The sequence below is a fragment of the Dendrobates tinctorius genome, unplaced genomic scaffold (genome assembly GCF_039654945.1).
Source record: "Dendrobates tinctorius isolate UK_male_01 unplaced genomic scaffold, ASM3965494v1 ptg000022l, whole genome shotgun sequence".
NCBI lineage: Eukaryota > Metazoa > Chordata > Amphibia > Anura > Dendrobatidae > Dendrobates > Dendrobates tinctorius.
The window spans coordinates 112,244,683-112,517,246 of NW_027361690.1; the positions used below are offsets into that span (position 1 = coordinate 112,244,683).

General features: G+C 45.0%; 2 protein-coding genes and 1 non-coding gene across 8 annotated transcripts; 2 read left to right on the forward strand and 1 right to left on the reverse strand.

Annotated features, from left to right (window-relative positions):
- The first annotated feature begins 1,600 nt into the window (after window positions 1–1,600).
- Window positions 1,601–31,784, forward strand: DUSP11 (dual specificity phosphatase 11). Its single transcript, XM_073569056.1, has 11 exons — window positions 1,601–1,808; window positions 5,897–5,972; window positions 6,255–6,386; window positions 8,181–8,304; window positions 9,942–10,002; window positions 14,245–14,291; window positions 15,068–15,143; window positions 16,857–16,958; window positions 25,834–25,968; window positions 26,302–26,394; window positions 30,417–31,784. Exons 1-11 carry the CDS (start codon window positions 1,696–1,698, stop codon window positions 30,637–30,639), a joined length of 1,182 nt encoding a protein of 393 aa, XP_073425157.1. The 5' UTR covers window positions 1,601–1,695; the 3' UTR covers window positions 30,640–31,784.
- A 70,386-nt stretch (window positions 31,785–102,170) lies between these two features.
- Window positions 102,171–228,492, forward strand: TET3 (tet methylcytosine dioxygenase 3). 6 transcript variants are annotated; one of them, XM_073569049.1, is made up of 12 exons: window positions 102,171–102,661; window positions 103,456–104,190; window positions 123,904–123,960; window positions 159,394–161,848; window positions 179,616–179,706; window positions 179,893–179,986; window positions 182,145–182,353; window positions 182,564–182,714; window positions 184,888–184,977; window positions 186,870–187,007; window positions 207,188–207,524; window positions 224,429–228,492. In XM_073569049.1, the coding sequence occupies exons 2-12, from the start codon at window positions 103,843–103,845 to the stop codon at window positions 226,096–226,098; spliced, it is 5,640 nt and encodes a 1,879-aa protein (XP_073425150.1). In that variant the 5' UTR covers window positions 102,171–102,661; window positions 103,456–103,842; the 3' UTR covers window positions 226,099–228,492. The 6 variants fall into 6 exon arrangements, with proteins under 6 accessions (XP_073425150.1, XP_073425151.1, XP_073425152.1 ...); XM_073569050.1 differs by lacking the exon at window positions 102,171–102,661 and adding an exon at window positions 102,673–102,765; XM_073569051.1 differs by lacking the exon at window positions 102,171–102,661 and adding an exon at window positions 102,772–102,912.
- On the reverse strand, window positions 104,388–104,459 carry TRNAE-UUC (transfer RNA glutamic acid (anticodon UUC)). Its single transcript has one exon. It is a non-coding gene; the product is annotated as a tRNA-Glu (tRNA).
- Window positions 228,493–272,564: the final 44,072 nt, after the last annotated feature.

A 272,564-nucleotide genomic window follows, 5' to 3' on the forward strand; every position in this document is an offset into this window, starting at 1 on the left:
GGAAACGCTAGTGTGAAACTAGCCTAAGTGCAGGTGCCGGGCAGCAGACGAAAGCTGTTAATCCTATAGCTGCAGGTTAAGGATTCTTTTACACTTCCCGTGTTTTTACGGCCTGTTTTTGCGGGCTGTATTGCTGTAATTTTCACGGTCTGCTGCAAAAATCTTTTTGGATCGCCATTTTTCTATTTGGGATTTAAGTTTTGAAAAGTTGGGTGAAAAAAACGGCGTTCCGCAAATACATCTGCACGGTGTACAGCAAAAACAAGCTTCCATTGTGTTTGTGGCACCACTGATTTCACTGGGGGCCGTGTCCGTAAGCGGTGAAACATATTGAGCAAGCTCGATATTTTTTCACGGCCGTATATACGGCCCTCATGGCCATACAGCGTATGGCGCTCCGACTAATTTTTGAGGGCCGTTTTTGCGGCCCAATAGAAATCTATTGGGGCCGCAAAAACATCCCGCAAAAACAAGACAAGTGTAAAAGAACCCTAGACTGGTTTTACATTTTTGCGGGCTGTATTGCCGTGATTTTTGCGCTCTCCCCCAAAAACTGGCAGCAAAAAACCTTCTCGGATCGCCGTTTTTCCCTGTTATAATAAATAGCAGAAAAAAAAACGGTGACCCGCAAATACGGTGTACCGCAAAAACAAGCTAACGATGTTTTTGCTGTACCATTGAAATGCATTCCAACCGTATCCGTAAGCCGTGAAAAATATTGAGCACGCTCGATATATTTTCACAGCCGCAAATACGGCCCTCGCCGCCATACGGAACAACTAATAACGGGTTTTTTTTTCTGGTGACAGATTCCCTTTAATTACCGTGAAGCATCTGGAGGGTTAATAAACTTCTTGAATGTGGTTTTGAGCACCTTGAGGGGTGCAGTTTTTAGAATGGTGTCACTTTTGGGAATTTTCTGTCATATAGACCCCTCAAAGTCACTTCACTTAGGTGGTCCCTAAAAAATGGTTTTGTAAATTTTGTTGGAAAAATGAGAAATTGTTGATAATTTTTATCCCTTATAACTTCCTAACAAAATGTTTCCAAAATTGTGCTGATGTAAAGTAGACACGTGGGAAATGTTATTTAGTAACTATTTTGTGTGACATAACGCTCTGGTTTAAGGGCATAAAAATTAAAAGTTTGAAAATTGAGAAATTTTCACCAAAAATTCCAATATTTTCACTGATAAATGCAAAAAAAATATCACCCTAAATTCACCACTACGATGAAGTACAATATTTCATGAGGAAACAGTGTCAGAATCAGCGGGGTCCTGTGAAAAGCTCCGGAGTTATTACCTCATGAGGGACACTGGTCAGAAGTGTAAAATGAGGTCTGGTCAAGAAAGGGAAAACAGGTTTGGGGCTGAAATAGTGGAATTAAAGGGTTTTTCTAAACAGAAAACCCCCTGTCCTCTTATCTTACCTCTCCTGCACGTGGATCTATTACATTTGTCCCTCTGAAGCACGTAAGTCAATGCACCTCCCCGCCATGAGGGGGGAAAAAAGCTGCAATCAGACGTGTATCGCCCCCTTGAGGTGACGGACTACAGCAGCCGGATAACCCTGATATTAGGAAAAGATCGTCTTGCCCTCATCAAACATGGCACCTCCCGGCCGGCGCGCGCACACACGACGTCATCACCTTACGCGCCGGCTGTGACGTGGCCTCTGGAGCGGCGTGGCCCGGATGGCTCTGGGCTCCAGGTTGAAGTTTCGAGTTTCGTTTCTCCGGTTCCCGGTCTCCTGTCACATCCACCTCCCGCCCGCCGCCATGAAGAACAAGAACTTCATACCTGAGCGGTGAGAGCACAGCCGGGGCGGTGATGGGCTACATGCTGGAGGCAGGACTGACCGCAGGGCTGTGTATAGGGGCATTATACTGAGGGCACCAGGGGCCCAACACTGCCCGCTGTTTATGCCCTCGCCTCATTTGGAAGTGGCACCATGTATGGTAGCTCCAGCCCCTCGGGGAGGCATTTGTCTCCTGCCCCCCAGAGGAGGCATTTGTCTCCTGCCCCCCAGAGGAGGCATTTGTCTCCTGCCCCCCAGAGGAGGCATTTGTCCCCTGCCCCCCAGAGGAGGCAGCATGTGTTTCCTGCCCCCCCCCCGCCGCCCCCGCCGCCGCCCCTCAGAGGAGGCAGCATGTGTTTCCTGCCCCCCCCACCGGCCCTTCAGAGGAGGCAGCATGTGTTTCCTGCCCCCCCCACCGGCCTCTCAGAGGAGGCAGCATGTGTTTCCTGCCCCCCCCACCGGCCCCTCAGAGGAGGCAGCATGTGTTTCCTGCCCCCCCCCCACCGGCCCCTCAGAGGAGGCAGCATGTGTTTCCTGCCCCCCACCGGCCCTTCAGAGGAGGCAGCATGTGTTTCCTGCCCCTCCCCCTTCCCCTCCCCCCTTCCCCTCCCCCTTCCCCTCCCCCTTCCCCTCCCCCTTCCCCTCCCCCTTCCCCTCCCCCTTCCCTTCCCCTCCCCCTTCCCCTCCCCCTCCCCCTTCCCCTCCCCCTCCCCCTCCCCCTCCCCTCAGAGGAGGCAGCATGTGTTTCCTGCCCCCTCCGGCCCCTCAGAGGAGGCAGCGTGTGTTTCCTGCCCCCTCCCCCCCACCGGCCCCTCAGAGGAGGCAGCGTGTGTTTCCTGCCCCCTCCCCCCCACCGGCCCCTCAGAGGAGGCAGCGTGTGTTTCCTGCCCCCTCCCCCCCACCGGCCCCTCAGAGGAGGCAGCGTGTGTTTCCTGCCCCCTCCCCCCCACCGGCCCCTCAGAGGAGGCAGCGTGTGTTTCCTGCCCCCCGGCCCCTCAGAGGAGGCAGCGTGTGTTTCCTGCCCCCTCACCGGCCCCTCAGAGGAGGCAGCGTGTGTTTCCTGCCCCCTCACCGGCCCCTCAGAGGAGGCAGCGTGTGTTTCCTGCCCCCCCCCACCGGCCCCTCAGAGGAGGCAGCGTGTGTTTCCTGCCCCCCCCACCGACCCCTCAGAGGAGGCAGCGTGTGTTTCCTGCCCCCCCCCACCGACCCCTCAGAGGAGGCAGCGTGTGTTTCCTGCCCCCCCCCACCGACCCCTCAGAGGAGGCAGCGTGTGTTTCCTGCCCCCCCCCACCGGCCCCTCAGAGGAGGCAGCATGTGTTTCCTGCCCCCGCCACCGGCCCCTCAGAGGAGGCAGCATGTGTTTCCTGCCCCCGCCACCGGCCCCTCAGAGGAGGCAGCATGTGTTTCCTGCCCCCGCCACCGGCCCCTCAGAGGAGGCAGCATGTGCTTCCTGCCCCCGCCACCGGCCCCTCAGAGGAGGCATGTGCTTCCTGCCCCCGCCACCGGCCCCTCAGAGGAGGCATGTGCTTCCTGCCCGCCACCAGCCCCTCCTGGGTGGTATGACAGGTTACAGGTAAAGATGTGGGGAAGTTGTCAGGTCAGGAGGAATCCTGGTACATTCCAAGGAATCGTTAGAGGACCGCAGCGAGAACTGTTACCTGGAGGCCGGGTCCACTCCTACAGGGAGCATTGCAGACGCTGCACTTATACAGGTTTTGTGATCTCCTCATCAATCCTGTACAACCTCCATTCCCTTGGTTACAGGGTCCCATCATGTCTAGAACACCAGATCTGGCTACACAACCCTTTTTAAAAAAAATGGGGATGTTTTTTCTACAGTTAAGCAATAAAAATTGTATTACTGTTCTTGTATTTATCCGAAGAATAAATTTTTGCTAGATGTTAAAGCCTGAAAAAAACAAAACCTCAAACTGCAAAATTCCCTTTTTTCCATACTGTATGGTACTACAGTCATGGCCAAAAGTTTTGAGAATGACACAAATATTATATTTTCACATGATCTGCTGGCCTCTGGTTTTTATGTGTGTTTGTCAGATGTTTTTATCACATCCAGAAATATAATTGCAATTATATTATGAGTAGCAAAATGTTATATTTACAGAATGAGTTAATGCAGCAAGTCAATATTTGCAGTGTTGACCCTTCTTCTTCAGGACCTCAGCAATTCTCCCTGGCATGCTCTCAATCAACTTCTGGATCAAATCCTGACTGATAGCAGTCCATTCTTGCAAAATCAATGCTTTTATTTTGTCTGAATTTGAAGGTTTTTGTTTGTCCACCCGTCTCTTGATGATTGACCACAAGTTCTCAATGGGATTAAGATCTGGGGAGTTTCCAGGCCATGGTCCCAAAATCTCTATGTTTTGTTCCCTGAGCCATTTAGTTATCACCTTTGCTTTATGGCAAGGTGCTCCATCATGTTGAAAAAGGCATTGATGATCGCCAAACTGCTCTTGGACGGTTGGGAGAAGTTGCTCTTGGAGGACATTCTGGTACCATTCTTTATTCATGGCTGTGTTTTTAGGCAAGACTGAGAGAGAGCCCATTCCTTTGGCTGAGAAGCAACCCCACACATGAATGGTTTCAGGATGCTTGACAGTTGGCATGAGACAAGACTGGTGGTAGCGCTCACCTGGTCTTCTCCGAATAAGCTGTTTTCCAGATGTCCCAAACAATCAAAAAGGGGATTCATCAGAGAAAATGACTTTACCCCAGTCCTCAGCAGTCCACTCCCTGTACCTCTTGCAGAATATCAGTCTGTCCATGATGTTTTTCCTGGAGAGAAGTGGCTTCTTTGCTGCCCTCCTTGAGACCAGGCCTTGCTCCAAGAGTCTCCGCCTCACAGTGCGTGCAGATGCACTCACACCTGCCTGCTGCCATTCCTGAGCAAGCTCTGCACTGCTGGTAGCCCGATCCCGCAGCTGAAACACTTTTAAGAGACAGTCCTGGCGCTTGCTGGTCTTTCTTGGGCGCCCTGGAGCCTTTTTGGCAACAAGGGAACCTCTCTCCTTGAAGTTCTTGATGATGCGATAGATTGTTGACTGAGGTGCAATCTTTCTAGCTGCGATACTCTTCCCTGTTAGGCCATTTTTGTGCAGTGCAGTGATGACTGCACGTGTTTCTTTAGAGATAACCATGGTTAACAGAAGAGAAACAATGATGCCAAGCACCAGCCTCCTTTTAAAGTGTCCAGTGGTGTCATTCTTACTTAATCATGACAGATTGATCTCCAGCCCTGTCCTCATCAACACCCACACCTGTGTTAATGGAGCAATCACTGAAACGATGTTAGCTGGTCCTTTTAAGGCAGGGCTGCAATGATGTTGAAATGTGTTTTGGGGGATAAAGTTCATTTTCTAGGCAAATACTGACTTTGCAAGTAATTGCTGTTAAGCTGATCACTCTTTATAACATTCTGGAGTGTATGCAAATTGCCATTAGAGAAAATGAAGCAGTAGACTTTGTAAAAATTAATATTTGTGTCATTCTCAAAACTTTTGGCCATGACTGTATAAGGGGGTACTCGAAAATTGATTGTATTGATGGCCTATCCTCAGGCTGGGGTCACCCCACCGTATTAGATCTCATCTGTCTGATGTTATGCTAATCATTGTGATCTGATTTTCTTGAATGAGGATACAATGTGTGAAACAAATACTTTTTAACTTTTTACTTTGAACATACTCAGTCCAAGGAAAAAATTGGACAGCTATCTGTATCAGATCAGTGGGGGTCCGACGCCTGGCACACCCACCCATCAGTCATTACCAGGTTCTATGAACACTGGAAGTGTACGGAATCAGTAGAGCACTGTTTCATACACTGCAATGGCTGTTCCCAGGTAGTGCAACTGAGGGCACGGAGCTGTGCTGCTCTGGCTCCATATACAGGTCGTAGGACCTGGCAGTGACTGATCATGGGGGTGCTCGCCAATCTGATATTGATGACCTATCCTAAGCATAGTCATCAGCATCACAGTCCTGGGCAACCTGTCATATAATGCTATTAAAGGGATTTTCTAAACTTCACCCCAGTCTCTGAAACTCCTTTCCTTTCCTCTTCTCTCACTTCTGCAGGTGGATCGATTATATTCCAGTTGGAAAACGCATCCCAGGAACACGTTTTATTGCTTTTAAAGTCCCTCTGAAGAACGTAAGCTTTGTATCTGGAAGACTAAGAGCCGCTCTCATGGCGGTACTGCCTATGGCCGGGATCACACATGCGAGAAACACGGCTGAGTCTCGAATGTTAATACCCGGCATTGCCTCCGGCACTCGGGAGCGGAGCGATCAGCTGCATGTATTGCTATGCGGCCGTACGCTCCGCTCCCAAGTGCCGACGGCAGTGCCGGGTATTAACATTCGAGACTCAGCCGTGTTTCTCGCATGTGTGATCCCGGCCTATAGCTGACACTGTTGTGCTGCTCACTTTCAGATTTACGATAGCAAACTTGCACCTTGGCAGCGATTCTCCCCTTCAGATCTGATAACGGAAGTTAAGAAGCAAAATGAAGAACTAGGATTGGTCGTGGATTTAACCTGCACCCAGCGCTACTATTCCCCGCAGGTAAATACATACCAAAAAAGGCAAAATACTAAATGTGATGCCAAAGCAACCAAAAGCCATAGTAGGGTAATATACTAGCTCCCTATAGGACACTCCTGAATATATCCATGAAATCAAAAAGACCACATAGGAGTGTAGAGTCCATGTTTATGTAAAAATATAAATTTATTAAACATATACTGCAAAAATGATAATACACCAATAAAGACGAGTAAGGATCAGGTAATGATAGCCAAGGTCACCTATCAAACATAAAGTGCTGAAGTGCCAGAAGTAAGAACACAACAACAGGGTAAAAGTACTAACTCCTAAACCAGCAAAGTCCTTTGCATGTGCACCAAAAATATGCTGGAGTATAGTATATGCTATATAGTCGTATATATACTATACTCCAGCTTATTTTTGGTGCACATGCAAAGGACTTTGCTGGTTTAGGAGTTAGTACTTTTACCCTGTTGTTGTGTTCTTACTTCTGGCACTTCAGCACTTTGTTTGATAGGTGACCTTGGCTATCATTACCTGATCCTTACTCGTCTTTATATGTGTATTATCATTTTTGCAGTATATGTTTAATAAATTTATATTTTTACATAAACATGGACTCTACACTCCTATGTGGTCTTTTTATTCCCCGCAGGTAAATCGCTAATGGACGAGGGCATGGTGCAGAGTTGTCCGTCTAGGCACACTCTGCATTGTTTATCTGCTTACGGTACAAGAAAATACGTCCCTAGATGGGGTGCCTGTGACTGTTTTTAATATATTCGGAAGTCTCTGGCAATATTTAGCTTCCCATCCCCCATAATAACACTGGGCTATTCAGCTAGCAGCTTTTGCGCAACCTGGCACTACGAGTTGCGCTACAACTTGGTGACATGACAAACTGTTTCATGTCAGGGTTTTTTTTTTGTTTTTTTTTGTTATCGTCCCCTTAGACTTCTTTTTTGGGAGGGGTTTCTATTCTTGCTTATTCAACATCTCTATGGCCGGCAGTGGCCTTGGTATTCACCATAGAGAGCCATTGCAAAGCAAATGTAATGCCGCTAGGAGTGTGTGTGCTCTTCAGTAACTATCCTGTACAGATAATTATGCATATGAAGATGCCTACCTGCCAAACTATCAGAACGGCACCTGACATGTATTTTACACCACATGCACAAACGTAGTCTGCAATTAACCTCAGAAGCAGCTGATGTGCGGAGTACTGCGGCATTATCTTATTCCTTTTAATGGCACAGTGATTCCGCTGCTGGCGGATGCAGGAAGAAAGCATGGCGATGTAATCGAGGCTGCGGTATGAGTGACGTGGCCTTCTCAAACCGGTGATCTTCAGGTGTGCCAAGATTTGCCCCCATCACTATTGTATCAATGGCCTTTCCCAACAATACGCCATTAATGCGGACCTGTCACCAGGCTGAAAATGACCAGTTTTTGCCCCCTTGGTTAAAAAGAAAATTGCTGCTAAGTAAAAGAGATCTGTATTTCTGGAACTGTATAGCAGACTAGAAAAAAAAGAGCAGTCAATAACTCACCACTTTTGACCTGGGGATGGCTTTTCTTAAAGGATGCTATGGGCACTTAATTAAGATCTGCACTATTGGCTGAGGAGCCTAATGGGATATTGCTACCATCACAGGACAAGAAATAGATCAAGGACGGATGGGTATTCTCTTTGTGCATAAAAACATCCTTCTTCTCCATGGCTCATGAAATCGCCTATCATCAGATGATTAGTGTCTGTATTTTATTATACGGGGCGCTTACCTGTGAATCCTTTTTTGGTTCCTTTTATAGGAGTTGCCCGAGACAGTAATGTATTCCAAGATCTTTACGGTGGGACATTTGGTGCCCAGTGACGAAGTTATCGCTCAATTTAAAAACATTGTGAACCAGTATCTAAGTGAGAACTCTGGGAACGGTAAGTCATGACCAGCAGCGGGGATAACACTGGAGCCGTCGGGCACAGTTATTACTGCATGATTGATGAGGTTATCGCTGTATAACAAGCACTCTTACACATTCGCAGAAAGTGACGCAACGGGCCGTCCAGATTGCAAGGGCCTTCCTGCAATCGGACGTAGTTACGTCACGGGTGGCATGGTCGCTGAAGATGTGCCGGCCATAGCAGGAGCCGACTGCACTACACAGCTAAGCATGTGCCATCTGTGCTAGGACCGAACCTTGCCCCAAATCCAGCACGTGTATGGCGAGGAGTTTAGACAGAGGGAGATCGCTCCTTCTGCCAGCCCATTAGCATCCCCAGGGCAATTGTGGGATGCTGATGGTTACTATTACAACAAGGAAGCCTAACGATGGCCATAAACCTCAGCCTATGAGATTCTGCCAACGGTGGAGTCTGATAGGCGAAATCTGTCAGACACTGACCGGAGAGGTAATAAACTGCTATAATCAGTGTGAATAAAGAGTCGCATGTACAGGTCCCCTTGTGTGATTGGGAAGTATTGTACAATATAAGTTCTCAGGCTTAACTGGGTTTTCTAAGTGACCAACAATAAAATGCTACAAAACTATTACACTGAAAATATGAACCACGCCAGAAATGCCTTAAGCTCACCTCGTAAGAAAATAAAACGACAGGAGATCAGTTGTACGTCTATCAAAATAGAATCTATAAAAATCACCGCTAGCTGTGAAAAAAAAAAAACGCACACAGCTTTGTATTCAGCTGTAGGCTCTGAGAATATACCCAAAAATAAGTGAACAGGTTCGTTCGGCACACCAGCATAAATGAAAAAACTTTATCAGGCTATTATGCCATATTTAAAATGCAGAAAAACACCTGACGCGTTTCTGGTGCATATGACTAAGGGTGCCTTTGCGCACCAGAAACGCGTCAGGTGTTTTTCTGCATTTTAAATATGGCATAATAGCCTAATAAAGTTTTTTTCATTTATGCCGGTGTGCCGAACGAACTTTCTTCTCTTTTTGGATATCGGCTGTGCTCGCCAGCGAATTCGTGCACCCATCTGTGGATTAATGAACTCAGCCCAGGGTGGTTTTCTATTTGGATGCGATGCAAGCTCCCAGTCCTCCCTCTCCTCTCAAAATAAGTGGTGGGTTTTGTTTTGTTTTTCCATTCTCTCCTTCTTCCAAAGTGTTTTTGTTTAAACTCTAAAAAGCTTATAACTCTGATATCTCCATATTCAGATCTACAGAATAATTAATTTTTAGAAGACTTTTCCTGATATTTAATTTTTGTTTTTTAAAAATAAAATAAGTATATATTTTTTACTTTCCCTCCCTGGGTCCAGTGCAGTCTGTTGTTTTTGCTGCATCAGTCCATTGACATTGCAGCAGTCAATCACTCGGTTCAGTGACTCTGCCCTTGTAGATGGCACAGGCTGTTGAGATCGGTGATTGTCTGCAGTGGTGTTCACATTCAGGCAGTGTGATTCTGATATTATGTATTGGTGCAGAGATCTGTGTGCGTCGTGGCTCTTATCTGCATCCCTCTGCCCGTCTTCCTGAGACTTGCACCAGTTCTTGTGTGTGTCTATTATAGCTCATAAATATGGTCTTGTGGTGTTTTTACAGAAAAACTTGTTGGTGTTCATTGTACTCATGGGCTGAACAGGACGGGATATTTAGTTTGCAGGTGAGTGGTTCACTTGCTGCGTCTATTCTTGTGCTCATCAGGAGATTATGGTATCCGTTGGGCCGGGTTCACATTGCTTTTTGCCTGCACATTCATGACTCCATTTGAGACTTCTGATTGAATACCCGAAAAATGTTTTCACACATGCTCCCAACAGGGCCATAGACCTTGAAAGAGGTGGTCCGAAGTTCCAAATTTTCATCCTAAATCCCTATTCATGTAGTGCCATAATCTAAACTAATTTCTAATATACTTGAATTATAAATTCCCTATCTACACTAACTGCTTTTATTTTTCCACTCTTTTTGATGAAGCTTCCTTTGAGAATCCCTGTGCAGAGGCCACGGTCACTGCTGTAGCGTCATCAGTGAATGGGCTAGTCCCTGAGCAATGTGCATACTGACAGCGAGCTGTCTAGTACTGGCTCAGATCAGCAGGAGAGCTTGTCAGATAGCCTGGGGTGCAGAGATCAGTACTACCCTGCTGGTGACATCACTGATCTCTGCATGTACTGTCATCATGCACAGTGCTCAGGGACTAGCCCAGCCCTTAAAATGATCGTTACTGATGACACTTTGTTTCAGTATCCACAGCAGGAGATTGTCATTAAATAGATGAAGATTTAGGATGAAAATTAATTTGCACTCTGGCCCACTCCTTTTTAATTAATACAAAATATGAGCTGTGGTAGAGAAACCTTTTTTTCTCTGTCAGTCTGTGAAAATGGGACAACACTGAGATGTCATCTGAGTGTGATCCTTTTTTTTTTTTTTTTTTTTCTGCAGAACGCTTGATCTGATGAAAAAATTGGCCATGTTCACAGGCGCTAAGAATATCATGGGTATGAGTGCTATCTGTGAAAATCACAGATGGCCCTGATACGGAAAAATTGGTGATGGACACGAGCCCTAATAGTGAACTGTCAGAAGTTTTGATGATCTGCTGCTCTTTCATATGGGGGATTACACTTCTCTCATACCCGAAGATCAGACAAAAGAGCAGGTGGAGGCGTTGGTCTGCTTCTATCACCAAAATGTACCTTTCGTGTTATCCCTCAACTACCCTCACTTGTCTTCCCTTCTTTTGAGGTCCATGCCGTCAGACTCTACACCCCCTTCTCCATGCGAGTGGCGGTGGTATATCGTCCTCCCGGCCCCTCCCATCAGTTCCTGGATCATTTTGCCACTTGGCTTCCACATTTTCTCTCCTGTGACATCCCTACCCTCATCATGGGTGATTTCAACATCCCCATTGCTCTTCCCCTCTCCCCATCTGCTACTCACCATTTATCTCTAACCTCCTCGTTTGGCCTTTCGCTGCTTACTAATTCTCCAACGCATGAAGACGGAAACTCCCTCGATTTGGTCTTCTCTCGGCTTTGTGCAGTGGATGATTTCACAAACTCCCCTCTCCCGCTCTCTGATCACAACCTTCTTTCATTCTCTATCATGAACTGCCAGGCTGGTCAGGTCACCCCCACTGTCCATACTTATAGAAACATATAGGCCATTAACACCCAGAAACTTATGATGAACTTGCATCACTGGCCCCTGTCTCCTCCCTCTCATGTCCTGATTCTGCACTGAAGCATTACAATGAAACACTTCAAACTGCCCTGGATGAATTTGCACCTCCTATACATAGAACAGCACGACAAAGACAGCAACAACCCTGGCACACGGTGCAAACACGTTTCCTGCAGCGGTGCTCCAGGTGCGCCGAACGTCTATGGAGAAAATCCAATCTACACGAAGATTTCATCCATTATAAGTTCATGCTTAGAATCTACAACACTGCCCTTCACCTCTCCAAACAAACCTATTTCAACACCCTCATCACCTCACTGTCCAATAACCCGAAACGTCTCTTTGACACTTTTCATTCCCTGCTCAACCCGAGAGTGCAGGCCCCAACCACAGAGCTTCGAGCGGACGATCTGGCCAATTACTTCAAAGAAAAAATTGATCATATCAGACAGGAAATTATCTCAAAATCATCTCATACCATGCACTGTCCTCCCTCCCCCACTGCATCTAGCTCACTCTCTGAGTTTGAACCAGTCACAGAAGAAGAAGTAAGCAGGCTCCTTGCATCTTCTCGCCCAACCACTTGCACCAGTGACCCATTTCCGTCACATCTGCTCCAGTCCCTTTCCCCTGCTGTCACCCCTCACCTAACTAATATATTTAACCTCTCTCTCTCTTCTGGTATCTTTCCCTCCTTATTTAAGCATGCTATCATACATCCACTACTTAAAAAAACCATCCAACGACCAAAACTGTGTCGTTAACTATAGACCTGTCTCTAATCTTCCCTTCATCTCTAAACTCCTGGAACGCCTGGTCCACTCCCGTCTTATCCGCTATCTCTCTGATAACTCTCTTCTCGACCCTCTCCAATCCGGTTTCCGCTCTGTACACTCTACTGAAACTGCCCTCACTACAGTCTCTAATGATCTACTAACAGCTAAATCTAGTGGTCACTACTCCGTGCTAATTCTCTTGGATCTCTCTGCAGCATTCGACACTGTGGATCATCAGCTCCTCCTCACTATGCTCCGTTTCATTGGCCTCAAGGACACCGTTCTCTCCTGGTTTTCCTCCTATCTCTCTGACCGCTCCTTTACTGTATCTTTTGCTGGCTCCTCCTCCTCTCATCTTCCCCTTACTGTTGGGGTTCCTCAAGGATCGGTTCTAAGCCCCCTCCTCTTCTCTTTATACACTGCCCCTATTGGTCAAACAATCAGTAGATTTGGTTTCTAGTACCATCTCTATGCTGATGACACCCAGTTATACGCTTCTTCTCCTGACATCACGCCAGCCTTTCTGGAAAACACCGGCGATTGTCTAAACGCTGTGTCTAATATCATGTCCTCACTATATCTGAAACTGAACCTGTCAAAGACTGAACTCCTTGTGTTTCCTCCCTCAACTATTGCACCTATACCCGACACTGCCATTTCCGTGTGTGGTTCCACTATTACTCCCCAGCAACATGCCTGCTGTCTTGGGGTCATACTTGACTCCGAGCTTTCATTCACCCCCACATCCAATCACTGGCTCGCTCTTGTTATCTGCATCTCAAAAACATTTCTAGAATTCGACCTTTTCTTACCTTTGACTCTGCAAAAACTCTTACAGTTTCTCTTATTCATTCTCGTCTGGACTATTGTAACTCTCTTCAAATCGGTCTCCCTCTTACCAAACTTTCCCCCCTCCAATCTGTCTTGAATGCTGCAGCCAGGATCATATTCCTTGCCAATCGTTACACTGATGCCTCTACCTTGTGCCAGTCCTTACACTGGCTACCCATCCACTCCAGAATCCTGTACAAACTTATTGCCCTCACCCACAAAGCACTCCATGGCTCAGCACCACCCTACATCTCCTCCCTTGTTTCAGTCTACCACCCTACCCGTGCCCTCCGTTCTGCTGATGACCTGAGGTTAGCATCCTCAATAATCAGAACCTCCCACTCCCGTCTCCAAGACTATACACGTGCTGCACCAATTGTTTGGAATGCACTTCCCAGGTCAATATGAGTAGTCCCCAATCCCTACAATTTTAAGTGTGCCCTGAAAACTCATTTATTCAGACTGGCCTACCGCCTCAACACATTAACCTAACTATCCCTGTGTGGCACAGTCAAAAGTTTTACCATAACCAGGTTCCCCGTATCATGTTCCCACATGCTTTATGCATCTATTAGCCCTCTGTGTCTGTACTGTTACACACTTAACATTCTGGCAGGTCCAAACAATCAGGGCAATTGTTACCACCCACCTTTCGTGTCTCCCTTTTTTCCCTCATAGATTGTAAGCTTGCGAGCAGGGCCCTCATTCCTCTTGGTATCTGTTATGATCTATGTGATTATTGTTATGCTGTAATGTCTATCGTCTGTACAAGTCCCCTCTGAAATGTAAAGTGCTGCGGAATATGTCGGCGCTATAAAAATAAAATTTATTATTATTATGATTGTTGGTGCTGAGACTCTCACTATGATGAGCCCTTTTTCACCTGCGCTCTGTCCCATAGACTACCTTCTAGCACCTTCATTATTTGCATTGTGTAGATCGCAGGACAAGGACCCAACTACGTAAAGCTTCAGATGTGTCCCTGTACCCATAACTCTCAGTTGTAATTGCGTATAGCAATATGTATTTTTCATGAAGCTCTTACTGAATCATTATATGCCGCCGTTGTGTCCGGTTCATTAGTTTTACTGTCTCTCATTATTTCCTAGGTATTTGATTGACATGCTCAGCATGGAGCCCTCTGAAGCCGTAGAAAGTAAGTCTAGCCTCACATGTGCGCACTATTGTGAACTTGTATGTTAGAAGGTGAAAGGAAGATTATATGCACCATCCAAGCTGTTTCCATGCAGTATTGTGCTATGCCCCCCAAATCCTCAGGATAAATCTGCTGTGTAGCATAGTTGCACCATGTATTAATTTTAAGAAATCTCCAAGCACATGCTGCAGAGAATATACACAGAATAAGATGACCAGTGTTGCAGATTTGCAACGCAGTGGTAGTTCCCATTACCCCATTTCAGAGTATCCAGTGTGCACAAGCCATTATAGTTGCTGCATCTGCCATCATTCCCTGACTTCTCCGCTCTGCCGCCAGCATTGTATGGTCTTCTGCAGTATTCTGCTTACTTCACAACATGAGCTATGATATCTAGCCATCTGGCGTCTTCACTTCATCCACACGTATAGGATCCTGATCAGAAAGCTTGCAGAAGTTGTGCAGCCATTGTACAGCTGGATATTATGGGATTGCAGAGGTTTTCCTGCAATTCTCCTCTTGCCGTCATCACTGAAAAATAATACATAAAGCTACCCAAACGTTGCTTCGATTAGTCCCTTGGGAAGAAGTCTATAAAAATCAGAAGAGACTTGCTGCCTCTAGTACTAACGCCGCTGTAGATTTGGAGCGGGGCTGACTGTCTGGCTTCTTTGCTCATCGGTTGACAGCTGGTGGTCTCTCCTGAATACCACCCAATGGTAACGCACTTTAATTTGCAGTTTTGTGTAAGGAACGTCCTACTTCATATTTTGCAGAATTTAACATCAGCCGTGGCCACAGCATAGAAAGAAGCAATTATCTAGAAGACCTTCTACATGGTAACACCAGAAGGTAAGGAACTTCCCTAACCGTTCAGATATGTCCAAAGGACCTCTTACAGGATTCCGACCTAAAAGCCCTAAAAAGAATGACCGTATGCACAGCAACATCAAAACCACTTTCTGTGACCAAGTTCTTTTTTTTTTTCACCTGTGTAATACACCCTGACTCTTACAGCTGGAATATTAGGTCTAGAGTTTAGATCTTGGTATTGTATTAAGTGGGTTGTCCACTAGTAAACAAACCTTTTTTTATTAAATGGAAAAAGGGTAGGTGAAAGAATAATTTGCTTACTCCACTCCCTCTCTTTTCGGTGCTACATCCAATACAGGACTCTCATGACGCCCCCTCCTTTGACTTGCAGGGCACTCTGTACGGAGTTTTAAGGAGCGGCATCGTGAAGTGGATTTTGCCACCCTGGGGTCATTAATAAGGAGTGGTCCAGTTGCTGACAATCCTTTTAAATCCCAGAGCTTTGGATTTTCACGTGATCTCAGGTGATCTGGCCGCACACGATGACTGTTCAAACCAAGCACCGGCACCTTTCCACGTACTTGTTTTCCATCTGTCACAGCCCTTCTCTTGCTCTATAAAACAAGAGCGGTCAATCAAAAAAGAGGGTGTGAGAGCAGTAGGTGCCGGGAAGGCGCACTGAAATGATTGGCCTCGCCATGATGCTCCGAGCCCGTGTACTTTGTTTGAACAGTCATTCTGTGCTGATGGTACATTTTAACATCTTCAGCTGCAAAGATGCTGGAAATTTAGACAGCTAATTCTGACACATTGAAGAATCTACTGCCCCCCCCTCCCCCAAAAAAAACAAAAAACCTGATGGCCTCAATAGCATCCTATGAAACTTGCTACTAGGTGCATGATCTATTTAATGAATAATTTTATAGTGAGAATAAAAAATTATTGCTCACTCCGACAAATGCCATCTCCAGATCAATTCACAGAGAGGGAAATCTGCCTGATTTGTCACATCGGGATCCCTGATCTTGTGATCGATCAATAAGTTCTCTGCACTCGGGACTCTTAATAGACTTTGTATCACCAGCTGAGTAGTTGATAAAACATTATAAGTCGGCCAAACCCACCAATTTTGGCAGATCTGGCAGCCAACTAATGTGAGTAAATGTCTTGACTTTACTCTGATGGCAGGAGAAGAAGGATCAGGCAGTTGGATTCCAACAGGTCCAATCTTTTGGTGCCAGGTGTCGTGCTGTGGTTTTCTTGCTCTCACAATCGTGTACTAGGTCGGCAGGTATCTGTATATGGCCAGGCTTACAGCTCATGTCACAGATGCATGGCTATGACAACCCCCTTGGTTTGACCTTCTAGTGGAGGTTTTGTGGTTACCAATATGAACAGGACTATTAGTAATTCAGGAAGCCAATATTGGGTGTCAAGGGCTTTTCTCCTCTAGTAATGTGATGGCACGTAGCCATAGGAGATGCCACCATGTTGTGAGCAGTGTGGGCCTGACCTTAAGGGCTGGCGAATATGAAGGGTCTGTCTTGCTATTGTAACCCAGTATCCCCTTCCAATTTTTTTAATTCATGCACTCTGGCTGTCCTGGACTCTGACCCAAACCGATCATAAAGTCATGACCTAGGTATAACTAATGACTTCAGGGCGCTGTGCAGGTGTAGTGTGCTTGTCGTGTCTGTATTGGTAGAGCTAATTCAATTAACTATTCTTTTTATATTTCCCTTAATTGTAAAGCAATGCTGTATTAGATGACCATCACGCTCCGAATCAAAAAAACCTGTCAAGAAATAATGCAAAACAACCTCCATGTCCTGAGGAGCGCTCCAGGAGTCATGGGTAAGCACTTGATTTAGTATCTGTAGTAAATAATGCACTCCTTTTTTAAAAAGTATGTGAACCCCACATCTTCCATATGTGCTTCAAAAAAGAAAAAAACAATCTGTTTTTGATACCGTGTTCAGTGTGTGTGGGGGGGGGAATTGCCTTCTGTCAGTAAGAGAAACAAAATAATAATTTTGTGTGTATGATAACTTTTTAACCCCTTCATAACCCAGCCTATTTTGACCTTAATGACCTGGCCATTTTTGGCAATATTGACCAGTGTCCCTTTATGAGGTAATAACTCAGGAACGCTTCAACGGATCCTAGCGATTCTGAGATTGTTTTTTCGTGACATATTTGGCTTCATGTTAGTGGTAAACTTAGGTCAATAATGTTTGCATTTATTTGTGAAAAAAACGGAAATTTAACAAAAATTTTGAAAATTTCGCAGTTTTCACATTTTTAATTTTTATTCCGTTAAACCAGAGAGTTATGTGACACAAAATAGTTAATAAATAACATTTCCCACATGTCTACTTTACATCAGCACAATTTTGGAAACAAAATTTTTTTTTGTTTGGAAGTTATAAGGGTTAAAAGTTGACCAGCGATTTCTCATTTTTACAACAAAATTTACAAAACCATTTTTTTTAGGGACCACCTCACATTTGAAGTCACTTTGAGGGGTCTATATGGCAGAAAATACCCCAAAGTGACACCATTCTAAAAACTGCACCCCTCAAGCTACTCAAAACTATATTCAAGAAGATTATTAACCCTTCAGGTGCTTCACAGCAACTAAAGCAATGTGGAAGGAAAAAATGAACATTTTAATTTTTCCAATAAAAAATTTCTTTTAGCATCAATTTTTTTCATTTTCACATGGGCAACAGGATAAAATGGATCCTGAAATTTGTTGGGCAATTTCTCCTGAGTACACCGATACCTCATATGTGGTCATAAACCACTGTTTGGGCACACGGCAGGGTCCCGAAGGGAAGGAGCATCATTTGACTTTTTGAATGGAAAATTAGCTCCAATCGTTAGTGGACACCATGTCGTGTTTGGAGAGCCCCTGTGTGCCTAAACATTAGAGCTCCCCCACAAGTGACCCCATTTTGGAAACTAGACCACCCAAGGAACTTCTCTAGATGTGTGGTGAGGACTTTGAACCCCCAAGTGCTTCACAGAAGTTTATGACGCAGAAAAGTGAAAATAAAAAAATAATTTTTTTTCCTCAAAAAATGATTTTGTAGCCCGCAATTTTTTATTTTCACAAGGTTAACAGGATAAATTCGACCCCAAAAGTTGTTGTCCAGTTTGTACTGAGTACGCTGGTACCCCATATGTGGGGGGGGACCACTGTTTGGGCATACATCAGGGCTCGGAAGGGAAGTAGTGACGTTTTGAAATACCGACTTGATGGAATGGTCTGCGGGCATCATGTTACGTTTGCAGAGCCCCTGATGTGCCTAAACAGTGGAAACCCCCCACAAGTGACCCCATTTTGGAAACTAGACCCCCCAAGGAACTTATCTAGATGTTTGATGAGCACTTTGAACCCCCAAGTGCTTCACCGAAGTTTATAACTCAGAGCCGTGAAAACAGAAAAAATGATTTTTGTGAAAAAAAATGATTTTTTTAGACCCCAATTTTTTATTTTCCCAAGGGTAACAGGAGAAATTAGACGCCCAAAGTTGTTGTGCAATTTTTCCTGAGTACGCTGATACCCCATATGTGGGGGTAAACCACTGTTTGGGCACACGTCGGGGCTCGGAATGGAGAGAGTGCTGTTTGACATTTTGAACGCAAAATTGGCTGGAATAAATCGTGGCGCCATGTCGCGTTCGGAGACCCCGTGATGTGCCTAAACAGTGGAAACCCCTCAATTCTAACGCCAACTCTAACCCCAACACACCCCTAACCCAACCCTAATAATAACCCTAACCACAACTCTAACTCCAACACACCCCTAACCCTAATCCCAACTCTAACCCTAATTCCAGCCCTAACCCTAATTCCAGCCCTAACCCTAGTTCGAACCCTAAATGGAAAAAAAAATATTTTTTTTATTTTATTATTTGCGCCTGGCTATGGGGGTGATAAAAGGGGGGTGTATTTACTTTTTTTTTTTTTTTCATTTTGATCACTGTGAGAGTGTATCACAGTGATCAAAATGAAAAATGAACGGGCAACCGGCAAATTCATGGGCGCCGCCATCTTGGACAATGGCAGGCGCACTGCGCATGCGCCCGCCATTTTGCAAGATGGCGGCGCCCATGATCCGGGAGCCACGGCGGGACACCGGGAGCACGATCGGAGGTCCTGGGGGGATCGGAAGGTGGGAGGGAGCGATAGGAAGGGGAGGGGGAGCAGATGATGACGGCGGCGAACGATCGCCGCCGTCCATCGGTGGCAGGGGCCGATCGGCCCTGCCAGTCGGTGTGTGGGGGGGGGGTCGGGGGTCGGTGTCCAGCCATGTCCGATGCTATTGCAGCATCGGCCATGGCTGGATTGTAATATTTCACCAAATTTCATTGGTGAAATATTACAAATCGCTCTGATTGGCTGTTTCACTTTTAACAGCCAATCAGAGCGATCGTAGGCACGTGGGGGCTAAGCCACGCCCCCAGGGATTAACTGTAGAGTGTCCTTTGTGTGCGGGTCGGGTGACCTTTCAGTGAGCCCGGTCACCCGACCCGCAGGGGGGCTATTTATAGCATGACGCCTACGTAGGCGTCATAGGTCGTTTGGGCACGACTTTTCATGACGCCTACGTAGGCGTCATGGGTCGTGAAGGGGTTAATGACTAATGTTGCAATGCAAGATGTCCATACAATGCCTGATGAAGAGACCCAAGCTGTATGGAAAGCTTGCATTCTGACACCTTATTTTTGTTACCCATTAAAGGGATCCTGTCATCAGTTTTGGCCGATATAAGATATGGCCATCACCTTTCAGGGGTTGTACACAGCATTCTATAATGCTGTATATCTGCCCCCAACCCGACCTGGAAGAAGTGAAAAATAAGTTTTATTATACTCACCTGGGGCGGTCCGGTCCTATAGGTGTCACTGATCTTGTTTCGGCGCCTCCCATCTTCTTATGATCGCCGCCATCCTGCTTGCTTCTTGTGGGTGACATGTCCCTGCATCATCCACACAGTCTGAGGGCAGAGCAAAGTCCTGCAGTGCGCAGGAGATAAAAAAGGTTAAAAAGCCGCAGCACCTGCGCACTGCAGTACTTTGCTCTGCCCTCAACATGGCAGAGAAGTGTGCCTGTGTAGGAGCGCGATGCCAGGGAGCCATGAAGTAAGCAGGAGGGCGGCATTCATAAGTAAATGGGAGGCGCCGGACAAAGACCAGTGACACCCATCAGACCGGACCGACCCCCCTCCCCCAAGTGAGTATAATAAAACTTATTTTTCACTTCTTCCAGGTTGGGTTGGGGGCTTAGAGTGGGTACGGAAAGCATTCAGACCCCTTTAAATTTTTCACTCTGTTTCATTGCAGACATTTGATAAGTTAAAAAAAAGTTCACTTGTTTTCTCATTAATATACACTCTGCACTCCATCTTGACTGGGAAAAAAACAAATGTAGAAATTTTTGCAAAGTTATGACCATGTGAAATTTCAGTTTTTCTTTTAATAAGTATTTAGACCCTTTGCTCAGACACTCATATTTAAGTCACATGCTGTCCATTTCCTTGTGATCCTCCTTGAGATGGTTCTACTCCTTCATTGGAGTCCAGCTGTGTTTAATTAAACTGATAGGACTTGAATTGTAAAGGCACACACCTGTCTACATAAGACCTGACAGCTCACAGTGCATGTCAGACCAAATGAGAATCATGAGGTCAAAGGAACTGGCCAAGGAGCTCAGAGACAGAATTGTGGCAAGGCACAGATCTGGCCAAGGTTACAAAAGAATTTCTGCAGTGCTCAAGGTTCCTAAGAGCACAGTGGCCTCCATAATCTTTGAATGGAAAAGGTTTGGGACTACCAGAAGTCTTCCTAGACCTGGCCATCCAGCCAAACTGAGCAATTGTGGTAGAAGAGCCTTGGAGAGGTGTAAAGAATAACCCCAAGATCACTGTAACTGAGCTCCACAGATGCAGTAGGGAGATGGGGAAAGTTCCACAAAGTCAACTATCACTGCAGCCTTCCAACAGTCGGGCCTTTATGGCAGAGTGGCCCGGCGGAAGCCTCTCCTCAGTGCAAAACACAAGCCGCGGAGACACCATCACATGTTTCTCAACGCAAGCAATGACTAGCCAGGTCTTTCCCCGGGAAGGAACAACCACGGGAAGGGCAGTCTCCAATGAAGGAAACCACCTATGCCAAAACATGGTATCCATCCACAGACAGCTGTTTCGGGGTATTGCCCCTCATCAGTGTGGAGTAGGAAACTGGCTAGTAGGAGCAATGCCTAGTAAAAGACTGTGAAAAATGAGGATGAATGAACTCATGGAGATCAACATCCAACACTGCGGAGACACCATCACATGTTTCTCAACGCAGTGATTCTAGAGCAATGCCCCCATCCCTTATGGGAAATATGCAAAACATGCAAAACACAAGCTGCAGAGACACCATCACATGTTTCTCAACGCAAGCAATGACTAGCCAGGTCTTTCCCCGGGAAGGAACAACCACGGGAAGGGCAGTCTCCAATGAAGGAAACCACCTATGCCAAAACATGGTATCCACAGACAGCTGTTTGGGGGTATTGCCCCTCATCAGTGTGGAGTAGGAAACTGCTGGTGTCTCCGCGGCTTGTGTTTTGCATGTTTTGCATATTTCCCATAAGGGATGGGGGCATTGCTCTAGAATTGCTGCGTTGAGAAACGTGATGGTGTCTCCGCAGTGTTGGATGTTGATCTCCATGAGTTCATTCATCCTCATTTTTCACAGTCTTTTACTAGGCATTGCTCCTACTGGACAGTTTCCTACTCCACAATGATGAGGGGCAATACCCCGAAACAGCTGTCTGTGGATGGATACCATGTTTTGGCATAGGTGGTTTCCTTCATTGGAGACTGCTCTTCCCGTGGTTGTTCCTTCCCGGGGAAAGACCTGGCTAGTCATTGCTTGCGTTGAGAAACATGTGATGGTGTCTCCGCGGCTTATGTTTTGCATATTTCCCATAAGGGATGGGGGCATTGCTCTAGAATCACTGCGTTGAGAAACATGTGATGGTGTCTCTGCAGTGTTGGATGTTGATCTCCATGAGTTCATTCATCCTCATTTTTCTCCTCAGTGCAAAACATATGAAAGACTGCATAAAGTTTGCTAAAAAAAAAAATACATGAAGGATTCCCAGACTATGAGAAATAAGATTCTCTGGTCTGATGAGACGAAGATAGAACTTTTTGGTGATAATTCTAAGCGGCATGTCTGGAGAAAACCAGGCACTGCTCACCACCAGCCCAATACAAACCCAACAGTGAAACATGGTGGTGGCAGCATCATGCTATGGAGGTGTTTTCAGCTGTAGGGACAGGACGACTGGCTGCAATTGAAGGAAACATGAATGTGGCCAAGTACAGAAAAATCCTGGATGAAAACCCCTTCCAGAGTGCTCTGGAACTCAGACATAGCCAAAGGTTCACCTTCCAACAAGACAGTGACCCTAAGCACACAGCTAAAATAACAAAGGAGTGGCTTCAGAACAACTCTGTGACCATTCTTGACTGGCCCAGCCGGAGCCCTGACCTAAACCCAATTGAGCATCTCTGGAGAGACCTGTAAAATGGCTGTCCACCATCCAACCTGACGAAACTGGAGAGGATCTGCAAGAAAGAATGGCAGAGGATCCCCAAATCCAGGTGTGAAAAACTTGTTACATCATTCCCATGAAGACTCATGGCTGTACTAGCTCAAAAGCGTGCTTCTACTCAATACTGAGCAAAGGATCGGAATACTTATGACCATGAGATATTTCAGTTTTTCTTTTTTTTTTTTTTTAATAAATTTGCAAAAATTTCTACATTTGTTTTTTTTTGGCATTAATGTACACTCTGCACCCCTTCTTGACTGAAAACAAAAATGAACTTTTTTGAATTTACTAAATGGCTGCAATGAAACAGTGGAAAAATTTAAAGGGGTCTGAATACTTTCCATATCCACTGTATATACAGCTTTATAGAATGCTGTGTATAAACCCTGAAAGGTAATGGCCGTATCTTATATCAGCCAAAACTGCTGACAGGTTCACTTTTAAAAGATATCCTGTCTACAAGATTATTAGTTTCTCACGCTGAGAATGACCTCTTCATTTATGTGCTTGGTGAAACTCTTGCAGATATTGACAGGTTTGGCTGACGATCTAGTGTATGTGTGTGTTGGCCAACTGATGGTCGGGAGAAATGTCAATCAGGCATGTCTGATATCAGACTGCCGTTCTCCCTGAGTTAAGCTGTCAGTCGGTGGCGCTCTCATAGAGAACACAGGAGCGCTTATCCAAGCAAATGCTCCTGTGTTTGGAAAAGTCGCCTGAGATGGCTGTCAGCCAAACAATCTCCCAAAGCATCGTTCGTCCGATAGCCGTCCAATTTGTATTTTACCTGCGTCCACCACCAGAGGGGACACTGTCCTTAGGACTTTATGCGCCATTAGGAAATGGAGGCTTTGACTTAATGGGTCGTAACTTATGAAATGCCGTCCAGGGGGAGTTACCAGTATCTAAAGGAAATTTTTGTAATCGGACCTCCTGTTAAAGGCTCCGTGCACAGTTTCTTTTTTATAAATATATATGGTTCAAAGGCCAGTGTAGCTTATTGCATTTTGGCCTTTGGGAAATATAACTAGGGGTATATTTCTATTACTCTTGCAGGAGTAGATCGTCATGGTCACATATAAAGAGTACAGAGCTCAAGTGGTGTAACTACATTAAGGGTGTTGTCCCCTTTTTAAGAACATTGTGGAACAAAACAAAAACAGAGTACTACTTACCCTCTGTGTCCAGCGCTGGCTCTCTACCGCTGCCCCGCTCTCTTGTTTGTCACCAGCCCTGCAGACAATCGGTGGCTCTGTTTGTCTAGATGACGGGACCCTCTGAGCCTGCTGATTGGCTGCACACAAACAGAACAGGGCAGTGTTGGAGCAGAGCACTCCAAAACAGAACCTGAGGACCCTGCGCTAACCAGAGATTCTGGGGGTGCTGCCTACAGCAGGAGTGGGCTATATGGACTCTCTACCTTTTTGAAGTTGTTTCCAAAAATCAAAAACCATATTTTGACATTTTGAATGCACCCCTAGCTCTAGTGCAAAAAGAGCACACAGATTGGATAGAGGTGTATGTATAAGGGCAGGTTCTGCTCATAGCAAGCAGTGATCTGACTATATACAAATCATTCAACTCTGGAGATAATACATCAGTCCTTCCTCATATAGCTTCCAGTCTATTGGCCATTAAATTATCAATCAACCAAAAGAATACTATTGTGCTTGTTTGTGTGCTGATCGGGAGCGTGCTTTCTCATGCCACCAATTGGGAATGAGTGCTTTTTGGAGGCTCGTCAGCCGGTTATCTACCCAGGTGAACGAGCCTTTAGTCAGAACAATGCAGGACATGTGACTGTCCGGTAACGTTCACCATGCACGGGGCAGGGGGTGACGATACTGTGCACGTTCCTTTAGGTCTCCACACACCAGACCAGGAGCCAGGACACACATTAGGACTACAATCATTACTCAGTCAGGACTTTCATGCTAATGTTTTTATGGCTCAGTTCTCATTATCATCAGAATAAAGATGCCCTTTTCTGGATTTACGGGGCTTGAGTGAAAGACCACCATAAATGCAAGCATCTAGGCCTCTTGCGCTGGTGACTACTTATGAATAGTTGCCACTATTAGAGAAGTTACAGATTTCACCACTTATTAGCCTTATTATGTTTGTCATATAATACCCTGAGGATAGGGAATATAAAGGGGACAACGCCACACAGGATCTAAGCGCAATATTAAAAATATCACAAAGTGTAAAGCTGATGCGCTTAATAGCTTTAGGTTGAAGGAACAGCATATTGACCCAGGGGGGAATCCCAACCAAGGTCACAGCTCCTGGTCCATGAAGCGATCCTCAATCGTCTGCAGGTGAAAGAAAAAAGATGCAGAAAACCAGTCTGGTGCCGGCGCTCCCGAAAATTATATCATGTGCTTTTGCTCTTTTCAAGCTGAAACGTGTTCTTTTTACTTAGTATATGTAGAATAAAAAACTTCTTCTTTCAATAAGCCTTTTTAGCACATTGTTATGCTGAGCAGATATGAGAGGTTTTTATTGAAAGCTGAGCTGATCCAGAAATACATTTTGCAGAAACTGGAATATTGCTTGAAAAGAAGAAGGGATTGAAAGATATGTATGTGTAAAACTAGCCTTAAAGGGGTTGTCTGGCCAAAAGGTCCATGGGATATTGGATTCTGGAAAAATGGCAATATAACTCATACTCTCAATTTGTCGCCCTCCAGGATCCAGTGCAGACAGCTCTATGGATCCAGCACTGGTGCCAAAAGCAATGACTGCGCCATTCATCCAGCCACAGTACTGATGCAGCCTTTTGATGGGCTGCAGCTGGCTGGTAACTAGAAGCATGCCATCCTAAGGAAAGCATTCAATGACCAGTGGCTCATGTTACCTGACCGCTGCTGCCTATCGCTAGCCACAGTCATGTGGCTGGTTGTATGGTGGCATCACTGCTTGCCCTGCGTATGGAGACCAGGATGGTGACAATCTGTATTACCTGGGGACTGGATTCTGTACAGAAAAATGTATCAAACGCCTTTTGCTCAGACAATCTCTTTAATATCACAGATAAAGAAGTGGGGAAAATCTGGAGTTCTTAATTGTACAAAATCTATTTTAAAGGATTTTTTCCATTTTTGTTTAGCCACACTCATGATGCTCCAAGATGGGGTCCGAGGGTTCCTGGGCCACGGTATGCACCTCCATCTTTGCATCATGCGCCACTACAAATGATGGGACCACGTCGTGGGTTTCCACATTATGGTGTGAGAGATCCTAGGTGAGTGTGTCACTCAGCACACAGCTTCTGTTTAGTTTCTACTTTCCCATGTCTCTTTCCCACTGTGGCAGTAAATAATATTTTGGGGTTTTCGCCTAATTGTTCATTGTCCGCATCCTGACCCTGTTAGTATTGGGCAGACTGTGTTATGGCATCGGTCAGTGAGCCCCTTATGTGCAGACTCCATTGCACTATACTTTACGGGGTATTTGCATCTTATCTAGGAACATCTCTGCTGGAATGACCCTTCTTTTTAACCCTTTCTGCACAATATATGAGGCACCCAAACGTTGCTATAACAAGCCTGTCTGTCCTTATGTTATTCTGCTGCAGTCATGGTCCCATGGTACCTCCACCTGGCTTTCCACATATGCCAGGTCCCAGACACAGTTTGCAAATGGAAGATGGACCACCTCGCCATTTTAGGTAAGGGAACATTTTTCATTTTCCCATGTCTCTTGTTTAGAATGATTGGTACCATCTGCTGCCTCTCCAGCAGTCCCGTAGAGAATGATTGGTGCCCTCTGGTGTCTCCGCCAGTCGTATAGAGACTGATTGGTGCCCTCTGTTGTCTCTCCGGCAGTCGCGTAGAGAATGATTGGTGCCCTCTCGTGTCTCTCTGGCAGTCACGTAGAGAATGATTGCTGCCCTCTGGCGTCTCCGGCAGTCGCTTAGAGACTGGTGCCCTCTGGTGTCTCCGGCAGTCACGTAGAGAATGATTGGTGCCCTCTGTTGTCTCTCCGGCAGTCACGTATAGGATAGGTGCCCTCTGCTGTCTCCGGCAGTCGCGTAGAGAATGATAGGTGCCCTCTGCTGTCTCCGGCAGTCGCGTAGAGAATGATAGGTGCCCTCTGCTGTCTCCGGCAGTCGCGTAGAGAATGATAGGTGCCCTCTGCTGTCTCCGGCAGTCGCGCAGAGAATGATAGGTGCCCTCTGCTGTCTCCGGCAGTCGCGTAGAGAATGATAGGTGCCCTCTGCTGTCTCCGGCAGTCGCGTAGAGAATGATAGGTGCCCTCTGCTGTCTCCGGCAGTCGCGTAGAGAATGATAGGTGCCCTCTGCTCTCTCCGGCAGTCGCGTAGAGAATGATAGGTGCCCCCTGCTGGCTCTGGCAGTCGCGTAGAGAATGATAGGTGCCCCCTGCTGGCTCTGGCAGTCGTGTAGAGAATGATAGGTGCCCTCTGCTGTCTCCAGCAGTGGCGTAGAGAATGATAGGTGCCCTCTGTCAATGATTGGAGCTGCGGTTCAGTGTGTGAATTGCCGCTACAGTCAGAAGGGTACAAAAATGCTTCTTTTTAGTGATTGGTGGGAAGCTTAGCTGTTGGCCACCCACCAATCAACCGTACTGTGCATTAAAACCAAATGTCTGTGCTTTTTCTCAACACCTCTGTAGATTGCGCTTGCTTTTTTTTCTTGCAAGATCCATAACTTTATTTTTCCGGCAATATAGCCATGTGCTTGCTTGTTTTTTGCGCACTGAGGTGTACTTTTGAATTGGCACATTCATTTTATCATGTAATACCCTGGTAGGCGAGGAAAAGATACTCCATGTGTGGTGACAAAGTGCCGTTCTGCAGCTGTGTGGGATTCTTTGTGTTTACAGCATTCACTATATAGTAAAAATGACCTGGCATTGATGACTAACATGACTCTCCAGGTCATTGTGATTACAGAAATAATGAACATGCATAGGTTTTGTTTAAAAAAAAAAAAAATATATATATACACTCACTGGCCACTTTATTAGGTACACCTGTCCAACTGTGTGTTAAGACTTAATTTCTAATCAGCCAATCACATGGCGGCAACTCAGTGCATTTAGGCATGTAGACATGGTCAAGACAATCTCCTGCAGTTCAAACCGAGCATCAGTATGGGGAAGAAAGGTGATTTGAGTGCCTTTGAACGTGGCATGATTGTTGGTGCCAGAAGGGCTGGTCTGAGAATTTCAGAAACTGCTGATCTACTGGGATTTTCACGCACAACCATCTCTAGGGTTTACAGAGAATGGTCCGAAAAAGAAAAAAAATCCAGTGAGCGGCAGTTCTGTGGCCGGAAATGCCATGTTGATGCCAGAGGTCAGAGGAGAATGGGCAGACTGGTTCGAGCTGATAGAAAGGCAACAGTGACTCAAATTGCCACCCGTTACAACCAAGGTAGGCAGAAGAGCATCTCTGAACGCACAGTGCGTCGAACTTTGAGGCAGATGGGCTACAGCAGCAGAAGACCACAATGGGTACCACTCCTCTCAGCTAAGAACAGGAAACTGAGGCTAAAATTTGCACAAGCTCATCGAAATTGGACAGTAGAAGATTGGAAAAACGTTGCCTGGTCTGATGAGTCACGATTTCTGCTGCGACATTCGGATGGTAGGGTCAGAATTTGGCGTAAACAACATGAAAGCATGGATCCATCCTGCCTTGTATCAACGGTTCAGGCTGGTGGTGGTGGTGTCATGGTGTGGGGAATTTTTTCTGGGCACTCTTTGGGCCCCTTGGTACCAATTGAGCATTGTTGCAACGCCACAGCCTACCTGAGTATTGTTGCTGACCATGTCCATCCCTTTATGAACACAATGTACCCAACATCTGATGGCTACTTTCAGCAGGATAATGCGCCATGTCATAAAGCTCGAATCATCTCAGATTGGTTTCTTGAACATGACAATGAGTTTACTGTACTCAAATGGCCTCCTCAGTCACCAGATCTCAATCCAATAGAGCATCTTTGGGATGTGGTGGAACGGGAGATTCGCATCAGGGATGTGCAGCCGACAAATCTGCGCCAACTGTGTGATGCCATCATGTCAATATGGTCCAAAATCTCTGAGGAATGCTTCCAGCACCTTGTTGAATCTCTGCCACGAAGAATTGAGGCAGTTCTGAAGGCAAAAGGGGGTCCAACCCCTTACTAGCATGGTGTACCTAATAAAGTGGCCAGTGAGTGTATATATATATATATATATATATATATATATATATATATATATATATATATATATATATATATAAATTCTCGATTTTCTGAGGACTATAAATGTGTGTTCTTTGCGCCTTTAGCCAATGTGTTTGTTAATACCACTTTATGAGGGGTTTTTTTTATTGAATTTTTGCGCTTTTGCAGCAGCTGAAAAAAAAATTCTGATTCTTTCTCGTTACATCTTTTACTGATTGGGTTAATTTAATATTTTGATCAAACAAATGTGGAGATTCAACATTTTTGTTTTTTAATGGGGGAGGAAAGTGGGGTATTCAAACTTTTTGTTGCATTTCAGTCCCCTTTAGGGACTTGAGCCCGCTATAACAGTAGCGCTGTGAATTGCAAGTCACGGTCTCCGATATGAGTGTCAGCCGTGTTCTATAATGACGGACACAGGTGTTTTCAGTAGACCTCCAGATGTCGTGGCAGCCTGTCGGCTGTTGATTGAACAGGTTCACAGCTGAGGGCTGAGCTCGGCTTCACACTTGGCTGTGAAAGGCAGGGCTGTGGAGTCGGTAAGCCAAACCTGTGACTCCGACTCCGACTCCTCAATTTCCCTTACTCCGACTCCGACTCCACGACTCCGACTCCCACACATATTGCTTATATTTAAGTGAAAAATTTATTGTAGTACAATGTGAACCTCAGACATTTAATCATTTTTATGATCCAATAATCAAGATATTTAGATAGAACAGAATATATATTGGTGTACTACCCGGTTTTCATTCTTTTTGGTACAGATACGATATGGATAGACAGATATGGATAAATGGATAGAGCAGATTTCTAATCTGCTTTTGCTATTGAAAACATTATCTATGAGCTCAAAAACCTTTCAGGTGATGCAGTTTTTTAAAAAGATGATCAGCTTTTGCAGCTGAAAAACGTATCCTCAAAAAACACAGGAAAAACGCTGTGTGTGAATGTAGCCTTAGATCAGGAATATAACAGCCATTTATAGGACATTTCATAACTTTCCCAAACTCCTATGAAAAAATATTCAGCACATCCTGCATTGAATTACTGTACCCAATTTATTATATATTTTAGGAGTCGGAGTCGGTCCATTTTACACCGACTCCACCAAAATGAGCACCGACTCCGACTCCACAGCCCTGGTGAAAGGCAGATGATGGCTGATCCCTGAGCCAGCATCAGAATCGAGAGCTGGCATATGATGTAACTGTACGTCGCATATTAGGGGTTAAATAAAAAAATTGATACTTGCCTCATTGACCGGCATTGTCTTTGTTTATATCATGTGACCACCAGGGGGCACCGTACCTAGATCAGAGGAACAGTCCAGGAGACTCTCTTTTTACTTTTAAGCTGTGCCCTCAAGCTATAGGGAAAGTGTCGTCCAGTGGTGGAAAGTCCCTGTATATTTGTAACCACATTGCATGTAGATCTTTGGATCAGGTATTGAGAATTGTTGTCATATATGTCCTTTTCTCTTGCCCATATTTAGAGGTCCTATGAGACACCGGCACTATCGCCAGAGACCCTTCCCTCAACATGGAGCTTTCGAGACGGTGAATGGCGCGCCACCTCAAGACCGCAGACCAGACCCTGTTCCACAGAGTGACCACAACTCTGGCCATAGTTTTCCAGAACATTCTCCTCATTCACAACAGAAGCAGAGGAATCCAAGACCAGCCCAGAAAAGACATCTCAACAAACGCTGGCAATAACAAGTCGTGCTTTTATTTATCTACTTTAACTTTTTTTTTTTCCTTTTTGTTTTTAAAACTCTGGAATTGCTGAGATATTTTAAACATTTAAGTCTGGACTTGGGATAAGACTTCATTCAGTGTACAAAAGATTGCTAATATATTTGCTTTGTACTCTTAGGGAAAGATACTTGCCCATGCCATCTAACCTCATTGTATGTGTCATAAAGGAAGGACTTTGCGCCATTTTAGGGTCCCCACACACTTTACGCTAATGTCAGCCAATATCGACATGTTGGGCCGACAGTCTGTGTATGGGGGCCTCCCAAAGATGATTGTTGGGGAAGTTAGAGACCAGCATGTCTGATTTCAGACTGATGATCCTTTTTGTCTTCCCTGAGAGAAACTACTGAGAGGGATGAGTCACAGTGGCTCTATGATGGCGACAATGGAGATCTCAGCCAAGCAAGCGAAAATGTTATCGGGAGAGGCGGTCGAGATGGCTATCTGCCAACTACTTTATAAAGTAGTAATTTCTCTTTTTTTTGTCTTTGGATCTTGAACCATATATGATTTTATTATATTTTACCTACATGGGAGCCTTTCCTCTCGTAAAATTCTGCCCGTGTCATCTTTTCTGTTTTTGTTTCATTTTCTGATGCTAAAGTAAGAATTATGCCTTTTGCGAGTGGAAACTTAGACAGTTTAAGCAGGAGATTTTTTTTGTTTTGTTTTAAACCTGCCCATGGTGGCATATGTGTCAGGCCTCGTGCACACATTGAGTATTTGGGGAGGTTTTTTACCTCAGTATTTGTAAGCTAAAACCAGGAGTGGGTGATAAATCCAGAAGTGGTGACGGGTTTCTATTATACTTTTCCTCTGACTGTTCCTCTCCTGGTTTTGGCTTACACATACTGAGGTAAAAAACTCACCAAATACTCAACATGTGCACATGGCCGTACCCTCTTTGGGCCATTGTTCTGTACCAGTCATGGTCCTGGAGTATTTCTGCTACACACATGTATGGTAGAGGAGTTGGACTTCACTGTGGGAGGGCGACTTCTTCGATCTTACAACTCCTAAGACAGGAGACGATGAGTCTTGCGTCCTTGCTTAGAGGATGTTGTACAGAAAAAGCACACTCAATTATAAACAGGACAAAATTGCTTTCCTTCATTTCTATTTTGTTAAAGTGTACCGACACACACTGCTTTTTTTTTTTTTTTTTTTCTCTCTAAGATTTTGGCGATGATGTAATACTGTTCTTGGGGATTGAGTGTTTATCACTAATCAGCCATTTATTTTTTTTTTCCCTTTTAAAATGGCTAAACCTTCCTTCTGGGATGAGAAACTGCATGATTCTCTAGAAAAAAAAAAAGAACATTTGCTGTTCGCGACTTATTTTTTAAAAATTTGTAAATGTTAGGCCAATTTCATGCATCTGACGTGCACTATAACTATGGATCACGATATCCAGTTGAATGTTTACACGCCCAAACACAGCAGCCTTCTATGTCCGGTGTTCAGTTAAGGTTCACTGATCTCTAATCCTAACAGTTAGGGTCCCGTTTCACATAAGGACGCACCAGTGATCCCGACAACGATACAACCTGGTAGGGATCGCTGGTGCGTCGCTACATGGTCGCTAGTAAGCTGCCAAACAGACAGATCTACTCAACGACGCACCAGCGATCCCAACCATGATGCGACCTGGTAAGGATCGCTGGTGCGTTGTCACACAGTAGCTATTCTGAACGATTCCAGCCTGCATCTGAGTTCTGTGTCGCCAACAGGTCGCTCGTCGGCGTCAAACACAGCGAAGAGTGCTGGCCAGCGGGTCGCCGACGAAAAAATGGCCCAGGACATTCGAGCACGATCAGCGATATCCAGCAAGGGGGGGGGGGGTCCGCTGCTATGTGTCACATGTAGCGAGATCGCTGGCGCGTCACAAAATCCGAGACGCATCAGCGATCTCGCTATGTGAGATGGGGCCTTTAGTGTCCGGTGCTAACCACCTAACGTTGTCTTCTGGAACTCTTTTGCAATGTTCGAAGCTCTGGGGGAAAGTCCGTTGCAGAGAGTGTTTTAAGTGGGGTTCTGGTAACCGAACAGGCCAGATACAAGAATCCAAACTTCCACAAGTCCACTCCTCTCTAGTTAGGATCTGTACTCCAATTGTGAATTCTGTATGTGTGATACCGGACAGTGTTCCTTACATTTCTTCATGCCACTGGAAATTAAAGCAGTTGAGCTCCATTCAAACATGTTGTATTTTGGAGCACTTCTCCACTTCCTAATGATTGAAATGGGATATTTTGCACAATGTCAACTCTCCTGGTGGGAAAAACTACCAGTTAGCCCCCATAATAGTCTCAAAACTACTGTAATAAAACCAAGTGCTATGCTCAACTCTGTCAGTGTGATGCAGCAGGACCCCAGAAATCATTGTCCTGTCTTATTCACAGTAGCATTTAGACTAGGTTGTATAACGTGAAGATCTGACCCAGGTTTAACCCTATGTGAAAGTATTTTAAGGTATTTTATTGATTTGCTGGTGAAGGAAATATTGTGTTGTATCATATAACAGTCTCTATTATTTTTTTACTCTTTCCTGCTTAAGAGTCACATTGAATAATCAATGCTCAGGAATAAGTGCACTTCTTATTTACTATTTTATAATGTGGAAGTTAACATGGCCAAATTGGAGACGGGTTACATTCTATATTCAGTCTGAACTATTCCTTTTACTTTTGAAACTGATTAGAGAATAAATGTTTTGAAGGGAACCTGTCATGTCCTTTTGTAGTATGTACACTGTCCCCAGTGCGCTGTTAGTGATGCACATTGCAACACTAACACATTTTTTTATTTTTCATCAGAAACGGTAGTGTAATCATGTGGAAAAATCACTTTATACAGTTAGTCATAGGGGCGTACTTCATTGGGTTCAATCACGGTTTTCATCGCTGGTGCAATTTGAATGTTGTTCTTGGGGCAGCGCCAACGTAGCACAAATCCGATTTGAGAATCCCGTGCTTGCGCAGTGTATCGTAGAGCCGCACATGTGCCGTGATGAGCGGCTCCCTGCGCATGCGCACTGACGAGTGTAGTACCCTGCTGCAATTATCTTGTGTTGTACATGTCAGAGCCTTGTGATTGAGTAAATGAAGACAGAAAGGTAGCACCAGTACAGTGGGGAATTTTAGCACGGAGTTATTTTAGATCACTTCCAAGATTTAGGCTATGTGCACACATAGTTGGAAGTGCTGCGGATTCTTCCACGTGGATTTTGAAAAATCCGCAGGTCAAAATACCTGCGGATTAGCCTGTGGTTTAGCCCTGCGGTTTCACACCTCACAATGGTGAAGGTGTGAAACCGCAGCAGAATCCGCACAAAGAATTGACATGCTGTGGATTGTAACCCGCGGAAAAATCCGCAGCATGTGCACAGCGTTTTTGGTTTTACCATTGAAAACAATGGTACTGTACAACGCAGCAGAAACTGCTGCAGACCCGCAGGGCCAGAAATGCTGCGGACCTACAGCTGAATCCGCAACGTGTGCACACAACCTTAGCCTAATTTTGGATGATCCCTATTTAGTTTAGCACCAGCATAGTGGGTGGGCAAGCCGCATGTATCGCAAAGTGCTACTATATGCCTCCAAAGGAGAGGGCAACAACTTGCCATTCATGGACGGTGAAGGCTTCTTCACCACATACACAATGCAGTGTAACACAGAAGTGTCATGAATACACAGGGCCGAGCACATGGACCGCAATTGGCCCATTTACAATATTCTTGTACAAAGGCTATGTAAACAGTGTGGAGAAAGCTCATTTCCCTGCTTGAGTCATCATTAGAACTATAATCCTATGTCCGTGCCAAAAGGAAACAAGGAAGAGGATAAAAGCCAGGGTGGCTGGGGCAGGAGTTGGAGGGGATGGACTTTGGCTGCCAGGGACTTTGCAGTGATGTAGAATTGTAGTTCTAATGCTGATTCATGCAGTCACGGAAAAAAGACTTCCTCTTTCTACACAGAGCATAGAAGGAATCAGCAAGTCAGCTTTTAATCATATGATGGTAGAGACTCAAAATAAACCATTTTAAGTATACAGTGCTATCTAATATATTTGGAATATATTAGAGGGATAACTTTGATGGAGGTGCTTCTTTAATGGTCATGTTTTGGCACAAACAAGTACACTATCCCGAGATAAGCCCCATACAAGTGACTGTGGATACGCTGGATTACAAGACATAGCCTATGGGCAGGAGTAGTGCTGTTTGTTGGGTTAAAAAATATAAACAGGACACTTTATTGTGACCATGGATGCCTTTAATGGGCTGGTTACAATGCAGGCTGAACATCTGTCTATTAAAAGCAACATTGGTAGTCATGTATTTTGTTTGTTTGAGAGGGAAGCAGCAGCCAGCAAAGTCAACGATTAGAATGGTCTTTTTTTTTTTTTTTTTTTAGAACGGACAAGTATTGCCCTTCTTCCCTTGTTTTGTGCATCATATGATAAAGCTAGGCCCCATGATCTATTGTGCAAGCATCTGTGCTCATCACAACATGATGAAATGCAGTGAACTTGTGACAATAAGAGTTTTGATTACTGTTGATCAGGGTAAAGGCTGTACAACATGTGGGTCAGTCTTCCTGGTTCACTGTGTAAACCATCCATTACATGGAAAGCACCTAAGAGTTTAAATTGGGGGTGGCGTCACCAAAGGCGTTACATCATATTTTATCTTCTAATTTCTAAGAGCAGTAAATGTTCACACTAATCTTATAGAGTGCCACTATTGGTCTTGACTTTACCTTTTAACCAGGGCTGTGGAGTCGGTAAGCCAAACCTGCGACTCCGACTCCTCAATTTCCCTTCCACCGACTCCCACATATATTGCTTATATTTAAGTGAAAAATGTATTGTAGTACAATGTGAACATCAGACATTTAATCATTTTTATGATACAATAATCAAGACATTTAGATAGAACATATGTATTTATTGGAATACAACTTTAGAACACAAAAGACTAATAAATTGTAAATATGTAATACACTGTATAATATCGATTACACATTATATATAACTATAATAAACTATGTAAGTGGCAAAAAAACAGTTTTCAACAAAAACATACTAAATAACACTTGTGCAGTCAATGAATTTATTCTAAGAAATAGAATTGCCTCCATCAGATCCTTCATAGAAGACCTAAAATCTGACCTAATAATTTTAAGGCCAGAGAACAACCTCTCTATACTAACTTGGGTTGGAGGCAAAGCCGTAACCACATGGCCAACATCTCTAACAATTTCCGGGTATAAAGGAATTGCCTCATGCACAGTCAGTTTTGATGAACGATTGAGTTTTTCTTTTTTTTTTTTTTTTTAGAGCAAGTGAAACATTTCGCTGAAATATGATCATTCTGCTTGCTATAGGTGACGGAGTGAAATCTTTTTCCTTGCGGCAACGCTTTGCCTGCTCCATGTCATCCAACTACTTGTCAAAGTCAAACTCCTCATCTGATGAGGATGAAGATATGGCAGCAGTAGCACTGTCAGGACCCAAGTCATCTTGCGCCTGGGAGTCCTCCTGTAGGCCACTCATCCTAACTGCTACCTCAGTCAGAGCTTCTTTTCCTTTAGTAAACTGTTGATCATCAAGCAATATACGATGACTTGGGTCCACATAAACAGCTGCCAGAAAAAAATTATTTTCCAATAGCTGTGTCTCTCCGTTTCATTGAAGCAGACATGCCATCTGCGATTAAATCTCCTCTTTGGGACAGGCAAAATAGCAAGTTCTTCCACTCCCTTATGAAAATGCCAGGAGTTAAATCCTCAGCTTGTAATTTTTTAGTCACGGTAAATAGGTGATTAAGCAATTCCTTCAATTCAGCCACCTGTGTCAATTGACTTTCATTTAGGGTTACCTGAGGGTTCGCCATATCTATAAGAAACGGTTTTAGCTAGGATCAAAACTAGGGGGGGCAGAACCTCATACTGTTCTGCAGAATCTCATACTGCACACCTCAGCTGCTGCAGAACCTTATACTGCACACCCCTACACTTGAAAATAAAGCCTGCACCTTAAGATGTGAATGCAGGCTATTTATTCCAACTATCAATTGATGTTGATGTGTTACTGAAGACGAGCAATGCCTGTCCTGGGCGTCCTTTTGGGCAGCTATGAGGTGTACCTGACTGGTGCTAAAAAAGAAAAGGAGTGTTTGTCTGTGTGCTACCTGGCTTTTATTCTTTTTGGTACAGATACGATATGGATATATAGAACAGATTTCTAATCTACTTTTGCTATTGAAAACATTATGAGCTCAAAAACCTTTCAGGTGATGCGGTTTTTTTAAAAAGCTGATCTGCTTTTGCAGCTGAAAAACGTATCCTCAAAAAACGCAGCAAAAACGCTGTGTGTGAATGTAGCCTTAGATCAGGAATAGAACAGTCATTTATAGGACATTTCATAACTTTCCCAAATTCCTATGAAAAAATATTCAGCACATTCTGCATTGAACTACTGTACCCAATTTATTATATATTTTAGGAGTCGGTCCATTTTATACCGACTCCACCAAAATGAGCTCTGACTCCACAACTCCGACTCCACAGCCCTGCTTTTAACCAAGCCCATTTCACTTTTAACCCCTTACCTACAATTGACGTAATATTCCGTCCATGTGACCATGGACCTAATTACCATGGACGGAATATTACGTCATCGCGATCAGCGGCGCCCACGTGGTGAGCGCCGCTGATCGCGGCCGAGTGTCAGCTAATTATCATAGCTGACACCCGGCACAATGTGTCAGGGGCGGTCACGGACCACCCCCGACACGTTAACCCCTTGCACACCGCGATCAAACGCGATCGCGGTGTACCGGGGGTTAAAGGGAAGCATCGGCAGGGAGGGGGCTCCCTCCGTGCTTCCCTGAGCCCCCCACGGCAGCGCAATGTGCAGCGCTGCTGCGGGGGGCTCCTTTCCTCCAGGCCCCCGAATCCAAGATGGCGACGGGGGCCTGAGGAAGCTGGCTTCCTCAGTGCCTGCAAAGTGCAGGCATGAGGAAGTCTGCAGCAGTGCCTGTGTCAGATCGCTGATCTGTCACAGTGATCTGTGATGTGACAGATCAGCGATCTGTCACAGGACAGTGATGTCTCACCTGGGACAAGGTAATAAAGTTAAAAAAAAAAAAAGTGTTAAAAATAATTTTAAAAAAATCGCTAAATAAATTAGTAAAAAAAAAAAAAAAAAAATATTCCCCAATAAATCCATTTTTTCAAAATAAAAAAAACCAAAAACAATAAAGTACACATTTGGTATCGCCGTGTCCGTAATGACCTGCCCTATAAAACTGTCCCATTAGTTAACCCCTTTAGCGAACCCCTTAAAAAATAAAAATAAAAAACGAAGCAAAAAATAATGATTTATTATCATACCACCGAACAAAAAGTGCAATAACGCGCGATCAAAAAGACGCATATAAATATGCATGGTACCGCTGAAAACGTCATCTTGTCCCGCAAAAAACGAGCTGCCATACAGCATCATCCGCAAAAAAATAAAAAAGTTATAGCTCGCAGAATAAAGCGATACAAAAATAATTATTTTTTATATAAAATTGTTTTCATTGCAAAAAACCGACAAAACATAAAAAAACGACCTAAATGAGGTATCGCTGTAACCGTACTGACCCGAAGAATAAAACCGCTTTATCAATTTTACCGCACGCGGAACGGTGTAAACGCACCCCCCAAAAGAATTTCATGAAACGCTGGTTTTTGTTCATTCTGCGCACCAAAAATCGGAATAAAAAGTGATCAAAAAATGTCACGTGCCCAAAAATGGTACCAATAAAAACGTCAACTCGTCCCGCAAAAAATAAGACCTCACATGACTCGGTGGGTCAAAATACGGAAAAATTATAGCTCACAATATGTGGTGATGCAAAAACTATTTTTACAATAAAAAGCGTCTTTTAGCGTGCGACAGCCGCCAAACATAAAAACCGCCATAAATCGTAAATCAAACCCCCCGTTATCACCCCCTTAGTTAGGGAAAAATAATAAAACTAAAAGAAAATGTATTTATTTCCATTTTCCCGCTAGGGTTAGGGTTAGGGCTAGGGTTAGGGTTACGGCTAGGGTTAGGGCTAGGGCTCAGATTAGGGTTAGGGGTGTGTTGAGGTTAGGGTTGGAGTTATAATTTGGGGTTTCCACTGTTTGGGCACATCAGGTGCTCTCCAAAGGCAACATGGCGTCTGATCTCAATTCCAGCCAATTCTGCGTTGAAAAAGTCAAATGGTGCTCCTTCCCTTCCAAGCTCTGCCATGTGCCCAAACAGTGTTTTACCCCCACATGTAGGGTATCAGCCTACTCAGGACAAATTACAAAACAACTTTTGGGGTCCAATTTCTCCTGTTACCCTTAGGAAAATAAAAAATTGGGGGCAAAAATATAATTTTGCGTAAAAAAATGTTTTTTTTATTTTCACGCCCAGGCGTTATAAACTTCTGTGAAGCACTTGGGGGTTCAAAGTGCTCTCCACACATCTAGATAAGCTCTGTGGGGGGTCTAGTTTCCAAAATGGGGTCACTTGTGGGGAGTTTCAATAGTTTAGGTACATCAGGGGCTCTCCAAACGCACATGACACCCGCATACCAATCCATCAAAGTCTGCATTCCAAAACGTCACTACTTCCCTTCCGAGCCCCGACGTGTGCCCATACAGTAGTTTTCTCCCACATATGAGGTATCAGCGTACTCAGGACAAATTGGACAACAACTTTTGGGGTCCAATTTCTCCTGTTACCCTTGGGAAAATAAAAAAAATGGGGACTAAAAGATGATGTTTGTTGAAAAAATACGATATTTTTATTTTCACGCCCGGTCGTTATAAACTTCTGTGAAGCACTGGGGGGTTCAAAGTGCTCACCACACATCTAGATAAGTTCATTAGGGGGTCTAGTTTCCAAAATGGGGTCACTTGTGGGGGGTTTCCACTGTTTAGGTACATCAGGGGCTCTCCAAACGCATATGACACCCGCAGACCATTCCATCAAAGTCTGCATTCCAAAACGTCACTACTTCCCTTCCGAGCCCCGACGTGTGCCCATACAGTAGTTTTCTCCCACATATGAGGTATCAGCATACTCAGGACAAATTGGACAACAACTTTTGGGGTCCAATTTCTCCTGTTACCCTTGGGAAAATAAAAAAATGGGGACTAAAAGATCATGTTTGTGGAAAAAATACGATTTTTTTATTTTCACGCCCGGACGTTATAAACTTCAGTGAAGCACTGGGGGGTTCAAAGTGCTCACCACACATCTAGATAAGTTCCTTGGGGGGTCTAGTTTCCAAAATGGTGTCATTTGTGGGGGGTTTCTACTGTTTTGGTACATCAGGGGCTTTCCTAACGCGACATGGTGTCCGATCTCAATTCCAGCCAAAAACGTCAAATGGCGCTGCTTCCCTTCCGAGCTCTGCCATGCGCCCAAATAGAGGTTTACACCCACATGTGGGGTATCAGCGTACTCAGAATAAATTGCACAATATCTTTTAGGGTCCTGTTACTTTTGGAAAAATAAGAATTGAGGGTGAAAAGATCATTTTTGTGGAAAAAATATGATTTTTTAATTGTACTGCTGTACGTTATAAACTTCTGTGAAGCCCTTGGGGATTCAAAGTTCTCACCACACATCTAGATAAGTTCCTTGGGGGGTCTAGATTCCAAAATGGTGTCATTTGTGGGGGGTTTCCACTGTTTTGGTACATCAGGGGGTTTCCAATCGCGACATGGTGTCCGATCTCAATTCTAGCCAAAAACGTCAAATGGCGCTGCTTCCCTTCCGAGCTCTGCCATGCGCCCAAATAGAGGTTTACACCCACATGTGGGGTATCAGCGTACTCAGGACAAATTGCACAATAACTTTTAGGGTCCTGTTACCCTTGGAAAAATAAAAATTGGGGGTGAAAAGATCATTTTTGTGGAAAAAATATGATTTTTTAATTGTACCGCTGTACGTTATAAACTTCTGTGAAGCCCTTGTGGGTTCAAAGTTCTCACCACATATCTAGATAAGTTCCTTGGGGGGTCTAGTTTCCAAAATGGGGTCACTTGGGGGGTTTCCACTGTTTAGGTACATCAGGGGCTCTCCAAACGCGACATGGCGTCCGATCTGAATTCCAGCCAATTTTGCATTGAAAAAGTCAAACAGCGCTCCTTCCCTACTGAGGTCTGCCATGCGCCGAAACAGTGGTTCCCCCCCACATATCAGGTATCAGCGTACTCAGGACAAATTGCATAATAACTTTTGCAGTCCAATTTCTCCTGTTACCCTTGGTAAAATAAAGAAAATTGAACCTGAAGTATTTTTTTTGTGAAAAAAAGTTAAATGTTCATTTTTTTTTAATATTCAAAAAATTCCTGTGACGCACCTAAAGGGTTAATAAACTTCTTGAATGTGGTTTTAAGCACCTTAAGGGGTGCAGTTTTTAGAATGGTGTCACTTTTGGGTATTTTCTATCATATAGACCCCTCAAAGTGGCTTCAAATGTGAAGTGGTCCCTAAAAATAAAATGGTGTTGCAAAAATGAGAAATCGCTGGTCAATTTTTAACCCTTATAACTTCCTAACAAAAAAAAAATTTTGGTTCCAAAATTGTGCTGATGTAAAGTAAACATGTGGGAAATGTTATGTATTAAGTTTTTTGTGTGCTGTATCGCTGTGATTTAAGGGCATAAAAATTCAAAGTTGGAAAATTGCAAAATTTTCAAAATTTTCGCCAAATTTCCGTTTTTTTCACAAATAAACGCAAGTTATTTGAATGCAATTTTACCACTACCATGAAGTACAATATGTCACGAGAAAACAATGTCAGAATCACCGGGATCCATGAAAGCGTTCCAGAGTTATGACCTCATAAAGGTACAGTGGTCAGAATTGTAAAAATTGGCCCGGGAGTTAACGTGCAAACCACCCTTGGTAGTGAAGGGGTTAAGGACGGCACAAAGTTTTCATCTTGGCTATCTTTTTATTATTTATATTTGGCTTTTTGAAACCTTTGGTTACAAATAATAACAAGTCAGGTGCTTTATAATTGCTGCCAAAATGCCGCCTCTTACACAGTGCCCTAATAAACGAGTGCCCTCAAAGTGCCACCAGTAAACATTTTTAAGATATTCCAGCTGCAAAAGGATCGGCTCCTGGCATACCGGTTTAAAGGGGTTATTCTACTACCAACACAAAACACCTAGCAAAGGGGGATACATGTAGGGTAGAGGGAATCCAACCTCAAGGACCCTTTGTGATCAAGAATGTGTCATGTGTCCTCTGAGTGAATGGATTGGTAGTCACACATACCCCCTGGTGATGATCCCCAGATCTGTACATAGGCAGTACGTTCTGCTTCGTGACCCTTTTAATATTATTTTACTCGCTTATATAGCACCATTAATTCCACTAACTATATAAATTCCTTATCAGTACAGTATGTATTTGAAATGTTGGGCGGAAATACACACAAACACAGGAAGCACATACAAACTCCTTGCAGAAGATGTTCTTGTGGGATTTGAACCCAGGACCCGAGCGTTGTAAGGGAATGTTCAATGATCGATTTCTTCACATCTGAGAAAAACGGTTTGAACAGAATGGCACGAAATTCTCTCTGATTTGGAGAGGAAAAAAAAAAGTTCTCCACCTTCTCCATTCTTTCAGTTTGTGAAAATCAGACGCACTCATGTCATCCGAGTGTGGACCGATGTTTTCCACGCACCCATACTTGCATTGCCGATTTTGATCTGACACTCGGCTCAAAATTGGGCATGTCTGCGACTATATTTTTTCCCCCATGGATCACTTGGTACGAGGATAATAAATCAGACGTGCACAGCCAAATAGAATATCATGTATAAGTGTGATCCGTGAAAACCACAGATGGCACTCGCACGAGAAAATCGGTCATATGCACGATTCCTCAGGTTACATTACTAAGCTTCCGAAAAATGCCCTTGGTTCATCTCCTCTCTTCTGGTATTAGGTGAAACAGATCATAGCCTAAGTTCTGAAATAAAAGGTAAAAGTAAGCGCCACTACCCATTATGTTCATGCAAGATACTCCACAATTCATTCTTCCTCCCTTGTTCCCCGAGTGAGTTTCCAAGTTGCTCTGGACATTACTGGAAATGTCATAAGGGATGTATTTTATACAGGAAAACTTGCCAAAACTATGCTTCATTCTGTCATCACTTTTTGCTCAGTTGACTTCCTGCCGCGACGGTCCCCTGCATGCCCTCCTTACATAATACTGGTAATACTGAGAGACTTCTACCTTCATACCAGAAATTCTGGTCCATATGCAGGAGGCTGCAGCTAAAATAGGGGCAAGAAGTTGCCCTGGGATATGTTAACAGTATTAAAAGGTGGAAGCATCATAAGAAGAATTCTTTAAAAGACCTATGAGAAGTCGCCCATGGAAACAATAATCCAGTTTTTATCAGCTCCTGTATATTTCCTTTAAAGTGATTCCACCTCTACATGTATTTTTAGAAAATCAGACAGTCTTAGGCTGGTTTCACACGTCAGTGTCTCCGGTACGTGTGGTGACAGTTTCCTCACGTACCGGAGACACTGGAACAAATGAATGGGTCTATGCAGATGTCAAGTGTGTTTTTAGGAACCGTGTGTCCATGTGCAAAACACGCAGACATGTCTGTTTTCACTCGGACACACTGGCCGCAAAACATGCCACACATGCAGACGGAGAACAGTGCACACTGTCCTCCGTGTGCATGGACGGCCGCCGGGGAAGTAGCGCTACTGTAAGCCACTGTTCCCCGGCAGCAGGTGCTAAATGCGGCTGTCATCCATTCCCCCTGCTCTGCCAGCGAGCAGAGGAGAATGAATGAATGAAAAACTGACCTGCTGTGACCTCCGGACCGTGGAAGAATGCAAGTGATGAGGTCACGGCAGTTCAAGCTCTGACACAGTGATCTCATCTCTTGCATTTTCCCACGGTCTGGATGTCACAGCAGGTCAGTTTTTCATTCATTCTCCTTTCAAGTAGTTTTATGCTAGAAAACTGTCCCAACATTCGCAATCTAAGTACGGATGGTGATGTCCTACTGACTGTTGAGTTCGGGTACAGAGACCCACGTTCTCTCTGGATATCGCGGTCCTTACTCGGACTGTGAATGTCAGACATGTAAAAGCGGGCAGAAGGAAAGGCTTTCGAGTACATGGGAACACAGCCACCACTGACACCCCAAGTGCCAACCCCCTACACTAAAAATAATGACAATATATGTGGAAATAAAAGGCCGTGGCGTATATTAAATGGTTACTTAATAAATACCAGATATCAAATCCCTTTAAAACAAATAATAAAATAACAAAATTGCAATCATTTAAAGTTAAGAAAATGTCCACTGAGACGATCCAGCTAATAAACACTGCAACTGCAAATACTAGAGCGTGTGCTGTTCTCATGACGCTCCTCAGTGCCCACCAAGGAGTAGACTGCTGGGTTTATATCCTTCCATCAGATCCCGCCTTTGGACCTATCCACCAATCAAAATGCTGTTACTGGAATCTGGCCGGTCACCTGACAACTTGTAAGAAGAATCTAGAAGGTAAGTACCAAAAGGCACCCCCGCACGGGGGTCGGGGGGGCAGAACAAACCAAAACGGAATCTGAGGTAAATATAAGGGGGAATAAGGCCACAGTAAAGACAACATATCTGAAAGAACTGTTGGGGGACCATGAACCAATGTGTCCCCCACGCTATGTTCCCTAAAGGGGAGAGCTTTACAGTCACTGTATCGTTTGTTCATCTGCCTCACTATCTGCAGGTTGGCAAATAGAGGGCAGCACATAGGTGAAGGCGGCTGTGTCATAATAACTCACACTGCTTCGTCGCCTGGTAACCACCACAATCAATTCTTGCCATAGGAATATTAATCTAGTTTCCTTAGTCCCAGTCATAACGCCGTCATCTGCTTCTCAGCATGCGAAAGCAAATACAATCTCTTGTGGCCATAATAAGTCAGTAAATGATTATTATTCTCCCTCTACACTTCCCAGTCCACAGTCCACACAGATGTGATACAACGGTCGTGTAATTATCGGACCATCTGTCAAAAGGAAGCAGGAGGAACCAGGGCTGTGGAGTCGGTAAGCCAAACCTGCGACTCCGACTCCTCAATTTCCCTTCCACCGACTCCACGACTCCAACTCCCACATATATTGCTTATACTTAAGTGAAAAATTTATTGTACTACAATGTGAACATCAGACATTTAATCATTTTTATGATACAATAATCAAGATATTTAGATAGAACATAATATATATTTATTGGAATACAACTTTAAAACACAAAAAACTAATAAATTGTAAATATGTAATACACTATGTAATATTGATTACATATATATATAACACTATGTAATAAACTATGTAAGTGGCAAAAAACAGTTTTCAACAAAAACATACTACTGTAAATAACATTTGTGCAGTCTATGAATTTGTTGTAAGAAACAGAATTGCCACCATCAGATCCTCCTTCATAGATGACCTAAAATCTGACCTAATAATAATTTTAAGGCCAGAGAACAACCTCTCTACACTAACTTGGGTTGGAGGCAAAGCCGTAACCACATGGGCAACATCTCTAACAATTTCCGGGTATAAAGGAATTGCCTCATGCACAGTCAGTTTTGATGAACGGTTGAATTTTTCTATTTCTTTGAGAGCAAGTGAAACATTTTGCTGAAATATGGTCAATCTGCTTGCTATAGGAGACAGAGTGAAATCTTTTTCCTTGCGGCAACGCTTTGCCTGCTCCATGTCATCCAAATACTTGTCAAAGTCAAACGCCTCATCTGATGAGGATGAAGATATGGCAGCAGAAGCACTGTCAGGACCCAAGTCCTCTTGCACCTGGCAGTCTTCCTGTAGGCCACTCATCCTAACTGCTACCTCAGTCAGAGCTTCTTTTCCTTTAGTAAACTGTTGATCATCAAGCAATATATGATGACTTGGGTCCACATAAACAGCTGCCAGAAAAATTTCATTTTCCAATAGCTGTGTCTCTCCGTTTCATTGAAGCAGACATGCCATCTGCGATTAAATCTCCTCTTTGGGACAGGCAAAATAGCAAGTTCTTCCACTCCCTTATGAAAATGCCAGGAGTTAAATCCTCAGCTTGTAATTTTTTAGTCATGGTAAATAGGTGATTAAGCAATTCCTTCAATTCAGCCACCTGTGTCCATTGACCTTCATTTAGGGTTACCTGAGGGTTCGCCATATCTATAAGAAACGGTTTTAGCCAGGATCAAAACTAGGGGGGGGGGGCAGAACCTCATACTGTTCCGCAGAATCTCATACTGCACACCTCAGCTGCTGCAGAACCTTATACTGCACACCCCTACACTTGAAAATAAAGCCTGCACCTTAAGATGTGGTGAATGCAGTCTATTTATTCCAACTATCAATTGATGTTGATGTGTTACTGAAGACGAGCAATGCCTGTCCTGGGCGTCCTTTTGGGCAGCTATGAGGTGTACCTGACTGGTGCTAAAAAAAGGAGTGTTAGTCTGTGTGCTACCCGGCTTTCATTCTTTTTGGTACAGATAAGATATGGATAGACAGATATGGATAAATGGATAGAGCAGATTTCTAATCTGCTTTTGCTATTGAAAACATCTATGAGCTCAAAAACCTTTCAGGTGATGCGGTTTTTTAAAAAGCTGATCTGCTTTTGCAGCTGAAAAACGTATCCACAAAAAACGTAGCAAAAACGCTGTGTGTGAATGTAGCCTTAGATCAGGAATAGAACCGTCATTTATAGGACATTTCATAACTTTCCCAAATTCCTATGAAAAAATATTCAGCACATTCTGCATTGAACTACTGTACCCAATTTATTATATATTTTAGGAGTCCAGTTGGACCATTTTATACCGACTCCGACTCCACCAAAATGAGCTCCGACTCCACGACTCTGACTCCACAGCCCTGGGAGGAACATTATGGAGGCACTAATGCTGCCCCTTCAGCCCCCCATACAAGTTTCACTATTGTAGGCACATGTCGCGTGCTAAGGCCATGTTCACACGTTCAATATTTGTCAGCCAAAAGTCAGGCTTACACTGATAGCCATCTAATGTATATGTCCAGCTTTACCCTTCGAGTAGACACAATACTATTCATAGTACACCGGTATAAACCCTAAATAACTTATCCCCACACACATTATCACCTTAGTGACCCAGGCTACAATTACACCTATCTGCAGTTGGGGTTTATTCATACACTGCATTTGTTTCTGCTTTAAAAAATGTTTTGTTTTTTTAAATTGCATGAATTTTTTACATATTTTTCTGCAGTTGCAATATATTTATTATACTGTACATTTCACCTGTATAAATGAATCATAGAATCATAGAATCGTAGAGTTGGAAGGGACCTCCTGGGCCATCTGGTCCAACCCCCTGCTCAAAGCAGGATTCGCTAAATCATCCCAGTTAGATGTCTGTCCAGCCTCTGTTTGAAGACTTCCATTGAAGGAGAACTCACCACTTCTCGTGGCAGCCTGTTCCACTCATTGATCACTCTAACTGTCAAAAAGTTTTTTCTAATATCTAATCTGTGTCTCCTCCCATTCAGCTTCATCCCATTGCTTCTAGTCTTTCCTTGTGCAAATGAGAATAAAGTTGATCCTTCTACAATGTGACAGCCCTTTAGATATTTGTAGACAGCTATTAAGTCTCCTCTCAGTCTTCTCTTTTGCAAACTAAACATTCCCAAATCCTGCAACCTTTCCTCATAAGACAGGGTTTGCAGACCGGTCACCATTCTGGTCGCTCTTTTCTGAACTTGCTCCAGTTTGTTGATGTCTTTTTTAAAATGTGGTGCCCAAAATTGGACACAATATTCCAGATGAGGTCTGACCAAAGAGGAGTAGAGGGAAATAATTACTTCACGTGATCTAGACTGTATGCTTCTGTTAATACATCCTAGAATTGCATTTGCCTTTTTTGCTGCTGCATCACACTGTTGACTCATATTCAGTCTGTGATCTATTAGTATACCCAAGTCTTTTTCACATGTGCTGTCACTTAGCCCTATTCCTCCCATTCTATATATGCTTTTTTCATTTTTATTGCCCAGATGTAGTACTTTGCATTTCTCCCTGTTAAAAACCATTCTGTTAGTTGCTGCCCACTTCTCCAGTTTATTTAAATCTTTTTGAATCCTCTCTCTCTCTTCTCTAGTATTAGCTATCCCTCCTAGCTTTGTGTCATCAGCAAATTTAATCAGTTTACCCTCAATTCCTTCATCTAAATCGTTGATAAAGATGTTGAACAATACAGGGCCCAGGACAGAGCCCTGTGGTACCCCACTTGAGACATTCTTCCAACTGGATGTGCAGCCATTTACGACCACTCTTTGGGTCCGATCACTAAGCCAGTTATGAATCCACCTAACAGTTGCCTTGTCCATTCCATACTTAGTCATTTTTTCAATAAGGATTGTATGAGAGACTTTGTCAAATGCTTTGCTGAAGTCAAGATATACTATATCTACAGCATTTCCTTGATCCACCCAATCAGTAATACCATCATAGAAGGAAATTAAATTAGTCTGACATGACTTATTAGTTACAAACCCATGCTGACTCTGTTTAATCACTTCATTCTTATCCAGGTATTGACATACATGTTGTTTAATAATTTGTTCAAAGATCTTTCCTGGTATAGAAGTCAGACTCACCGGCCTATAGTTGCCTGGGTCCACCTTCTTCCCCTTTTTGAAGATAGGAACAACATTTGCTCTTCTCCAGTCTTCTGGCACTTCTCCTGTTCTCCAAGAATTTTCAAAGATTATGGAGAGGGGTTCAAAAATTTCTTCTGCTATCTCCTTCAGTACTCTGGGGTGTAATTCATCTGGACCTGGAGACTTGAATACATTTAGGTTAGCTAAGTGTTTCCTCACTATCTTTCTGTTTATAGATATCCTGGATTCTTCTATTCCCTTAATAGGACAGTGAATAACAGTTGATGTTACATTTCCTTTCTGAGAGAAAACAGATGCAAAATAGGAATTTAAAAGTTCAGCCTTCTCAACATCCTGTCTTACCATTTCATCATTTTCATCCTGTAAAAATCCTATAGCATCTTTGACTTTTCTTTTACTTTTGACATATCCCCAAAATCCTTTATTATTGCTTTTGACATCTCTTGCAAGCCTCAATTCATTTTCAGCTTTAGCTAATCTGATTTGTGCCTTGCAGGTTCTGCAGACAGCATTATATTCTTCTTTAGATATGCCTCCTTCTTTCCATTTTATAAACATTTTTTGCTTCCTTTTTAGCATGTGCTTAAGTTCTGTGTTCATCCATCCTGGTTTCCTTAAATGCTTCCTATTCTTCCCTCTTTTTGGAATTGTTAACAACTGTGCTTTGAGAATTTCATTTTTCAAGATTTCCCATCCTTCCTGGACATTTTTGTCTTTAAGGATATCCAGCCATTGGATCCCTCCAATTCTCTTTCTGAATCCCTTAAAATCTGCCTTTCTGAAATCTAACCTTGACGTCTGAGTCTTCACAGGTCTTCCGCCTCTAGTTATCCAAAATTCTAAAATAGCATGGTCGCTACCTCCTAGGGTCCCAGCCACTTTTACCTCCTCAACCATTTCCTCCCTGTTTATAAGGATTAGATCCAAGGTAGCAGTTCCCCTTGTTTTCTCCTTTACCTTTTGGAAGATAAAGTTGTCAGCAAGAGAGGATAAGAATTTCCTTGACCTGTTAGTTTTGCCTGAGAGAGATTCCCAACAAATGTCTGGATAGTTGAAATCTCCCATGACAACTATGTCATATTTTTTGGAGAACTTGGCCATTTGATGCATAAAGAGTTCATCCATATCTTCAGCTTGCACAGGTGGCCTGTAGTAAATGCCTACAATGGTGTCCTTTCCATTGTTCTGTCCTTGTATTCTTACCCAAACAGTTTCCACAGAACTCCCAGTCTCTGAAGCTTCAATCTCTGTGCAGATATACGCATTTCTAACATACAATGCAACACCCCCTCCTCGTTTATCAAGTCTGTTTCTTGCAAATAAGTTGTATCCTTCTAGTCTTGTATTCCAATCATGTGTATTGTCCCACCAAGTTTCAGTGATTCCAATGACATCATATTTCTTTTCCTGTGTTAGTAGTTCCAATTCTCCTTGTTTGTTGCCCATGCTTTGTGCATTAGTATAGAAACATTTTAGTTTGTGATTGGTTTCTCTTTCTCCAATATTTTTTTTAATTAGATTCTTTCGTCTTTGTTCTTCCTTTCCACTTCTAATAGCAGAGTTCTCAGTAGCATTTGTCAGGTGTATGGCTTTTTCTGGTCTTTTGCTTCCCTTCCCATGTTGTTCTAGTTTAAAGCTCTCCTTACAAGTGTAGCAAGGCGACTTCCAAATACCTGCTTTCCAGTCTTCGTAAGGTGCACCCCATCTCTAGCAAGTAGTCCATCGTATAAGTAGTTCACTCCGTGATCCAGAAATCCAAATCGTTGCTGACGGCACCATCGACGTAGCCGATGAACATTTAAGTAGAATTGCACATCTTTTTTTTTTCTATTTTTATTGTAGTGCACTTTCGATCACAACTTCTAAATTTTCGCTGACGCTGGCAATGTTTTAGCATACCAGAAGGGGGCAGCACTGTGTCTTGCATTTTTATATTTGACAATTAGTACAAGGTTGTCCAAATAGCACCCTAGAAAGTAGTCAGTGACCAGCATAACTTGCATTGGGTAACATTTAAATTTGAAACCCAATTTTTTTTTTATGTCCATATTGGTTCAATATGTCCTGAGAGCTTTATTTAGTGGAGATTTTTGTAAAGAAACAATCTCGCTGCTGTAAGGAAATGCTAAAATGATGAAGATTTCTGCTACTGTTATTTATCTGAATGGGGCTTGCAGAAATCCACGTGAATGCAACAGAAACGACCCTCTTCAGAGATACAGTATCATAGAATCGTAGAGTTGGAAGGGACCTCCTGGGCCATCTGGTCCAACCCCCTGCTCAAAGCAAGATTCGCTAAATCATCCCAGACAGATGTCTGTCCAGCCTCTGTTTGAAGACTTCCATTGAAGGAGAACTCACCACCTCTCGTGGCAGCCGGTTCCAGTCATTGATCACTCTAACTGTCAAAAAGTTTTTTCTAATATCTAATCTGTGTCTCCTCCCATTCAGTTTCATCCCATTGCTTCTAGTCTTTCCTTGTGCAAATGAGAATAAAGACGATCCTTCTACAATGTGAATGCCCTTGAGATATTTGTAGACAGCTATTACCATATTTTTCGGACTATAAGACGCACCGGCCTAAAAGAAGCACCCCAAATTTTCAGAAGAAAAATAGGGAAAAAAATTAATGCATCACATGAGGGTCCGTCTTACAGTCCGAATTATTCAACTTACCTGGGGGGTAGGGTGTGATATGAAGCGCTGGTGGAGTGGGGTCACAGGAGGTGGTCTGGCTCATCCCTGGCTGGTGCAGCAGGTTCGGTGGTGTGGGGGCTCTGCCATTTTGCGAAAGCCCCCACACATCCATCCTAGGCTGATGGGCGGCGATTTGGCAGATGATCGGTGGTGCGGGGGCACCGCTGGCATTGGTGGAAATCCCGGAGACCCCGCACATGCATCCCAGGCTAGTGCAGCACTATTGCAGGTGATCGGCGGTGCAGGGTCAACATAAGGTCTGGAAGACCAAGCAAAATTCCAGTCAGAGCTGCTCGTAGGATTGCTAGAAAGGCAAATCAGAACCCCCATTTGATGGCAAAAGACCTTCAGAAAGATTTAGCAGACTCTGGAGTTGTGGTAGATTGCTCTACTGTTCAGAGACACCTGCCCAAATGTGGCCTTCATGGAAGAGTCATCAGAAGAAAACCTGTCCTGCGTCCTCACCAAAAAATTCTGCATCAGGAGAATGCAAAAGAACATCTAAACAAGTCTGATGCATTTTCGAAACAAGTCCATAAAGCATGGGGGTGGATAAATAATGCTTTGTGGTTGTGTTGCAGCCAATGGCAAGGGAACATTTCACAGTTAGAGGGAAAAATGGATTCAATGAAATTTCAACAAACTGTTGATGCAAACATAACACTATCTGTAAAAAAGCTGAAGTTGAAGATGATGGCTTCTACAAATGAATATTGATCCTAAACACACCACAAAATCTACAACAGACTACCTCAAAAGGCGCAAGCTGAAGGTTTTACAATGACCCTCACAGTCCCCCGATCTGAACATCAATGAAAATCTGTGGCTAGATCTCAAAATAGCAGAGGGTGCAAGACGAACCAGGAATCTGACAGAACATCATGAATTTTCCAAGAAACAATTAATGAAAATCCCTCAAACCAGATTTGAAAGACTCCTGGCTTGTTACTAAAAGCACTTACAAGCTGTGATACTAGGTACTAAACATTCAGGGTGCAAAAAGTTTTGCATATATATATTATTTTTTTTAACTTTTTTTGCCCAAAAAAACGAAGTAAATGTGTCAACTTTAACTTTAGCCCTTTTTGAGATCATTTCATCTCCACCTTGCTTAACTGTTCACAATAACAGTAATTTTGACCAGGGGTTTACAAACTTTTACATGCTGCTGTATGTTCCCAATCTTTATCCCATCCTGGTATAAATGTACCTCATTCTGGGCCCTTTCCTGGCATCTATGTCCCCCATCCTGGGCCTCAGTTGCAGGCAGCTGACTTCAGCGTGCAGGTAACAGGCAGCGCATGATGTCACTGCCAGGCGACCCCAGTCACGGGCATGCCAATGTCAGCTGCCGGCCTCTAATTGGCTGACAGCTTGTATAGCAGTGCAGAGTCTCTGCTCCGCAATGTTTTTCAGCTGAAATAGGAGCCGGCATCGACGGGTCCGTCTCCCGTACCGTATGGGCCCAGTAATGGTCGCACCCTCTGTGACCACTATCGATATGTCCTTGTAAGGATATATAACTGCAGGTCAACACTGCTAATGGATTTATTCACCCCCCACCTCCACCTCCCAAAAAAAAACTATGCGGTAATGTGGCGCCCCTGAGGGTCCAGTCGCCACAGAGGTACTGAACCTCAACCAGAGGTTTGGCATCCCACCTTGCAGGTAAGATGGAGACACCTGACCTGGCTCTGACACAACACCTGCATCCACCACACCATAGCAACAGGTGCTTCACTTATCCCTGCTGGCTAGGAAAGGGTGTTAGAAGGTGGATGGAGTTGAAGGGTTAGAGAAGGAAGAGCAGTGCAGAGTGAGGGGGAAGGGAACAAGAGGAGAAAGTGAAAGTAACAGAGGTGTGGTGAAGCAGCTCCCTGTCAGGAGGAACTGCAGGAAGGAATTAGACAGAAAGAAGCTCCCTGAGGAGGGAAGGGATCCTAGAGGCACAGTGCAGCGACCATACTGTCCGTGTGGTTCGTTCCATGCCGGCTGACGTCGGGAAGGGATGGGTCGCAGTATAGGGACTGGCCCTAAAACTAGTGGAGTGGACAACGGACTCTGCTAGATAAACCAGAGACTCCGAGCATTGCAAGTGCTGCAGCCGAATCCACAAATACATCGCTGAAAAGGCAGACACATAGGATCCAGGGACCTAGAGGTTATTCCCGCCAAGATCCGAGTCTGCTGGCTTGGGACACTGTTTGTGAAGGTGCGGGAAAAGAGCACAGGGAGACGGCAAGGAAAGGAACACACTGAGGGGAGTTCTGGAAAGGTGTTCTCCATCTGTCTGGAAAATTGTTAGACCCCTCACCTGGAGGACGCAGCATCAAGCGGGCATCGCTGGCTCTTGAGAACTGTGAGTAAACCTTTGGAACTGCACTCAGCTGTGTCTTCTGCCTTCTTCCTGCATCACCTACTCAGCACTGCTACATCTCTTGCTTCACACTACACCATCATCCTCCTCAACCTCTACTACAACTGCCCTGGGACTAAGCTCTGGTTGTGGAGAGCTATTCCAACTCTGCTGCATCACACCATCAGTCCCAGAGGATCTGCACTGCAGCGCTGGTCACCTCTGACCAGATACCACAGGTGGCGTCACAAACTTATCTACACATAGACTTTATTCCTCATCAATTCTTATTTTACATGGACACTCAGGGCCACGGACCGGGTCACCGTTGCCGTGACACATCCCTTTAAGACACCGCCCCGGTACCAAGTAACCCACAGCCCTGAGGGGGTGTTCCAGTAACATGGTGCTTACCAATAAGGCTGAGTTCACACGTGGCTTTTTTTCGCGTTTCCGCGGCGGTTTTAACCGCGCGATTTTGCCGCGAAAACGCGAAAAATAAGCATCCCATGCATTCCTATGGGATTCCGCAATGCTGTACTAATGCTGCGGTTTTTACCGCGGCGGAATCGCTTCGCGGTAAAAACCGCAGCATGCTCATTAATTTGCGGAATCGCAGCGATCCCGCACCCATAGGAATGCATTGTTCCGCTTACCTCCCGCATGTGGCTGTGCACACCATGCGGAAAGTAAGCAGAACATTTGCGGATGGTACCCATGGTCCGGAGGAGAGGAGACTGTCCTCCGGGCTTTGGGTACCATATCCCTGTAAAAAATAGAATTTAAAAATAAAAAATATTGTTATTCTCACCCTCCGACGTCCCGCGCAGCCTTCCCGCTTCTCTTCACGCTCTCGTTCCCAGTAGTCCTTTGCGAAAATGCCCGCGATGGCGTCCGTTCTCGCGGGATCGCGAAGTCCCGCGGTCATTCGCGCGACGTCATCGCGAATTACCGCGAGACGTCGCGATCCTGCGAGAACTGACGTCATCGCGGGCATTTTCGCAAAGGATTACTGGGAACGGATGCGCGTGACGTCGGAGGGTAAGAATAACACCATTTTTTTTTTTTTTTTTACATTCTATCTTTTACTATTGATGCCGCATAGGCGGCCTCAGTAGTAAAAAGTTGGTCACACTTGTCAAACACTATGTTTGACGAGTGTGACCAACCTGTCAATCAGTTCTCCAAGCGATGCTACAGATCGCTTGGAGAACGCTAGCATTTTGCAAGCTAAATACGCTTGCAAAATGCTAGTTTTTCCGCGGGAAAATCGCGGGAATTTAAAATGCGATTTTCCCGCGGACTGGAATTCCGGAATTCTCGCGGTAATTTCCGCGAGAGTTCCGGTACGTGTGCACTTAGCCTACTAGTTGTAAGTAGAGTTGAGCGAAACGGGTCGGTCAAATTCAAAAATAGCCGACTTTCGCTAAAGTCGGGTTTCACCGATCGAAACCCGACCATAGCATGAGGTCGGCCACGAGGTCGCCGAGCGCCAAAGTTGCGTTTCAAAAAATACTTCCAGCGCCTTTTCTCAGCCAGTGATGGAGGACGCACACTGTGGGCAACGCAATGACATGCACAGCGGCCACCACCATCTTAGAGAAGGTCATGGAAGTGATTGGCTGGCTTTGTGTGGTGTCACAGTGGGTATAAAAGGCTGTGACCGCCGACCGCTATCTTACTTCTGCCGATCTTACAATAGGGAGAGGTGCTGCTGCTGCTGCTGATTCTGAATAGGGAGAGCGTTAGGCAGGGAAGAAGAAAAAAAAATTGCTTCTGCTGATAGCGCTTTTCACTGTAGAGCTAGTGTGCAGTGAAAGGGGAGGATTTTTGTTGTGTGCAGCAGTGCTGGTGGTGATTAGACTGCCTTTTAAGGCTACCTGATAGCTGCATTGCTGTGTGCACACTGCAGTTCAAACTGCTTTTTTCAAAGCACTCGAACTTTTAGGCCGGGGTCACACTGGCGAGGAATACGGGTGCGTGAGAGGCGCAAAAAGCACGCATTAGACACGGACCAATGATTCCCTATGGGGTCCCTCGCACCAGCCGTATATTTCTCCTCAGTATCCTACGCTCCGTGCCAATCGTAGCATGCTGCGATTGTCAGCGTACTAAGCCCGTAGTACGCCAATGCAAGTCTATGGGTGCGCAAAAAATACGGATTACACACGGAATACACGTGTGACCTGCGAGAAATACGCACCAGGTGTCTTTTAGCCAAGCCGGCAATTCAGTGCGCTATACAGTAAACTCACACTGACAGGTTTAATAAAGAAACAAAAGAATAGATATATACACATAGAATACATATATATATATATATGCATTCTATGTGTCTTTATCTATTCTTTCATTTCTTTATTAAAACTGTCATAGGGATCCATTATATGTCCATTTTGCAAGCCTGCGAGAAAATCTCACCATACGGATGCCATACGGATTACATACGGATGCTGACATGCGCAAAATACGCGACCACACCTTGATTACGGATGACATACGGAGCACTGTTTAGGGGTCTGTCATCCATATTACGCATGTAAAATACTGACCGTATTTTGCGCAGGTTAGTGTGACTCCAGCCTTATTATTCTGTTCTGGTGTGTTACTGAGCGTTCATTTTTTCACACACCGTATAGCGGTGTATGCTCCTCACACACTACCGTGTACCGGCTGGTATCACGGACAAATAGAAGCTATCTGGGTGTGACTCTGAAAAAACAAGCCGAGGAGATTTTCCATTTTTCCAGACCTACACCTTATAGAGCTGTCCGCTTTTCAAACAGTGAAGCTTAGCTATCTGTGTGTGACTCTGGAAAAAAAGCCAAGGAGATTTTCCATTTTTCCAGACCTACACCTTATAGAGCTGTCCGCTTTTCAAACAGTGAAGCTATCTGTGTGTGACTCTGGAAAAAAAAAAGCCGAGGAGATTTTTCATTTTTTCAGACCTACACCTTATAGAGCTGTCTGCTTTTCAAACAGTGAAGCTATCTGTGTGTGACTCTGGAAAAAAAAGCCGAGGAGATTTTCCATTTTTCCAGACCTACACCTTATAGAGCTGTCCGCTTTTCAAACAGTGAAGCTATCTGTGTGTGACTGGAAAAAAAAAAGCCGAGGAGATTCTCCATTTTTCCAGACCTACACCTTAAAAAGCTGTCCGCTTTTCAAACAGTGAAGCTATCTGTGTGTGACTCTGGAAAAAAAAGCCGAGGAGATTTTCCATTTTTCCAGACCTACACCTTATAGAGCTGTCCGATTTTCAAACAGTGAAGCTATCTGGGTGTGACTCTGGAAAAACAAGCCGAGGAGATTTTCAGTTTTTCCAGACCTACACCTTAGACAACTGTCCGCTTTTCAAACAGTTTCGTATATCTGCTGTTTGATTACGGTCAAAGCTAGACAGAGATAGCGTGTGTCAGTCCGTATACAAATAGACGGAGACTGACAATTTTCCATACACACACCTTATAGCGGTGTACGCTCCTCACACACTACCGTGTACCGGCTGGTATCACGGACAAATAGAAGCTATCTGGGTGTGACTCTGGAAAAACAAGCCGAGGAGATTTTCCATTTTTCTAGACCTACACCTTAGACAACTGTCCACTTTTCAAACAGTTTGGTATATCTGCTGTTTGATAACGGTCGAAACTAGACAGAGGCAGCGTGTGTCAGTCAGTATAAAATTAGACGGAGACTGACAATTTTCCATACTCACACCATATAGCGGTGTACGCTCCTCACACACTACCGTGTACCGGCTGGTATCATGGACAAATAGAAGCTATCTGTGTGTGACTCTGGAAAAACAAGCTGAGGAAATTTTCAGTTTTTCCAGACCTACACCTTAGACAACTGTCCGCTTTTCAAACAGTTTCGTATATCTGCTGTTTGATTACGGTCAAAGCTAGACAGAGATAGCGTGTGTCAGTCCGTATACAAATAGACGGAGACTGACAATTTTCCATACACACACCTTATAGCGGTGTACGCTCCTCACACGCTACCGTGTACCGGCTGGTATCACGGACAAATAGAAGCTATCTGGGTGTGACTCTGGAAAAACAAGCCGAGGAGATTTTCCATTTTTCCAGACCTACACCTTAGACAACTGTCCACTTTTCAAACAGTTTGGTATATCTGCTGTTTGATAACGGTCAAAACTAGACAGAGGCAGCGTGTGTCAGTCAGTATAAAATTAGACGGAGACTGACAATTTTCCATACTCACACCATATAGCGGTGTACGCTCCTCACACACTACCGTGTACCGGCTGGTATCACGGACAAATAGAAGCTATCTGTGTGTGACTCTGGAAAAACAAGTCGAGGAGATTTTCCATTTTTCCAGACCTACACCTTAGACAACTGTCGGCTTTTCAAACAGTTTCGTATATCTGCTGTTTGATGACGATCAAAACTAGACAGAGACAGCGTGTGTCAGTCCATATAAAATTAGACGGAGACTGACAACTTTCCATACACACACCGTATAGCGGTGTACGCTCCTCACACAGTACCGTGTGAGGATACAAACCAGACAGGCCTAAATGCGTCTGCACTAATACAGGGTGCAGCGGACCCAAGTAAAATGGCAGCTGCACAAGTGCATAAATACCAAATGAAACAGCCAGCCTACAATCAGGGATTGGCCGTGTGGTACACCAGTGCAGAAGAAATAATCCGCATGTGGCAGTGTTCACACAGGGAATGCAGAGCTTCTGGTTCACAACCTCTTAGTAACACCATATAGGGGGGCTACCCAGTGCCAACTAGAATGCATCCCGTGTGAACAGGGGCCACAAGTTTGCAGAACCATTTGGGCCCAACTGCACCCTAAAAGAAATATAAAAAGTGCACAAAAAAACATATCAATATATGTAATATATGTAAGGTATTGGTTGATATTAAGGCCTTAATACGGAAGCTGGCTAGCTACTCTAACATGAAAACCTCAAAAAGAGGAAAAAAATCCTCCAAAAAATTCAGAAAAACAAGCCGAGGAGATTTTCCATTTTTCCGGACCTACACCTTAGACAACTGTCCACTTTTCAAACAGTTTGGTATATCTGCTGTTTGATTACGGTCAAAACTAGACAGAGACAGCGTGTGTCAGTCCGTATAAAATTAGACGGAGACTGACAATTTTCCATACACACACCGTATAGCGGTGTACGCTCCTCACACACTACCGTGTACCTGCTGGTATCACGGACAAATAGAAGCTATCTGTGTGTGACTCTGGAAAAACAAGCCGAGGTGATTTTCCATTTTTCCAGACCTACACCTTACACAGCTGTCCGCTTGTCAAACAGTTTGGTATATCTGCTGTTTGATTACTGTCAAAACTAGACAGAGACAGCGTGTATCAGTCCGTATAAAAATAGATAGAGACTGACAATTTTCCATACACACACCGTATAGAGCTGTCCGATTCTCAAACAGTATTGTATATCTGCCGTTCGCATTACAGTCACATCTATACAGAGTCAGCGTGTGTGTGTGACACTCCGTAAATACATATACGGAGATTGTTAGTTACACAAAAAACGTGTACAGCTGTACACTTCTGATACAGTTCCGTATATCTGCTTGTTGGATTACGGTCAAATACATACTGTGAGAGCGTCTGTGACTAACAAAATATATACGTAGATTTAATTTTTTTAATACACATTACACAGGTGGATGCTCCTCATACAGTACCATCTTTCTGCTGGTATTTTTGGTACATTTTCCCAAACATGAGGAAGTATGGTGGAAGAGGCCGCGTACGTGGGCAGGGGGGCGCAGCTGGTACTGATGGTGGTGGTGCATCGGCTGGTTCTGGCAAAAGCACAATAGCAGCTAAGGCAGGAGGTGTTGAACCTGCGTCATCGTCTGGCCAAAGAAGGCCTATAAGGTTCCCTTTTCTAGGAGTAGGAAAACCGCTTTTAAAGCCGGAACATCAGGAACAGGTTTTGGCCGAAACAGACACCGGCTCTATTGCCTCCTCTTCTGAACGTTCGAAACCTGCAAGCACAGAGTCGTCAGTGCAGGGTTCTGGTCAGGAAAAACACCTTTCCTTGTGTCCTTCACCCCCACCAAAACTTAAGGATGCGGGAGCCCACACTTCAGATTACTCTATGGAGCTCTTTTCACATACCATGCCTGGGTTATCCAGTCAAATCCTGAATTCCCCAGTCCAAGATGAATCTGACATGGAGTGCACTGATGCACAGCCACTGCTAGATGATTCTGCTGGTACGTTGACCCAGAGCACTATATTGCCCTCGCAGTCTATTGAGCCAGAATCTGACCCTGATGAAACTCAGGTGCCCCTTCCCGCATACTATACCACCGTACACGGTGACAAAGAGGAAGGTGCAGATGACTTTGAAGAGGAGGTGATGGATGACCCAGTTCTTGACCCGGATTGGCATCCATTGGGGGAGGAGGGTGGCGCTGGCAATAGTTCAGATAAGGAGAAGGATCTGGAGCAGGCATTGCACTTATTTTCTCGCAAGGCCATCCCTGCCCTCCACCAGCATGTGAAAGACCGCATTGTCCATGCAATAAAACAGTCAGTGAGTTGAAAGGTGCACCTCACAACAGATCAGTAGGCATGGCCAGGGCCGTTATGTGTCCATCACTGCGCACTGGGTTAATGTGGTGGATGCAGGCTCCACAGGGGACTGCGGCGGTGGAACAGTGCTGCCGAGCCCACGGTATAGTAAACAGTTGGCTGTAGGCTTTCGACCCTCCTCCTCTTCCTCCATCAGCGAAAGCTCGTCCACAGAGCGCAGTCGCACGAGCACTCCATCCACAGCTGGCAGTGTTGCACACGAGGTGTCCCACTATCGAACAGCTAGTGGTAAGCGTCAGCAGGCTGTGTTAAAGATGATGTCTTTGGGCAACAACAGACACACCGCAGAGGTACTGGCCGACTACTTGCAGTGACAAACAGTCATGGCTGGGCAGTCTACATCTTGAGGCAGGCAAGGTAGTCAGTGATAACGGCCAAAATTTTGTGGCAGCCATAAGCCGTGCAAAACTCACACACATACCTTGCCTGGTTCACACTTTGAACCTGGTGGTGCAGTGCTTCCTTAATAATTATCCGGAGTTAACATCCCTGCTACATAAGGTGCGAAGACTGTGCTCGCACATCCGTCGCTCAAACGTCCACTCCACTCGTATGCAGAAGCTGCAGCGATTGCTCCACCTCCCCAAGCACCGCCTAATCATAGACGTTGCAACAAGGTGGAACTCCACCTTGCACATGGTTGAGAGGCTGTGCGAACAGAGGCAGGCTGTAATGCATTTGTGGGAGGATACACGGGCAGGCAGTTTGAGGGAAGACATGGAATTGTCGGGTGTGCAGTGGTCAAAGCTGAAAGACCTCTGTAAAGTCCTTCAGTGTTTTGAGGAATGCACACGGCAGGTAAGCGCAGACGATGCCATCATAAGCATGAGCATCCCACTTATGCGTCTGCTCATCCAAAGTTTGATGCACATTAAGGATCAGGCATCTGCAGCGGAGGAGGAGGGAAGACATGATGACAGTCAGCCATTGTCTGGTCAGGGAACTGTCCTTGACGAGGTGGAGGAAGAAAAGGAGGATGAGGGGGATGATTATTTTGGGCAGGAGGATGCTTCTCAGGGGGCTAGAGAAAATGTTGGCATTCCAAGGTCAGGTACAGTGTTTGTGAGTGACTGTAGGGATGTGGATTTGCCAGAAAGTGCTCCTCCGCCCAACAGTGGCAGTGCAGCATTGACACCTGGAACATTGGCCCACATGAGCGATTATGCCTTGCGGATCCTAAAAAGGGACCCCCGCATTGCCAAAATGATGAGGGATGACGACTACTGGCTGGCCAGCATCCTCGATCCATGCTACAAAGGCAAATTACACAACATCATGCCACAGGAGAACCTAGAGATAATATTGGCTAACAAACAAGCAACTCTGGTAAACCGTTTGTTTGAGGCTTTCCCAGCATACAGCAGCGGTGTTGGTTCTCCCACGAGCCATAGTGGGCACAATGGAAGAGGTGTTCATGATGCACACAGCCGAAGTGGCGTTGGAGACAGGGGTTTAATGACCATGTTGTGGAATGATTTCTCAAGTACCGTTCACACGACTGCTAATACTGCATCGATTAAAAGTGACAGGAGACAGCAGTTGTCAACTATGGTTACAAACTACTTCTCCCATATCGATCTTCTCCCTCACAGGTCATTCCCCTTTGACTATTGGGCCTCTAAACTGGACACCTGGCCTGAATTGGCACAATATGCCTTACAGGAGCTCGCTTGACCTGCTGCTAGTGTGTTATCTGGAAGAGTCTTCAGTGCTGCTGGATCAATCCTGACAGAAAAAAGGACCCGTCTGTCGACCCAAAATGTTGATGATCTAAGGATTCAAAGGATTTTGTCCCACCTTCCCCTGATGACACATAGGTTGCCAGAAAACTGCCTCGCTTTTGTCCTCCTCTTCCTCGAACTTGCCCAATTCCGCCCTTTGCAGCAGCTGAATGTCCTGCCAACACATCAACATATGCCATTTCTTATACCTCCCTAAGTGGGCTGCCCACCCACCCCCCAATGGCTGGGGTCAACACCTGGCGCACCCGGGCAAGTGCCGTTGCTCTGAACAGGTGGATGGGCCCACTGATGGCCGACTGCACTGGCACAGGGCCCCTCATAGTACAATACAGTGTCTCTGACGGTGGGGGGGCCCACTCGCCGTCAGACACACCAGCGTACTATGAGGGGCCCTGTCCCAGTACCGTTGACCACGAGTGTGCCCCCCCTGCTTGGTCATGGCCACAGCACTTGCAAGTTGCAATACTTACCTCTCCCTGCTCCACCGCTGTGTAGTCTGGGCAGATAAATCCTTCACAGGGACGGCCACTAGAAATTTTGTGTATTGATCGATGATGGTTAAGATGTAGCTATGGCCTGTCCTGCTGGACTCTACGTTCAGATGATCAATGGCTACCATTTGTAATGGACGTCAACTTACAAGTGGATGCAGTGGTGCTTTAAGATCACCTTTCACAGTTGTGATAGTCACAGACGTGTGACATTCCTGCCACCATTTTTCAATGTCTCCTCTCATGCCAATCCAATAGAATCACCTACGGCCTGTGGCTTCTGTCTTTTGCACTCCAAAATGACCAGACACATCATGATAGGCAGTGAGGACCATGTTTACATCTATCCCTGTGATCCCAATTTGATGGAGACGAGTAACGGTGATGTGATCCACGCTACTGCGATAAAGCAATCCTTTCTTCACAAAGAACCGTTTTCGCTGTCTCCACAGACACAGTAATTGAGGGTCTGCATCGCCTCTGCAACATCTACCGGGATGTTTTCCCGCGATGAGTAATTCCCAAATTTCTGCTAACACTCGACTTTCCGTCTGTACTTGTATCCATGTAGTTTCCAGTAGCGGAGAGTCTGGACTGGCTTACTGAGATTGAAAGATATACGAAGATTTAAAAGTACCACAACACTGTATACTGTTGTACGCTTCGACTACCTTTCCCTTTTTCTACTTTTTAAATTCTGGTGTAATACATAGTGAGCCTGTGAGTGTCTGTGTCTGACTATGGAAGTATATACGGAAATTTACAATTACCCCTAGACTGGATACACCTGGTATGTGCTGATACAGTACCATTGTTCAAAATTTAGTATTACGGTATCATCCATAGTGAGTGAGCGTGTGTGGTTTACGCCTTCTATAAATACGGTGAATTGGAGATACCAGTTTTTACCCTATACAGCTTGTATCTTGTTATACAGTACCTTTGTTCGACATTTAGTATTACGGTCAAATCCATACTGAGTAAGCGTCTGAGAGTGACTACGGGACTATGTATACAGAGATTTCAATTGTACCCTATAACATATATACTTGCTATCCAGTACCTTTTTTACAACATTTTGTATTATGGTCAAACCCAGACTGAGTGAGCGTCTGAGGGTTACTCCGGAAATATATACCAATATTTCAAATTTGGCCAACACTGTATACAGCTGTACACTTCTGATACAGTAACCATTTTAGCTATTTAGATTTTGCTGTTCTCCATAATGAGCCTGTGAACGTCTGTCTGTTTCTCCGGCAATATATTAGGAGCTTTAATATTACCCCAACACTGTATACAACTGTACACTTGTGTTACATTACCCATTTACAGCTTTTCATATTCTTGTGTAATCCATACTGGGCCTGAGAGCGTTTGTGTCTGCCTCCTGAAATGTATACGGAGATGCAGAATGTTTACACTATACTATATATACCTTGTATCTGGTGATACTGTACCCTTTTTCAACTTTTTATTTTAAAGGGTAATCCATACTGAGCCTATGAGCGTCTGTGTATGACTCATGAAATATATACTGAGATTTACTGTTAAACCTAGACTGCATACAGCTGTACGCTTCTGATACAGTACCATATATCTGCTGGTATTTTAGGTCCTTTTTCCAAAACATGAGAAAGTATGGTGAAAGAGGACGTGGGCATGGGGGGCCACCTGGTACTGATGGTCGTGGTGCTGCATCTGCTGGTAGTGCCAAAAACACAATAGCAGCTAAGGCAGAAGGTGTTGAGCCTGCGTCATGGTGTAGCTCTGGAAGGCCTGTAAGGCTCCGTTTTCTGTGAGTAGGTAGACTGCTTTTAAAGCCGGAGCATCAGGAACTGTTTTTGGCTTACATTGCTGAAACAGCCTCCAGCTCTATCGCCTCATCTTCTGAAGTTTAAAAAAATGCAAGCACTGAGTCGTAAGTGCAGGCTTCTAGTCAGGAGCAACCCCTTTCCTTGTGTCCTTCGCCCACACCAAAAGTGAAGGATGCAGCAGCACAAACTTCAGATTACTCCATGGAGCTCTTTTCACATACCATGCCTGGGTTAATTAAAAATGGGGCCCATCATATACTGGAGCATTCCAAATGGGGGACATCAGACACTGGAGCAGCATTTATGGGGCCCATTATACACTGGAGCATTAGAAATAGGGCCCATTATATATGGAGCATTATTAGGGCCCATCATACACTGGAGCATCATCCATGATGCCCATTATATACTGGAGCATTCCAGATTGGGGACATCAGACACTGGAGCAGCATTTGCGGGGCCCATTATACAGTGTAGCATTAGAAATGGAGCCCATTATATATGGAGCATTATTAGGGCCCATCATACACTGGAGCATCATCCATGAGGCCCATCAACTACTGGAGCATTCCAAATGGGGCAGATCAGACACTGGAGCAGCATCTATGGGGCACATTATACACTGGAGCATTAGAAATGGGGCCCATTATATATGGAGCATTATTTGGGCCCATCATACACTGGAGCATCGTCCATGGGGACCATCATATACTGTAGCATTATGTGGCGCTCATCATATGCTGTATGGAACATTATATGGGACCAATTATTCTGTATGGAGAAATATATGGGGCTCATTATTCTGTATGGTGCACAATGTGGTGGCCATAATACTGTATGGATTAATATACTGTCCTTTTTTTGAGCTATTGTAAAATTCAAAATAGATCAGGCATGTCATATAAGCAGTGAAGTATTTGTCATTGTACTATACCTTTTTTTCCTGTGCCGTATCGGAGCATCATGAGTTGTGGTATGTGTTAAAGGGGTGCACTGACACTCTTTGGCCCAGGGCACACGAAAAACTGGAGCCAGCCCTACCCCCCCCCCCCACAACTTTAGCCAAATAACCCCCAGTTTTCAATGTGTAACTTTTATTATGAAGTAAATTAAGGTTGACAAGCTTCAGTTATAAGAATTGATGTTTTTGGCATTGAAATGGGCACTGTAGGTGTGTTTACTGTCCTCCACTCCCTGCCGACTTTGCTTCCCCATTGACTTGCATTGGGTTTCGTGTTTCATTCGGACCCCGACTTTTCCCTATAGTCGGCCGATTTCGTTCGACCCGACTTTTGCGAAAGTCGGGTTTCATGAAACCCGACTCAACCCTAAAAAAGGCAAAGTCGCTCATCTCTAGTTGTAAGACTTATGCACTATGATCATTTTTCTTTTGAAAGTGGATGTACACTTTAGACTGTGCAATGATTGTAAATAATCTTTCAGGAGAATATTGCCTCATTAGTGTCCCTGCTCCTGAAATACTGTATGTCACGTGCTCGCTAAAGTATAGCGGATAACTTGTAGATCTCTTTGTGTCTCTGCAATTCCAAGAACGGGACTCTGCAGCCCTGTCTTGAATGCAGTTAAGGTTGGAAGGCTCAGCCTTCACACCATTTATTGACAATGAGCTTTTTTCCGACAGACCTATAGACAATTAATGGAGTGGAGATCGAACATGTGTGCCTCCATGTCATTCAAGACACAGCTGTAGATGTCCATTCTCGGGGTCCTAGAGATCAACAAGTTAACCACTATCCTTTAATGCCACAATTTTAACTTTTGCCAAAACTGATTGAGAAACAGAGCTGTTACAGTTATAGATTAAAATGATTGTGTGAATTATTCGGATCATAATACATACATTGGTATAAATGGTGCTTATATGTTTACCTAGAAATCTATACCCAGTGACTTCTAGGGGTTGCAGAGGTTATCAGGTCTTGAGGGGTTTGAAAGGTTCCTGCCACAAATAACTCATGATGATGGTTGAAGCTCCTGGGACAAAATGCAGCATTTACAGCAGGGTGTGTAAATTAAACCCTTGTAGAAGAAAATGTAGCATTGGGGTATGTTCACAAATAGTGGATTTGATGAGAATTTAGGCGCTAACGTTAAGGATCAAATGCATATGAGTGGGGACCTTGTAACCTTATTCATACAATCTGGAAAAAAATGGGCAGGAATTTGTCCACGTAAAGAATTATTCATGCAAATATTAAGCATTTGATGACAACATAGTTAATCATCAGTCCGCGGTGCCTCAACAGCACAACCCCAAGTGTCATCTTAGGATTCATGCTTGGATCCTCTTATGTTATATGTGAGCATACCCTTGCATGCTGGCCATCATGTAATATATGGATGACTGCACCAGAGACAGAGCTTATCTTGCACAACAGCTCTCCATTCTGGCTCATATACAGTGGGGAAAGTAAGCATTTCATACACTGCCGATTTTGCAAGTTTTCCCACCTACAAAGAATGGAGAGGTCTGTAGTTTTAATCGTAGGTACACGTAATCTGTGGGAGACAGATTCTACAAAAAAAAAACAGTATTCACATTCTATGGTTATTAACCCCTTAATGATCATCGATATGCCTGTTAACAGTGGCAGTTAAGAGTACTTATTCCTCAGTGCCGCTGAGAATTAAGGGTATAGTACCCACAGCTTCGGAAAATCTCCATGGTCTCAGCAATCGGGAGTAGCGGAGACCCTGGACAACATTATCAGGGCCAGATTTTACGGTCCCTTGTCACGTGATCACTGTTAATCGCCAAATAACGGCGATCACAAAAAAGTCCGATTTAAAATTTCTCTCTCCCCTGATGTGATCTAACATATCAGAGAAAAGAGAAATGGGATCCCTCGAGCCCTTCCAATACCTCCCCTATCCCCCAGGCCCTCCTGTTTCATCCCCCGGCTCTCCACGTCATCTTCCTTGAAAAAAATGGCGGGCACATGTGCCAGCCACATGCGCAATGCGCCCAATGAGATCTGCCGGTCGGTACCCGGCAACAATATGGACTCTTTCCTATTGGTTCCTTTTGATCACTGTGATAGACACTATCACAGTGATCAAAAGAAAAAAGTTAGTAAATCAAATCCTCCTTTGTCACCTCCTTAGATAGATAAAAAAAAATATAAAATAAAAAAATGTAATTATTTCCATTCTTTGAATTTAGGTTTAGGGTTGGGGCTACAATTTATTTTTTTAAGTTTTAAAATGATGACGATATGATGGTTAGTGTTGAGCGTAAGTGTTTGCTACTCGAGTTTTCATCGGGTGCTCAGGTGTGAACAGATCCTCGATTTTTCTTGGGGAGTCTAACAGCCGTGAAACATGCAGGGCAGCGACTTAAGCATGTCACTAGAGCACCCAAGATATTCGGTGCATACCCGAGCAGTGCACCTGATACAAACTGTCCTAACAAGCACTTGCGCTCAACACTAATGATGACATATTCAATATGACAACCTAATGTTATCAAATTCTGTGTCGTAACTATTGCTTCAAAATGCTCACTATACACCTGTATAACATCCTTGAGGGGTCTAGATTCCAAAATAGGGTCACTTGGAGGTTTCCACTGTTTAGGCACATCAGGGGCTCTCCAAACCCGACATGGTATCCGCTCTCAAATTCAGCCAATTTTGCGTTCAAAAAGTCAAACGGTGCTCCTTCCTTTCCAAGCCCTGCTGTGCGCCCAAACTGTAGATTTCCCCCACAAATAGGTTCTCATCGTACACAGGAGAAATTGAACAACAAATTTTGTGGTCCATTTTCTCTTGTTACCTGTGTGAAAATAAAAAAGTTTGGGTCTAAATAATTTTTTTGTGAAAAAAGTTAAATGTTCATTTTTTTCCTCCACATTGTTTCAGTTCTTGTAACGCAACTGAAGAGTTACCGTAATAAACTTCTTGAATGTGGCTTTGAGCATCTTCAGAGGTGCAGTTTTTAGAATGGTGTCACTTTTGGGTACTTTCTATCATATAGATCCCTCAAAGTGACTTCAAATGTAATGCGGTGCCTTAAAAAAAATTGATTTTGTTGGAAAAATTAGAAATCGCTGGTCAACTTTTAACCCTTCTAACTTCCTAACAAAAAAAATGATGTTTCCAAAATTGTGCTGATGTAAAGTAGACATGTGGTAAATGTTATTTATGAACTATTTTGTGCAGCATTCAATCTGTCTTGAATGCTGCAGCCAGGATCATATTCCTCACCAATCGTTACACCGATGCCTCTACCTTGTGCCAGTCATTACACTGGCTACCCATCCACTCCAGAATTCAGTATAAACTTATTACCCTCACCCACAAAGCCCTCCATGGCTCAGCACCACCCTACATCTCCTCCCTTGTTTCAGTATACCACCCTACCCGCGCCCTCCGTTCTGCTGATGACCTGAGGTTAGCATCCTCAATAGGCAGAACCTCCCACTCCTGTCTCCAAGACTTTACACGTGCCTCACCAATTCTTTGGAATGTACTTCCCAGGTCAATACGATTAGTCCCCAATCCCCAAAATTTTAAGTGTGCCCTGAAAACGCATTTATTCAGACTGGCCTATCACCTCAACACATTAACCTAATCTATCCCTGTGTGGCACAGCCAAAAGTTTTACCATAACCAGATTTCCCGCATCATGTTCCCACATGCTTTATGCATCCATTAGCCCTCTGTGTCTGTACTGTTACACACTTAACATTATGGCTGGTCCATACAATCAGGGCAACTGTTACCACCCACCTTTCGTGTCTACCTCTTTCCTCATAGACTGTAAGCTTGCGAGCAGGGCCCTCTTTCCTCTTGGTATTTGTTATAATCTACTGTATGTGATTATTGTTATGCTGTAATGTCTATTGTCTGTACAAATCCCCTCTGAAATGCTGTAATGTCTATTGTCTGTACAAATCCCCTCTGAAATGTAAAGTGCTGCGGAATATGTCGGCGCTATAAAAATAACATTTATTATTATTATTATATAACTTTCTGATTTAAGGGCACAAAAACAAAAAGTTTGAAAATTGCAACATTTTTGACAAATTTCCATTTTTTTATAAACACAAGTCATATCAAAGAAATTTCACCACTATCAAGAAGTACAATATGTCCCGAAAAAAAAACAATCTTAGAATCAGTGGGATCCGTTGAAGTGTTCTAGAATTATTACCACATACAGTGACACTAGTCAGAACTGTAAAATTTGGCTGTCATTAAGGTCAAAATTGGCTCGGTCACTAAGGGGTTAAATAATTAAATTGCATTTTATTTCATGAAATAATTTGATCACCTACCAACCAGCAAGAATTCTGGCTCTCACACACCTGTTAGTTTTTCTTTAAGAAGCCCTCCTACTCTGCACTCATTACATGTATTAATTGCACCTATTTGAACTCATTGCCAATTGTCCACACAGTCAATCAAACTCCAACATCTCCACCATGGCCAAGACTAAAGAGCTGTCTAAGGACACTAGGACAATAGGAAAGAAACTTGCTGAAAAAGCAACAACTGTTGGCGCAATTATTAGAAGATGGAAGAGACACAAGATGACTTTCAATCTTCCTCAGTCTGGGGCTCAATGCAAGATCTCGCATTTTGGGGTAAGGATGATTCTCAGAAAGGTCAAGAATCAGAACTAAATGGGAGGACCTAGGCAATGACCTGAAGAGAGCTGAGACCACAGTCCCAAACATTACCATTAGTAACACACTACGCTGTCATGGATTAAAATCTTGCAGGGCACATAAGGTCCCCCTGCTCACACCAGCACATGTCCAGGCCCGTTTGAAGTTCACCAATGACCATCTGGTCATTTGGTATCAACTCTACTTGCTGTGTTTGGAGCAAGAAGAAGGATGAGAACAACCCCAAGAACACCATCTCAACTGTTAAGCATGGTGGGGGAAACATCATACTGTGGGGATGCTTTTCTGCAAAGGAGGCAGGATGGCTGTACCATATTAAAGGGAGAATGGATGGGGTCATGTATCACAAGATTTTAGCCAACAACCTTCTTCCCTCAGTAAGAGCATTGAAGATGAGTCGTGGCTTGGTCTTCCAGCATGACAATGACCTGAAACAAACAGCCTGGGTATCTAAGGAGTGGCTCCGTAGGAAGCATTTCAAGGTCCTAGAGTGGCCTAGCCAGTCTCAAGACCCAATAGAGCAGTGGTCCCCACTGCGGGGCTTTGGTCATAAGGGGGCGGGGCTATGGACACGGTTGTAGTGTAGCAGTGCATACTGTGAGAATCATGTGGGAATAGTGGATGAGGGCAGGTATATCTCGCCCAGATTCCTTTCCTATGTGGCCTAGTCTGGTCAGTATCGCACCTGCTTACTAATGGATAATGGGAGGTGGATATAAAAGGATGCCAGGTGGTTGTGTGAGTGTCTCAGCCTGGGAACACAGAGAGCCTGTCTGTGTGAGAGACACACGTGAGTGGAAGCAGTGCCCACGGCAACTGTGGTTTGGCTGGACGGGAGAAGCCCGCCAGTTGGTAGTTAGGTTGTACTTTGTTTAGTTAGTGCCGGACAGGCCAGGACTTGTTTTATGTTTTATTTCTTTATGCATTGCTTTCACCATTAATAAACCTGACCCAGAGTCAGTTATACCCGAATCCCAGCTCTGCGCCTGAGTTTTATGCTGAACGCACGTGACCTTTGGCCCCAGCAAAGGCGATCCCGGAGTGTTTTATCACATTGTGGTGGAGAACGCGGGCATCACGTTGCAAGCATGAGCATGGAGGACGTGGTGAAAGCGCTGGTACAGTCCACCGCCGTCCAGCAAGAAGCTAATCGGGTGATGATGGCCCAGCTGAAGGAGTTGGTGGACATGACAGCTACCGATCATTCGCTTCTCCAGCAGGTGGCGCAGCGCCTGGCAAGCCTACAGGAGGTTAACCTGGAAGCCGAGTCGAGAGTGATTCACGTGAGTCGGTACTGGCAGAAGATGACGACCGAAGATGACGTCGAGGCATACCTGACCACGTTTGAACGGACGGCGGTGCGAGAAAAATGGCCGAAGGCACGATGGGCCGGCCTGATTGCCCCGTTTCTTTCCGGTGAGGCCCAAAAGGCTTATTATGACTTAGAGCCTGAAGCCGCGCAGGACTTTGACAAACTGAAAGCCGAGATCTTGGCCCGGCTGGGAGTGACGACCGCTGTCCGTGCACAGAGAGTGCATCAATGGACTTATCAGCCGGATAAACCACCGCGGTCCCAGATGTTCGACCTGATCCACGTGACGAAGAAGTGGCTACAACCCGAGGTGTTGACAGCGCCAGAGATAATCCAGAGAGTCGTCATGGACAAGTACCTGAGAGCTCTACCGCCAGCCCTGAGGAAGTGGGTAAGCCATGGAAATCCTACGACGGCAGATCAACTGGTGGATCTGGTTGAACGTTACTCCGTGGCGGAAGGACTCCGAGATGACGCTACCCCACCTCGTTCTTCATCATCTCCACGTGGAACCGGTAAGACTGTTCCAGGGAGTAGGGGAGATGGAAAAATCCCTAAGACAGTGGGGGAGGAAAACGGGACTGCCCGCACTGCGAGGCCGAGAGTAACGAACTATGGTCTAAGCAAGGGGCCCGTTAGGTGTTTCCGCTGCCAAGAGATGGGACATATTGCTGCGAACTGTCCGGTCACTACTGAACCCATGCAGTGCGACGTCACAGACTCTAAAAACCGCATGTCTATGGTTGCACGGGTAGTGAGTGTGAATGCCGGTCAAAAGGATGTGGAAAAACACTTGTGTGATTTAACTGTTGATGGCAAAAATGTGGTGGCATTGTTAGACTCGGGAAGTGTGGTGACTCTGGTGAAGGCCAGTCTGGTGTCAGCCCCGACTGGACCATCAGACAAATTTTGTGTAACGTGTGTGCATGGAGACACCTGTTCGTACCTCACCACGGTCATATGTATTACTACTTCCTATGGGTCTGTGCAACATAAAGTGGGACTCGTCCCGGCGTTATTGCATGATGTTATCCTGGGCCGGGATTTTCCCCACTTCTGGCAATTGTGGGAGAATCAGTTGATGCCCTTGGGTAATAGTGTACATGATTCTTCTCCCAGGGAGCGTGTGGGTCCCGAACCCCTGGAAGAGGTCTCCCCGGAAGACTCTGGGGAAGAGTCTGCTGGAAATGACCTACAGTTCCCATTTTCAGTCATGGCGGGTGATACGGAGCAGACCGGGGAAGAGGAGGAGGCCGACAGCCGTCCACCTCCCCGTTTGCCGGATTTGGAAGTTCAGAAAGATGACTTCCAAAGCGAGCAAATAAAGGATCCTACCCTTTCTCAGGCTAGGACAAATGTAAAAGTGATAAATGGGGTACCCGTTGAACCTGGCTCTAGGCTGGCATATCCTTACATGGTTCTGGAGAATGATTTACTCTATCAGATAGAGAAAAAGGGGGAAGATACGGTACAACTATTAGTCGTGCCAAAACCCTACCGGCGGCAGGTGTTGGACCTGGCCCACGGACATGTGATGGGAGGTCACCTGGGAGTCCAGAAAACCACCGAAAGGATATTACACTGTTTTGTTTGGCCAGGCATGCATCACGATATTCGAGTATATTGTGAGTCTTGTCCTGACTGCCAAGCCTCTGCACCTAAGCCCCGGTTCTGTAGCCCTTTGGTACCCCTACCTATTATTGAAGTCCCGTTTGAGAGGATTGGGATGGATTTAGTTGGGCCCCTTCCACAGTCTGCACGTGGACACCAACATATCCTGGTCATCTTGGATTATGCCACTCGTTACCCGGAGGCCATCCCTTTGCGTAACACGGCCACCAAGACGATTGCCAAGGAACTGGTGCATGTGTTTAGTCGGGTCGGTATACCAAAACAGATACTCACCGACCAGGGGACCCCCTTTATGTCCAGGGTAATGAAGGAGCTCTGCCGATTGTTACAAATTGAACCGTTACGCACATCCGTGTATCACCCTCAAACAGACGGGTTGGTCGAACGGTTCAATAAAACTCTGAAGCAGATGCTGAGAAAGGTGATAGACAAGGATGGGAAGAACTGGGACTATTTACTTCCGTATTTGCTTTTTGCCATCAGGGAAGTACCCCAGTCTTCCACGGGATTCTCGCCTTTCGAGTTATTGTACGCCCGACGTCCTCGCGGACTGTTAGACGTTGCAAAAGAAACCTGGGAGGGTCCGGTCACTCTGTTTAAAACAGTGATAGATCACGTCACACAAATGCAGGACCGTATTGCGGCTGTTATGCCTATCGTCAAAGAACACATGATACAGGCTCAAGGAGCCCAAAAAAGAATCTATGATAGGGGCGCCAAGATCCGTACGTTTGCACCCGGAGATAGGGTGTTGATCCTGGTCCCCACAGTGGACAGTAAGTTCCTGGCAAAGTGGCAGGGCCCCTTTGAGATCAAGGAAAGAGTTGGTGAAGTAAATTACAAAGTATACCAGGCAGGTAAACGGAAACCTGAACAGATTTATCATGTAAATCTGATAAAGCCCTGGAAGGATCGGTCTGCCTTGTCAGCGGAGCTGGCCCGTCCTGTCTGCTCGCATACCGTACCGGAGGTACGGGTTGCAGAGACTCTCTCGGAGCGGCAAAAGACGGAAGTCAGGCAGTTTCTACTTCACAACCAAAAGTTTTTCTCAGAAAAACCCGGGCAGACTATGCTAATGAAACATGACATCGTAACGGAACCTGGTGTCACAGTTCACGTAAAGCCCTACCGAATCCCGGAAGCGCGCCGTGAAGCCGTTTCCCGAGAAGTGAAGGCAATGTTAGAGTTAGGAGTCATTGAGGAATCGCACAGTGCGTGGTCCAGCCCGATTGTGCTAATTCCTAAACCGGACGGCACCATCCGGTTCTGCAATGACTTCAGGAAACTGAATGCGGTCTCAAAATTTGATGCCTACCCCATGCCCCGGGTCGACGAGTTAATAGATCGGTTAGGAAAAGCCCGGTATATTACGACCCTAGACCTAACAAAGGGGTATTGGCAGATCCCTCTGGTGGAGGCTGCCAGAGAAAAGACAGCATTTGCTACGCCGGAAGGTTTATTTCAGTATGTGTATATGCCGTTTGGACTGCACGGGGCACCGGCGACCTTCCAGAGACTGATGGATCGAGTCCTGAGGCCACATAGGCAGTACGCTTCGGCCTATTTGGATGACATTGTCATTTACAGCTTGGACTGGGAGACTCATCTCCAGAAAGTACAAGCTGTGATTGACGACCTATGGGAGGCAGGTCTAACCGCGAACCCCAAGAAATGTCACATCGGGCTAGAAGAAGCCCGGTATTTGGGGTATGTAATTGGGAGGGGTGTTGTTAAACCCCAGGTTGATAAGATTCAGGCGGTTCAGGACTGGCCACAACCTGTCAACAAGAAGCAGGTGCAAGCCTTCCTGGGGATCGCCGGCTATTATCGCCGGTTCATACCCAATTTTGCAGCCATCGCTACCCCCCTGACGGATCTTACAAAAGGTAAAGACTCCGTCATGATTAAATGGAGTTTAGCGGCTGAAGAAGCCTTCCATAGCCTAAAACGGGCACTTTGCTCTCAGCCCGTGCTGGTGACTCCGGACTTCCGCAGCTAGTTTGTGGTACAAACGGATGCCTCTGATACCGGTATCGGGGCCGTACTCTCACAAGTGAGGGACGGAGTGGAACACCCAGTCCTCTATCTCAGCAGACAGCATAAACACGAGCAAAGGTATGCAGTCGTGGAAAAAGAGTGCCTAGCCATTAAGTGGGCTCTAGAGGCCCTCAAATATTACCTGGTGGGCCGAAAGTTCAGGCTGATCACTGACCATGCCCCTCTCAAGTGGATGCACTTGAACAAGGAACGGAATAGTCGGGTGACCCGGTGGTTCCTTGCCCTGCAGGCCTACACTTTTACGGTGGAGCACTGCCCAGGGGTACAGATGGGGAATGCAGATGCCCTGTCCCGAGTGCACTGTTTGGTGGGTGTCATTGCTCGACCGGAGTGGTCTGAGCAGAGGGGGGGGATATGTGAGAATCATGTGGGAATAGTGGATGAGGGCAGGTATATCTCGCCCAGATTCCTTTCCTATGTGGCCTAGTCTGGTCAGTATCGCACCTGTTTACTAATGGATAATGGGAGGTGGATATAAAAGGATGCCAGGTGGTTGTGTGAGTGTCTCAGCCTGGGAACACAGAGAGCCTGTCTGTGTGAGAGACACACGTGAGTGGAAGCAGTGCCCACGGCAACTGTGGTTTGGCTGGACGGGAGAAGCCCGCCAGTTGGTAGTTAGGTTGTACTTTGTTTAGTTAGTGCCGGACAGGCCAGGATTTGTTTTATGTTTTATTTCTTTATGCATTGCTTTCACCATTAATAAACCTGACCCAGAGTCAGTTATACCCGAATCCCAGCTCTGCGCCTGAGTTTTATGCTGAACGCACGTGACCTTTGACCCCAGCAAAGGCGATCCCGGAGTGTTTTATCACAATACTTATAATTAAATAACATTTATAATGTGACTCAACTCACCATAGGTTTTGAATGAGTGCTCCATCACCCCCTTCTCCCCATCATTGCCTTCACCCCATCACTCCCTTCTCTCCATCATTGCCTTCACCCCATCACTCCCTTCTCCCCATCATTGCCTTCACCCCATCACTGCCATCTCTCCATCATTGCCTTCACCCATCACTGCTGTCTCCCCATCATTGCCTTCACCCCATCACTCCCTTCTCCCAATCATTGCCTTCACCCCATCACTCCCTTCTCCCCATCATTGCCTTCACCCCATCACTGCCATCTCTCCATCATTGCCTTCACCCCATCTCTCCCTTCTCCCCATCATTGCCTTCACCCCATCACTCCCTTCTCCCCATCATTGCCTGCACCCCATCACTGCCATCTCTCCATCACTCCCCTCATGGCCTTCTCCTCATGTCCCCATCTCCTCCAGGGCCAGGCTACACAAACACAGACCAACACACATACACACACAGACATACATACATACACACACACACCACCTTTCACCTGCCCGCCGCCCGCGCTTCCTTGCTTTGACACAGCAGCGGCCGCGCTCTCCTCTCTGTGTCAGTCAGAGACAGGAAGCGCAGGCGCCGGGCAGGAAGCTGGATGGGTCCTTGCAGCTCCGCTCCTGCTATTCCCTCTTGCAGGCAGCGGAGCTGCTTGGATCGCTCCCTGGCCACCGCTAAGAACTGCTGCGCGCTGCCCCAGCCCCCACTACGCCACTGACCGCCCCTGGCTCCCCTTGTGTCCGCGGACCGGCAAGGGCACTGCAGCGGCCCGGCGGTTGGGGACCCCTGCAATAGAGAATAGAAAATCTTTGGAGTGAGCTAAAACCTAATGTTACCCAGTGACAACCCCACCCAAACCAAAAAGATCTGGAGAAGATCTGTATGAAGGAGTGGGTCAAAATCCATGCTGCAGGGTGTCCAAACTTGGTTAAGAACTACAGGACATGTTTGACAAAAGTTTCTATACCAAATATTAAGTTTGATTTTCTATTGTATCAAATGCTTATTTAATGCAATTAAATGCAAATTAATTATGTAAAAATCATACAATGTGATTTTCTGGATTTTTTTTAAGATTCTGTTTCTCATAGTAGAAGTGTACATTAAATTACAGACCTCTCCATTATTTGTAGGTGGGAAAAAACTTGCAAAATCGGCAGTGTACCAAATACCGTATATACTCGTGTATAAGCCGAGATTTTTCAGCCCATTTTTTTGGGCTGAAAGTCCCCCTCTCGGCTTATACGCAAATCATATACACCAGGGGGTTGGCAGGGGAGGGGGAGCGGGGTGTCAGATCATACTTACCCCCTCCTGGCGCAGTCTCTGCAGCCCCCCCTGTTTCTCCCTTCCTTCCTTTCACGTGGTACCGCTCATTAAAGTCATGAATATGCGCATATTCATTACTTTAATTAGCGGTACTACGTGACCGCTGAAGGAAGGAAAGGAGTCCGTGGGAGAAGCGGGAGGGGCTGCAGAGACCGTGCCAGGACGGGGTAAGTATATGCAGTATTCATCTGACCCTGGTCCATCGCTGCTCGCCGCTGTCTGCCGCGTCCTCTGTCAGTGACATTCAGGTAGCAGAGGGCGCGATGACATGGTTACAGAGGACCCGGAAGACAGCGGCGAGCAGCGATGGAGTGGGGACAGGTGAATATCTGAGGTGCCGGGACCCTGAGCGAGCGGTGACACTGGCACCTGTCCCCCAGCGACAGAGAGGTGAGTATGTCATTTTTTAAAAAATTTTCAGCAGCATATGGGACATAATCTATGGGGCATTTATGGGGCATAATCTATGGAGCACTTTATGGGGCAAAATCTATAGAACATTTTATGGGGGCATAATCAATGGAGCATTTTATGGGGGCATAATCTATGGAGCATCTCATGGGGGCATAATCTATGGAGCATTTTATGGGGGTATAATCTATGGAGCATCTTATGGGGCATTTTATGGGGGCATAATCTATGGGGCATCTTATGGGGGCATAATCTATGGAACATCTTATGGGGCCATAACCTTTATGGAGCAGCATATGGGGCATATTATTCTATGGAGTTTCTTATGGGGCCATTAATAACCTTTGTGCAGCATTATATGGGGTGTATTTTGTATGGAGCATCTTATGGGGCCATCATTAACTGTATGGAGTATTATATGGGGCTACTGATTCAATATGGATATTCAAAAACATTTAACCTACTGATGTTTCAATTAATTTTACTTTTATTGTTATCTATTTTTATTTTTGAAATTTACTAGTAGTTGCTGCTGCATTTTCCACCCTAGGCTTATACGCGAGTCAATAAGTTTTCCCAGTTTTTTGTGGCAAAATCAGGGGGGTCGGCTTAAGCGCGGGTTGACTTAGGGTACTGTCACTCTTAGCGATGTACCAGCGATCCCCCGACCAGCGATATCACGCTGTAAGGATCGCTGGTACATCGCTAATTGGTCGCTAGTGAGCTGCCACTCAGGCAGATCTCACTAGCGACAACGCTGGGGACGGGGGTCGCCACTTACCTGTCACACCAGGCGATCCTGCGTCCTCCCGCCCGGCTCCACGCGTCGCTCGTCGTCACAGCAGGAAACGCCGCAGGAAGCTGACGACAAGAAACAGTCCAGCCTGTTCTCGCGCGATCAGCGATAACCAGCGGGGGAGCGGGTCGTAGGCAAGTATCAGACACAGCGATATCGCTAGCAATATCGCTATAATGTCACTAGTTATAGCGATATTGCTAGCGATATCTCTTAGTCTGACATGCCCTTTATACATGAGTATATATGGTACTTATTTTCCCCACTGTATGGGATCAAAGCAGGGATCCTCCTTGAAAGTCGATCTGTCCTAAGGTAAGAAGGGGCTTTCTTTGTGAGAATTTTTTTTTTCAGATTTTTTTTTTTTTGTTGGCGGTAAAGGTTACTTCAGTTTAGCGCCACTACAGGGGGTAATATAACTGTGATCCCAGACTTGCTGTTTGTTTTAAGCTGTTTGATGGATTTCCACTGACCTCTGCACTTCACTGACTAAGTTTATCTCTTGTGTGATAATCTGCTCTCCTCCTCCAGGACAAATTTATCACACTTCACCACCCCCATCAGCTTTCTGGGAGGCAGTGAGAATCATAAATTTGCCATTTTCAGGTAGAACATGACTTGTTTGCTTACTTCTAAAATTGTTTGGATTTTCTTTTCAAAACTTTGACCAAATTGCAAAAGCCTAGGGTGCTTATGTATGTTCATACAGATGAGCTGAGTTACTACTTTCCATATCATTCATCCTCTCTTTGAGATCTTGGTATCATAAAACTATCCATACAGCAGTCTCTGATAATGTTTCCTTCATTGATTTTGTATAGAGAATATTTTAGTACGGATGTATCACGTTATTAATTATTTGTCTCCGGCATATTTCACAGCTTATCACTCACAATGGTCCCTTTTCCCATTGGGGCTCACAATTTAAATTCCAAATTTATCTATTTATTTGTTAGTTTTGGGGTGGGTTTTTTAGCATGAAAGGAAACCACAGAACCTGGAGGAATGCCTTTCAAATATAGGGAGAAAGTACAAACTCCATGACAATCACATACATGCTGTATCCAACATTACAACATAGGACGGAGCTGAATTATGTATTATACAGTATACTCCTTAACATTATTATTATCAATATTTATATATCACCATTGGTTCCATGGTGCTGCACATGAGAAGGGGGGTTACATACAAATTACTGATATCACTTACAGTAAACAAATTAACAATGACAGACTGATACAGAGGGGAGCGAGGACCCTGCCCTTTCAGACTTACATTCTACAGAATGGTGGGGAAGGAGACAGTAGATTGGGGGGTTGCATCAGCTCCAGTGTTGGTTGAGGCAGTAGCTCCTGTAGTGGTGAGGAGGCAGCGGGGTCATTGCAGGCTGTAAGCTTTCCTGAAGAGGTGGGTTTTCAGGTTCCGTCTGAAGGATCCGAATGTGGTTGATAGTCGAACATGTTGGGGCAAAGAATGGGGGATATTTGGGAGAAGTCTTGGAGGCGGTTGGGTGAGGAGCCAATAAGTATGGAGGAGAGAAGGAGTCTTGGGAGGACCGGAGATTACGTCAGGGAAGATATTGGGAGATTAATTCAGAGCTATGTGGAGGAGACAGGATATAGATGGCCTTGTAGGTCAGTATTAGTAATTTGAACTGGCTACGCTGAGGGAATGGGAGCCAGTGAAGAGATTTGCAGAGGGGAGAAGCGGAGGAGTAGCGAGGAGAGAGATGAATTAGTCGGGCAACAGAGTTAAGGATGGACTGGAGATGTGCGAGGGTGTTAGCAGGGAGGCCACAGAAAAGGATGTTGCAGTAGTCGAGGCGGGAGATGATGAGGGCATGCACAAGCATTTTAGTAGATTGAGGGTTGAGGAAAGGACGGATTCTGGAAATATTTTTGAGCTGGAGGCGACAGGAGTTGGAAAGAACTTGGATGTGCGGTTTGCAGGACAGGGCAGAGTCAAGGGTTACTCTGGTTACATTGAAATTACAACACCAAAAATGAAAAGTCATGAAGCTATAAAAAAAAAAAATCACAGGATGGATACACATGGTAATAATAAGCAAATGTTGAAAAAAATGGAAAAAAAAACTTCCAAACATCTCAAATCATTGCATGCACAGTAATCCCTGCCCTTACATGCTTTGAATAATATCAATGAGGTTATTAACAGTTGTTGAATGTTCTGCTGCACTGAATGTACTTCGACACGCAAATCATCAAGTTCCTCTGCTGGCAGCTCAATTTACAATCACCGACCAAGGACTTCCGTAAGGCAGCGGTAGCACCGTACGCAGTGAAGAGGCAGTGACCCTCAAAATTCAAACACAAATGTCTCTTTAATGTGCTTCCTCACAGCATTAAAGTCCAATCCACACAAGTGCATATAAGTTCAGTGCATATAACTAGTATCCATTTCACCATTGCAGAATATATATTATACGGCATCCTTCATTTTACAGACAATAAACACGCCAGTCTTCCTCTGACTAATTCCCGTGCGTGTCTATGCGCCCTATCCAAGACTCTATTCACACACATTACATGCTGCAGGCACTACACACGCTAGTCCTCCCCCAACTAGTTCCCGTGGGTGTCTTGCACCGCTGCATCACAGTCTCTTTACTCACAGCTGTACACAGTTCTCGATAGCCAGGCACTATATCCATCTGTTTGAAGCTGTTAAACGTGCTAGTCCTTTATTCGGGCACAGGATATCCACTTCCGGTTCACATCCAACTCCGAGACCAGTCACTGTGGACGGTAGCACTACTGTGTATGCTGTGGGTGCCAGGCCTATTGGTTCCGCTCTGTCCTGCGCTATGCACACCAACTGCCCTGCACAGCAACAAGCACCAAGCACCAGCTCTCTCTGGCCCTGACACACCTGAGACTCCTCAGACTTAAGGCCCTGTTACACTAAGCGAGATCGCTAGCGATCTCGCTTAAGCGTCACCGATTTTGTGACGCAGCAGCGATATTGCTAGCGATATCGCTATGTGTGATACTTACCTCCGACCGGCGCCATTTCTCGTCGGCCGCTTCCCGCTGGGCTTCCTGCTGGCGCCAACGAGCGAAGCGTGGACGCGGGCGGGAGGGCGTCTTCATCGCCGCGTCTGACAGATAAGTAACGACCACCGACCGCTGCTGCATCGCTGGTGAGATCTGCCTGTTTGGCAGCTCACTAGCGACCATTTAGCGACGCACCAGCGATCCTGACCGGGTCGTATCGTTGTCGGGATCGCTGGTGCATCGCTAAATGTGACGGTACCCTTACTCAGATCTCTCTAACCCTTTCCTGCAGGGCTTTTATCACAGAAACCTGTGGCTTTCAGCCACATGGAAAACCTGGGTCTGGAATGGAACAGACTGCACAAACTACTATCATACTGCAATTTGTTTCATACACAACATCCAGAGCAGGTATTCCCTACCTCTGTCTTGCACACTAACATGTTCAAGACTAACACTTACTTTTATTATCAGTCTGCATTGCAGTCACAGCTACGCCCGTGACTGCCATGCACACCTATGGCCTTCATACACCTCCGTGCATATCCTGGGGAGACTACACAGTGACCCCTACCTGTGACATTGGTCACTGCTTCCCGATTGCAATCCCAGCTACGCCTGTGACCGCAATGCATTCCCATAGCCTTAATACGCCTCCGTGCATATGCTGGAGAGAACATACAGCGCCCCCTAGCTGTAACAGGGGTCACTGCCTCACACTTCCCAGATGTGCTCAATGGTAGTCAAGTCCAGAGATGCTGCAGGACATGGTAGCACGTTTAGGCCACACTGGCTGCTAAAAGTAACACAAGCAATATGCGGCCTGGCAATGTCGAGTTAAAATATGGCTCCTGGGACACTATAGTGAAATGGCCGTACCACTGGATCCATGACCATATCAAAGTAACTAGAAGCACCAAGCTGTTATAGTACCTGGAATAAAGAGCAGAGGAGTCTGGCTATCACAATTTATGCCATCCAATACCATAATGCCAAGAGTAGGATTTTTCCTTCTTCGTATTGCCATTTCAATGTTGAGGAGTGTATATCCATTTATCTGCTCCTTGTCTGTTTGGAAAAGCCTGTCAAAGGGAGGATGTATTAAAAAGGGATGGTAAAGAGGATGCAGGCTAAGAAATGACTTTTGCTATCAGTCAATTATATGCCCTATCATGGCAAATGGATGGTTTGGATGCCCTTCTATAAGGCAGAAGAGAGACATTGTAGAAGTGGTTCCCATTCTGGTGGGAACCACGTCCACTCGTTACATGGTGGGATACTCATTTGAACAACCAATACGTAGCTTTCTCTAGTCTAGTTTTGGCCACCAAAGATAACCTGGTTAATTTCTCACTTTTGAGACCCCAACTGTCCTCACACCTAGTGTCTTAAGGCCCCGTCTCACTAAGCGACTTACCAGCGATCCCGACACCGATATCAAGGTGTCAGGATCGCTAGTAAGTCGCTATGTGATCGCTGGTGAGCTGTCACACAGACAGCTTCACCAGCGATCAGCACAGCGATGCCGAGCGCCCGGCATCGCTGGCCATCCTGTAAAAAATAGAATCAAAATAAAAAATATAGTTATTCTCACCATCCGATGTCCTGCGCAGTCTTCCGGCCTCTCTCCACGCTCCGGTCCCAGTGATCCTTTGCATGAATGACCGCGAGATGTCACGGTCTCGCGGGATAACAAAGTCTCGCGGTCATTCGTGCAAAGGATCACTGGGACCGGAGGGTGGAGAGAGGCGGGATGGCTGAACGGGACGTCGGAAGGTGAGAATAACTATATTTTTTATTTTTTTATTATTTTTTACACCTGATCGCTGGTCTCCCGCTGTCACACACAGTGATGCGTGCTGGCCAGCGGGAGACCAGCGACCAAAGAAATGTCCAGAGATTTCTTGCAGCGATCAGCGATACCGGCAGGGGGGCCGCTCACTGATCGCTGTCACACACAGAGATCTCGCTGGTGAGATCGCTGTTACGTCACAAAAGTTGTGACTCAGCAGCGATCTCGCTACCGAGATTGCTTAGTGAGACGGGGCCTTTATTCCTCTACAGCACCAACACAGGCAGAATTATGCATTACATGTTACCCAATAAAATACATTTGGCTGTCCATCCAATGCATAAACATGTGGAGTCCTCCAAGGACAGAGATGCCAAGCATACATCTATTTTCGATGGTGAGAAGAGAATAACAAGCTGCAGACTCTTCTGACAATGACAGAGCAAAAGGATTGGCATATTAAAATAAAAAAATGCCCAAACTTTCCTTCTCACAATATCTGCCATCAACAACCACTAACATATTAGATTATTGCATTTGCAAAACTTTCATCTAATGTATATGGGGACCTCAAGTCTAGGATCCCATTACTAGACTGCCCTGGAATTCCTAAAAGATGCGCATACACATCAGATAAAGCGGGATAGTGGACAGATGACCAGTTGTACAGCTGAATGAAGAGCTCAGATAAGTATCTTCTGTTTCAGCCACACAATGGCCCTTTGCATTAACAAGCCTTCTGAACACTATCATTCATTCTCTGTCCATCCATCTGATAGACAAATTTTATATGGCCACAACCCCATACACACAAAAATATAGATGACTGTACTTTCCTTGAATCCTGTACAGCACATCCACATACCTTTCTCCTTTGTATTGTTAGAGATTTGCCGCCTTTAACAAGTTGGCTATAATCAAACCACTGGTTCTTTTGACAAGTAAATGTGTTGACCTCTGCAGAGCTCTCTCCTACTAACCGGGGACAGCTGCTACTACAATGTCCTCTTAGTTTAAGGATTATTAGTGCATTGTTATTCACGGGAGCCTCTTTCCTGTTATCATACAGCAATGAATGGCCAATGACTACAGTGAGATTACCATCTATTCTATTTTCCTTTTTATCAAGTCAATCATCATGGGAACTCATTAACTGGTCTGCCCACACTTCTGGTCAGAGCAGTTGTTTGGGGTCCATAGCCTCCAGGTGAAAGCTGGTAACCAGTAGTGTTCATATCCTTGGCCTGAAGGTTCTAATCCCACCATTACCTTAGTTAACCCCTATAATACCTGAGGAAACAATACCATATTGGACTATTGGAGAAATCCACTGTTGAAATGAACAATAAAGACCCAATTTACTCACCCTGTGTCTGCTATTCACTTTGTTTTGCTATTCCTGAGTTGGCTACATTAATATTTTTTGTAGGGTTGACGACTCTGCTCTATTCTAGTTTCAGTTGCAAGTGGGCATCAATTGGGCAGGACATATCCACCGACCTCTGTGGGAAATAGATATTTAGTGAATTGCCTATTTTGTTGATGGGTAACAGTTAATATGGCCGACACTATAGCTCTCATATGAACTGCACCACAGCTTTCCAAAAATTTAGAATAGAAAACTTGCCTTTTTTATCCGTCCATTGTTTTTTTCACCATGCAAGGTTTCTTTAAACGTTACAAGTTCTACCTATGTTTTTTCACGCATAAACCCTATTATAGTCTATGGGGCTGTTCATATGTCTGCATTTTTTGCGGACCGAGTGATCCACACAAAAATACGTAGACATATCCAATTTTGATCTGAGTCACCAATAAACTTGCCAATGCAAGTCTATGGATCCATGAAAAAAATCTCACAGCACTTAGAGGCCATCCGTTTGTTGTCAGATTTTCATGCTTATTTGATGGGAGGAGCTTAAGAAAACTTTTCATACAAAAAAAAAATAAAATCAATGATCCAATTACCGGATGAACAAGCTTTTTGCTGACTGCCATGTCTACATGTGTTGAATCGAGAATGAGCTTGTTCATCGATTCTCACTAGTGAGCGAACGTGCTCGGATAACATGTGCTTGGGTGTTATCTGAGTATCTTGGGCGTGCTCGGATAATATGTTCGAGTCCCTGCAACTGGATGTTTTGCGGCTGTTAGACAGTCACAACATATGCGGAGAGTACCTGTTTGTTAGGCAGACATTTTTCATCCATATCGTCTTCTGTATTGTCACCCGTGTGACATCTGGGTGTCCAAATTTTCAAGCAGGACGTCACAGGAGGCTGGGGCTGCACTCACACTCCTCAGCATCTACAGCCTCTAATGGAACAGGACTCCATTAGAAAGTGGCGGTGCTGCCGTTTGAAGACGTCTTGGATCCATGGTACTGATAGATGCTGCAGGAGAGGTGAGAGCAGTACACGCACTTTGCTCTTGCCTGTCTCTACCACCGCATCTTCTAATAGTGAAACAAGACATCAGAGAGCAGAGATAAAAGCAATGAGTTGCACCAATACTGCCCCACAGCTTCTATTACCACCCCCCGATGACGATTCGTTTTAGGACCGTGCTAGAAGCTGTGAGGGTGTAAGGAAGAAGGGTAAACTGTGGGTGCTGACAGAGCACCGGGTCCGGAACTTCTGGGGCCGCGTCTCTTGTTGCAAGGGGGAAGGAAATTGAGGACTGAGAGGACCCATTAACTGCTGAGAGGGGGCATGGTAAGCGAGGAGACAGGAGTTTTTGCGTGGGAAGACAGAGAGGGTTCCCGCCGTAGAAGCGAGAAGACAGGGACCTGCAGTGAGCCACAGGGAGAGTTAGTCCACACGCTGGTGAGAGGGAACGAGTGCATGCAGGACCGAGCGGGAGAGTGTTGTGTAGAACTCTCGATTGTAAAGCACGCCAAGCGGGAGAGTGTTGTGTGGAACTCCCGACTGCAGAGCACGCCAGGCGAGAGATTGTGGTGAAAGACTCCCAGCTGCTGAGCTGTGTGATGGACTAGGGGCTCAACAGGTCAGACCGGAGACTGCCCGTTGCCGCCAGAAGAGTGCATACCGATCTGTTGGGCGGGGAAGCCTGAAGATCGCAACACTGGTATGGTATCAGCCGGCTGCCTACTTTCATCTTTGGAGAAGTGAACAATCACGGACTCATGATAACTGACACAGTTAAATGCCTAGACTGTGGCTTTAAGTTAACCTGTTCTTTGCATTTGTTAGCCTAAAATCTGTTTTAACTCCTGCTCCCTGCAAGGAGAAACCTCCCTATGTTAATTAAACCAAACCCCTGTTCACCCTTGCTCTGCGCCTCTACCCCTGTTCACCCTTGCTCAGCGCCTCTGTGTTGCTGCATCCAATTTCCTTGCATTACAAGACAGCACTAGTGCTGGCTGTGCTCAATCTCCTACAGTTTTTATGACTATGACCATGGATCGAGGACATTTTCAGGGGGCGGTGATGCAAGAAACTGTGGTAAGTAACTGCAGTGCTGCCCCCTGTGATGTCCAGGAGGGATGCTAGATGCTGCAGGAAAGTGACGTTCTGGAGTAAGGGTGAGGGACCTAAAACTGTCCCTGGAACTGGGACCCTAACTATCCCTGTCCCGGGGGTACTATTGAAGGTAGAAAGGCCTGGGTCTCAACCTTACTATGCTCCTGTTAGACACTAATCTGTCACCTACCTTATCCTATGAAGCATGTGACAGAAATGTAAGGGAAACAAGACACAAAGAAAGACGGGGATAATTTAATACTACTATCATACAAAACACTCACAAAAAAATAAGCAAAAATAGGAAGGAAGATAGGGAATGGGAGGGAGAAACAAACCAAACAGGAACAATGACAGAGGGATAAACTCTCATAAACTTACTGCACACCTAACTGTTCAAAAACTACTATAAATTACACTGCTCAATGATTTCCAGAAAGAAGATTCTTTCACCGTCAAGAGAGAGATGCCCAGAGCAAGTATATATAAGGAGATGAGATGATGTTAATGATGTTAGCAGCTGCAGCTGGGAGCAACCAACTACATGTTCCCAGCCAGAATGGAAAGAGTCCTTAACCCTTTTAGCACTGATGGAAAGGAAATTCATTTAAAACAGGACAGGAATCACACAGTCTCTAAAGAGGACCTGTGATTCATTACCCATTGTGACCACCTAACTCCAGGTCTACCAGGGTGATGTGAAACCCAACCCCCTGTGACGGTCGGTTTGAGACTCCTCTCAAACAAAACGTCACAGGAAGTGCAGTAAAAAAATACATTTAAGGATTAGACATTTTATATGCCTGGAATTGCCCTCTAAGCGGTGGGTAGTATTTGGTGGAAATCCCCCCTAACTGATACAACTATACATTCTGCTTCTTGTTAATGATGAGGAATAATCAGGATGATGACTACGTACTGAATGAGCAAAGAAGGGCATCTGAGGACGCAGCGATGGCAGAATTTGGCATTTCAAAACCACCTCATGCTGACATCGATAAGCTCCATCAGTGGTGAATGTGGTTGTCTGAATCGCACAGTTGCTGGTGTCTTGGTGCCACTGTTTATTTTCCAGACCTATAATGATTTATTGTACTTGGTTTTATAGGCTTTGTTAACAACAGTGCAATGAAAATGGGTCACACCAGCCTTATCTGTGAATGGAGTCTTCCCAGGTTCCCATGGTAATATTCAGCCGCTTTATTGAACGCTGATGCTGTGAAATCCTGAGATGCTTGAGCTGTGGCATGAGATGTCTGAGGAATTAACACATTTTACTTTGTGTCATCCTATTTGTTTTTTACCCTTGTGTGCGAGCAGCCATGGCCCCATTCGGCTCAGCACCACCATTCTGCAAAGACCCGGTCTACACTCCCATTGTTATGATGATGCAAATAATTGTACAGAAAGTGTTTATACATGAGAATAAGAAATAAGTAATTCTATGAACCTCCTAACATGAGGCTAATTACTGTCCGCAGAACACAGCGTATTTTTCAATTTCCAACTCATCATTTCAAAATCCATAACTCGTTATTTTGGAGATGTGGGGAGATTTTTTTTGTCTTCATAAGGTATATTTTTTGTAAATATAAATATATATATATATATATATATATTTATATTTACAAAAAATATACCTTATGAAGACAAAAAAAATCTCCCCACATCTCCCGTTATGATAACGGGGTCAGCGCGTTCCCGGCTGCAGCCACACATGCGTCGTAGCGTTCAGATGATGAACGCTGTGTGCGTACGCACGCCCCGCCCTGGTGATAGCCACCTGCAGTGTTCTCTGAGCCGCCGCAGAGAACAATGTCTGTGTGTATAGTGCTGACCGGCGCAAGAACCCCAACGGCCCGGTCCTGTGCCGCGGACCGGTGGTTGGGGACCCCTGCTCTATTCACACAGCATTACTGTTAAGAGTCTGCAACTCAGAACTAGTGTAGATGGGGGAGAAACTGATCCTGCACTAGGACTAGGCTGAAACCCTACGATGGAGTGGGCAACCTATTCCTTGTGAATAGACCCACTGACGTTTCCTAGTCTAAACTCAAACGAAGACATATAGGTAGGGGGAAGGGAATCCCTGAAGATTCTAGGGACTGGGAACAAAAACAGGTAACCTCCTAGTAAGAAAATAGAGGAAGCTGCAGAAACGAACGGAAAACCAAAAACAAAACTGGCAGAACTAGAGATCCCAGAACTGCACAAAATCACACACAGAAAGCAAACAAGGCACCTAGCCAGAACACTAGTGGATTAACACTGTTGTCCAGCAAGGACTGGGAGGCAGGTGCTGGGTAATAAAGGATGATACAATCACCAGACTTAAGACAAACCCAGCACCAGAGGAAAAAGACTAGCAGCCTGAAAACCACAAGATGGCGGGGGGTCAAACGATGGCCATCAGAGCAGGCGCCGGAAAAGGTCAGAGCCTGCACACTGCAGTACTTTGCTCTGCTCTCAAAAGGGCAGAGCAGAACGTCTGTGCCAGAGTCGCGACGAGAAGCATGGAAGAGGACGTCATCGCTAGAAGATAGGAGGACCCGGACCATGACACCCATCGGATCCGGACCGGATGGATCCGGACCGCCCCCCGGTGAGTATAATATAACTCGGTCGTCTTATCTTTCAGGTTACATTGTGGGCTTATCTACAGCATTACAGAATGCTGTAGATAAGCCCCTGACGGAGGTGGCCGCATCTTATATGCGAAAAAATAGGTGACAGATTCCCTTTAACAAGAGAGATATATATATATAAATATATTTTTTTTTTTATGTGTATATGCACATATACAGTGGGGAAAAAAAGTATTTAGTCAGTCAGCAATAGTGCAAGTTCCACCACTTAAAAAGATGAGAGGCGTCTGTAATTTACATCATAGGTAGACCTCAACTATGGGAGACAAACTGAGAAAAAAAAATCCAGAAAATCACATTGTCTGTTTTTTTTTCATTTTATTTGCATATTATGGTGGAAAATAAGTATTTGGTCAGAAACAAGCAATCAAGATTTCTGGCTCTCACAGACCTGTAACTTCTTCTTTAAGAGTCTCCTCTGTCCTCCACTCATTACCTGTAGTAATGGCACCTGTTTAAACTTGTTATCAGTATAAAAAGACACCTGTGCACACCCTCAAACAGTCTGACTCCAAACTCCACTATGGTGAAGACCAAAGAGCTGTCAAAGGACACCAGAAACAAAATTGTAGCCCTGCACCAGGCTGGGAAGACTGAATCTGCAATAGCCAACCAGCTTGGAGTGAAGAAATCAACTGTGGGAGCAATAATTAGAAAATGGAAGACATACAAGACCACTGATAATCTCCCTCGATCTGGTGCTCCACGCAAAATCCCACCCCGTGGGGTCAGAATGATCACAAGAACGGTGAGCAAAAATCCCAGAACCACGCGGGGGGACCTAGTGAATGAACTGCAGAGAGCTGGGACCAATGTAACAAGGCCTACCATAAGTAACACACTACGCCACCATGGACTCAGATCCTGCAGTGCCAGACGTGTCCCACTGCTTAAGCCTGTACATGTCCGGGCCCGTCTGAAGTTTGCTAGAGAGCATTTGGATGATCCAGAGGAGTTTTGGGAGAATGTCCTATGGTCTGATGAAACCAAACTGGAACTGTTTGGTAGAAACACAACTTGTCGTGTTTGGAGGAATAAGAATACTGAGTTGCATCCATCAAACACCATACCTACTGTAAAGCATGGTGGTGGAAACATCATGCTTTGGGGCTGTTTCTCTGCAAAGGGGCCAGGATGACTGATCCGGGTACATGAAAGAATGAATGGGGCCATGTATCGTGAGATTTTGAGTGCAAACCTCCTTCCATCAGCAAGGGCATTGAAGATGAAACGTGGCTGGGTCTTTCAACATGACAATGATCCAAAGCACACCGCCAGGGCAACGAAGGAGTGGCTTCGTAAGAAGCATTTCAAGGTCCTGGAGTGGCCTAGCCAGTCTCCAGATCTCAACCCTATAGAAAACCTTTGGAGGGAGTTGAAAGTCCGTGTTGCCAAGCGAAAAGCCAAAAACATCACTGCTCTAGAGGAGATCTGCATGGAGGAATGGGCCAACATACCAACAACAGTGTGTGGCAACCTTGTGAAGACTTACAGAAAACGTTTGACCTCTGTCATTGCCAACAAAGGATATATCACAAAGTATTGAGATGAAATTTTGTTTCTGACCAAATACTTATTTTCCACCATAATATGCAAATAAAATGAAAAAAAAACAGACAATGTGATTTTCTGGATTTTTTTTTCTCAGTTTGTCTCCCATAGTTGAGGTCTACCTATGATGTAAATTACAGACGCCTCTCATCTTTTTAAGTGGTGGAACTTGCACTATTGCTGACTGACTAAATACTTTTTTTCCCCACTGTATATATATATATATACACACACACACAATTAGCATGGCAATTTAAGCACCGTTAAAATATATAAGGGAGGGAGGGTGGGAAAAAAGCTCCCAGGGGTCAGCCGGAGGAGAAGGAAGTTACTGATCCGGGAACTTGGATTTAACCCCTGTAGGTGTAGCTGTACGACTCTACCCCTTTCATCCCATTGGACAGCTGGGCATCCCAATTAGTGCATCACCTGGGGGGTAGTGGGAGGGGCCAATTGGGCACCAAACTGTATTTGTTCTAGCTTTAGCCATATGAGCTCCACTCTCAGAGGCACATTCCTTAATTAGTACCATACCTACCAGACTGTTGTGGAGACCCATGTGTTTTAAACAGTGCCTTCCACCCACCCACCAATCCCGTAATGAAACACAGCCAGGCCTAAATGGGTTGAAACAGGTTGGCCATAGTTTATTATCACATAAACAGAGAAAGACAATTACATGTCATAACGGGCTCATCGCCGAAGGCCCTGTCTACGAGCGACAGGTGCGGAGGCCAATGAGCGGTTACGAACCTTTGCCCTCCTCAACATCTTCCGCCACTGAGGATCATGTGTATGACCTACACAGGACTCCGCCCCCCACCCATCAACATTAGGACCTGTTCAACTCCGTCCTGCAAGCCGAATAAAAATATGTTTAAGCCAATATCCATAACGTGAAATCCATCCGGTCTCAAGTTATCGCCTTCCAGCTGGTGGTGACGAACCACAATATCACATTTAGCCTTCACTAATCTCTCCATCCGCACATTGATATTTCTCCTTGTGTGCTCTATGGCTTTTTCATCTCTTGCGCCGCACCACACGGCTCGTGGTATTCTCTATTGTGTAAAGTTTGGCAATTTTGCGTTTGCCGAGATCATTGCCACAAGCATGTATCACACCAGTATTACCGGCTGTTTAGCTCTCCTGGAGATATCAACAATCTCTGAGAACACCTGTTGCCCTTGGAGCCCTCTGATACCTCTCCAGTTGACCTCTAATCCCGAGAAGTCTAGATTTTTTCCTCCAGGCCGAAGCTCGGCCCGTTTTGCCGCCCTGTAGATATATGAATGTCCTAAACCCAAACTTTGGGCTTATAGACGCCTGTGAGAGACAAAATGTGTTACTTGAGCAAATGAGGTCTTATACAGTATATCTGGTGAAACATGCAGATTTCCATCGACCCATTCTCTGCATTTCGGCCTCCGATACTCCTGCCCTAGCTGCTTCAGTAACTGCCCCAATTCAGAAAGAATGTGTCCCGTATTTCTTTGGATTAACACTGGTTTTTTTCTAAGCACAGCTTGAAAATTGCGTGAAATTGATATTTGGAAAGAGGGGACCCGTCTGTATGTGAGCGAAAAAAAATCTGCTTGTCTTATTACCTCGTATCTTTTAACTATTTTTAGTGGGCATACTGGGCCATTTGATGAGTTAACTAGGACCCACATACCCCTACCCATGGGATTGCACTTGGATTTTCGCACGCGAATGCGCAGAGAATCGCTGCATATGACTATGTCCTCGTTAATTAAACCGCCTTCCGTCGCTATTTTTGACCGCGGCAACAATTTGCTAATGCGCAACGCGCCGAAAAAAGCGATAGCGAAAGCTGCTGATATGAAGATCGCCTCATATTGCGACTTGCATACCGATGGGGATATTGAAATAATGTCATGCAGCAATCTAACTGAAATGGGGCGATGACACTTCTGACTCGGATGAAGCCTTTTCCAGCCTTTAATGGCTTGTTTGATGAAAAAGAACCCATTAGTTGAAAGAAAAAGGCTATTCCCGATAATTGCTGTTGTGCTGATGTACCCGACGCCCATCTTTCTTTGGGCCGACTTCGCCTCTCGCTCGGTCGAACTTATCGCCGAGCCTACCTTGAAGTAAAGAGCACCAGGGGTAAGTCGGAGGAAAAGGAAGTTACTGATCTGGGCACTTGAATTTAACCCCTGTAGTTGTGGCTGTAGGATCCTACCCCTTTAATCCCATTGGACAGCTGGGCATCCCAATTAGTGCATCAACTTGTGAGTAGTGGGAGGGGGAATTGGGCACTGAACTGTATTTGTTCTAGCTTTAGCCATATGGGCTCCACAGTCAGAGGCACATTCCTTAATTAGTACTGTGCCTACCACGAGATCCCCAAACAAGGCAGGTACAACGTTATTGAGAAGTAGAGGTCAGGTCTGGGTTATAAAAAAAAATCTGAGTCTCTGATGACCCCCGGAGCACCATCAAATCCATTATCATCAAATGTAACGAACATGGTACCACAATAAACCTGCCATGAGAGGGCCGCCTACCAAACCCAGACCTAGCAAGGAGAGCATTAATCAGAGAGGCAGCACAGAGATCAAGGGTAACCCTGAAGGAGCGGCAGAGTTCCCAAGCAGAAACTGGAGTATCTGTCTATATGACCACAATAAGCCGTACCTCCATAGAGGAGGCCTTTATGGAAGCATCATGCTGTAAGGATGTTTTTCAGCAGCAGGGACAGGGAAAATGGTCCTAGTCAAGGAGAAGATGGATGGTGTGAAATACATCGATACTCTTGAGCAAAACGCGTTTGACTGTCAGTGAATTGAGACTGGGACGAGATTCACCTTCCAGCAAGACAATGACCCAAAGTGTACTGCTAAAGGAACACTCGAATGGTTTTATGAGAAACGTGTAAATGTTTTGGCGTGGCCTAGTCAAAGCCCAGACTAAATCCAATTGAGAATCTGTGGTCAAACTTGAAGATTGCTGTTCACCAGAGGAAATCATCTAACTTGGAGCAGTTTTGCGTTGAGGAATGGGCAAAAACCCCAGTGGCAAGATGTGGAAAGCGCATAGTGACTTATCCAAAGCAATTTGCAGCTGTAATTGCTTCAAAAAGAGGCTCTACATAGCACTGACTTTAGAGGGGTGAATAGTTATACACACTGAAGTTTTCAATTATTATGTCCTATTTTTTGTTTGCTTCACAAGAAAAGAAAACCAAATGTTCACAGTTGTAGGCAGGTTCTTTATATTAACTGATGCAAAACTTTAAAAAAAGAAGGGAAATTCCAGGTTGTGAGGTTGCAAAATGCAAAAAATGCATGGGGGGGGATAATTTTGCCAACCACTGTGTGTATGTATATATAGACACAGGAACACTACTTGTGTAAGTCACCTGCTGGTTTATTATAGTGCAGCATAAACCATGGCAGGGTTTAACAAAGTAAATGTGGCCTTTCTGGCAAAACAAAAGATAAAGTATAGCACTTCCTTGGGTTTGGTGGGACTCACCTGCAGAGGATACCACAAGTCTTCAGCTCCACCTGGAGCCACCATCTGGAGACCTTCCTCTCCAAGCATGCAAGACAGAGAAAAAAAACAAACATTTAACTCCCCAGCCACACCCTTGAGGTGGAGATATGGTGAGTAGGCGTCCCGCCCATCTCTTACCACTCACCAAAAAACCCAGTCCCTTATCATGGCTGGTTAACCCCTTCAGCACATATTATTCTGGAGAAAAACCTATGGGTTTTTAGATCACGATAGAAAGCAATCTTTGTGACACATATCTCCCCTCACATACAGTGCCAGTGACACTGTCACAATAGCTATCAGGTCCCCCGTTTTTAAACAACTGCGCGCATGATTTCTTAGTCTTTTATTCAGTCAGTCCAGTAATGTTCTTCTACTTTAATACAGTTGTATATAATTGAGTAAAATAAACTAATATACAGAACCTCACTTTATGCTAATGAACTAGGACTAGTCCAGCGAGGCATTTGTTCACCAACAATAGTCCAGTTTCAGTAGCTGCAGTCGTGCACCCTGACTGTGACTGACAGTCCATACACTGCCGGCGTCTTCACAGTTTGCTCTCTTCCCGGCATCGCTCTTCCCCTGTCACATCTCTGCTCATAACCCACCCCACCAGATTAGTCCTGATTCATCAGTATATAGCAATGCGCTGTATATATCGTAAATTCATTTCACTTAAATATAATTCCATTGTTGTATAAAACAATAAAAACATTAATAAAAATGCGGATAAAAGACCAAAAGGTCATCAGTGTAGTTTAAAAGCCTGATAGGTTCCCTTTAATGCCTTCAGGAATGTGCAGGATTTTTATTCTCTTCTGTGCTTTCATTTTTTATCCACTTTTTCCAAGAACTTTTTTTTTAATTTTTCCATTGCATAGCCATATGAGGGTTTACTTTTTTTGCCGGACAAGTAGTTTACAGTGCCATAAAAAGTATTCATATCCCCAAAATGTTTTCACATTTTTTCACATTACACCCACAAACTTAAATGTATTTTATTGGGGTTTTATGTAATATACCAACAGAAAGTAGCAAGTATTTGTGAAGAATAAACAAAATGATTATTGGCTTTCTAAATATTTTAAAAATATAAATCTGAAAATTGTAATGTGCATTTGTATTCACCCCCCCTGAGCTGAGTCAATACTTTGTAGAACCTCCTTTCGCTGTAATTACTGATGCAAGTCTTTTGGGATCTGTCTCTACTAGTTTTCACATCTAGAGGATGACATATTTGCCCATTCTTACTTACAAACTAGCTATAGCTCAGTGATATTGGATGGAGGTATCTGTGAAGAGCAATTTTCAGGTCTTGCCAAAGATGCTCAAAGGGATTTAGGTCTCGACTGACTGGTTCATTCACACATGAGTATGTTTTGATATTCCATTGTAGCTCTGGCTTTATATTTAGGGTAACTGTCCTGATGGAGGGTGAACCTATGTCCCATTCGCAAGCCTTTTGCAATCTTTAACAGGTAACAGCAACAGGGTGTTACTGTATTTGTTAGTTATGTATAGACGCCTCTCCATTACTAACTCATGGGCTTGATGTCACTAGACAATACAAAGGTGACATCAACCCCAAAGATATACACCCACTTGCCACCACTATAGGGCAAGTGGGAAGAGTCGGGTAAAGCAGGTGCAGTTTCACGGTTTTTACTCACACTTGACCTGTGCGCTCAGGTGTCCCGTTTAGTACTGTGTCCTCCGGGTAAGGGGTCCAGCCAACTCTCAGGTAATTTAGGAAACATCGTTCCAGTACTTCCTTTTATGTTTCCCCCTCTTTCTGGTCATCTCCCTGTGTTTGTCTTTCCTTTCTTCTCGCCTAGCACCTACACAACAGTGTCCCTAAGCCGGTGACCCGGTCTGTGGCCCTGGGTGTCCAGTGAAGATGAAATTTCAATGAGGGGAAGTTGGTAGGAAAAATGATAGGAAAAAGGAGAATCGTGACTCGGCAATAATAGCCAACACTGCAATAAAGATCCTCTGGAACGGTGTTATGGCAGCAGAGATTGTGTAGCTCTCCACGGGCAGAGCTATGTCGCAGGGCAGCTAAGATGTTACTTGGTGAGTTGGTGACTGTGATGGTATGTGCGGTGTCAAGCAGGTGGGACGCAAATGACACAGTGAGGTGCAGTTTCACGGTTTTTACTCACACTTGACCTGTGCGCTCAGGTGTCCCGTTTAGTACTGTGTCCTCCGGGTAAGGGTCCAGCCAACTCTCAGGTAATTTGGGAAACACCGTTCCAGGACTTCCATTTATGTTTCCCCCTCTTTCTGGTCGTTTCCCTGCGCTGGTCTTTCCTTTCTTCTCGCCTAGCATCTACACAACAGTGTCCCTAAGCCAGCAGCCTTGGACCTCACTGGGTGACATGGGTCAGGCCCCCGGGATCCTCTACCTGGCCACCTTTTCAGGGAGTCGATGTGGATGCGACTGAGGCCCATACAGTTCCCCTCAGCCTCCGGCTTGCCAGCTGAGTCTGTTATCTTCTCCACTAGGCTCAGGGGCCGGTACCCTCACTGTGACTGAGTCCTTCCAAACTGGAGCGGGCCCCATGGGTGGCTGCTGCACTTCCCGTGCCCCTAAGGACTCCTTCTGTCCTCCTCAAAACTCCCTTCAGCTCTTCTTTCTACACTCTGGCTCTGATTCCTCTTACTCCCGTCCTTCTCCTTCGCTGTCCCGTCACCAACTGACACTTTCTGGAAACTTCTCTCTATCTCTCCACTAACTCCTTCCACTCACTTTCTGATTGGCTACGCTCCTTATCACACCATCTCCTTAACTCCTCCCCTTCTACCTTTCCTCACTCACCTAACTACTCCGCCCACTTCCCAACACCCTTTCCTGGCCTGCCTGGTGTGTGTTGGGTGCAGGTGTTGAAGTCCCAGGTGGTGCTCCCTCCTTACCTGCCATACAGTATTATGGGCAACCACATAGTCCGCCATATAGTATTATGGGCAACCATAGTCCGCCATACAGTATGTGTAACCACATAGTTCACCATTCAGTATTATGGGCAACCACATAGTCTACCATACAGTATTATAGGCAACCACATTGTCCGCCATACAGTATTATGTGCAACCACATAGTCTGCCATACAGTATTATGGGCACCTCATAGTCCGCCATACATTATTATGGGCCCCATATAATGCTCCTCCATACAGTATTATAGGGCACCTGCTCCTTCATACAGTATTATGGGACCCTGCTCCTCCATGCAGCACATTATGGCCTCGCTGCTCCTCCATGCAGACAAATTATGGCCCCCCTGCTCCTCCATGCTGCACATTATGGCCCCCCTGCTCCTCCATGCAGCATACTATGGCTTCCTCTGCTCCGGCACAGCTTCCAGGGAGCATGGTGACGAGAATGATATACTATTAAACTGCGTAGGCGACAACCGTGGGGCCCCCAGAAACCTATTTTTCCTCTCATTGGGGCCCCATCAGGGAGGGTGCAGAGACAGCAGGGCAGCTCATCACGCCAGGCTAGCCATCATTCTCTACACAGGGCAGGCCGCAGGGCAGGAGTCAGACAGGGACCCCGGCGGAGAGCACACCCCACCACCACCACAGCCGGGCCGGCACTGTAGGACAGCGGTAGACGGGAGCCGGCAGAGCAGAGCTGCATGACTCCGAAGAGGACACTGGACGCGGCACTGGGCAGGCCGCAGGGCTGCAGGAGTCAGACACGGAGCCCGGCAGAGAGCACACACCACCACCACACAGCCGGGCCGGCACTGCAGGACGGCAGTAGTCGGGAGCCGGCAGAGCTTCATGACTCCAAGGAGAAGGAGGACACCGGACGCACTGCGCAGGCCGCAGGGCTGCAGGCGTAAGACAGGGAGCCCGGCAGAGAGCACACACCACCACTACCACACAGCCGGGCCGGCACTACAGGACAGCGGTAGTCGGGAGCCGGCAGAGCAGAGCTGCATGACTCCAAGTAGGAGGAGGACACCGGACTCACTGGGCAGGCCGCAGGGCTGCAGGAGTAAGACAGGGAGCCTGGCAGAGAGCACACACCACCACCACCACACAGCCGGGCTGGCACTGCAGGACAGCGGTAGTCGGGAGCCGGCAGAGCTGCATGACTCCGAGGAGGTGGACACTGAAAGCACTGGGCAGGCCGCAGGGCTGCAGGAGTCAGACAGGGAGCCCGGCAGAGAGCACACACCACCACTACCACCACACAGCTGGGCCGGCACTGCAGGACAGCGGTAGTCGGGAGCCAGCAGAGCAGAGTTGCATGACTCCGAGGAGGAGGACACTGGACGCACTGGGCAGGCTGCAGGGCTGCAGGAGTCAGACAGGGAGCCTGGCAGAGAGCACACACCACCACCTCCACTCAGCCGGGCCGGCACTGCAGGACAGCGGTAGTCGGGAGCCGGCAGAGCTGCATGACCGAGGAGGAGGACACTGGACGCACTGAGCAGGCCGCAGGGCTGCAGGAGTAAGACAGGGAGCCCGGCAGAGAGCACACACCACCACCACCACCACACAGCTGGGCCGGCACTGTCCGGCACTGCAGGACAGCGGTTGTCGGCAGAGCTGCATGACCGAGGAGGAGGACACTGGACGCAGTGAGCTGGCCGCAGGGCTGCAGGAGTCAGACAGGGAGCCCGGCAGAGAGCACACAACACCACCACCACACAGCTGGGCCGGCACTGTCCGGCACTGCATACAGCGGTAGTTGGGAGCCGTCAGAGCTGCATGACCGAGGAGGAGGACACTGGACACGGCATTGGGCAGGCCGCAGGGCTGCAGGAGTCAGACAGGGAGCCCGGCAGAGAGCACACAACACCATGACCACCACACAGCCGGGCCGGGAATGCAGGACAGCGGTAGTCGGGAGCCGGCAGAGCTGCATGACCGAGGAGGAGGACACTGGACGCGGCATTGGGCAGGCCGCAGGGCTGCAGGAGTCAGACAGGGAGCCCGGCAGAGAGCACACAACACCATGACCACCACACAGCCGGGCCGGGAATGCAGGACAGCGGTAGTCGGGAGCCGGCAGAGCTGCATGACCGAGGAGGAGGACACTGGACGCGGCATTGGGCAGGCCGCAGGGCTGCAGGAGTCAAACAGGGAGCCCGGCAGAGAGCACACAACACTACCACCACCACCACCACACAGCCAGGCCGGCACTGTCCGGCACTGCAGGACAGCGGTAGTCGGGAGCCGGCAGAGCTGCATGACCGAGGAGGAGGACACTGGACGCGGCACTGGGCAGGCCGCAGGGCTGCAGGAATCAGACAGGGAGCCCGGCAGAGAGCACACAACACCACCACCACACAGCTGGGCCGGCACTGTCCGGCACTGCATACAGCGGTAGTCGGGAGCCAGCAGAGCTGCATGACCGAGGAGGAGGACACTGTACGCGGCACTGGGCAGGCCACAGGGCTGCAGGAGTCAGACAGGGAGTCTGGCAGAGAACACACACTACCACCACCACACAGCCGGGCCGGCACTGCAGGACAGCGGTAGTCGGGAGCCGGCAGAGCTGCATGACCGAGGACACTGGACGCGGCACTGGGCAGGTCAGAGGGCTGCAGGAGTCAGACAGGGAGCCCGGCAGAGAGCACACAACACCACCACCACCACACAGCCGGGCCGGCACTGTCCGGCACTGCAGGGCAGCGGTAGTCGGGAGCCGGCAGAGCTGCATGACCGAGGAGGAGGACACTGGACGCAGCACTGGGCAGGCCGCAGGGCTGCAGGAGTCAGACAGGGAGCCAGGCAGAGAGTACACAACACCACCACCACCACACAGCCGGGCCGGCACTGTCCGGCACCGCAGGACAGCGGTAGTCGGGAGCTGGCAGAGCTGCATGACCGAGGAGGAGGACACTGGACGCACTGAGCAGGCCGCAGGGCTGCAGGTGTCAGACAGGGAGGCCGGCAGAAAGCACACACCACCACCACACAACCGGGCCGGCACTGTCCGGCACTGCAGGACAGCGGTAGTCGGGAGCTGTCAGAGCTGCATGACCAAGGAGGAGGACACTGGACGTGGCACTGGCCAGGCCACAGGGCTGCAGGAGTCAGGGAGCCCGGCAGAGAGTCCACCACCACACAGCTGGCAGAGAAAGTCCACCACCACACACAGCCATCAGCCGAGGACATTGGCCTAGTCTGTGTGACTGTCTCTCCTAGTGTCCCCTGCTGGACCCGTTCCCCTGCTATTTTATACACTAGTCTGTGACTCACTCACCGGACCCGCGGACAGGAGGGCTCAGGGCTGCGGTACTGTAACAGACACAGGAGCGGGAGCAGCAGGATGAGCGGCGACGTCCTCTGTTCTGTGTGCTGGCGCTGCTATTAGCCAGGCAGCAGCCAGGTACAGAAGAGGAAAGAAACGCGGGGCGGTGACTCACCGCCCGCGCGAACCACCACAGCGCAAGGTTACGTGGCGGCCAGGAGAGTGAGTGACTCACTCTCATCACCAAACACTCAGGAGCCGCCGCCGCCGGAGCCAGCCAGCCACAAAAGTAATGTGCACGCGTGCTCTTAAAGGGCCCGGCCGGCCCCTAAACATTTAAAGGGGCAAGACATTTAAAGGGCCCCTAGCGACCCTCGGGACCTACCCGGTTGCCTGCCAGGCCAGACCGAGCCTGGACCGGCCCCCCCGCCGGGTATCGCTGATCGTGCTCTAATGTCCAGGACATTTTTTTGATCGTTGGTCTCCCGCTGGCCAGCATGCATCGCTGCCGTGTGGCAGGCGAGAGACCGGCGATCAGCGAGCTCCCAGGCTGTAAGCAGACGCTGGCAGCTGTTATCCAAGGTAAACTGCGGGTAACTAGTTACCCGCTGTGTACCTTGGATACCAGCTTGCTCACGCCGGGAGCTGGTATCCAAGGTAAACAGCGAGTTTCTAAGTGCCACGCGTGCTTAGTAACCTGCTGTTTACCTTGGATACCTACTCCCTGCACCAGCACGCTGGTATCCAAGGTACACAGCGGGTAACTAAGCGATGCGCGGGCTTGTTGCCCGCGTCGTCGCAGGTCCTGATCGCTGGTGAGATCTGCCTGTTTGACAGCTCACCAGCGATCATGTAACAACACACCAGCGATCCTACTTGTGTCTTTGGTATGTGGGAAAACTATCATCACACATACCAGACACACTGACATGTGAAATAGGCCTTAGGGTATGTGCCAAAGGGGACTTTGAGACATTGGCATAAGGAACCGCTGAGTTTTTGAAGGTGTAAATGCGTCAGGTAATCTCCATTGGTCATTTTTCAGAAGTGTCTTCGCCTGTGTCATTCAAGTCGTTCTCGCAGCAGCTCAGCTGCCGCCATCTTTGCTCTAGACTTTCAAGCATATAGAACAAGCTGCTTTAAAAATAAAGCTGCCCGAATAATGAACGTCACTTTTTTTTAACCAGGAGAGGAACAATCAGAGGAAAAGTATAATAGGAACCCGTCACCACTTCTGGATTTATCACCCACTCCTGGTTTTAGCTTACAAATACTGAGGTAAAAAACTGACCAAATACTGAATGTGTGAACGTGGCCTTATGGAAATTGTGTACAGTAATGCCGTTTTGACATTCTTGTGCATTATGCCTATTTTTTTTTTTTTTTGGCATCGCTTTTTCAGTTGGATTGCAAGCAGAATCCGCCTGAAAAAAGGTGTTGTGTTCACAGAGCCTTAGCCTGGGGTCACACGTGTGAGAAACTCGCGCCTCAATACCCGGCACTCGGGACTGGAGTGCATGTATTTCTATGCAGCCGCTCACTCCGGTCCCGAGCGCCGGCGGCAGTGCCGGGTATTGAGGCGCGAGACTCGTGCGAGTTTCTCGCAAGTGTGACCAGGGCCTTGGAGAGATGTCATCACACCGATGTCAAAACATGTCAAAATGTAACACTTATTGTCCGGGTGACAATTAATGCTTCTTTCTAATTGTCTTTGTCACTATCTCCGCTTTGGTGGGTTCTTTAATAAATAAGAAAAGGTGGCGCAATATTCCGAGTGTGTGACGCCGGCCGCTACGCGGTGACATTTACACCGTCCTCTCGTGTCGTTAGCGGTGCAGTTGTCGGCTGACTGTGGCTGGTCCTTTGTGCCACCATGATGAGTGTATACATCAGTATACAAGGTGCAGTGCTGCCTATAGACACCACCTCAGGCAGCAGCACACTCTAATGTCTCGGTCTCCCTGTGTTGTGGTGGAAATCTCTGCTCTTCACCCCATTCTGCCGTCTCTGTGCTCAGCACCTGCTCCCTCCCTTTCTGCCTGTGACCCCCATCCTCCTCCTCCTCTTCAGTCACCGCTCCTGATCCTCTGCTGCTCCACTTCGCATTTTAGCATTTCTCAGTCACTTCCCTTTTGTTTGCTCCACATCTGTGCCCCTGAGCTTCTCCCTTCCCCCTCGTGCCGGCTTGCTGAAGGCTGAGAGAGAGGCACACACAAGGTGAGTGCGGGCTGCCATGCACCGGCTGGGGACGTCCTGGAGCCCCGGCACATGAGCAGCGCTCTGCTCGCCTCCATCAGAGGGGCAGAATCCGGAGTGATCAGGTGTGAGCGGCACTTGGATCACCCATCAGCTGCTGCACATAGTGTGTCCCTGCAGCCCCGAGCTGTGCAGTGTGGCCCCACACGTGGGCTCTCCCCCCACTGTCACTTGGCAGCCCTGGATTGTGAGGTCCCCTATATGCAGTGCAGGTTAGGAGGACCAGCTCTGACTCTGGGGTGCATGGCTTGTATGAAGGGGTGACTCTAGGGTGGGGGGTCTCTTTGTTGGAGGGGGTGGGGGAGGGCCGACCTGCTGGTACAGTCCCGGCTCCAGAACAAAGAGCTGTGTCCTGTCACTGAGCCATTATCAGCTCTCCCCTCGTGTCTGTGGCAGCCCTTGGTGTGTGATGTGGGCATGTGCACATTTGTATGTGTAGAGTTGGTGTTTATACAGAGACAAACTTTGTATGGGCACTTTGTGTATCGCTAATGGCTTATTTGTGTAGTGTAAAGTGGCTACAGTTGTGGCAATGTTTTATTTATATTCTCATTATTTAATACTAATGGTCATTATTGCGCTAGTTACCGTAATGGGTTTCTCCAATTGTTCCGTAGTTGGGGTGTAGATTGTGACCGATGCCAAAAAAAATTGTTGTCAAAAGCGAATTTTTTTCCCCCATCACTCTGTGGCTGATTTTCTGTTTCGGTTGTGTTGACATATCCCTCTTCTTCTTCTTTCTTTTTTTTTTGTAGGAAAAGTTTCAGGAAGTCCTGGTCCAACCCCATCCCGGCGGATCACTAGAGCGTAGTGTTTCTGAGTCACCATGAGCTGCTGTCAGGGGGGGAAAGGGGAATCACCAGAAGACACGCTCGCGCCCGCACCGAATATGTCTGTTGGGCTGGGAAAAGAAGAATTTTGGGTTCTAAGAAGGTATTCGCTGTAAGGATCCCGTCTCACAGAGGGTCGCAGCCAAATGAAGGGACGTAAACTGTGGATCACTGTTAGAAGTCGGTTAGCGTTGGTTCACAGGACTAGATAACCTTTGCCGCAGACACCGCGCAGCGTAGCCCCATGCCCCTCGGCAAAACCGCTGTTTTAAAGGTTTTAAGGCTTTTTAGAAAAATTTCGGTTCGGTGCTTATGGAGACCCAGCATGCCCCATTGCCTCACATGGGGAGTCAAGCTGTGTATGATTTTTCCGACGACGGGGAATCCCTCGGGAGGCTAAAATCAGTGGACTTGCCGGTGGAGACGCCGGTGACTGGCGGTGCGCGAGGCTCCGTTGGAAGCAGTGGCAGTAATATGGAACTTTTGGAGCAGCCCCTCAAGAAGAGGAAGCGTTGTGGGGTCTGCGTACCGTGCCTGAGAAAAGAACCTTGCGGAGCCTGTCGCAACTGCGTGCACCGGAATACCAGTCACCAGATCTGCAAAATGAGAAAATGCGAACAGCTGAAGAAGAAGCGAGCGGTGCCCATAAAAGTCGCAGAGGTGAGAGGTTGCAGCTCATTGTATACTTTTTTTTTCATTGACGGTGGGGCATTAGTATTGCTCATGAAAATTCTTGAGCAATCTGTAGACTTGACGTGCAAAAGTTTTTGTAATTGAAGCTATAATAAATTCAATATTGATAAAACAACAAAAATCTTCTGTCCCTAGATGTCCTACAAAAAAAAAAAACAAAACAGTTCCCATACCGGGAGTTGAACCCGGGCCGCCTGGGTGAAAACCAGGAATCCTAACCGCTAGACCATATGGGAGCATGTTGCCAAGCTCCTGCCGCTTCAGACTAAAGTGCACAGTGCTGTGTGGTGTCCTCCGGAGACTTTTCTGCGATGCGTTTCGGTGCACCACCAAAGCAGGGTTAAATGTCACTGTTACAGAAGAGCTGCAGATAACCTGTCACGCTCGCTCGCTACTGATACTCGCTTCCCAGCTGATGGCGCTCGCTTCCCATTGGTTTAACGTTGTATAGTGGGCGGGGTAGAGAACACTAGGGTTCATGTTTAAAGGTCCAGAGAAGTTCTTGACACCTAATTCATTGATTCATTCCGCGTGTTCCTTTTCTTCCTAATGTATGAATTCTTGGGACTGTCAGGAATTCGGCCTCCTGGTCTATGTGCGGTGTTATGCGATTTAGACGCTTGATCTGTCGTGATACCAGAGTGTATATTCATGTGAAACCATTGTGGCAGATGCATTTCTACGGTCATGGTGCAATTGATTCTCTTAGATGTATGTTTTTCACACACGTGTCCTAGCCCTGTCTTTTATGCATAGAACACATACACATTATAATCTATGGAACCGTTCACGTTTTTTTTTTTTTTTTGCTTTCTGCGGACTATACGTCATGGGAGACTTGTCCGTTTTTTGGATCCGAGTCATTGATCAAAATTACACATGTGAGTCTATGAAAATCACTGACCGCACACATCGGCATCCTTGTGCATGGTTTTAACGTTATAATAGGTAAAATAAGCTTTACAATCTTATTTTAGTCACCGTCGACCAGTGATCAGATCTAAAACTCTGATGAAAGTCGGACGATTTTTGCTTAGGAGAACAATTGCTGATGTCTGAATGAGGTCTGAGGCTGAGTTTACACGGAGGACCCATCCCCCAACCAAGTCATACGGATGTCTGAATAGATTATTATGTCTAGGCTTTTAAAGGGAATTTGTCACCTGTTTTTAGCCTTATAAGCTGCGGCCACCGCCATCAGGGGCTAAGGCTACTTTCACACATCCGGTGTGATTGTTCCGGCGGGGTGCGGCGGAAAGCCGGACCGCCGGATCAGGCGTGCAGCGGTGACAGTGGATGCAGGTGCGGCGCCTGATCCGGCTTGTAAAACATTTAAGGGAGCTGCAGCGGGAGCAAGCGAGAGAGGCAGCATCGGGAAGCCGGTATTAAAGGAGCCGCAGCGGGAGCAAACGAGAGAGGCAGCATCGGGGAAGCCGGTATGTACGGAGGAGAGAGAGGCAGCACCGGGGAAGCCGGTATTAAAGGAGCCGCAGCGGGAGCAAGCGAGAGAGGCAGCACCGGGGAAGCCAGTACTGGGGAAGCCGGTATGTACGGAGGGGGGGGGGGAGAGCGCGTGCTGCATCGGGCACTTGTGGGGTTAAAACTCACAGTGCCCGTGCATGCGCTGTTGAAAAAGCCGCTCCGGCGCTGCAAAAAAAGTTGCAGCCAACGTTTTTAGCTGACGCCGGACGGCGCAGGTTTGCAGTTTCCGGCAAAAACCGGAGGTGCCGTATGTCCATCCGGCACGATGCGGCGATCATTACATTCTATGTGCCAAAACCGGATCCAATTCCGGATCCGGTTTTCACACTTTTCGCCGCATCGTGCCGGATTAAAAAAAACGGATATGTGAAAGAGGCCTTATCTACAGCATTCTGTAATGCTGTAGATAAGTGACCCCCCCCGGTGTAACCTGAAAGATAAGAAAAGCGAGTTAGATTATACCCACCCGGGGGTCCGGTCCGGCGCCTCCCATCTTCTAGCGATGACATCCTCCTTCTGTCGTGGTTCCTGCACAGGCGTACTATATTTGCCCTATTGAGGGCAGAGTATAGTACTGCAGTGCACAGGCGCTGGGAAAGGTCAGAGAGATCTGGCACCTGCGCACTGCAGTACTTTACTCTGCCCTCAACAGGACAGGTAAAGTACGCCTGCGCAAGAGCCGCGGCAGAAGTAAAGAGGAGGACGTCATCTCTAGAAGATGGGATGTGCCGGACTGCGACACCCATCGGACCGGACTGGAGCCCGGGTAAGTATAATCTAAAGGCCCCGTTACACACACCAGTGTCCCAGCGATCCCACCAACGATCCGACGTGGATCGCTGGGACATGGTTAGCTGATCGCTGGTGAGCTGTCACATAGACAGACCCACCAGCGATCAGGACCAGCGAGCAAGCTGGTATCCAATGTAAACAGCGGGTATCTAAGAGCCGCGCGGCTCTTAGTTACCCGCTGTTTACGTTGGATACCAGCTCCCAGCGTCGCTGATCGTTGCTCTCCTGCTGCCACACGCAGCGATGCGTTCTGGCCAGCGGGAGACCAACAATCAAAAAACGGCCCAGGACGATCCTGCACGATCAGCGATACCCAGCGGGGGGGGGGGGGGCGGTCTCTGATGCGTGCCACACACAGTGATATCGCTGTGTGTGAAGGGGCCTTGTTTATGTTATCTTTCAGGTTACATGGGGGGGCTTATCTCTTGAATGCTGTAGATAAGCCCCTGATGGCTGTGGCCGCAGCTCATAGGGCTAAAATGAGGTGACAGATTCCCTTTAAATGTATGCAGATACTTGTCTAGGATATAAGCTGCATTAAATATCTCCTCTCCTGCCAATATGGAGCCCCTGCCGGCCTCCCATCATGGAATTTACACCGCTTGCTCGCCTTAACTGTGTCTTAATTGAGATTCACTCACTAGGATCATTACCGTTGGGGCAAGAATGGCATTTTCGGTTGCACTGCAGAAAATTTACTGTATGTAAATCCGATTATAATGAGATTTTTTCCCTCGGGTTCTTACGATAGGTTGATGATAATGGAGGCGGTAATCTGTTGACCCTGAATAGATAAAAGCCAGCTCTGTGTAGCGATGCTATGGCTGTACGTTGCTGTGGTATATGCTGGCGCTATATGAATAAGATAATAATGGATAACATGCGGGAGTGAAGAAATTCAAACGCCCGCTGTGCCGAGCTCTTACGATTGGCTGCATTTGTTCCTTACACTGTACATTTAGAGGAAAATGGTTTCTGTGTAATTGGTATTTTAAATCCCTGGGACATGGCGTACATGCTACTGACCTGCTCCCTCCTGTTATCTCCCAGCAGGGTCATAAATTGTCTCACATGGGTGGTATATGGGTGTGTGAAGTAGGCCTTTCCCTCTCATTGCCTGACACCCACTCAGCCGGTCAATCCGTTTATAGCACCTATTAGTACCTGCTCTTCTTTCCCTCCTGTGGTAGTCTGAATACTGGCGAACACCCTGCTAAGAATTACATGGCAGGCCTCCCTTTTGTGTATGGGGTTGTAAGAGAGCCTGAGTCACCCTCCCCCGCTCCTTCGCCCTCTTTCTCCTCCTCCATCTTGCCCCCACCTCACAGGGAATGATTCTTGACGTGTGGTATAGGCAAGCATATCCTATGGCTGCCAGCTGGGTTTTTTAAACTCCCCCCACCCCCACTGCCAGCAACATACTGCTCCCATTGTGTAGTCTGTTTAGTCTTCTGTAGCATTATGATCAGGATCTGGCTGGATCACTAAACACGCTGAAGCCATCCCAGTCTGCACAGGGTTCTGGTTTTCTGTGATGGCCGCCTGCAGCTGCTTGCCCTTTTGCCCTCTAGACCGTGTAAATGACTACTAATGTATACCTGTGCCAGATGCCAAGAGGGCAGAGAGTATAGAAGTATAGATAAGGACATCAGTTCGGATCTGCCTCAGTAAAAATGATTTATGCCGTACAATTACCACAATGTATGTATGCTTACTTGAGTCTTCAAAATAAGTGCGGATCAAGGCCGTATTCTTCACAAACGATTCATGGTCATCCATTATTCCATGCCAAAGCTGCGATCGGCATCCATATCGCTCATAACGTTTCGCTTCGGAGTATATGCCGATGGACTCGGGTCAAAAATCTGTAGCTTGTCGCATTGTGTCAGCGATCGGACTTCCACCTCCCATGCGCGTATCGGCGTCTTTAAATCCCTTTCTCCATTTCCCATGAATGGAGTGTTTTTAGCTGTGACGTTCACCGCTTTCCCACCATCCGACCCTACGCTGCTGCTTAACTAAACCAGCAGCTATGACTCATAAGCCTTCTAGTAGCAATGTCCTCGAGTTACCTTCCAGGGCAGTTTTCAGCCTCGGCCCACTAGGTTACGCTGTGGGAAACACGCTCCGCTGCGAATAAGGACGTAGTTCACTCTTCATTCTGTTCTGTGCCACCGATCTGCCCCGTCTCCTGAAGAGACAGCTTACGGGACTCCAGCAAAGAAAATCCACTATGTCTGACGCTCCCGAAGTTCATGTTTGGGGTTGAAATGACTTGTATTCATTTTTTTTTTTTTCAAACGTTTAGTTTGGAGTAAGCCACAATAACCAGACGAATAGGCAGAACAGGAGTTTGCCATGCAAGGAAGGTTAGTGGCCAAGAGCCAAGGGTGCTGAGGTAATTGTTGCTCCCTGGGCCTGATGCCTGAGTACACCCAGAGGCGTCGCTCCTCTCTGCTCCATAAGTAATGCATGGTAGGTTTTGGCCTAGTTACAGATTTTGCATTGTGCCCCAAGAGGTTCAAGCTACAATGCTAAGAACTTTCATAGACCTCATTAATGTGGGATTTAGTCACATCAGCACCAAGACTTCTGATTATGCCTGGTCCATTTTCAACAACCGTGGAAACTTAAGATAACAAAGCTGACTTCGCAAGCCTAAGAAACAAAATGGAAACCTGACAAATGGAGAGACTGGATGTACTCATGGATGGCTTTTGCCATCAAAAAGATCCCACTAAAGAAACGTAGAGTAAGAGTTGGAAGGGACCTCCCAGAGTCATCGTGTCCAACCCCTGCCCAATGCAGGATTCACTAAATGGATGTCTGTCCAGCCTCTGTTTGAAGACTTCCATTGAAGGAGAACTTGCCACCTCTCATGGCCACCTATTCCACTCATTGATCACCCTCACTGTCAAAAAGTTTTTACTAATATCTAATCTGTATCTTCTCCCTTTCAGTTTGATCCCGTTGCTTCTTGTGTTGGAATGAAACTGAAAGGGAGAAGAGAACTGTCACAAGATTCATGCTGCTTTAACCATGGGCGGCATGAATCTGAAAAACATTTCTGCATTACAAACATCTGTGCTGCTCTGAAATGTTGAGTTTCTGAGAAAAATACAGTAGAAAATATGGCCAGAGATGATTTGACTGGCTCAAAAGACATGTTCCCGAGCTGACTCTCCATTTGCTCATCTACGTTGCTGACTTGTTCCCTCTTGGCCACTTCTCCCCACAGTCTCAGCTACACTGACCGGTCCCTCTGTGTGTAAATGGGAGAGACTTTTCAAAGATGTTGGGTGGGAAAGGGGAAAAGCCGTCGGTAACATGCCTTTTGGACTAGTCGCCTCATCACTGGCCCCATTGGTAAAACACTACAGCATTTCGGACTACAACATGGAAGTTTACAATGCGGGAGCCGGTCTGATTTATGGTGCACGTGGTTTGGAGAGCATTTACGTTTTTGTGTAGTTCTCTGTAAATTCTAAACCAGAATGACCAGCAGACAGTTTCGATGGAACATTGGGCGCCAGCTGCCAATTTATATGCATGCGTAATACCAGGATAATAGACTAATCCATCCCTCTCTTAGATCATGTATAGAACATTAATAAATGTCTGCCCTTATTTTCTTGTGATCCCATCCTTCAAGAAAGTTGATTAATGACTAATAACATATGCAGCTCATAATAATATGTCACCTTTTACATTAACATTTGAAGAATTTCTCCCCTTAAAGGGAACATGTCCGGTCCTCAAATGCTATTACCTTACAGAATAACCCTATATGTGCAGGTTAATGCTGTCCGGCTACCTAACAATGTGCGGCTAACGGGAGAAAATTAACTTTATTCATCCTGAGAGCCGTTGGCTTTCAGTCGTAGGGGCTGGCACAACGCCGCTTCAGTCACTGCTCAGTACATGGTGAGTGGCGGCTTAAGCATGTCCTGGCACTTTGACAATTTGCTCTGCACAGATGTGCTGTAGAGCAAGCTGTCAATCAAAGTGGCGGGCATGTTTAACAGATGCTGCTCACAGCATACGGAGTAGTGACTGTAGCCGAACCAGGTACACGTCTATGACTGAAAACCGCAGTCTCCTAATAGCATTGCTTTCGTAAGGCGGCCAACTATCAACTATAAACAAAAGTATCAGGCGTTGAAATTCCAAATACCTGATCTTTCACCCCCCCCCCGTAACACCTCTAGATGTTAGTTGGTTCCCAACAGGGCTCTGGAGTCGGAGCCCATCTTGGTGGAGTCGGCGTTATGGAAATTGAGGAGTCTGAGGTTTGACTTACCGACTCCCCAGCCCTGGTGCCCATACGCATCGGATGGTTGGGGAGTCCTGCCGAAATTGGGGAATTCAGACAACTTTCATCTATTGTGTATGGTTTGGTGGTGGTGGTGGGGGGGGGGGGGGGGGGGCTTTGGATCATGTTTAGTATAATGATAGGACAAAACTGTCACCCTTGACATGTTGACATTTTTATTAGACTGTTAAAAACTGCATGAAAGGACGAATATAATTTGCACCAAATTGTTTCAAAGCGATATCCGTGCAGACTGGCACGAGCACCATGTCTACATATTTGGATAACCATTGTTATCCGTTTGAGTAAGACAAGAAAAGTCTATCTATTATCGGTGTATTTCAGCATCCTTTTAGGTTTAATGTACCCTAAAACCTGTCAATTTTGCTCTCACTTATGTTGCCAGGGTAAAATGTCAATCTTCATTTCCACTTTATTCATTGTATCGAAAATTCTTGGTTTCCTCCCTAAACGCCTAAGTATAATAAGTGAATAGACTTGGTTCCTTGTCTTTGTTAATAGCAACGAAGGAAGTTTTGGGTGTCTTTATAGATTGTAGGACCCTTCTCGTGCTGCACAGCGTTATCTACAGAGCGCTGTAACAATCGGGACAATGCCCTCATTGTGTGCTCTGCAGGTGGAGGGGCAGCAGATGACTAGCTGTGTGATGCACGCGGTGGGATTGAGAAAACGATGCTGCAATACAGGACTATTCCTCCAATTCCCTTCTCTTTAAGAATTGTAAGTACCTGTTTACTCCATATTACTACCCATGTAGTGACAACTCTTAAATACTGTTGTGTGCTTGCTTTAAGCACAGTTCAATATTTATTTTCTGGCTACATTTCAGTACTAACCTGGCTTGGAAGGCAATAAATTGTCATTGAGTCCCAAGCCAGTCATACATGTGGCGATGTCACGTGAAATGTTCTAATAGTAGTGGAGAATTACTTAATCTATGGGTAGTGAATAAAGCGGACAGTTTCCTGCACTGCTGGGTGGTAAAGAGCGCCACCTAGCTATGAAAGACCATGAAGGGGATACAGCTCTAAACCAGCCTCTTCTTTCTTATCAGGACTGGGGATAAGTGATGGCACATCCACCGATATTCCATCATTTTGGAAAATTGAAAATCTTTACATTACACTCTACTTCTTTTCAAGTTTTTTTTTTTTTTTTCCCTGTGTGTTTCTAATGGCTCAGACATTATCCCGGCAGAGCGGTTCAGGAGGGAACGTGATTATCCCAAACATGAACATCTGTTTCCTTTTACGCAATCTAAACTGTCTCCCCCAAGCTCCGTATTTTGGAAGTGGCTCAATGTTGTTTGGACTTGGGTGTAGTCCGGAGTGAGTGAAGGTGCTGAATACCTCCTAAAGTGGTGAAGTAGAACATTTGCCAAATGTCACTATGTCCTTTGTTTAGGCTTTTAGTGTTAATAGTATGTATTTAGTTGACATTTTGGAAATACAGTCCAAAAATTATATTAAAGTTTGAAACTTTGTTGAATATTCCTGATTGAGATTAAGAGGCTTAGATTAATAAAAAAAAAAAAAAATATATATATATATATATATATATATATATATATATATATATATATATATATATATATATATATATATTGTGTTACAGAGCTGCGCTATTATATATGGTTTTCACAAATTGATTTACTTTTTACTTTTCTATGCTAACGAAAGAAAGAAAACTCAACATTTGTGAGGGCCACCTCTTCCTGAGCTCCATATGGACTCACGACGCCCAACAATTTGTTAACATGTGGAGACTTCTCATTGCTACTTTAGTAACCGATATGGTAAAAGGAGCTATCCTATAATGATTACTAGTCTAAGGGTACACTAAGTGACGCACCAGCGATCCCGACAACGATACGACCTGGTAAGGATCGCTGGTGCGTCGCTAAATGGTCGCTAGTAAGCTGCCAAACAGGCAGATCTACTCAACGACGCAGGAACGATCCAGCGATCCGTATAACGACCTCGGCGGTCGTTGGGACCTTGTCACACAGCAGCTATTCTGACGACTCCCGCCTGCGTCCCTGAGTTCTGAGTCGCCAACGAGGTCGCTTGTCAGCGTCAAACACAAAAATGCATGCTGGCCAGCGGGACACCAGCGATCAAAAAATGGCCCAGGACATTCGAGCACGATCAGCGAGATCGCAGCGGGGGCCCGGTCGCCACCATGTGTCACACGTAGCGAGGGAGGGAGCTACAAAGGTATGCAATTTAGCATCTACTCTGAAAGCAGGAATATCACGACCCTCACAGTAGGTGTTGCAGCTGGCAAATGGTGCAATATCCTACGGTGCCCATATCCATTGGGGAGTAGTAGTTGGTGATCAATGTGGGTGATGAAAGAACAATAGCAATGAATACTTTCAAAGCTGCTGATTGGAAAATCTAATTTAATAGAGAAGAAAAGATGATGAGGATCCAAAAATAACGATACACTTATGACATGTACAGCTGCTAAATGTGTTATTGAATGGGAGGAACCCAATCTCCAAGATTACTTAAGGCCCTGTGGTTACATTGCCTTCATTTGTTGTTAAAACTAATTTTCCATTGAGTGTGTATTAAAAATAAATTAGTAACTAGTTATGAACTTGGTCAAAACTCTCATTTTAGAAAGATCAGCTATCTACAGCCCTATGATCAATGTTGAGTAGAATCTTTTTGAATATTCTAATGGATTTCCGCCTAATGTTTGCAGGCTCCATAAGTAATAACCTCACTACGCTGCTCACTGCTGGTATCAGAGTGGCATGCTACGGGAAGTGTTCCAGTAGAGGATGGCCGACAAAGATTTTGAGCACATGGCTAATTAGCGTAGAGAATAAAGCAGCCACTGCTACCGGTGGATTCCACTGGGAAAGTTTGTCCTCTGACACCAGCATAAATGGAGCCACACAGCAGGCTTTTGGGACCGTAAGAGTTAAACAACCCCTCCTGTAGGCAGAGTGCATGGCTTACCATGTTTCTAGCTAACCTCAAAGCTTTATTTCAGAATTACTTGAACTCGCTTTCCATAGGTGACCAATACCAACTTCGTGAAAATGAGGAATGAATGATCAAACATGATATAACATTCATCTTGAGGTACTTCTCTAGTTCCTGTCATCTCTAGAAAACCGTCATTAACCAAATCCTCAGATATTTGGCTTCATTGTATTATGGGAGCTTATACCCTTGAGGGTTTTCTTACAATGGAACCATTCATCAATTTGTCGTTGTCTCGTGTTACTCCGAATGGAATTAATGAGTCTTTTTAAGAAATGTTAACATTTGCAGTCAAGTTAAGCTGTGGAACCAAATGGAAAACATCCTTGCATGGCACCTCTGTATGCTATTTGGCAAATGTGTTGGAAAGAAGACTATAGGATAGTGCTGATTGTGGACATTGTAGACATATTGCTCCTGAAACTGTTGACTGAAGGTGTGCTCCACTTGAAAATAATCAAAGGTTCAGAATTTATATCATTGTATTAACAAAGGTGTCATGATCATTAATAGGACTGTTGGCAGAGACTGACTGTTTAAACCAAGTACATGCGCTTGTCGCACCCTTTGTACGGCCAAATATTTAAATACAACTTTCCACCTAGTTCTTTTCCTCCTCCTCTTTAACAGCTCTGGCTTAATAGAGCCAGAGAATTGTGGAGATGGAGGGAAACAAGTAGGTGGGAATGTGCACTTAAAGGATTGGCCACGCCTTGATGCACCGAGCGCTGACAGTGTCCCTTTAAATATGCTGACAGTCCCTTTTAAATATAAGGGCCCAACTCTTGTTTGTGAAGTGTCAGCACATCATCAGTGCAGTATGTAAAAGGAGCTAGCTAATTGTCTCATTTCAATATCTATGCTAATGTATAGACTAAGGCCACGTTCAGTATTTATTCCATATTTACATCAGTATTTGTAAGCCAAAGCTAGGATTCAGTGAAAAATTCAGAAATGGTGACATGTTTCCATCAACTTTTCCTCTGATTGTTCCACTCCTGATTTTGGCTTACAAATGCTGATCGTGTGAACGTGGCATTAGACGGGAGCTAGCTTAGCCATTGAAATGGGTGAACCAGAACAGGTCACGTGCCAGCACAGGAAATGCTCTCTTGTGTGGAGTAGAAGCCGGAGGTGGAGCTACCAGAACCCAAATCCCACCAGCGTCAAGGTGAACCCAAATCGGGATGGTCCTGACCTCTGGTATTAAAACCTTTTCCCATGTGCCAAAGTGATGTCAATGTGAATAAGGAACGAGCAGGACCACGTCCTGAATGTGGATACCGAGCAATGGGAAGCTATATAAACGTAATGTCCTGGGCCAAGAATTATTGAACTTTGGTAATTTTTCCTGGAAACTTAGGAACTCTATAATACTTGTCTTTACCGATTAAAACCATAAAGAGGAAATGGTATATTTCAAAATTGAGCACAAAATCTAATCATTGAGATTCTGTAGTCAGCATAGAGAAGGGACAAAATGGAAATCCACCCGAGTGTATTATAGTACTGATCTGCATATAGTTACATGTGCACATCTCTGCTTGAAAATTTTCATAAACTTGACCTGATATCGATGTCCTCTATGTTGGGTGCTGTTGTTGTGTATTCTTGAAAAGATAGATGTATGCATCCGTCCAAAAAATGTTGAGTCCAGGGCTGTGGAGTCGGTGCTCATTTTGGTGGAGTTGGAGTGGGTATAAAATGGACCGACTAAGACTCCTAAAATCTAATATATAAAGCTCAATGTGTGTGTGTGTGTGTGTGTGTATGTGTATGTCCGGGATTGGCATCCGCACCGTTGCAGCTACAGCCACAAAATTTTGCACAGTCACACGTCTGGACCCCGAGAGTGTCCTAGGCTATGTTGTTAGGCGAAATTTTAACCCCGCGCGTTCCAATTCACCAAACAATTTTGCCCCTATCTACATAATGGGGGAAAAAGTGTGGGTCTCAAGCCCCGCCCCTCATTATGATGTCATAATGGTTGCCATGGCGACGCTGATGTCATCATAGGTTGCAAGCCCCGCCGCTCATTATGATGTCATAACAGTTGACTATGTAATGGAGGGTGTGTGATGGGTATATGGGCGCTGGACTATGGGATGGAGGATATGTATGACGGACGGGTATATGGGCACGGGACTATGGGATGGAGGATGTGTGATGGGTATATGGGCACGGGACTATGGGATGGAGGATAATTATAATTTGCTTTAACTAACCACAGTTACTATGCCCGGGCAGTGCCGGGCTCTTCAGCTATATATAATTGGGTACAGTAGTTCAATGCAGAATGTGCTGAATATTTTTTTCATAGGAATTTGGGAAAGTTATGAAATGTCCTCTAAATGGCTGTAATATTCCTGATCTAAGGCTACATTCACACACAGCGTTTTTCCTGCGTTTGAGGATACATTTTTCAGCTGCAAAAGCAGATCAGCTTTTTAAAAAACCGCATCACCTGAAAGGTGTTTGAGCTCATAGAAAATGTTTTCAATAGCAAAAGCAGATTAGAAATCTGCTCTATCCATTTATCCATATCTGTCTATCCATATCGTATCTGTACCAAAAAGATTGAAAGCTGGGTAGCACACAGACTATCACTCCTTCTTTTTTTTTTTTGTTTTTTTTTTTTTTGCACCAGTCACGTACACCTCATAGCTGCCCAAAAGGACGCCCAGGACAGGAATTGCTCGTCTTCAGTAACACATCAACATCAATTGATAGTTGGAATAAATAGACTGTATTCATCACCACATCTTCTTAAGTTGCAGGCTTTATTTTCAAGTGTAGGGGTGTGCAGTATGAGGTTCTGCCCCTCCCCTAGGTTTGATCCTGGCTACGCCCATGGTGTGACTGTAGCCTGAGGATCTAGGCTTTGTCATAGCTGAGAAGATTATATATATATATATATATATATATATATATATATATATATATATATATATATATATATATATATATATATATATATATATAACAGTACAGACCAAAAGTTTGGAGACACCTTCTCATTCAAAAGGTTTTCTTTATTTTCATGACTATGAAAATTATAGATTCACTCTGAAGGCATCAAAACTATGAATTAGCAAATGTGGAATTATATAATTAACAAAAAAGTGTGAAGCAACTGAAAATATGTCTTCTATTCTAGGTTCTTCAAAGTAGCCACCTTTTGCTTTGATTACTGTTTTGCACACTCTTGGCATTCTCTTGATGAGCTTCAAGAGGTAGTCACCGGAAATAGTTTTCACTTCACAGGTGTGGCCTGTCAGGTTTAATAAGTGGGAGTTCTTGCCTTATAAATGGGGTTGAGACCATGAGTTGTGTTGTGCAGAAGTCTGATGGATACACAGCTGATAGTCCTACTGAATAGACTGTTAGATGCTTTTTTTCTTGCCATAATACAAATTCTAAGTAAAGAAAAACGAGTGGCCATCATTACTTTAAGAAATGAAGGTCAGTCAGTCCGAAAAATTGGGAAAACTTTGAAATTGTCCCCAAGTGCAGTGGCAAAAACCATCAAGAGCTACAAAGAAACTGGCTCACATGAGGACCGCCCCAGGAAAGGAAGACCAAGAGTCACCTCTGCTGCGGAGTATAAGTTCATCCTAGTCACCAGCCTCAGAAATCGCAGGTTAACAGCAGCTCAGATTAGAGACCAGGTTGCCACACAGAGTTCTAGCACCAGACACATCTCTACAACAACTGTTAAGAGGAGACTTTGTGCAGCAGGCCTTCATGGTAAAATAGCTGCTAGGAAACCACTGCTAAGGACAGGCAGCAAGCAGAAGAGACTTGTTTGTGCTAAAGAACACAAGGAATGGACATTAGACCAGTGGAAATCTGTGCTTTGGTCTGATGAGTCCAAATTTGAGATCTTTGGTTCCAACCACCGTGTCTTTGTGCGACGCAGAAAAGGTGAACGGATGGACTCTACATGCCTGGTTCCCACCGTGAAGCATGGAGGAGGTACTTTGCTGGTGACACTTTTGGGGATTTATTCAAAATTGAAGGCATACTGAACCAGCATGGCTACCACAGGATCTTGCAGCGGCATGCTATTCCATCCGGTTTGCATTTAGTTGGACCATCATTTATTTTTCAACAGGACAATGACCCCAAACACACCTCCAGGCTGTGTAAGGGCTATTTGGGGTGGGGTGCTACGCCAGATGACCTGGCCTCCACAGTCACCAGACCTGAACCCAATCGAGATGGTTTGGGGTGAGCTGGACCGCAGAGTGAAGGCAAAAGGGCCAACAAGTGCTAAGCATCTCTGGGAACTCCTTCAAGACTGTTGGAAGACCATTTCTGGTGACTACCTCTTGAAGCTCATCAAGAGTGTGCAAAGCAGTAATCAAAGCAAAAGGTGGCTACTTTGAAGAACCTAGAATATAAGACATTTTCAGTTGTTTCACACTTTTTTGCTAATTATATAATTCCACATGTGGTAATTCATAGTTTTGATGCCTTCAGAGTGAATCTACAATTTTCATAGTCATGAAAATAAAGAAAACTCTTTGAATGAGGTATGTCCAAACTTTAGGTCTGTACTGTATATATGTAATCGATATTACATAGTGTATTACATATTATATTATGTTCTATCTAAATATCTTGATTATTGTATCATGAAAATGATTAAATGTCTGATGTTCACATTGTACTACAATAAATGTTTCACTTAAATATAAACAATATATGTTGGAGTTGGAGTCGGTGTAAGGGAAATTGAGGAGTCGCAGGTTTGGCTTACCGACTCCACAGCCCTGGTCCTAGATACAGATCAAAACATAGATTGATCAGTGTTTTGTCATTCTAACTTATGTCCTTGTCGCCCAGAGTGAAAACCTTCTTAACCAATTGTGAATGACACATCATTAAGAACGTGTCTCGAAAGCTTTAGTGTTTGTGTTTGGTCATCTCCAGCCCGGAAGTTCACGCACTGTCCCTGGTGTTTGTTTACCAGCAGCCGGCACATGATCGGTGCATCCAGTCAGTGGCGGTGATGTGCCGTACTACTAGCTCTTAATTTCCAAGGTATTGTGTCAGTTTTAAGTGTTCAAGCTTTTGTTTCCTTCACATTAATGCAGTGCTTGGTATTACTGGGTGGAGAAAGACGATCAGTACAGCCAGCACTCTTGTGGTCACTCATAATTTTTGGGATGCAGCTGATCAAGCATCTCTGTATTCACCATTATTCTTATAGTGGATACACAGAAGAATAATACAATTTTACCTGCAAAATGATTTTTCTTACCTGTGTTCGGTAAGAATGTGCTGTAAATATTTTGTAGGGAGTATATCAAGTACCTCTGGTGCACTGTCCTATTTGCTGCTTGTCCACCAAAATTCTTGCACCTGAAGTCTAGTCTGCTGAACCTTGCACAGGACAGTTGTGGGTGGTGTTGGGTTTTGCTACTTTGTCTCCCCAGATTGATTTTTATTTCTTAATTCTTCCTACTGTGCAAAAGTGATGATATTTAATGGGCCTGATTCACCAACGCTTTGACACTGGAATTCTTATGTAAGAAGCTTTGAAAAGTCACACAAGTTTGGCACAATGAGAAGCTGCGCTAAAATTTTGCAAGTTATCGCAATTTTACCTTATTTTTGCCCAATTCTGACACAGTGGGCAGAGCTGCGGTTGTAAATTGAGACCTTGATGACCTTGGCTGTCAAATTCATGGAAGCACGGGGCTGGAATAAGATGTGTGGTGAGGAGCAAGGTGAGACAAGCACCACTTGTCAGATACTCCTGATTCATTGAGGAATGCGCCTTTTCATGAATCAAGAGCATCTCACTCCAGCAACCCCCTCATTAGGACCAGTGTTATCAACTTTAATCTTGATATATCGTGGCCTCAATGTTTTTTTTTTTTTTCTTCTTGCATTTAAACCTGATGTGTTAATGTTCATAAGTAGATGTACGCCATCCAAACCTGCTATTCTTCTAATGGGAAAAAATAGGTTTGGATGTGTTTTAGATTTCAACAAGCAAAATTCCTCTTCATTATGGGGTGGGGACTAAACTCAACCAAAGGTATCTGACAGAAGCTTATCTTTCTCCCACTGAAAATACATGCACTGAGCCAAGCCTACATGTTAATGGGACAAATCTAGAAGAATGCTGTTGGCTGAGCAAGCCAAGTACAGTTGACAGTAGTCTAGGTTATATGGTCATCTTTTGTCTGCATATAACAAGTTAAACTAGGGAAATGGAGAAGATGTGGATGGAAGGGTTTCTCCATTTTTCATGTAGAAGTTTGGACAGTTAATATTTTAGCCTCAGGCTTGAAACTGCCATTGACAATGCTAATCATAGATACAATTTGGGGACCCCTTTTTTTTCGGGGCATCAGTCAAGGTCTAAGCTTTTGGTTAGTGTGGAAAGCACTTAGAATACAGGTGGACCTGAGAAGGATCATGGACTAAAGTTTTTGAGGAAAATCATTCATGGGCACTAGGACATGGACTATGATTGGTCTATGTGTTGTCTGGAAGGCACATGGACAGCACACTGGAAATACACCCCTCTAAACCACGGCAGACAGACATGCATGTATGTTTGGGGTCCGGTGCTGTCTACCAAACAATTGATCCTGTGTACAGCTGCCTTTGGATAAGTGAGCACTTAGGCTGAGGCTTTATTTAAAATTGCAGAAACCTAGAGGGGCAAGTGTCAGCAAGTAGCACACAGGCCAGGAATTGCTCATCTCTACACTAAGGAAACTTTTTTAGAAATGCTAAGTATCCACTGTTACAGTTGCTTACTTTTTTACTCTGTAAACTATATGTATATTAGAGAGCTTGATGTGGATTATATTTTAACTTTTCACTCAACTCCGTCATAGTAGTGCATCTGCTGTAAAGGGGATCTTATCAATGGCTACCTTCTGCTTTGCTTAAGTTTTTAAACTGCTGCCAGTAAATTGTCTCCTAATTAGTATGCTAATGATCCTGCATCCTAGCATACCGCTAAGTGCTCTTTATTCATTGGTCTCCTGCATGGTACTCAGCGCAGAGTCATCCCTTGGCCATGTAAGGACCAACCTCAGCACCTGTAGTGAGCTTGTTGGCATTTGATGGGGCCAGATTAGCGAGCTCACACAAGGCGCTGAGATTGGTCCACGCCCATCTGACCGCTTGGAGTTAAATGCCACACAAGATGGCAAAAAATAAAGGTCCTATTGTATGTCAAGATGCCGGAGAGCGCATGGAATAGATGGTTAGGAGAGAAATAATGTGCTGGCAGCAGTTTAGTAACTGTAACCGGATGACCGGTTCCTTTTAAGACCATATAGAACTATAGACATATCTGTATTTTGGGCTGTCTAAAAGAGGCCAGATATTTACTTTGGCTCATGTTGGTGGATTCAGTCAAGTGGTGAACTCTGTTTCAAAGGTCTTGGACATAATTTGACAAAGTAAATCTGTCAAGGACCTACTACATGAAAATCACTTTTACCTATTTTGAATATTTGGTTGAGACCTGAATGAGCCCATATACATTCAATAGCTGCCGGCACTAAAGGAGACTGTTGAAACTCAACCTGACGGAATCCTGAGGGTCACGAGGCCTCTATAGACGACATAGATGGTTCTGTCACACTCTATTTTGGATGACTTTTACTTGTGGTGGGGAAGATGTTTATATTAACAGTTCAACAGTTGGGCAGTGGGGTTTGGGGGGTAAAAATGTTAAGGTTTGCCAAAAAAAGATGAATAAAGTCAACTGGCCCATGGTGAGGGGTGGTTGGATTTTATGTGGAAAGTGTACAGCGGCCATAGATTTTCTGAAATATTATGGTTGTTAGCTTTTCCTTGATTGTAAAAAAAAAAAAAAAAAAAAAATAATTCAACATTTTCCTGAGTTTAGAGAAGTCCATGCTAGGTTGGAAATGCCAGACAGTCATTGACAATTATTTTCTTTGTCACTAGAAAGTAGGGTGAGCTTTCTATCAAGGTCTTATGGGCATTACACTAAATCCAGCAATTGCAGCTCTTGCTCTCTCCATAGAGCCACGCATAGCCGCATTTTCATGTGTATGATGGAGTTGTGAAAGATTGGCTTTTGACCAGAAGCTAACTCCTTTGCCGGTTGCAAGGTGTATGGGCATGTTTACTCTGGGTGACTCCCTGGTAGACTCCGGTCCACAGCTGGCAGGGTCTGGAGCAGGCTTATCAGGTGTGGTACGTGTTACCCCTATCAGGGCATCAGTTCACATGTTTTAAATTTCACTTAATTTGAAATCCCAACTCGCTCGTTAGGAGGACTTTCCGCAACGTTACCTATTCAGTGGCAGAGGTCATACAAGGCGAATGATTTCCAAAGCAAGCCCTTTAATACTTTTCAGAAAAATGTTTCTCGTGTCCCTTTTTTCTTTTTTTTTTTTTTTTACAGTTGTAGTTGTTGCTTGAGAAATCCGACCCACTACTTCATCAATGATCTCTTACTACCGATAAAAATTCTTAAAGCAGTCATGCTCTTGCATATGTTGATACTAGCAAGAGTTCTTACCACTTTCTTGCATCGCTCCTTTAAAGGAACCGGCGCACACAATTCATGTGCGTGAAACGTTACATGCCGGTTCATTTTAGTCTTTGGTTCATTTTAGGTCATCTCGACCTGCTCGTTCAGTTTCATATTGATAAAAGGCTGAAGTATATGTAGCTGATCTTCCGGAGAATATTCATTTACGGTATGTGGAAAGCGTGCCAGCGAACACATGGCCACAAATCTAAATTTTTGGCTTCCTGGAGAAGATGGTGCTACTTGTCTAACACACCCAGAACATCCTTTTGCGGACGGGTTTCCTGTTTTTTATTCTCGTTTTCTTTATATAGGGTTTAACGCTGTAAACGCCATGCTGTCAGAATTGGCAGTTCACAGGTTACATACTTCCGCAGTTTAAAGAGCTTGCTCTGCCTGAGAGTTTAAGGCTTGGTTGCGCCACCCACAAAAGTTAACTCTTCTAGTAGCGGATTGGCGTCGCCTGCTTACAGAGGAAAGTTTTATAGTGAGGATAGCCTCATTTCTATAGCCTAGTCCGGTCTATTAACTCCTTCGTATGGCTTTTGTCATACCCATAAAAGTAAAATTATTCATCTCGCGGCTTTATTCTGCGTAAGTGTAGTAGAAGGAAGCGGTGCACCTTGCACGAGTAGGATTTTGGTAAAATTGTCAAGGTGCGATGATGGCTATGGGTGGGCTATGCCGATAGATATAGCGTGTGCCATGTACATGTCCGTGTAGCGTTGCACCATGGCATTACTGAAGAAGCCAAATTCTATAACCGTAAACACTTGTGAAAAAGCAAAACCTATGATATGAAAAAGGATACCTTTGGCGTTAAAGGCACAACATACTCTGCACGTACGCGCACAAGAGCCCTAACTGATGTCTGTGGCTAAAAACCACATTTGACAGCTCTGTCATTCATTCCTTGTAGTCCAGTCCGCGGATTCCAGCAGCCTCCAATTGCTGGGAGAGAAACCACATGGTCTGCGCTCCCTGTTAAGATCTGAAAAAAAAAAAAAAAAATCCGGCATTACAGCACCCAGCCCCCACCCATTCCCCACCCTCTGTGACTTGGTCTCCCTACTACTGCAAGTGAGAAAGGGAGGGAGCATGTCACATATCATGTGTTGGGGGTAGGAGAGGTACTAAGAACTCTGTCTTATGATAATGATCCCAACGTCTGGCAGAAGAGAAGGGAGGGAGTTAATAAAAAAAAAAAAGCCAATGCACCAGTGTCTTTATAGGATCAGACCTAAAATGGCTGCTGGTAATCAACCGTGTTTTCTATTCTGACGCCAGATCCTTTAAAACAAAAGGGTATTGTTTTGTTCGTCCTCGTTCACATTTGCCAAGGACGCCTAGAGATCGTGGTTTGGGTTAGCCGGTTAAACCGATCATTTAAATATCATTGCAGCCGGCATCCAGCCAAGGATCCCTTCTCCCAGATGCAATGTGAGAGGGGTAGGACGTCTCGCCCATTATACCACAACATGCCTGGACCTTACTTTACATCTTTTTTTTTAATTTTAATTTTTTTTTCTTTACAGGTTGTTAATAAGGACAGCGAGAAAATTCCACCGAATGAGCAAGTGCCGACTGTAACCGTAAGTACAGGTTAACCCCTTCATTCACATCTTGCATGTTCACGTTTCAGAATATGTCTAACGACAAACTGATCCTAAAGGTTGTAGAGATCTATTGTTAAGAATATATAATCAGTAAAGTAGAAGGGGGGGGTGTCATCACGTTTTGCTTTTAATGTTTCACTTTTCACCGTCTGCCTATTGGGGCTTATTTTGCATTTGTACAAGGGTTTTAAACTAGTTGACAAAAAAGGGAAGTGCGTGTTGTGTCTGTGCCAAGTAGGCTGGAACGTGTCCCTTTAACTGTGGCGTGACGTTTGGTGTCTATCGTGAACACGTGGTATGTGAGTGGTCCGTATCCGCTTATGCAAAAATTTGTAATAAAATGGTAAAACGCTGACTCTGGGGTTTTCCCTGTTTTGGAGGGCAAAAAAAAACTGCCTATAAAGTGTCACGGGTGGGTTTCTGCTTTGTCAGATTATCACCCATGCCGCCTCATAGAATATGCAATGTTGACTCAGCATTGTGCATGCTATTGCTGATCGCGCCTGCTCACGTTTGCAGAATTGGTTTGTTACCCCTCTATGTTTGCATTACACGTGGAGCTCCACTCGCAATCCGAGCTGGACAAGTAGCGCCACAGAGAAATCCATTCATCTCTATGATGTTGCTCTGCTGTTTGCTCACGCATACCGCTCATTACTTCATCACGCCTTTACCTCGCAGCACCCCTGTACGGACTACACACCAGTTACTTTCCTGTACTGTACCTCTATGACTCCGATCTGATGCCGGTATTCAATGCTGGGCACAGTAATGGCAGAAACCCAGCACCATGTGAATATATGACCAAGCCAAGTGCGTTGACTGGACTGTAAATCTATGCGGGTTGTAACCGATTATGTCACCTTGACATCGGGGAGTCTGTTTACGCTTCCAGCTGTGAGTAGTTGTGGTTAATATGTAGTGTGTATATATATATATATATATATATATATATATATATATATATATATATATATATATATATATATATATATATATATATATATATATATATATATATAGTACAGGAAGAACAAAGCATAAAAAAGGCACATGTATGAATCGGATACTAAGGCAAACCTTCCATCAGATCGTAGACAGACTACAGGACTACATTCGCTCATGGCTTGCTTCGTGGCACATATAATCAAATGCTCACTGCTAGGGATTAAATACCCTGCTTACATGCGTAAGGGGTTAATGTCTTCAACAGGTGGCACCAGAAATAGGCCGAGCATTTAAAATTAGCTGTTGCGCTTACCTGTTTGCTGCTTTTCCGTTCCGTACGGAAACCACGGGGCCTCATCTTCTTTCTAGGAAACCTCTCCTCACCGCCCCTCTCCTGGCAGGCACATCTCGCTTTCCTCGTCTCTGGCGGAGTCACAGATCCCTAAGTCACGTGTCTCTTTAGTTTACAAACATTGCATCCCTCACACGTCACATCGAAGGAGAACACGCAGTTCCCGCTTGGACACATTTACTGTAGGAACAAAACTACCACCGCCTGCAGAATGAGCTCCACCGCTTACGAAAAGATAATAGATGAGAAAAAGTTGTGTGCTGCAGCGTACACGGCGTGATGCAACGTACCGGTATGATCAATAGTGCTCTCCGCAAGTCAGGGGAGCCACGCGCCAACATTTAGGCTCCTATCTGGCCTTCATGCCATACAGGATGGAAATGATGATGTTAATACAATTTCTTACGTTGCTCTACTAAAATTTCGCACTTGACTTTAACCGTTTAAGGTCAGAAATTGCAGGAAGGGACAAATAACAAAATTTCCTCTAAGTGCCAAATCGAATACATCGACTGCATCATTGTTTCGTTAGCGTATCGTCTAATTTCTACTGTATAGGGAAATTGTATAACAATCTTGCATTGCTTTTCCTTTATTACTCAATTCAACCTTATAAATGGAACATTAGGAACCAATATCGAACTGGGTTTCTTGGGCCCACTCTGTGACCATACAGAACATGTGCACACCCCTGATATATTACCAATAAAGGCGATAGAGATATTCACCAATTGTCACACAAAGAATTGACTCTAATGGCAACTGGCTCTAAATTCTGCTCCAACTGGGGTTGTCTTCTGACTTTGCGGGATCGTTATACTTGGTCTCAATATCGGCCTAGCTTATTCACTTCCTCCACTAGGAAGGTGCAGCAGTTGTTGTGTCTCTAAGGCTGGAAAAACAGAGCATCTGTCTCCCTGCTGATTACTGTCTATAGCATAGGACGAGTCTGAACAGAACCAAGGTGTCTACACCTTCATGCAGATGCCTAATGGCAAGTAATGAGCCATTTGACCCCACCTCTGAGCTGCAAGAATAGATGCGAAATGTCAGGTAACTGTGCTCCGTCTTCTGCTGCTGAGTATTAATCTGTGAAAGGGACGGTTATAGAAAAGGGCACGTCATAATCGTACATTTGTATTGACTTCTTTAAAAATTTTTTTTACTACATAATCCTGATAGATCTGTTTTATCCCCCCCCCCCCCCCCCTCCATTCACTGGTAGTGTTCTTACCTCTTGAGTGCAGTTACTTTTTTTTTTTTTTTTTTTACCTCTTCTAAAATTGTAGCTGTAACATACTCCAGTATCTTACATTTATTCTTCATACACTCCTCCAGCATTGAAATTGCAACAACGAGAAGAAAAAGTCGCGGCATCGTGGAAATCCCAGGATGGATAGATTTGTTAATGATATCCAAGCGATGAGAAAATTGTATCACAATTTTCAAATAAATGAGTGTCACGTTCAGAAATCCTTGCACTTGCACATATTGGCTGCTATCAATGAGGTTATTTTATGGATATCTGAGGAATGGTCTGCCATGCTGAATGCACATGGGCATGCAAATCATCAAAATTTGCTGTTGGCTGCTTCCATTGCAATTGCCAACCAGTGATGTCCAAGATGTTTTCAATGGGAGACAAGTTTGAAGACTATGTAGGCCATGGTACCACATTTAGACCATGTAGGCTGCTCATAGTAGCATGAATAACATATATGGCCTTGTGTTATCATGTTGAAATATGGCTCCTGGGACACTTTCATGTTCCCACGTGAAGGCCTTTTTATGGTGTTGCATTATTGTCTAAGACAAAAACGGAACTCATCACTGAAGAGGAGACGCCTCTACTGCCATGTTGCTCTGAACCATGATGGCCTTTTGAGAGCGGTGGCCTGTGATCAATGGCACACCTGTAGCTGGACGTCTGGCTCTTGTCTAATGTCATGCAAATGCCTTCTGATGGTTTGTTTAGACATTGTTTGACGCCTTTGGTATGGTAAGTGACATCTAATTTCACTTGCAGTACATAATGAATCACTACACGCCATTCTTTGAATCTGAGGAGACAACTTGGGCAACGCCATGAAGAGGCCTTCTTGAGGGAACATCACACTAGTCCTACTCCTGGGATAATCTTGTAGGACGACCTAATATATGGTAGTCACACCCCTCTAGACTTCACTCCAGGATCACTAACAGATCCGTATTACTTTGATTTGCTTGTGGAACTTCTGTTAAGGCCATTTCTCCAAAGTGTCCCAAGAGACGTTTTTCAACACAACACGAAGTTGAGGGCCACATGCTGCTTGCGCTACTGTGAGCAGCCTGCATGGTCTCAATATGCCACCATGGCCTGCAGTTTCTCCGGACTTGTCTTCCATTGGACACATCTGGGACATCATTAATTGAAAATTACAAAGGGACATATCAGCAACCGATCTTTACTAATGAGTGTCCAGGTGCAATCAGCATTGCAGAATATTCCCCAGAAATCCATTAATACACTTTTTGGCTGCTATGAATTAGGTTAAGTGCAGGGGCTTTTTGCACTTTTCACTCATATTCCATACTGAATAAATTTTCCATCATTTCTATGTAATTAACATGTCTGTCTATGCTATGATTTTGATAATTTCACGACCTTTCATTCTTGTGGCTGATGTTGAGGAGTGTATATCCTAAACAAGAGGTAAAATGGGATCTTCTCTGTTGGGAAACTTGCCATTTTTCTACTGCTTACAAAAATTACTTAAAGGGAACCAGTCAGGTCATTTTTAGCCTCTAAACTGTCCCCAGCTCGTTGGTGATGCAATGTGCATCACTAACAATTTTTTTTCATTGATAACGGCGCTGTGATCATGTGCAAGAAGCACTTTATATAGTTAGATCGTACCTGCTCATTTAGTCATAGAGGTGTACTTCATTTCATTCAGGCACGGTTGTCGCCGCTCACGCGATTTGATGGTCCCAGGGTTGCGCTGACGTCACTCGAAACCGCTTTGAAAACCTGCGCTTACGCAGTGTCGAGCGGGGAGGCGCGTATGCGCCGTGATGAGCGGCTCTTGCGCAGAGTCAGTGAAGCTGGGTACTACACACAGCTTCAGTGCACAAGCGAGCCTTCCCGCTCGACACTGCACAAACGCGGTTCCACGATACCAGGGCTGTGGAGTCAGTAAGCCAAACCTGCGACTCCGACTCCTCAATTTCCCTTACACCGACTCCGACTCCCACATATATTGCTTATATTTAAGTGAAAAATTTATTGTAGTACAATGTGAACATCAGACATTTAATCATTTCTATGATCCAATAATCAAGATATTTAGAATATAATATCTATTTATTGGAATACAACTTTAGAACACAAAAAACTGTAATAAATTGTAAATATGTAATACACTGTATAATATCGATTACATGCATACGGTACAGACCAAAGTTTGGACACACCTTCTCATTCAAAGAGTTTTCTTTATTTTCATGACTATGAAAATTGTAGATTCACTCTGAAGGCATCAAAACAATGAATTAAAACATGTGGAATTACAGTTGTTGCCACAAGTATTGACACCCCTGCAATTTTGTCAGATAATACTCAGTTTCTTCCTGAAAATGATTGCAATCACAAATTCTTTGGTATTATTATCTTTATTTAATTTGTCTTAACTGAAAAAACACAAGAGAATGACGCAAAAAGCAAAACATTGATCATTTCACACAAAACTCCAAAAATGGGCCAGAAAAAAAGTATTGGCACCCTCAGCCTAATACTTGGTTGCACAACCTTTAGCCAAAATAACTGCGACCAACCGCCTCCGGTAACCATCAATGAGTTTCTTACAATGCTCTGCTGGAATTTTAGACCATTCTTCTTTGGCAAACTGCTCCAGGTCCCTGATATTAGAAGGGTGCCTTCTCCAAACTGCCATTTTTAGATCTCTCCACAGGTGTTCTATAGGATTCAGGTCTGGACTCATTGCTGGCCACCTTAGAAGTCTCCAGTGCTTTCTCTCAAACCATTTTCTAGTGCTTTTTGAAGTGTGTTTTGGGTCATTGTCCTGCTGGAAGACCCATGACCTCTGAGGGAGACCCAGCTTTCTAACACTGGGCCCTACACTATGCTGCAAAATTTGTTGTTGTGACGGACTCAGCTTCTGCTGAGCCCATTTTCCTTTTTAGAGTGGACCCTCTGAGCCGTGGCACCCACCCACCTAGGGCAAGCTGACCTAGTGAGAACCCACCCCCTGTACAGGGAGTTTCAGGGGCAAGACCAAGGGGGTGAGCCACCACGACTGCTGGGACCAGACGGCCGGCTCAGGGGGGACACTACGGGAGTGTCTGACGACCAGGGAGAGGCAGGAAACAAGACAAGAGGTAAGTGCAAGGTATCTTCATTAAGATCTTCAGGATCACATTCAGTGCAAACATGAAAACAAGCAAAACGTGCAAGGTGCGCACATGGGCACGCCAAGGTCCATAGCATAGTACGTGCCAGGTGGCACACCTAGGTACAGGTAAAGGCACAATGGCATCGGACTCCGGACCGCTGGCAACGATCGACATGATCAAGGCATCAGGCTGCGGACATCAGCTCCGGACATCAGGCCACAGTCATCCATCTTACGATCCCTAGCAGCGACTGGCAGGTTCCGGGCATCCGGCAGGCAAACCAGGGTTCGGGCAAGGAGGCACGTCAGATATCCAGGCATGGTGCGTGTTAGGGAACACGCCAAGGTCCAAGGCTAGGTGCAAGGCTAGGTGCGTGTGTAGGGGACACGCCAGGGTTCAAGGCTAGGTGCGTGTGTAGGAGACACGCAAGGGTTCACAAAACGAGACAGGGTGCGTGTGTAGAGACACGCCAAAGCACAAGGTAACAAAGCAAAGTCCTGCGCGTGCAAAGAGGCACGCCAGGGTCAGGGTTCCCGGACAGGGTTAGGGCCTGTGCGTGCAAGAGGGCACGACAGGGGACATGGCAAAGCCTGCGCGCACTTTTAAAGAAGCATGGGGAGGTATGCCATGGGCAGGCGAGGCCTGCGCGTGCTATAGAGAGCACAGTGCGGAAACAGCGTGAAGTGCAAGGGAGCACAGAGGGCACGGCAGGGGCACTGGCTAGCTGATCGGGCTGCGGCACTGACAGCCCGGCAAGACTCCAGCGAACCCGGCTGAGGCATGGCAGGCGACACAACTGTCACTGACCGACGAGCACGGCTGAGGCACAAGCAGGCGGGCACGGCTAGGGTGGGCACGGCTGAGGCACAAACAGGAGGCTAGGAAGGCCAGGCGCATGCAAAGAGCATACGAAGCAGCAAAGGAAGACAAGACAAGAAACCAGGCAGGGCTTAAGCAGAGTACAGAACCAGGAACAGAAGCATAGGCAGAAACACAGAACAGGAACAGAGCAAGAACAGAGCTAGCAGCGGAGCGTAGGCCGAAGCCCAGAGCCGGGCCAAGGCAGAGTCTTGGAACTAGACATGAAAAGAGCACAAACTGAAAGAGAGGAGGAATGGTGCGTGTGCCAGGGAGCACTGCAGAGCACCATAGCAGAGAGAGCAGGAATAACAGGCAGAGACAGAGAACCGAGGAGAAAGCACAAGGCAGAGCATAGCGAAGGCAAGACATGGCAGAAACAGGCAAGGCAGAGAATAACAGAAGGACTACAAGTCTAAGCAGGACAAGGATGAACATGGCACAACGGACAAACAAAAGTCAAGGCATGGGACAAGAGATGGAGTACGAGCACAGAGCGTGTGCAGAGACGCACGACAGAGCAAGTGCAAGGGCACAGAATAGAGGGAGCGCCCCATAGACCAAGCAGCCATGCAGGGACACAATACTCAGGCCCTGAGCATAGGAAGGGGGGGTCTAATATAGGGCATAGCACCTCCTCTTCCGGGTCAGGACCAGGGGAGAACTTCCTAGTTCAGATGCTCCAGGATCACAGAGCGCAGTCACATGATCAGGGTTTCAGACATAAGATCACAGAACCAGACAGTGCAGGATCTTAGGAAACGTCACATGATCAAGGTTTCAGACATGACGAGATGATTGCAGAACCAGACAGTGCAGGATCCTAGGAAAGACACATGATCAGGGATTCTAGACATGACGAGAAGATCACAGAAGGCAAAGCAGAAACGCAGGCATCTTGCAGCTCAGCAGACATGAGGTGAGTGTGCACACTGCTCTAGGGCACAAGCAGGATAGCAGACATGAGATGCACGTGCACACCGCTCCAGGGTCATGAGGCAAAACAGACATGGCGGACATAACAGACATGGCGAGCATGACAGTTGGTAGTCTTCAGACTTCATAATGCCATGCACACGGTCAAGCAGTCCTGTGCCAGAGGCAGCAAAGCAACCCCAAAACATCAGGGAACCACTGCCATGTTTGACTGTAGGGACAGTGTTTTTTTTCTTTGAATGCCTCTTTTTTTTCTCCTGTAAACTCTATGTTGATGCCTTTACCCAAAAAGCTCTACTTTTGTCTCATCTGACCAGAGAACATTCTTCCAAAACGTTTTAAGCTTTTTCAGGTAAGTTTTGGCAAACTCCAGCCTGGCTTTTTTATGTCTCGGGGTAAGAAGTGGGGTCTTCCTGGGTCTCCTTCCATACAGTCCCTTTTCATTCAGACGCCGACGGATAGTACGGGTTGACACTGTTGTACCCTTGGACTGCAGGGCAGCTTGAACTTGTTTGGATGTTAGTCGAGGTTCTTTATCCAAATCCGTTCAATCTTGCGTTGAAATCTCTTGTCAATTTTTCTTTTCCGTCCACATCTAGGGAGGTTAGCCACAATGCCATGGGCTTTAAACTTCTTGATGACACTGCGCACGGTAGACACAGGAACATTCAGGTCTTTGGAGATGGACTTGTAGCCTTGAGATTGCTCATGCTTCCTCACAGTTTGGTTTCTCAAGTCCTCAGACAGTTCTTTGGTCTTCTTTCTTTTCTCCATGCTCAATGTGGTACACACAAGGAAACAGGACAGAGGTTGAGTCAACTTTAATCCATGTCAACTGGCTGCAAGTGTGATTTAGTTATTGCCAACATCTGTTAGGTGCCACAGGTAAATTACAGGTGCTGTTAATTACACAAATTAGAGACGCATCACATGATTTTTTTAAACAGTGCCAATACTTTTGTCCACCCTCTTTTTTATGTTTGGTGTGGAATTATATGCAATTTGGCTTTAGGACAATTCTTTTTGTGTTTTTTCATTTAAGACAAATTAAATGAAGAAAATAATAAAGAATTTGTGTTTGCAATAATTTTCAGGAAGAAACTGAGTATTATCTGACAAAATTGCAGGGGTGTCAATACTTTTGGCCACAACTGTATATAATTAACAAAAAGTGTGAAACAACTGAAAATATGTCTTATATTCTAGGTTCTTCAAAGTAGCCACCTTTTCCTTTGATTACTGCTTTGCACACTCTTGCATTCTCATGATGAGCTTCAAGCGGTAGTCACTGGAAATGGTCTTCCAACAGTCTTGAAGGATTTCCTAGAGATGCTTAGCACTTGTTGGCCCTTTTGCCTTCACTCTGCGGTCCAGCTCACCCCAAACTCTCTCGATTGGGTTGAGGTCTGGTGTCTGTGGAGGCCAGGTCACCTGACGTAGCACCCCATCACTCTCCTTCTTGGTCAAATAGCCCTTACACAGCCTGGAGGTGTGTTTGAGGTCATTGTCCTGTTGAAAAATAAATGATGGTCCAGCTAAACACAAACCTGATGGAATAGCATGCCGATGCAAGATCCTGTGGTAGCCATGCTGGTTCAGTATGCCTTCAATTTTGAATAAATCCCCAACAGTGTCACCAGCAAAGCACCTCCACACCATCTCACCTCCTCCTCCATGCTTCACGTTGGTAACAAGGCATGTAGAATCCATCCGTTCACCTTTTCTGCGTCGCACAAAGACATGGTGGTTGGAACCAAAGATCTCAAATTTGGAGTCATCAGACCAAAGCACAGATTTCCACTGGTCTGATGTCGATTCCTTGTGTTCTTTAGCCCAAACAAGTCTCTTCTGCTTGTTGCCTGTCCATAGCAGTGGTTTCCTAGCAGCTATTTTACCATGAAGGCCTGCTACACAAAGTCTCCTCTTAACAGTTGTTGTAGAGATGTGTCTGCTGCTAGAACTCTGTGTGGCATTGACCTGGTCTCTAATCTGAGCTGCTGTTAACATTCGATTTCTGAGGCTGGTGACTCGGATGAACTTATCCTCCACAGCAGAGGTGACTCTTGGTCTTCCTTTCCTGGGGCGGTCCTCATGTGAGCCAGTTTCTCTGTAGCGCTTGATGTTTTCTGCCACTGCACTTGGGGACACTTTCAAAGTTTTCCAAATTTTTCGGACTGACTAACTTTCATTTCTTAAAGTAATGATAGCCACTCGTTTTTCTTTACTTAGCTGCTTTTTTCTTGCCATAATACAAATTCTAACAGTCTATTCAGTAGGACTATCACCTGTGTATCCACCAGACTTCTGCACAACACAACTGATGGTCCCAACCTCATTTATAAAGCAAGAACTCCCACTTATTAAACCTGACAGGCCACACCTGTGAAGTGATAACCATTTCCGGTGACTACCTCTTGAAGCTCATCAAGAGAATGCCAAGAGTGTGCAAAGCAGAAATCAAAGCAAAAGGTGGCTACTTTGAAGAACCTAGAATATAAGACATACAGTATTTTCAGTTGTTTCACACTTTTTTGTTAATTATATAATTCCACATGAAAATAAAGAAAACCCTTTGAATGATAAGGTGTGTCCAAACTTTTGGTCTGTACTGTGTATATATATATATATATATATATATATATATATATATATATATATATACATACACTCACTGGCCACTTTATTAGGTACACCATGCTAGTAACGGGTTGGACCCCCTTTTGCCTTCAGAACTGCCTCAATTCTTCGTGGCAGAGATTCAACAAGGTGCTGGAAGCATTCCTCAGAGATTTTGGACCATATTGACATGATGGCATCACACAGTTGGCGCAGATTTGTCGGCTGCACATCCCTGATGCGAATCTCCCGTTCCACCACATCCCAAAGATGCTCTATTGGATTGAGATCTGGTGACTGAGGAGGCCATTTGAGTACAGTGAACTCATTGTCATGTTCAAGAAACCAATCTGAGATGATTCGAGCTTTATGACATGGCGCATTATCCTGCTGAAAGTAGCCATCAGATGTTGGGTACATTGTGGTCATAAAGGGATGGACATGGTCAGCAACAATACTCAGGTAGGCTGTGGCGTTGCAACGATGCTCAATTGGTACCAAGGGGCCCAAAGAGTGCCAAGAAAAAATTCCCCACACCATGACACCACCACCACCAGCCTGAACCGTTGATACAAGGCAGGATGGATCCATGCTTTCATGTTGTTTACGCCAAATTCTGACCCTACCATCCGAATGTCGCAGCAGAAATCGAGACTCATCAGACCAGGCAACGTTTTTCCAATCTTCTACTGTCCAATTTCGATGAGCTTGTGCAAATTGTAGCCTCAGTTTCCTGTTCTTAGCTGAGAGGAGTGGTACCCGGTGTGGTCTTCTGCTGCTGTAGCCCATCTGCCTCAAAGTTCGACGCACTGTGCGTTCAGAGATGCTCTTCTGCCTACCTTGGTTGTAACGGGTGGCAATTTGAGTGGCATATATATATATATATATATATATATACATTTTATACATACACACACACACACACTCTATGACTTATCTCGGCTAAGATAAAGCCTAGATCCTCAGGCTACATTCACACTATGGTCGTAGCCAGGATCAAACCTGGGGGGGGGGGCAGAACCTCATACTATTCTGCAGAATTTCATACTGCACACCTCAGCTGCTGCAGAACCTCATACTGCACACCCCTACACTTGAAAATAAAGGCAGCACCTTAAGAAGATGTGGTGAATGCAGTCTATTCATTCCAACTATCAATTGATGTTGATGTTACTGAAGACGAGCAATGCCTGTCCTGGGCGTCCTTTTGGGCAGCTATGAGGTGTACCTGACTGGTGCTAAAAAAAAGGAGTGTTAGTCTGTGTGCTACCCGGCTTTCATTCTTTTTGGTACAGATATGATTTGGATAGACAGATATGGATATATAGAGCAGATTTCTAATCTGCTTTTGCTATTGAAAACATTAGCTATGAGCTCAAAAACCTTTCAGGTGATGCCGTTTTTAAAAAATCTGATCTGCTTTTGCAACTGAAAAACGTATACTCAAAAAACGCAGGAAAAACGCTGTGTGTGAATGTAGCCTTAGATCAGGAATAGAACAGTCATTTATAGGACATTTCATAACTTTCCCAAATTATTATGAAAAAATATTCAGCACATTCTGCATTGAACTACTGTACCCAATTTATTATATATTTTAGGAGTCTGAGTCGGACCATTTTATACCGACTCCAACTCCGACTCCGACTCCACCAAAATGAGCATCGACTCCGACTCCACAGCCCTGCACGGTACACTGCGGAAGCGCAGGATTTCAAAGAGGATAAGCGTGACCTTATATCAGTTGAGTCAGCAGTTGTTTCTCCCTAACACACACACATGTGAGGATGCATGCTTTTGTAATGGGAAGAGTAGAATTAATGCCCATTTAAAGGAATGCTCGTTTGTTGGTTGATTGGATTGTTCATTCTGGCATTAAAATTATCAGCACATCGTCCTATGTAGACCTGGCGTGTGCTGCCGATAACTATGATTAATGATCTTTCTATGCAGCCAGAATTCTGGTCGGCCAGTCTAAAATAAGCTATTAAATAACTACTGATTGGTTTGTATATTGCCGATTGTCTGTTTTTTAACAGCTACAGTTACGACACACCTGGAAGTAGCCAATCTTCTCTTGAGAATAATGGATTGACCATGTTTAAATCCCACATGTCTCGATTTTCTTTTCTCCACCATCTGCTGTACAGAAACCTTAGATCACCACCATATACAATAGGTAGTGGGAAAGTATTGTTGAAATTGTCAAGTTTGACTGATATTCATCTAATATCTACAGCCACGTTTTCTTTATCAAGAATTGTTCTATATCCAGCAAGAGTTTCTCTGCTTCAGTAATTAAGTTGGGTCTGCTTTACTTGGCTATAATGTGACAGCATATTATCTTCATGGCTACAAGACACCCTACTGGGTTCTACTGAACTAAGCTTCTTCTAATTAACAGGAAAGTATTCTTCTCACTTTCACAAATGGTGGGAAAACTGGCAGACTGGTTTACGATGGCGCTCATGGGTTTTCGGCAAGAGTGGAGTGATACGTTAATTCACATACATTTTTCATGTTAAGAAAATCCTGGAAAGAATCCTAGATAAGGATGGCATATTCTTCACACTTTCCAATGCCACCCATCTTATGTTTTATGAACTATGTCCTTTAGGATCTTTCCGAAAATAGGAAGATGGAGCTCAAGTCATCCTGTATCTCAACCTGAAGGACTTGTCATTCACTGTTGTGATGGGTCTCATTTTGGGCAACACCATATCTTCATACTACAAATGACCAATCAATCTCTGGCTTCATGTATAATTTGATCATGGATTACTTTCTGTTAGTGCCACATTGTCAAGTAGCTGCTCTATCCCAGGTCCCAGCTGATTTTCTGCGAGTCCCCTGCTGGACACCAAAACAGCATTTTCTGCTCATGACCATAGCTAAGCCAGCCCCCTCCTGTTTAGTTTTCGTAGTAACTGATGAGGGCGGTGGTTTAGTTATTGAAGCAAGCAGTCAGCCCCCCTTTACTTTACACACTTCTCAGGAAATATTGTCCTGTGTCAAGCACGGAATCGGAAGCATGTGGCTGGGACTTGAGATAGAAAAGCGAATTTACTATTTTAAATGTGATTTATGTTCTTTTTTTTGCCTGGAAAATTGTTTAAAATCTCATTCAAGATCAGCTGGCTTTTAAAGGGAAGACACAGCTGAAGAGCACAGATCATGCATGCTCTCACAGCACAGGTAGACCTGCCCAACCGGTCTGTATGAACAGGTGTGGCTCCGGAGGAGGAGAGCAAGTTCATTTAAAGAGACAAAGAGAATTTATAGGCGGTCACACCTTCAAGTTTAGTATTCTCGAAGGCAAAGTAAAACATTGGGAAAGCTATGTCAAGGTAATCCTATGGCCTGGGCTAGTAGATCAGCTAGGTACGCAGTTTTCTGTGCAGGTGAAGGAGTGGCTGCAGGGCAGGAGGCTGATGTATGAATATCTTCATGAGTCCAATCCAAAAGACATTAGCTGACTAGCCATATCTCTAGGAGACCAAAGGTTGCTGGCTTTGTTTTTCTCTTTCTTCCTTGTGGTAAGCCCCCGTTACACACTGCGATATCGCTGTAAAGTCACCGATTTTGTGACGTAGCAGCGATATTGCTAGCGATATCGCTACATGTGATACTTGCCTCCGACCGGCTCCCCCGCTGATTATCGCTGGTCGTGCGAGAAGGTCCTGGCTCATTTCTCGTCGGGCGCTTCCTGTGGCGCCGACGAGCGACGCGTGGACGCGGGCGGGAGGACGTCAGGATCGCCGCGTCTGACAGATAAGTAGCGACCCCCGACCCCAGCGATGTTGCTGGTGAGATCTGCCTGTGTGGCAGCTTACTAGCGACTACTTAGCGATGCACCAGCGATCCATATCGTATTCGGGATCGCTGGTGCATCGCTAAGTGTAACTGTACCCGTAGACTGGTGCCTTTATTGAGGTTTTGTGGTCCTGGGTAGAAAGGTGCATACGTGGATTTTTGTATTTCTTCATTATTTTCATGTGTTTACACGCTAACCTTTTACAACTAAACATATCCATACACAATGATAGACTGTCTGCTGGATTTTTGGAGAGCAAATCCTTAAAATAGTGTTGTTCTCTAGAGATAACCCTTGTTTGCTAACCATCCATTACATTAAACCTGAAGCCTAATATTGTGTAGGATCCCATCTCTGACACAAAGATGTTAGAGGCAAATCAACACCTTGAACTGTCTCGTTCCTTTATTCTACATTCACACGTCTGTGTCCAATTATATATTCGTGAGAAACTGCCCATTTTTCCCACGCCACGTCATCAATATTGCATCTGATTTGCATCCATTTTTTTAACTTATCTGTCTTTTTCTTTGTTTTTCCCACTGAAGCTGATAGACTTTCTAAGGGCCCCGTCACACACAACGAGATCGCCAGCGAGATTGCTAATTTTGTGACGCCACAGCGATCTCGCCAGTGACATCGCTGTGTGTGACATGGATCAATGACCGGCCCCCCTGCCGGGTATCGCTGATCGCGCTCGATCGTACTCGGCCATTTTTTGATCGTTCGTCTCCCGCTGGCCAGCGCACATCGCTGCGTGTGGCAGCGAGAGACCAACGATCAGCGACGCTGGGAGCTGGTTTCCAAGGTAAACAGCGGGTATCTAAGAGCCGCGCGGCTCTTAGATACCCGATGTTTACCTTGGATACCAGCCTGCTCGCTGGTCCTGATCGCTGGAGTCTGTCTATGTGACAGCTCACCAGCGATCAGCTAACTATGTCCCAGCGATCCCATCCATGTCGGATCGTTGGTGGGATCGCTGGGACATTGAAGCATGTAACGGGACCTTAAGCTTCTATTTTTATCCATTGAATCTTAAGAATACATCAGTGAAAAACAAAAAGAACCAGACAGCACATGGACTTCTCACATGGCTGTGTGAATGTATCCTTTAGAGAAACACTTCCATCAGTGTTTAATATAACTTAATATATTGCAATCCTCCTATTATATGGCACTGTGCACTTACAATTGATCATTTTGCCTTCCTAGCCAGATAATTCTTCTCTTTTCCATTAGGTCTATGATCTCATGTGATTAAAAACTGACTGAGTCCTTCTAAAGTCTATGTAGAAACAGGAGGTCAATTTTCCCTGTATGAGTCATAAGTCACTGCTAGACTCCATGACAGGGAGGAGAGAGCAGCTAGGTCAAGGGATGTAGAGGGGGATGATAAATTCCTGGGACAAGAGACTTCCTGTTTCTATATAGAGCAGAGAAAAGAGAAGAATTAACTGGGGAGAAAGGCAAAAAGAGCAATTGAAAGTACACCGTGCTGTATATTATGGTGATTGCAATATATTAAGGGGATAAAAACTTTGGGAGGAGGAGTGCTTCTTTAAACCATTTCCTTTGGGAATACGGTTTCCGTGAAGGGTTGTACTTGGGCAGCAGGGTGGCTCAGTAGTTAGCACTGCAGCCTTTTAGAGCTGGAGCCCTGGGTTCAAATCCCACCAAGGACAACATCTGCAAGGAGTTTATATGTTCTCCCCATGTTTGCGTGGGTTTCCTCCGGGTTCTCCAGTTTCCTCCCACATTCCAAAGTCATACTGATAGGGAATTTAGATTGTGAGCCCCATCGGGGATAGAGATGATAATGTGTGCAAACTGTAAAGTGCTGCTGAATATGTTAGCGTTATATAAAAATAAAGATTATTATTATTTGTCTGTACGATGTTTAGCTAGGTGGTTTGTATGAAATGAATGCAAGGACTCCAGGTCTCCCAGCGCAGAGCATCATACTGCTTCTGTCACCTTATCTTCTTCCTAAAGTGCAGGCTGGTGCCTTCTCTTCCCCAGGTAGCGGCGCACCATTACCCAGCTGTCCACATGTTATAAAGGAAATCGTGAGCCACCAGATCAGGCCACTTTCTTTCATTACCCCATGGTCCAGTTTTGAAGCTAAAGCCCCCGTTACACACTGCGATATCGCTAGCAATATCGCTGTAAAGTCACCGATTTTGTGACGTTGCAGCGATATTGCTAGCGATATCGCTGCATGTGATACTTACCTCCGACCGGCTCCCCCTCTGGTTATCGCTGATCGTGCGAGAAGCTGCTGGACCATTCCTCGTCGTCCACTTCCTGCGGCGCTTCCTGCTGTGACGACGAGCGACGCGTGGAGCCGGGCGGGAGGACGCAGGATCGCCGCGTCTGACAGGTAAGTAGCGATCCCCTACCCCTGCTATGTCGCTGGTGAGATCTGCCTGAGTGGCAGCTCACTAGCGACCACCTAGCGATTCACCAGCGATCCTGACCGCGTCATATCACTGGTCGGGATCGCTGGTGAGTCGCTAGGTGTAACAGTACCCTAAGTTATGCATTATAGTCACTTTCGCAGGGGTCAGCATGGTTACAGGAACAAGTTTGGGGCAGTTTGTGATACAAAAACCTATCTCTGAGATCAAGATCTGTTTAAGCAAGTTGTAAACTGGGCAATTGACCAGGTGTCCCTGAGGGCGGCATTCCTAGGTCCAACATGTATATATCACTGATTCCTTCAATGTTTTTGACCACCTAAGAATGTAAAATACCTTAATTCTCTGCAGTAATCCTGCTGTTTTGATCTGAGTTTTCCCAACTTTTTATACATGTTTTCTGCAGCTTTTTAAGAAGCTATAGTTAGAATAATTTTATTATGATATACTGTATGTGAGTTTTTGGGTGTAATACATTTTGAAAGGTCTAAAAATGACAGGTCCCGATTTTTCTTGTTGCCAGGGATCCCATTTTTTAATGGGAAAACTGTCCTTGTGCGAGATTGGACCAGATGGGCAAATCTCCACATCCATAAACTTTGAGTAGCTGTGACCCCTCTTTCTATTTCACCAGTTGTTCCTTCCATGGATCAATATCTATTGGTAGGGGTGAAGTATGTCATACTGTTAACAAACCTCAGCTCCTTTTTATAGAGATGCTTTTGTCCCAGTTTGGCCATCAGAATTTGGATCGTGGTGCCTTAGATCCTTAGGCTTGACCATTATTTCCAACACCTGTCATTAAATTAAATGTATGGCTGTTCGGTGCATGCCTACATAAAGGAATTTCGGCTTGCCTTGGCGTCTGAAGCTTTGCCTCAGCATTTTAGCATTTCTCATGTCCGGTCACTGTGTAACCAGTTTCTGCACCAGTGAGCCTGTCTTGACAACTATTATGTTCCAAATAATTGGGGTAACGGCTGCTAACACAGCAACTAGTCTGAAAGACATGTACTGATCACATGCTCATATGGACATTGATTTAACTTTTAGTCCTTCCAATTGTAAATGGTAGAAGAAATTTTCATAAAATACAGAGCAGCAACCAATCCACAGTAACACACAAGGATAGCCACCTGGAATTCAATGTACAGTCTACGCAAAAAGTGAGTAACAGTTGACAAGCGCATTATCAAACGCATTCCTAAAATTCAAGCTCTCATGTTTCAGTGAGAAGTTAGTTTTCCTCTAGGATTTACTATTTAGTGCCTACAGATTGCATATCGCCACCGCATGATCTTCAGACATTGAGCCAGCAAGGCATGCCTCAATATGAGCTCTGAAGCCAGAAGAATTAAATTTGCAGCTTTCAACTGTGTAATACATTCCAATATTCAGTATTACAATTTATTTACAAATTTACTTAAAGGGGTTCTCTAGGACTATTTTAGTTTTTAGGCCCATAGTAACAAACAATATCAGGCAGGTAACCTTCTGGTTCTGCCAGCGATTTCATTGCTCCATGCCAACAGAGCCCATTCTCCTCATTCCGGGCTGTTCTGTCGATGGAGCTAGACTGCCAACGTATAGCTGATTGACAGCTGGCTCTCCACAGTTAGACAGTAGGGAAACTGCCGTCAGTCAGCATGATGATCGCCATCATGCCCCGTCAACAGAGCAGATGTGAAGCCGCTGCTCATTTGACGTGATGTCAATGGAAGCCGTTGAATTGCCAGCAGAAACGGTTCGTGACCGTTCTGTGTCGTCGGAGATTGACACTAGACATAACAGGCAGGTAGGGATAGGGAATAACTTCCCAATTGCTAAGGGGTCTGACCACTAGAACACCCACTAATACCTAGATTAGGAGTCTGAAGAGCCCGGCCTGTTTGGAGCAGAGATTGAGCAAGAAAATCGCCATTCCATTCATTCTTGTTGGACTGCTGAGGCTAGCTGACAGCCGTGATAAGGGACTTGGCACAACCCTTTTAAAAGATGTATTCAGTGTTGGACAGTCTTTGAACGCCTGCTTGAGCTGTATTTTGCATTTGTTTAGAACTCGTGTTGCTAAAGACACAAATGAGACTGGACTCCAATGGATTCACATGTTGAGTTACTGTATGCTAAACCCTGAGATGAGATCTCATGTACAAACCTAAGGTATGTGTATATACCTCTACAGCCTGTAGAGTTCTGTATCATGAATCATTAGAGACTACCTGACGATTTGCTTTCCCCCATTGTATCCAGGGTAATGTAAACTCTGCGCTATGGTATGGTGTGTAGCGGTCTACTAGCCCGGTATTCTATTTAGATATTTTGACTAAAACTTAGCTTTTTCTGTAATACTCTATTTTTCCCACCAATGTCACCAGATGCATTGCAGTGGATCTGTTCCACCAGAGATTTAGACTCCTCAGACTTGTACCAACCACTGGAAGCCATGAAAGTGCTTCAGTAGTCGACCTCGTTGTTTCCATTCATTTTGTATCACCTTTGAGTTTGAGGTGTCGAGATGTACGTCGTGATCTAATGGTTACTACACGTGACATCCTGCAAGAAAATGAATTTCTTCAGTTCTAAGCAACTTTCTACTTTCAGTCTGAGACGAAGCGAGAAGATACTTTTTTTATTTTCGGCTCTGGTCTATCTATATGCCAGTTAGAGATTTTCCAGTCATCACTACCTTGTTAGTTCCCTTTAAACTTGCAGATAATTAAAGGGTGCAAGTCCTAGAGAAGAAGGGTTAATAATTGACTAGTCTTGTATTACCCTCTAAAGGTTCCTGTAGGGAAGTTGCGACTGAATAAACTTTGGAAGTTACTCTTTTACTCTTGGAATTCTGAGGCTGTTAAAATATAACCCATAAAATCAGAATCCAGGCTATAAAGGATGATTGAAATTAGAACTGAATTTTTTTTTTCGAAATCTTGTTGTTTTTTTTTGAGCAGCAAATCAGTCTGTAAATGAAGGTATTACAAGAATGACTATCATCCCAAAACACTTACTGGTGCCTGGTGGAGCTCCAGGACTAAATCTACTGTACCCCTTCTTTAGTTTCCTTCAATTTTTTTCTCCTCCTCAATTTCCATGCTCCTCTATGTGCTGTAGTTGAATCTGGTACTTGTCCTTTTTCTTCTGGGATGATGAATTCTGGCCATGTGGGATGCGGGAGCACGTGCAGTTGTATGACAACACATTGGTCCCCGCCCTCATCGGAGCTTCTCGTGGATCCGAAGTGCGTAAGCCTAATAGAGCAACCGGCAGCGAATAGATGACTTGCAGCATGTGCGCTGTGAGTCCTCTGATGTAGAAGCAGAACGAAATATAGACCCAGAATCCTCTTGCGAACTGTTTAGTCCTTTTCGACGTGACCTTTACATATTTTTTTTTTTCTCAGTGTTGAGGGCAGTACGTCATTTATATTAATCATGTTGACCAGAAATGGAAGAAGATCGTATTTTACTGTTTGGAATAGGACAATATTTTACCCAATTTAATAGATTACATGCTGGTGTCATCACTCGAGGGTTCGAGTTTTCCAGTGGGACACAACAAATCCCCACCGGCACGTTGCTGCTGTGGAAGTAACGTTACGTTTGTTTGATGAAATATAAATTGTGGTCATAACATGGATCTAAAATCTGAGAATTACATAGGCTACAGTGTGACGGGAACGGCGTATATGCTCAGGAGCTTTTCGGTTTGATGCTATGGAGAACTGGAATGTCACATTTCAAGAACATGTTGACATTATACAGAGCTGTCCTGCGAAAAACAGGAAAGACTTGTCCAGTCAATCTTCCATTTAAAGAACCAGTGATATGTGAGAATAATTTGAATGGTGAAGTTTTTTTTTTTTTTTTTAATTTAATTCTTTAGTGAGATTTTTGTATATTTCTTAACAGATTTTGGAGTTCAGAAGTTTAAAAGATCATCAATCAGCAGATCAACAGTGACCGTATTGTATTCCTACTGCTCCCCTGAGTATTCAGTCTTGTTTTTTTAAATGTGCTGCACAGTTCCAGAGATTTGGGCCTGCTTAGTTAGTGCTATATTTTTTGTGTTTTTTACCAAGGGAGAGTTGCTCACAAAAATCTCTGGGGGCCTTTCTTTATTCTGCTTTGTATTATTACCTTGTGTGCTACACCCCAAACCCACTTTCTTGATAAAGACCACCCTTCATCTCATCCTTCATCTGTCCATTACCCTACCAGTGCCTTCCGTTCAACTAAGAATAACATCCTCAATAATCCGAGCCTCCCACTCCCATCTCCAAGACTTCTCATGAGCTGCGCTAAGTTTCTGGAATGCACTACCCAGGACAATTCAATTAATTAATTCCCAATACCAACAGTTTTAAGCGTGCCCTAAAAATGCACTTCTTTAGACTGGTCTACAGCCTCTTCCTCCAAAGATCTTTTGAGCATACTCCTCATATCCAGTCAGCATAACCATGGTCATTTGTAATTCGCCGAGATGACGACCAAGGTGTGTGTTTGTTTTTTTTTTTTTTTTTTTGTTTTTTTTTTATAGTTGAATCTGCTAATTGCAAGTGATTGCAAGATATTGTTTAGCAGTTTAAAACATTTCTTGGATTTGCTGGATAGGGCATATACTACCCTTTGTACACATGAATCATTTCTGCACCATAAACTAAACTTCATGAGGTTTGGGTAAGATTTCATTCTTCCTCACCATTGTCAACAACAATTGGCACCATACTTTGAATCAGAGTTGTGTTTCCTTTTAGTGGATAAAGAATTCTCACTTAAAGGGAACCCTGCAAGTTGAAAATGGTATCTGATCTGCAGGCAGAATGTTATAGGAGCTGATCACATTGATAAACATTTTTGTGGGAAATATTTTAGTATTGGTTGTATTTTATTCATAGTAATCTCAGTGTGTATGCATATGCATGTGTCCAGTGGGTGGACCTAATTATTGACAGTCTTCCTTGTATGACTGACTGACGGCTCTCTGCACGCACAATCACTACTAGGGCCGCCCACCGGTCTCGCATGCATACAAAAATGACAGATTTCATTGAATAAATACCAGTAATATTGAATATTTTCTAACAAACCTGTATATCATTCTTCTCAGCTTCTCCTTCTCTATACCATGTTGTCCATGGATCAGTCTACATACACAACATGAGGGGAAAAAAAAAGAAAATGTTCCAGCTCCTTAAAAAATTACAAATTCTTTATTGAAAAATATATATTTTTTTTCTTAAAACATTGATGCTCTGGGACAGATCAAGCAAGTAAGACAAGATGACAAAGCGACGCGTTTCGATCACCATACACAACATGACCAGTTTCCTTTAAAAAAAACAAACACCAAACATAGGACGGCACATCTTTTTAGTATGATGTGAATATGTTCGCTTTGGCTACTCTACAGACATGTATACGTACACTTTGCGTCAGCACACGGCAATATACCAATACACTTATTGCTATACACATAAAAACATGAGCTATTTGATCAAAAAATTTTGATCGCACAGTTTAAAAGCCATCCAAAGGTCCCCATTAAGGTGCTGTGTACATTCTGCTAGTAAATTTGTGTTATCGATTGGTTAAAGGTTGGAGATGTCTCTACAAGATTGATCGATGGAGGAAGAATGGGGTGTACAAGGTATGCCGCAGATTTAACACGTTGCCAGTGCCCTTTAGTTTAGTTTACTTTCAGCTCGGTGGATGTTATTTTTTTTCTACCCGTCATAGATCGATGAACTCTCCATTCTGCAGGCTGGGAGTACTTACCTCCTAGTATTTAGTGTTTTTTTATTTTTTAAATACGCTGTCCTTTTGAGAAGAGCGTGGCAGAAGAATCCACAATTCCACCGCCGGGCAGAAGCCGTCTAATTGTGGCAGCATCCTAGTAGAAAGTATGGCTCTTTGCGCTACGTAAGCGATGCCCAGCCTCTGATTGGCAGACAGTCTAACGCAGCCGTGGAAGGGTGGACTCCGCTTTATCTGTCGCTGCTCTCCAGGTTACATCATACGGGGAGATTGGGACTAAGAGCAGGAAAAGAATGGGAGCTCTCACTGCCTTTCTGCGTGCCCTATGCCAAGGAGAAGTGAAACGAAACACTAAAAGCCAACAGTTTCGGAAGATCGGAGAAAAACTGCTTTTCTTTTCCCGCTAGCAAGCGTACTCTGAGAACAAAAAAAAAAAAAGCTAGAGAGATAAAATTATTGTGGCCTTACTCTGTTTCTATAAATGAGCGGAGTCAACCGACAAGGCCACCGGGGCGACACAGAATGCTGCATTTGATTCTGTTGCCATATAGCGGTTGTCCATGGAGAGAAGAAGCGCCTGTGTGTTTTTCCGCCACCATTCTCTGGGTAGTTTTCAGCAGAGCGAGTCTCTGTGCTGTATGCAGAATGTACGTGTGCTGTTTGACAGGGCTAATGGCCCCTACAGCTGTTAGGAGGGGGGAGGGTGAGGTGTGTGTAGGCTGAATCGCTAAGCCGCTTCCTGCTCACCACTTCTACTCTCACGTCCTTTAAAGCCCCAGGACTTCTCTTCCTTCTTGTGCTTCCTCATTTTTACCATTTCAGTTTCTTCTTCGTTTGTGTTATTTTTTTTTTCCCCCCTACCGGATCCTTCCAATGTAAGTGTGTACTTTTATTTCTCTTGTGCTTACTCGATTTCTAGGAACTGGGCTCGATCGATCTGATTACATAGTCTATTCTCTACGGGTATTCCGTGAAAGGGTTAAAGGACGGGGTTGATGACTCCGATGATCATGCGCTTTGAATATGTGATTATTGATACCTTGAATTGCAAATGGATCCTTAGGGTTTCCCCCCCGGCTCTTCGTTCATTAAGGTTTTAATTGGGATCAGCTTCTGTTGTAGATATTGTGTCGTAAATCGGGGTCTCGAAATCTCAAATGTGATGGAAAATGTCATCTGCATGTTCCCAGAGGTTACAGCTCAGTGCTCATGGTGCTACAGTGAGATTGCATTTGATTTTTGCTATTATCCCCCCACCTCCCCTTCTCTTTTCCCTCCCTTTGCATTGGAGGGTTTTAGTAAGTCTGTATTTATTGTCTACAATTTTTTACCTAAATTTTACATTCCGTGTATTGGCATGCAGTGCTCGCTGGGGGATTATATTGATGTATAGGATGTTTAAAAATAAAGATATATTGTATGCAAGTCCCATTATGAAGAGTGGCATTATGTACAGTGCATAGTCTCCTTCCAGGCGACTTAATTCTGGGGACACAATGCCGGGACTGTTTTGTGTGTGTGCTCCTAGAGGAGAAGGTTGCTTAGAGGAGGTTTTGGGGCGATTTGCGGCGTTGGTACAAGCCTGGATTTTATTGTGTTCCTCTGCAGCAGACAAAGAGGCAGCAAATGATAGAGTGTGATGGCTGGTGTGGGATTTTATTGGCTCACAAAGCTGGGCTGTGTAGCGGCGAGAAAGACGTCCTACTTAACCCTGTGCAGGATCAGAAATGGGTAACCCGTTATTTCTGCACTCATATGTAATAAGATCCCAGTAATCTTTTCAATAGATTTTTTTTCTTTTTATTCTTTCATAGGGAAGGTCATGTGGATTTTCAAAAATTCTCTTTTTTTAATTTTGCCGTTGGCTCCGCTTTAGACTGATGTTCATAATTGGCTAATGGATAGTATATTGTATACCGTCAATGGAAACCGCATCTGATGGGCATGTTTCAGGTGACCATCCACCAGGTCACTGCATCCATTTATTACCTTATGCTCACGTTAAGTATTTGGCCCTGATTTCAGCCCAACAGATAAGGCATGTTTTGTATCCGCCATGTGGGCAGACCTCTTGGCTTCATGAACCATGTGTCTTTGGCACAATTTTCGATTTTAAAATGTTCTGTATTAGCATAATGTATGAAAATATATCAGAGAAAATGATAAGCTTGTGTTCACACATTGTTTAGTCTTTACATTTTGTGTATATGCTACCTACATATATTTTTTAAGGTGTACATAGGTGATCGTTGACAAGTGTCATTTCTCCTTCGCCTCATTGGGGTACACAGGACCATGGGTGTTATGCTGCTGCCACTAGGAGGACAGTAAGTAAACATAGAACAAATTAGCTCCTTCTCTGCAGTATACACCCTCCTGCTAGCACGAATCGGAACAGTTCTTGCTTAGTGTCTGTAAGAAGCACTTAGCTCTGAAATTCACACCTCAACTTTATTATTTTCAATTTTTAATTTTTGTATTTGATTTTTCCCTCACAGAGTGAAGGGGCGACTGATCCCTTCAGGGTTCCGATCTCCCCGAATCATCAACAGGCGGGAACGCGGAGTGTCGCCTTCCCGTACCCCCTCCTGCACCGTTTGAATGCCATACCTGGGCTCATTTTAGGGGCCATGGGTCCCTTCAGGGTTCCGATGTCCCCACACCATCAACAGACGGGAACATGGAGTGTTGCCTCCATGTACCCCCTTCTGGAGCCAGGCGTATAGCCGGACAATAGCCCTGTCCCTTGATCCTAAGGGATTAAACCAATTGAGGGTGAATTACGTGACCAGCACACCTGCGGATCTGGCTCTGCTACACCTACGCCTGTAGATCAAGCCTTGCTACAGCTTCTAGTGAGTAAACGCAGCGTTCGGTGGTGGCAGGAGGGCTCCTTCCAGGTGCAGAGAAGGCTGGAGGGAGGTGTCCCGACGTCGTCTTACACCGCATTCGGCCCCCTCTCGCTTGCGCACCGGCCGGCGCCATAAATGTAGTCCTTGGCTCCTGGCCGGACTAGGCAGAGTTTTTTATTTAACTCTGCCCACCGTGGCGGCTCCGCCCGTGCGTCAGGTGCTTCTCGTTCTATCTTCCTCGAATCTCAGGCACGCATGTGTGATATCCTGGTCTCCGATAGCTGCGGGGCATTATCTGGACTGACACGGCAGCACTGGCAGAAGCACTGTGTGAAGCGCACACAGTGGGACATCATCCTTGGGGACACAGGACCTGGGTAAGCTGCAAAGCTGAGCTTAACCCCTTCTCTGCAGTACTGCCCTGCATTTTCTCCTGAGTGCAGCATTTTACCAGGAGGTCCCAAGGGTAAACTATGTCACAACCTAAAGCATCCAAGAAGGCTAACAAAACAGTGTTTTTTGCCTCATATACCACTTGCAATACTTTGTTGCACCGGGGCCACAATACTCCATTCTGCATGGCCTGTTACCCTGTATGCATCCAGGAGCCCTCCGCCACTGCCAACCCTAGTGGACCTAGTCCCCCTGAATGGGACACGTCTATGGCTTCTCTGGCCAAGGCAATAGTCTCCCTGGGCTCCCTCCTCAAGTCAGGGCATCCGTTTGCCTGGTGCGGAGAGCTTCTATGCTGGGCGGGAACCGTCAACCAGCAGGGGTCGTTCTCTATCAAAAAATGCACAGGTTTCTAGGAAACGGACCCATAGCATGTCCCCCGGGCACTCTCGTGCTTTGGCGTCCATGAGTACCGTTTCCCGTTCCCCCTCTCCAGGGGTTCTCAGCGAAAATGACTCAGAATACGAGTCTGATGTGTCCGTAGACTCGGACTCGCAGGAGTATCAGGAGGCAGTAGATGGCCTCATCAAAGCAATCAACAAGACTGAGGGTGGATGAGGACTCTATGGCTATCCCAGATCACGCAGTGTCTTTCAAAAGAACTAAACGTTCTCATAGGGTGTTTGTCAATCACCCCGAGTTTACGGACATTGTTTAGAGACATAGGAATCGGCCGGACAAACGTTTCACAGGACAAAAGTCCCTTTAAACAAGATATCCTTTTGCTCCTGATCTAAGGAAAGATCGGATAGAGTCTTCAGTGGATCCTCCCGTATCGCGTCTCGCATCCAAAACTCTCATGTCCTTGTGTGATGGCTCCTCAGTCAAGAATCCCACTGACCGACAGATTGAAAACCTTGCTCGGTCAGTCTTTTAAGCCTCTGGCTCTGCACTTTCTCCATCCTTCGCCACGACCTGGGTGGCTAAAGCTATAGTCGCTTGAGCGGAGGCTCTGGCTAAAGCCATTCAGGACAGTAACCTTCCTCCTGAGGCAGCGAGCCTAGCTAACCAAATTTCTCGGGTCGGGGATTATGTGGTACCCGCCTCGCTAGGTGCGGCCAACTGCGCTGCACTGGCAGCCGCGAATGCCATCACCGTCAGGAGGGCTTTATGGCTTAGAGAGTGGCGAGCGGATTTCCAAAAAGTCCTAACTTCTCTGCCTTACCAGAGCGGTTTCTTATTTGGAAAAAACTGGATCAACTTATCTCCGACGCTACTAGAAGGGGGAAAAAGTAAATTCCTTCCCCAGCAAAGACCCAGTCGACCCTTTCTGAGTCAACAGCAAGTTCAGCTCCGGCCCTTTCGCGGCAACATGAGCTGGTCCTCTTCCGGCTCGGGGCATCCTTCGCGTAGAGACAGGGGTTCCCAGGCCTCGTATAGACCCAATCATTCTTGGAAGAGCAGGCCAAAACAGTCTAGATCCAAAGGATCCAGATCCCATAGATTCTCTGCCCAATGACTTGTTGCTGTATCCGGTGGGCACCAACAAGCGGCCGTCTGCTTTTGTTCGGTCAAGCCTGGCTCTCGATCGTTCACGACAAGTGGGTCAGGGACCTGGTGTCCTCCGGATACAAGATAGAGTTTTCTTATCGCCTTCCGACACGGTTTTTCCTGTCTTGCCCTCCCAAAACAGAGGCGCGGGCAGCGTCCTTTTACTGAGCCGTTGGTGCGCTCCACAAAGACTGAGTCATCATCCTGGTTCCGCAAAATGAAAGGTTCATGGAGTTTTACTCGAACCTATTTGTGGTTACGAAGGAGGACGGAACGGTGCGGCCCATACTGGACCTAAAACTGTTAAACAATTTCGTCAGAGTTCGACACTTCAGAATGGAGTACCTCCGCTCGGTCATCACCTCGATGGAGAAGAGGGAGTTTCTCACATCCGGGATGCTTATCTTCATATCCTGATTTTTATTTTATTTCCCCCCCCCCCCCCCCCCAAAACCAAAGATTCCTATGCTTCCTAAGATTCCCAGATTCCTACGCTTCGCTGTTCGCGAGGAACACTTCCAATTCATAGCCTTGCCCTTCAGCCTCACCACTGCCCCCAGAGTGTTCACCAATGTCATGTTGGCCGTAGTGTCCACTCTACACTCTCGGGGTATGGTAGTTTTACCATACTGAGACCATCTGCTAATCAAGGGACCGTCTTTTCAGGCTTGCGCAGAGTGCCTGAGTATCACTGTGGATAGTCTTTCTCGCCTGGGCTGGATGATAAACTTAAACAAGTCTTCTCCGGTACCAGCTCAGCAGATATCCTTCTTGGAGATGATCCTAGACACTTCCCGAGGGTTGGTGATTCTCCCTCCAGAAAAAGTGTCGGCCTTACAATGAGGAGCCCGGATGCTTTCCTGCTCTTTTCCTCACTCCATAAGATTCGGCATGGGAGTACTGGGCAAGATGGTGGCAACAATGGAGGCAGTTCCATTCGCCCAGCTACACCTCCGACCTGTGCAACATATGCTTCTGACAGCCTAGGACAGGAACCCGTTCTCTCGACTGTCGATTCCATCTGTCCCAGTGGGTCAGGCAGACCCTCAGGTAGTGGACATTGAGGTCTAAACTGGATCAGGGAAAATCCTTTCTCCTGGTATGTTGGCTAGTGGTGACCATTCTCTGCTGCGGAGCGGTCTTCCGTCATCACACGGCCCAGGAACGCTGATCTGCTCTGGAATCGCGTCTCTCGATCAACGTCCTGGTGATACAAGAAATCAGGTTGGCCCTTCTGTGGTTTCATCATCTTCTGGCAGGTCGCCCCATCCAGATTCAATCGGACAATGCCACAACGATGACGTACATCAACCATCGGGGGGGCACACACAGCAGAATGGCTATGTTTAAAGTAGGTCACATTCTCCGGTGGGCCGAGAGGAACCATTCGGTCATCTCACAGGTTCACATCCTGGGCATAAAGAGATGCACGGCAGATTTTCTCAGCCATCAGGGTCTCTCCTCGGGAGAGTGATCCCTTCATCCGGAGGTCTTTCAGCAGATTTTTCATCGCTGGGGGGACACCGGATGTCGATCTGATGGCCTCAAGGCTAAATGCCAAAGTTCCAGAGTTCATAGCTTGCTCTCGCGACCCAGTAGCCATCGGGGAGGATGCACTGGTTCTCCCGTGGCATCCGTTTCGTCTCCCTTACGTGTTTCCCCCGCTCCTATTACTTCCCAGGGTCACCAGGAAGATCAGAGCAGAAGGGATTCGAGTGATCCTACTCACTCCGGATTGGCCAGGCGTGGTATGCGGAACTAGTGCAACTCGTCGCCGACGTTCCCTGGCGGTTGCCGGATCGCCCAGACCTGCTCTCCCAAGTCCCGATTTGCCTCCAGGACTCGGGGGGGCCCTGTGTTTAACGGCCTGGTCGTTGAATCCTGGGTTTTATCCCAAGCTGGTTTCTCCCAACAGGTGGTTTTCATCATGATTAGTTCTTGGAAGTCTGCGTCGAAGCGCATTTATCATCGCACCTGGAAGAACTTTTTCTCATGGTGCAGAGACCGTGGACGTTGTCCCCTCGGTTTTTCCATTCCTTCCATTTTGGAATTTCTCCAGACTGCTCTGGAGTCAGGCCTAGCGCTTAGGTCGCTCAAGTGCCAGATTTCAGCTTTATCCATCCTGTTCCAATGCAGGATAGCTACCAGATTACAGGTGAAGACTTTCATTCAGGGGGTTTCCCACGTGGTGTCCCCCAATAAAAATTGGCGTCATTGGGACCTTAATTTTTGGTCCTGGGTGCTCTTCAGGAGGTTACTTTCGAACTGCTGCAAGACGTATCGCTGACTTTTCTTTCTTGGAAAGTACCCTTTCTAGTTGCGGTGACGTCAATCAGACGGGTCTCTGAGTTGGCGGCCCTGTCCTGCAGAGCTCCTTTCCTGATTTTCCACCAGGACAAGGTAGTTTTGAGGATGTCTCCGTCTTTTCTGCCTAAAGTTGTCTCTTCCTTCCATCTGAACGAGGACATTGTTTTGCCCAGCACCAGTCCATCGTATTGAAAGGGCTCTCCACACACTGAAGGTGGTGAGAGCTCTTAGAAGGTACTGTACATCTCGTGGACGGCGTCTTTTCGCAAGTTGGATGCCCTATTCTTGCTTCCGAAGCGGTATAGAAATGGTCTAGCTGCTTCTAAGGCTACAATAGCTAGGTGGATTCGCTCGGCTATTCAGGAGTCCTGCCGTGTCAGAGGCAAGCCTGTCCCAGCGGGGATTAAGGCACACTCCACTCGGCAATTCGGCACCAGGCATCGGCAGAACAGGTTTGCAAAGCTGCGACTTGGACCAGCTTGCACACTTTTGCAAAGCACTACAATATTCATTCGCAGGCTTCTGCAGATGCGGCCTTTGGCAGACGGATTCTGCAATCGGCAGTAACACATCTGTAGCCTACTGGTACATGGGGCTTCAGCTGTTGTGTTGTGTCCCACCCAGGGGCTGATTTAGGATGTCCCATGATCCTTTGTCCCCCAATGAGGCGAAGGAGAAACGGATTTTTGCATACTCACCGTAAAATCCTTTTCTCCAAGCCAATCATTGGGCGACACAGCATCCACCTTTGTTAGCCTGATGGCTTGTGTTTTGTTCTTTAGTGTGACATATTATATTCTTGTTTGATAGTTGTGAGCTCTTACTGCTTTGTCACTGAACTGATTCGATTAGAGCCTGCAGGAGGGTGTATACTGCAGAGGAGGAGCTAATTTGTTCTACATTTACTTGGTGTCCTCCTAGTGGCAGCAGCACAACACCCATGGTTCTGTGTCCCCCAATGATTGGCTCGGAGAAAATGATTTTACAGTGAGTAAACAAAAATCCCTGTTTTGGCAAACTGCAGATAGACATCAGTAAACCTTTGCCCCAACTGTAGTTTATTTGCAACTGTATAAAAGAAAAATAAAGTATATTATTAAAAAATGAAAGGCTTTGTTTAGCTATAGAAAAAGTTCTTGTAATGTGTTAAAAGTGAAAATCGACAAAATCATCTAATACATTTTGTAGATACCACCCGACCTTTCCCTCAGATATGTCACTTCTGACTTTCAAAACAAGAGCCCTTTTCCACCTGCTTTGTGTCGAAGATGTGCTTAAAGGAGGCTGCCTTAGTTGTGCATTTCAATAGCTAGGCCAGCCCACTTCTGGTTCTGGATCAGCCAGTAAACATGGGTGATGATGTAGCTGTTGAGATTAATCAGTCAGCTAGAACCTTACTGACTCTGGAAGAGAAGGAAGTTCTTCCCTGTATCAAAAGGAGGTAGAAGTGGAATTTCTGAGATCCAGGATTAGGAAAGAGCAGCGCTTGCAGGCTCTTTGGTATAGAGCTTTAAACGACTGCTCTGTGAAGTTGGTCGAGTCACTGGACAGAGTCAACTTCAGAGCCCCTGTGCTCCTCAGATGCAAAGCTGCCTATGCTTGCAGTACTTGAAAGTGCTCATTTCAGGGTAGCGGCTCAACTATACCGCTCGTTTGAACTGCCAAACTGAAAAAGATTAGAAATACCTTTTAATTGTGGTATATTTGGTACGTTTAATCACTTTTTAAGTGTAAACCACAGAGACCAACTTTTCATTATTTATATTTATAGATGGACATCTCTTTTAAATAGGAGGTGATAGTGTGCTATAGGTGTATAGTTGAATACATTTGGGTACACATTGGTGGGCTATACGTAACGGTCCCACTGAATGTAACGCCTGATCACCGTGTAAAGAGAATCTAAAAAGTAAGATTACAGCTGTCATTTTCAGTCAATCCTTTGCTTAGAACAATCACAATGGATTGATACAGATATCCTCTAGCCATAAAGGCAGCTGTCTGTATACTTGAAATCCCATAGAGGTTTGACCATAAGTTGAGATGATGCAGAATGTCTCTCCACTCTTACTGTATTTCACTTTCAATATATGAAGGATGACCTCCATAATTTCAGTTCAGCATCTGGTGGGTCTTCTGTTTTAAGAGGCTCTGTTGAATTGCACACAAATTCTGAACTTGCCCACTACCTCATTTTGATGAAGGCCATGGGTAAATCTGTTATCGGTGGAAAATCTGTTGTTTTCTAACCAGCCATATCTGTATTTATGGTAGAGTAAAGGCTCATGGCGGTGCACACAGGCCAGTTTGGAGCTGGGCAGCCTCCATTTGCTGCCATAGAGGCTACACGGGGTGCTGGCGTTGTGCATTCAAGGACATTGTCTCCTGAAAAGTAATAAGGCGAAGATGAAATAGTGGCACTATACTGGGGGCTCTTTTATGCTCCAAATAAAGTGGAGCATTAATACTGCTGAGTGCAGGAACCTCAAATGTTCAGTTTACTGGACCATAGGGAATGACGAAGTTGTCTGAAAAGCAATTATTAAATTGAATCTGTCAATAGGCTCAACCCTCCTAAGATGTCTATATGGGCATGTAGGACATGGCAAGCTAAACAAAATGAGCGTTACCAGTGTGAGACATGTAATAACTGACAGTCTGCTCTCCTGATCTACATGGCTCGCACTAGTAACTCTGAAGGCAGATTGACAGGAAGATCTATGCCTGGCCCATAGATCTTAACAGCTCATTTACGTATTAAGAAAAATGTGGATTTCTCTGGAATAAGACCTCAGATTGTAGATATCAAGGCATAATTGTATTCAACTTTTTATGACCTACATGCGCATATAAACATATTATGCAAATTGTCTCTTCAGAGAGGAAGAGGACTAGAACTCTAGTGCCACCTATTGGAGGTAGCAATCCTAAAAGTCAATGTTGACCCTTTAACGAGCCTAGTTACATAAAGAGACAATTTGCATAATTAGCATATTTCCCAGAGGAGCATTGCGGCTTTAAGTCTCCTCACCTCGACATGCTTAGCATGTCATTCTCCGCAAGGAGAAATGATACTTCTTGCATATAAACATAGAAATACACCATGATATAAAATTTATCTAGGTAGGTATTCACATAGAAATCTGGTATACTACACCAAAGAAAAGGGAATGAATAACTACAAAAGGAAGGTAAATATATCCTAAAAATATAATTGTATTAGTGCATAAAGATTAGATTTAAAATAAAAAGAAAGTACACACAAGAGTTGGAAAGTTCACAACAAACATATCAAAAAATGTGTGGGAGGGGTTTATCAAGTTGTATTCTCAATAGAATTTTTCTGGTATATACCAGACACACATTTTGTGGAATAAGTTTGTAGAGGTAGGCAATGTACGGTAATTATAAACAGATGAACTGCACATATCAATTAAAAAAAAGTACCATAAAGAGAGAAAAATATGTAAATCAAGACTCCAGGACTCTGATGCGCGTTTCGCCCTTGGCTTTTTCAAGGAGTGAATGGGGTAATGATTAGCATACATTATATGTATACTATCTCATCCAATCTAAATTGAGACGTTAAATCCAGTAATGTCATGATCAGGGTATTGAACTCACCATCAGAGTTGGACATGGCAAGAAATTATTTTATGGCCTTTAGGCCGCCCGCCCTTGTGTAGTATAGATGTGTAGAAGGACTCAATGTCACAGGTTACTAGTTCCTAGTGTAGCCCATCAACTTTAAGCAAAACATCAGGGCTATCTTTAAAATAGGAAGGAGGAGTTTCTACTATGATGTGGTCGATTTAATTTACAAATGCTGGAACGCATCACCGGCTGTATTGGTTTTTAAGCAATTTCCTGTGGTTTTCCACTATGAAATTTTTCTTTTTGTCACGTGTTTGTGTGTCAGCTTGGTATACATTAATTCCTCTCTTCAGCCAATCCTCATTTTGCACAGATGCACTTTATTCTCTATTTAGTGTCTGAATTTTGCTTGGATGAGATCGTATACATAATCTCTGCTAATCGCTATCCTATTCACTCCTTAAGAAAGCCAAGGGCGAAACGTACGTCGGCGTTCTGAGGTCTTGATTTACACATTGTTCTTCTCTCTTTGATATATTTTTAATTGATATGTGTAGTTCATCTGTTTATATTACCTGCCTCTATGAATGTATTCATTGATTTGATATGCCTGCTATATCTTACTCAAGTCTTCTTCCACAATTTTAATATATATTTTTATCTTTTTATGTACAACTAATGAGCTTATATTTTTATGATCTACTAGATGGTGGCCCGATTCTATCGCATCGGGTATTCTAGAGTCTCTGTTAAAAATAACAATTAGTGATATTCTCACCTCCCGATGGCCCACTGGACTCTTTCTCTCCTCTCACCATGCTCCCAGCATCTTTCAGTTCCAGAAATGCGTCGTGCGAAACACCGCGGATGACGTCGCGCTCTCGCGAGAGTGACGTCATCTCCGGCCCTTCTCGCTAAGCACTGGGACCGGAAGATTCCAGGAGCTTGGTGAGAGGAGGGACAGAGTCCGGGGGTCGTTGGAAGGTGAGTATATAACTATTTTTTATTTTAACAGAGACTCTGAAATACCCGATGCAATAGAATCGGACCACCATCTAGTGTATTATACTCCTGTTACTCCCGAAGCTGCAGTCACTGTTCTGCTGTTACCTAATGTATTGTACTCCAGTTACACCCAGAGCTGCAGTCACCGTTCTGCTCTTACCTAATGTATTATACTCCTGTTACAGCCAGAGCTGCATTCACTGTTCAGATCTTACCAAATGTATTGTACTCAAGTTACACCCAGAGCTGCAGTCACTGTTCTGCTGTTATCTAATGTATTGTACTCCAGTTACACCCAGAGCTGCAGTCACTGTTCTTCTTTTACCTAATGTATTGTACTCCAGTTACACCCAGATCTGCAGTCACTGTTCTGCTGTTACCTAATGTACTCCTGTTACACCCAGAGCTGCAGTCACTGTTCTGCTTTTACCTAATGTATTGTAGTCCAGTTACACCCAGAGCTGCAGTCACTGTTCTGCTTTTACCTAATGTATTGTAGTCCAGTTTCACCCAGCGCTGCAGTCACCGTTCTGCTGTTACCTAATGTATTATACTACTGTTACAGCCAGAGCTGCAGTCACTGTTCAGATCTTACCTAATGTATTGTTCTCCAGTTACACCCAGAGCTGCATTCACTGTTCTACTGTTACCTAATTACCTAATGTATTGTACTCCAGAATATGTAAAGGACTGTGCCTGTGTAATGAGCAACGCAGCAGTGATGCCTTTAACGGCTGTAATGTGCCTGTACAATAAGCAACTGTCGCTGATAGGCCGTGACCTGACTCCCGCGACCAATCAGCGAGGTGGGATTTCCATTACAGACAGACAGACAGACAGAATTAGACAATTATATAGTAGATTTTCCATGTAGACAGCTTAATAGAGTTAATCCTACTGACTAGGCTGAAGTCAAACCCCAAACTGAATCGAAATGTCTTCATACATCCTTGAACGTATTCAACGTGGGTTTAAGTAATGATGCTTTAATATGAGAGCGACTTCATTGATATTAGTCACTGGCAACTTGTAAATTACATTTTGGAATAACCCACGAAATATAAGCCTCCGCTGTGTGTAGGTGAGAGACTCGCCCCAATTAGTAATCCCGGGCAGACGGCTCTATCGTGAATATTCGTTGTTGCACCCGGAGCGGTTCTTGACAAATGCAGATTCTGCTCAGCAACCTATCGGTAATGCGTGTAGATTTTGTGTCTGTGCGTAGGGGTTTGACTTTGACTGTGGGAATACAAGAACTGAATGAATGGTAGCAGTAGTGGGAGGGCAACAAACTGAATAAGTGAAATGTGTTTTTGTTTTTTTTTTTTTTTTGCAATCACATTTTCCTGTTAAGATCATGAAATCTATGACTGAGCAACTTCAGTCTTGTGACTAATAACCAAACTGAATATTTGCGTCACCCAACTGTAACATATGAGCCTCTCAGCTATTAAGGAAACTTGTGTAGCATTCCATTAGCACATAGACATATGAAATTTGGTTTAGAAGTCTGAATATAAAGCATATTATTATAAGTTTAAATACATCTTAGGCTATAAAGTTGCCTTGATGATATTATGTAAATTAATTTTTATTTTTTCAACTTTTTGTCTTTCTTTAGAACTGTTCAGAAAGTACTTTGGTTGATGGACCCAAAACAGACCAAATGGAAACAGGGCCAATCAATCCTGTTGAAGAAGGAAGGGTGACACAGACATGTGACCAAGTGCTACTGAATAAGGGATGTGAAAATTTGGGCAACCGGTTATTAATGGAAGCAAACTCATGGTTAGGCAATGCTCCTACTCCACAAGATCCTGGTGAAAAGATTAATTGGGAAAATGCTCACATCCGTAATCACTCTGCTGCTAACAATTCCAATTTAGAAGATGCCAAAAACCTAGTAGCATTCTCTGCTGTAGCCGAGGCAATGTCCTATGGGTTACCAGCATCAGGGACTCCATCTATGGTTTCAAGGCAGCTGTATGAAAAGTTCAATTATGAGATGAATAGAGAAAGCGCCACCCTTCCACAAAATAAACCTCCACCTTGTCCAGAAGATATAAATACCCTAAAAACCGCTCTAGAACTTGCAAAACATGGCATGAAACCCCCTAACTGTAACTGTGATGGCCCTGAATGTCCTGATTACTTGGAATGGCTTGAGAACAAAATTAAGTCTGCTGTTAACAACCATCAGGATGGCTCTCACAACCCTATGGGTCAGGTCAGCAGAGAGTTGGTAGAAAATAACTATTCTAAAGAACGGGTGCTTTCATTAGAAAATAAAATTACGAAATGCCCTTCTGGGTCCCTTCCCTTTTCTCAGAATGCATGGAGCATCGCAAAAGAGAAAAATATAAGTTTGCAAACTGCAATTGCCATTGAAGCGCTTACACAATTATCTTCTGCACTTCCACAAACAGACAAAGATTGCCGTAATGCCCCTTCGCAGACCCCTTTACCTTCCCATGAACGCCTATCACATTATCCATCTGCAAAGGGTGACCAGGGGCAGTTATTACCCATGTCCTGCAATGATTTTTTCCAGAATCCGCAATCCCAAATGTACACTGGTAATAATGCACTTCCTATATCTCAACCCACCAGACAAATTACTTGGGATCAAAATAAAACGCCTAACTATCAAGAAGGACAATACATTCCAGAAAAACTGTCTCATGGCACTCCTATGCTGCAAAACGAGGCATCCACTCCAAACAAATCAGAATTTATGCAGCAATGGGTTCAAGGTCCAGAGCAACGGAAAACCCCTTCAGATCCCATGAGTGGGTTGAAGCAGTTGCTCGGGAATGCAGATGATTATATTAAGCCTATTTTTAAGGGACCTGAATCCATAACCCCCAAAGTAAAAAAGTCAAAACAAAGCTCTGTTAAGAAAGAAAGCCCAGCATCTAATCCTTACAAAATGTCACCAGATCAGCAGCCATTTCAGCCATTGCAAGATTCAGATTTCCACAGAAGCGCACAGGCTGCATTACAGCAACATCTTCACCATAAGCGCAACCTCTTCATAGACTCGCACCCTGCACAGGAAGGTTCACATGAACAAAAAAACTGGTGGGTGCCAAACGCAAAAAAGGTCCCAAAGACCACAGAGAAGCCAGCAAAGGAAAGGAAAAAACGAGGGCAGTCGCCATCACAAAAACAAGCTGAGCCAAAAATAAAAGCCCCTCGTAAACAAATACAGATTAAAAAGCCCAGACAAAAAGAGGGCCAAGCTCTCTTCTTACCACTCAGCCAAATTAAAATAGAGGAATTTCACCAACTTTTGCAAGAGAGCCAACAAAATGAAAAAGTTGACCGATCTCTTCACAATGACAAGTCAATGGTGCTTATATCAAAGCCTGGCTTACAGGTTACTCTTGACAACAGATTTACATTAAACACTCAGGAAACGTGCCCTGTAAATCAATCTAATGATGGGCAGGGCAATGGCTTACCACTTGGTATTCCTCAAAATAGTTTTGGTCCAAAAAATATGAATACCACTTCTTCTGTTGACGACACCAGCTCTAGCTCTGGACAAAGTGACTCTCAACAGGCCAATATGTGTCAAGCTTCTGTTCAGAATCTAATTGATGATAAATTTGAAGATCTGATTAGACAGTTTGAAGCAGAGTTTGGTGATGACTTCCCACTCCCGGGTACCGAGGTGTCTTCTCAAAATGGTGCAAATCCTGCAAAACCAGCAAACTTTTTAGAGTCACAGGCAAAACTCTCCTACCCTCCCCAATCCCTGACAGGTCCAAATTCTACCATGCCCTTAGGGCAGGAAATATCTCAGAATTTTGAAGGAGTATTCTCCTCCAAATCTCAAAAACAGCTCAAGATTGAGTCTTCTGGTGCTCTCACAGTGGTATCTACCACATGCTTCTACTCAGAGGAAAATCAACAACATGATGGAACGCCTACAAAAAGTGACTTGTCTTTTAATCCGTCTCTCGGTGGGTTTTTGGAATCTCCATTAAACTACTTAACTTCACCAACCAAGAGTTTATTGGACACTCCAGCTAAAAGGGCTCAATCTGAATTCCCAACATGCAACTGTGTGGGTAAGTACAAAAGTTTCTTGATATGCAAAGTTAAAAGTTATTCACTGTGCATGATAATGAATTCTCATCAAAATCAATGCTTTGTTATTGTTCCACAATATCCACAAATTGCACAAAAACAAGACCTTTGAAAAGTGGGGATTAGCATAAATGGGCATTACTTGTAGTATGGAATTTATGTAAACTGCAGATGTTGAAAAGTAAATCATTTGTGTGATTATCTTAAGGTACTGTCACGCTAAGCGATATCGCTATAACTTGTGACGTTATAGCGATATTGCTAGCGATATCGCTGTGTGTGATACTTGCCTACGACCGGCTCCCCTGCTGGTAATCGCTGATCGCGCGAGAGCGTCCTGGACTGTTTCTCGTCGTCCGCTTCCTGTGGAGCCGGGCGGGAGGACGCAGGATCGCCTGGTGTGACAGGTAAGTAGCGACCCCCGTCCCCAGTGATGTCGCTGGTGAGATCTGCCTGTGTGGCAGCTCACTAGCGACCACTTAGCGATGTACCAGCTATCCTGACCGCGTCATATCACTGGTCGGGATCGCTGGTACATAGCTAAGTGTGACAGTACCTTTAGACCTCTTGATATTGATGACTTAGGCAACAGCACCATGTGCATCGCTGCAAAATTTACCAGCAATTGCATCACCTTGTTGTTGTGGTGCGTTTCTGTCTGAAAGTCTCTCTGGAGCATCTTCTTGTATTTTTTGTTTTGTTTTTTTATGTAACTTTTTATTGAAGATTTTTCACATTAACTGAAATAACAAAGAAGATACTGCCAATCATGGCAATGGTGCAATGTTTCACTTCCGAACTTAAATGAATGATAACATCACGGCTGTTAACTTCCAATCATATATAGAGAAAGTGAAAGTTGAAAGACTTCTATCTCATGGGAGTGATAACTTGCTCTTGTAATGCACTTTTCCCAATATAGCAAAGCAAGAACCAGAATAAAAGATGAAGGGGAGAAGGGGAGGGAAAAACGAAAAAGGGAGGTGGAATCCTTCCAATGTTTTTTTTTTTGATGAGCTGCCATTATGGGTATGGACGAACTTCTTATGTGTATAGAGTGTCCAAAATTGTGAGCCAAGTGTTCATGTGTATTATGGAGGTTGGGAATAGTGGGCGTTTAAAGTTGGCCATAGACATTTGATAAAAATTGAGCAATAAGTGATCACTCTTTGCACAATGGCCCCATATACACTTCAGATGACGTGAGCAATAGCATTATTTTATTCCCACAGATGCCCAATGAGATTAGAGACCAACCGGCCAATATTTGGGTTGGTGGGAGATGGTGACATGAGTAAAATTGCATCCTTTTTCCCCCAATACTAGTTCTGTTCAGGGGACAATCAATTCTTGATTGCCTAAATTGTACATACACATTCCACCTGTCCTGTTAATTGGGAAAAAAATCAACACACCTGACTGGCTTTGAAGGACTGTGAACACTTATTTGTTAAAATGAACAATGAATATTTAATCAGTCCAACGAATGATCCTTCATTATGGACCAAACTGGCTATTTCTTCTAAAGGGCTTGTCTGGGCATAACACGTTGATGACCGATCCATCGGATAACGCCTAAATATCAGATTATGATGGTCTGTCACACAGGACCCTGATAGATCAGCTGTTCTTTTATTCCCTAACTGCCCGATGTAAACACTTTAGACATAGCTACATTCATTGTGTAGCGGCTGCTGCTGGGCACTGAGGAGCGGCTCCTATCAAAAGAATAGGAGCTGTTGTGTAGTATCCAGCAGCTACCGCTACACATTGAATAATGCTGCTCTATGCTTCCCCATCCAAAGTGTTTACATCTAGAAGCCACAGAGCTGATCGGAGGACGTTCTAGTTGTCGGACCCCCACCTATCTGATGTTCCTTCTTGGACAATCTCCTTAACCTCAGTATAATGTAGATGGGATTTTTAAGGTGTATGACCTCACTTATGGTGTTAATAAATGGAGACTTTTATAGTCAGCTTTCCAATTTTAACTATGGAGCTGTCTGTCATCCACAGTAATGCTTAGTGTTGCATGCGCTGCAGTAGACTTTAGCTGTAATTTAGTAAAAATTGCTAAAAAAGTTAAAAAGCAGCACAAACCTTAAAGCAAACTTGTCATCTAATGTATGCTGTCCAAACTACTGGCAGCAGGAATCGGCCTGTCTGTATGATTGCGAACAAGTAGATTTTTAAAGATCCATTGGGTACCTTAGCCGCAGTACAGAGTGGTCAATCTCTGCCCCTGTCGTGCCCAGCCCCAGGTGATTGACAGATCTCTCCCTCATGTGTAAATGGGGAGAGAATGGTCAATCACTGTCCGGGGCCGATGCTGAACTTATTTCTTCCCTAGCTATGGTTCCCAGCTGGATCTTCTATCTGGAACAGCAGAACATTTCGTAGAAAAATCTAATTTACCATAATCCTGTAGCAAATAGAAGATATATCCTGGCACAGCTGTGTTGGTACTCAAATAGGTTCCCAAAGCAATATAATATATTAGAGAAATACAATTTGGCACTCAACTCATGAAAATCCGTTGCAAAAAGCTTTTAATGCAGTCGAAAAACATTTCGGTCATCAATGGACCTTCATCAGTATACCGACTGCTCCAATTTTGACTGCTTCGGTATCTGTGCCTGTTATAGATACATAGTGTGTAGGCCAAGGATAGGCACTTGTCAGATTAAGGATCGGCACATGGAGATATTACCAGCTTGAAATAGAGGAGAAGGTGGATTGTCCAAAGACAATTAGATTGTCTGCTTGCGTGTTGGAGACAGGCACGCGGCCACTACCCACCACCGAATCCTATAAGCCCCTTACTCGCTGCTGAAGTAACATACAACGATCAATTATCATTGCCTGGCACATACCGATTTTTATGGAATGACACCATTTTCTTTCTGCACAGAGCCTCCAATCTAATTGTCATCCGCCTTCTCCTCTATTCCAAGCTGGAAATATCTCCATGTGCCAATCCTGAATCTGACATGTGCCTACTACCCACTACGTACCTATAACAGGCACTGATACCCAAGCAGTCTGTATACTGATGAAGGTCCATTGATGGCCGAAACATTTAATTTTGGACTGCATTAAAAGCTTTATGCAATGGATTTTCATGAGTTGAGTGCCAAATTTTATTTCTCTAATAATCCTGTAGCAGGCTTTGAGTGATGCTGCCTATGTTTGGGCAGCATGTAGCATGACAGGTTCCCTTTAAGGTGGCCATATACATTAGAACACAGTGGTTTGACCAGCCTATTTCACTGAGCTTAGACAGACAGATGGTCTACCTCTGGGGCAGTCCCACAATGACAGATGTGGGGGAAGGATCATTGTTTGATTTGGATATTCAGGATCCTTTGTTCCTGTAGGAGATGAGCGCTGCAAAAGAAAGTAGGAATACTCATCATTTTTAGTCACCTACAGCTTTAACTTTTGTGAAATCTCCCACAAAAACCTTTCCTTTTTCCTATTACTAGACCAGATTTCCTGTGACCACTTTTCAGTCCTAAGCACTGCCTACTGGCCATTTAATTTGAGAAGACCACTGTTCTAGAACAATGTTCCTCCTCTCCAGCCCTGACACATTGACAGATCATGTTTTCAGGATTTCCTTACTATTGCACAGGTGATGGAGTTGTCACCTGTGTGATAGTAAGGAAATTCCGGAAACACGATCTTTTGGTGGGCCTTTAGAACTGGAGAAGGACCTCAGTTGTGCGGTAGAAGACCTTTTTTAAATGCAATTTTGGGTGGTTATCTTTGAAAGTGTTCACTGCGTTTCTCTGACATCTCAATGTTACAGCAATTTATTATACATCACTAGGTCGTCACCTGCATCACTTTTTACTTTATAATCTGGATCGTGATGACAGATTGCGTATTCTGTGGCTTCCAGGCAATGTCTTGTGTAGTTCTAGACTTGGGGTGTCATTTACACTGGCCGAAAAGTGGGAGGACGAGTTTATAAGAACGCTTGTTTCCCAATGATCCACCTGTCTAAACACGCCACTAATCTCCTCAAGAACAAACACAAACCACTTGTTTGTAGGATGAAATAATTCTTACACTTATAAGATCATCATTTTCGTCAGCACATCATCCCGTGTAAACGGGACATGAGCTGCCGAGAACGATGATACTCTATGTGCAAAGGGTGATCGTATTGAAGCTGGTTCTGTGCGCATGGAAGTGTGGTTGGCCTGTCCAAAGAGGCTATTAAACAGCCAGCTTACATGTACGCCGATCTTTGATCCTCAGATGGCCATTGTATCAATAGCCATAGAGGATGTCTCGCTACTCCGACCCCATTCTATTTTCCCTATTGGGACATTTGGATCTCATAGAAGTTGGCCTCCCCTCAAATATCAAACAGAATGTAGTGCTGCTGTTAGGGGCCCAACCCATTCATGTATTACATGGTTGGCCTTTTATTTATAGCATGTGTGTGTCCATTGCTTCCCTGGTGACAATGACTCATCTCAAAGGTTCAAGATACTAGGCTGCTTTCTATTTTGAAAGTGGATTGTCTTGAACATCGGTGGATATAATTTGTGAACTTGGGCTGAAATTTGATAAACCCCAGTCATTTACTTATCAGAATTCCTGGCATTCAAAGTAAGAATATCCCAATGGGAATACAATGGGCACCTCTACCAAATGGGAAACCTTGCTCCAGAATCCATAGACAAAGAACATGTACTGTACACAGACCATTCTCCTGCGCTATTTAAGGAACTCGTGGGATTCGGTAGCTGCTGATGTTATCTCTCTATTTATAATGTCTTGAAACAGAGGAAATCCCCACCCAGATTTTCTACACTATATGAAACAGTCCCACATTATATGCATGGATATTCTGGAATGTCACAGTCCTAAGTGTAGGAGAGCGAAAGTCTACAGCTGGGGGGGTCTGTAACTTAACTGCTTTTTTTTTTTTTTTTTCTCCAAGGGTCAGAACATAAAAGTTGATACTTATCAATTCCCTATAACGTCCCTTTCTCTGCACTGGGAATAGCCCTTTGTGCCTTGTGTGTCGAGAGGGTCCAGAGACCAGCAGGAATCTGGGAAGCATCAGAACTGGAGTGGTGGTGAATCGGTTAGGAATCACTACTTCCTTTTTTTTTTTAATGCTTTTTGGCTCCTATTTATTTTTTATAGCAGGACAATCTTTCAAGTGAATAGACTGGCAGAGCGAAAATTTAATTTAGAATAATGTTTATAAAGCATATATCTTAAACTAAGGGTTTAACACCAAATTCTTGAATCTCAAGATAAACAATTTGTAGTTTCCCTGTGTATAACCGTAGCCAGGAAATCATCCAAGGGTTAAAATTGTCCGCTAGCTCCTCTTACATATCAGTACTGGCGTTCCCGGTTGCTTAGTAACGTCCGCCGCCTCTTTACCACATGTATTTGTCAACCAACGGTCGGGCGGCGACTCCACACCACAAGTCCTCTGTAATACTCAGGATATTTTCCCTACTTATTTTAGTATTTTCAAGATTAACCGTGTTCTGTCACTTCTAATCGTCAGTATCAGTCAGGTTACTGAAACCCATTTCATTTCTTTTTCTTTTCTGACCATTTTTCCCGAACGCAGATGAAACATTCTTTACATTGTTTAGATTCCGCGTATTGCAATGCCTTTTTTTTTTTTTTTTATGTATATAGTGAATACTGTGTTTTCTTTCAACCATGGGGTCTATCATTAGGGTTAGGACCATGCAACTCACTCACTTTTTCTTGGATTTGTAATTTGACTAGCTCTGTCGCTTTGCAGCGCTGGGGTCCTGGGTTTAAATCCCATGAAGGACAACATCTGCAAGGAATTTGTATGTTCTCCTTTTGTTTGTGTGGGTTTCCTCCCGGGTTTTCCGGTTTTCTCCCACACTCCAAAGACCTACTGATTTAGACATATAATTTAGATTGTGAGCCCCAATAGGGACAGTGAATTCTGTAAAGATAAAGTTGTGGCGCTCCTGTGAATAATATACCAAGCTTCTATCATGCTGCCAAGCTCTGATTTCATTCTGCTTGTGGTTGGGGCAGCATGAATCGACGTTCAGGTTCCCGATAACAGGCTTTCGGGACTGTTGGTGGTGCACGGATGCAAAACAAAGGTATTGTTACTTTTCTTATCCAAATGCAGGAACACAAAACCGGAAGAGACTGATGTGTGGCGCCTGTATAGTAGCCCAATGTCAGGATACCAATAATAAGCAATAAGGAAGTTGTTCCTCCTGGAGGAGCTTAGTTTTATTACCAGACAAGGGCCAAGCTATCAGTCAAGGGCTGATAAGGGATTGTCAGCAGGACTAAACTGGGGTGAAGTCACCAATACACTATGGGGTGGTGAGCAAGCCAAGGTTCAGTGGTTTCAGGAGGAGCCGTGTATGTGCCAGCACTAAATCTCACAATCCTGTCTAACACTGTAGTAGTAAATGGAGAGGTCAGGTTAGTTCAGTGGTCACCACATATCATTCTCACAGCTGCTATAATAGTAACTAGTAAATGTATAAGCAGCAGAACATTTATTATACACCTATGTCCGCCCCACGAACATGTTGTGACGTTATGCCATTTGCACAGCGTACGTTTCCGCACTTTGAATAACATTATCTGAAGTGTTCTTCTATGTTCAGTCATCTGGAAAATCTGCTGAAAGTAGACGTTCTCCTACAACTAAACTAAAACGTGTGATGGTGCGTCATATGACTAGATGCCGCTATCTATAGTACACGAGTGAACAGAAGAAAATCGCCCTCGTGTAATGTCACTAATGTCATTATATATCTGCACGTTGCCAAGCAGAAGGCATCGCCGTCATGTAAACAATTACTTTCACATCTTTTATGAAGACTTAAACCTTTTTCAAAGTATTGGGCAACCCAATTAAGCCTACCATAGACACCTAGTTCTAGCCTTGATTTAGGTAAAAAAGTGGATGGTGGATGACGCACAGTTTCCCCCCCTTATTTTATATCAATTCTATTGTGATTTGTATAGTATTACTTTGAAACCATTTACCCACTTGTGAAACCTGATGAATTGGCTACAGGTTACAATGTGATGATGACATACTTTATCCTGAAAGAAGCAGTAGCATGAAACATTTTAGCGGCTTAAAGGGAACCTGTCACCAGGTTTCACCGATATAAGATGCGGCCACCACCTTTCAGGGCTTATCTACAGCATTCTATAGTGCTGTATATCTGCCCCTGATCCGACCTGCAAGATAAGAAAAATAACTTTTATTATAATCAACCGGGGGCGGTCCGGTCCCCGATGGGTGTCGAAGGTCCGATGCCTCCAATCTCATTGTGATGCCACCCTCCTGCTTGCTTCATGGCTCCCCGGCATCGCGCTCCAGCGCAGGTGTACTTGTTTGCCCTGTTAAGGGCAGAGCAAATTCCTGCAATGTACAGGCGCTGGGCCTCTCTGAACTTTCCCAACTCCTGCACACTACAGTACTTTGCTCTGCCTTGAAGCAAGCAGGAGGGTGGCATCGCAAGAAGATGGGAGTCCCCGGACCTGCGACACCCATCGGTGACCGGACCGCCCCCCAGTGAGTATAAAATAAGTAATCTTTCTTCTCTTGCAGGTCAGATCGGGGGGCTTATCTACAGCATTACAGAATGCTGTAGATAAGCCCTGAAAGGCACTGGTGGTGGCTTATATTGGCCAAAACTGCTGACAGGTTCGCTTTAATCCCATGTAAATGTAATGTAATGTTCCTGTCACTTGTCTTATCTATTGCGTTATTTCTGTGCTGTTTTGTGCATAAATATGTGATTCTTCAGACTTTGTATTAGTCTAGCCCGATGAAGAGACCTGAGTAGTCTCGAAAGCTTGCATTGTGTTACCATCTTTTCAGTTAGCCATTAAAAGGTATCAACCTCTGAGGACTCTCAATTCTAAATATTTTTCTATGTAATGTAGTGATATTCTCTCCAGTCCCAAGTTTCCAGCACCGCTCTCGCCCTCGTGAGTCACACGACTATTCCTACTCGACGATCACAATGGGGTTTATGTGTGAGCCGGAAGTTACTTTTACAACGTAAATCTATGGAGTGTCCGATCGAGGCTCCATAGACTTGCATTATTTTCTCTTTATTCGAGCATAGCGATTTATTCTGATCAGTGGCGTTAGTTCTCAAAGGTTGAGAGGGAAATGCATTTTTCTCCAACCTCTCCATTCTGTCAGTCTGTGAAAATTGATCTGACCCTAAATTTTTTCCACAGATCGCTTAGTCCGAAGAAAAAAATTGACATGTGCGTAGCCCCATAGGATATCATTGATAGAAGCACTATCCATGAAAACCTCAGATAGCACTCGTCCGTTATAATCGGTCTTGTGGCCGAGCTCTAGAAGCGACTTCCATCTCTCACATAGACCTCGATGTGATCTGGAAAGTCAGAATAAAAGTCGCATGACTCAGAAGAGGACGGAAGTGGCGCTGGAAACCAGGGAAGACTGAGATTGAGGAGTATATGACTGCACTTTCTCTACACTTAAATGTACAGTGGTTTAGGTAATAACACGTTTTTTGGTAGCAGTTCTTTAAGGGGCTTCGTACACAATAGGAGTCTGTTGGCTGAACGATGGTTTGACCAGTCATCTGGACCTTGGTCTATCTCTCTCGGCTCATCCATACACAGGAGCGCTGGGCTGTTGTGTTCTCTGAGAGTCGCTGTAAAACTTCTCAGCTGACTGCTTATTATGCTGTGAAACAAATGGGTTGGCAATTTGAAATCGGACAAGCTGAAACCTCATCTCCCTCAATAACATTTTTCGGGGGAGACTATTGGTCAAGCCCACCCGTATCAGCGAGTTTGGAAGACCTCGATGTAATGTGTATTGGGGTCTTTATATAATTCAGCACAGCTATCTGGGTCCTTGTACTGCAGCTCTAATAGCACTAGAAAAATACAAAAAAAGTTTTTGTCATGGTTGCATCATATGCTTGTTGCAAATAAAGTGCAAAAAATGACCTCCAAAAGGGGCAAATAATAATGCCAAGAAGACATGGAGGCAGAATTGCCTGTTGATGTGAATCCCCTGGAGCACACAGATGTGATCTGTCTGTGCAAAACCAGTATATGGGATCTCTACCATCCAATAACTCCTCATAATGCACAATCCACCTGCTTTAGAGGTGAAATGGTCCCACATACCTCTTGGTCTCCTGTGCGGCTGCACTGTTTGCGTCAATGATATTTTCACCCGTGTGTGAATCAGATGTCTCCAATGTGTCTCCTGCAGTCTTCACTTCAGTAGGTGTCTGCACCACACGTCACAACAATCATCTTCTCTGATATTTTTAATGTTTTTTTTTTCCCTTTTATTTGATGCGTTTTTGGTGCAGATTTGAAGCAGTGTTTTCATGTTTTTTACAGTACAGAAAAAAATGCAACTTTTTTTTACATGTGGTTGTTTTTTGTTTTTTTTTAATTTTCCCCATAAAAGCGTAGCGAGAAAAAAATGCACCAACACCGCACGGTACATTTGGACACTTCCTTATAGACGCAAAAAAAAGGCAAGACCTCTTGTAGTGAAACAGCGGACAGTCTACGACCTACAGTCTCAGACGTCTGCTGAATGTCCCTCACTGCCACCGCCCCCTCTAACCTCTTCTCTTGCCAAGGTAGAAAGAAATAGTAAATGGGGTTTGGTTCAGGGTGTGGCCAAAAATTTGTCACAACACGATACATCATTTGTACCTTTTTGTGTTCTGTAAAAGTTGGGAGGTATGTAATAGTAGGATGGCCAAGGAAGCTGGCAGAGCCTTTAGTAATAAGTCCTTGGTAGGGAAAGGGTCAAGCGCAGTCCCCCTAAAGCATTTTGTCATCACCCTTCCAATATCTATCCCAAAATCGTGGCCCTTCTATGCCTTTTTATGCTTGGGAGTATATCTTGGCGATATGAATGTAGGTGAGGGAGACAGAAGCCAAAGGGTGGATACAAATTCAGGAGGTAGTTGTGAACGATCGGTCACATCGATAGGTGGGAAAGCTCTGTGTTCAGAAAAAATAAATGCGACCCTGGAAGGGTTAGGAGATCCACTACCCAGGCTGGTCTCCATTACTTCCTCTCTGTCATAGACTATGCTTCTTGTTCCCTCTCCTTTGTCAAATGCCCTTCGTACCCCGTCTCCCTCACAGGCTGCCGACCTGTATGGAGGGCCATGTGGGCTCCATTATTCTATATGGAGGACTGTGTGGGGCCATTGTACTGTATGGAGGACTGTGTGGACCCCTTACACTATACTATATGGAAGGTAATGTGGGGCCCATTATTCTGTATGGAGGACTGTGTGGGGATCACAGTTGGGGCATCCTACTGTGTTGGGGTCACCATACTTTGCTGGAGGGTTACTGTAGGGTTATCATACTGTGTGTGCATGAAGGGTAATGTGGAGGAAATCGCTGTGGGGGTATCACACTGTGTTTGGGGAGCACTTCTGTTGGCATCGTACTTTATGGGGGCAATAAAAGAGCAATCAAGGGGCTTCAATAGAAAAAAGCTACTTTGTATGAGCAGAAAAATTGTGAGATATGCTCTTCTGTGACCCCACTAAATTTAAAATGTGTGGGGGGTTTTTGGGGGGTGGGGCCCAATTAGAACTTCTGCTATGGGCCCCATGATTTCTATGTAAGCATATGCTTTCTTTTGTGGGACAACCCTTTTAAGTTTTTCCATATGAAAAGGTTCATCGCTATATTTGATCAGGGGAAAACTTCCTCAGTTGTAGAAATTTTTCTAATAAATACCAAGGCTGGCCCGCTACTCTATGTACTTGAGTTTGACACCCCTAAAGCTATGTGACGGTGTCCACCAGTAGCCAGGGTGTAGCGGCTTAGAGCAAAATGTCTTGTAATTGGGTTACGTGTATAACAGCATGCAGATGGCTCCCCCTAGTGGCGGCTGTAGAGGCTGGAGTTCGCATCAGTAAACTAAAGCTCCAGATAATGGTTTATTAATAAATTAATATGCAGATATTTTATAACTTCAAGGTTAGACATTTGCCTTTTAGATGTATAATGTTATAGATGTGTCAATTAAAAAATACATATACAGCAATACAAGAAAGGTCAGGAAACAATCCAGGCTTGGGGGATTATTCTCCCCCCCCATATATTGTAACCTTGAACTTGAGCCTATGTTGCTATAATCGTCTGTCCGCATGAAGGGTGTGACTGAGTGTAAAACCGTCCGTGACCAGTTTTCTTCCCAGGAATGCTGCAGTAACGACATCTGCTCTATGTAAGACATTCTTGCAGCAGCCGAGGGGGCCAGCGCGTAATCTATCTGCATTGCTGCTTTCTGCTCTACAGTACAATTTATCACTGTTATTAGCCTTGTCAAGGGAAACCACAAAATGCCTCCTAGCTGCTGTGATGTGGATGGTAGGAGAGCGTTATCTCTTGCGCTCCGTGTCCCTTGGTTACATTTTAGTATTACTATAGTGTCTGCACGTATAAAAAATCTCACTCATGGCGTGATCGTCCACAGGAAAATAAGTTCTGTAACCATTTTGAAGCTTGGAGAGAGTATGCAATCGTAAAGTGTTTGTCCGGTCAGTATATATTAAGTCATCAATATAATTAGTGGGGAAAAGGATGTACATCTAAACTATTGGGCATCATAGAAGAAGGCATGTATTGCAGTAGGAACACTGTATTTGTTCTCCCCACTCTATCCCTTTTATGGTCCCATTCAGTGTGATTCCCCTCTAAAATGCCCCCCCCACCATACGCAGTATGATATCCCCACAGTAAATTCCACCCCACAATTTGCCCCACAGTATCCACCACATGCACAGTTTAGGGCCCTTAGAAAAATTTGATGCCACCACAGTCCGCCATGCACAGTATGATTCCCCTCGCACAGTATCGTGGCCCTGACAGACCCCCGTACATACAATATTATGGCCCTCACAGCCCCACACTCACAAGTACTGACAAACAAACTCGCCTAGCCTCAGTTCCTCGATGCCGCATGTGAACGGAGGCTCCAGCCGGCCAGCACAATGTAGTTACTCCGATGTGCAGGCTGAATGGTGGAACAGGGAGCCGACGACTCCTTGTTCCACCATTGAATTATATCTGTATCCTGACAGACGACTCGTGGGCCCCACAGCTGCTGCGTTTTCTGTGGCTAATAATGGTACGCCACTGGTTGTTTGCCTGTGGAGAGACTCGGCCAAGACCCTTTGTACAGCGTATGGCCATTTATAGATTTGCTAACAAATTTTTGCCAAAGTGACTTTTTCATATACTAGTTAGCATCCTGCTTCCCCTGACAATTCCCAGTAACCCTCGATAGTAGGAGCATAAGAATATCCTATACACTGAAAATCACTCGTTACTCCTAGGGAGGCACATAAGGCTTTAATTATGTAGGGTCATCAAAGACAGATATGTGGTAAAAATATCAATCCTTATACGATGATGGGTTTTGGGGGATTCAAATTATCCCTAGTTCTGCAACTGTAAAGGGGGTTTTTCAGGACTTGTAATTTTCCTGTTCGCCCAGTGGCTCAGTAGTTGGCATTGTTGCCTTTGAGGGAGCCCGGCTTTATCTGCGGGGGGCCCCTGACTGGCCAGCAGTTCTAAGGGAGGATAGTTCTGCCAGCTTTTTTTTTTCCTCTGGGGGCGCATAGAAAGGGTTAATAGGGTTTTCTTTCCCCTTACCGTTATGGGAAGGATTTTCATTGGCCAGTATAGGTTTCCTTTTTGTTCCGGGTACGTACTCCCCTCTCAGGGGGTAGGCTGCCTGAGGTGTCTTTGCCTCTGACCGTCGGGATCGAGAGCGGCCCTCCCTCCCTTTTTTTTGTTTTGTTATTTTGGGGTATAGTTTGGGTTGATCTGTTCAAATGCTGGTTGAAAGTCGCAGCGATGGCGGAAGAGCAAGACTGGGTAACATGTGCCTGGAGTCCGGTGACATATCCCCACAATTTCCGATGGTTAACATGGAGAGCTGCGACCTTACCCCTCCAATGATGGGTGTTTAAAAAGAAGAGGAGAGTTGTTTGTAACTGGTTAATCTATAATAAAGTTGTGTTTTTTGAATGGTGGTTTACAGTGCTTTCTTTGTGTCAGGGAAAAAAGAGGGCAAGTTTTACAAGGTATGGACAGTCTTAGCGCTGGGGTCCTTGGTTCATTATCCAACCAAAGACCACGTCCATGGAGTTTGTATATTTTCCATGGAACCAGGTGCTATGGTTTTCTTCCACCCTCCAACGATGTTCTAATAGAGAATTTAGTTAGCAGGCGCCAATGGAAATACATTGTTTGTAAAGCGGTAAGGCATGTGTTGGTGCTATACAAAAATCATAAATAACCTACTTTTTTAATTTTTTTACGTGATTGTAATCTAATAAAAGAGCCATAGCACGGCTTTCTAATCCGATGCGGCTTGGGTTGTCTCTATCAGTCCTCCTATTTGTTAAATGATGTAATTTTCGTGACCACAGTAGCCAATCGCAGGCCTCGGCAGTCAAGAACCACACATCCCAGCCTCATCACTAATGCTGGGTTTACTCCAGCTGACTGGAAGTGCTAACAGATCACACAAAAATGGTCAGGATGATGTGCTCCTAAGAATGATGACCTGTTAACCAACCAAAAGACCGTCTTATCCGACGCATTTTGGTCATTTGTTGCATGATCATTCGTCTCTTCAGAATGGCTGATTATTGGGAAACGAGCATATGTAGGCTCAGGCATCCTGAAGCATGGATCTCGAGGGACCACATGTAGTAAAATGCGAAAAGGAAGGAGGGATTCCAACTTAATCAATTACAAACGTTTATTCCATTAAAATGGATTCTATAATCACAGTGGATACAGCAAGGCGTTTTGAACGCAAGCCTATGTTTGTCAGAGCTCACAAAGAACACAGCTGTGACAAAGCATGCAGGCTTGGGTCTGAAACGCGTTGCTGTATCCACTGTGATTATGGAATCCATTTTACTGGAATAAACGTTTCCAGTTGATGAAGCTGGAATCACTCTTTCCTTTTTACAGTGTAAGTGCACATTAACGACACTGGTTGACTATATGCAAGATCGAGGTCTAGTTTTACCATAGTGTAAGATGCAAAAAAAAAAGCCACTCCAGGAACATTGGATACAGTCAGTCTTCTGTCTAGGGCTGGGTCTGAGGGGATGGTGCCGGTCACAAGCATTCAAAAACACCAGAGCGAGAAGTCATGTGCCCCCAATGCCATGCACTAGAAACAACACCGTGTAGAACTTCTGCCTAGAGTGTTTCTTGAGCTGATGGTCTGACAAGACTGTTGCGGATGGCTTAAAGCCCCCCGGCCGCCCTACTATGTTATATAAACTTGCACAACCAGAATGAGTTATATCAATAAAACTACAAAGGAGATCTCCTTGCCCTACACTTTGCACGCTACTGAACCCTTTTTTATTTTGCTTTTGTAGGTCCACCATAATATCAATTGATTTATATATTGTAAAAGATCATAGCAAACCGTATCGCTAAAGTAACCAGACTCTCAGATCATGTAAGCAATCCCAGGCGTTTCTGTAAAATATCTTCGTAATGTTGCCGCTGTGTCATCAAAGTGTGGAGTAACCTGATCTAGGATGTCCACCTGACTACTCTAAGGAGATCCAATGCCCGGGAGCGTTTGTCATAGTAGCGTTATAAGGACGGCGAGCTCAGTAAACCCGTGATCAATAACTCATTAAGAAAGTTCAGCAGATTCCACAAAGTAATCAATTCTGCATGTGATCATTTATGACCTTGTGTACCAGTAATATACTTGGGCAGCAGCTGTATGAGGAGTTGGCAGCTCGGCGTTGTGTAATGCACACTATAAAGAGGATAGAGAGGATAATAACGGGTGGTTTGTATTCTAAACAATGCTGCAAAGTAAGAATGCTTTCAAAAATAAAAATGCTAAATTATCTTTATTATCAAAATCAAAGTGAAGGAACTAAAAGTTACCCCCTAAATCAAATCCACACTTTTTGTGTGACCACCCTTCAAACCACCAACCACAAGGGCCTTCAAAACCGCATCAAACCATCAATTCTTCTAGGTACTCGGTCCATATGAAAAGACTGTCGTCTGAACCAGGGTTCCCCAACTCCAGTCCTCAAGACCCACCAACAAATCATGTTTTCAGGATTTCCTTTGTATTGCACAGGTGAAGCAATTATTACTTGAGCAATACTAAGGAAATCTTGAAAACATGATCTGTTGGTGGGCCTTGAGGACTGGAGTTGGGGAACCCTGGTCTGAACGGCACTATTGGATTTCACCTCTCGGTGTGCTGTCCGATTTTTACTCTGACTGCACACATCTGTATTATAAGCTTATGTGAATGAACCCTTAGGGCTGTTCAGATGACCATTTTCTAAATGGAGCAAAAAAAAAAATCGCCGCTTTCAGCACTGTTCTTTTCAGATTTTCGGATAATCTGAATTGCATCAAATATTTTCTGAAACATTACTACTATAAGGCCATATGCACACGCTGCGGTTTTGCTGCGGTTTTGGCCCTGCAGAACTGCAGCAGTTCCGCAGACATGGTACAGTACCATGTTACCCTATGGGTTTTCAAAACCGCAGTGCTCACGCTGCGGTTTTTTACCTGCGGAAAAGCTGAGTTTTTTTTTCCGCAGCATGTCAATTGTTTCTGCTGATTCTGCTGCGGTTTCACACCTTTCACATGGTAGAGGTGTAAAACCGCAGGCCAAACTGCAGCAAAACCGCAGGTCACTTTACCTGTGGTTTTACCTGCGGTTCCGTGGGAAAAAACCTGCAGGTGAATCTGCAGTGTGTGCACATACCCTAACCTAGGAAACTGTATATGATCATGTACGTTTTAAACTTTTGTATAATATCAGATGTAACATGGACATAAAAAAATGATCACACGGGTGGCAATATGGATGAAAATCATCTGAGTGTTCTGGATGAAATATGGATGACTTTTCATACTTGTCTGAACCCGGCTTTAGAACCTGCCAGCACAAGCGATTAAAGATCTAATGAGAAAAGGAGATGATGAGATAAAGGAACCGGTCAGAAGGTTTTTAAACCCTAAACTAATGTGATCCATATAAAAAATCTGTAATGTTGATGTCGTACATACCTTTGTTCGTTGCTCCGTTTGATAGAAATCCATCTCTAATGCCCGCCTGCCGCCGTCCTCCTGTCAGTGACTGACAGGTCACTCCTCTCTGGGACCTTCTTCCCCACTTGAGATTTTATGCAAGTGCCGTCATCTTGCATGCACAGTAAGGTCATAATGACGTTTGAGAGCTGGACTATCAATCTGGGCATACAACGTCACTTGCACAAGATCTCAGGCGGGAGCAGGTCACAGAGAAGAGCGACCTGTTAGTCAGTGACAGGAGGCTGGCGGCGAGGGAGTAAAAAGGTTGAGAGGCTGGAGAGCTGAACGTGCAGGGATAAGCCAATGGATTTCTATAGGATGGAGGCATGGACATCACCGACCATACAGGAACTCTACATTTCACATTGAATAAATGGCGCTACTATAATAGATGTTAATTTTGGGTCTTGTTTCTTCTCAGTAGACCCCTGCCCCCTTTCCTGCATACCCATGACTGTTCCTCCATCTGTGAGTTATTCACAATATACTTCTCTCTCTGCTCCTGTTCAGCACACTTCCTAACAGATTGTATCTCCTGCTATCTACATCAGTTTAGCTGCCGTGATTTTGTCTGCTGGAGCTGATTATAGCAGAACTCCTCCAAAATGGCAGTGCATAGTTGTGCTGGTTTCCTGCTGTTGATGCGTGTAGCAGAAGCTATTCCTCTGTCATACGCATCAATAGAGCAGCATTTGAATCTTCACATCACTGATCTCTCAGCAGTAAGCAACAAACGCAGCTCAGCTTATTGAACCCCAGTACACCGCCCCATATTGCAGTATATGTCTCTTCTCAGTCCCCTGTATACAGCCCCTTCCTGCAGTATATCTCTCCTCACAGCTCCTCTATACAGAGAGCTCTACTGCAGTTTTTTTTTCTTAGCCACTCTATACAGAGCCTTATCCTGCAGTACATCTCTCCTATGTTACCAGCACACAGACATGGCTGATTCCTGCTATGCGCTCTCCACTGTAAAGGAGGAGGCTCTGCCCCCTGTCCGTGACATAATCCCTCACAGTAGAAGTTCAGAGCTATACTGGCAGGATGCCAGCTAAAAGAGTGAGGCTGCACTGTACAGCATGGATCAGGACCCTCGGAACTACGGGGCAGAACCAAAGGCAACTGAAGGGTAGATAGAGCAAGGAGGGTCATCCACGGGAGAGGGGTGATGTGTGCAAAATGGGGAAGATTTAAAATTGGGTTATATTGGCACAAATGAATAAATGTGTGTACATTATAACAAGACCTCTTTGTGATTTTGGGAATACCCCTTTAATAAGACAGCAGCATCCTGGATACAGACCTCACATCCAGCATATTAGGGACTCTCCTGCATGGAAGGGAATGAAGATTGCAATTTTTTTTACTTGGGGGGGGGGGGTAACCACCAAAATATGTAAAATAATGTGTTTCTGATCTGTGGAAATCCAAGCTGGCCATTTTTTTTTTTTTTTAAATCCTTTAAAATAATTATTCACAAAGTACCATTTTATTTTCCATTATTCTAGTCTATTTTTAAGGCTTGTGTCTGCCATCGCTGATGCTCTTAGAGGGCTTCATCATGATCAGTGTCCTGTTTCTTTGCAGAACAAATTAATGAGAAGGATGAAGGACCGTATTACACTCACCTTGGATCTGGACCAACTGTAGCCTCAATTAGAGAATTAATGGAGGAAAGGTAAGTAGGACGGGGCAAGGTTTTACCGAAAGTTACCCCTGTCTGCCTCATGGGTTATCACTGCTTGCGAGAACTGCAAGGATTTTCAGTGTCGTCTTATTGTTTTTGGTTTTTTTTCCTCCCGTACAGTTAATTAGCTCACTTATAATAATTTTTTTTTATTTATGCAGTTGTTGTTGTTTTCAGGTATGGAGAGAAAGGGAAAGCTATCCGCATTGAAAAAGTCATTTACACAGGAAAAGAAGGGAAGAGCTCTAGGGGTTGCCCCATTGCTAAATGGGTAGGTGATTGTCCACTTTCATACTTGACCAAAAGTTTTCTTTTATGTCAGGTGGCCCTCCCCTGCTCTTATTGAGGGTGTATTTCATGTTTTAATATATTTGATGTTGGCACCTTCCATCAAATTAATTCATTATACATTTCTTCTGGAATGCTGATTCATTGATTATTTTCACTTTTCAATATTTTATGAAAAATATGATTTAACGGGGGCATCGACTGCTGCTTGTTCTGCACTGTTCACTAGACAGGGAGTCCCAAAGTCGCAGACCCTCCTGGAGTGGTCATATGCACGCTTGACCACCACTCCAGTCACGTCTCTTAGACTGACAGATATTAGGCATGCCACCTCTCAACGGTAGTCAGCAGTTATGGCTTAGCGTATATATTTATGTATGTTTATATATGATCCCTTCCTCCTTTTGTACTTGACATTGAGCGCCATCTTCCTCCTAGGTTTTTCCTTTTGCGCTTTCTGATAAAGGATGTTGTTCCTCAACGGCAGGAAGCCGGCAATCGTATGTAGGATAGAGGTGATCCAAGGACAAGTAGAGTTTATAGCATTATTTATAGACTGGAGCTGTGAGTGGCCGGTGACACGAAAAATCTGAATGAGATGAAACCTTCCTGAATGTCGCCGATAACCGCTGTGTCTAAGAAGTTTAGATTTTGGTTAAATATCAATGAATGAATGTATAGCACTTTCAATCCATTCAAAGGGTTTCTGTACCATATAATTAAAATGTAGAACATGTTTTCAAGATATTTCAAGTCCCTTTAAAATTTCAAATGTCTTAAAAAAAAAAAAAATGTAATAAATGGTAGGATGAGCTGCCTCATGATAGAATCCCCCTCTTATGAGAGCTGCAGCTCTCCATCCAAAGACCCCTTCGGCATATAGTGTGGGAAAGTTTACCTGCTCATTTACCCACAAGTAGCCACTCATTAAAGTGTAAGTGACCCTGTTCCATAGCTTATAGATGCCCCTTTGTGACCCATTAAAACAGTTGTCCAGCCACATAAAACTTCTCACAAAGGGCACAGAATTCTAAACCATAAACTGATGTTCTGTAGATCCTGGTCAAATCTTCATGGGTCTTTCTCATGACTTGTTGAAGCTGACATGATCACTGCAGCCAATCACTGGCTGCAGTGGTAACCTCATAAGTCCCTGTTGACACTGTGTCATTGGAGCATGAAAAACTGAAACTGGCGAGGGACCTGGAAATTGTTTAAATGGGATCAGAGGTGCATTGGTGATGTAACTTTTTCTTTATTTTGTATAGCATAGTGTGAAATTTGAGGTGGCTGATTAACCATTCATAGAAGGGGTTGTCTGGATCGAAAACTCCTATACCCACTGGAACCATTGTAAAGATACTGTGGTTATCTGTTATGAACGTGTACACACTCACACATGGGAAACTCCTCAACTACACCCAACTGGTACCTGTATAGAATAGAAAGGATCTAACCGTGCAACTAAAATCACCACCTTGGGCTAACTCTCTAAAAGACTGTTGAGGGGTTTTCCTGAGGCACTAGAGGGGAGGCCGCAACACACTGTCAACAAGGGGAATAGAAAGTGTAAAGTAAGATTTGAAAACCCTGGGTGAGAAACTAAAACACATTCATATAGGGTAGAGAGGGAAAGCTAAGGAGAACCAAAATTAAAGTAACAAGTATAACCTCCCAGAAACATAGCTGTGGCAAAAAGGAAAAGGTGCTGGGAGGGGAAGCAAACAGACTCACTGCAAGAAAACAACTGGAGTTTATCAAGATAAACCCCTTAGCTGAAGGGCTGGAACTCCTGAACACACATCCACCAAGAGGTATAGCTAGCAAGGAAGTGCAGTGAAGGGTGAAAATATAAAATCCCACCCAGAATATAATAGGGCAGACCAAAACAAAAAAATGAGGAGCAAACCGAGAAGGGGGAACAGAAACAATTGAAACCATCAGCATTTGGACTGGGAAGAGGGGCAATAGCTCAGCAGACATAGGAACTGACCACGGGGCAACAGGTCAGATTGAATCTCGAAACCGAGCTTTATCAGTATCCCTATTGTTAATTTGATTACCCATGTCTGAAAATAAAGCTGGTGCTCGTAAGCACATAGTTCAAAACCTAACTTGTTTAGAATTTTCCTCCTTTTTAGGTCATCCGCCGACAGGATGAGGAAGAGAAGCTGCTGTGTTTGGTCCGAAAACGAGCTGGCCACCATTGCGAGAACGCCGTCATTATCATATTAATCATGGCTTGGGAGGGAATCCCTCGTTCCATGGGAGATAAGTTATATGACCGGATCACCGAAACCATCACCAAATTTGGAAACCCAACCTCTAGAAGATGTGGCCTGAACAATGAGTGAGTTAATAGAATGAAAGACATGTATCAGAAATGTTTGCGACATTGCTTTAGCTGTTAAACCAACATTCCCAGACCATTGTAAACATTCCCAGACCATTGTATGAAAGACCTGGAACAGTAGAAGCATAAAAACGTAATGGTATTTTTTAAAAATATACAGGGTGCTCATGTTCCATGTAAATTATACTACCAGTATGTCTTTTTCAGCCGAACCTGTGCTTGCCAAGGTAAAGATCCCAACACCTGCGGAGCTTCTTTCTCCTTTGGTTGTTCGTGGAGCATGTATTTCAACGGATGCAAGTATGCTCGAAGCCAAACTCCAAGGAAGTTTCGACTTGTGGGAGATCATCCTAAAGAGGTAGGTTCTTTTGTTAGGATATAATACACATATTGTATATAAAAGAGGGTTGTATTGTAGATTTCAGCTTTCAGCAGAATCATGTTGGCGAATGAACTGTTTTACTTGACACACACACAGCAACCATTATCTGCATTCTCAGATTCATAACATGGAAGATACAAGAAGAACTGATGCACAGAAACCAAGAACTTCATTCAGTACAATATTAACAAACAAGGCAGCGCCACCTGCTGTCTCCTCGATACAGTCCCCTTGGCTAAAAGAGAATCTGTTACCCCCAGAAAAAAAATAGTTATATGAATTGCAAATATTTTACTTTTTTTAACATGTTTAAAATATGAAAAATGATTTTAATTTTTCACATCTTCTACTGTTTAACAGTAAAGGGAGCAGCAGCTCAAATTTGCCAAGAAAAGCAAAAGTAGTGCTATATAGCATTACAACTGCTGCAACTACACTGGTGTTATTTTACTCCTCTCCTCCCCTCTCCTTTTGAGTGTTGGGAGTGAAGGTGGGGTTAACTTTTGTCCCTTTTTGCACTGATCACGAGAAGCAGCGCCATGAATGGTCACGGTGGTGAGCACATACATTGCAACCAGAGGCCGCAGTGGTGAGCACATCTAAGGTCAGTGCTGCTGCCCCTGGCTGTACTTTCACCACACTAGACGTGCTTCACACTACTATTCCTGGCTGTACTTTCACCACACTAGATGTGCTCCACGCTGCTGACTCTGGATGTACTTTCACCACACTAGGTGTGCTCCACACTGCTATCCCTGGCTGTACTTTCACCACACTAGATGTGCTCCACGCTGCGGACCCTGGATGTACTTTCACCACACTAGATGTGCTCCACACTGCTATCCCTGGCTGTACTTTCACCACACTAGATGTGCTCCACGCTGCGGACCCTGGATGTACTTTCACCACACTAGATGCGCTCCACGCTGCGGACCCTGGATGTACTTTCACCACACTAGATGTGCTCCACGCTGCGGACCCTGGATGTACTTTCACCACACTAGATGTGCTCCACGCTGCGGACCCTGGATGTACTTTCACCACACTAGATGTGCTCCACGCTGCGGACCCTGGATGTACTTTCACCACTAGATGTGCTCCACGCTGCGGACCCTGGATGTACTTTCACCACACTAGATGTGCTCCACGCTGCGGACCCTGGATGTACTTTCACCACACTAGATGTGCTCCACGCTGCGGACCCTGGATGTACTTTCACCACACTAGATGTGCTCCACGCTGCGGACCCTGGATGTACTTTCACCACACTAGATGTGCTCCACGCTGCGGACCCTGGATGTACTTTCACCACACTAGATGTGCTCCACGCTGCGGACCCTGGATGTACTTTCACCACACTAGATGTGCTCCACGCTGCGGACCCTGGATGTACTTTCACCACACTAGATGTGCTCCACGCTGCGGACCCTGGATGTACTTTCACCACACTAGATGTGCTCCACGCTGCGGACCCTGGATGTACTTTCACCACACTAGATGTGCTCCACGCTGCGGACCCTGGATGTACTTTCACCACACTAGATGTGCTCCACGCTGCGGACCCTGGATGTACTTTCACCACACTAGATGTGCTCCACGCTGCGGACCCTGGATGTACTTTCACCGCACTAGATGTGCTCAACTCTGCGGACACTGGATGTGCTTTTCTTCCCCTTATAAGTCCTGGACGCCAGGAGTTGATTGAAGTTAGGTCCTCTGCTCTCTCCCAAACTGTGACCTACACATGCATGCCAAAGAGCGGGTGCAATGCATATCTTATACGGTCATAGGAGATGAGGTCAGAGACAGACCTAGGTCCCCCATTCCTATGCCGCGTTTGCTGTCAGTAAGTGTAGTGCACTGATACAGACCAACAAATACAAAAGACTACGCAAGTTACAGAAAAAAAAAATAAACCAAATAATTATTGTTTTTATTAAAAATAAATTAAATCAATAAACCATTTTAATTAAGAAAAAAAAAAATAGTGGTCACACAATTCTCTCAAGTTGGTAGATGCATACTTGAACGGTTAAGCAGGAAAGTCTCCAATTGATAATTCTCTATCTCCCCTGCAGAAAAATTAAATAGATGCATTTTATCAAGAATTATACTGATGATTTTCCTTTTTTTTTTTTTTTTTTTGTAGGAGGACGGTCTTAAAGATAACTTTCAAGATCTGGCTACTAGGGTTGCTCCAGTTTACAAGAAGCTTGCTCCACAGGCTTACCATAATCAGGTATGTCCACCTAGGAGTCACAGGTGAAGGTATAGTACCCCATGACTGATCCAGCCAGTGCCTCCAAAACTGGGAAACGCACAGTACCCTCCTGTTTTCTCTATAAAAATTTCAGTAAGTCCTCATAGCATCCACGGTGCCTCCATTTTGTATGTATTTATGTCACTGCAGTTGAAAGAGACCATATTTTTAGTTTTCTCTATGTACCATGTTGATAACCATGTACATAATAAGTGTTACATTTCTGCACAGTATCTGCAAATTAAAGTGAGATGTGGAAAAAAATACTACAAAGTAAAAATGCTTTAAAAAATAGAAGTAATACACGGGTGTAATGTACAGTAGCCGATTGGCTTCATAGCAAATGTATTTTGCAGCAGGAAAGTGACCTTAAACATACAATGTAATTAAAGGGAATCTGTCACCCCTTTTTTGAGATATCATATAATGCTATCATTCAATTGTGTGTCACATAAGGATTCTTTATTATATCGGTTCAGATGTATGTAAACTGCCGCTGTCCGGTCCGCTGGGCGGGGCTTATTCACCTGCTCCCCCCCTCCCTGTCTTGCTCTACACAAGAAGAAATGCGTACAGCAAGACAGGGAGGGGGGGGCAGGTGAATAAGCCCCGCCCAGCGGACCGGACAGCGGCAGTTTACATACATCTGAACCGATATAATAACGGTATTTATGCATGAAAGGTGCGGGGTCAGGGGGAAGCAAAAGTACTAATCCTTATGTGACACACAATTGAAGGATATCATTATACTAGATTATGGCCCTATGCTATCGCATCGGGAGGATGCGATAGCATCACACCTCTTGCCATGTTAACCCTCAACACACAAACTCCTCTCACCTTTCACCATCTCCACTCACTCTTTAACTCCACATACGACCCCTTCTCTCACTCCGTCTCTCATACTCACGCCGTCATCGCCGCTGCTCCACGATTCCCGACATCTTCTTCCGCCGGCGCCATCCTGGATCTAGACGTTGTCCACGCCGGCGACATGTTCTTGCGGCGACGCCATCTTGAGTATCGTGAAATCCCGCGATACTAAAGATAGCGTCGCCGGAAGAACATGTCACCGGCGTGGACGACGTCGGGATCCAAAATGGCGTCGTCGAAATCTCGCGAGTTTTCGCCGACGCCATTTTGAATCCCGACGTCGTCCTCACCGGCGACATGTTCTTGCGGCGACGCCATCTTGACTATCGCGGGATTTCGCTGATCCAAAATGGCGTCGCCGGCGTGGAGGACGTCTGGATCCAGGATGGCGCCGGCGGAAGAAGATGTCGGGGATCGTGGATCAGCGGCGATGACGGCGTGAGTATGAGAGACGGAGTGAGAGATGGGGTCGTATGTGGAGTGAAAGAGTGAGTGGAGATGGTGAGAGGAGTGTGTGTGTGTTGAGGGTTAACATGGAAAGAGGTGTGCGGTGACGTCACCGGTTACAACTGGACGGAATTAGGTACAACCGGAAGCTGCTTAGGGCAATTATTATTATAGATGATATCTCAAAAAAGGGGTGACAGATTCCCTTTAAGGACGATCTTCAGAGTGTGACGAACACTTTACTCACTTTGCATTTTGCTAATAGCTAAGAAGAAAATAATCTCACTTCTATTTTTGAAATCATGGTAACTTTGCAGCATTTTGTTTCCACACCGGTCTTCAACTTTTTTACAGTGACGTATATTAAGGTGAATGAGCAGAGAAAAAGAAATGGACATGTATACGTCTACATAATGACAGATTGCATATCGTTCTAGAATATACTGCACAGATTGGTCCTGTTCTGGGGATCCCCAGTTCCGCTATAGAACTGTACTTGCAGTACATGTTTGATGGATTTCTTCACAACTCACCGTTCTCGTGTTTCTTAGGTTAACAATGAGGAAATAGCAATAGACTGCAGGCTTGGCTTGGAAGAGGGGAGGCCATTCTCCGGGGTTACAGCATGTATGGATTTTTGTGCCCATGCACATAAAGACCAGCACAATCTCTACAATGGCTGCACTGTGGTAAGTTGATCATTTGCTGCCCCCCCATTAATATTTATTAATTTTTTGGTCCTATGTTTCTAAATGTGATGCAGAAGTCTAGCGTGGGTGATATCCATAAAAAATAACTTTTATTCCATTTTCATTAAAGCACATTAGTCGAAAATCCATCTTTATATCCGGAGACACAAAAACGGGTAATTCCTACCAGTGACAGTCACAGGCTTAAAGTGCATTTAAAATCATACGCGATTCAACATTGTTTAAGGCAGCACGCCCATTGAAACGCGTATGAATTTAAATGCACTTTAAGCCTGTGACTGACTGGACTTCTGCTTCACCTTCATACTACTTGTAGCACTGCATGATCCGCGCGGTGGGACCGGAGAGGAGGTGAGCTGATCTTTGTTGCTTCTTTTATGTTTCTAAATGGTTGCAAAATGCAAAAACTTCACAATATACAGAAAAAGAAAACCGCAGCACATGTACATGAATCTAGGCCATGTGAAAACACAGAAAAACATTAAAACCATTCAATTTGGATAATAATCCTCAAAAATATTTTTTTTTTCAATTTTTGTGTACATGTGGTGCTGAATTCTTTTTCTCTATATTGTGCAGTTTTTGCAGCTTGCACGTGTGAATATATATATAATGTTGTGAGGGGTTGAAACGCTTAGCTGCTTCTTCAGGTATACATGGAACACTTTGGTAGTGAAACACCTGATGTTTTTTGGAGTCAGTATACACCAAGGCAGGATTCACAAAGAAAACAGAGCCTTTCTGGCTTCACCCCTTAACGACCGCCGATACGCCTTTTAACGGCGGTAGTTAAGGGTACATAAACCACAGAGCGCTGTGGGAAAAGTGTATAGCGCCCCCCAGAGTCGGATTTTCTCTGGCGTCTCGGCTGCCGGGGGTAGCGGAGACCCTAGAGAACATGATTCAGGTCGATTTTTACCAACCCCGCTTTTGTGATCGTCGTTATTAACCGTATAACGGCGACCGCAAAAAAAAAAAGTCTGATGCGCCATTTAATTTCTCTCTCCTCTGATGTGATCACACACCAGATAAGAGAGAAATGGGGTCCCTGATTCCCCCCGGTACCTCCCGGTGCTCCTCAGCCCACATGCTTCCCCTCCATGGGCGCCGCCATCTTCTTCTGGTAAGAAAATGGCGGGCGCATGCACAGTGCGCCCGCCGAGACCTGCCAGCCGGCACCCGGCAACAATAGGAAGATTTTCCTATTGGTTCATTTTGATCACTGTGATAGACGCTTTCACAGTGATCAAAATAAGAAAATAATAAGTTAACCCCCCCTTTATCACCCCCTTAGTTAGGGAAAAATATTAAAATAAAAAAAATATATTTTCATTTTTCCGTTAGGGTTGGAATTAGGCTTAGGGTTGGAATTAGGGTTAGGGTGGAGTCACACATAGCGACTCATCTGCGATCCTGACACCAATATCAATGTGTCAGGATCGCTGGTGAATCGCTATGTGATCGCTGGTGAGCTGTCACACAGACAGTTTCACCAGCGATCAGCACAGCAGCGCCCAGCGCCCGGCGTCGCTGTGTACGTTAGTAACCAGCGCGCTGATGCAGGAAGCTGGTAACTAGCGTACACATCGGGTATCCAAGGGACGTGCGTCCCTAGATACCCGATGTGTACGTTGGTTACCAGCTTCCTGCATCAGCGCGCTGGTAACTAACGTACACATCGGGTATCTAAGGGACGCACGTCCCTTAGATACCCGATGTGTACATTAGTTACCAGCAGATCGCTGGTCTCCCGCCTGTCACACGCAGCGATGCGTGGTGGCCAGCGGGATACCAGCGACCACTGCAGGAAAGGCCAGGACTTTTTTTGATCAGCGATACCGGCAGGGGGGTGCCGATCGCTGTCACACACCGATCTCGCTGGTGAGATCGCTGTTGTGTCACAAAAATTGTGACTCAGCAGCGATCTCGCTAGCGAGATCGCTATGTGTGACAGGGCCTTTAGGGTTGGGATTAGGGATAGGGGTGTGTTGGGGTTAGGTTATAGTTAGGGTTGGGATTAGGGTTGTGGTTAGGGTTAAGGTTGGGATTGGGGTTAGCGGTGTGTTGGGGTTAAGGCCCCGTCACACTAAGCGACTTGCCAGCGATCCCGACACTGATATCAAGGTGTCAGGATCGCTAGTAAGTCGCTATGTGATCGCTGGTGAGCTGTCACACAGACAGCTTCACCAGCGATCAGCACAGCGATGCCGAGCGCCCGGCATCGCTGGCCATCGCTGTAAAAAAATAGAATCAAAATAAAAAATATAGTTATTCTCACCTTCCGACGTCCCGTTCAGCCATCCTGCCTCTCTCCACGCTCCGGTCCCAGTGAGCCTTTGCGAGAATTAGCGCGAGATGTCACGGTCTCGAGGGATAACAAAGTCTCGCGGTCATTCGTGCAAAGGATCACTGGGACCGAAGCGTGGAGAGAGGCGGGATGGCTGAACGGGACGTCGGAAGGTGAGAATAACTATATTTTTTATTTTTTTTATTATTTTTTACACCTGATCGCTGGTCTCCCGCCTGTCACACACAGCGATGCGTGCTGGCCAGCGGGAGACCAGCGACCAAAGAAATGTCCAGAGGTTTCTTCCAGCGATCAGCGATACCGGCAGGGGAGCCGCTCGCTGTCACACACAGCGATCTCGCTGGTGAGATCGCTGTTAGGTCACAGAAGTTGTGACTCAGCAGCGATCTCGCTACCGAGATCGCTTAGTGAGACGGGGCCTTTAGGGTTGGAGTTAGAATTGAAGGGTTTCCACTATTTAGACACATCAGGGGGTCTCCAAATGCAACATGGCGCCACCATTGATTCCAGCCAATTTTGTGTTCAAAAAGTCAAATGGTGCTCTCTCCCTTCCGAGCCCCTACGTGTGCCCAAATAGTGGTTTACCCCAACATACGGGGCATCAGCATACTCAGGACAAGTTGCACACCAACTTTGGGTGTCCAATTTCTCTTGTTACCCTTGGGAAAATAAAAAATAGCGGGTTAAAAAAATCAATTTTTGAGGGGAAAAAAAGCACTTGGGGGTTCAAAGTGCTCACTACACATCTAGATAAGCTCCTTGGGTGGGGGGTCTAGTTTCCAAAATGGGGTCAATTGTGGGGGATTTCTACTGTTTAGGTACATCAGGAGCTCTCCAAACGTGACATGGCGTCCAATCTCAATTCCAGCTAATTCTGCATTGAAAAAGTCAAACGGTGCTCCTTCCCTTCTGAGCAGTAAACAGTGGTTTACCCCCACATATGGGGTATGGGCATACTCGGGACAAACTGCACAACAACTTTGGGAGTCTAATTTCTCCTGTTACCCTTTTAAAAATAAAAATTGGGGGGGGCAAAAAGATCATTAAAAATGATTTAATTTTCACGGCTCTATGTTATAAACTCCTGTGAAGAACTTGGAGGTTCAAAGTGCTCACCACACACATCTAGATAAGTTCCTTAAGGGGTCTAGTTTCTAAAATGGTGTCACTTGGGGGTTTCCACTGTTTAGGCACATCAGGGGCGCTCGAAACTCAACATGGCGCCCGATCACAATTCCAGCCAGTTCTGTTTTGAAAAGGTCAAACGGCACTCCTTCCGTTGCGAGCTCTGCTGTGCGCCCAAAAAGTGGTTTACCCCCACATATGGGGTATCGGTGTATTCAGGAGAAATTGCACAACAAATTTTGTGGTTCATTTTCTCTAACACTTGTGAAAATAAAAAAATTGGTTCTGAAGTAAATTTTTTGCAAAAAAAAAAAGTTAAATGTTATTTTTTTCCTTCCACATTGCTTCAATTCCTGTGAAGCATGTAAAGGGTTAATAAGCTTCTTGAACTTGGTTTTGAGCACCTTGAAGGGTCCATTTTTTAGAATGGTGTCATCTTTGGGTATTTTCTGTCATGTACACCCCTCAAAATGACTTTAAATATGATGTGGTCCCTAAAAAAAAAAAAAATGGTTCTGTAAATTTTGTTGTAAAAATGAGAAATCGCTGGTAAACTTTTAACCCTTCTAACGTCCTAAAAAAAAAAATTGTTTCCAAAATTGTGCTGATGTAAAGTAGACATGTGGGAAATGTTATTTATTAAGAAACTTGAGTGACCTATCACTCTGATTTAAGGGCATAAAAATTTAAAGTTTGAAAATTGTAAAATTTTCGAAATTTTCGCCATATTTTTGTTTTTTTCATAACATAGCAGTTCATTGCTGAAGGATAGTTAAAATAAAATTAGTCCTTCAATCCTTGAAAAGGTTATTACAGTGAGACAAATAAATCCATAAAATTGAGTATTAAGATTTGCAGGACCCTGGTCCGGCGGCTACGTCCTATAGTCTGTGGCTGGCCGATCAGAGCCCTACGAGCCTCCGCCTACCTGCTGGCACCCCCAGCCCTTCTTCTGATTAGTAGACCCCGGGCATTGTCATTGTTGTGACGTGATCTGTTTGAAGGAAACGACCATCGGGCATGCTCACTCCTGTTCCCATTTTCTGTGGGACTGCAGTAGATGGCAGAGTACAATTTTGGTTATCTCCTACAGTTCAGTGCTTTACTGCAGGTCCATTTGACAAACAGTACTTTGTTCTGGTGGTTGGTGGGGTCTCGGCGATTGTACCACCATTACTTCAATCTCCCCTTAATTACATTGAATTTTTTTTTAGATGTTTCCTACTTTTATTGGGCTCATCCCTCTGCGATTTGCTTTTGAGAGCTCATTAAATTCTCTACCAAGCTTTCATGGAAACACAAAAAGAAAGCACAGAATAAATATATGTGCAAAAATACCCTGCAGTAAAAAAATGACAATAATGAGCAAGTGCTGGTAAAAAGATGACAACAAACACAGGGTATTTGGTCGATACGTTTTTTTGCAAAAAATTGTATACCAAGCCACTCCACCTCGTCAAGGTAACCCTTAATGGAGCAGTCCCTATCTAATGTATTTAAAACCTGAACATATGAACAGTGTCTAAATGAACAGGATTAAGATAGGCCGCTTCCTAGTATGGGCACGTGGTGTAAGACGGCTCTATATGTGTATGTCACACGAGAGGGGTGGGGTCTCTCAAACCATGCAAAAGCAAGGAAAAAAATGGATTAAAAACACATGTGACATGCACAAATGTGAACAAGTCGGTCGGACAGTGTTCACACCACCCACTGACTGAAACACAAAAAGAAAGCACAGAATAAAAAATGTGCAAAAATACCCTGCAGTAAAAAATATGACCATAATCCGCAAGTGCTGGTAAAAAGATGACAACAAATACAGGGTATTTGGTCGATACTTTTTTTGCAAAAAAGTGTATACCAAGCCACTCCACCTCGTCAAGGTAACCCTTAATGGAGCAGTCCCTATCTAATGTATTTAAAACCTGAACATATGAACAGTGTCTAAATGAACAGGATTAAGACAGGCACTCCCTAGTATGGGCACGTGGTGCTTTTGCATGATTTTAGAGACCCCACCCCTCTCTTGTGTAACATGCACATATAGAGCCGTCTTACACCACGTGCCACGTTACACTAGGAAGCGCCTGTCTTAATCCTGTTCATTTAGACACTGTTCATGTGTTCAGGTTTTAAATACATTAGATAGGGACTGCTCCATTAAGGGTTACCTTAACGAGGTGGTGTGGCTTGGTATACACTTTTTTGCAAAAAAACGTATCGACCAAATACCCTGTATTTGTTTACCAGCACTTGCTGATTATTGTCATATTTTTTACTGGAGGGTATTTTTGCACATTTTTTATTCTGAGCTTTCTTTTTGTGTTTCAGTCAGTGGGTGTGTGAATACTGTCCGACAGACTTGTTCACATTTGTGCATGTCACATGTGTTTTTAATCCAAGCTTTCATGGAAGAGGATTTGTTGACTTCTCGTTCTGTGCTTTGGGTGCACAATAGTTTTAGTCAATAATATCCAGTGTTAGACTACAAGACCCTGAGCCCACCAGAGGAAATTACAATTTGGGCCCACCGTGGAGCTACATAGAGCTAAAACAATTCCACTAACATGATGAAAAGTTAAATATTGAGGTTCTCGAGTTCTGTGGTTCTTGTTAAAGAAGCTGCACATCAAGATTGTATTCAATTAAATGTGTGTATGTGCGTGTAGTGTGAGTGCATTAATGTACTCTCCTACCACCGTCTTCTCCGGGTGTCCAGCACCGTTCTGTTCCTCTTCTGCGTGACGTTTCCCCTCTGCAGACCCTGTGGGCTTTTACAATGTAAGTCTATGGAGCATCGGCACAAGACTGTATAGGCGTAGGCTAAGTTTACACTGGGCCTATGAGATTTCAGAAATATCATGCACACAGCTTCTTTTTTTTTTAAAAAAAAAATTTTTGTCATCAGTATTTTGTGCTTTACATGTTTTTTGGACATAGCATGTCACTTCTTTCAGCATTTTTTCATTGATTTTCACCCACTGACTTCAATGGGTGGTGAAAAAACACACCAAAAACGTAGGTATCATTTTTGCAGCATATTTTTGCAAAAGCCTCATTGTTTTGAATTGGACTTTTTTCATTACTAAAGTTTACCAGCATTCACAAGAGACATATGTAGCATTCCAAAACCACCGCAAAAAAAACGCCACAACAAAACTAGGAAAACTTGCTTTTTTATGCAGCTTCTTTCCTGCGAAGAGATCAGGTTTTCCTGAGGAAAAAAAAAAGCGCAGCAAACCCCCCCCCCCCCCCCCCCCAGTGTGAACTTGGTCTTGCAATGTAAAAGAGACTTCCGGCTCCTACATGGTGCATAGAATGACTGGAAAGTCTGAAGTGCAGTGAGGAGAGGAGTGGAACGTTGCTTGGGTCCCAGAGAAGGCAGCAGTAGGGGAGCATATTAATACACTAATAATACAGTATATATCAACATTTTAAAACCTTAAAAACAAAAGATTCAAGGGAATCTAATAGCTGATACATGTCTGATCACAGGACACTGGCTGTACGATCTCAGGAATGTTTTATTCTGAAACGATGCGGTGTTTCAGAGAAAGGCATACTTTAAAAGCCGCCGCGGACAGAGACTAGTCGGAAGGGCAGGTCCCTGGTGAGAGACCCTTCACTTGAAGTGATCCCGTGTTTCAGAGAAAAGCCGGCTTCTCCTCTTCCTAATCCTATAGACAGACAGGTTTCTCTGTTTTATAAGGAGAGAACTAGTCCTCTGAGACACAGTTCCTGGCGGCTATTCAAAGTATGTTTTCTCTAAAATACCGCAACATTTCAGCGTAAGACATACATTGCTGCAATAATCAAACATGAGCAGCATAAATCTGCAGTCAGGTATCCTTTAAAATCTGCAACATGTCAATTCTTTCTGTGCATTTTTCTTGCATATTTCACAGTTTGCAATATATATACAGTTGTGCTAAAAAGTTTACGTACCCCGTCAGAATTTTTGCTTTCTTGGCCTTTTTTCAGAGAATGTGAATGATAACGCCAAAACTTTTTCTCCACTATTGTCAAACTACTGTATTTTCTCTTTTTAAATCATAATGACAACTCAAAACGTCCAAATGACCCTGATCAAAAGTTCACATACCCTGGTGATTTTGGCCTGATAACATGCACAGAAGTTGACACAAATGGGTTTGAATGGCTACTAAAGGTAACATCCTCACCTGTGACCTATTTGCTTACAATCAGTGTGTGTGCATAAAAGCTGAGTGAGTTTCTGGGATCCAGAAAGACTCTTGCATCTTTCATCCAGCCACTGACATTTCTGGATTGTGAGTTATGGGGAAAGCAAGAGAATTGTCAATGGATCTACAGGAAAAGGTAGCTGAACTGTATAAAACAGGAAAGGGATACAAAAAGATATCAAGGAATTTATGCCAGTCAGCAGCGTTGAAACTGTGATTAACATATGGAAAATCAGGGGCTCTGATAAGACAAAAGGTAGAACAAAAATAAATTTGTCCACAACTGCCAGGAAAATTGTTCGGGATGCAAAGAAAAGCCCACAAATAACATCAGCTGAAATATTGAACTATCTGGAAACTAGCGGTGTGGATGTTTCAAGATGCACAATAAGGAGGCACTTTGAGAAATATGGGCTGCATGTTCGAGTCACCAGAAGAAAGCCATTAATGCGCAAATGCCACAAAGTATCTGGAACAAGGTAATTTGGAGTGATGAGACTAAAATTGAACTTTTTGGCCACAACCATAAACGTTACATTTGGAGAGAGGTCAACAAGGCCTATGATGAAAGGAACACTATTCCTACTGTAAAGCACAAGGTGGATCATTGATATTTTGGGGATGTGTGAGCTACGAAGGCACAGGAAATTTGGGCAAAATTGAAGGAAAGATGAATGCAGCACGTTATCAGCAAATACTGGAGGCAAATTTGCCATCATCAACCCGGAAGCTGCGCATGGGACGTACTAGGACATTGCAGCATCACAACGATCCAAAACAAAAGGCCAAGTCAACCTGTCATTGGCTACAGCAGAACAAAGTGAAGGTTTTGGAATGGCCATCTCCCGTCTCCTGACCTCAAAATCATTGAGCCACTCTGGGGAGATCTCAAGTGCGCAGTTGATGCTAGACAGCCCAGGAATTTACAGGAACTGGAGGCTTTTTGCCAAGAAGAGTGGGCAGCTTTACTATCTGAGAAAATAAAGAACCTCATCCACAACTACCACAAAAGACTTCAAGCTGTCATTGATTTTAGGGGGGCAATACACAGTATTAAGAAATGGGGTATGTGAACTTTTGATCAGTGTCATTTGGATGTTTTTTGTTGTCATTATGATTTAAAAAGAGAAAACACAGTAGTTTGACAATAAATGGCTTCACCCAACCACTAACCATCAGTGGAGAAAAAGATTTGGCGTTATCATTCATATTCTCTGAAAAAAAAGGACAAGAAAGCAAAAATTTTGCCAGGGTGTATAAACTTTTGAGCACAACTGTATAGTGAAATCTTAGGTAAAATCTACCTGCATTTTAATAAATTTCAATACTGTGCAAAAATTTTCAGATATGGAAAAAATGCTGCAAGTAAGAATGTTTAAAAAAAACTATAAAACACTTTTTTTTTTTTTTTAATCAATAAAATGCAAAGTGAATCAAAAAATGGGAATCTACATTAAATAATTATGTGGTGTCATCACTAGTGATGAGCGAGTATGCTTGTTACTTTATTTTTCCAGGACGTCCACCTGACAGCACCATGGAGGACGTCCTCCTCCTCCTTACAGGGACAGGAAAAGCACACGAGAGGTTAAAAGGTCATGTCCCACCCCCTGTCCCTGCACGGAGGGACACACGAGAGACTTACCGGAGGGGCTCAGGGGATCGTACGGCCAGTCCAAGCCTTCCCCTGTCAAGAGGTCCTGGGGCCGAAACTCTCCGAGGGGGAGTCCCTCTGCCCCAAAGGCCAGGAGCAGGACGACGCTCCTGGAGGGAGCCGTTCCTCCCTATGGGAGGCTCTCGGCTCCAGGACGGACCGCCATAGAGGCGGTGGTCGGCTCCCCGTAGGCGGCTGGCCGAACGGGCACCGGCGAAAGGATGGTACGGGCGGCCCTGGGAGGCAGGAGCGAGGCCTCCAGCAGTCCGCCATATCGGGCGAAGGCGGGGCCCCCGCGGCAGGAGGACACAGCAGACCGCCGCAGCAGGCGGAGGTCGGCTCCCCGCGGCGGCAGGCCAGGCGGGCACCGCCAGGATATCGGCGCGGTCGGCGCCGGGAGGGGAGCGACGGCTCCAACAGGCCGCCATAGCAGGCAGGGGCCGCGCACAGGTCAGCCCGGGCAGGAAGTGGAGGAGGCGGCCTATCGGAGAGGTCGCGCGTCACATCCGGTGACGTCACACGCCGGCCTTGAATCTCAGCGCGCGCTACTGAGGTCCACAGAGCGTGCTACTGAGGTCCACAGAGCGTGCTACTGCCACAGCGCGCGCTTCTGAACCCACAGCGCACGCTTCGGAGGTCCACAGCGCTCTACAGAACCGCGCCAGGATGGAAGGAAACGCTCCAGCAGGTGGAGGGGTAAGTGCGCATTGCGCAGACCACCCTCCCCCATCCATCCCCACAACCCAGATCTAAGTAGAGCCCCTTCTGTATTATTAGGAGAAGGGAACCCCGGCAGAATCCCCCTCGGGGGCGAAGGACCCGGCAAAAGCCACCTCCAAATCAGTCCGATGCCCCGTATGCAGGGTAAAGCTGCCAGACACCTATAGAGACCCTATGCGGACCCTGTACCTCAAGGGTCATAGGTGAGGAACAGCCATCCCTCCTTGCCGAAATGAGATCGTTGATAAGGGAGGAAGTCCTGGCCTCTACAGCCAGCCGCGCACGTCCTCAGTCCCCCAGCCCAGGGCCGAGTCGCAAACGTCCAAGGTGGAAGGCAGACCCAGAGTCGGAAGCAAGCCCTAGTGAGGAGTCTGACTTCCGGGACTCGGATCAGGAGGAAGAAGGCGAGATCCTGGGGGATAGACAGGATCAGAGCAGGAAGTACCTGTTCAGACTGGAGGACACGGACGAGTTGGTCCAGGCAGTCAGGAACACTATGCAAATAGAAGAAGCCCCTAAACCACAGTCCAGACAGGACTTGATGTTTGGAGGACTAGTGGCCAGGAAACAGGTAGTGTTCCCCGTAAGTGAACACATCAAAACGATGGTCCAGGAGGAGTGGAAGGAGGCAGAGCATGGGTTGATACTCTCCCGACACTTTAAAAATAGACTGCCTTTTGATCCCGAGGAAATCCGGGCATGGGAAGAAGTCCCTAAAATAGATGTCCCAGTCGCCAAGGTTACCAAAAAAATGGCCATCCCATTCGAAGACTCATCAGGTCTCCGAGACCCGATGGATAGGAAGGCGGATGTCTTGTTAAAGAGAGCATGGGAGACGTCGGCGGCTCTTATTAGAGCCAACATAGCAGCCACCTCGGTGGCCAGGTCTGTTTTTGTGGATGGGGCAGTTGGAGGAACACCTAACCAACAGGACCCCTAGATCAGAGATCCTAGCATCTCTTCCTCTCATGAAATCGGCCACGGCGTTCCTATCGGATACGTCGGCCGAATCAGTAAGGTTTGCAGCCAGAAACAGCTCCCTCTCTAATGCGGCCCGAAGAGCAGTCTGGCTTAAATCCTGGTCGGGGGACAACGCTTCTAAAACTAAGCTATGCTCCATCCCTTTCTCGGGCCTGAGGGTATTCGGGCCAGCCTTAGATAACATTCTAGAGCTGGTGTCCGATAAAAATAAGGGTTTCCCAGAGGAAAAACCCAGGCGGCCCCAGCCCTTTCCGAGAGGCTCCTTTTCTAGGAGACAGACTGAATTCAGGGGTCAGGCAAGGTCCAATAGAAGCTCCTATAAGAGCTCCTTCAGCCAAGGGGGGAGGAACAAGGGTCCCCCATTCACATCAACATCTAGATCGAGGAGGCAATGACGCCATAGGTATTGGGGGGAGACTTCGCCACTTCGCAACAAACTGGTCCCGAGTCACCCACAATCAATGGGTCCTCAGAACCATCGCGGAAGGCTACAGCATAGAGCTTTATTCTCCTCCCCCCGAGAGATATATTGCCCCCACTGTTGTCCTGGAGGACTCCGCAATGTGGACGGATCTACAGGACATGGTAGACTCAAAGGTCATAGTACCAGTTCCCCCGACAGAAAGAGGAAGAGGGCACTACTCTTCCCTGTTTTCGATCACAAAGCCATCGGGCGAGGCTCGTACCATCATAAACATGAAACCGCTAAATGTCTGGGTCAGGTACAAGAGATTCCGGATGGAATCGATCCGATCCGCAATCCTCCTAATAGACAGGGACGCCGTCATGTGTACCCTAGACCTAAAAAAGGCTTACTACCAGGTCCCTATCCATCCCTCATCCCAGAGGCTACTAAGGTTCGCGGTCAGTTTACCGGACCGGACCTGCCACTTCCAGTTCCAGTGCCTTCCATTTGGGTTGGCCTCAGCTCCCAGAATCTTTACAAAGCTGGTGTTAGAAGTGGTGGCCTATCTGAGAGATCAGGGTATCGTGATCATTCCATATCTAGACGACTTCCTACTGGTGGCAAGATCCAAAGAAGAGCTCATTCGCGACACAAACCGAGCAATTACCGTAATGGAGTTCCTTAGCTGGGTGATCAATTGGGAGAAGTCGGACCTCAGGCCAGAGACCAGAAAAGTATTTCTTGGAGTCCTTCTAGACTCAGCCGACAGAATATCTTGGCTACCCGAGCAGAAGCAGAAGACCATTCAGGCCAGAACCAGAGACCTGTTGAGGCGTCAATGCTCCATAAGAGAGGCAATGGAGGTCTTGGGCCTCATGACGGCCTGCATTCAGTGTGTCCGATGGGCCCAATTCCACTCGAGATCATTACAGAAAGAGATCCTCGCGAGGTGGGACAGAAGTCAGGCATCGCTAGACAGACCCCTAAGGCTGCCAGAAAGAGTAAGGGAGTCCCTTCGGTGGTGGACACAGTCCAGAAACCTTCAGGTGGGCGTACTATGGACAACCTCTCCATATGTGGTAGTCACCACAGACGCCAGCGCGTGGGGTTGGGGAGCCCACATAGAAGGGAAGATCTTCCAGGGGAGATGGCCAGTAGACATCAGGACCAGATCCTCCAACTTCAGAGAGCTCTTCACGGTCTGGGATGCGTTGCGGAGAAACCAGTCGGTACTAAAGAATCGTTACGTCCGCATACTATCCGACAATATGACGACAGTGGCATTCCTGAAGCACCAGGGAGGGCCCAGACATCAACCACTAGCGGGAAGGATATTCGCGTGGGCGGAATGAACAGTCCGATCTGTGACCGCAGTACACCTAGAAGGCTCTCAGAACGAAGTAGCAGACTACTTGAGCAGACAACGGATCCACCCGACAGAGTGGGAACTAAACGAAGAGATCTTCGACCATCTCTGTCAGCGTTGGGGGACCCCCAGTATAGATCTTTTCGCAAGCCGAAAGAACTCGAAGGTCCCCAGATTCTATTCCCTGAATCCGACGGACCACCCGGAAGGCGTAGATGCCCTGAGCCAGACTTGGGGAGAATTCTTCGCTTATGCATTCCCACCACTGGCTCTCATACCGGCAGTGCTCAGGAAGATACGCGAGGACCATGCAAGAGTGTTGTTGATCGTTCCTTACTGGCCAAAGAGAAGCTGGTTTCCCCTTCTAGGAGCCATGGCAGTAGGAAACCCAGTCGAGCTACCCCTGCGGAAGGACATCATCCACCAGGGCCCGATCTACCACCCAAACCCAGCAAGACTCCACCTATCGGCTTGGATCCTGAGAGGGACATCCTGAAGGCAAAGGGATTGTCGGATCAGGTCATATCCACCCTACAGGCCAGTAGGAAACCGGTGACATCCGCAATCTACCAAAAGATATGGAAAAGATTCTGTCTGGAAGGTGGCAGGTCCGATCTCGGGGCGGGCACCCCCGACCTCCCTAGTATGTTAAAACCTGCCTGCAAAAAATTTAGTAAAGGCCTTAAGCCCAGCACTCTGAAAGTACAGATTTCAGCCTTGAGCGCCTTCTTCGACTTGCAGCTAGCTTCACATCCCTGGGTAATTAGATTTATAAGAGCCACGCAGCGCCTGCGCCCCACGATTAGGCAGCGCGCCCCACGATTAGGCAGCTCACCCCGCCTTGGGACCTGGGCCTGGTACTCAGGTTTCTCTGTACAGAACCCTACGCCCTCAGCGAGAAAATAACCATCCCTGCTCTCACTCGTAAAACGGCCTTCTTAGTAGCCATTACCACGGCCAAAAGAATAGGGGAGATCCAGGCCCTGTCCACTAAGGACCCATATCTTCAGATAAGAGATGACCGTATAATCCTAAGGTTAGACCCGGCATTTACCCCAAAGGTAGCCTCCGCAAAGAATCTAAACCAAGAGGTAGTGTTACCATCGTTCTGTGACAATCCCCGTAATAAAAAGGAACGGCGTCTTCACTCGCTGGATGTGAGGCGCGCAGTTCTAGACTATCTAGAGGCCACCAATAGCTGGCGCATCGACCCAAACCTGTTCATCCTTTTTGGAGGTAAAAATAAAGGGAAAAAGGCCTCTAAGGCGTCCATCGCGCGCTGGATTACCTCAGTAATCTCTGACTCCTACCAAGCCGAAGGCGCCAGCCCGCCAGATTCCATAAAGGCCCACTCTACGAGGGCGGTATCTGCCTCATGGGCGGAACGGGCGGGGGCCTCGGTTGATCAGATCTGTAGAGCAGCAACCTGGGCCAACCTTAATACATTTTGCAAGCACTACAAGCTTGATGTGTTAGCTGGTCAGCAGACGGCATTTGGGAGAAAAGTTCTCCAGGCGGTAATCCCACCCTGAGGAGGTGCTTTGGTACTGTCCATGGTGCTGTCAGGTGGACGTCCTGGAAAATAGGTATTAGACCTACCGGTAATGATGTTTCCAGGAGTCCATCCTGACAGCACGGGTAGTTCCCTCCCTGTTATGTTATACTACGTTGTATTATGATATGTCATATGCTGTAATATGATTGTTTCATTAAACTGTTACTAGCATCATCCACCTTGTGGTACTTGTTAAATCACTGAGGGAAAGGGGGTGGGACATGACCTTTTAACCTCTCGTGTGCTTTTCCTGTCTCTGTAAGGAGGAGGAAGACGTCCTCCATGGTGCTGTCAGGATGGACTCCTGGAAACATCATTACCGGTAGGTCTAATACCTATTTTTTTTTTTTTTTTTTTTTTTTTTATAAATGCCTCTCCATTAAGCTGTGGGCTTGATGTCACCTGACAATACAGAGGTGGCATCAACCCCCCCCAACGATCACCCCACTTGCCACCGCTACAGGGCAAGTTGGAAGAGCTGGGCAAAGTGCCAGAATTGGCATATCTAACAGATGTACCTTTTCTGGGCAGCTGCAGGCTGCTATTTTTAGGCTGGGGGCAGCCAATATCCATAGCCCCTTACCAGCCTGAGAATACCAGCCTGCGAATACCAGCCCCCAACTGTCTGCTTTAGCAAGGTTGGTTGTCAAAAATGGGGGGTCCCCACGCCGTTTTTTTAAGTTTATTTAAATAATTTAAACTGCATGGGGACCCGTTTCTTCTTTAACTAGCCTTGCTTAAGCTGACAGCTGAGTTTTGCAGCCCCCAGCTGTGAGTTTTGTCTGGCTGGTTAGCAAAAATACAGGGGAACCCATGCCATTTTTTTTTTTTTTTTTTTTTTTATTATTTATTTACAGCGCAGGAACGGCTGATGAATACTCCCATCCACCACTCCTGCTCTCACTGTAGTAGTAGTTCCCAGCTCATGCTTCTGGAGACACGCACTCGTAAATTAGGAAGGCTCTCATCGCTACAGAAATGCCAAACATTTGGATTCAAAATGTGGTTTATGCGCACTGTGGGGCTCAGAATAAAGGAAGAATTTAGATTTGGGAGTGCAGAATTCGCTGATTTTATTTTTAGGGGTGAGGAGCCATTTCACTTTTCTAGAGCCTTTGTACTACCAGTAACATGGAAGCCCCCTATATTTCCGTTAACAGATGACGCACCTGAGTGAGGACTTGCTTTTTTTCATGGATTAAGTTGAAGCTTTTATTGGGAACATTTTACATAACATTTGGGATCACATTTATCCTGCACTCTACACTGAGTACTTACTTGGGGAGTTTCCATCTTTATCTCCTAATGACGCGATTCAGATGAGATCTCCGAGAGATCCATTCACTATAGTGTGGCAGCAGAGTTACTCTGGACTCAGTCTGGCCTCTATTTAGCGGTTTCCTTCTTTTCAGAAGTGAACAAAACTGTGGCGGACTGTGCTTTTTTGCACACCTAAAAATATGGACACCCATGGATCATAAGCCAGACAGTGTCCACAGTGTCCCCATCTGCCTCATCTGCCCGGTGTTCTGTTTTAAATCATGTATCGTATATACTCATGTATAAGCAAACCCAAGTATAAGCCGAGGCACCTAAATTTCCCGCGTAAACCTGGGAAAACTTATTGACTTTACTATAAGCTGGGTATGCATTGTCCCCTCATCCCTGTCCTTGTCTGCATGACTCCTTATTCCCTTCCTTGTCTGCATGGCTACTCATCCCTATTCTTGTATGCATGATTCCTCATCCCTATCCTTGTATGCGTGGCCCCCATGAGAAAAGCATGAAAAAAAAAAAAAAAAACATACTACTTCCCTTCTCTGCGTGCCCTCGCAGCATCTTGTTACGGTGCTGGCAGCTCCTGCAGCTGGGCGATCACATGTCCCAGCTCATTAAGGCAATGAATATTCACCTCTCTCCACTCCCATGGGCATGGAGACAGGTGAATATTCATTACCTTAACCCCCTTAATGACCAGGGGTATTTTTGGTTTTGCATTTTCATTTTTCCCTCTCCTTCCCAGGGCCATAACCTTTTTATTTTTCCGTCAATGTGGCCGTGTGAGGGCTTATTTTTTGCGGGATGAGTTGTACTTTTTAATGACATCATTGGTTTTACCATGTCGTGTACTACAAAACGGGAAAAAAAATTCAAGTGTGGCGAAATTGCAAAGCAAATTGCGATCCCACACTTGTTTCTTGCTTGGCTTTCTTGCTAGGTTCACTAAATGCTAAAAGTGACCTGCCATTATGATTCTCCAGGTCATTACGAGTTCATAGACACCAAACATGTTTAGGTTCTTTTTTAATCTAAGTGGTGAAAAAAATTCCAAATTTTGTAAAAAAAAAAAAAAAAAATTGCGCCATTTTCTGAGAACCGTAGCGTCTCCATTTTTTGTGGTGTCAGGTTGGGTGTGGGCTTATTTTTTGCATGCCGAGCTGAAGTTTGTTAATGACACCACTTTTGTGCATATACGTTCTTTTAATCGCCCGTTATTGCACTTTAATGCAATATCACAGTGACCAAAAAAAAGTAATTGTGGTGTTTTGATTTTTTTTTCTTGCTACGCCGTTTAGTGATTGGGTTGATCCTTTTTTATTGCTAGATTGGGGGAATCTGAACGCGGCGATACCAAATATGTGTATATTTGATTTTTTATTGTTTTATTTTGAATGGGGTGAAAGGAGGGTTATTTGAACTTTAATTTTTTTCATATTTTTAAAAACTTTTTTTTTACTTTTGGCATACTTCAAAGCCTCCATGGGAGGCTAGAAGCATCCACTACTTGATCGGCTCTGCTCCATATAGGCGATGCTCAGATCGCCTATGTATATAGCAGAAATACAGCATTGCTATGAGCGTCGACCCGCAATCGGGCAGCAACAACCATAGAGGTCTCCAGCGTTTGACAGCGGCGTTTAACTAGTTAATAGGAACGGGTGGATCGCGATTCCACCTGCGCCTATTGCAGGCACATGTCAGCTGTTCAAAACAGCTGACATGTCCCGGCTTTGATGCGGGCTCACCGCCAGAGCCCTCATCAAAGCGGGGGAGACGTCCAATGAAGGACTGTGCCTGTCATTGGACGTTAAGGCTAAGTGCACACGTTGGAGAAAATTTCTGCACAAAAACCTGAATCCCTTCCCAGAAACTGCAGCTATTTTTCCGCGGTGGTTTTTTGCGCGGTTTTTGCGCGGTTTTGATGCGTTTTTGATGCGTTTTTTACCGCAGCGGTTTCTAAACGCATGGGAGAAGCCAAAACCGCGGAAAAATCCGCAAAATTAATGAGCATGCTGCATTTTTTACCGCAATGCGTTTTTTTCGCGGTAAAAAACGCATCAATGTGCACAAAAAGTGCAAAATGCATAGAAATGACTGTGCAGCTTATTTTTAGCGGTTTTATAGTGAAAACCGCGGTAAAAACCGCTAAAAAAACGCTGTGTGTGAACACAGCTTAATGGGGTTAATGAGCGGACACCCGTGCTAGCCCGGCAGCTGCTGGAAGCCTGCAGCTGTAACTGGGCGTGCTGTCAGAGAAATGAATATTCATTGCCAGTGCAGTGAATATTGATTTCTCTTTAGGAGGGAGCACAGTTACAGCTGCAGCCGCCGGCTTCTGCCTCCTCTGACCCGCCGCTCCCCCTCGTGTGTAAGCCGAGGGGGGGGGGGGGGGCGTTTTCAGCACAAAAAAAGGTGCTGGAAAACTCTGCTTATACATGAGTTTACACTGTATTTCAGAGATTTACACGGAAACCCGGAGGCAGAATGAAAAGATCAACAGCTGGTGAATAATTGGTTTTATTTAACTCTTACATAGTTTCTCGGGCGGTATCAGTGATTAGATGAGTTTATCCTTCGAGTCGGTGCGATTACAGCGATACCAGACTTATATCGGGTTTTTATGTTTGGCTGCTGTCACACTCTCAGGCTATGTGCCCACGGTGCGTGTTAAAATGCACACCAAAAACCGGACTCCTTCCCAGAAATCGCGCGTTTTTTTCTGCGCGATTTTACCGCGATTATGATCGCAATTTTCGCGTGCGATATTCAAGCACTTTCCAAGCGATTTGAAGCATCGCTTGGAAAGTGATTGACAGGTTGGCCACACTCGTCAAACATAGTGTTTGACAAGTGTGACCAGGTTTTTACTATTGAGGCCGCCTTTGCGGCTTCAATAGTAAAAGATAGAAAAAATAAAAAAATCGGGGTAAATTTACCTTCCGACGTCCCGCGCTGCCATCCCGGGCCTCAGCGTTCCCAGTAATGCCTTGCGAGACCTGTGATGACGTAGTCTCGCGTTGCTATAGCGATCTCGCGGGACCACGTCATCACTGGACCGTGCCGCAAGGCATTACTGGGAACGCTTAGGCCGGGACTGCATCGCGGGACGCCGGCAGGTAAATATACCCCGATTTTTTTATTTTTTATTCTTTTTTTACAGGGGTATGGTACCCAGGGCCTGGAGGACAGTCTCCTCTCCTCCACACCGTGGGTACCAACCGCACGAGACGCTTAACTTCGCGCATGGTGGGCATAGCCAGATGCGGGAAGTAAGCGGTTCTCATGCATTCCTATGGGTGCGGAATCGCGGCAATTCTTTGCGATTCCGCACAAAAGAATGATCATGCTGCGATTTTTTTTTTCCGCGATGCGATTCCGCCGCGGAAAAAAGCGCAGCATTAGCACAGCATGTGCGGAATGCCATAGGAATGCATGGGGGGCGTTCTGTACACGATTTTTAAACGTTTTCGCTGCGTTTTCACGCCGAAAATCGCGGCAAAAACGCTTAAAAATCGCTACGTGGGCACACAGCCTCAAAGACGCTTTTATTGCAAAATCTAGTTTTTGCATCCCCATATTTTGAGAGCCATAATTTTTCCGTATTTCGGGTGAGGGTTAGTTTTTGCGGGACGAGTGGCCTTTTTTTTATTGGTACCATTGCCTATTCATGCTGTGCTACATAGGAACTTCATATGTTAAGGTATTATTATTTGGGATCCCTTTGACCTTGCACATCTTTTCCTCCCCCGGCAATAGTTCTACCCTTGCTGAGCTTTGTTGGTCACATGTGCTGTTGAGTCAGAGATGGAGTGGATGAGGAGAGCAGAAAGCAGTCCTAGCACTGATTGACTGCAGCCATTCAGTCATTCTGTGTTCGATTTGATACCTGACTTTCTGCAGTGAGAAGTCAGCTGACTGGAGAAGTCACAGAAGCCTAGTGTACTGTTCCATAGGTGAGGAGCTGCAGTGCCAGTGCCTGGGGCCCACCAGAGAATTCACTGGTCTTCCTGTGGGCCAGTCTGACAAGTTAGATATCCCTAAAAGGAAATCGGTCCCCAGATTTTTGCTTCCCCGTCTTAGAGAAGTATGATGTAGGGGCAGACACAATAATTAGTGTTTCATCTGCTGCAGATCTACCAGTTATGCGAATGCCCACACTACTGATAGGCGGCTTTCTATGTAAACCGTGCATAGGCAGAATGCTGCCATCCATTGGAGAGGTTGGTGTTATACACAGCTCTTGCTATGGAGGGCTACTTGGTGGAGGGTTTGCTAGTCCCATATTGATGGTCTCTGCTCATAAAAGCAGTGTATCAAAACTACAGCGCAGCCCAATAAGTGACACATCACTGGAATCGGGGTCTTTGTCTCTACTCAGATTATGTGGCAAAATCCTGGCGATAGATTCCCTTTAACTTATTAAATGCAAATCCAAACACCAGGACTATGGCTTGTAGGAAATGAATATAATGCTAGACTTTGCCTTATGAGATGAGTAACTTGAGCAGACTGTTTGTGAGATATATTGTCTGAAACAGTGTCACCTTTTGGTATTTAGGTCTGCACCCTAACAAAGGAGGACAACAGGATGGTTGGTAAGATCGCTGAAGATGAACAACTCCATGTGCTGCCACTTTACAAGGTCGACACTACAGACGAGTTTGGGAGTGAGGAAGGCCTAAATGAAAGGATCAGAAAAGGGGGAATCCAGGTGCTAACGTCTTTTCCCCGTGAAGTTCGCAAGCTTTCTGAACCTGCCAAATCCTGTAGACAGAGGCAGCTGGAGGCCAAAAAGGCGGCGGCTGAGAAGAAAAAGCTTCAGAAGGAGAAACTGACCACTCCAGATAAAACCAAGCAGGAGCCAGCAGAAATACCAGCAAACCAGCAAAACCCAGGTGTGTAATGAGTCTGGGAGTGTTACTGTGTACAGACATATGACTGCTACAAATACACTTCCATGTGTAACTCCTTGGTGACCTGTGATTGGAGTCGGTGCTAATTGATTTGGAGCACCCAGTACAGCTGCTAGGTCAGTATTGTGACCATGACGGGAACTTTGAGAACTGCCTCCACCAGCCCACCATCAGGAGCTCTTTTTTTTGATTAGCTGGCCTGGCACAACATCATGCGGGTTACACTGCAACGATGACTATGCTCCAGGCCAGCTAACTAACAGAAGCTCTGCGGATGCCGGAAGGTAGGAGGCAGTCACAGATTATAGACATGGCCGATGGACCAGATCCTGCTAATCAGTTTACACCGACTCTGTTTAGTGACCTATAGTGAAAATGTAGGTGATAGCCAAAGTATGAAGCTGGCTCAGGAGCTGAGCCTGCATCGTACCAGGGAGATGCCAGCTTTGTTACTTAGCCATGATCTGCCTGTAACTGCAGCAACTAGAGCTTACTCCGATCACTGCAGTTTAAACAACACTGTCAATCTCTGACTACATTATTGGCACCCATTAGCCCCCTGTGACACAATTGTGGGTAACCCATGGGTTAGCATGCCCCTGCAACTGCCATCTCAGACCACTTGTGAAGGTATCTGTGTCCGGAGCAAAGTTTTATCCACGGCTGTTAACCCTTTAAATTACCTTGTCAACCTCTTCCAGAGGCTTTTAAATAAAATGCACAAAGCAATCGCAGGGGCTGATGGGTTACTACCAGGGCTGTGGAGTCGGAGTCGTGGAGTCGGAGTCGGTGCTCATTTTGGTGGAGTCGGAGTTGGAGTCGGTATAAAATGGACCGACTCCGACTCCTAAAATATATAATAAATTGGGTACAGTAATTCAATGCAGGATGTGCTGAATATTTATTCATAGGAGTTTGGGAAAGTTATGAAATGTCCTATAAATGGCTGTTATATTCCTGATCTAAGGCTACATTCACACACAGCGTTTTTCCTGTGTTTTTTGAGGATACGTTTTTCAGCTGCAAAAGTTGATCATCTTTTTAAAAAACTGCATCACCTGAAAGGTTTTTGAGCTCATAGATAATGTTCTCAATAGCAAAATCAGATTAGAAATCTGCTCTATCTATCCATTTATCCATATCTGTCTATCCATATCGTATCTGTACCAAAAAGAATGAAAACCAGGTAGTACACCAATATATATTCTGTTCTATCTAAATATCTTGATTATTGGATCATAAAAATGATTAAATGTCTGAGGTTCACATTGTACTACAATAAATTTTTCACTTAAATATAAGCAATATGTGTGGGAGTCGGAGTTGGAGTCGGAGTCGGTGTAAGGGAAATTGAGGAGTCGGAGTCGCAGGTTTGGCTTACCGACTCCACAGCCCTGGTTACTACGACATTCAGGAGTCTCTTGAAGACCAATGTTGCTGTTATCTCGGTCCTTCTCAGAAGCTCAGCCATTGGGTGAGATTCATAGGAGAACGGCGGTTTCACCGTATACCGCAATACTGTAGTATTCCATTATACAGGATAAGCAATTGAGCGATCGTAGGTTCCAGTCCTGTAGTGGTGGGATTAACAAAATAAAATAGTAAAAAATATAATATACGGTAATTAAATTGCCCCTCTATTTTCCATGTAATAATAACAAAAGTCACTTTTTTATTTATTTGATGTTCTGTATGAAAAACCATGATCTATGAAAATGTAAAATTATTTATCCACATAATAAAACGCAAAAAGATAAGCAAAACTACAATTCTTTTGGTCTCTGCACTGCACAAAAAATACAAATAAAAAGTAATGCGAATGACCTAGGTACCCCAAAATGATATCAATAATATAATTTCAGTGCACACAAAGCTAGCTCTCAAACAACTTCTTCAACGAAAACATGAAATATACTGATCCCAGAAAATGAACTCTCATGTTATTTTATAGATTTCTGTGTTTTGTTTTTTTTTACAAATAATTAAAAATAATAGAAAAAAAGGGTAAGTTTGGTATTGTCTCAATTGTACTGAGCTGGAGAATCATGCTGCCAGGTAATTTTACCACACAATGAATTCTGTGAAAACAAAACACTAAAAAACAATGTTGGAATTGCATTTTTTTCCCCAATTTCACCGCACTTGGAATCTCTTCCAGTTTTTTTAGTACATTGTAAGGTAAAATGAATCAAATCATTCAAAACTACAGTTCATCCTGCAAAAATACGAGTCCCCATTTTGGTATGTCAACAGAAAAATAACAAAAGTTAAGGCTCTTGGAACAAGGAATGGGGGGAAAAAAACCGGAGAGGGCTAAAATTAAAAATTTCAGTGTCCTTAAGGGGTTTCAATGAAGGTGATGTGATCTTTTGTGTATGGTTTTATTATAAGCTTTGGGGTTTTAATTCGCAGTGCCCCCACAAGTACTCCTAAGTGCTCCTGATTTAAGCGATCGACAAACACATCCAACCAGTAGACCACCTGAGGAGTAGATGGGAGGAGGAGTCGAGCCCTTGCAGCGGGGCACATCGGCAGTAGGCACCGCCTTTAGAGCACTTCCATGAATGAATTAAAACAATGTGATCCAGGTCTCCTACCTGCAGGGTCACAACTGCTTACAGAATCCCTTTTGAGGACAACTCTATTTTTAATGTTTATTAGTAGTGATGAGCAAACCTGCTCGGATAAGGTGTTATCCATTATCCAAGCATTCTCATGTGCTGAGTGTCTGCGGCGTGCTTGAACAATGTTAGAGTTCCTCAACACATGCAGGGATTGCCTATTTGTTAGGCAATCCCCTGCATGTGTTGCACGTGTGTAACAGCCACGAGACATGCAGCCGCGGGCACTGCAACATATTTTTCAGGACGTCCTATCCTGACAGCACGATGGGTTTGTCTGTTGTGAATTCTCTTCTGAGTCAGGGCTCCCTTTGGTGGTTACTGTGGGTAGTGGAGCTGGCCAGATTGATAGAGGTATGCCACCTGATGATGATGATTGGAGTATTTAAGTCAGCAGGCTTCCTTCAATCCCTATTGGTGTAGTTTTCCTGTGCATTCTGAGGTCTGATGTCTCCTGCCCTGATCCTGCATTTTTCAGTTAAGTTGTTCATTTGCTAATCCTTTGCATCTGATCTGGTTTTGTCTCTTTCTGCTTTGCTGTGAGGGTTCAGCGTGCTCCCTGCTGGGGCTGTGCTGGACACCGCTCCTTATGTTGCAGCTTGTGTCAGTTTGTTCAGTCCCATTATATTAGTCTCTCTTGCATTGCTGCCAGTTTCACCAGAATGCTGATATAGTGGGGGAGAGGTCGTGAGACCTAAGTGTTTTTTGTACATCAGACATGTTGGAATTTTTAGGGTTTTTGCGTGATTGCAGACAGTGTCTTTCCTTTCCTATCTAGACAGTTTGGGCCCCATTATTTGCTCAGTCTATTTTCTGTCTGTGTTTGTGACTCATCTTGTCTCACTGACAATATATGTTTTGGGGCTATCTATTTCTTTGGGTTTCTACTCCGGGGCAGTTTAGATTTCACCTTTCTTGCTTTAGGCTTAGTTAGTTCTCCAGCTGTGCCGAGGCTTCTAGGGCATCGTAGGTACGCTCCACGGCTACTGTTAGTTGTGTTAGGATTAGGGGTCTACAATCCGCTAAGTTACCAACCTTTCTGGTTTCCTGGTGGCCTAGCCTATTCCTGCCATCCTCCTCGGTGACCTGTTCATAACAGTTGTCCTTTCATCCTTACAGGGACAGGAAATGCGCAAGATGTTAAAGGTCCCCTCCCACGCCCACACTCCAGTGTTTTTCCTGTCCCTGTAAGGACAGGCACAAGAGCGCCGCGGAGGAAGAGATCCGCAGCATCCAGCAGTGGCGGCGGTCATGAAGACAAACATAGCCGCCACATCGGTCACCAGAGCCATGCATCTATGGATCGACCACTTAGAGCAACAATTAAAGGATAAAACCCCTAGAGGCAATATCTTAGAAGGCCTTCCCCTGTTAAGGATCGCAACCGGATTCCTGGCGGACGCTTCAGCTGAATCCGTGCAATTTGCGGCCAGGAATAATTGTTTATCCAACGCGGCTCATCGAGCCATTTGGATGAAGACCTGGTCAGGGGACTACCAATCAAAAAATAGATTATGTGCCATACCCTTCTCAGGTGGGAAAGTTTTTGGGCCGTCCTTAGATAAAATTCTGGAGAATGCCTCGGACGACAGAAAGTCTTCCCGAGGAAAAACCAAAAAGGCATTTTTTCCCTTTCAAAGGTCCAGACCTTACCAAAGGCAGGAATATAGAGGGAAAGGGAAATCATCTCGCTGGGAGTACATGAAGGGGGGGAAAAGTAGGGCTCCCCCGTCTCGCTCTAGACAAAGTTCCAGAAGCAGGAGACAATGACGTCATACATGTAGGGGGTCGCCTCAGACACTTCGTGGGGACATGGGAACTCATCTCCCAAAACCGGTGGATTCTCAATATGGTCTCCCAGGGCTGTACCCTCGAATTCACAAAGCCCCCCCCGGGCACGGTTCGTCGTAACAAGTCCTTGATCCAAAACCCTTATAGATCCTATTTGGGCAGTCATAAAAGACCTGCAAAAGTCAGGGGTAGTGGTTCCGGTCCCAGAAATAGAGAGAGCTCAGGGCCACTATTCAACCCTCTTCACAGTAAAAAAAACCCATCGAGGGAGAGTCGGACCATTATAAATTTAAAGCCATTAAATCAATGGATCCGGTACAAAAGATTCCGAATGGAGTCCCTAAAAACCACCATCCCATTGATAGACCGGAACTCTGCAATGTGCACAGTAGATCTAAAAAGTGCATACTATCACGTTCCCATCCACCCCCACTCTCAGAAGTTCCTACGCTTTGCACTAAAAAAAGGAAGCAGGTGCTACCACTTTCAGTTTCAGGCTCCTCCTTTTCGGCTTGGCTTCAGCACCTCGGGTTTTTACGAAGCCGGTCGCCGAGATCGTGGCACACGTGAGACCAGACGGAATAATCATCGTCCCATACTTGGACGACTTCCTCATGATATCTCATTCAGCATCAGAGTTAAAGGAACAACTAGTCTTGGTAATTGCCACTCTCGAAAACCTAGGTTGGATCTTGAACAAAGAATAGTCAGACCTACAGCCCCGGTACCCAGAAGAAATTCCTGGGAGTCATGCTAGATTCCAAAAGAAGAATCTCATTTTTACCGGAGGGAAAAAAGAAATCCATCATGGACAAAGTTCGCCAGCTAGGGCGAGATCGGATATCCATAAGAACCACAATGAAGATCCTGGGTACCCTGACTGCATGCATACCCTGCGTAATGTGGAGCCAGGCTCACACAAGAAGCCTACAAAGGGAGAACCTGACAAAATGGGACAGACGGCAGTCCTCTCTGGACAGGGAGATTCGGCCGTCTTCAGCCTTGAGATCATCTCTAAAGTGGTGGATCAGTCACAGAAATATCAGCCAGGGGGTGCCTTGAATCCTGTCACCATGCGTAACTATCGTCAAGGACGCCAGCAGAGACAGATGGGGAGCCCATCTGGAAGGAAGGTACCTGCAGGGAACATGACCCGGAAACATCAGCTCACAGTCCTCAAACTACCGAGAGCTACGAGCAGTTTGGGAGACGCTAAAACGAATCAGGTCGAGTGTACGGGACCAACATATAAAGGTCATGTCAGACAACGTGACCACAGTAGCCTTCCTTACGCTATCGGGGGCCCAAGGCACAGGAAGCTTCAGGATTTAGCAGCCCGCATCCTCACTTGGGCAGAGAACAATGTTTGTTCCTTGTCAGCGGTACACCTAGAAGGCTCCAGGAACAACATAGCCGATTATCTGAGCAGGCAGGAAGTCCGAGCTATCAAGTGGGAACGAAAAGAAGAAATCTTCATAGACTTGTGTCATCGGTGGGGAACCCCTCCCAGCTGGACCTATTCGCGACCAAAAAGAACACCAAGCTAAAGAGATTCTACTCCCTCAATCCAGCAGACCATCCGGAGGGAGTCGACGCCCTGAACCAGAGTTGGGGAGGGGGACTGCTATACGGGTTTCCCCCTATCGCCATAATACCGAGAGTCCTCAGAAAAATCCAAGAAGAAGGGGCCTGGGTGATGCTAGTCATTCCCTTCTGGCCCAGGCAAAGTTGGTTTCCCCTCCTCAAAAAGATGGCTCAGGAGGGGCCAGTCCAATTGCTGATGGCAGCGTATCTGCTTTCCCAGGGCCCAGTTCGGCACCCAAATCCAGAAAACCTACAGAGGCCTCTCTGACCAAGTGATCTCCACGTTGCAGGCTAGCCGTAAGCCAGTTACGAGTGCTATATATTGTAAAATTTGGAAGAAGTTCTGCTCGGAAGGTGGTAGTATCCCCATAGACCCGTCTCGCCCAAATATCCCTCAGATTCTTGACTTCCTGCAGGCAGGATTTAATAAGGGTTTAAGTCCAAGCACATTGAAAGTCCAGATAGCAGCTTTAAGTACTTTCTTTGATTTCTCCTTGGCTTCTCATCCATGGATAGCACGGTTCACAAAGGCCATCCAGAGATTAAGACCCACGTTAAGGAAAACAGTCCCCCCGTGGGACCTAAATCTGGTACTTAACGCTCTATGCAGGCCCCCTTATGAGCCAATATCTGAAGTTGACGTCACAAGACTTACACATAAAACCGTCTTTTTGGTAGCCATCACCTCAGCCAAGCGGCTAGGTGAGATCCGGGCCCTGTCAGCCCAGAACCCTTACATGCAGATCTTCGAGGACTGTATAATACTAAAACTAAATCCAGGATTCCTTCCTAAGGTAGTATCTCCCCAGAATCTAAACCAGGAGATAGTCCTACCCTCATTTTGCCCATTCCCGAAAAACGATAAAGAAAAACTTTTTCACTCATTGGATGTCAGACGAGTGGTCACACGCTACTTAGAGGTCACGCGAGAGTGGCGACAGGACACAAAACTGTTTATCCAGTACGGTGGTAAAAATAGGGGTAGAGGTGCATGTACACACACCCTAGCAAGATGGATAATATCAATCATCTCCTCAACATACGAGGCCGAGGGATTACCTATACCGGAGGGGCTTAGGGCCCATTCCACCAGGGCAGTAGCGACGTCATGGGTAGAGAGGGCGGGAACCTCAGTAGAGCAAATATGCAGGGCCGCAACCTGGTCTACGCTAAACACTTTCTGTAGACACTATAAATTGGACACACTAATGGATAGCCAGACGACCTTCGGTCATAAGGTGCTACAAGCCGTAGTCCCACCCTAGACGAATTCCTACTTTGGTATTCCCCATCATGATGTCAGGATAGGTTATCCTGGAAAACGGAGATTAGACTTACTGGTAATGTTATTTCCAGGAGTCCATCCTGACAGCACTGGTAGTTCCCTCCCGTTGATTTGTATTTGTGGTAATATGCTTGTAGTAAATCTCAATAAATAATTGCATCCATACTGGTGTGGTACTTGGAAAAATCACTGGAGTGTGGGTGTGGGAGGGGACCTTTAACCTCTCGTGCATTTCCTGACACTGTAAGGATGAAAGGACAAGCCTATTATGCTGTCCGGATGGACTCATGGAAATAACCTTACCGGTAGGTCTATTCTCTGTTTTTCGAGCACGCCGAAGTCACCCGGCACCCGAGCATGCTCCGATAACCGCTTATCCGAGCACGTTTTCTCATCACTTATCATTTCTTAATAATGGTAATGTAGGCAGTTTGCATGACCCACCTTTATAGCCAATATTATTCCTGAATTTTAAGTACATTGTGGCCCCAATATGGCTGTGACGAGGTCAGCTTACGCCGAGTCGATTTCTTTAGAGCGGACCCTCTGGGTCATGGCACCCACCTAGGGCGAGCTGACCTTGTGAGGAACCACCCCCTATACAGGGAGTGTCATGGGCAAAACCAAGGGGGTGAGCCACCACGACTGCTGGCACCAGACGTCCGGCTCAGGTAGACACTAGGTGCGAGTGTCTGACGACAAGGACGTGCAGGAAACAAGACAAGACGTAAGTTCAAGGTATCTTCATTAAGACAACAGGATAACATTCAGTGCGAAACGTGATAACAAGCAAACATGGCAAGGTGCGTGCGTGGCACGCCCATGGTCCATGGAATAGTATGTGCTAAAAGGCAAGCCTGGTTAGGCCTCTTTCACACTTCCGTTTTTTACAATCAGTCACAATCCGCCAGGTTTTGAAAAAAAACGGATCCTCAATTTTTTTTTTTGAGGATCCGTTTTTTTCCCATTGACTTGCATTAATGGCGGATTGCTGTCCGTTGCATCCGTTTTTTGTGAGGATCCGCCAAAAGTTGCTGTCCGTCACCATCCTCAAAGATTTCAAAACGGAGCTTGTAACGTTTTTTTTCTCTGGCGGATCCTGCAGACACTGATTTAACCCGAATTTCTTTCTGGGTGCCGGACAAAACAATAAAAAAAATTCTCTCCCTCTCCCTCTCCCTCTCCCTCTCCCTCTCCCTCTCCCTCTCCCTCTCCCTCTCCCCCTCTCTCTCCCCCTCTCTCTCTCTCTCTCTCTCTCTCTCTCTCTCTCTCTCTCTCTCTCTCTCTCTCTCTCTCTCTCTCGGATCCTGTGCCATCCGTTTACATCAGTTGAGAACGGATCCGTTTGTCCGCCTTTTTGGCGGATTGTAACTGATGCAAAAAACTGAAGTGTGAAAGAGGCCTTACCGGTAAGGACACGATGGCATCAGACTCCGGACAGCTGGCAGGGATCAGGGCGTCAGGCTGTAGACTTCATGCTTACGATCTCTGGCAGGTTCCAGGAATCCAGCAGGCAAACCAGGGTACAAGCAAGGAGGCATGACAGATCTCCAGGCATGGTGCGTGTTAGGGAACTCGCCGAGGTCCAAGGCAGGATTCCAGGTAGGATGCGTGCTAGGGGCACCCCAGGGTCCAGGGCAAGGTGCAAGGCAAGGTGTACGTGTAGGGAACACGCCAGGGTTCAAAGTGTAATACTCATGTTTGGAATCTGATCTCTGTTTGCGGTGTTTTTTCACTTTTCTTGATTTATTGAAAAAAAAATTAATAAAAATCATAATAATTCCTTTAATGACTCTGATGCAAGTGACATTCAATTTTGAGTGCGACTGTCTACCCGTTGACTCAGGGTTCAAAGTTCAACATACAAGACAGGATGCGTGTGTAGAGACACGCCAAGGCACAAGGGACAAGGCAGTCCTGAGCGTGCGGAGGGCACGCCAAGGTCATAGTTCAAGGCAGAGTCTTGCGCGTGCAGAGGGGCACGCCAGGGTCCGGGTACAAGGCAGAGTCCTGCGCGTGCAGAGGGCACGCCAGGGACAGAGTACAGGCTAGGACCTGTGCGTGCGAGAGGGCACGACAGGGTACATGGCAAGGCCTGCGCGTACTTTTACAGAAGCACGGGGAGGTATGCCACAGGGCAGGCGAGAGCCTGTGCGTGCTAAGAGAGGAGCACGCAAAGCACAGTGCAGAGATGGCGTAGGTGCAAGGGAGCACAGCGGGCACGGCTGGGCACTGGCTAGCTGGACGGGCTGCAGCACAAACAGGCGGGTAAGACTCCAGCGAACCCGACTGGGGCATAGCAGGCGACACAGCTGTCACCGACGAGCACTGCTGAGGTACAAGCAGGCAGACACGGCTAGGGCGGGCACGGCTGAGGCACAAGCAGGAGGCTAGGAAGGCCAGGCGCATGCAAAGGGCACACGAATAAGCAAGGCAAAGCAAGAAACAAGGCAAAGCTAGACAGGGTACGGAACCAGGAGCAGAACGTAGGCAGAAACACAGTCAGGTCAGAGCGAGAACAGAGCTAGCAGCGGAGTGTAGGCTGAAGCCCAGAGCCGGGTCAAGGCATAGCCTTGAGACTAGCCTGGAAATGTGCAAGAGAGCACCAAAGGTAAGAGAGGAGGAATGGTGTGTGTGCCAGGAGGCACTACAGAGCACCATAGGTAAGAGCAAGGAAGAACAAGCAAAGACAGAGTATATAGGAAGGACCACAAGGCAAAGCACAGAAAAGGCAAGACATGGCAAAGCAGACAAGGCAGAGAACACCGGAAGGACTACAAGTCCAAGCGTGACAAGGACAAAACATGGCACAATGGACAAACACAAGAAAAGGCACGAGACAAGAGGCAGAGTACAAGCACAGAGTGTGTGCAGAAACGCACTACAGAGCAGAGTGCAGGGGCATAGAATACAGGGAGCGACCGAGCAGACCAAGTAGCCATGCAGGGAAGCAACACGATACTCAGGCCCCGACCATATGAAGAGGTGGTCTGATATAGCACCATAGCACCTGCACTTCCGGGTGAGGATCAGGGAAGGACTTCCGGTTCAGATCCTCCAGGGTCATAGAGAGCGTTGCTAGATCAGACTGGGCTGAACCATAGAGAAGGTCACCTCATCAGGGGCTCCAGGAATACATAGAGGATTGCAGAATCAGACCGTGCTGGAACATAGGAAAGGTCACATGATCAGGGGCTCCAGGAATACAGAGGATTGCAGAATCAGAGCAGGAGCGTATGGTTACCTAGCAACGGCGTGCAGCCCTGAGGTAAGGCACGCGTGCACACCGCTCCAGGCATCTTGCAGCACGGGACATAACGGGCATGAGAATTCAGTGCACGTGCACACCGCTCCAGGAGTCATGCGGCAAAACAGACATGGCGGACATGGCGGGCATGACAATGGCTGAAACATTCGTGAAAATGTCAACATTTTTGCACAACTTCATATTGTGCAAAAAATGTGTAACATTACAAAAGTGATTTACACCAGTTACCACTTTTGATGAATTGGGGCCTTTAAGTTCACTAACTGGGTACATATGGACATGGTGCTGTATGGAGGAAGATGGATCCATCTGTGTCCTGCTATTCCTTACCTATAACCACTTCCCGACAGGATGATTTTTCACTTCTGCATTTTTTTTTTGTTCCCTCTTCTTCCGAGATGCATAACCTTTTTTCTTTTTATTCTTTATTTTTCCTGTCTATTTGACAGTATGAAGAATGTGGGTTTTTTTGTGGGACAAGTTGTTAGTTTTGAATGACACCATTTATATTATCATTCAGTGTACTGGAATACGGGCAAAAGATTCCAAGTGTCGTGAATTTACACAAACATCTCGCAATTGGTTTTATGAGTTTTGTTTTTTACAGCATTTATTGTGCTGTAAAATTACCTGGTAATATGGTTCTCTAAGTCAATACAATTGTGATCGTATCAGACCTGTACAGTGGCTTTTTTTTTTTTTTTTTTTTAACATTTGGTGAACAAAAATCTGAAAAAATAAAGGTGAGCATTGAATGGCCTGTAAGTCTCATTATGCCAGCTTGGCACTCTCCACGAGAAAAGAAATTACCTTTTTAGATTCCCATCAGAGGACTCTCATTCTGTTAAATTAGACCTTTTGCTTTGCGCTCATGAGGGGTGAACACCCTGACACACGTGTCTGCAAATGGTGGTTTTACATTTATCCTCAAGGCTCGTTAAAGGGTCAAAATTTACTTTTAGAATTGCTACTTCCAACGAATGGCGCTTGAGTTCATGTCCTCTTCCTCTCTGAAGAGGCAATTTGCACATGAAAAATGTCTTTTTTGACGCCATGTTGCAAGCGCATAATGTTTTAATTTTTCTGTCGTTGGAGCTGTGTGAGGGCTTTTTGCATGGGGATCGGATGTTTTTATTGAGTTAATTTTTGGGTACATATAACGTTTTAATCTCTTGTGTTTTTTTTGGTTACTGCACCTTCGTCAACAAATACAATTCTAGATTTTTTTTCTCTCAGCAATTATCGATCGGGTTGATTAATTTTTCTAATTTGATCGGACTTTTGTATCAAAACCTCAAAGGTTTATTTTTATATTTCTTTTGGAAGGGGGAGAGTGGGGTGGTGATTCAATTTTTTTTATATATTTAAAAAATGTTTGCATTTGTTTAGTCCTTGAATCAGCGATTCTTTACCAATACTATATACTACAATATGATAGCATTTCATTATATAGTAAAACTGCATTTCTATTATTGAGCCTATCCTGTGGAGGACCAAGATGCCAGTTACGGGGGGTCTTCAGCAGGTCCCGAAGCTGCCATGGTAATCCATCAGTAATTGGCATTCCTCATTTAACTGTCCCTGATCTTGATATCCGACAGCGGCATTTAAGTGGTGAAACTACAAGATCTGGTCGCAGTAATTACAGGTAGATACTATATGTAATACAGCTGGCATCTGCCTGGTATGGTGCGGGCTCATCTCCTGAGCCCATTTTGTACACAGGGACCCAATGTAAGATGTACTATTTCATCTTAAATCAAAAATGAGATTTTCCACCACTTTGATATTGATGATCTATGCTTGGGATGCGTCATCAATATTCATCAGTAAGGGTCCAACTCATGGCACCCCCACCTAGGCCATGTGTAACCCATGTATAGCGCAGAGCAGCAAGGCTCCATACACTGTGTCATGGCCACTGCCAGTACTGCAGATCAGTTCCTATTCAAATAATGATCTGCAGTATTAACAATGGCCACTAAATGGAGACTGAGCCTGAGATAAATCGTAAAGATACCACAAAAGCGCGCCCATAGGGCTTTACCAGATATAATAAGTAAAATTTGAGTTGTTCAGGGTACTCAACCTCAGAGGTTGTGTAACACCACAACTACTAAATACGCTCAATCCCATATAATGAAGCTGCAGCAGGAGGGTGTAGACAGACAGCGTCTGCTTCCATTACTCAAAGAGGAGGTCCCAAAAGGGAAAAAAAACAAAACACCTGGTTCCCGCGCTGCTATACTTCAGCCCTCAAATGGAGGAAATCCAGTCGATTCTAGGAGTAGGTTCCAATATCAATGCTTTATTTCATGGTACATACAAAGACAACGCGTTTCGAGGTCCATTCCATGAACTCTTCCTCAGGTCGGATGTACAAGGATGAAGACAAATCAAAGGTTGACGGTTTATATCATATCGGGGTTAATTACCCCGCTGCTCATAAAGAGGAAGCTGTGGGGTGGAGTAACCAAATGCAAATACATAAACATTTCATTCCAAAACGAACCAATATTAAAAGACACAATAACTTACTCCCCATAAATCACAAATTGGACTAGATTAAAAAGAAAACAAAACAAAAAAAAAATTCTCATACCAGAATCAAACCTATAAGGTTGTAGGACTAAAAGTATGTGTATGTGAACTAAAATCATCCACTTTAACTAGTAGTGCTATAGGCACACTATTATATTGGACTAAAGGCCCCTTTACATTTAGCGATGCACCAGCGATCCCGACCACGATACGACCCGGTCGGGATCGCTGGTGCATCGCTAAATGATCGCTAGTGAGCTGCCACACAGGCAGATCTCACAGCGACGTAGCGATGCAGCAGCGGTCGTTACTTACCTTTCAGACGCGGCGATCCTGAGGTCCTCCGCCCGCGTCCACGCGTCGCTCGTCGGCGCCACAGGAAGCCCAGCAGGAAGCGCCCGACGAGAAATGGACCCGGCCGATCTCGCACGATCAGCGACACAGCGGGGGGAGCCGGTCGGAGGTAAGTATCACACATAGCGATATCGCTAGCAATATCGCTGCTGCGTCACAAAATCGGTGATGCTTTAGCGATATTGCTAGCGATATCGCTATGCGTAAAGCCCCCTTAAGAAGAGCCATCTATTTAAGCTAAAAAGTGAACATTGTATACACAGAAAACCAAGACCGTGAATAACCAGACTGGTTTTCCACTTACAGTACTAACATAAGAAGTCAGGAAAACTTTTCAGAGTGACAGAATAATAAACGCATCTGGGAAAAAATTTCACTCAAAAATATCGCACACCTCATTGAGGCCATTTGGATTTATGGTATTCAACCTATAAATCCAGTAGATTTCTCTTCTACACAAAGCCTGGAATCTGTTAGGGGTATTAGAATCAACCCGGTCAATAGGTAAAAACCGCAAACCCGAAAAATCCCGTCCATGTATGATAGCGCAGTGTCTGGACAGGCCGTGCTTCGTAAAGCCTTTTTTGACATTGTGACGATGTGCATTGATTCTCTTTCTTAATGTCTGTGTTGTCCGCCCTATATACTGGTTATTGCAGCTGCACTGTATCAAATAAATGACAAAGTCCGACTCGCAGGACAACCTTTCACGTGTGGGAAAGGATTCATTGGTGGAGGTAGAGCTGAAAGCGGACACATTATGAGGGATGCCTTTACAACAATGGCATTTCAGTTTCCCACACCGAAACACTCCAACATTACTAGCTATTTTAATATTCACAGAGGGATTCCGGGTTTTTTCCTTCAAATGACTGGGGGCTAATATATGATCGCGGGAGCCCTCCTATAGGTGACCCTGGGGCTCTCAGGCAAGAACTTCCCCAAAACGGGATCACTGCGGAGGAGGTGCCAATTCCTCCTTAATATATTTTTCATTTGTTTGTGGCACCTATTAAATGTAGTTAAAAATTTTTACGAGAAGTCCCCATCCTCTCGGCTCTTTTTCTTTGTAAGCAGCGTTTCCTGATTACACTCGGTCTGTACATGTCTGAGGGAATTTTCAATAAGTTTTTTTGGATAGTTTTGTGCATAAAACCTTTTTTTTTTAAAAAAAATCAGCCTGCTCCAATTGGAATTGTACTGAGGAGAAAGATTATTTGGAGCAGGCTGATTTTTAAAAAAAGGTTTTATGCACAAAACTATCCAAAAAAACTTATTGAAAATTCCCTCAGACATGTACAGACTGAGTGTAATCAGGAAACGCTGCTTACAAAGAAAAAGAGCCGAGAGGATGGGGACTTCTCGTAAAATTTTTTAACTACATTTAATAGGTGCCACAAACAAATGAAAAATATATTAAGGAGGGATTGGCACCTCCTCCGCAGTGATCCCGTTTTGGGGAAGTTCTTGCCTGAGAGCCCCAGGGTCACCTATAGGAGGGCTCCCGCGATCAGACATATATTAGCCCCCAGTCGTTTGAAGGAAAAAACCCGGAATCCCTCTGTGAATATTAAAATAGCTAGTAATGTTGGAGTGTTTCGGTGTGGGAAACTGAAATGCCATTGTTGTAAAGGCATCACTCATAATGTGTCCGCTTTCAGCTCTACCTCCACCAATGAATCCTTTCCCACACGTGAAAGGTTGTCCTGCGAGTCGGACTTTGTCATTTATTTGATACAGTGCAGCTGCAATAACCAGTATATAGGGCGGACAACACAGACATTAAGAAAGAGAATTAATGCACATCGTCACAATGTCAAAAAAGGCTTCATGAAGCACGGCCTGTCCAGACACTGCGCTATCGTACATGGACGGGATTTTTCGGGTTTGCGGTTTTTACCTATTGACCGGGTTGATTCTAATACCCCTAACAGATTCCAGGTTTTGTGTAGAAGAGAAATCTACTGGATTTATAGGTTGAATACCATAAATCCAAATGGCCTCAATGAGGTGTGCGATATTTTCGAGCGAAATTTCTTCTCAGATGCGTTTATTTTTCTGTCACTCTGAAAAGTTTACCTGACCTCTTATGTTAGTACTGTAAGTGGAAAACCAGTCTGGTTATTCACGGTCTTGGTTTTCTGTGTATATAATGTTCACTTTTTAGCTTAAATAGATGGCTCTTCTTAGTCCGATATAATAGTGTGCCTATAGCACTACTAGTTAAAGTGGATGATTTTAGTTCACATACATACTTTTAGTCCCACAAACTTATTGGTTTGATTCTGGTATGAGAAGTTTTTTTTTGTTTTGTTTTTTTTCTTTTTAATCTAGTCTAATTTTTGATTTATGGGGAGTAAGTTATTGTGTCTTTTAGTATTGGTTCGTTTTGTAATGAAATGTTTATGTATTTGCATTTGGTTACTCCACCCCACAGCTTCCTCTTTGTGAGCAGCAGGGTAATTAACCCCGATATGATAAACCGTCAACCTTTGATTTGTCTTCATCCTTGTACATCTGACCTGAGGAAGAGGTCATGGAATGGACCTCAAAACGCGTTGTCTTTGTATGTACCATGAAATAAAGCATTGATATTGGAACCTACTCCTAGAATCGACTGGATTTCCTCCATTTGAGGGTTGAAGTATAGCAGCGCGGGAGCCAGGTGTTTTTTTTTTTTCCCTTTTGGGATCTCCTCTTTGAGATAAGCCGTAAGTATCAGTATTGGAAAACTCCTTGACCCACATGTGTTCATGAGTCAAGTTGGTGCTGGTTGGATCTTCTAAATTTTCAACTGGTTTTTAGCCTGTTGAAATGCGTAATATAGTGGGCCACTCCTCTAAGGTGGATGTTTTGAACATTTTTGCTGTTGGATTTCATATAAATCTGACCCAAAGAAACCTTACTGTATGGCCAGAATAATATTTAGAATTGCGAGTCCTCAGTGGTTGATACCTTTTAATGGCTAACTGAAAAGATGGTAACAAATTGCAAGCTTTCAAGACTACTCAGGTCTCTTCATCAGGCATAGACTAATACAAAATCTGAAGAATTACATAAATAAAAATGTGATTCTTCAGATTTTGTATTAGTCTAGCCTGATGAAGAGACCTGAGTAGTCTCGAAAGCTTGCAATTTGTTACCATCTTTTCAGTTAGCCATTAAAAGGTATCAACCACTGAGGACTCGCAATTCTAAATATTCTTCTATCTACTGGCTAACATGGTACAAATATATATATCTTTCCTGTACTGTATGGCCATACAGACTCCTTGGGTGTTATGTGACAGTTCCTTTTAGTTTGGTCCTATAATACTGCTGTTTGCATTAACGCTTGGGCTGCAGACTATGTTGGTAAACTACATTTTAAAATTCTAGTCATTGATGAGTAGTACTTGGTTCTATCTACAACCTACTAATGTGATTACTTATTCATCTACAGGTACACCGCAACCACAGGTAAAGCCTTGTATAAAAGTGGAGCCAACAAATCACTACAATAGCTACAAGTATAATTCAAACGGCGTTGTTGAGAGTTACTCAGTGCTGGGCAGCTGCAGACCTTCTGATCCCTACAGCATGAATAGTGTTTACTCCTACCATTCTTTCTATGCACAATCACCTAACTTGCCTTCTATAAACGGCTATCACTCAAATTTTGCTCTTCCTCCCTTTGGATATTATGGATTACCCAACAATCCTGTGGTCCCTTCTCAGTTTATGAATTATGGTTCCAACGACACAAGAACAGCTGGGTGGCTGAGCAATGCGTTTGACAAAAAATCTGAAATTCAACCAACATCAGAAAGTGTGAACCATGCTTATGGAAATGAGTCATCCGAGCATAGTTATCTGCGATCCGGAGACATGGTGCAGCAGTACAACCTCCATAACGCAAACAGTCAAAAATCAGCAAATACTCCCCACCGGACTACACCTGCTCCAATGGATAACACTCCTTATTCTTCCTGTTTTAACAAAGTAATAAAGAAGGAACCCATGAATGACTTTCTGCACCACGATGCATTCCAGAGATCCCCTAGTGTCCATTCTCTTTCTCAAAGTCCCGCTTTGAATCTTACATTGCCGAAAAATGACCATACGATCCCGTATAAAGCAAATGGGGCATTGGTGCCTTCTGATAGAACAAATTCAGAAGGTCTTCAAAATTTATTTATGAATAGTGAGAAAAGCAGCTTAACAAATGGTCTGGACAAGAGAGATTATTACGGTGTCCAATCAAGCAGTCTGGGTTTGAAGAACCTACATGGACCAAATAAGCAATGGGGCATATATGGGATCGATACTCGGACTCAGCGTGATTCTGACACTCCGGGAAAAGTCTGGAGCTCATGCAGACTCAGTGAAGGTTCTGCAAACACTCAGGAGAAGAACTGGAATGGTGGACGTGTCATGAAGGAGACCCAGATGTTCAAAGAAAAGCTCTGGAATTCAGTTGCTGGTAGTGATGGATGCAGTGTGACACCTAGTGCTAGTATGCAAGGAAAGCCATGGAGTATGTTTGCTTCTCCAGCCACTCCGTCAACCCCCTTGAAAACAGAAACCTGGGATCCATTTAGTCTAGAGGATAACCTAGATGATACCCCAATAAAGAAAGAGGAGGATGAAGAAGAAGTCTGGTCTGACAGTGAGCACAATTTCCTCGATGAAAATATCGGAGGAGTTGCTGTAGCACCGGCCCATGGCTCCGTCCTTATAGAGTGTGCACGGAGAGAGCTTCATGCCACTACACCTCTAAAGAAGCCCAATCGCTGTCATCCAACCCGTATTTCCTTGGTGTTTTACCAACACAAGAACTTAAACCAGCCTAACCACGGACTGGCACTTTGGGAAGCCAAAATGAAGCTGTTGGCAGAAAGAGCACGACTAAGGCAGGAAGAAGCTGCTAGATTGGGGATTAAACAGGAAGTCAAAGGATTTGGCAAGAAAAGAAAATGGGGTGGTGCTGCTGCTACTACAGAGACCCCACCTGTCGAAAAGAAGGACACTATTCCAACTCGACTAGCATCTCCTATTCTGACAAACTCTTTTACCACTTCTTCTTCCTACGCCTATACCAAGGTTACGGGACCATACAGTCGCTGGATATGAGATTAAAACCGCTACCATCGTGGCCATTGTACCTCAACTATTCAACAGCACTGTAATATATGGTGCTATTTTGGTGCTTTTATTTCTCCTGTGTTCCACAGGGGAGATCCTGTATCTATACACATCTCCCAGGAACTGATCCGCAAGAGAACTATTACTGTATATTTTTTTTTCTTCAATTGATCTTAAAGATTTATATCTGCATTTTTTTTAACCTACAGTAGTACAAACAAATGACAGGAATGTCTCGGCATCCTTTTACAACACATACTCGAAAATAAGAAAAAAAAAAAAATTTTTTTACTTGCATTCATACATCTATTTATTGGATTTTATAGAACAATAATAATGGTGCAAAATTTATAGCTCAATCACATCTGCAAAGGTTTTCTAAGCTACTAAAAATCATAGCTGACTACTTGCCACCAAAAAGTATGCTCGCTAGTAATTTTTCTAGCTCTCTCGTAGGAGATAATCATGATGTATCTACGGCAGCGGGCTACACCACAGATACAGTAACCCTTTTGGTATGAAATATTGGAGACCATCGGCATCTAGACGTAACTTCTGCTCGGCCGAGCAGAAGTCATCTGTTGGCCCCATACGACTCTGTTCACAATAGTTTTGATAGGATCCATCCGAGGGGCATTCCGGCATTTTGACGGATCTGATAATAGCCCTGGTGTAGCCAACATGGCTCTGTGTTGACCAGAAAGCATGACGTGAGCGTGAACAGAGCCGAATACAGATGTGTTGGAGAAGATGACTCCTTAAAACGTAATTTATGAAATCAGTATATTATTTAAAGCAGCATTTTTATGTACCATTTTAAATATATTTTATAAAAAAAAGAATAATTTTTAAGTAAACCCTCCACCCTTGTGATGTATATGATGCCATATTTAATTAAATGTTCAAAATGATAATTTAATCCCATTATTTTTGACCATTGGGGGAAGTAGCCTGTTTTTAAAATACCTTTTTTTTAATGATTTTAACAATCTTTTTGCTGCTTCTTTTTGCACCATAAGTGAAATGAATAACAATTGGCGTTTTTTGAGTCATTTATCGCGGCACATCTGGTCCTTTTTTTCCTCTTTTAGAGCTTTCTATTAAAATTTTAAAGGGTTTTAGTAGTCTAAAAATGTAATTGTAGACAAAAGGGCTGCTGTATCTTGCGTCCAATGAAAACTGTGAATATTCTACCATTCTTGTCTGTACTTGATGGCATACATGGTGCTGGTGGGCTCTGGGCATTTTTTCTTTTTTTTTTTTTTTTATCATTGAAACACTGCCGTGCAGACCACAAAATCCAGGAATTGGTTTTATTTTAAAAAAAAAATTCTCACCAACTTATTTTTTATTTTACTGTAAATGTGTTGAATCAGGTTTTGTAATTTAATTTTTTTTAATGTGTTTTATTATATATATTTTTTGGGAGGGGTGTGAGAAGAGTTTGGTGCTTTTATCTCCTTACAAAGCAGACAATGATTGCAACATAGAATATCTATGACCACAACACCTATTTTTTTGGCCTGAAGATAGCAGGTGCTAAAAAAGAATGAATAATTAAAAAAAGTATTTTTATGAAAGTAGTGGAATTTAGACTATTTAGATTTTTAGGGGGTAAATGTATTAGTCTCTAGATTGAATGAACGTTGCAAAGTCATGTCGGAGAGAATTTAAAAAAATAAAATAAATAAATTAAAAAAAAATTGCACCTATTTTATTGACTGCCTCAACTACCGGGCGGTTAATTCCATGCAGAATGTAAATTCAGTTCTATCTCAATGTTTAATATTTTATATATATATTTTTTTTTTTTTCACGTGTTACATTAGGTTTATATCGCATGGGAACTTGTACTCCATGTAATAAGATTTTTGAAAACCAGCAGTCTGTAAATAGCTTGCTTTTTTTTTTTTCTTTCTACTTTTCGCCTGTTTTATAATTTGATTTTAAAGCACTTTTTATCCTGCTGCAAATACGTAAAATTATGGGAGAATTGTATATAGAGGTAAAATATTTAATGCATAGTAGCCGTCCTACCAATTACTATATCTGCGCATATATATATAATTTTTAGTTGTAATTTGTAAGCTTCAGAATTGTCGCTGTTGTACAGTCTAGAGCAGCCATTAGAAAAAGACGAGAATGCCACTCCACCCCCACAATATAAAGGCTCTATATAAAGGTTATTGAATAATTGTACATTTTTCACCGGCCGGGGACAAAGGTAAAGTCTATCGACACAATCTGACATCACAAGACATACCGTATTGGTTGAGGAAGACCAAAAAGCGGTTCCTTTTTTTTTTGAAATTTTGCATTGCATTTTTACCTTGTATAAATTTACCTTTGACAACTGCGGTATAAAATAAACTCTTCACTTTTCATCTGGGTAGAAAAGTAATTTATTCCTTTTTTTTATTTTTTAAGGAAAAAAAATTCTAAATTTCTTTAGAATATCCACGCTTTGATCCAATAATTAGAGAAAAATTTATAGCCAGGAATTGTGAGGACAAGAAATTAATATTTTCACCTAATGAAATAAACATATAATGTAGTATTTATTTTTTTTGGGATACTAGGATAGAACAGTTCAGTAGAACATTTTACTACAACTTGTTGGGTTTGCCCAGATTTCGAAAAAATAAAAAGTATGTGGTTTTCACAGCAATAGCGCCACCTCCCGACGATGGGCTGGGTTTGGTTCAACATCTCAGCCCTAGTCATATGAATAGATTACCGGCCATATCAGACACAACCTGTGCACAAGACTTGAACTCTATTCTTAAAGTCAAGATAGCCCTTTTAAAATACCCGTGTCCCAAAAATGTGTGAATCCCTGTGAGAGTATCGCTTTTTGGAAGGGGATGCTGATACGATAGGAGGCTCTCTGTAAAGATAGAGGGATATAGGTAACCATAAAATGGGAGAATTCTGGTCTACAGTCACTTTGTAGAGAGAGACATGTCAAACTCTGTCTTCGATATTCTTTATAACAGTAGTATCCGCATCAAATGCGGTTGTAGAAATGTGGCTGTGACGTTCCGCGTGTATCTGTGCACTAGTTACACCAACAGTCAGGAAAGGCATTCTTAATTGAACTGTTCGTTAAACGTTTCTTAAAGAAGATTTGCCTGGTCAAAGATGTGAAAAAAGGATAGAAGGGGGGAGGCACTGAGCTAGCAGATTATCATTTACAATAATGTGATTCCGTATTTTCAGGTAAAAAGTTATTCAGTGGGTATTCCCACCTTGTACATTTATGCACATAGCCATAAAATATGTCATGAATATATACTAGATATAAGTCCAACCAATGCGGTCAAGGAGGTCCTGTCGTATGCTGCCATCTCGAGAGGTGGTCAGGATTAACATTCAATTGAATGGGAACTCGGACCACCTCTCCACTGATGGCAGCAAGTAACCAAGTCCCCCTACTCTTAAGTTAGATGCAGCTCCCATTCGGAGATTAGTGGTTATTCCCTATATGTACAAGATGGGAATACCCCCATTAACTTTGGTCAGTTACATTTGAGTCCTGTTTTCTCGACTCACAATGATTGGCAAATTTTTTCAGTGAGAGTTTGTATATGGAGAGAACGGTAAATCACTGTGTTTGAGTGGGGTAAGCTGGATTTGCAGCCTTTCGCTAAGCGGGCGGCGAGGGCAGAACTCGCAGGCTTTGTATATAAGGCTGGGGTCACACTGCGTTTGGCAGTCCGTTAACGCTGCCATTGACCCCCATTATGTGGCGCATCGCGACGCATGCCGTAAAGCGGCACGCGTTCGCGATGTGCCGTCATTCACTGACGGAGCCTCTGACGCGGGCTGCAGCGTCTGAGGCTCCGTCACCGCTAGCGCTGATGAATCATCAGCTCTAGCGGTATAGCATATCGCGTTATGCTATAGAGTTAAAGCAGCCCATCAACGCTATGCGTTGAACGGGCTGTGTTAACGCTATGTGAACCTGGCCTAAGTAGGTGAGGAAATCTGACTCTGAGAATTTGTGTTAGTCACACCAACACTTATAAAGTTGTTTTATTTTAAAATACTAACTCAACAGAAAACTATTTGTGCAGTGATTAGCTGTTCTTCCAGTTTTTAAAAATTCATACAGATAAACTGTCAATCATGGTTGTGGGTGGGAGAAGCCGGCCTCCTCTTCTGTGTAGGTGGGGGAATCTGGACTCATTGTGTGTAAGTGGAGGAAGCCGGACTCGCTCTGTGTAGGTGGAGGAAGCCTTTGTGTAGGTGGAGGAAGCCAGATTCACTTTGTGTAGGTGGAAGAAGCCGGACTCGCTCTGTGTATGTGAAGGAAGCCGGACTTGCTCTGTGTATGTGAAGGAAGCCGGACTCGCTCTGTGTATGTGGAGGAAGCCGGACTTGCTCTGTGTATGTGAAGGAAGCCAGATTCGCTTTGTGTATGTGGAGGAAGCCGGACTCGCTCTGCGTATGTGGAGGAAGCCGGACTCGCTCTGTGTATGTGGAGGAAGCCGGACTCGCTCTGTGTATGTGGAGGAAGCCGGACTCGCTCTGTGTATGTGGAGGAAGCCGGACTCGCTCTGTGTATGTGGAGGAAGCCGGACTCGCTCTGTGTATGTGGAGGAAGCCGGACTCGCTCTGTGTATGTGGAGGAAGCCGGACTCGCTCTGTGTATGTGGAGGAAGCCGGACTCGCTCTGTGTATGTGGAGGAAGCCGGACTCGCTCTGTGTATGTGGAGGAAGCCGGACTCGCTCTGTGTATGTGGAGGAAGCCGGACTCGCTCTGTGTATGTGGAGGAAGCCGGACTCGCTCTGTGTATGTGGAGGAAGCCGGACTCGCTCTGTGTATGTGGAGGAAGCCGGACTCGCTCTGTGTATGTGGTGGAAGCCGGACTCGCTCTGTGTATGTGGAGGAAGCCGGACTCGCTCTGTGTATGTGGAGGAAGCCGGACTCGCTCTGTGTATGTGGAGGAAGCCGGACTCGCTCTGTGTATGTGGAGGAAGCCGGACTCGCTCTGTGTATGTGGAGGAAGCCGGACTCGCTCTGTGTATGTGGAGGAAGCCGGACTCGCTCTGTGTATGTGGAGGAAGCCGGACTCGCTCTGTGTATGTGGAGGAAGCCGGACTCGCTCTGTGTATGTGGAGGAAGCCGGACTCGCTCTGTGTATGTGGAGGAAGCCGGACTCGCTCTGTGTATGTGGAGGAAGCCGGACTCGCTCTGTGTATGTGGAGGAAGCCGGACTCGCTCTGTGTATGTGGAGGAAGCCGGACTCGCTCTGTGTATGTGGAGGAAGCCGGACTCGCTCTGTGTATGTGGAGGAAGCCGGACTCGCTCTGTGTATGTGGAGGAAGCCGGACTCGCTCTGTGTATGTGGAGGAAGCCGGACTCGCTCTGTGTATGTGGAGGAAGCCGGACTCGCTCTGTGTATGTGGAGGAAGCCGGACTCGCTCTGTGTATGTGGAGGAAGCCGGACTCGCTCTGTGTATGTGGAGGAAGCCGGACTCGCTCTGTGTATGTGGAGGAAGCCGGACTCGCTCTGTGTATGTGGAGGAAGCCGGACTCGCTCTGTGTATGTGGAGGAAGCCGGACTCGCTCTGTGTATGTGGAGGAAGCCGGGACTCGTTCTGTGCAGGTGGAGGAAGCGGGACTCGTTCTGTGCAGGTGGAGGAAGCCGGACTCGCTCTGTTTAGGTGGAGGAAGCCTGATTCACAGACTGTGTGTGAGGGAAGCAGGACTCACAGGCTCTGTCTACAAGCAGGCAACGCAAGCAGGACTTAGTTGTGGCAGAATTTAAATAGCTAGTTACCTTTTGAAAAACCAAATCAAACAGCAGAAAAATATATCTTTCTAAGCTCAGCTTTTCTCCATCCTATATCCTATTTCAGGCCTCATGATGGGACCTAACAAATCTGCCTGAAATATTTTAGGTGCTATTTTAACTACTGGGCTATTCATCTGTAGTGTAATCTTGCTTATCCATGAAATGGACTTGTGTAATAAATTATGTATTTTATAACCCACAGAATTCTTACTTGGTACGGCTGTGCAATAACCCATGTGTTTTTGAATTCAGTCTATATTACAAGAGACAATAAACTGTATATAGGTTAATTATAACTTAAATATATAATGGCAAAACATTACACCAAAGCTTTTTTTTTTTTTTGTGAAGCCTATATATTTCTCCTGATGAAATTGGTAAAACGGAATAAGCGTTTTCTCAAACTTGTGTCTCCCAATGTTTTTCTAGGTTTTAAAGGGAATCTGTTACCAGGTTTTTGCCACCTAATCTGAGAGCAACATAATGTAGAGAGCCCCTGATTTCGGCCATGTCTGTTACTTGGCTGCTTGGGGTAGTTTTTGATATTGATTTTTTTTTTTCAAGAAGAGATTGCTAGAGGACTAGTAAACCTGTTGCCTTGTAGTCCTCCATATTCGTGAACTCTTTATAACCCCGCCTCCACCACTGATTTGCAGCGTTCAACATTCAGAGAACTGCTAGATCCGTGGCAGAGAAAACTGATTTTATCAAAACTGCATGGAAGCAACCCAGTAAGCGATACATCGCTGGAATCGGGGTCTCTGTCCCTACATTATGCTGCTTTGAGACGAGATGGCAAGAACCTGCTGACACTCCCTTTAATACCTTTCAAGCATAAAAAGAATCTGTTCATGACCGCCTAATGTTAACTGAATCCACTTAACCTGTAATACTGTACACCTCATTTGCGATCAGCCTTAATTATAACTATATGACTTGATAAATAACAGGTTGATGAAGTGGCCAGCTAGGGGTCTCGGCGGATATAGACTTGTAATGTATGGAAGAGCCGTCTTTCTGTGTTAGAAGATGGTTATTTAGTGCTGTAATGCACTTGTATATGTCTATGATGTATTTTTGTCCTATTTTACTAAATATAGCTCTGTATTTTTATTTTTTTCCATCTTCCAGTGGTGCTGAAGTCAATCGATACCTGATAAAAAAAAAAAAAAAACAAAAATCATAGGATTTACACTTGTAGTTTTTCTTACTAGCGAACATTGAAGATTTTAATGCATAGTGACAAGAGAGACTTGAACAAAAAACTGAGATTGTACGTATTTTTGGATCAGAAAAAAAATATATAAAAAATATTGTGGCTGTGTTATTACACTACATCAGTTCTACCTCAGCCTTTGCTTTGACCCTTTCCTGCCAGAGAAGGACCATGGTTCTGGATGTGGTCAGGGTTGATTCTGCCTACATCATACTCTGTGCTATGCATAACTTGGCAGCTCAACTTTATAAATATTCTTTACTAATCAGCATTTTCCCAATTCTTCAAATGGAAAAAAAACAACTTTTTGATGGACCTCTATAGTGTTTTGAATTCTAAGTATAATGTATGTGACCCCCCCCCCCAATCCCACCCCACCTACACACACCCCCACCCTAATTCAAAGCACTGGCAAACTACTGTTTGCATGCAATGATGTATATAATATATACAAGAATAAACCCATATTGTGTTGACTATAGATATCCATTTTGTATAAGTGTAATAATTCAAGGTTGGACTCTGTAACTGTAATAATATGTCTGGAGAGAAACTGCCGGGAGTTTTGCTTTCACTGGTGTCTTTGGTATTAAATCTATCCTATTTAGACATGTTTCTGTCTGTATTTTGTTGGTGGTTGCACTAAATTTGGTTAATCGAATTCTTTGATCAGCACTCTCGTCATGTGTTTGATACCCTCTAATTAATTTAATAAAAATATATATCTACAAATGTAAACTATATGTGAAATTGGAGCACTGTATGGGCTATGTAGGTCAGTAGACAAAAAAAAATAAAAATGAAGAAAAAAAAGTGACGAACAAATTTTAGATTATAATTGTCTGTCACCGGGAATATTTTTGGATAATGAATGGTATCAATTAACGCTCCACTTTTAATTTCAAGGTTGCTTTCTCTGCTTGCTCAGTGATGTAAGCATACGTTTTGTTTTCTTCTGTCCTCGAAATTGGGAACAGAAAAGGTGGAAGGGAAATTTTCTCAAATGTTTTTTTCTGAGTCTTTCATATTTTTGACATTTCGGATTAGCAGAAATTTAGATAACAAAAAAGCCCAAGGTATAACGATCGGAGGTGCAGATAGCAGTTTTCCCTTGGACATTGTCACTTGAGTGAGCCCCAAAAGGTCCCTCTGACCTGTCCTATAACTGAGGCATTCACAGTTTGGGGCCCAGTTAGAAATTCGTGCATTAAGGTTACACTTGTGGTCATAGTTCGTCTTCTCGGCTATATCCAGTAAGGCCATTTTAAGGTTTTAAGTTTAGGTTTTATCTTTTTACCCCAGTTTATTTCACATAAATACAGACATTGCTTCCATTTATGTCTCAGACAAGTTAGACCCTTTGTTGTAAATCCATGTACTCTCTAAGGTCTAATGTGACAAACCATTCAAGAACACTTGTTGGCTTCCATAGGTCAGAACAATCATCTTGCAGTTCTAATCAGTTACTCCAAAAAAGGACAACGATATTGTAGTGACCATATTAACTACACAGTAATAGACCATTCTTGAAGGCTTTGAGCCAAGTTTGGAAGTTACCCACTTTGAAAAGGGTGGAGGATGACGTCTCAATCTCGGATTTGACCACTGAGACCCTCACAAATTCAAAAGAGAACTCTGGGGAGCCCCATCTGAAAGTAGAAGAGGCTGAACATGCACACCTTTTATGTGACTGCTGGAGATAAAGGAGTGCTGAGCTTGGCTATCTCTGACAGTCCCATAGTGAATGAAAGGAGTTGAGGTGAAGAACCCTGTTCTCGAGATCACTGGGGATCCTAGTGGTCCAAACTTGGCACAAACCCTTTTACACTAAAAATACTGACCGCATTAGGCCTTACTGTAACAGTGTAGTTTCTTTTTTTAAGCCAAAATGGAGTAGAATCTAGTAGAAATCTTATTTTTGTTTTTAGACTTTTCAGAATCTTCTCCTGGTTTTCAGACCATATGAATATATATATTTTATGAATGGGCCTGATAAATTCCATTGGGATTCCAGATTTAGACAGGATTCACACATCAGTGTGTCGCGGTCCAATTCACAGATGGTCACTGGTCTCCTGACCCAAACTCGACAGGCTATTTGTCAGTTGAGCTAGGGTCAGGAGACCCTTGGTTGGTCCATGTTTCACGGACATCAACACGTGGATTTGGGAGCGCAACCTACATCCCATTCCTTTAGAACTATTTGCTCTTCGCTCTACGAATCCGTAGTCACATCAGATGGTTTTGTTGGTATCTACAGACGCTCATTGAGAAAAAGTGGCAGTTATTCGACAAAGGATCTTTTTAAAATCAATTCTCAGATTGCGTTAGGAAAAGTCTTTTGGTTTTAAAAGTTTAAATATAAAAGCAAAGATACTTAAAATGTAATGACAGCGTCACAAAACTTTCAACATTTCAGAAGTTGCGTTTGATGGAAATCCGGGTGTTGATATCTGCAGTGATTACTAAAACGGAGAGAAAGAAGAGCTGAGCTCATTGCTGCTCTCTGAGACTGAAGAAGGACTCCATAGAAAGAATAGAAAAATGGCTTCAGTCTCGGAGGAGAGCAGCACTCGTCTGAGCTTCACTGCCTGTCCATTTTAGTGCCCCTCACTGACCTTTATGACATCTCTGAAGTTTTGTGAGTACAGTTTATTTTATCCCCTGAGTTGAGCAATAAAACGCATCTAATTTCAGGACTAAATTGCCAGTTTTGTTACAGTACAGCTGGACTTACACACAGGAATCATGGTCTGGGTGATCAATTTGGTTTATTTTATGTTTATTTTAATGGAATAAGAGCAATAAGCAGACGTGAGACTCCTGTAGCTGTGGCTTGTCTCTCACTGAAACAAAAGATCGGGCATGATGAAACAATATGCCCAATCCTTTTTTAACCCAAATGTCTGCCGTCTGGACAGTCAAGCGGAATCGTGCAGATTATTTTGTCTGCCATCTCCACCAATATTAATGGATTCAGATGGCTCTTATCTTATTGTTTGGCCAGTTTTAGTGACGGCGGACAGATATGCAGCACTGGTGAATAGGCAAAATCAGTAATTTCAGGTACAGTATGTTAAGAGATATGGATTTTTTTTTTTACTGTTATGAGTCACATCTTTTTCTATGATATAATTGGTGTCATGTTTCTCCATTTGGTTATAATGCTTAAGTAATTCATAAGGTTTGGACTTCTGGCGATAAACATTTTTTTTCTTTTTATACATGGTGCTATTTTTTTTTTTTTGGGAGGAAAAAGGGTGCACATAATTTATTTGTAATGACTATTTTTTCCAAGGAAATTACTATAATCAATCATTTTTTTTTCTGAAATATACCTCAATGCAGTTTGTTCATAAAAGCTACAAGTAGTCCAATGATGAGTGCATGTAACCCTGTGATATTCAGTCAGAAAGTGTCAATCTCCATGCCATAGTTGCCTACAATAGAGCTGCAATTTTTATTTTATTTTTTGCCCATAAGAGATTTTACAGTCGCTCTTATTTTAATGGCTTGAAACATTTCATACCTGTTCTCAAAATCCAGGGAGGCAAAAGTGATATTATTGCTACTGTTCTCTGTGATTAACACAGATATGGTCACAAGGAATTTAAAGGGGATTCCAGGATTAGAAAAAAAGTTTTTTGTTTTTTTTTTTTGTTCCCAGAAACCGAGCCACTCATGTATGGACTGTGGGCAATTCAGGAAAATGGAACTCGGCTGCAAAACTAGTCTCGGCCCTTTGCTTTAAGTGGGACTGTTTCTGGGGAGAATTAGCAGATCTAGAATTTAGAATTCAAGACAAACATGTCAGAAATGGCCACACTTTTTTTAAAATTTTATTCCCACTCCTCCCCCTGAGTGTTCTGCTTTTGTTTTAAACCTGCCGTACAGTTCCAGAGATATGGGCCTTTTTTTATTTTGTGCTAATTTATTTTGCACTTTACCAAGGGGGAGTGGTTTACAGGATAGCCTGAAGACCCACCCCCAGAGAAAATTGAGCCACGCCCCTTGTAAGGATAATTAAAAAATGGCACAATATAGTTTCCATATCTCTGGCAACATGTGGTGGAATTAAAATAATAAAAAAAATTAAAAAATTATAATCTATAATTCGGATTGTATATGGGGAACAACCGGAATCCATTAAGAACAAAAACTGCCCTCTAAATATTTAATATTTGTCATGCTTATGGTGCTTAGAAAATTTTTGTAAAAACCTATAATTACCAGTTGATGTACAAGTCTTAGTTGGACGGGTGAAAAATCTTAAATGTGGGTATTACTTGGTAGCGTTCAAAATGCATTTTTTCCGTGACCTTATCAGGGATACTAAGAACAGATTTTGCCACCATTACAGTCTAATAGTTCAGGGATTCATCTCCAGACGCCATACTTACAGATACAGCTTTTAATCAGTTTGTCCTTTTATTATGCATAAATAAATGTCAAATGGAAAACTTGTACATTTTAGCTCTGACTCTATCAGCTTTTTTTATCTTTATGTAGTGGCATTCATTCTTTCTAGTTCGGCAGGAAACGGTTAAAGAGAATAGGGGAAGAAAAAAAACCCCCTCATGGTTTTGCGGCATAAATGATTGCAGTAAATTTAGCTAGAAAAATAGAAGTTTGATGTACGGTATTTGATTTCATGTCTTTACATTCACTGGCTACAACGATCTCCAATGGAGCTAGGCTTGTAGGCCACACTTGAACATATCGCAACTTGTGACTGTGGTTACTTGAAAATTTCAGTTTATTTTGGGGGTTGATCTGACGAATGGTAGATTTTACGATATCTGAAGGCTCTAGGATTAATGTGTTTTAAACTGCAGATATGACTAGTACAGTAAATGCTGATAATTTTATTTTGTATATTTTTTTTCCATTTGTTTTTGTATTTTTTTTCTTGACTTTTGCTCCCATTATTGTGTTCTGTAATTTTTTATTTTAGGATGCCTAAAAAAAAAAAAAAAAAAAAAAAAATTCCAAGTATGAATATTTTTTTTTTAATTTTATTATAATTTTCACAAGCAACCAGTTTGTGAAATGTATTATTCCTGATAACTAAAATATTGTGGGTGTTTCAATAAATTTTATATTTATTTTTTGCACTCAAACTCTGCGTTTTGATTTAACACACAAGACACATGACAATCTTGTAGCTTTTAGTGTACTCTTCTGTGATGTCTTTACAACTACCCTATATAGAATTGCAACGGTCTACCAGCCATAGGTACATTTCACACGCTTGGGACCAGAACTTGGGAAAATTGGTAGAGTTACTATTTTACGCCCTCGAAACCCCAATGAACAACTTCTGAACTGCTCAGAATCCAAAAACTGAAGGAGGGCAATGGTTTTAGACTAATTTGTAGTGTCCTTGACTTTGTCTAAGGGTCCTGGTCAAGGCGTAGGCTCCAGTGGCAGCTCCCTGGCATCCAGCATTCTGGATACATGCCAACCAGTCCCTGCTAATTTACACCATTGGTTTGAGAAGTTGGGGATGGGGAATGCTGATTTACCCAATCAAGGGTTAGTACTGTTTTTCAGCAGGGTTCCCTTTCTCTGTGAACTTTTTGTATAACTGTAATTAACTTGGTCTGCATGTAAAGGGTGTTTTTGGAGCGCTGGGGGGGGGGGGGGCTACTACTTTGCTAAGGTAAGATGGGTTTAATTTGGGTTTTTATTTACCAAAAATTATATGATCACACTTTGCTCCTAATGTTGAGTAGCACATTACCAGTAAGTCCATGTAGTCAGCCAATATGTTGGGAACTTTCTAACTAAAACTATAAAAGAAAATTAAAACTTTTCAGGGCATTAAAAGGATTGACACATCATCTTAAATGGGTGCAAGGGCAAAGTGGTTGTAAGAACAAGCAACCTTTTGCAATTCACCGCTTACTAAAATCCTCTCTAAGAATAATAATTTACTATCCCTTGCCAAGATTAACAGCCACCTCTGAAATCTGTCAGCAGTGGTGCAGGCTCTTCACTGAAGCTGGCTAGATCACGCTCCTTCCAGCATCGGAGAGCGCACAGCAGCGCGGCTATGCCACTGGTCCAAACTGCCATTTACGATAAGGAGAGCACCACGCCTGGCAGACAGGGAGCTGGGAGGCTGGATCGCTGTGCTCTTCTGAATAAAGGCAACACCTTTTAAAGGGGTTTTTCTGTATTAGTTGACTTGTGTAACCTGAGCCGGTGACGTTATGGCTACTGATACCTGTCAGGAAGAGTTTGTGATTGTTAGGGATCATGCACGTGTCTATTGGAAAGGTGTATAACCTGCCAATTGCGCAAGCATCTTGGTAGGCATTTGAAAACTAGATGTCACCAGAAGAGGTGCACAACACCTGATCGTGCACACGTCATGGCTGGCATCATTCTATTGTGTCAACGTGTCTCCCTTGACTACAGATACGAGAGTGAGCAGAGTTAGACTAACCCTTTAATGAGAAGTCTAAAGCCCCTTATACACTTTAAGACACTGTTCGCTGAACCATTGTTAGGCCAATCATTCAGTCAACAGCTACCTTGCCCACCTTTCCAATACACACGAGCCCTTACTCTACCAAGCACTCCTGTTCTTTCGGAGTAAGCTGCAGCCAGACATCACTGGCCGCGACATATCTCTTGGAAAACAAAAGGATCGCCAGTCCGAATTTGTACATGGCGGAGTCTTGTTTCCCTTAACAGGTGATTTCGTAGGATAGTAGACAATCAGCTAAGCCCTCTGATATCGGCTGGTTCAGCCAACATTTGTGTGTGGGAATCTTGAGATGAATGGCGAGACAGTGGATGTGTCTTGTCTATGTTCCTCAGTGAATTTTATATATATATATACCTGTGGCTCTCCACGTATTACATAATAATCTTTATTTTTATATAGCACTAACATATTCCACCGCGCTTTACAGTTTGCACACATTATCATCACTGTCCCCGATGGGGCTCACAATCTAAATTCCCTATCAGTATGTCTTTGGAATGTGGGAGGAAACCGGAGTGCCCGGAGGACACCCACACAAACACGGGGAGAACATACAAACTCCTTGCAGATGATGTCCTTGGTGGGATTCGAACCCAGGACTCCAGCGCTGCAAGGCTGCAGTGCTATCCACTGAGCCACCATGCTGCCCATATTACATGCCTACTAGTGGCGACCATTAGTGATGAGTGAACGTGCTCGAATAAGGTGTTATCCGAGCAAGGTCAAGTGCTGAGTGACTTCGGCGTGCTCTAATAGGTTCCAGGCCCCACGCTTGCATGTCTCACGGCTATTCACCAGCCACAACACATGCAGGGATTACCGAACAGGCTACCCTTGTCTGTGTTGCAGCTGTCAAACTGCTGTGATGACTCAAACATTTTTTTTGAGCACGTCGAAGACAGTTGAATAGCACATGAGCATGCTCAGATAATGCCTTATCCGAGGATGTTTGGTCGTCACGAACTATTAGATTAGGCAAGCTGCGCATCATGCAATAAGTGCACCCTAGTTTACAAAAAATGTATGGGTATTAATGGATTCACCAAATACAGACCACTGTGGTGTAATTCCAATTTGGGTGAAGTATTAAGGTTAGAGTTTTTCTGACTGGGTGTAAAAAGTGATCTGGTCGATAGAACAATTATTTACAAACTCTCTCTTTAAGTGTTCCAATGCCAAGAGGAATTCAGTTTATTACACTTTTTTACCAATTCTTCCAAATACAACATTCTCTTTCAGCTCTATCGGGTCTGATGGATCCTAGCATACATCATCCCCAAAAAAATACCATTGCTTCTACAGGTCCTACAGAGGGTTTTAGTTCTACCTTATATGTGTCTATTGTCATCCCAACTGGATAATCCCCTCAGACAGTTAAAGCTAAATGGGAGGTGGATGTGGCCCTATATCAATGGAGCAATGAGAATCTATAAACTGTTCCCAAATTATCTCCCTCTGAGGCCCACAGGCTCTCAACTATATTTAATTCACATAGTATAGAAAACTGCAAGCTTTTTACACAAGATAGGATGCCACCATGATGGAAAATGTCCTCGGTGTGGGGTTAATGCAGCACATTTGATGCATATGATGTGGGAATGTAGACAGGTCCATTTTGGAATGAGGTCATCTTGATAGAAAGTCAAAGAAAAAAGAAACATCCGGCACTGTCCCTGAGGAAGAAATACCCGCAAAGTCACTTATAACCGCTATCAGCGTGACACCTGTAACCCTTGCTGAACGGGTGCTCTATCCATGTGAAGAAAAAACATGAACTATCATAGTAGAAAAAGACAGCAGGATGGCACTCACCGTTCTCTTGAAATGATTCACTTTATTTCATTTTAATAAAGCACAGGCAATGGCACGGGAGAAATGCAAAAAGACGGACGACAGCCGTTTCGTGCACAATGCACTTCAACAGGTCCTTGATAGAAAGCATGTATGGAGTGAAATTGTTAACAGATCCCCGTATATGTATATTGGAATTATTTGAAGATGGAGCAGATCCTGACTCGCAACTATTCATAGGTATCTCTCGTATCTTATTTCAAGCACATAACCCTCTCTTCAGCCTATCGCTATCTTCTGGTACCTTCCCCTCTGCCTTCAAACATACCACCATCACACCCATCCTCAAAAAAACAAACCTTGACCCAACTGCTATGCCCAGCTGTCGCCCCCTATCACTGCTCCCGTTTGCTTCCAAACTCCTTGGCCATGCTCATCTTTCCTCCCACCTCTCATCTAACGCCCTCCATAACATCCTCCAATCTGGCTTCCGCCCCCTCCACTCCACTGAAACTGCCCTGACAAAAATTACTAATGACTTACAGCCAAAGTTAACAGACAGTTCTCCATCCTCCTCCTTTTCGACCTGTCCTCTGCCTTCGACACAGTCGACCACAGCCTACTGCTACAGATTCTTTCTTCCCTTGGCATCAAAGACCTTGACCTGTCCTGGATTGCCTCATACCTTTTTGACCGCACATTCAGCGTTTCCTACTCCCACACTACCTCCTCATCCTGCCCTCTCTCTGTTGGAGTCCCCCAAGGCCCCTACTTTTTTTCCATCTATACCCTTGGCCTAGGACAACTCAAAGTCCCATGGCTTCCAGTAACACCTGTATGCGGACGACACTCAGATCTACCTCTCTGGCCCAGATGTCACCTCTCTGCTGTCCAGAATCCCAGAGTGTCTATCAGCCATATCCTCCTTTTTCACCACTCACTTCCTAAAACTCCTTGTAGACAAAACTGAACTCATTATCTTTCCTCCATCTCGCGTATCTTCCCTACCCGATCTATTATGGTAAATGGCATCACGTTCTCTCCCGCACCTGAAATCTGCTACCTCGGAGTAACTCTCGACTCTGCCCTGTCCTTCAAACCACACGTCCAAACTCTTGCCAGCTCCTGTCGCCTCCAACTCAAAAATATTTCCAGAATCTGTCCCTTCCTCAGCCCTTAGTTTACTAAAACTTGTACATGCCCTCATCATCTCCCACATTGACTACTACAATACTCTCCTCTGTGGCCTCCCTGCTAACCCTCTTGCACCACTCCAGTCTGTCCTCAGCTCTGCTGCCTGACTAATCCACCTCTTCTCGCTACTCCCCTGTCTCTCCCCTCTACAAATCCCTCCACTGGCTCCCAATTCCCCAACGAATCCAGTTCAAACTACTATAACACTGACCTACAAAGCCATCCACAACCTGTCCCCTCCCTATATCTCTGAACTAATCTCCCAATATCTTCCCTCACGTAATCTTCGATCCTCCCAAGTCATCCTACTCTCCTCCACACTTATTCATTCCTCACACAACCGCCTCCAAGATTTCTCCCGAATATCCCCCCATCCTCTGGAATTCCATGCCTCAACACGTCCTGTTATCTACAACCCTCGGATCCTTCAAACGGAACCTGAAAACCCATCTTTTCAGGAAAGCTTACAGCCTGCAATAACCATTCTGCCGCCTCACCACCACCCGAGCTGCTGCACCCCCGACCTTCTGTCTCTTCCCCACTATCCCGTAGAGTCCGCAAGGACAGGGTCCTCTCCCCTCTGCACCGGTCTGTCATTGTAAATTTGTTTACTGTTAATGATATCTATAACTTTGTAACCCCCCCCCCTTCTCATGTACAGCACCATGGAATTAATGGTGCTATATAAATAAATAATAATAAGCTTCTTTTATTCAATTGGTTAGACACACAACCTCCATCTATGGGAGAACTACAATGAAGGATAAATAATATAATTTGGCTGGAAAGAGGAGTCCATCATAAACGTAACTCAGTCTACAAATTTGAATAGATATGGAGTCCTTGGTTGGATACTCCATTGCTGCCCACAAATCCTCTAATTAGTGAAAGAATATTTACGATGCTATCCCTTGTTAGTCCTCTTTTCCTTCTCCCCCCCTTCAATTTTATACTCCGTTATTCTAGAACTGCTCTGAAAATGGTCCTCTCAGTAATGTTGGGATCTGGATTTAGGGTGGGTTAGGGAATTAAAGTTGAATTACATTGATTGTTTTATACTATGGCATTATGTCATTTATTTTGTTTGAAAAATTTGGACCTTTTCAATAAAAATTTTGATTTTATAAAGGAAATAAGACATGAAAGTGTTGCCACCCTTGAAATTGTTCCACGAAATTAAGTAATTCTCCCAGAAAATTATTGTAATTATACGTTTTGCTTATTTCCTTTATGTGTATTGGAACAAGACAATAGTAGAGATGAAAAGCCCCAAAATGCACAGAAGAAAACTTAATATTTGATTGCACACTCTTGGGAATAAATAATTGCATTCAATCACTTCCTATAACCATCAAAAAGCTGCTTACACCTATCAACTGGAATTTAGGGCAACTCTTCTTTTGTAAACTGCTCCAGATCTCCCATATCTGAAGGCGCCTTCTCCCAACAGCAATTTTAAGATCTCTCTACAGGTGTTCAATGGGATTCAGATCTAGACTCATTGCTGACCACTTCGGAACTCTCAAGCGCTTTATTTCCATCCATTTCTGGGTGCTTCTTAAAGTATGTTTGGTGTCATTGTCCTGCTTGAATTCCCATGACTTAGGACACAAACCCAGCTTTCTGACACTTGGCATTATGTCCCAAAATCCTCTGGTAATCTTCAGATTTCATATTGCCTTGCACACAGTCAATGCACCCAGTGCCAGAGGGAGCAAAACATCTCCAAAAGCATCTTTGAACCTCCACCATATTTGACTATAGGTACTGTGTTCTTTTCTTTGTAGGCCTCATTCTGTTTTCAATAAGCAGTAGAGTGATGTGTTTTACCAAAAAGATCTATCTTGTTCTCATCTGCCCACAAGACGCTTTCCCAGAAGGATTTTGGCTTACGTACATTTTGGCAAACTGTAGTCTAGCTTTACGTTTCTGTGTCAATAGTGGGGTCCTCCCTGGTCTCCTTACAACGCATTTCATTCAAATGTCAACAGTTCACCCTAACACTGGGCCTGCATGACAGCTTGAATTTCTTTGGAACTTCATTGGGGCTGCATATCTACCATCAGGACTATCCTGCATTGCAACGTTGCATCAATTTTTTTCTGCCATCCATATCCAGGGAGATTAGCTACAGTGCCATGAGTTGTAAACTTCTTGATTATGTTGTGCACAGTGGACAAAGGAACATCAAGATCTCTGGAGATGGACTTGTAACCTTGAGATTGTTGTTATTTTTCACCAAATTTCAGTTTTCCATAGTCCAGGGCATCATCCCGACTGAGGTCAAAGTAGGCCTTCTGGGCATCACCCATCAGGAAGGAGGCCACCACTTCAGCCCACTGGGAAAATGGCAAGCTCTGCTGTGCGCTCAAACACGGTGAGGAAAGCTTGCATACCGTCCTCCGGACTCATTTTCCTCAGCTCTGACCAGACTTTGTCCAGGGCCTCAGAACGGATTGGGGTCGCTGGTGAAGGGCGTCTCTCACAGGGCCGCAATCTACTGCAGAATCCTATCATTAGTCTTCTACTGCTGATGATACTGATGATGATTGTGCTGCTGATGTTTCTCTTGCTGTTGCTGAAACTGCAGCTGCTGCTGAGTGAGTGCCAGCTGCTTGAGTATTTCCTCCATTTTACCAGAAGGCTTGAGCTGTAGCGTTGCAGGATTAATAACTGACATGCAACTTTCTTTGGGTATGCCTCAGTTCACACTGCCCATGTTCTCCACCATATGTAGTGCAGCGGGTTTGGGGCCGTGCAACAGATAGGCATGGACCACAGAAAATTCAACATAGTGTCTATTCTCAGACTCGAATAACGTGTGATATCATCTGGATCGCAGCCAGGTTTCCACAAATATAGTCAGTGTTTAAAACCTGTTGTCGTGGGCAATGGCACCCTCACTATACACAGTCACTTTAGTTATACAGTTGCTCTCACAATACACAGTCACCCTGGTTATATACTGTCACCATCACTATACACAGTCACCGTGGTTATATACTGTCACCTATTAAATTAGAAAATGGTAGCACACCAAATATGAAATATGTGAAATACGAATAGCAAAATGGCTTTAGTAATACATTTCATCATGGCTTTTGTAAGGCATATCAAATATGAAATAAGTGAAATATGAATAGCATAATGGCTTTTGTAATCTTGAAAAACATATGAGATACTTAGCACAAAATTTGGCCAAAAGATGTGAGCCCATTCACCAACGACAAGGTGATCTCAGATTGAATGGGTCCCTATACTGACTGCCTGGTGTGAATTGACCTCTGGCTAGTAACATGATAATCCTGTATATATAGGACGATAGGAACCAAACATGTGATTGAATGCGATTAAAATCACCACTTGATGAAGGGCGGAGTGCTCAGTCAGATATATGTAAGTTGCCTTTTGGTATGCACCTATTCAGACTAGTTCTAGATGTGCCGTCAGTTTGTTCTATTACTTATATACTGTCACCCTTAGGCCGTGAACACACATGCGAGAAACTCTGACGAGTCTCGCATCTCAATACCCGGCACTGCCGCCGGCACTCAGGAGTGGAGCGTGCGGCTGCATAGAAATACACCTTACACACGGTCACCCTTTTTATATACAGTCACCCTGGTTATACAGTCACCCTCACTACACACAGTCACGCTGGTTACACACAGTCACCCTGGTTATACAGTTGCCCTCAGTACACACAGTCACCCACCCTGGTTATATACTGTCACCATCACTACACACAGTCACCCTGGTTATATACCGTCATCCTTAGGCTGGAATCACACTTAACATATAAAAATACGGACCGTAGTGTACAGTCGTAATATGAAGAAATGTTCCCTGAACAGTGATCCGTAAGTCATCCGCTGTCCAGGTGTGGCCGCGTATTTTTGCATCTAAGGCCTGTTTCACATTTCCGTTTTTGACGTCAGTCAAAATCCGCCCCTTTTTTAGTGGATCCGTTTTTTCCCCCTTACTTACATTAGTGGCGGATTTTGACTGACGGTCGTCCGTTCTCTCTCTTCCTCCTCCTTTCCAAGCCGCGGTTGCTTTAAATTTCACCCTCTTGCCGGCTGCAGCGGATCCGTATACATATCGGATCCAGTGGCATCAGTTTGCCCCATGACTGAGATGGATCCGTTTTTTAACCGCCTGGTGGATTTTGACTGACCTTGAAAGACGGAAGTGTGAAAAAGGCCTAAGCATCCGTATGGCATCCGTATGCCGAGATTTTCTCGCAGGTTTGCAAAATGGACATATAGTGGAGCCCAATGACAAGTTAAAACCCAAACGAAAGAATAGATATATATACCTAGAATGCATATACAGTGGGGAAAAAAAGTATTTAGTCAGTCAGCAATAGTGCAAGTTCCACCACTTAAAAAGATGAGAGGCGTCTGTAATTTACATCATAGGTAGACCTCAACTATGGGAGACAAACTGAGAAAAAAAAATCCAGAAAATCACATTGTCTGTTTTTTTTTCATTTTATTTGCATATTATGGTGGAAAATAAGTATTTGGTCAGAAACAAAATTTCATCTCAATACTTTGTGATATATCCTTTGTTGGCAATGACAGAGGTCAAACGTTTTCTGTAAGTCTTCACAAGGTTGCCACACACTGTTGTTGGTATGTTGGCCCATTCTTACATGCAGATCTCCTCTAGAGCAGTGATGTTTTTGGCTTTTCGCTTGGCAACACGGACTTTCAACTCCCTCCAAAGGTTTTCTATAGGGTTGAGATCTGGAGACTGGCTAGGCCACTCCAGGACCTTGAAATGCTTCTTACGAAGCCACTCCTTCGTTGCCCTGGCGGTGTGCTTTGGATCATTGTCATGTTGAAAGACCCAGCCACGTTTCATCTTCAATGCCCTTGCTGATGGAAGGAGGTTTGCACTCAAAATCTCACGATACATGGCCCCATTCATTCTTTCATGTACCCGGATCAGTCGTCCTGGCCCCTTTGCAGAGAAACAGCCCCAAAGCCTGATGTTTCCACCACCATGCTTTACAGTAGGTATGGTGTTTGATGGATGCAACTCAGTATTCTTTTTCCTCCAAACACGACAAGTTGTGTTTCTACCAAACAGTTCCAGTTTGGTTTCATCAGATCATAGGACATTCTCCCAAAACTCCTCTGGATCATCCAAATGCTCTCTAGCAAACTTCAGACGGGCCCGGACATGTACAGGCTTAAGCAGTGGGACACGTCTGGCACTGCAGGATCTGAGTCCATGGCGTAGTGTGTTACTTATGGTAGGCCTTGTTACATTGGTCCCAGCTCTCTGCAGTTCATTCACTAGGTCCCCCCGCGTGGTTCTGGGATTTTTGCTCACCGTTCTTGTGATCATTCTGACCCCACGGGGTGGGATTTTGCGTGGAGCACCAGATCGAGGGAGATTATCAGTGGTCTTGTATGTCTTCCATTTTCTAATTATTGCTCCCACAGTTGATTTCTTCACTCCAAGCTAGTTGGCTATTGCAGATTCAGTCTTCCCAGCCTGGTGCAGGGCTACAATTTTGTTTCTGGTGTCCTTTGACAGCTCTTTGGTCTTCACCATAGTGGAGTTTGGAGTCAGACTGTTTGAGGGTGTGCACAGGTGTCTTTTTATACTGATAACAAGTTTAAACAGGTGCCATTACTACAGGTAATGAGTGGAGGAAAGAGGAGACTCTTAAAGAAGAAGTTACAGGTCTGTGAGAGCCAGAAATCTTGATTGCTTGTTTCTGACCAAATACTTATTTTCCACCATAATATGCAAATAAAATGAAAAAAAAACAGACAATGTGATTTTCTGGATTTTTTTTTCTCAGTTTGTCTCCCATAGTTGAGGTCTACCTATGATGTAAATTACAGACGCCTCTCATCTTTTTAAGTGGTGGAACTTGCACTATTGCTGACTGACTAAATACTTTTTTTTCCCCACTGTATATATTTATATTTCATACAGTTCTACATAGCAGAGTTAGCTGCTAAATCAATTGCCAGCTTCTGTAAAATCAATACAAAACCCAACATGAAATGACACATGGTTTACATACAGTAAAACATTTCATTTTATGTATTTGACTAATAATTAGATTAGGGTTTGTGTGTAAAATTTGGGACATCTAGGTGACGTCAGTGAGGCTGCACGGAGTCCCCTGGCTGACCAGAGGTGAACTGATGAGCGTGGGAAAAAATGCAGAAACTTTCCCACGCTCATTAGTTCATCTCCGGTTAGCCGGGGAGGCTGCGCAGAGATAAACTAATTCATTCTGGCAGTGGTTAGCATCGGTCCCAATGTAAACCAGTTAACCCCTTGTGATGGATTGCAGCGGGGGACCTGACTGACCAGCGGAGAGGTAAGGATACTGTTGCGTTTTGTTTATTTTATTTACAGGTCTATGGTTTATTTATGGATTAGCAGAGGAATAAATATGGTCAAAAACTTGGTGTCTTTATTTCATTAAAAGAATGAAATAGCAAGGTGACATTAACCCTTTCTTATTAACCCATTAGCCACCGCTACAGGGCAATGGGAATAGAGAGGATATGCCAGAAAAGGCGCATCTTATAGATGCGCCTTTTCTGGGGTGTCTGGGGGCAGATTTTTTTTTTTTTTGGGGGGGGCAAAAACAACCCTAATCTAATTATTAGTCAAAGACATATAAAAAAATAAAATGAAATGACACATGGTTTACATTCAGTAAGCCATTTCATGTCGGGTTTTGTATTGATTTTACAGAAGACGGCAATTGATTTAGCAGCTATTCTGCTATGTAGAACTATATGAAATATATGTGTATATACAGTACAGACCAAAAGTTTGGACACACCTTCATATTCAAAGAGTTTTTTTTTTATTTTCATAACTATGAAAATTGTAGCTTCACTCTGAAGGCATCAAAACTATGAATTAACACATGTGGAATTATATAAATAACAAAAAAGTGTGAAACAACTGAAAATATGTCTTATATTCTAGGTTCTTCAAAGTAGCCACCTTTTGCTTTTATGACTGCTTTGCACATTCTTGGCATTCTCTTGATGAGCTTCAAGAGGTAGTCACCGGAAATGGTTTTCACTTCACAGGTGTGCCCTGTCAGGTTTAATAAGTGGGATTTCTTGCCTTATAAATGGGGTTGGGATCATCAGTTGTGTTGTGCAGAAGTCTGGTGAATACACAGCTGACAGTCCTACTGAATAGACTGGTAGCTGCTTTTTTCTTGCCATAATACAAATTCTAAGTAAAGATAAACGAGTGGCCATCATTACTTTAAGAAATGAAGGTCAGTCAGTCCAAAAAATTAGGAAAACTTTGAAAGTGTCCCCAAGTGCAGTGGCAAAAACCATCAAGCGCTACAAAGAAACTGGCTCACATGAGGACCGCCCCAGGAAAGGAAGACCAAGAGTCACCTCTGCTGCTGAGGATAAGTTCATCCGAGTCACCAGCCTCAGAAATCGCAGGTCAGCAGCAGCTCAGATTAGAGACCAGGTCAATGCCACACAGAGTTCTAGCAGCAGACACATCTCTACAGCAACTGTTAAGAGGAGATTTTGTGCAGCAGGCCTTCATGGTAAAATAGCTGTGTTGTGAATTCTCTTGATCGGACTTCTGAGTCGGGGCTCCCTCTGGTGGTTATTGCGGGTAGTGGAGCTGGCCGGGTTGGTAGACGTCTGCCACCTGACGACAACGATTGGAAATCAGGGGTTACTGATTGGGAGGATATAAGTGAGCAGGCTTCCCTCAGTTGTTGCTGGTGATTAGTTCTTCCTGTGCATTCTGAGGTCTGCTGTCTCCTGCCTAATCCTGCATTTTTCAGTTAAGTTGTTCATTTGCTAATCCTTCGCATCTGATCTGGTTTTGCCTCTTTCTGCTTTGCTGTGAGGGTTTAGCGTGCTTCCTGCTGGAGCTGTGCTGGACCCTGCTCCATATGTTGCAGCTTGTGTCAGTTTGTTCAGTCCCGTTGTAAACTCATTTTCTGGTCTGTTTCTGGTGAGGGAACTGTTTATGCTGACAGAGGAGTTGAGTTCTCTTTCCGGGCTCCCTCTGGTGGTGGCAGGAGGTATTGAAGCTGATCTAATTAACAGAGACCTGCCACCTGATAATGAGGACGACGATTGGACAACTGGAGTCTCAGACTGGATTTAAGACAGCCGACTCCCTATTCCCATGCTGGTGATTTTTTCCTGCCTCCTGAGGTCTTGGTTTCCAGCTCAGTTCCTGTCTTCTCAAGCTAGGTTTTCTCTGCTAATGTTCACATTTGATTTGGTTTTGTCTATCAGTTTTTGTGTGGTCAGCCAGCCCCGGCTGGGGCTGTGCTGAATTTCCACTCTTATGTTACTGTATGTGCCAGTTTGCTTTTTGTCCCTTATTAGATTGGCCTCTTTTTGCTCTGTTCTCAGAATATGCTAGAGTGCTGATATAGTGGGTGAAGTCTAGTGACTTCAGTGGTTTTTTGCTATCAGAAGTGTTGGACATTTTTTGCAGAGTTTTTTGGCATGATTGCAGACAGTATCTTTCCTTTCCTGTCCTTTCTAGTTAGTGTTTGCCCCATCGTTTGCTCAGCCTATTTTCCTACCTGTGTTTGTGCTTTCATCTTGTTTCACCGTCAATACATATGTGGGGGCTGTCTATTCCTTTGGGGTCTGCTCTGGGGCAGTTTAGATTTCCCCTTTTCTTTCTTTAGACTTATTTAGTCCTCCGGCTGTGACGAGGCGTCTAGAATCATCGTAGGTACGCTCCACGGCTGCTGTTAGTTGTGTGGTTAGGATCAGGGGTCTGCAATCCGCGTAGTTACCAACCTCTCTGGTTTTCTGTGACTTAGTTTGGTTTTGTTTTCCTCCTCGGTGACCCAATCATAACAGTCCCCTGTTATATTAGTCTCATTTGCTTTGCTGCCAGTTTCACCAGAATTCTGATATAGTGGGGGAGAGGTCGTGAGACTTTAGTATTTTTTGTACATCAGACGTGTTGGATTTTGTAGGGTTTTTGTGTGATTGCAGACAGTGTCTTTCCTTTCCTATCCTATCTAGATAGTTTGGGCCCCATTATTTGCTCAGTCTATTTTCTGTCTGTGTTTGTGACTCATCTTGTCTCACTGACAATATATGTTTGGGGGCTATCTATTTCTTTGGGGTTCTATTCCGGGGCAGTTTAGACTTCACCTTTCTTGCTTTAGGTTTAGTTAGTTCTCCGGATGTGCTGAGGCGTTTAGGGCATCGTAGGTACGCCCCACGGCTACTGCTAGTTGTGTTGTTAGGACTAGGGGTCTGCAATCCACTAAGTTACCAACCTTTCTGGTTTCCTGGTGGCCTAGCCTATTCCTGCCATCCTCCTTGTTGACCTATTCATAACAGAATCACCAGCCTAAACTGTAGATTCTAGGGTACTCACAAGAAGGAAAGAATTTTGTAAAAAAAAAAATTGTCAAAAATTTTTTATATATTTTTTCCTCTTTTTCTCTGCAGCCATAGTAGGATTTTTTCTTTAATGGAGACTAAGCAATTGTCTGATCGTGTTGAGCAGCTCGCTGCTGAAGTGCAGGGAATTTCTGCCTATCTCGCTCAATCATCTGTTGTGGAACCAAAGATCCCTACTCCTGATGTGTTTTCTGGGGATCGGTCAAAATTTTTGAATTTTAAGAATAATTGTAAATAGTGTTGAGCATTCCAATACCGCAAGTATCGGGTATCGGCCGATATTAGCTGTATCGGAATTCCGATACTTGGTTCCGATACTTTTTTCATATCGAATACCGGAATCGGAAGTTCCCATAATGCTAGGAGCCCGCTCGATTTGATTCAGCCAATGGGGATCCTCAGAAGTGTGGGCACATCCTGTTAGGCATGTAGGCATGTTAACTACTGGCATGGCTGTGATTGGCTGCTGAAATTATGTCATGATGCACTATAAAAACCGCTGCAGCCGCCATTTCTGGTCACTGTGCTGTGAATTCAGTTAGGGACAGGCTGCTGTTGAAGACTGTGAGGGACAGTTAGAAATAGTGATTCTAAAAACAATATTGTGCTTTATCCAGGCTACATAAACCACCACTGTAGCTTTCTTTTGCCTAGCAGCAGTGTTCACAGCTGTCTGCAAGGGCTGTGTGAGTGCAGACCCACGCTGTGTAGTGTGTCCTGCAGGCACGTCTGCTTGTAGGCCGCCCAGCGTGTGTCTCTGCCTCATACACATTTTTCTTTTATTGCTGCTTTTTTTTTTCTCCTGTATAGTGTGCTTCCATACGTATCCATATACGTTGGTTGCAAACACTAAAGGAGTGGACAGCGGAGCCTTTCAGCAGCCTTTCAGTGCTATAGCCCATTTCTCTGCACTGTTTTTGGCTGTCTGATAGGTCTCTCTGTGTGTGAGTGCAGCTCACGTTGCAGTGTGTTCTACAGCCACCGCTAGCTGTAGTCCGCTCAGCGTGCGTCACTGCCTCATACATAGTCTTTTTTTTGCAGCTAATTTAGTCAGATTTTTGCTCCTATATTAGTGTGCTTCCAACCGCATCCATTGTCATTGGTTGGTTGCAAACACTATATAGGATTAGATAGAGGAGCCTTTTTGCTGGCTTGTGCCCTTCAGGGCCAGCCAGACTAGTATCACCCTATTTTTTGGAGCCTCATCAATTGCATTGTAGGTTGGCTTCCTGCATTGTAATCGCTTCAAAAAGTTTGTAATACTATAGCTTTCAAACTTTGGTCACATCCTTTTCTTTCCCCCCCCCAAAAAAAAAGGAAATAAAGTTCACCAAACACTCCACTTTACAGTTGTCTAGGCCACATTAGATCATATTAAAGTGTAGTACACACACGATTAGCCAAATTAGTGTTTCTTATACTGGTTAGCAGGTGTTCAGGAATAAGAACACTAAGCCACCCCTTTTTTACTTTTCTGCCTATCTTTATCAGTCTACCAAGATGAAGAAGGCAGGGAGTAAGGCACGTGGTCGTGGCCGTGGAGTTTCAGCAGGGAGAGGACGGGGGGATTCAGCAGGGAGAGGACGTGGGGATTCGGTGTCTGCTGCGGCCACCAGTGACCCGGCATCCCCCACTTTTACCAGGCAACAGTCCTTCATGCGCAGCTTTGTAGGACCTCGCCGTACCCCACTGCTGCGTGACGAACAAATTGAAGCCGTTGTCGGATGGATGGCAGCTAACGCATCCACTTCAATGACTTCCGCATCCTCCCAAGGCCAGAGCACTGAAGAGCAACCATCTGTCTCTTCACCACCTGCCAAATTGTCCAGGCAGTCTGAGAGCCCTGGAGAGGAGCTATCTCAATCTTTACTTCTGTTCTCAGAATCTGTTGGCTTGGAAAGAGGTGGCCAGCCAAGCAGCATTCTAGAGCATGAAGAAGAGGGAGTATGCAGTGATGCGCAACTGCTTTGTCCCTCTGAATCTGAAGAGGCGGGTGGGCCAGTGCCTATTGTCAGCACACCTCAGTGCTCATCTGATGATGATGAGACTCCGTTGCCAATTTCTGGTGCGTACGGTGCTGGCGAGACAACCCAGGACCAGCCGGTGCTTGAAGAGGGGAGTGGAGATGATGAGGTCCTTGACCCATCATGGCGTCAGCCACAGGAAGGTGGTGGGAGCAGCTCTGAGGAAGAGATTCCCCGAACGGCCAAAAGAGGAGGGAGAGGGCGGGGGCAGACTTGGTTGCCTGTAGCCTCCACTTTGGCACCCGTGAGGAGCAATCCTCTTCCAAAACACAAAACGGGCGCTCCCAGGACTTGCAGTGCGTGGTCTTTTTTTGACACAGTTGCAGATGACATTTGCTTTGTCAAATGCAAGCTGTGTCATCAGAAAGTGAAACGAGGGAAAAATGTGAGCAACCTCAATACCACAAATATGTGGAAACTTGTGCGTACCAAGCACGAGGTGGAGTTACACAGACACACTGAAGATGTAGGCCAACCTTCAGCAGCACCTACCACCTCTTCAGCTCGTGTTGGGGCCTCTTCCTCCAGCTCACACACAGCTGGTTCGGCTTCCTCACTGGAACGCCATGGAAGAACCACTGCCACTGTTTTCCAGAGACCCAGTGAAATTCCACCCACTGAACCACGTTCGCAGTCATCAGCACACTCCCAGGCCACTCACCAGCAATCGGTAGCACAGGCATGGGAGAAAAAGCGGCCATACTCAGCAAACCATCCCCGAGCACTGGCTCTGAATGCCGGCATTGCCAAACTACTGGCCCTTGAGATGCTGTCATTCAGGCTGGTGGAGACTGACACCTTCCGGAACTTTGTCATTGGCAGTTCCATAATACAATGTGCCCAGCCGCTTTTATTTCAGCAGGCAAGCCATCCCTGCCCTGCAAAAGCATGTGGAGGGAAAAATTAAAAATGCGCTACTAAATGCCGTCAGTAGCAAGGTCCACCTGGCCACCGATGCGTGGACCAGTAGCCATGGACAGGGACGATACCTTTCCCTCACTGCCCATTGGGTCAATGTTGTGGAGCCGGGTACAGATCTGGAGAGTGGCTCTGTACGTATTCTGCCAACTCCAAGGATTGCAGGAATGCAGTCTGTACATATTGAGTCCTCCTCCTACTCTAGTTCCTCGGAATCAGCACTGCGTGAGCCTGTTAGGCCAGATATGAGCACAGGTGTGGCCAAACGTTAACAGGCCGTCCTTAAATTAATTTCTTTGGGGAATCTGAGCCACACAGCACAGGAGCTCTGGAATGCCATCAAGCAGGAGAGCGATGTGTGGTTTGTGCCAGCGAATCTCCAGCCAGGTTTGGTAGTGAGTGACAATGGCCGAAATCTAGTGGCAGCTCTGGGCCTAGGCAACCTCACTCACATACCATGTCTGACACACGTGCTCAATTTGGTCGTGCAGAGATTTCTGAGGGACTATCCGGATCTTGATGCACTGCTGCACAAGGTTCGCCTAGAGTGTGCTCACTTGCGGCGTTCCAGCATGGCAAGATCGCGCATTGCATCTCTGCAACGACTATTCTGCCTGCCAGAACATCGCATCATATGTGACCTCCCCACCAGGTGGAATTCAACGTTACATATGTTGGAGCGGTTGTGTGAGCAGCAGGCAGCAGTAATGGAGTACCAGCTGCATCAGGCGCAAACAAGTCGCACTGTGCGCCGGACACACTTCACCACCACTGAGTGGGCCACTATGAGGGACATCTGCCAAGTTTTGCGTGCCTTCGATGACTCCACGCGGATGGCCAGTGCAGATGATGCACTAATCAGCATGACTGTCCCCCTCATCTGTCTGCTTCAAAAAACCTTACAAGCACTAAGTGAGGAGGTTTTTGAAGAGGTCGAGGATGAGCAGGCAGAAATGCCATCTGCTTCTGGCAAATCTGCGCAACGTGCTTCCACACAAAGGCCCAGGCAGGGGACACTTAGTGAGGAGGATGACGAGGAGTCAATGGAGGAGGAGGAACACATCTCTCCAGAGGAGGGAGGTACACAAGGCTCTAGTAGTCAGTGTGTACAGCGAGGGTGGGGTGATGCTGAGCAGGCAGAGATGCTGCCTCAAGCTGGGGACAGCGCTTCCGGTCCAGTTGGCAGTCTGCAGCACATGGTTGATTTCATGCTGCAGTGCTTGTTAAATGACCGCCGCATCGCCAACATTCTCCACACGGCTGATTATTGGGTGTACACCCTCCTAGATCCTCGCTACCGGGACAACTTACAAAGCCTCATACCACAGTTGAACGGGAGCGAAAAATGCGGGAGTACCAAGAAACACTTGTGCAGGCCATCATGTTCTCCATTCCCCCCGCAAGTGTTGCTGGTAGTGCTTTTCAAAGCAGCCATGTGGGTAGAGGCAGTGGAGGAAGCTCTGCACAAAGAGGTAGCAGAGGCAGTGCCGCAGGACAAGGCAAAGCCAGTATGGCCCAAATGTGGAAAAGTTTTGTGGGACCGCCACAAACGGCTACACCATCACAGATGGCTCCAGTCAGCAGGAGGCAACGTTTCCATCAGAAGGTGACAGACTACTTGTCGTGCCCTGTTAGTGTTCTCCCAGACGGCTCTTCCCCGTTCAAGTATTGGGTCTCTAAGCTGGATACATGGCCAGAGCTTAGCCAGTATGCATTGGAGGTGCTGGCTTGCCCTGCTGCCAGTGTATTATCGGAACGTGTCTTTAGTGCTGCAGGTGGTGTGGTAACAGACCGTCGCACGCGACTATCCGCCGATAATGTTGACCGGCTTACTTTTGTGAAAATGAACAAGGCCTGGATCTCACCTGAATTTGCCAGTCCTCTTCCAGAATAAATAATTGGCTGGCAACAGGATCCAGGTCTCCTGTTGTGTTCATGTTTCTATGACCTGAACTTTATTTCCTGGGCTACAGCAACGCCCGTTGTTGCTCAGAAGTGCTGTCCGCACAGACAAAACACTCGCTCATGTGTAAGTGGGGTTCGGTAACGTCAGCTGATCCCCTGCTGTGTGTATGGTAAAGTGTCCTGCTCCCTCCACAGTCAAACAACCTCAGATTTACACCTGGCTCCAAGTAGGCCTCGGCCTACTACCTGATTTTCCCTGGGCTCCGACACCGCCAGTTGGTGCTCAGAAGTGCTGTCCGCACAGACAAAACACTCGCTCATGTGTAAGTGGGGTTCGGTAACGTCAGCTGATCCCCTGCTGTGTGTACGGCAAACTCTCCTGCTGCCTACAACTTCTGAATACCTCTGATTTAATATGTTCTCTGATTTGCCCTGTCTCCACTCTGTTTTGAGTATTTCCTCCGGCCTACAACACCGCCTGTTTCTGCTCTCAAGTGCCGTCTGCACAATCCACACTTGTTCCTGTGTTACCTGGGTCCTGTAACATCTGCTCATCTCTAGAGGTGAGCACGGCAATGTATCCTGCTTTGTCTACATTCCCACTACTTGTAGTGGAAATGTGGACAGAGCAGGAGACATTGCCTGACTCACCTCTAGGGAGAAGCTGGTGTTACAGAACCCCAGTAACACAGGAACAAGTGTGGGTTGTGCAGATGGCATTTCAGAGCAGCAACTGGCGTGGTTGGAAGCCAGAGGAAATACTCGAAACAGAGTGAAGACAGAGGCCTAATTGGAGTACGTTGACAGTTAGTAGTAGTCTAGAAACAATCGCAAACTGCCACCAAGTAGGCCTCGGCCTACTACCTGATTTTCCCTGGGCTCCGACACCGCCAGTTGGGCTCAGAAGTGCTGTCCGCACAGACAAAACACTCGCTCATGTGTAAGTGGGGTTCGGTAACGTCAGCTGATCCCCTGCTGTGTGTACGGCAAACTGCTGCTGCCTCCAAATTCAAACAACGTCTTATCTTAAACTGCCTCCAAGTTGGCCTCAGCCTACAAAATGACTATCCCTGGGCTCCAACATCGTCAGTTGTTGCTCGGAAGTGCTGTCCACACAGAAAAACACACTCGTTCATGTGAAAGTGGGGGTCGGTAACGTCGGCTGATCCCCTGCTGTGTGGAGGGCAAACTGCTGCTGCCTCCAAATTCAAAATACCACAGCTTTACACCTGGCTCCTAGTAGGCCTCGGCCTGCACCCTGATTGTCCCTGGGCTCCAACAACGCTAGTTGGTGCTCGGAAGTGCTGTCCACACAGAAAAACACACTTGTTCATGTGAAAGTGGGGGTCAGTAACGTCAGCTGATCCCCTGCTGTGTGGAGGGCAAACTGCTGCTGCCTCCAAATTCAAAGAACGTCTGATCTTAAAATGCCTCCAAGTAGGCCTCAGCCTACAAAATGACTATCCCTGGGCTCCAACATCGTCAGTTGTTGCTCGGAAGTGCTGTCCACACAGAAAAAAACACTTGTTCATGTGAAAGTGGGGGTCGGTAATGTCAGCTGATCCCCTACTGTGTGTATGGCAAAGTGTCCTGCTCCCTCCAAAGTCAAAATACCTCAGCTTTACACCTGGCTCCTAGTAGGCCTCGGCCTGCACCATGATTGTCCCTGGGCTCCAACAACGCCAGTTGGTGCTCGGAAGTGCTGTCCACACAGAAAAACACACTCGTTCATGTGAAAGTGGGGTTCGGTAACGTCAGCTAATCCCCTGCTGTGTGGAGGGCAAACTGCTGCTGCCTCCAAATTGTAACTACTTCAGATTTAAACATTCTCTGATTTGGCCTCTGTCTCCACTCTGTCTCTAGTATTTCCCCTGACCTCCAACACCGCCAGTTCCTGCTCACAGTTGCCGTCCATGCATTCCACACTTGTTCCTGTGTTCCTGGTGTTCTGTAACGTGAGCTGATCCCCCAATGTGTGTCCGGCACTGTCTCCTGCGCTGTCCACCTTCCCACTGCAAGTGGTGGGAATGTGGACAGAGCAGGAGACATTGGCAGACAAACATCAGGGGATCTGCTGACATTACAGAACACCAGTAACACAGGAACACGTGTGGATTGGGCAGACGGCTACTGTACGCATAAACTGGCGGTGTTGGTGGTCACGTGAAATCCTGGAAACAGAGTGGAGACAGATGCCTAATTGGAGCACGTTGACAGTCTGTTGTAGCCTACAAACAATCTAAAACTACCACCAAGTAGGCCTCGGCCTACACCATGATTGTCTCTGGGCTCCAACAACGCCAGTTGGTGCTCGGCAGTGTCTTTGGCACGGGGACTCCCTGTTGCCCAGCCTGGTTCCAGCACGCCTGCTGTTTCCGGGTAGTGTCAAGGTCACTATGCCACCAATCCGTTGTCCTGTCGTCTTGCGGCCGGGTTAGCCGACTCTACGGTGCCTGCAGTTTAGGTGACTCCTATGTGGGCTGCGGGAACTGGCACTGAAGGCTGGATCCGTAGTGCCAATGGGACATGGACCCCCTGTAGGACTGTGGGTTTCGGTAACTGCGGCCGGCTTGTGGCCTGGCTACTTTGCTTTGAATGGGTACCTTCTGCTACCCACCCGGGTTCCAGCACTGCCTGCTGGTTCTCGCCAGAGCCTTTGGCCTAGGTGCCTCCATCTCGGTATCCGAAGTCCAGCACCGTCAGCTGGTCCTTGGTAGTGCTTTCTAGCACAGGTACCTCCTGCCTAGTAACCGTGGTCCAGCACCGTCAGCTGTTCCTCGGTAGTGCCATTGGCTCTTGTAGCTTTTGCTACCCGTCTGGGTTCCAGCACCGTCAGCTGGTTCTCAGCAGTGTCTTTGGCACGGGTACTCCCTGTTGCCCAGCCTGTTTTCAGCACGCCTGCTGTTTCCGGGTAGTGTCAAGGTCACTATGCCACCAATCCGTTGTCCTGTCATCTTGCGGCCGGGTTAGCCGACTCTACGGTGCCTGCAGTTTAGGTGACTCCTATGTGGGCTGCGGGAACTGGCACTGAAGGCTGGATCCGTAGTGCCAATGGGACATGGACCCCCTGTAGGACTGTGGGTTTCGGTAACTGCGGCCGGCTTGCGGCCTGGCTACTTTGCTTTGAATGGGTACCTTCTGCTACCCACCCGGGTTCCAGCACTGCCTGCTGGTTCTCGCCAGAGCCTTTGGCCTAGGTGCCTCCATCTCGGTATCCGAAGTCCAGCACCGTCAGCTGGTCCTTGGTAGTGCTTTTTAGCACAGGTACCTTCTGCTTAGTAACTGTGGTCCAGCACCATCAGTTGGTCCTCGGTAGTGCCATTGGCTCTTGTTCCTTCTGCTACCCATCTGGGTTCCAGCACCGTCAGCTGGTTCTCGCCACAGCCTTTGGCCTAGGTGCCTCCATCTCGGTATCCGAGGTCCAGTACCGTCAGCTGGTCCTTGGTAGTGCTTTTTAGCACAGGTACCTTCTGCTTAGTAACCATGGTCCAGCACCGTCAGTTGGTCCTCGGTAGTGCCATTGGCTCTTGTTCCTTCTGCTACCCATCCGGGTGCCAGCACTGTCTGCTGGTTCTCGCCACAGCCTTTGGCCTAGGTGCCTCCATCTCGGTATCCGAGGTCCAGCACCGTCAGCTGGTCCTTGGTAGTGCTTTTTAGCACAGGTACCTTCTGCTTAGTAACCATGGTCCAGCACCGTCAGTTGATCCTCGGTAGTGCCATTGGCTCTTGTTCCTTCTGCTACCCATCCGGGTGCCAGCACTGTCTGCTGGTTCTCGCCACAGCCTTTGGCCTAGGTGCCTCCATCTCGGTATCCGAGGTCCAGCACCGTCAGCTGGTCCTTGGTAGTGCTTTTTAGCACAGGTACCTTCTGCTTAGTAACCGTGGTCCAGCACCGTCAGTTGGTCCTCGGTAGTGCCATTAGCTCTTGTTCCTTCTGCTACCCATCCGGGTGCCAGCACTGTCTGCTGGTTCTCGCCAGTTTCTCAGCCTTCTTGTACCTTCTGCTACATTTCCAAGATCAAGCTTTTTGAAATTGTCTTTGGTAATCCTTATTGATCTCCATGACGACGACCCTGATGATGACGACCCTGAAGACCACACCAAAGAAGACCAGAAATATGACCCTAAATAATAAGACGAAGAGGACAAAGAACATGAAGACAACCACCCAGATACAGAACAAAAGACAGAAGAACAAGAAGCAGAAGAAGCAAAAGCAGAAGAACAGAAAGCAGAAGAACATTAAGCATAAGACTAAAAATCAGCATAGAAGAAATCAAAATTATAAGCAGAAGACGACTAAGCAGTAAATGGGGGTGAGTCCGTTCCTCCTCGTGGTGCCCCTGGAAAATGCCTGCTGCTGCAGGCCAAACTGAACGCGGACAAATCCTGTTGTAAATCTTTTGTGACAGGCAGAACGTAAGGTGTAATCTTATAACTTTTATAGATAAGTACTACAGGAATGCCTGTCACCATAAGAAAATGAAGACAAAGAAGAATAGGAAGAAGATGAAGAAATAGCATATTAAAATTAATAATAGCTGAATAAGAAGAATATGAAGAATGGAAAAAAAAATTAATGGGGAGAAGATGAAGAAGAAGAAGATGAATAAGGTGAAGAAAAAGTTGATGAAAAAAATGCTACTGCTGCGGATCATGAAGGAGAAAGTGTGGGAGAAGTACAAAAGAAGGTGAAGAGCATGGAAGTTGTGAAACATACAGTACATATCTGACAAAATATAAAAAAGGTTAACATAGTCAATATCTTTTTAACTCCGAACGTATTGAAAAAAAAAATTGGAATTAATGCTATGCCATGTGATTTGAATAAACCACTATGCTTTTAATGTCTCCTCCACCTCCCACAATACATTCTACATGATTCTTATTTGTTTTCAATTATGTAGAATTAGCCAACAAGGAAATAAAGGGCTTTTTTTAATTCCGATACCGGAAGTCCCATTGACTTGAATGGGACTTCCGGTATCGGAATCGGCGATACCCGATATTTTTTTCGTATCGGGCGATAGCATCCGATACGATATTTTTGGGTATCGAACGGTATCGCTCAACACTATTTGTAAACTATTTCTTGCTTTGAAACCTAACTCGGGAGCTTGGTGCAGCAGGTAAAAATTGTCATCTCCCTGCTGCGCGACGATCCCCAGGACTGGGCTTTTTATCTGACACCTAGAGATCCTATTCTGGCTAATGTGGATGCATTTTTTCAAGCCCTGGGGTTGTTGTATGATGAACCTAATACTATTGATCAAGATGAAAAAACCTTATTGGCATTGAAACAGGGTCAGGATGCTGAGTTATATTGTTAAATTCCGAAAGTGGGCAGTCCCTACTAAATGGAACGATGATACTCTAGCAGCTCTCTTTTGGAAAAGTCTGGCAGAAACCGTAAAAGATGTTATGGTGGGATTTCCTGTCCCCTCTGGTCTTAACGACTCTATGTCATTAGCCATTCAAATTGATCGACGATTACGTGAACGTAAAACTACTCAAGAGGCGGTGCTGCCTTTCGAGTAAACTTCTGAACCCATGCAATAGGGTTTTGTCTAGGGCGCAACGTCAAGCGTTTAGAAGGCGTAATAAGTTGTGCTTCTTTTGTGGGGACGCCTCTCATACTATTTCTGTCTTCCCTAAATGAGAAAAACGTTTTGCTCACTCATTTGCGGTGGACAGTGTACAGCCTAAGTTCCTTTTGGCGGTTACCTTGATCTTCTCCTTGTCTACATTTTCTGCTAAGGCTTTTGTTGATTCAGGATCAGCTTTGAATCTGATGGATTTTGACTTTGCCAAACATTGTGGTTTTCCCATGGTGCCCCTGTGGGCCCCTACTCCTTTGAGGGGGATTGATGCTACCTCTTTGGCAGAGAATAACCCCAGTTTTGGACCCAGGTGATAATGCGGGTCGCCCCGGACCACCAAGAGAATTGTAAAATTTTGGTGTTGCACAATTTACATATTATTGTACTGGGTTTTCCTTGGTTGCAAACCCATAATCCTGTTTTGGATTGGAAATCTGTGTCTGTGGTGAGTTGGGGTTGTCAATGTGTTCTTAGTGACACTCCTGTTTTCTCCACCTCTCCCCAGTCTCATGATGTTCCTGACTATTTGGCTGATTGTTCTGATGTATTTAGTGAGAGTAAGTCTGCGTCTTTGCCTCCTCATAGGAGTTATGACTGTGCAATTGAGTTAATGCCCGGTTGTAAATTTCCCAAGGGTCGGCTTTTCAACTTATCGGTACCGGAACATGATGCTATGCGATCTTATATCAAGGAGTCATTGGAGAAGGGTCATATCAGACCATTCTCTTCACCTTTAGGTGCTGGGGTTTTTTTTGTGGCCAAGAAAGATGGCTCATTAAGGCCATGTATTGACTATCGTTCTCTTAACCCCTTCCTGACATCCGACGTACTATCCCGTCCATGGGACCCGGGCCCCTATGCCCATGGACGGGATAGTACGTCTACCGCGATCAGCGGCGCCCACGTGGTGAGCGCCGCTGATCGCGGCCGGGTGTCAGCTGATTATCACAGCTGACACCCGGCACAATGTGTCAGGGGCGGTCACGGACCGCCCCCAACACAACCCCTTGCACACCGCGATCAAACATGATCGCAGTGTACCGGGAGTTAAAGGGAAGCATCGGCAGGGAGGGGGCTCCCTCCGTGCTTCCCTGAGCCCCCCACGGCAGCGCAATGTGCAGCGCTGCTGCTGGGGGCTCCTTTCCTGCAGGCCCCCGAATCCAAGATGGCGACGGGGGCCTTCGGGGGCCTGCAGGAAGCTGGCTTCCTCAGTGCCTGCAAAGCGCAGGCATGAGGAAGCCTTCTGCAGTGCCTGTGACAGATTCCTGATCTGTCACAGTGATCTGTGATGTGACAGATCAGCGATCTGTCACAGGACAGTGATGTTCCACCTGGGACTATTTAATAAAGTAAAAAAAAAAATAGTGTTAAAATAAATTTAAAAAAATCGCCAAATAAATTAGAAAAAAAAATATTCCCCCAAATAAATCCATTTTTTAGAAATAATAAAAAAACAAAAGTACATATTAGGTATCGCCGCGTCCGTAACGACCCGCCCTATAAAACTGTCACATTAGTTAACCCCTTTAGCGAACCCCTTAAAAAATAAAAATAAAAAAACGAAGCAAAAAATGATTTATTTTCATACCGCCAAACAAAAAGTGTAATAACGCGCGATCAAAAAGACGCATATAAATGTCCATGGTACCGCTGAAAACGTCATCTTGTCCCGCAAAAAACGAGCTGCCATACAGCATCATCAGCAAAAAAATAAAAAAGTTATAGCTCGCAGAATAAAGCGACGCAAAAATTATTTTTTATATAAAATAGTTTTCATTGCATAAAACCGACAAAACATAAAAAAACGACCTAAATGAGGTATCGCTGTAACCGTACTGACCCGAAGAATAAAAATGCTTTATCAATTTTATCGCACGCGGAACGGTGTAAACGCACCCCCCCAAAAGAAATTCATGAAACGCTGTTTTTTGTTCATTCTGCGTCCCAAAAAATCGGAATAAAAAGCGATCAAAAAATGTCACGTGCCCGAAAATGGTACCAATAAAAACATCAACTCGTCCCGCAAAAAATAAGACCTCACATGACTCAGTGGGTCAAAATACGGAAAAATTAGAGCTCTCAATATGTGGTGATGCAAAAACTATTGTTACAATAAAAAGCGTCTTTTAGCGTGTGACAGCCGCCAAACATAAAAACCGCCATAAATAGTAAATCAAACCCCCCGTTATCATCCCCTTAGTTAGGGAAAAATAATAAAATTAAAAAAATGTATTTATTTCCATTTTTCCATTAGGGTTAGGGCTAGGGTTAGGGCTAGGGCTGAGATTAGGGTTAGGGGTGTGTTGGGGTTCGGGTTGGAGTTAGAATTAGGGGTTTCCACTGTTTGGGCACATCAGGGGCTCTCCAAATGCAACATGGCGTCTGATCTCAATTCCAGCCAATTCTGAGTTGAAAAAGTCAAATGGTGCTCCTTCCCTTCCAAGCTCTGCCATGGGCCCAAACTGTGTTTTACCCCCACATGTAGGGTATCAGCCTACTCAGGTCAAATTGCAAAACAATTTTTGGGGTCCAATTTCTCCTGTTACCCTTAGGAAAATAAAAAATTGGGGGCAAAATTTTCATTTTTGGGGAAAAAAATGATTTTTTTTATTTTCACGCCCGAGCGTTATAAACTTCTGTGAAGCACTTGGGGGTTCAAAGTGCTCACCACACATCTAGATAAGTTCCGTGGGGGGCCTAGTGTCGAAAATGGGGTCACTTGTGGGGAGTTTCAATAGTTTAGGTACATCAGGGGCTCTCCAAAGGCAACATGACACCCGCAGACCATTCAATCAAAGTCTGCATTCCAAAATGTCACTACTTCCCTTCCGAGCCCTGACGTGTGTCCATACAGTAGTTTTCTCCCACATATGGGGTGTCAGCGTACTCAGGACAAATTGGACAACAACTTTTGGGGTTCAATTTCTCCTGTTACCCTTGGGAAAATAAAAAAAATTGGGGACTAATTGATCATGTTTGTGGAAAAAATACGATTTTTTTTATTTTCATGCCCTGGTATTATAAACTTCTGTGAAGCCTTTGGGGGTTCAAAGTGCTCACCTCACATCTAGATAAGTTCCTTAGGGGGTCTAGTTTTCAAAATGGGGTCATTTGTGGGGGGTCTCCACTGTTTAGGTACATCAGGGGTTTTCCAATCGCGTCATGGTGTCCGATCTCAATTCCAGCCAAAAACGTCAAATGGCGCTGCTTCACTTCCGAGCTCTGCCATGCGCCCAAATAGTGGTTTACCCCCACATGTGGGGTATCAGCGTACTCAGGACAAATTGCACAATAACTTTTAGGGTCCTGTTACCCTTGGAAAAATAAGAATTGAGGGTGAAAAGATCATTTTTGTGGAAAAAATATGATTTTTTAATTGTACGGCTGTATGTTATAAACTTCTGTAAAGCCCTTGTGGGTTCAAAGTTCTCACCACATATCTAGATAAGTTCCTTGGGGGGTCTAGTTTCCAAAATGGGGTCACTTGTAGGGGGTTTCCACTGTTTAGGTACATCAGGGACTCTCCAAACGTGACATGGCGTCCGATCTGAATTCCAGCCAATTTTGCATTGAAAAAGTCAAACGACGCTCCTTCCATTCTGAGCTCTGCCATGCGCCGAAACAGTCGTTCCCCCCCACATATCAGGTATCAGCGTACTCAGGACAAATTGCACAATAACTTTTGCAGTCCAATTTCTCCTGTTACCCTTGGTAAAATAAAAAAAATTGAACCTGAAGTATTTTTTTTGTGAAAAAAAGTTAGATGTTCATTTTTTTTTAAATATTCAAAAAAATTCCTGTGACGCACCTAAAGGGTTAATAAACTTCTTGAATGTGGTTTTGAGCACCTTAAGGGGTGCAGTTTTTAGAATGGTGTCACTTTTGGGTATTTTCTATCATATAGACCCCTCAAAGTGACCTCAAATGTGATGTGGTCCTAAAAATAAAATGGTGTTGTAAAAATGAGAAATCGCTGGTCAACTTTTAACCCTTATAACTTCCTAACAAAAAAAAATTTTGGTTCCAAAATTGTGCTGATGTAAAGTAAACATGTGGGAAATGTTAGTTATCAAGTTTTTTGTGTGCTATATCTCTGTGATTTAAGGGCATAAAAATTCAAAGTTGGAAAATTGCAAAATTTTCAAAATTTTCGCCAAATTTCCGTTTTTCTCACAAATAAACGCAAGTTATTTGAATGAAATTTTACCGCTAACATGAAGTACAATATGTCACGAGAAAACATTGTCAGAATCACCGGGATTCATGGAAGCGTTCCAGAGTTATGACCTCATAAAGGTACAGTGGTCAGAATTGTAAAAATTGGCCCGGTCATGAACGTGCAAACCACCCTTGGGGGTGAAGGGGTTAACAAACTCACTGTTAAATATCAGTAACCGTTACCCCTGATTTCTTGACCTCAGGGGGGCGTATAATCTTATTCGCATGAAGCGCGGGAATGAATGGAAGACTGTATTTAATACTCCGGAGGGACATTTTGAGTACCTGGTGATGCCTTTTGGGCTCACTAATGCCCCTTCCGTCTTCCAATCTTTTATGAACGATATTTTCCGGGACTTTGTGGATAAGTTTTTATTTATCTGGATGATATTTTGATCTTTTCCAGTGATTGGGATTCTCATGTGGAACATGTCCGGACTGAGTTCCGGATTTTGAAGGAAAATACTCTGTATGTTAAAGGATCGAAATGTCTCTTTGGTGTAGAGAGGATTTCATTTTTGGGATTCATTTTGTACCCGTGTGCTATTGAAATGGACCCGGCCAAGGTACAGGCCATTTATGATTGGGTTCAGCCCACTTCTCTGAAGGCTCTCTAGAAGTTTTTGGGTTTTGCAAATTTCTACCATAAATTTCTAAGTAATTTTTCTGGTATTGTTAAACCATTGACGGATTTGACCAAAAAGGGCACTGATGTGGTGAATTGGTCTCCAGAGGCTGTCTCGGCATTTCAGTAGCTTAAGCGGAGATTCACTTCTGCTCCGGTTCTACGGCAACCTGATGTTTCACTCCCATTTCAGGTGGAGATAGATGCTTCTGAGATTGGTGCAGGAGCCGTTTTGTCTCAGAGATCCTGTAACCTCTAAGATGAATCCCTGTGCCTTCTTTCCTCGAAAATGTTCCCCATCTGAACGTAATTATGATGTGGGGAATCGGGAATTGTTGGCCATGAAGTGGGCATTTGAAGAGTGGAGACATTGTGTCATGATCCATGCTGGATTGACAGGTTTTGAATAAATAACTTTTTTTTTCTTTTGAGCTGGTTGCTTGGAGTTGGTTTTGCCCCCGGTGGCCATTGGGGTTATTGCACGGTGGTGTCTTTTCTAGTTTGTCCCCGGTGGTGGTTAGTGTTATTGCACATGATAATGAAGCAGGTGTGATTCCTTGGATCCTGCCTATAAAGGTGTAGCAGGTGGTTTCACTCACGGTTGGTGATATTGGTGTTTTCCAACCATCCTTGGTGAAGGAAGGCGCTAGAGAGTTCCTGGCAGATCAGTCAGAATCCTGGAGTGGCAGCTATGATGTCAGCAAGGAGTTCTTGTAAATCATGGTGGAGTGGCAGCTATGGTGTCAGCAAGGAGTTCTTGTAAAGCATGGTGGAGTGGCAGCTATGGTGTCAGCAAGGAGTTCTTGTAAAGCATGGTGGAGTGGCAGCTATGGTGTCAGCAAGGAGTTCTTGCAAAGCTGGGTGGAGTGGCAGCTATGGTGTCAGCAAGGAGTTCTTGCAAAGCTGGGTGGAGTGGCAGCTATGGTGTCAGCAAGGAGTTCTTGCAAAGCTGGGTGGAGTGGCAGCTATGGTGAAAGCTGCACTCAGATGCTGGACTCTGTTGCTGGAAAGCTGCACTCGGATGCCAGACTCTGTTGCTGTAAAGCTGCACTCGGATGCGGGACTCTGTTGCTGGAAAGCTGCACTCAGGTGTTGGATCCGGTTGGAGGAATAGATGCACTCAGGTGTCGGACTCTGTTGCTGGGAGCATTAGCAACAGAGCAAAGCTAAGTGGTGTTTCCCTGTTTGTCACTTTTCCTCAATGTGTGTTTTAGGCTAGTTTCACACTAGCGCTTTTGAGCGCAGCAACGGCCTGCGCACGGCCGCCGCTAAGCCCCACCCCCTGCCGCGCCTCCGTCGGTAGCTCCGCCTACCGGCGCATGACGCTGCATGCGTCCCCTATCTTTATCATTGGGGGCGCAGGCCGTGCGCAGTATGCGTTTGGCGGCGCATGCGCCTTTTTGACGGTGCGCCGAGCGCAACCAAACTGCAACAGGTTGCGTTTGGCGCAGGTCGGCATGCAGCGTCATGCGCCAGTAGGCGGAGCTACCGGCGGAGGCGCGGCAGGGGGCGGGGCTTAGCGGCGGCCGTGCGCAGGCCCTCGCTGCGCTCAAAAGCACTAGTGTGAAACTAGCCTTAGTGCAGTGGTGGGATTAGTTTTTGCACCGTTCACTTCACTAATAAGGGATTGATTCAGGGCGAGCTAGGGATTTTAGGTATCCTGATCGGCGCCCAGTGCGGAACTGGCCTAGGGATCGTTAGGAGTGTAGAGACACTGACTCAGGGGAGTGCAAGAGGTCTCCACGTCCCCGTTCCTTATCGCAGGGCCACCATTGTAATTGTTTTCCGGGTTTTCCCCTTTATTCTGAAATTCGCCCTGCTGGAGGCGGTGTATCCAGACATACAGGTACTACTGAAATTCGCCTGCTGGAGGCGGTGTATCCGGCTGCACGTTCTATTATTTAAATGCGCCCTGCTGGAGGCGGTGTATCCAGGGTCACGCGTGTCATATAAATTCGCCCTGCTGGAGGCGGTGTGTCCAGTCACACGTGACCGTGACACATTGGTTGGAGGGAGCTAGACATCAAGTTGTGGTCCTCACTGACCACAAGAATTTGATTTATCTTGAATCAGCCAAGCACTTGAATCCTAGACAGGCTAGGTGGGCCTTGCTTTTCACACGTTTTAATTTTGTGGTCTCCTTTCTCCCGGGCACTAAGAATGTTAAGGCGGACGTCCTTTCTAGGAGTTTTTTTTGCAGATTCTCGATGTGAACAAGCCTACTACCATTCTAAATGAGGGTGTAGTTCTTTCCGCCTTCTCACCCGATTTGAGACGTGCCCTGGAGGAATTTCAGAAGGACAAACCTGAACGATGCGCTATGGGAAAATTGTATGTCCCTGACCAGTGGAGGAGAAGAGTAATGTCTGAAATTCATTGCTCCGTGTTAGCTGGTCATCCGGGTATTTTTGGTACCAGAGATTTGGTGAGTCGGTCTTTTTGGTGGCCTGCCTTATCTCATGATGTCAGGAATTTTGTGCAGTCCTGTGGGACTTGTTCTCGGTCCAAGCCCTGTTCTCGTTCTAGTGGTTTGTTGATGCCCCTGCCGGTGCCCAGGAGGCCATGGACCCATATCTCAATGGATTTTATTTCTGATCTCCCTGGCTCTCAGAGAATGACTGTTATATGGGTGATCTGTGATAGATTTTCTAAGATGGTCCATCTTGTACCACCCCCAAAGTTGCCATCGTCTTCTGAGTTGGTGCCTTTATTTTTACAACAGGTGGTTCGTTTGCACGGATTTCCTGAGAACATTGTGTCGGACAGAGGAGTCCAGTTTATTTCCAGATTTTGGAGAGCTTTTTGTTCCAAACTGGGAATTCAGTTATCTTTCTCCTTTGCATTTCATCCTCAGACCAATGGGCAGACTGAGAGAACAAACTAGACTTTGGAATCCTATTTGAGATGTTTCATATCTGCTGATCAAGATGACTGGGTCTCATTTTTGCCCTTGGCCGAATTCGTGCTAAACAATAGGGCTAGTTCTGCCACTTTGATGTCTCCTATTTTCTGTAACTCTGGGTTTCATCCTCTATTTTCTTCGGGGCAGGTTGAAGCTTCGGCCTGCCCAAATGTGGATTCTATGGTAGAGAGAATGCAGCAGATTTGGGGCCAAGTAGTGGATAAGTTGTCCCACTCTCAGGAAAAGGCCCAACTGTTTTCAAACCGGCATAGGACCATTGGTCCCCTGTTTAAAGTGGGTGATATGGTTTGGTTGTCCTCAAAAAATATTCCTATGAAGGTTGCGTCTCCAAAATTCAAGCCAAGGTTCATTGGACCTTATAAGATTTTGGAAATCCTTAACCCTGTTTCTTTCCGTTTGGCTTTTCCAGTTACGTTTAAGATTCATAACGTTTTTCATAAATCTTTGTTGAAGAGGTTTGTGGAGCCAGTAGTTCGCATGGCGGCACCCCATGACCCTGTATTGGTTAAGGGTAATTTGGAGTATGAGGTAGAGAAGATATTGGATTCTCATCTGGCTAGACGGAGACTCCAGTACTTGGTCAAGTAGAAAGGTTATGTCCAGGAGGATAATTCTTGGGTCTTTTCTTCTTGCATTCATGCCGAGAGATTGGTTCGTGCTTTTCACCGGGCCCATCCTGATCGGCCTGGTGGTGTGGATGGGGGTTCGGTGACCCCTTCTCAAGGGGGGGTAGTGTTGTGAATTCTCTTGATTGGACTTCTATGTGGTTTGAAGGAAAGATCAGCGTCAAGGATTACCCCGAGGCAGCGAGCTTGTGGGACTGAGGAGAGTGGGCAGCCATTTACTGTAATGGATAGGTTTGTTGGGGGGGGTCACGTGAGATGGGGGAAAGATGATGAATTCTGTTTTGTCCATGTTAAGTTTCAGAAATCTAGCAGAGAAGGATGAAATAGTGGACAGACATTGAGGGATTCTGGTTAGTAGGGAGGTGATATCTGATCCAGAGATGTAGATCTGTGTGTCATCAGCATAGAGGTGATACTGAAAGCCATGAGATTCTATGAGCTGTCCCAGGCCAAAGGTGTAAATGGAGAAGAGCAGGGGTCCTAGGACTGAACCTTGTGGGACTCCGACAGATAGGGGGCGAGGTGAGGAAGTGGTGTGAGTGGGAGACGCTGAATGTCCGGTCTGTTAGGTATGATGAGATCCAGGATAGGGCCAAGTCTGTGATGCCAAGGGATGAGAGGGTCTGTAATAATAAGGAATGGTCCACTGTGTCAAAGGCAGCCGACAGGTCCAGGAGGAGGACAGAGTAGTGTCGCTTGCTCTTGGCGGTTAAGAGGTCATTGGTGACCTTAGTAAGGGCAGTTTCAGTGGAGTGGTGTGACCAGAAGCCAGATTGTAAGCGGTCGAAGAGGGAGCAAGAAGAGAGATGGGAGGACAGTTCAAGGTAGACGTGTTGTTCCAGTAGCTTGGAGGCATAGGGGAGAAGTGATATAGGACGATAGCTAGATACAGAGGATGGGTCAAGAGAGGGCTTTTTGAGGATAGGTGTGATGGAGGCATGTTTAAAGCTTGAGGGGAAAACACCAGTTGTTAGTGATAGGTTGAAAAGATGGGTTAGGGTTGGGATGAAGACTGTGGTGAGGTTTGGGATGAAGTGGGAAGGGATCGGGTCAAGTGCACAAGTGGTGAGATGTGATCTTGAGAGTAGAGTGGAGAGTCGATCTTCTGTAATGGTGGAGAAGTTGGTTTTGGATGTGGAGGGCTGGGACGTCGGGAGGAGGGGCTCTGGGGGTTGTTGACCAAAACCAGGGGTGGATTAAGGGTAGCCAGGGCCCGGGGCAGTTCAGACTCTGTGGGCCCCCCTCGTCACGTGACGGGGGTCACGAATCGTAGAGCCACACTCTACATAGAGAATAATGGGGCCTCCAGCACCGACCTCCACCCGCAGAGCCACACTCTACATAGAAAATAATGGGGCCTCCGGCACCGACCTCCACCTGCAGAGCCGCACTCCACATAGAGAATAATGGAGCCTCCGGCACCGACCTCCACCCGCAGAGCCGCACTCCACATAGAGAATAATGGAGCCTCCGGCACCGACCTCCACCCGCAGAGCCGCACTCCACATAGAGAATAATGGAGCCTCCAGCACCGACCTCCACCCCCAGAGCCGCACTCCACATAGAGAATAATGGAGCCTCCAGCACCGACCTCCACCCGCAGAGCCGCACTCCACATAGAGAATAATGGAGCCTCCAGCACCGACCTCCACCCGCAGAGCCGCACTCCACATAGAGAATAATGGAGCCTCCAGCACCGACCTC

What these genes read in the sequence shown, in the direction of transcription:
- DUSP11 (XM_073569056.1), top strand. Translation starts at nt 1,696, where the DNA reads ATGGCTCTGGGCTCCAGGTTGAAGTTTCGAGTTTCGTTTCTCCGGTTC. An exon ending in GAGCGCTCCAGGAGTCATGG is followed by an intron (nt 16,959 to 25,833) that starts GTAAGCACTTGA and finishes ATTTTTGTTTAG; the next exon opens with CCACACTCATGATGCTCCAA. An exon ending in TATGGTGTGAGAGATCCTAG is followed by an intron (nt 25,969 to 26,301) that starts GTGAGTGTGTCA and finishes ATTCTGCTGCAG; the next exon opens with TCATGGTCCCATGGTACCTC.
- TET3 (XM_073569049.1), top strand. Translation starts at nt 103,843, where the DNA reads ATGGAGACCCAGCATGCCCCATTGCCTCACATGGGGAGTCAAGCTGTG. An exon ending in GTTGCCCCATTGCTAAATGG is followed by an intron (nt 179,987 to 182,144) that starts GTAGGTGATTGT and finishes CCTCCTTTTTAG; the next exon opens with GTCATCCGCCGACAGGATGA. An exon ending in TGGGAGATCATCCTAAAGAG is followed by an intron (nt 182,715 to 184,887) that starts GTAGGTTCTTTT and finishes TTTTTTTTGTAG; the next exon opens with GAGGACGGTCTTAAAGATAA.